Genomic DNA, 273,727 nt, shown 5'->3' on the forward strand with positions numbered 1-273,727 from the left:
TGAATTAACTGTAATATGACGTGACTTCAATATTAACACGTGATCACACTTAAGCAATGATTGAGTTAATCTGAGCGCTGCTGTCGGCATGAATAGAAATGAAGCGCTGCGAGTACAAATATTAAATATTACTTTATATTCTTGAAAAAGGAACAATTTTCAATACTTAAGCAGTTCTGCAAGACGCAAGAAAAATCTTTTTTAATTTTTTTAAGGGGTTTCCTCGGGTAAAAAACAGCCTTTTGAACATTTTTTTCTCATCAAAAATTGATTATTTTATTAGAATTTTTTCTTGTTACAAACGTACACTATTAACAAAGAAATTGTGAAATTTTTGGAAATAAATATTTTAAACTCGGCCAGTGCGACGCCATTTCCGGTGGCCCCTCGGAAAAAAGATGCGTTGGCAGGATAACTCCTTACAGGATCATCTAAAGGGAAAAATACGTGTTTTAGTTAAAACTTTAACTTAGAACGTGGACGAGGGAAGAAAAAAAACTGAAAATTGGATTTGGCAGACATTTTTACAAAAAAAAATTAAAATTTCAGCGAAAATTTCCCAACATTTTTTTTTTTCAAATAGTTGTAATCAGCCATTCCCATGACAGTCGGGTCTAAGTAACCAGAACGAATCTGGATTTTTATCCGGCCAAGGAATGTCAACTCGGTACCATTCCTTGAAGTTTCTTCAGGAAGGTTTTCTGCCATTACAAAAACAACGGGAAAAAATCACATATCTGCTCGACCGGTTTCAACCGGAACATAGCATTCGTTTGACATTCCTATGTTACAGTTTGAAATCGAGGGAAATAACCACCCATATAACTTGTATGTTATACCCGAACCTAGCTCTGCCTTACTTTTTCGGTTTTATCTTCATTAATTAGAGGTGCATGAATGACTCACATGAGGCAAGACAAGTTTTCGATGACTTCACTACCGTGATGAAGAAGACTCTGCTTTGTGCAGCATTTTTAATGTTTCCGTAGCCGATATTCCATTTGAAATACAAAATTTTGTTTGAAACTGCGTACCTTTTAAAATTTGCCATGGTAAAGATCGCCAAACAAACTTTTCCCGTCGAGAAAAACATTTATTCTACACACTCTAACTGACATACTGAGGTCAAACTTCACATGACTGGAAAAAACGTTGGACCAACAAAAATTGTTTATCGATTCTGCTTCCGTGTAGAGGTTAAATGAACCACTTCGGACAAAATTTGATGAGATGGTAACTCTCTACACTAAAAGGAAACGCTTTATCAGGTATCTAGAAGATATTTTGGAATCAACTATAGTTATTTTTCTGGTATAAAATGGGTTTCTTCGGGGTACTCTCATCTTTTTAGCCTTAAATTTAAGAAATATTAATCAAATGAAAATGTTGAGGATTTCACTTCTTGGTTGCTTGAAATGTTAGGTAGAAGGATATCTTTCAGATTAGAGTAGTCTGCATTGAGAAATATTTCGTGTAAATCGGAATAGGTATTCGCTAAAATAATGCTTCAAGGTTTCGCTATTATTCTCGCATGCTTTACATTCTACTAAAAGCAACATTCAAATGTTCTAGTTCTACCTTCCTAAGCCTCATCTAGTTTCTTGAGTAGAGACCTCAAGGTTAAATGTCTTGTGATAACTCTACTAAAATGCTGGGTTCCAAATTCACAAAAGTGAAAGTCTTTTGTTCTGACCATCATTTACACAAAGTTAGTGATACTCTCTTTGTCTTATTTCAAGATCTAAGCCTTATCTAATACCGCAGGAGATTTGAACAACTGACATTCTTTAACTACTACTGTAAGTTTTTTAATATACTTTACTAACTTAATATTCCGTCACTACACACAAACGCATTTTAAAACTACCCTCCCAATCTCTTTTCGGTTCAATAACCCACCATTCGCCATTTTTATTATTGATTCCTTCAACTAGCTCATATTGAATTAATTTTTCCCAGAATTTCTTAATCCTTTACATAATTACAACGAATAAATATGTTTGTGTGTAAATAGCGATACTTGTAACTTTCATATTTCCTTATTTTATAACCTTTGCGTATCGTGTATTCTCCAGCTGTGCGCTTGAACCAGAAAGAGTGGCTGCCATCATTATCGACGAATATTTAATAATTCTGCTGTGCAACAATTAAATAAGACAGCATTGTATTTAACGCTGCGTGAGTCCTACATACTGGTTTCCGTCTGCTTTGCGCTCTACTTTTCAACCATCTCTCTTATGTAAGGAAGTTGCAATATTGAATTTTAAACTTCGCTGCGCGTCTCTCGAATATTTTAAACCTGGTGAGTTATATTGAACCATAATTTTACAGCGCTTCACTGATTTCTGTAATAAATTGGCTCTCTTTCAATATTTCCGAAGATTAACCGAAAATAAATATATACCTACATATAAGACTATTTATTCGTGTCTTTATACATTTTTTCGCACAAGAAGACAGCAATTTATATAACACGAAACTCTGCAACATCATGTCTTGAAATGAGTTCTTCAGATAATGAGGTTGAAAAAGTTGTGAAATGTCCACTCATAGCAAGTTCCTTGCAAAAAAAGCTTATCGGTAGTAGGAAAATTGGCATATTTTTTTTTTTTTTTTTAAATATCCAATGAAGATGTAGAGGTTATTATATAGACTTTATTCATGCTTTCAGAAAAATTAAATGGTCAAAAGGAACAAGTGATATCAAACAATGTCATCAATAGTGCAAATTCAGCCACAAGTTTTATCTGAAAAAGTATGTAAAGAGTGGTCCATTTCGAGTTGGAAAGAACATTATTTATTTTTGGAAGATTATCAAGATTTCAAATCTTGGCTGCAGCTCCGCTGAGTCCAATTTTCGATTACCCGTTCAAGCATTTCAACTGGTAACACGTGCGATGTTTTGCTAAAAGGCCTGATTCGAAGCGAGATTGTCCGCACAGACTTTAGACTTTAAATATTCTCACAATAAACACACGATCTTGGTAGCCAATCGACCGGCTCAAAACGTGAAATTATCTGCTCACCAAGTATTCTCTCAATAAATCCATTGATTGATGCAATTTGTGGAAAGCCGAGATCACGAGCTTCAATTTCAGGCATCAAATAGTCGGTTATCATGACGCGTTAACGGTCGCTGTTAACGGTTACGTTCTCATTTTTGAAGAAACATGGAACGATGATTCCACCGGCTCACAAACCACACCAAAGCGCTGCTTTTTCACAATGAAATGGTAGCTCTTAAGTCTCTTCAGGCTGCTCTTCTTCCCAAATGTGGTAATTTTTCTTGTTTACATACCCATTAAGCTAGAAAGGAGCCTCATCGCTGAACAAAATTTGGCTCGAAAATGTGTGATCTTCTTGAAACTTTTCAAGAGCTCATAGAGCGAAGCGATGTCACTTGGGAAGGTGGAGCGACTTCAGTTCTGGCACAAACAGCCCGAGTTGCTGGGAACGACGCCGAATCGACTTTCCACTCTTGTACACTCTCAGCTACTGCTGCTATAATTTCTTCACTACGATCTGAACGTGGTCTATTCAGTCGAATATTATCCAATAGTAAATGCTGGGTCTCAAGATGGGTGATAGTGCTGCTCAGTAGGTCGATTACGTTTACTATAACTTGAGTGAAGCGCGCCAAATACATTCTTTACTGAACGTGAATTTTCGTAATAAAATTGATCAATTTGTAAACGTTCTTCAGGCATAAATCTTGCCTTGATGAAATGCCAAACAATACTGAACAAAAATAACATTACAGCTTGGCACGACTCACGTGTGATCTGTCAAAAAAGGCTATTCAAAAAAGTGCCTTTATTTGGATCGCCCTTTCCATTTTCCTTTTCAACGAAAAGGAGACTAAAGCTCAAAAATTCTGACATATTTTGACGAGAGATAATTCCTCAATTTTTCATTTTTATAGACCACTCTATAAGTCATTGGCGGTTCCTCAAGTGCCCGAATTTTCTGTCGAAAAAATAGAGTGGTTATTGCTACTTCATGAATAGTATTTACTATAGGAAAATCTGAAGCATCACGATTATTGAAACTAGTATACGAAAAATAAGCATTGATCTTTCCTTTTGAAACTTCAGGTTTCGTATGGCTTCAGTGCCGGCAAAACCACCTTCATAAAAAAAGATTTACAGCAATATGTAGTACTGTGTAAAGTTTTAATTTTATTTTATTAAGTACTCTTATTATTTATTCTTTTCTATAATAATATTTAATGTACAATACTTTACTCTATTGAACATTTGCTCATATTTTTTATAAGTTATCACTACTTCATTGATTCTAATTCAAAATATTTCCGAAAACCAATGAGACAAATGTTTACCATACATTTTTTACTTATTCAATTTGTCGCCTTATGTAATGACTTTATCAACTAAATGAAATCAATCACATGTAAGGGTTTCCTATTATAATAATTACAAAAAGTGTTTTATATAAATTCGATCTCTGGAGATAAATACTAACATATTCATAAGTATGGGCATACTTTTGCTTACAAGTCTTTATCACTTGCCCTTCGTCACTCAAAACTTAAAAGCTACCAACTGTTGTTGAATATAAATTATTTGATATTTTATTTATTTACATATAAAATTTCTTAGCACTCATAATAATTCTTAGTCCGAACTACTTAAGGGTGTTCAGCGTGAAACAATTAACGCGCCACATTTGCTCTGCGACTAAACCGTAACCACCACCACCAAACGACCGTAGCTGCTTCAAAGCAAAGTTCAGTCCTCACATTTGGTCACCACCGAGACGGGCGTTGAGGCGCTGCTCGCCACGCTTGGCGCCAACGGGCTTTTGGGCGAGGCTGCAGCCGACGAGGTGAACGTGACGCCACCCGCCACCATGGAGGTGGGCACCAACGAGACGAGGCTCGCTTGCGACTGGCTGGGTGGGCTGTCACGCGGACTATTGCTGCATGGTGGACTCACTTGCGCCGCCGAGTGTAGCGACAGATTCTGCGGGTAGCCAGCAGCGAAGATGCCATTCAAATTGCTCAAGCCCATGTATTGCGAGAGGAGGGTGTGGAAGTTCGGCAATTTGTAATGCGGAACAAGGCTGGGTGGCAGCAGCGCGGGGTTGAAGTGTTGATGTAAGGCAAAGTGTGGTGGCCAGAACTCGGGTGGCAAGGTGGCCGGATGGCCGGGTATGCCGTGCGGAATTGGTAGGCCGAGTGGAAAATCAGGCAAACCTGGAAATGCAAGAAAGGAAAGCGTGTTCATTAGTCGATGTCAAAATACGCGATTGCGTGTGAAACTAAAAAGTGTTAATTGAATTAATAAAGAAATTTTGAAAGGTACAAGAAAATTATTACTAAAATAAGATTTTATTTTTGTGAGCAGCAAAGGTAATTAAAATAACATTAGCGTCGTGTAAATTACTAAATTATAAATCAAAATTAGGAAGCAGTTTCCATGATTAATGAGAATAATGAAAGCTAAACAGAAAATGTTAAGAACTTGGACAAAAATTTTTTAATTGGAAAACAGTTTCGATATTTGTTAATAAAAATTATGAATTTGTAAGAAATACCAACCTTGATCGGGTAGCAAATATCCGTTTTTATCCTGATTCATAAATTTTTCGCGTTTTCGCCACTTGGCACGACGATTCTGAAACCACACCTAAAAATAAACAAAACAATAATTTTAATTTATTTAAATTGCCAAAAATTTTAAACTTATTTCATATAGAACAAAAAAACCGATAACTATTAACTGCATTACATTAGCAACACTGCAACCCCCGAGCAACCCACAGCTACTCTACAACATGCCTACGAGGGCGAATATTTGCACTACAGACCACTGCCGACCGACAACAGCATTCAACCCTCTTTTCACGCCTTGCTGAGATGAACTGGGGCAGCGGAGGACCACAGCATAGCAAGCATTACAATAGAATCCAATCGGAAGTCAGCTGCTCCTCTGCTTGTCTTCAGTCAACAACCCTATATTAACCCCAACAGAGCCGGAGTACATTCGCTTAACCGACCCCGACTCCTGAACTAAGTTGACTAAGAAGAAAGTGCGCATGGGAGGTCATAACCGAATGGCATGCAACGCCAACCACCAGAATTATCGCATCAGGTGTTTAGACTGATGACTGCGGTGAAGCTGTAATCCTTTTTGGCAAGTTGCGAAGAAACTACAACAACAAGAACTACCTCAGAAAGGTGAAAGACTGGCAAATGGCCATCCACCTCTTGCCACCTTCATGCGCTCGAGCAGTGCTCAGTCGCACAAACAATTGTTAAATGCAATTTGCAATCGTGTCTAAGCCGAGTGCGCCCATTTTAACAACAACAAATTGGTTCTGTACATACGTACTTACAAATAAATGTACGCGTGAGCATCGGAGTAAGCAAAGCTGGTTTTCGGAATGGCTTTCTAGTTATTTTTGTTGTTTTTTACACAGGTGCAGGTAAGTGCAGGGTAATTCTAAAGAATGGATGCTTAGATCTAAAATTCGAAAGTTTAGAGGCATTGCAATAACTTTCATATTACGAGTTTTTTCTAAATGATTTTTGGTGATCGAGAAGCATATCTCTAGGATGATAGCTGAGGTTTTGGTTCTACGCATTCGGCTTTACACTCATATTTACGCATACTGAAGGGAAGGTCTGACTCACAGTCTGAAAGAAGTCATATAGCCATGGCTTTCGGAGTTTTCTTTCTTTTCTTCGATTAACTCCTCCTCATTCCTCTAAATCAGATTCCTCAATATTATTTAAACACCTCATATAGTCAATTTAATGCATCTATTTACATCTTTCGACTTAACTCACACTCTAAAATATCCAAAATCACAAGCAAATCGACTACCAGCAATGAGCTTTTGTCGAACTTGCGTTGAGAGCTAAATTTCGGAGTGGGCGTGTATGGAAAACATTTCCGTTAGCATGTATGCAGCTGACAGAGAGCAATTTCCTCAGCGCTGAGCACCCATACTTGCAACCAACGACTTAAATAGATAACTGCTTAAGTGCCCAGATCCTTTTGATGCATTGTACGCAAGCCTTGTTCTGTGGCTCGGGCGTGTCTGCGGTAAATGCGCCTGACGAGAGCGTATGTATGGTATGTGTGTGGATTGTTGCGGTGGGGTATTAAGAAAATTAATTGTTTGTAAGCAAATTTGCACAAAGCCAAGGACCGAAAACCGGAGCGATCACCACCCCAGTGGCAGGTCAAAGCAGCAAAAATACCGAGATTGTGTAGCAAAGTTCACCAAAGTTGAAATTTTCAAATTGACTAGCATTTGCATGCCTTAGCTTGAGATGTTAGGAGGCAGCTAAAATTGTGTAGCTGTGGGGCAGAGGAAGCACAAGACATGTAAGCTGTCTAAATGTTAAACAATGCGCAACCAAGTGCGAATATTGAAGCCTTCAAGGGGTGCAATGGCGTTTAAGGTTTAATTTCAATAAGCAATAAGCCTGCACGCCTCCCTTTGGACTATCGACAAGCGGTCGTCGTCGCCCGACGTCGGCAGCTGCGTCGACTGTTCGCCCAACAATGCAGGCGCAGCAATGCGAGAATAAAATTAGTAATGATTTCCTGGCAATAATTGCCCTAAATGCTGTCATTTCTAGACGACAATGCAGGCAAGTCAAGTCGGTGGTAGCAAGAGTTGGGTGGCAGCGGCAAGGGGCAGATATGTGCAAAGATGATTATTGTAATGATGGAGATGAGTTGCATGACTGGGTGTCGGTGTGGTGGGATTTCGTTGACAATCTGTAACATTCGAGTTGCCCTAGAGCTTGGGGCGGGTATGCATAGCCAATCACATGAGTTTGTGGGTGTGTTGGTGGCATTTAATTGTTACAAGGACTGCTGTAACGGCAAGTGAATATTCGTATCATTTTCTGGCACTGAGATGAAACGAAAAATATAATTGTGCTAAATGCTTTGCTTTATTCGTTTATGCCAGTGAATAGTCGGATGTGTAGACACGCTTCCGGGTAATTATGTGAGCTGCGGCATTTTATGCATGCCTTAATCTAAAAACGTTCCACGGAGAAAAAAAAAATTTTATGAGACAGAAATGTGCTAAAATTCTTGAAATTTCGAGAGAATGTTTTTTATGAGGATGAAATGTTAGTTTTTTTTAGGGAAAGTTAATATGTTTTACAGCAGTTGTGGTGCCCATGTTCATAGAAATATTTTTACACCTAAAAATTCAAGATAATTTTCAAGGTGATAAGAAAAATAAAAATATTCCACACAAAACAAGTTATCGAAAAACTCAACTGTGTATTTTAGATGAACTTTTTTTAAATAAATGGCCTTCTGTATATACGAGTAAAACCAAAAGGAGAGGAATGGAAGATCCTGGGTAGAATGTTTTAAAACATAAATAGCAGACGCTTACTAATCCATAAGCATTTCCCAGCAACATTTCACTTCAAGTCTCAATTCAAATTTTATTTTATTAAAATTTTTTATTTTATTTTTTTTTTAATTTTATTCTAGTACAATTTATTTTATTTTATTTTTTTTTTTGCTTTATTTCATTTTCAAAATAAAATTTTGTTTTTATTTTACTTTTTATTTTACTTTTTATTTTATTTTTTTTATTCTGGTTCAATTCCTTTTATTAAATTTTATTTTAATTTTTTTATTTATTTCATTTACGTTAATTTGTTTTATTTTATTTTATTTTATTTTAATATTTTCATATTTTTATATTTTTTTATTTCATTTCAACTAATTTTTAAAATAAATTTTTTTTTATTTCTTATTTACTTTATTAGTTTATTTTTATTTTATTATTCCCATTTTACTATTTCTCAAGTACATGTCACTTCATGCTGAAATTTAAATTTTATTTGTATTATTATTTTTTATTTTAATTTTTTAATTATATTTTGCTTTATTTTATTTTATTTAATTTACTCTAGTTTTATTTTATTTTATTTTATTTTGTTTTATTTTTTTATTTTATTTTATTTTATTTTATTTTATTTTATTTTATTTTATTTTATTTTATTTTATTTTATTTTATTTTATTTTATTTTATTTTATTTTATTTTATTTTATTTTATTTTATTTTATTTTATTTTATTTTATTTTATTTTAATTTATTTTATTTTATTTTATTTTATTTTATTTATATTGTGTTATTATATTTTATTTAATTTTTTTTAATTTTTTTTATTTTTATTTCATTTCATCCACATACTCCAAGCCCATATATCCTCCAAAGCCTCACTAAGTATATTTGCACAAATAATTCTGCTGTCATATTAATGTCAATAAAAATGTATAAGCTCATCAATAGATATTAATATTTTCATACACATGCAGATAATTCTCTGTGGCACAACAACAACGACCCCATCAAATCAGAAACGATGTACATATATTTATACAAATTGTCTGATACTAAACTAGTTACCAGCCAGTTTGAAGCACACATGAGTTCCCATGCCATGCGTGTGAGTGTGTGTGAATGGGCACATGTGTGACCAACGCGATTGTATCATTTTTATACACACACATATAGATATACATGTACACTTTTTCGACTTAATTTTTTCTCGCTCAATTCGCAGCCACCAGTCGGCGCTCATGTCCTTCCAAGTGCATTAAATCCGAAAATAATTGCCATCTTCATGCCAACATGTTGTCCGCCGAGTCCATGTGCCCTTTACAAAGCACACACACACACATATATGCAAATAAGAATACACATGTGTGCGCGACAAGCTCGTTGAAGGCTCATTTAATGCAGATAGGAGGAAAAAACCCGATTGATTCAATGACAGGCAACGAACCAACAACTGCATTCACAAATGTATATGAGTTTGTGTATATGTGTATATCCAAGTGCGTGTGTGTAAGTATAAAATGTACGGTACTTGTTAGCGATTTAGTGACTACTAATCGGTGCATTTAAAAATGTTACAACACGCTCATTTATGCTCATTCGTCCAGTGTACACCATACGAGGCTACATGTGTGTGTGTGTGCGGACACGGGTTATGGGAAAGCAATTGAAGTGCGCGCGTGTGTGAGCGTGTATTATGCGCAATTTTTGATTTTTTCGCAAACTGATACTATCAATGACCAATTTAGCTAACAAACGGATTTGTGACAACAACAAACACACACAAACAATGAAGCATATGCACACATACATACATATGTTTTATTTTTTTATTGCTAAGTCCTCAAACGTATTATAAGCGCAATAATACAAGTACGTTGATATTCCGTCGGGCACGTTGGGCGTGCTTTTCGAAAAGGTATCAGTCACGAGCATAACACATGTAAACATACATTGTTAGTGCTTTTTTTTCAAATATCGCTAAATCCGTTTTTGTTAATTTCGTGCTCAAATTGTTCAATAAGCCGTTATCTCACTTTGCTGTGATATGTTTTTTATTGCCATCTTTATTGTCGTGTCATTAGGGAAAAGGGGATTGCGCTTGTATTTTGCCGATTGATCATCATTTGGAAGGGTGAGGGGTGGTGTTTCGGCATATGCTCAGACACTGGCTGTTTGTGTTTTTAATCTGTGCCCTTGTTGGGTCAAATTAGTGTAAAAACAATAACAACAAACACTCAATAGACAATTTAAAATTGCCCTTGATGGTACTTCAATTGAAGTTTGAAGCTCACGCCAAACAAATTATGATGGAAAACAAAACTGTTTAAAGATGAGACATCTGATTTATTGCATTTTGATATCTGAGTCCTTCATCAGATGAGATATACCATATGATAATTTTTATATTTATAGGAAAGTTTTGGTAAGAGAAGATGCATTTTGTAAATTCGTTTTGCTTCTGAGAAATGTTAGTTGCATATATCTTATTTACAACTGTTGTTTAAGGTATAGCAGTCATACGTTTGCTGAAAATAAGGTCATTAGTTATGTTGTCAGGAATCTTTTTTGCAACCTTTTCTTGACGTCGTTTTTTTGGAAGGTTCAGGTTTTTATACCAGAAACATAAGCCAAATGGATGAGCGACTCGTATAAGGCAAGTTTTCGATGACTTCATGACCTTCACTGAATATTTTACATTAAATTGTAATTCAAGCCAATAATTTGGTCACTTGCGTTTTCATTAAACTAAAAATAACCGAAATTTTTGGAAATATTGGGTAGTCGAAAAAGTCTTTTCGTATTTTGTCAATAGATGTCGTTGCAGTCGTATATCTCTAAGTGCTACCAATACCATTGTGTCATGCCATATAGTGATGGAAAGGTGAAATTTTAAACTTCCTTTAACAAAAAAATTAAATTCGGAGAAGTTAAATAAAAGTTACAGCTGTTCAAAAATGAGTGAACATAATGAAAAAATTCGTAATATTTTGAAAATAATTGTAAAAAAGGGAGGAATGTCACGCAAGCCACCAATGAAATTTTTAGAAGTTTACGGAGATGATGCTGTATCAGTTCGCTCGCTTCAGTTCTGAAAATTTCGATGTGAAAGATGCACCTAGCTCTGGTCGATCTTTCGTTCAAAAACTCGATGAAATTATGGAAAAGATTGACCAGGACTGTTACATAAGCAGCCATGACATCGCTAAGAAACTTAACATTCATCATCAAACGGTTTTGAACCATTTAAAAAAGGTGGGCTACAAAAAGAAGCTCGCCGTTTTGGTACCACATGAATTGTCTAAAACGAAATGAAATCGAACAATTTCAGAAGCGAATGATAACAAGAGACGAAAAGTGGATCAAATACGGCAATAATGTGTGAAAAAGATCATGGTCCGAGCGTGGTGAAGCTCAACAAATGGTCGCAAAGCCATGATTGACGCCTCGAAAAGTTATGCTAAGTGTTTGGTGGTATTTGAAAAGAATCATCCGCTATGAGCTGCTCCAGCCTGGTGGAATAATTGATTCTACATTTAACTGGCAACAACTGATGAGATTGAAGCAAGCAATCCAAATAAAACGGCCATAACTGATCAACAGAAAGGACCTCGTCTTCTATCAGGACAACGTTAGACCACACATCTTTGATGGCTTGGCAAAACTGGGAGAGCTAGGCTGGAAAGTTTTAATGCATCCACCATATAGCCCTGACCTTGCACCATCGGATTAACATTTATTTCGGTCAATGCAGAACTCTCTTAATGGAGTAAATTTGGCTTCAAGAAAAGTCTGTGAAAATTACTTGTCGCAGTTTTTCGACGAAAGACCAGAAAAGTTTTACACTGATGTTTCTAGCGAAAAAAATTGCAAAAACTAGTCGACCAAAATGGTACATATTTGGTTCATTAAAGTTCATTATAAATATAAAAAAAATAAGTTAAAAGTTGATTAGAAATACGAAAAGACTTTTTCGACTATCCATTATAAATTTCGGTTATTTTTGGGACACATCTTGTATCCAAATTTAGTTATTCAAAAAGAGGCGACTGTTAACAAAAGTAGTTTTTTACGAGATCTCTTAAGCTATTCATAAATTAGAATATTTATTTAAACTAATATTAAATATTTACAGCAATAACAATCGATTGCATACGTTAATCGTCGATAGCGATTGCAATTAAGAAAAATAAAAATATTAACACCGCGCATTTTTATTGCCTAAATTTCCAGCAACGACCTTTCGAGCAAATCAATGACACCGTTCACTAATTCCTAAATGCAATCAAATGGAAAATCGCTATTAAGAACTCATTGCAGCACTAATGAAGGTGATGAAAAGCAGGGAAATAACACCCCTCGCCTTAATTCTCACAAAATAAAGATTTGTATACGATTTGAGGACGCTTAGCATATACCCAGGCGCATATGGGATACGGTTAACCCACCCCAAAACTCGTTGACTGCAAATGTTTTGTATACACAAAGCGATTTAAAGTGTTTTAACGCTATTTACAAATGCACAAACACACACTAACAACTTGCCACCAACAACCACGATAAACAAAATTAAACAAAAACACCAAGTTGCCAGTAAATTAAATTCTCATCAGTGAAAAAAGCGAAAAAAGCAAGCGATCAGCAGCTTTGGATAAGCGTTCGGCGGACGCCGCGTGCAGCATGTATTTGATTGTGCGGCAGCAACAACTGTAAGTCGCTACTTGAGCGGTATTCTTATGCAAATTACGCGTACATGGCAACAACAACACAAACATACATACATTCATACATATGCAGATGCGGCTAAAACCTCTGCAAATCGGCACAATGACGCGCAATGCTCAATCCTTCACTTGAATTCACAGTTGTACGGCCACTTACTCGAACACACAAACACACCAACACAGTTCCATGCACATTTGTGTATGTATGTGTAGCATTTGTACGCGTTATGCTTGATTGTTGCAATTGTTGCGAATGTAATTTGCATAATTAGCAACATAATTGACTGCGGCTACTGCATACATGTACAGTTAAACGTGCTATATATTGTGGCACAAGTCGTTTTCACCCACACTTGCAAATGTGCTTAATTGCTGCTAATTAACCCATTAATCTGGAAATTGAATTGCGAAAATAATTACCAAACAAAAGTCATTGCTGAGTGAAGAGCCAATAATTGTGCCGTCAATTAATAATTCGCATTGTTGCAAGCGATTATGTTGCACTTAAATTGATATTCGCGATTTTTTTTGTACATTAAATTGGCCACGAAGTTTATAATACCGTGAAGGAACCGTATATAATTTATATAATGAACAGCGTGACGAGCTGAGTCGATTTACTCATATCTGCCGGCATATATGGGTAGTCGAAAAAGTCTTTTCGTTTTTCTAATCAAATTTTAACTTATTTTTTTATATTTATAATGAACTTTAATGAACCAAATATGTACCACTTTTTGCCATTCTTCCGCTAGAGACATTATTTCATCAGTGTAAAACTTTCATCAGTGTAAATCGAAATTTCGAAATTTCCAAAACAGAAGCGAGTGAACCATTATTGTGCTACACGAACTGATACAGCATCGCCTCCGTAAATTTAACAAATTTCATTGGTGGCTTGCGTTTAATTCTTCCCTTTTTTATACAAGAATTTAAAAATATAACGAATTTCTTCATTATTTTCACTCATTTTTGAAAAGTGGTCACTTTTTTCAACTTCCCCAAATTTAATTTTTTTTGGTTAAATGAAGTTTAAAAACTCACTTTTCCAATACTATATGGCATGACAGATTTGTAGAACTGAAGATATACGACTGCAACGACATTTATTGACAAAATACGAAAAGACTTTTTCGACTACCCAATATATACGCGAAAAAATCGCTCAATTTTTAAAATATCTATCTGACATTTAGCACACATCCCTTTCTCTCCCAAAAAGCAACTGACTTGTCGAAACCGCCGATATCGGATGACTATATCATATAACTGCCATAGATCTGATCACGATCTTCAAGAAATTTGGCCCGGACTGCACTACAGTCTTCGAAGAACCACCTGAGAGTGTAGATGTCATACAAGTTTTCCGCTCAAAGCCAAGATATTTGTATCTATTTTTGTCAACGAAGTATCCTATTGAAAAGCAAGCGTACCATAAATTAAGATAGAAAACTAATACAAATGCGACTACCAACTCCCAGCCGTCAAAGGATAACAAACTTAATATAAATCTATTATAAATTCAATATCAAACAGAAATCTAATAGAATCACCACTTATTTTGTTATATCAAAAAAACTATCTCTCACGAAATATTTGTAAAAAGAAAAAAATTGAGTTATCTACCAGTTACGCGCCGGCAAATCCAATGTCGAGCAACATCCTAGCAATCCTAGTACGTATGCAACGTCGAGGGCATCTCATCATCCACTTACAATCAAATTGAATCACGTGATCAGACAATCGCACCGTTAATGCAACCATTATAGGTGATATTAAAAGTGCTTGATTGCAACAATCGCCATGGGAACATCAGCAAGAAAATAAGATACAAATAAATGTTGCAAACACACACATACGCACAGATTTGCGCGCATAAAAGCAGCAGCGTGCAGCAGCTGCCATTGTTTGTTGCTAAAATGCGCTAATCCGTAAATAATTACAAAATCAGATAACAATTCACGAGCTGCAATCGACTCATGTGCTGCCAACCAGCGACTAAAGCAAGTACTTGCATACTTGTATGTATGTATGTAGCAGATAGTGAAATCACAATTCAACGTCTATTTACCTGTACACGTGCTTCGCTCAAATCCAAGCGCATCGCCAGATCTTCCCTTGTGAAGACATCCGGATACTGCGTCTTCTCGAAGGCGCGCTCCAGTTGGTGCAACTGGAATGTTGTGAATGTGGTGCGCGATCTGCAACGGCATCAATGGCAAAGAAATTAATATTATTGTTATATTTGTAGTTAAGTCTCGCATAAATGAAATCATTGTACTTATATAATATACTTAAATGAAAGAATTTGTCTCAATGAATCAAAGCCGCCGCATTGGCGAAACGCTCAGAAGCTAGATTTAATGCGATTGCTTTTCGCCTCTTGCAATTTGCTTTACTCGGCTTTGGAGTTTATTATTCACAGATCTTTAAGCGGATTTTAATAGGCAATAAAAAAATAAACATTTGAAGTTATTTTTTAGGTTTATATCTGTTTAAAAGCAATTTCCGAAAATGAAAGCCAACAACTCGAAAGAAGAAAAGAAAGTTCAAAGAGGAAGGCTTCTAACTCATCATTTGTATTCGTGAATAAAAGAGTTTGAGCGCTCTGGGTCTCAGCTAAGGCATTTTCAGACAATTCAACAATGAAAATACGAGGTTTAATTGGTACTTAGTAGAGACTGCAAATGAGTTCCTAACCCCATAATGCAGGATATGGCAAGTCTTAATATAATTGTATTAAAAAATCGATTTTTAAATATTAGAAAAAACTACTGTATAATATTTTTGAAGAAAAAATTAAATATTGTATTAGGTATTTTAAAAGGAAACCCATTATTTTTCCAATGACGGACTTTAGTAATCTGTATCCTGCGTATAAGTATGATGGGGTTATGCCGTATGATGTTATAAAGTTAAGATTTCGTACTAAAAAACACCAAAACTTATGATTGCTTAAAGAAGATGGACGCCAGCGAAGAGAAAATACGCCCAAGCGTGACCGAAAATGTGGATAGTGCTTATAATCCTAACGCTGTAGGAGCCAATCAGACGCCACTTCACATTTTCAGTTTAGTCGATTTCGTTCCGGTAATTTTGATGTCAAAGATGCAACGCGCTTTGGAAAACCAATTGTCGGAAATATCGATAAAATAATAAAATGTTAAGTCCGACAATTATGTAAGCACATTTTCAATTACCGAAGAGCTAAACATGGCACAAAAACCCGTTGGTAACATTTCAATCCGGTTGGATATAAAGAGAAGCTCGATGAATGGATGCCATACGACTTAGCGCCAAGCCCCTAATGGATCGAGTTTCCGCTGCAAATCGCTGTTGAAACGCAACAAAATCGTTCAATTTCTAAAGCGAGTTATTACTAATGATGAAAGTTGGATCAATTACGACAACGTCAAGTTAAAACGGTCGTGATCGAATCGCAGTGAGTCGACTCAAACGGCGGCCAAGCCAAGACTGATTGTCAGCAAGGGTTTATGTGCGTATAGTAGGATTGGCAGAGCAACATCTACTATGAGTTACTGTCAACATCTTAATCCGAGCCTGTCCTGTCAACAATTGTTCCGCGTGAAAGAAGCAATCGCCCAGAGGTGATCAGCTTTGGCCAAGAGTAAAAGAGTTGTGTTCCATAAGGACAAGGCTAGGGCATATACATCGAGAATAATTTTTCTGATGAAAAATTCATTCAAAAAAAGCTTATAAAAGTCGAATGTCAAAATTGTTTGACCACAGGGTCGAGGGTAAAACGATAGTGGCATTATAAGTCATATTCAAAACAAGTAATTGAACAAAACGGCGCTCATTTCCCATAATTCGGGTAATTCTAAATATGCCAAATAGAACCTTATATAAATAATCAACTCTTTTCACTAGAAAAAAAATTTCATTTCAGATGTTGTAAATGCCCAGAAAGTTTTAACACATGAACGCTATTTTTTGTTTACAGTTATTTAAAATATTCATCTCGGCCATAGAATGGAATCAAATCGAAAATTGTCCGCGATTATATTTTACTACTTTTCAAGTCATATGAGAATTTGTACAGCAGTCCACTGCTAGAAAGTTGCTTTCTTAAAACAGTGAAACCTCGATAACGCCAGAAAATTTTCAATTCATTCCAATTTACATACAAAACTGGCAATATTTAGGAAACCAACATTTTTAAGACCATATTTTGTGATTCTTACCTTCGAACCTTGCGCGGTCGCTCCATATCACCCAGATCATGTCCACTGTTCAGACTATTCGACAACTCGTCGTCATTGTCCACATCGAGACCGTTGTCCATATTTGTTGGCGACTCGTCGCGTTGTGTCATGTGATGACTGTGATGCAACGAATTCATGCTACTCATATTGTTGTTGCTACTGTTGCCGTTACTAGAGCTATTACTAAGGTTATGATTATTCATGTTATTGTTGTTGTTATGTAGAATATGTATTTGATGGCTGTTCAAGGACTCGGTGGAATCTGAAAAAGCAAAAATTAATATTTCATTAATTTTTAAGTAATTTGAAACAACTTTTTTGAAATGTAAATTCTGAAAGAATATATACAAATTATTTAACTTGAAAATGTTTCATATAATATCATTATTTTATAATAAAATAAAAAATAAGTTGAAGTTTGATTAGAAATACGAAAAGACTTTTTCGACTACCCAATATAATAATTTTCAATATAATTTTTTCAAACCAAACAAATGCTTATTATCAACAAGGCTTCACTGTATTACACACATACATATGTACATGCAGTTCCTTAATTCATTGCACACCTTTTTGGGGTGGTTGCGCCTAATTCACATTAATAGCATTAAAATAAGTTTAAATAGCTGGTCGACTAAGCACTGGCGTCTCGCATTGATTTTCAAGCGCATTCAACGCCAGCTTACTTCGGCTCACGCACAGTCTCGCTTGCTCAGCCACACCAACCCACTTTCCGCCCATTCTCAAGCTCTTCCCGGCGAGTGTATAAACAAACCAATTCAACCCGACTTCTCAGCGCCGCTAAACAATTGAAAATTTCTTCTTCAAATACTTCACGAAATAATTTTCGAACAATAGCAACAACAAGCTTGCCGCATGACTTTGCTATTCACCAAAGCCGAACACACACACACACGATTACAAGCGTATTTGTATGTGTGTGTTGGTTGGTATTTTTGCCAATTGTGCACTTCTTTCGTTGAATTCTCGCTTCTCGCTTGATTCGATCGCACAAATGTCTACACACACACACACACTCGCACAATTACCGCTTATCGGTGCAAATTTCAAAATCAATAAATCAAAAGGAATTTTTTCGGTAAACACACACAATTGCCAAGTGTGCAAACAATGGGTTAAAAAATTGCAAATTCAATTCAATAAAAAGAATTATGCGTTGCGTTTGTTGCCTCATTTCCATTGAGTTTCAATTTGATGGCGTTTCAATTGAATTTGATTTGAAAGAAGCAGTCCATTGAGGAGTGTATTTAAGTATACATTTTGGCTAAGTGCCTAAGTGCCATATATTTAGATGGATCTATGTGTGCTGTCGCTTGTATGAAAACGTCGTATTCTCATGGCATACATGTGTATGTGAGTGCGTAGGTATGTGTGTTCGTTGGATTTAAGCAGCAATTTCCTGCGCTGGAGACATTCAACAATTTAAAATTCGACTTGAGTGCGAGTTAGATTTACTTCCATATGTTAAAATATTAGAATTTTTTATAACCAACGTTGCTTTCTTAAATCAAGTCTCCTTAAAAATTATCTAAGGTTTCTGCCCAATCATACAAAAATTTTACCCTAGTGTTGCTCAAAATCTTTAATCGAAGTGAATCTTCATAGTTAAAGAAGTGAAAATTTTATTTTAGTGTTCACATTATTCTTACTTTCATTGGAAAATACATTGCAACATCTGAAATTTAAAAATTTAATTTACGCCTACAGATATGCTATGTTAATTCACAAAGAAATCAATACCATCGTCACTCACATGCAAAATAAAAATCGAAATTGAATTTTTTACTGTTTACGATTCACTACATCATATTGCTTATAAGTAGCATGAAATTTTCAGCTGCCGTTGTCAGATATAACCAATATATAACCCATGTATAACCAATATATAACCAATGTATAACCAATATATAACCATTTTATAACCAAAATTCAAATTTTGTTCAATAAGAGTGGTTTCAATTATTTTGTTTTTCCTTCGCCTGTAAACTTATGAAAAGCGATGTTACGTTATTTTACATTTTATGTGACGATATGTACATATGTATGTATGTATACTGGTTGATTAGTGAAATAGTTTTGGAGATATGAAAGCATTTTTTAACTTGGTGTATTGAGCTTTAAAAACTTCAAATGAGTTTCGAAACCATGTTTTTAGAGACTGTGAAGTAATTTTCTCCGAAATGACTGGACCGATCGACCAAAATTTCCTTCTTTCAGTGGAATTTTGACAATAATTTCGATTTTGCAAAGCATCATTACCAGTATTCATTTATTGTTATTATGAAAATTTTTTAATTGGATATAAGACAATTTTAATGCTTTTTTTCTGACTTTCCAGTGGATATAACCCCTTAAATTTTATTCTAGTGAAAACTGTTCAATATTTTCCGGCTCGCAAATGAATGCCTAATTTCATCTATGCCCATATTTCATCTGATTTCCACTAAAACCCCGCATTTAACCCTTTTTAAAACGTCAAAATCTGCTATTGAGCAATTTAGCGACTAATCAATCGAATATTCAACAACAGTTACGTGCCGCAGCAGACATCCTCTTTAGCATACAAATTGAAAAGGCAGGTATTGAGAGCAAACCACATGTCACACCGTCGAATGAGTCATTAACTCAATTATTGATATGGTTGACCATGAAATGGATCGGCTTAGAGCCATTTTGGCGCACACCATTGCATAAATAACTGTTTTACTATAAGCATAACACACACAACCGCATCTAACAATATCAAAGCTTTCACCGCTCATCCTCAGCGAAGTGGCCATTGATTGAGCAGATTACGAACAAAATGCCATCAATAGACGCCACAGCATCCCTGCATATTTACACATACGCCACTATATACAGAGATATGTATTTGTGTATATAAGCTTAAACAAACTCGCTTGAATAAAGTTGGGTTGTGTGTGTTTGTGTGCTTGCCAGCAATATCGCACTTGACGAAAAACCACTGAACCACAGTGTGTGCAAATATTTTGGCACCTTCGGCTTTTTCGACTAAACCAATGCAGCGAAACAACAACATGAAAGTGAGCTTATATTAAAACTGGCGGAATCTCACATGAGCACTACTACATACAAGCAATGTGTCCACGTACACACATACACATATAATAGATTAAGCACACGTTGTTGGACTCATGGCCGTGGTGTTGCCGAGTCCTTTTGATTTTATGCAAATTATGGAGCCATTTTGAGCAGAGTAAAAGCTACCATGCCATTGGATTTGATTGCGCATTGTTGTTGTTGTTTATATTATCGCATAACGAAGCATTAGTAGCTGCACAGAACTGAAATTGAGGGCAGAAATGCCTACTTATATCGCATGAGTTTAAATAATTTCATTTAATGACGGTGTAATGCACAAGCGGGATATATGTTTGCGAAAGTAAAAGCTCTTCGAAAGTAAATTATTAAAAAAAATGTTAATCCCGAAATAATTTGGCAAGTTATGTTGATTTTTTAATAGAAGGATAAAAGCTATGGATGCGATAAAACTTGAGTCGGTTTTAGTTAATGTTCTGGTTAATGTTTTGAGTATGAAGCGCGTCAACGGCACCGAGTAGAGGGCACAAAAGAGATGTTGGACAACGTATCTGAGCATCCTACATTCTACATTCAGCAAACGCATTATTGCTGTTGCCGAGTCGTGATTTTATGCATGTGGCTGCGAAACTGTTGAACAATCTAGCAAATGGTGCTCCAAAAATCACCCGTCTGGCACCGAAGGGCTTCGAAGTGAATGGAAATTTGAATTGAGTGAACCTAGTTTGAAGACGACAATAAAGATGTATTCTAACATATGTGAAAAATTCTCTGTTCGGGTCATTTCTGATCGGATGCTAAAGTACATATTCTGTACGACTAAAAGTTTTCCAAAAATCACAGGCTAGCTATAGAAACATATCAAACCACCTAAATGAAGTCAAAAAAGTTTTAAGTTTTTTGAAATTTAAAGTCTTTTAAAACCAAAATTTCTGTTGTTTTTTCTTCATTTCGAAGCTAATCTACTTAAGCTAACTTTTGGAAATGGAAAAAATTTGTATGAAAAATATTGTTTAGATTGTTAAATATTGAAAATTTTAAGTACGATACTCATCGATAAATCTAATGGGCGTTCTACAAACGCTTTGATAGCCTTCCCGTGGATCTCGCATGGATGCTGCGACTAATTATAGCTTGTAATGTATACTTCAAGGCGTTAGCGCATAATTTTTTTCTCCACATACGATTTTCTCAGCACCACAATAAATTTCTCTCACCACCACGCACGCTGACGTCTCTACTAATAATAACCGTAATGAGTGTTTCAGTTACAAATTTGCTTCGGGCAAAATATTTGTGCGTCTTGTTGTAATCAAATATGAAAATCGCATAATGTCACCGCAGGACATCGGCGTTTGGCAATCGCCAGCGCTATGCCGTGACGTCGTTGCGAGCGGCAGGCACTTGTGACCGAACAAATGGCAATAGTTTGACTGACGTTGAGGTAAAGCCAATAACAACATAGCAATTGCGTGAAACTGCAATTCAATTACAACAACATTGCTGCCGTGTGGAATAAAGTTAAAAATATTTTGCTTTTCCATTTTGTATTGCGCTCTCACACGCCCATCTGGGCCGTATTTGGATAGTTACCCCCGTATTTAATTCGATGATAAGTAATTTGATGCCAACTTACCAAATTGCCTTTCACTAACTGCATGAATGAATGAAAATCTATGTGTATGCAACAACTATTACAAAAATATATGTGTGAATATGTTTTCACCGGCGCTTCATTGTGCAGAATCCAAGCAGAAAATTTAAAATCATACAATCTCTATATGAGCACATTCCTCGTCCTTTTCCTTTTCGTTCCTGGATGTCCTGCTGTGTGTTCACGAGAGTTCTGCCGTCGCAGACATATCGTTGAGTTGTGAAAAATTATTAATTTGAGGCTCATTAAAATTTGATTACACGTTATGCCAATGAACACACTTTCCGAGGGTCGTCAACTGGTTTTCTTCGTCTCTCCTAGTGTATGTATGTATTTATTAGAACGCATTGATCATATGGGAACTCGTAGATCGCTATATTGTAGCAGCTTGAAGTATATTATTGGCGTAACTGGATTTGAAATTGAATTGCGTTGTTTAGTTTCTTCTGAGAACGTTACGCTCGTTTATCGCGCGGTTTCATCGATATCAAATAATTACATTTAAAGGAAAAGGAAGTAATGCTTGTTTAGTTCCGTGTTTTCTTTAGAGTGCTCAAGAAAAACCGAGCTTAGTTTGCAATTTTTAATAAAAAAACAATTTTTGGAAACTTCTCGGAACTCGAGTTTTTTGTTTTGAAATTTCAAAACACCAAATTCCAGTTCAGACCAGAGACATATAGTATAAAGTAGCCTTACAACAATAAAATAGGCCAATTTTGAAGAACTTTCTTACTAATAATATAAATAAAATATAGTTAACACTTAAACCATACTTATGGCTAGTTAGCGGATACTTGAACCTGACCAAGTAGCCATTTAACTAGAATGCAATTATATCTCGTATTGAGGTATTGAGAATAGTGAATATTATGACAAACTTAACTAAAATGAGACAATTTTTAAGAAATTAATCATTAGCATAGTCTATACGTATAACTAGTTAGCGTATACTCGAACACTTCAATAGCATACAAGGTCTGTCGCAAAAGAAACAGAACTTTTTAAATATAACTGTTTCTGGTGGCGCCACCTATTGGTGGGTATATGAAATAAAAAGTTTGATCTCTTGTTGACATTTCGTAAAAATTTTAAGACAATTGGATAAATACAATCGATGTTATCGATCAAAAAGTGACAGCAGCTTTTGGTCATCTGTCGTAAAATGCATTTTAAACAAAGAGCAAATATTAAATTTTGTTTTAAACTTGGGAGAACGTTTACTGAAACATTTCAAACGATGAAAATAGTTTATGGTGATCAGTGCCTATTCCTCCTATAGACCTCTGTGACGATCAGAAGTCGGTCGTCTTCAGAAGTCAAAAATAAAGACAATGCTGATTTGTTTTGACCATTCCGAGGGTATTGTACACCGAAAGTTCGTCACACCTGGCCAAACGATTAATGTTGTGTTTTACCTTGGTGTTAAGAAACGTCTTTTGCCACGCATTCGTCGTGCTCGACCACAACACCGTGAGGCAGGGTCCTGGCGCCTGTTGCACGATAATGAGCCGTGTCATCGGTCGACGTTTGTCACTGATTTTTTGACAAAAAACTCCATATTAACCATTAATTACTCACCCTACTCACCTGATCTGGCACCCTGTGATTTTTACCTATTTGGAAAACTTCATTTGCCCATGAAAGGACACTGGTTTCAGGACATTTCAGCTATCCAAAAGGCGACGACCGATATTCTCAAGAGCATTCCGAAAAATGACCCTAAACACTCATTTGAAATGCTAATTGACCGGGCTAAACGCTGTATCGAAGCACAAGGAAACTACTTTGAATAAAAAAATATAACTTTTGAAAAATATTAATTTTTTGTTGTTTTTTAACAATCCTGTTTCTTTTGCGACAGACCTTGTATATTAGTTAGAGGGTACTTGAACCTTGCAAAAGAGCGATTTAGCTGATTTGCCTGTCATTGCGTACTATTAAGGTTATTTTGAGTTACATTTTGACCAGGATAAGAATAATTATTGAAATATTTGCACTTTAAATTATTCTTTCATTATTTTCCAAAGTTCTGAAACCGTTCTGATTGAGTAAAAAAGCAAAAATAATTAGATCTTAAAGCTTCTAAGAAATCCCCGAATTAACCAGCCCATGACTTAAAAATTTACATGAGAAAATCGAAAAATGAAATAGGTATGGACCGTTTCTGACAAAAATATCCCTCAATCACGAAATCTAATAAATAAAATATACAGAAACAATCATAAAACCAAGTGAAGTTAGTGCTATAAACGACGCCTCCGCCTTTTGATGTTTTACCGTGTTTAACTTCCAGTTCTCACGTTCTGACAATTCTTTCTAGGCTGTGGCAACAATATTTTACGATCATTATTTTGATCAGAATGAAAACTATAAAATAGTAAAAGCGACCGACGGCTGTCAAAAGAAAAGGAGCTAGTATATGCAATTTGCAAGCAGACTGATTTCCATTTCCTTTTTTCTTGAAATAAATCATTCGAAATATTTTCAAAAACTCTGAATATCCATTTCAAAATATTAAGTATACTTAAAAGTAACATTTTTTCCAAAAACAAAAAAATAATTATTTAAAGATTCAAAAAACAGCCTTTCTGCGCTATTGACTCACCTCTTCTCTTCGTCTGCGTACCCAAAATTTGATCGATGCTGTAGACAGCGCGTGGTCTTGATACAGGACCTTCCTGAACTGGACGCATAACGGGAGCCATGATGGGATGTGACGTTGTGGTGGACAACATTTTCGAAAATAAATATTGCTGCTTTCAACTTGGCACTAAAACTTTATTATTTTGCACGGTTTTCAATTTCGGTAAATTTTACCAACTCCTTCCTTGGTACACAGTTGTTCTTTTACACAAAGTTACTTAATTGCACTTAGTAAACAATTAGAAATGCTTGTTAGTATTCATAAAGACAAATTATTCGCAATTGATTAGTTTCACTGCCGTTAGACACCTTTAGCACACGTTGCGTTTATGAAAATCGCATTTCCCGCGCGCACATATACTTAATTGATGTGACGACCAACAACCACCGACTGACACAATCACCGCCTGGACTTAGCTATTTGAATGCCAGCAAAATGCGTCAACTCGACCGAGCAGGCTGGCGGCAAGTGTCTGAATGAAACGGCACCACGGCAGCGCCTTGTAGGTCCTGCGATGCGTTGTCAACCGTTGACAGTGCGCTGTCCTGTGCTGTGCGAAATGCTGAGACAAGCACCCCGTAGCGCGTTATCTCTTTCGCTCCTTCATGGCTTTCACAAGGCAGCGCGCGTAGGGTAGTTTTCCGGTTCTTGGCCATTATAATGGGTTTGCAGGTAGGCGCTAAGATACATTAAGGGGTGTTGCCGCACTCTCGCACACACACACACAAGTTTTGTTCTAGTATTGCATACATACATACATACATATACTTGTGAATTTGTTAGTTACACGCACACATACAACGCGCATAGGCTAACTCACACCCAGTCAAGAGACACAGCAACGCCATTGCGCTCGTGCAGGAAAATGAGAAAACACAACACCAACAAACAACAGTTACAAATGTTCGCATTGTAGAAAAACAAATTGTTGAATTGGCTTTTGACTTATTTTCCATGGTGATAAAGCCAATGCGTTATCAATCACTCGCTACAATTACAAATACAACAGCGAGCGCGCTGTTCTCACTCGTGCTTTTGGCTCTCATTATTTTGTGTGCATAGCGCAAATTAACTTCATTTCACTTCACAGACGCTAATATCTATCGAATTAAGCTAGTTACATAGAGTTTCTTATTAGTTTTTTGCAATTCTCTCGGAGCCTCATATATTAACCTTTATTCATTAGTGAGGACGAGCAATTCCATTGGGTACTCCTGTAGTCCACTCTCCAAGGCTACGACTTATTCCCTTTCAATCGAACGATGATATATTGAAATTCCTTTTAAGCTCTTCTATATAATCGTTAATGATATACAGAAAGAAGGAAACGGCGTAAATATATCCACCGATATCGGAGCAAATTATTGTATCATCGGAATCAAGTTCTTGTATGGAAAACTTTTTTAAAAGATATCTTCACGAAACTTGGCTAGCATTATTATCCAAACAAATGTATAATCTTGGAACAAATTATTCAGATCGGATCACATATGGTACATTCGTGCATGGAAACTTTTTTATTTGTAAAGTGTATTATAGCTTCGGTGCAGCCGAAGTTAAAGTTTTTTTCTTTCTTATTTTATTCTGAATCCACCGAGCTAACCCGACTTTATGACAGTCGAAAGAATACCAGGTTGTTCAATAAGTTTTGTCGTTTGATAAGAAAAACACAATTTTATGATTAAAATACATATTTTCAGTATATTCTCCCTGATCATTAATACACTTGCTGCAACGATCCTCCAATCTGTGGATCCCATCCCCTAAGTGAGAATACGGAAAGTCTGCAAAATACGCTTCAACAGCCGTTATGGCCTCTTCATTTGATGAAAAACGCTTGTCACGCTTGAGTTCTGGAGACAAAATAAAGTCGCTGGGGGCCAAATCTAGTGAATACGGTGAATGCTCCAACAATTCAAACTTTAATTCATGGATTTTAGCCTTTGTCAAAATGCTCTTGTGACACGCTGCATTGTCCTGGTAAAAAAGAGTTTGTTTCTTCTGCAAACCGGGTCTTTTTTCACGAATTTTTTTCTTCATCCGGTCAAAAAGGTAGCAATAATATTCATAATTAATTGTTTTACCAGTTTGCAAGTAATCCACAAACAAAATTCCTCTCGCATCCCACTCTTCAAGTTCACACCACTCTTCAGCCTCCTGTTTTGAATCAAGATCATGGTGATAGACCCAAGTCTCATCCATAATGATGAATCGATGCACAAAATCCACTTTGTCCTTTTTAAAATGCTCTAAATGTTGCTGAGAAAGTCGCAATCGAATGTGTTATAAGAGATGTAGAGCCTCTACTAAATCTCTTTCCGTCAATCGACGATCTTCCAAAACCATATCCTGTATTTTGACTTTGATTTCTGGTGTTGATGCGCTTTTTGGACGTCCTCCACGTAGATCGTCTTCAAGACTTATACGACCACGTTTAAATTCAGCAACCCATCTTTCTACTGTTCTAATTGTAGTAGGATGCCTTTGTGAGCTTTTGCTATCTTAAGTTTATTAATAGATTAAAAATTTAATAATTAGGAAAAGATTTTAATATCTTCTAAACACTCTCCGAAATTTGAAGTTGCCTGTCGGTTGCCAACCACTATTAAAATAAACTCTTCTCTAATCCCGCTTTGCTAATCTTACTTCATCAGTTTATTAAACTGATAATTTGGTTTTACCAGCTAAAGGGCAATGCGCTAACAATGCCCCTGCATCGCCTTTAAGAATAGGCAAAAATAACCAAGACATTGGCCTATTTACTTGTACTCCAAATCCAAGCGCTGAAACCACGAAATTCTGATCTTTATTAAAGGCACAATACTTTGAGCAGCTCCTATCAAAACAAAGGATTAACTAAATCGGCGACACCGCGCAGTGGCAAGCAATGAGCTCAGACAAAGACTACAAGTCGCCTGCGATTAGCGACATTATCTTTTGCAATGTGTGCGGACGCGAATCGGTGGCACTGCATAGCTGTGTGTGTAAGTAGTCTTAACTTATGCAGACACAATGGGTGCTGACAAAGGGACACCTCATCCTATCTGGCCTGTTACAGGTGCGGTAAGCAGAGCAAGTCGCTTGGGTCTAACTGCATATTGCGGCGAAGGAAAGCGGATCAGTGTATTTAAAATAAGACAAGTTACCGTGGATTAGAGCGGAGCTTTACTACAATTAGTTCTTTTCGACAATTACGAATCTAAGCGTACAATGAGCCGTAAAATGGTTTCCCGCCGAGCTTTTGTTTCGGTAGGAAATATATTTTTTGCTGAATTGTTTTAGTTCATTTGGAAATTGTGTACATTTGCATATTTTGATTTGTGTCATTTCAATAATTTTATTAACGAAGTTGAATTGCTTGTAGAAATCTGCTTTTTTAATACATTGTGACAAAAAAGTACCCGGAAATTGTAAATAAAACGCAAAATATTTAATTATTCACCAATATTTATTTTGTCGCCTTTAAAGTAATTCCCAGAAATACACTTATGCACACGATTTTTCCAGTCCTCGAAACACTTTTTATAAGCACTTCAAGGGATGGCCTTCAGCTACCTCAGCGAATCTTTTATCTCTTTTTTTATTCCTTCGCTCGACTGAAAACAGTCCACGGAGCGTCAATTTCAGTTTGGGGAACAACAAAAAATAACACGGAGCCAAATCTGGCGATGGTGTATTATCATAGTGTGAAATCCATGAATTTTTCTTTTACAATTCCGCCCGTTTTCGACGGATATTCTCACGCCAACGCCTCAATACTAGAACTCCTCATTGACGTTTGTCCCTCCGAAACAAATTCACCAAACCACGAATATGAAAAAAACAATGAGCGTCACCTTGATTTTTGAACGACTTTGGCGTGTTTTTTTTTTGGTTTCTGATCGTTTTTTCCTTATATGATTGTTGACTTGTTTGCATGTCAAACTCATAAACCCATGTTTCATTGGCAGTTATAATACTCTCCATGAATGTGGGATCGGAATTCGCACGATCAAGCATATCCAAAGAGACGTGTTTACGGAACTCTATTTGAAAAAAAAATCAGCTTTATCGGGACGAGTCGAGCAAAAACGGGCTTCATACTCAAAATATCCACCAAAATCATTCGAATGGACTCGCGAGAGATGTCGAGCTCTGTTGCCACTTCTCTAAGACTTGCGTGACGATTCTCAAGCACCATACCCTTGACTTTTTTAATATTTTTATCAGTTGAAGATGTCAAAGGTCGCCCAGAACGAGACATGTCTTCAATGATCTCTCGACTGTGACGTTATCTCATTCTGATTTAGATTTGAGAGCTTATACAGTTTTAGATTTATTTTGAAATTGTATTCTAAGGAATGTTTTCTAGATCTGCTAAGTCAAGTCTGAGACATATGTTTAACGTTCGATAGTTTTTGCGTTTGATTTTATCAAACAATTTTGTGGAACTTTACTACTATGCGAAACCAGAGATATTTGAAATATTGGAAAGGTAAAAGTCAGGTTATATATTTCAAAAAACAAGCGCCATTTTGAATTCGATACTAAATTTGAACCTTGAAGGCACATGTTTCGATTTCGAAGGCTATTTTTGAAAAACGAAGAACATTTTACTGCGTAAAAAATACGTTTTTGTCATAAAATGCCAGCAATCTAATCAAAGTTTACATCGAATATCCTCTTTTATTTATTATTCCGGCAATTAAATGCATTTTCGAATATTTACAAAGGAGATCTTACTTCCTCATTTTCAGAAACGCTCTCATTATCTCCCAAAAAGGTGGCTTTTCTGCATGAGAATGTATCAAAATGCTGTTAAAAAGGCTAATTACAGCCATTCTGATGTCTTGTTTGAGGTAATATGATACTCCACCCTCTTATCACTAACCTCATTTGGCATCTTCAAATGCTCAAATACTCAATTGGCCGTAGCAAAAAAAAAACAGCAGAAGACATTACAAAAATGTGCCGCCTCGAACGTCATCGACAATTTTGATGATACCAATTAAAGCGGCTTTAAAAGGCCAAAAATGCAAATCACCCAGAGAGAAAGCAAGCGGCGTACAATTAATGTAGACGCAATGCCCAGAGCAAGCGGTTCCTTCAACCAATGTCGGAGCCGCCAGCTGCACAATGGCATAACGCAATCCTAGATCCCGACGCGAACACGAAAACGCACACTCAGATATATTCAAAGCCGATTCACTTACGCTTACGCTTCTACTAACGAAAGTAATGATTTTGCATAAATTTGTGAAAAACTACTTAAGAACAAAAGCGGCCTACATTAGATTTAAAATCATTAGCAGCTATTAGCGATATAATGACAGGTAAGAGTGCCGCACGAAAGGTTGCGATTGCCTTCGGGCGCGCTAAGGCGAACGAACAACCGTCTATAACTGCACCGCTCTCTGTATGTGTGTGTGTGTGCGTGGAAGTAAAGTGCAGCAAGTGAACTTGCAACAGAGGAAAGCGGGAGCAACGCTATTGTTCTTTGCACCGCTGCACACTCACACATAGACAGCCACGCATGACAATGTGAGGGTCAGCCAAGCACCGTAATCCGTGCTCAGTTCGGCGAGTTTAGTACAAGTCTTTAATTAATACAAAGCAAGCGAGGCATATTAGTTGTGGTTTTCACAGGAACTGTGCCAATGGCCAGAGGTAACCGGCGTCACTAATGCTAAGCTTAGGATTTCAAGAAATTGACAATATTTTGCAACCGTGTTGAGCAACGCCTGCATTGTTTCCGCGTGTGTACGCCAACAATGGCCATTCTTTGTGCTGCTCTTCAGAGAATTGTTTGTGTATTGGATTACCACAATCGGCAGGCAATTACATAAGTTTCAGTAGCGGCAGCTCAGTAGTATTTGTGTTAAAAAGGGGTTGTCGCAAATATTAAAAATATATTTTTAAACAAGTTTTCTGCAAGTCAATTACCTACTTTTCACATTTGGGTACCCCGTCAATGATTTCAAGATATTTTTTAAACTTTACTTAGTAATTATTATTACTCTTAATTAAGTATTACTTACAACAGCATTATGAGTGACGAAAAAATGGGAGGAGCAAAAAATGTATCTTATGGAATATTATACGACATTGTGACAAAAAAGTTCCCGGATATAAATTACAAGGAGCCAAATCTAGTGAATACGGTGATTGATCAATGGTATTCATTAGGTTTTTGGGCCAAAGAGACCTGTTTGCAGTACTCTTATCGGTTCGAGTCGAGCAAGAACGCGGTTCATACCCAAAATATCCACCAAAATCATTCGAACGGACTCGCGAGAGATGTCGAACTCTATTAAATTATTTTCAAGCACCATATCCTTCACTTTTTTAATATTTTCATTAATTGAACACGTCGAAGGTCGGTCAGAGCTTGGCATGTCTTCAACGATCTCTTGTGTTTTTGAATCTCCGTTAGCCTTTTCCAACATTCGCAATAATTCCACACACGAAACTTGGTTAGAAATACAAAATTTGAGAAAAATTCTTTGTTCGATATTTTTATCCATTGTAAAAATCGCAACGCACTACTAAGATGTGCCAACTTAAGCAGCTGCTGCAAGCAAACTGGTTGACAGATCGTGCTCACATTTCGACATAGTAATTAAGGACAGTCCTACCAACTTAAATTTTTTTTTTTTAAATATCATTTAAGTGGGGAGTTTAATTACAATTACCGTGTGCTTTTGTCACAATGTGTATCTCAACATTATTTTACTTTATAGCATTCCCGAACACTTTAATTCAAATCAAATAGAACCAATCGATTCGATTTGGAAATCACTTAATTTTACAAATCTCTTCGAAAGCCTGAAGCTTAGTTAGATTTAAGTCTATTTGACAAATAATATTTAGCGCAAAATCTCATTATACCATCTGATCAATATTGACCCGGACTGATACTATGATGATACTATGTTTGTGTGAAATATGATTCCATATATGAATTAGTATGTGTTCGACAGCTAATTATCTAACGATTTCACTAGGAAATATAATGAAGAATGAGTTTTGTTGAAATTTTGAGTTTCGAATGGAATCGGAGCTACGGGGATTCGTTGAAAGTATTTGAGTGGCACAAAGCATTCAGTGAAGGTCGTGAAACTTACCTTATTCGAGTCGTCCATCCAGCTCTGTAATGAAACAGCGCTTAAAAGTCGTCATGTTGTCATCAATGAGATAGCAGATGATATCAATATCTCTTATGGAACGACTCTAGTTTTAGATATGAAGCTTATCACTGCTAGACTCTTACCAAAAGACCTGAATCATTTTAAAAAACGACGTTGAGAATATACCACTATAGATTGTTCATCATTACGGGTGTAGAGATTTGTCCAACAACCATTTGAATGGCTGAAATAAGATTAAGCCTTGGCATATTGGCTTCTGAAGCTATTGTGAAGACAATACCAATACATGTTTTTCAGTCCGGGTCTTTTTTGATCAGATGGTCCAGTAATTCTTTCGAAAAAATTAGGTAACTGGCTTAAAACGCCTCCTCTAAGTAATATAGGGGGCAGTAGAGGAAAACTGGAGCATGGAGATAATTGTAAGAATTTTAAAATATTAAATGACAATATCGCCGACACTGGGAATTGAGCCAATACTACTCGAAACTATATTAAAGAATAGAGAACTCTATCCTGAAAAACGCGCAACAACAGCCTTGGAAGTCTTTCTGGTCTTTCGTCAACTCGGCTTTGTAATCACGTGATCTGCAGAAATTATCCCCAAATGCATTCCCTCATTAAAATATAAGAAACCTTAAGATAACAATAACACATGGATTCTCAATTGATGATTCGAAATAATCTCTCAATTTTCTCTTACTTGCTGAAATTATAAAACATTTGTCCAAAACATTATTTCAGTTATCTGGCTGCAATATTGAACTAATTCGAAATGTGATTAGTTTTTGTAATATTCACACCTCGTTGTTCATTTTGTCGACTATTAAAAGAGCGTAGCAACCAGCATTGCTCGCTCTCACCAGGCTTAATTGACGACGTGACGTCATCGACTCATGGAGCATGCGCTATTGATGCTACATTCTCATTGGATAGAAATATTACCTCAACACCTCCACAACCCCAAGTCGACGCACACTCAGCTAGAAACGGATAGGTCATTGTCGTCTGCATCACCAACGTGCCACCAAAAGAAAAACTGCTCTACAGGTATAAGTACATATAGTATGTGTATTTGTATGTACCTATGTCTCGACTGCCCAGCCACCCAGTTATCTCATATCACCAACATAGCATCTATCCGAGGCGCACGGTTCTACAAGACAAGCTCACACCGACGCAAATCTTGTTTCAATCCTTTTGAATTAGTAAACAGATTGTAGTAATTTAGCCTGGTAATTGGGTGTAGGAGTACATACTATGTTCGCTAACTATTTCTGCAGTCTGTTGAATATGTACACAGTGGGTGGGTAGAGGAGTGCTGGAGATTGGTAATGCTTGTATACACAGGGATATGTTCTTTTTGATTTCATTAGATTAAAATGTAGCTCAAATGTTTTGTTTTAGCAGAGTATTTTAAACTTATGTATGGTTGTGCTCATATAATCATTAGTTTATGCTAGACCGGTTCCTTTATTAATTAGTTTGATCATTCTTCTAAGCTTTATCCTTAAAATGCGTACTCTCTAACTGGTAGATGTAACTCTTGTGTGTTCTTTAGCATTTTTTCTTTCACCCAAACAAGTATTTGATTAGACTTCAAAAAAAATAAATAAAATACACCTCTGTGGTCTCAGTTGTTTTTCCAAATTGTCGACACGCTTCTTGGTAAAGTGTTTTATTAGTAAAACAATTGCATTGTTCTTATCGGCCTAAATCGCCGCCCACACTTTTTAATCTGCCAAAACAGTAGTCGCCGACGTGTCTAAAGAAGCTACGCCTCAAGTGTATCCTTCTATTGTCAGATGGTCACTGCGAAATATGGTAGCACGGCATTAGAATGCTATACTGACGTATGAATAGTTTCACACATAATGTACAAGTACATACATACATGCTCATAAGCATATTGAAGTATTACAAACTAACAGCTTTATTTCACACAAAGTCACTGTGGTTCATTTTGGATTTTTTTGTAGCAAATAACATAATAGTGCAAATTGTAATGACAAAAGTCTGAATCGATTTCCTGCTCTCTATTAAAACACTTCCGTTATGCTTTTTGTATACAGATATTCAAGGTTTGTTTTCTGATGGATTCCAAAACTTCGATGTCTGATTTGTAAGAGCTGGACACTCACAGAAGAAGTGAAGAACCGTTTTCTTTGCTTCCATCGAGTTTGCAGCTACGGAATTTGCTATTGTGGGGCATTTTCATTTTTAACGCATGTTCTCCAAACGGACTGTGTTCCATTATGATAAATGTCAGCCTGTATTTACTTTTCCTGGACCTATGTAATAAGTCCTTGGTTTTTGTTCTGTCAGATGTTTCGTTATCCAGCATTTGTTTTGTGATTTTCTCCATCTATTCTGCGCTGTTCAAATGGCTTATTAAGCTCCCTCTTGATCGCTTCTAACGGATATCTAAAAAGGCTCCAGATTTAGCCAACTCGTCTGCTTTTTCATTGCCAGAAATTTACCATTACCATGTTGGAGTTGATCTTTGGCGACGAAAAGGCTAGTAGTACCGCCTGGTTATCTGAGTGAATGGTTGCCTCCTTTATCCTCCTGCAGCTGTACAATAGAACTTCACAAGCCTTCTTTTTGCCTATCACTTCAGCTTGGAAGATGCTAGCTGAGGTAGGTAGACGGTAAGATAAAGAGATATCAAGGTTTTTGGAGAATACGCGTGTCGCTACACTGCAGTCTATTTTGAACCCATCGGTATAGATTGAGAGGTAGTATTGTCCTTCCCTAGCAAACCTCTTCTTCATTCTCACCGAGAGGGTATTCTTATCTGAAAGTTCCGTTTATAAAAAATGTTGTAATGCTGAACAACAAGCCTTTAACGGTGCCGTCCCTGTATGATGCTGACATCGATATCACCCTTAACCGTAAGAGTTACCAAGCGAGCTACGTCATGGACGGCCATCAACATCAATAAAATAAAGCAATTGGTGCTTGAAAATCGGCGATTAACAGTCAGAGATCTTACTGGCATCGTAGGAATATTGGATGGATCGGTGAAAACCATTTTGAAAGATCAACGAAAAATTTTTCAAAAAACAGTGTTAAGGTCTGTGAAACAATGCTTTCCGACTACCAGGATGTCATGAAATGACAATGAGTCTTGAATCTATGTTTACGACCCGGAAACAGACGATCCATCAGCCGAATATCGTGGCAAAGGTGAGCCGAAGCCGAAATAACCAAATCAAAGTTATATTGACAGTTTTCTTCGAATATGGAGGTGTGGTGCACTCCGAATTCCTTCCGACCGGCCAAGCTATCAACAAGGAATAATATTTGAAGGTTATGCGTCGTTTGCGCGATGGTATTTGTAAAAGGAGCCCGGACTTATGGGCCGAAAACTCTTGGTTCTTGCACTACGATAATCCACTATCGCATACCCCATTGATTCTTCGTGAGTTTTTTGTCAAATTTTCGACCAATATCGTGCCAACTAAAACGACCGCCACTACTTCTCATAGCAAAGAATAATATGCTTATATGCCAATCAAAAATTTCTGTTGTTTTTCATGAACACTACACTGTGCCTCAGCAGATTGTTGCATTACTCGGACACTGCCAAAAAAGCAGTCGCTATTGTACGGTTGTTTGCAGTTTATTTCACTTTCTTTGCGGCGACACTTTTATGCAAATCGTTTTCAAATATTTTCCTATGATCCTGGCAGTGTTATTTGTATTATTGTTTTCTTTTTCTTTTCCGAATTAGCCTTACTTTCTCTGCCTTTTCCTCCCACATACTTTCTATTTTTAGGCAACACACAAAGCCGAGCTCACATATCTTTTCGCAGACATTGTTATCCTGCATTGTTGTCCTTTTTCCTATTGCTTTCACGTTCATGGTCTTATTTGTTTGCTATTTTGGCTGGTCAAGGAGTCGCATTGTCTGCGGTGCACAATTTTTATGTAACTCAAGTGGCCAAACACACGTTCACCCACACACGAATGCTAAGTACTCACGTGTTTTCCATAAACTCTTGGCTTATTGGAGTGTATATGTGTGCGTCCAAAAGGTGACAAATGAGCGGCACGCCCACATATGCATCTGCACAAGCACCACACATGCACTCGCCTAACCCAAGTGGCCACGATTCACCAATTCATTATCACTCACATGGCACGCCCACTCAGATGTCATCTATGGCGAAGTGAATGCCTTTCCACAGAAGTGCATCAGTCAGTGGAGTCGTGAATTGGCAGTTGCTACTGCATTTCCGATTTCTTCACACGCTTCACATGTTCGTAAGCGTAAATTACCAGCGAACTGCGTCGGCTTTTGGTTGTTTGGCTTTATTCCTCTTGCCAATTTGCCTCACTAATCTTCCAGACTCTTGAGAACATTTGTTCTCATTTCTGGTCATTTGTGGTCATTTGCATGCATTGAGTCGACGCTTATCAGCCCTAAGTTTGTGTCGGAAATCTCTTCATTCTTCACTCTGATTTCGTTGCATTGTTCGACACACGTAGTCACATGTGTATGGGTCTTTGAATATGTGGTGCAAGTGATTAGCATCAATGTTCTTTGTGGTAGGGCCACTGTTCTCGCTGCTCACTTGAAATAAAACAATTTTCACTAATAAAACCATCATCAGCTTACTTTCTGCTCACACTTGGGTGTCAATTTACTCTAGATTAGCCAAAGATTTTGTGTAGACTTGGCTTTATCATGCTTGTCCAAATGAATAATGTCTATGTGTAGATATGTAAAGGAAGTAAATGTGGCCACATATGATCTATTTCTTAATAAAAATGTGTGTGTATTTCCACATCATTCGCTTTTGTGTAAGGTGATAGCATCTACTAAGACTTTTGGTAATTTCTATTCAGTTTCCAACACCTGGAGAATTCATTTGATTTCCTTGAAATGCATATACAATATGTATGTATGTACTATATCCATAGTACAGTATTTGGAATCTCAGGAGATCTTATCAAGTTACCACGTGGAGTTCATAAATGTTTAATTAAAGTAGGCACATTCGTCTAAATACTTGATAATTTGTGAAGTAAAAAGTATGTTAAGTAAAGAAAGACTTAAGAAAGCCTTAAGTATATTCTAATGAAGTTGGATCCAACATACATACATATATATTCGATGCTATCTAAGATATGCACCAAAACATATAATTTGAAAGTCTACTTTGCATTTTCCAGAAAATTAGTTCTATTTTTTAAAGAATATCTCTTTCAAATGTTGGCCGCGGCATTGTCTCAGAGCCCCGTCTGAAGAACAACAAAGCAGCGGGGCCAATGGATTACCGGCCGAGCTATTCAAACACGGCGGCGAAGAACTGATAAGGAGCATGCATCAGCTTCTTTGCGTACGCGGTGCCAATAAAGAAGAAGAATTGGCGATGACACACGTGATGTCTTGCTTTAAGGCCTGAATGAAGCGGGATTGTCCGAATCCATTACACTTTACATATTCTCAAAGGAAAAAGCCTGACGACGATATTGCATGATCTTGGTGGTCAATCACAAAACATAAAATTATCTGCTCACCGAAGAGTTCTGTCAATTGGAAGTGACGCCGTCTTATTGAAGCTAAATATCGAAGAGATCACGATCAGGTATCAAATAGTCGGTTATCATGGCACGATAACAGTTGTTGTTGTGGTAGCGGCAGAAGTTGACAATCCTTGGCCGGATAAAAATCCGAGTCCGTTCCGGTTTCGTAGACCCGACGGTCCTGGATGCTGGACGTGGTCTATTCTGATGAATATTATCCAATAATGAGAGCTGGGCCTCAAGATAGGTATTGCGAACAGTACGCTCAGTAGATTATGTTGATCATAAGTTGAAATACCAAACAATACTGAACAACAATAGCATGAGAGCTTGGCTTTTGAAAAAAGTACCTCTACTTGGATCACGATATTTCGCCTTCTCACTTTAGCTTGTCTTGAAACGGATGTTTTATTGCTACCCAGAGGATATTTGGTCTAAGACCGGAAGCCGTTAACTATTTGAGCCAAATGTAAAAGAATCGTTTCACTCTCAAGTAAATGGCGCTCAAAGAATTTTCCTCATGAACTTCTAGTTCTACTTTCACCAGAATGGATAAGAACTGGTAGTGACTGGCAGCGGTAGACTCCTACTTCACTGTTGACAGTCATAACTTCGAAATCGTAGATAACTTCGACTACCCTGGAATCAATATTAACACCAATAACAACGTCAGCCTCGAAATCCAACGCTGAATCTTCAAAAAGAAGCTGCAATAGGCGAAGTAATAAACCGTAAGCATATCAAAACCAAACCGATTACAAATCATTAAATATGCTTATTAAAACCGCAAACCTAATAAAATATGTCATAAAACTAATTTCAAAGTTCTCGCACAACCATTAAAATATAGTCAAATTAACGGCAACTAGATTAAGAAACTTTTCGCAAGCCCTTAGATACTCTCAAACTTCATCACAGAACAAACAGCAGGCGAAATTAATCTAAAGCACACCCTCAAATAACCCAATAACTTCTAATATTCCTCTTTCTACAAATGCATACCTTCTCATTACATTCCTTCACTTCCTGGTGTTCAATAAAATTCATTAATATTTGCCACATTTTCCATACCCCACTCACCGCGCGCAGGCTCTCTCCACGCACACTTCATAAAGCGTCTGCTCGATTTTTGCTTTATAATCTAATATTGCGAAGAGTTTATTAGTAAACAACATTGCTGCTACTGGCAGCTAGTTATAATAGTTTCTGGCCATAAAGCCCGGCCCAGTGGGCGCCGCCCACTCCATCGGCATGTCCACTGAATAACTGTTGCGCATCCCTTTGATGAGCGATTGCGCCAGCGTATGACTGCAGGAGCCGCAACCGCACACACCGCATACAAATATCCTTCGCTCAACTTGTGTCTTGAATTTCGGGTTAGCATATTGGAACATTTATTATGCCCGCCGGTGGCGATGTGTTTGTTGTTGCGCCCACATGCCGCACGGCCATAGACGATGGGAGCAAAGTCTGCGAACTAAAATGAGCAAATTTACGTATTCGGACTGTTTGAACGATGCGGTGTGGGGAAGCTGCGGCCTTTCACTGTGTTGAAGCGCTTATGCCATGGAGTAGTTGATATGTGTGATTGAGAGTGTGGAAATAGATTTGTGTTTTAAGCGATTTTACCATTTAAGCGCAGTTTTGGTAGTTTGAATAGATTTTAACGATGTTAGCGCTTAGATATGTGTTTTTAATATGAAATTAAAGCATTTTAATGAACTTGCAGACATAAGTACACATAAAGATTTTAAAATTTTCTAAGACAAGGTTTCATATATACATCCAATAACTGTATTTAAGGAAAAACTTGCATTTCAATATTTTTATTTGCGCTGAAGAGTGGAACTGCAATGCTTTATGCACATTGTTTTTGCACTAGGAATATCAAGACTAATTCAAAATTATTACTCAAATTATTTCTAATTTTTGAGGAGGACGGAGTCAAGTGTTGAAGTTCACGCAAGTGAGGAAAGCTCTCTAATTGCCATTCACTTGGGAGTGCTCAGAACCGATTCTTTGAATATGGCTCAAGCAGCTTAGAACTTCCGGTCTTTCACCAAGTATCCTCTGGGTAGCCAAAGAAAATCCGTTCAAAGACCCGAACCGTCCCTCCCCAGGGTTGTGCGCTGGGAACCGCCACGTAAAAAACGCTCCCATTGAAAACTAAACAATAGCATTTTGATGTCCTCATAAAAATGAAGGATGACATCACCGCTACCCAAGAGGTGCGATGGGCGGGACAAGGATTGAGACGAGTAAGTCCTCGTGGCTTGTCGTGCTGGACGACTTTAACGCCAGGGTGAGCAAATAAGGTATCTTTGGCACAACGGTCGGTAAATTCAGTGTCCATGAGGAAACATTCCCAAATAGGTTGAGGCTAATCGACTTCGCCGGGGCCCGAAATATGGTTATCTGAAGCACTAGATTGCAGCATAAGAAAGTTCAACAAGCTACCTGGTTGTCTACGAATCGAAAAGCCACCAACCAGATCGATCATGTTGTGATAGACGTAAGATACGTGCGTACGCTCCGAGGTCGTAACATCGACTCGGACGACTATCTTGTTACAGCCAAGATACGCACCCGCCTCTTTGCAGCAAAAAACGCACTTCAACAAACACAAGGAAGGTACGATGTCGGGAAGCTGCAATGACAACAGATAGCCAAACGATTTTCTTCTCGACATGCACTCTCTGAGAGCACTCACCGGCAACTCGATATAAGAGAACTGTGGGAGGGCATTTCAAACTCCTCACGTATAGCTGCAAACGAAACTATTGGTTTTCGTAAAATTTAAAAGAACAGCTGGTACGATAAGGAATACCATATCGCAATGCAGAGCAAGTAGCCTGTTACCGAGAGTTGCAGAGGGAAACGAGACGCAGTTGCAAACAAAAGAAGAGAGAAGCCGAAAGGCGTGAGTACATAGAGCTTGACAAGCTGAGCGACAGAAATAATGTTCGAAAATTCTACGAAAAGATGGCAACATCTGATGATTCGACATTACGACATTCCATCGCATTCGATGGAACGATGAGCTGTACGAGATATACGGCGACTAACCTAGTAGAGATCGTATTTTGGTCAATTTTCAATGAAATTCAAACCATAATTTCGCAAATTCTTATCACAATTCAAACATGTACGGTACTTACAAGAAATCGGCTGTCATAGAAGTAATAAATGTAATGTTGAAATGATTTTGAGGAGTAAATAACAAAACTTCATCGTCACCTGTAAGACTACTTAATATCAAAAAAGTTTTCATCAATGAAGGACCTCCTCTTTCCACGACAATAAAATACTCATAGAACTCGCCAAACATCTCTAAAAATTATTTCCATATTTATTTCATTTTTGTTTTTTTTTCCCCAAAGCATGCTGAGCTTGTCCTCATTTGCATAGATTTGTATAGATTTAAAGTGGTAATATTGTAAAACTTTTATTATTAACTTGAAAAGTTCACAATGCATGTATAAATATTAATCCATTAAACAATCGAACGAAGAAATGTGGCAGATGTCATAATTCATAAACTTGTTGAGAGAGATAATCTGTGGTTTGCCACATTTAGGCAACAGACAAGTATATTATTCCACACAAACAAAGACCAGCCAACTTGACTCATTCAATATTTGCTGGGCTTCAACCCTGCGGTGTCAAAAATCAATTTCAAAAAATCCGCCAACAAGAGATCCAGTATTCAGGATTCAGCATTTTTTGCTTAGCTTTGCTCACCTACTCATGCCCGCGTGTGTATGTGTGAATGCATGTGCCGTCACAATTATAGGCAATTTGTTCGAAATGAAATTTTCAATTTTTCCATTGCCTCGATGCATTCATCGCTCATTCATTGTCAAGCTTTTCATTTTGGGCAATTTGTGCTACTCAAATAAACAAAAATGCCTATTATTTGGTCTTTTTCTCTGTTTGTGTGTGTGTGTGTGTGTGTGTGAGCATGGGTTAGAGTATAGGCATATGACTTTTCACTTGCAACGCCCTCAAATATGCAATGCGGCGACGGTAAAAACGACTTAATAAATAAAATAAAAATCGGGCAGGCAAAACAAAGCTTAAACCGAGATTGGCAGACAAAGTTTTAATTCGCGCTGAAGCAAGAGACAAAAAAAGCGAAAAATGCAAAAATTCCGCTATTCCAAAAGCAGTCATGCCGCACATGTCATACACATGCATATGCGTATATATCCATGTGTGCGGGGGTTTGTGTGCTTGCGATTGACTGCATGCAGTGTGCGACGGGGTTTGGCTTTGTGTGCTTTTAGGCGCATACGTTTATTGCATTTAGCGCCCAAAAATCGACATAAAAAGCCGCAGCGACGAAATGCCAAAGTCAAATAAAAATTGCACTCGCCACAAAACTGCGGCCTAAATGCCCCCCAACAAATTCACACGTACACCTAGGCGGCAGACCACCACCAATACACCCACACATAGGTATATGTGTGTGCATGCAGAGCGTTTGTCTATTTTTAGCTTTAATTTGTTTCATTCGTTGCAAAAAGATTCAAACGGTGCAGCGCCAAAAAGCAGGCAATGCCGTGCAATGAAAGTTACATATTCCGATTTTTTCGTGTTGAACGCGAGTCGAGATTTCCATAAATGTATGCATTTTCCTTTTTTCGGCTTAAAATTTTATTTCGTTGGCAAATAAAGAAAATTTTGCTGGCGAAACGTGCTCACCTCCGCCGCCGCTTGCATACATTTGCAGCCAATTACTTGCCATTGCACTGTGTGTATGTGTGTGCGCACGTGAGTGAGAGTGGGTGTGTGTGTGTGGGTGTCGCTCTTCGCTTGAGCATCATTTGAATGCAATTTTCCACGCTATATTACAATAATTTTTTTCATATTCACTCGCTCGTTACTGTTGTTGCTGTTGTCATTATTATTATTGTTGTAACATTTCCTTTTCATCAGGCGCAGCTCGTTGCTGCCAGCTTGGAAGCTGATAAGCCGCTTCAATTCGCGTCAGTTGAATCGCAGCCGGGGCATCTCCCGCTGACTTTCCTTGCAACGTCCATACAACGCCACACATACAACACTACAACTGCAAATGCATATGTGCTTGAGTGGCGGCTAGCATGGCATGGACCCGCTGGTTGGTCCTTTGGTTGGGTGTGAAGTGGGCACTCATTACATTTTATTACTATGGCATTATGCAGTTTTCATTTTTGTAATTTTTTCGGGTTAAAAAATCAACAATGGCAGCCGATTTTAATGAAATTTTTGAACAAGTTTCGTAATGAACACTCATATGCATACCGGCGGATTCGCTTACGAGCAGATAAGGCTATGATGGGTTCATGCATGAATATGCTGCTGAAATATGAGTTGACTTTTGTGCAACATCCACGAGTGTTTGTGAAAGTGTTGCCGCATGACGCGGCGGTGCCGACTCCTCGCTTTTCATAGGCCCCAACTTGCTTTGCATTCATATGAAATTGTGAAATTTTCTACTTTGGCTTGGATTCACTTTAGCGTTGAAAGGCACACACGCACCCATGCAGTGGGGGATATCGGTTTTTATACTCTCGCAGCATGTTACCCAAAGGGCACAACAGATTTTTTGAAAGTGAGCATAACCTCATAACAGGTCATCAATTTCTGCTATCAACGTTATGGTTAGGTTAAGTTAGATGACTGACTCCTCAAGATGGTGGTCGGACCATAATTATATTCATAAATACAGCACTTTGCGAAGGTAGATAAAAGCTGTAATTATAAATCTACTAAGGTGCTTTATTTATATTTTTATAATTTCACCTGGGTGTCTAAAAATATGAGATTTTAGGTATTATAGCCAATATCTGGCAAAAGTGGGCCAATCGAAAAGGAAATATTGAGGCTATTGTGTCTTGAAGCTTATGCACCAGACATCCGGTAAAATTTTCAAGTTTACGCCGTGGATTAAACATGGGCAAAACTTTGCTAAATTTCGATTAACGTTCGAAAAATTTAATTTGGTAAAATGTTTTAGAAACACCAATTTAAACCGGACAGTCAAAAAAACAACATTTTCTCGTATTTTAATACAAGTATGAGGTAGTCGAAAAAGTCTTTTCGTGTTTCTAATAAAACTTCAAGTTATTTTTTTATATTTATAATAAACCTTACTGAACCAAATATGCATAATTTTGGTCGACCACTTTTTACCATTTTTCCGCTTGAGACATTATTCCATCAGTGCAAAACTTTTCTGGTTTCTCGGCGAAAAAGTTCGACAAGTAATTTTCACAGACTTCTCTTAAAGCCAACTTTACTTTATTAAGGGAGCTCTGCATTGACCGAAACAAATGGTAGTCCGATGGTGCAAGGTCAGGGCTATATGGTGGAAGTATCAAAACTTCCTAGTCAAGCTTTTCCAGTTTGCCGAGTCATCAAAGATCAAAAGTGTGTGGTCTACCGTTGTCCTGATGGAAGACGAAGCCCTTTCTGTTGATCAGTTCTGGTCATTTTTTGCGTTTGCTTGCTTCAATCTTATCAGTTGTTGACAGTAAAATGTAGAATCAATCGTTCAACCAGACTGGAGCAGCTCATAGTGGCTGAATCCTTTCCAATCCCGCCAAACTCGCAGCATAACCTTTCGAGGCGTCAATCCTGGCTTTCCGACCATTTGTTGAGCTTCACCACGCTTGAACCAAGATCTTTTCCGCACATTATTGTCGCATTAGTCAACAAGATCTTGTCAAGCTTGTCAAGATCTAATCGAATTTTATAAAAAATTGTTATAAGGGTCGCCTGGAATGGCTTTTAGTATTTTCAGCGAATTTTGTTTTGTTTCATATACATGAACCAGTCCGGGTCAAATTTGTGTGTCTCATATTTGGTAATAAACAATCTATTGGCTAAATTATAACGAAATTGGTCATATTTTTCTTTAAAACTTTAACATTCCAGAACTACAATACTTTCCAGATATCAGATATAAAAATTCAATCGTCAAGACATCTTCAAATATTAAATAATAAAGACTATTTAATTTTCGATTCTACCCGAACTTTAGCTTCCTTCCTACTTGCTTTTGTTCCTGTTTTTGTTTCAACAATCGTTTGGTTATTCATATTTTGCCAATAATTTTTACTTGCCGCTAAACTTGAGCAGCTCATTGGACAGTGTGCGTGAAAATTCATATCGCTGATGAATTTCCAATTATTGGCCTTTATGACTTAAATTAAAATTGTATTTTAGTCTGACTTAATGAGAGTTCAGTAAAAATTTCAATGTCAGAAATTGGTGGAAAAAGTTGTTTTTTACGGCAAGCAATGCTCAATATGTATAGCCAAGTTTCAAGAGGTATAAGTATGGATCGTATTTTTTCTTGCTTTTTCGTTAATTAGTAATTGCAACAATCTATTACTTTTTTTGACACCACGATATGCTGAATATGCTTCTAAATAGATGAGCGAATGGAATTACAAAACGCTGTGACGTGTTGTCAAGTCTCAAGACGACTTTAAACTTAAACCTCTTATGAACATGGTCGGAATATTCTATAAAATGTTTTAATTAAGTGCATTACTTAATATTGGAAAGCTTTGCCACAACTTCGCTGTCAAGCGCACACCATCACTAACCGTATTTGCAACACAAACTAGTTGCTGGCTCTGGCTCTTGTTTTCTTGTCTTATCTTCCATGCCGCTGCTGCAACTGATTTTGATGATGATATCATTAACTTTTGCCGACAACAATGAAAATTGCACAAGTAATTACCCTAAATAAGGATATGCTAAATGTGGTTAAATATTGAGGCGCCCCGCTGTGGCGTGCCACACAAGCACACACACACATATTTTGGAAGCAGCTTTCAGCTTTTAATGTGAACCTAATAAAATAAAAGTTGCGAACAGATTCTCAAGTGGTTGCCGCCGCAAAACTGGTTGACAAAAGCACAGAGCTGACGTAAGGCCGGAGGCGGCGGCATGTGCGAGGCTTGTATGGCTGCCAGTGCTGGTGATGTGCGCTCAGCGTACAATTTGTATCCTTGTAAGCCCAAACTATGTGCATGTGTGTGTGTGTGTAAGCAGCTATGCAAAGCACAGCTGGTGGCGCTGAGCGCGCAGTATTACTTTCGCAAAATAAAATATGATATTATATTTCATTAAAGTCTTGTTAACAATGCGAATGCGAGCTAGTGCACACATAACGGTTTATATGTATGTAGGTAATTATGAAAAAGGAAGAAATGCAAATCATAATATAAATAGTAATTACGTCGGAAGGACAAAGGCCATCACTTGCAGGAAATTCATACAGCTTTTTGTATTTATTCGTGTATATATACATATATATACAAGTATATATATCTACTTGTGCATTTATTTGTATTAGCAATTTAATTTCTCTTTTAAAACGTATTAAATTTCCAACGACTGCATTAGAACAAAGCAGGTTATTGCCTCTGACTCGCTCAGCATATCTCGCATGCTCACCAGCTCACCATACAGCTGCTTGTTGTTGGTGGCAGACTTTACTTATGCGCAATAGTATCGTTTTCTTTCAAAGGGCCATTTCTAAAAGTCATAAACAGCACGGAAATGCATTAAATTCATTATTGAGCTTGTTGACATTTTGCATTTTCGCATTTTTTTCTTTCGGTTTCGTTTTAGCATTTCATATATGGTTTATGCACTTCACTAAATGCGGGTGCAAAGCACTTAGTGGTTAAGTGGCAGAGCGGTGGCGGTGAGTCGGTGCGTCGTTGCCATTATTGCCACTTTTGCTCATATATTATTCCATATGTATTTAATAAAGACTCTAAACTTGCGACAATGCATTAACCTTAAGAGCTTACACAAGACATACCTTTAGGGTGGGCTCACACTGAGGATCTACCGAGTTAGTTGGGGATCTCTTAGTCACTCCACCATTTTTTCATGTTTTGTAGAGCTGCAGAAAACTAATTTTTCTAATGAAATTTCGTTAGTAATGAAATAAGTCCGATTTCCACTGGTATAGTGATTTTGGCCTTCTTGATGGATAAAACCTGAAAAAAATTGTCTACCAGAAGATATTGTCCGTACAATGACCTATAGATTCAAATAAGTAAGAAATGAAAAAATGGTGGGGAGGTGTTTTTTAAAAAAATAATTTTACCCTAAATTTTAGTGGTTTAGTGGTTAATTATTCAAGCAAATTTAAAAATGTAGTTTTAGGATTTTTCGCTCATGGTCCGCTGGAAATCCAAGAATATATATTTTTGATCAATTACTTATTCAACAGAAGCCCGTAGATGAACGCCGTATATGTAGTACAATTATTCAAGAAAGCTTCATCAGCCTCCCCTAATGGATTCATAATGGAATTCTATAAAAAGGATTAAAACAGCTTGCAACACCAGTTGTGTGCTAATAGTGGCTAGAAAATATATTAGCAGAGATTTGCACAGCTAAAAGTTAATGGAAAAATATGATTGTAACGGTGTTTGTTCGAAATGCAGTCAAAACTTGTTCAAGTAGAAATAAGAATAATAACAATGGTATGGAAAATGCATAAGGTTCTTATAGGAGCTATGAACTCACTTAGTGGATTGAAATATAATATCTGACCTGGTCTACGGAAAGGGGGCTTAGGTGTCAAAAAATCAATTTTCACTTTTTAGTTGATTAACGAGTTGTTTATTTTTAACAGCTGTTTCCCAGAAAAATAGTTTTCGCACGTTAGCTCCCTTTTCCCTTTTCGTAGACCAGGTAACATATATTGATTTATACATAAACCAATATCATGAGTATTTTACTACAACTAAATCAAACTCTAATTTCAAATTTGTGAGACATGAAATGAACTAACTATCTTCTTCCTAATGTACTAAATTTTAAATTTTTTTTATTTGATTTCTCGAAAAATCAACAATATCAGCCTCGAAATCCGACGCAGAATAACTGTTGCCAACAGGTGATACTTCGGACTGAATAGGCAATTGAGAAGTAAAGTTCTCTCTCGCCGAACAAAGATCAAACACTATAGGTCCCTCATCATTCCCGTCCTGCTATATGGTGAAGAGGCTTGAACACTGACAAATTCTGATGATTTGACCTTAGGAGTGTTCCAGAGAAAGGTTTTGCGAAAGATTTAAGATTCTTTGCGCGTTTGCCACAGCGAGTAACGCAGGCGATGGAACGATGAGCTGTACGAGATATACAGCGACATTGACATAATTCAGCAGATCAAGAGACAGCTGCTGCGCCGACTAGTTCATGTTGTCTGAATGGAAGAAAACAATCCAGTTTTGAAGGTTTTCGATGGTGGAAATAGAGGAACAGGAAGACATCCATCCGTTGAAGAGATCAGGTGGAGAAGGACCTAACTGCACTTGGTATCTCGAATTGGCGCCAAGTAGCAAAAAGAAGAAACAATCAAAAATGCATCTACAAGACTACCCAAACCCGAAAATAGATAATAAATAAATGCCACTGCCGAATATTTTTTTTGTTTATATGCAAATTGTAATACAGAATGCTTACTCAATCATCCAATACAAACCACAATCATTCGCGCCGCAACACATCCACTTGCAGTGCCATCCTTTAAGAGACTTAGGAAATGCGCAATCAAATATTGTAATAAGTATATATGTGGGTATTTATACAAATCTTTAAAGAGTAGTTTTTTGTTTTTTCTTGTATTTATCATTCACTTTCGTGCGTCTTCCACGAAAACCGAAAAGCAAACAATAAAATTTCAATAAAAGTGAATGTTTTCCAAATTAATTCCATACCGAATTCGTTTTGTTATTTCCTCTGCGGCGAGGCAGAGCAATCGGCTCAGCAGCCGCCCATTTCCTTCACTCATTCCACACTCTAGTTTTCCTCTTCAATTCACTTGATTACAAAGTAATTTATTGGCAAAACAGCAAAGGCAGAGAAAAATCCTGATAGGATAGTACGTACGAACATGGAAAAAGTAGAAATAGAATCTGCGAGCGCCTGAAGTATCGAAATTCATTTTCTTTGTATACTTTTCGGTTCACAGGCAACTGGTTTTTGTCAAGCACACCCAGCAGGAAACGCAGCGACTAATGCAGTTACCTCTTAGTACTTCATTGAATAGAATCTCCGTTAAATATAAGACTATGTCAATTTAGAAAACTATATTTAACCGATTGATAGGCTCCTTCTGCGTCGATACAGCGCTGCAAGCGCAATTTTAAAGCATTGAATAGCCTTGAGAGCCGAGGTGCATGCTGCTTAGATCCCCTCTGTCATCTTAAAATGCTTGCCTTTCATCGGCTTTTTCAGGCAAGGAAACAAACAAAGCCCGTGGATGCCACATCTGGGCTGTAAGGCGGCTGCGGAAGCGTTGCGATGTCGGCCTTGGTTAGGTAGCTGTTCACAAGAAAGGCAGTGTGAGCCGGGGCGTTGTCGGATCTGATTGATCCTTCTTTTGAGTCTCTTGAGGACTTCCACGTAAAACTTTTCGTTGACGGTTTGTCCATGAGGAACAAATTCATGCGGGCAAACTCGATCTACTAGAACCTCTCTTTAGCAGCGGTTTTACAGCTCACCCGTTTGCGACACACACACACACAGACAGATATTTATCTAATAACATCCTATCCGTCTCAGTTGTGTCTCCTGCGAATGCTAATCACACCAAATACCAAAAATCAACAAACAAATGAAAAGAAAATTCAATAAAGAAGAAAATCCAAAGATAACAAAAAGAAATACGCAGTCAGACTACAAAAATTATATCGAATTCAAGCGAGAGGCAGCCATTGCGCAAATAACAAACAGAGGAACGGTGGGGCGCATGCAAGAAAGTCTGCTGTTTGTCAGTTCGAGGCTGCCTGGCGTGGGGCAGCATGGCAGTGATACTTTGCAAAACTAATTACAACACTCCTTGTTGCTAAGTGGGCGTGACCAGCGACGCAACCGTCACTCAAACCAAACAGTACGGCACTAGTTAAGCACCCGCACGCTCTTCCTCAGCGCCCAACTCCTTCACACTTCTACCATGGCACTGCGACCCCAAGCCCCTTTCACAGCTCTTGGTTGCGCATTTCACACTTTTATTTGATTGTGTTTGCGTAGAATTTTGTGGAGAGGATTTAATTGCGAATGCTGAACGCGTATTTTCGACTGACAGGCAGAAAAAACCTTAAAAGAGAGTAAAAAAAGAGCATGCAAAAAATAATCCTGCCACACGCTCGTGCAACATCTACCAACACAAACGTACGTACGCAGCCATTGGTGGCTACACCCCAACAAGCGCAGTCGCGACAGCAGCAGCAGCGACGTCGTCCTCGACAACGTTCATTTCATTCAGTGACTGTGTCAACATTTAACTCGAAACTCGAATAAAATTAATTATTTTGTCAGTCAAATGTCGCTACCCGGAATTGGAGGATTACATTTTTTCCACCCATCCGATCCCGCCGACCAGCATTCGCTCGACTGTTACTCGTGAGCGCAGCTCGTGGCCTGAACTGCCGTTTCTTTTGTGGGTTTCCTTTTATTAATGCCTGAAAATAAGAAAACAAGACAGTCGCTTTGCCTCTACTGTTTCTACCAGTTTCCACACCCACAAGGTCACACGTCTATATACTTACCGATATTTGCGTGTGTGGGAGAATGCACAGCTCTTCGTGTGCTCCCTTTCATTGCCTGGTTGCCAAGTTGTGTCAACACAGACACCCGCCAGCCCACGCTCACCCCGCCTTGCAGCCAGCGACATCCATCGAACGCCGCCACAACCACCTTAGTTGCCCTGAGGTTAAGTTATTTTTCGCAATTTAAGCGTCATTTGTCGTTACAAAAAACGGAAAAAAAACGTCAATGGCGAAAGACATATAAACAAAGTAACGAGATCCGCACAATTTGGGCGACAAGCGATTTTCTCTTCTTCATTTCAAACCCATCCGTCGGGCTCTGGCGCACTGTTGCTCTTCATGTTCGTGTTGTTTCTTCTTTGGTTATATTGCTGGTTGTTGGTCTTGATTGGAGTGTTGCATTTGACTGTGCACACCTTAACCTCATTTCGTCGGCATCTCTCACCACACACACACACACGTACGCTTTGCGCTGAGCAGACATCAAAATGAAGAACCAAAACAAGCAACACGGTCTACTGAACTTTTGCTGCAGCTCCAACGATGATGACTGGTCAAAGCAAAAACAAAACCGAAAGTGATAGCGGTTATAACTAGTTTGTGGAAATATTGTTTGAATTAAGCAATCAATCGATTTTTTGGACTCGTAATTTGGTACTAAATATTTTGTTTTGCTTTATATTTTAACGAATTTTTCACTAATCTTTGCGAGGTTTTTTATATCCTTGCAACATGTTGCCACAGAGTAAAATAATTTTTTAAAATTAATCGATTTAGATATAGGGTTATACATATATAAAGGTTTTCTAGGTTTCTTACTTTTTTAAAGAGAAAACACAGAAGCTTCAAAATTGATGGGGAATGCTTATTATCATTCAAAAAAACATCTTTGGCATATATGTTTTGAAGATTATCTCTCTCAAACGTTGGCCTCGGCTACGTCTCAGATAGTCCATCCGTTGTGTCAAATTTTCGATGACTCGTCCGAGCATTTCCACTAGTAACTCGCGAATGACACGGGTGGTGTTTTTCTCCAAGGCCTGAATCGAAGCGGGATTGTCTGCATAGTCTATAGACTTTACATATCTCCACAGGAAAAACGGTTCAATCCACCGGCCGCAACGTGAAATTATCTGCTAATCGAAATGTTCTCTCAATAAATCCAATGATTGATGCGATGTGTGGGAATTGGCGCCGTCTTGTTGAAACCAAATGTCGTCGAGATCACGAGCTTCTGTTTCTGGCGTTCATAGTCGGGTATCATAGCTCGTTAAGGTTGATCTTCGTCCCAAATGCGGATCTTCTTGGAACTTGGCAAACTTGAACGATTATTTTTTCAAAGATCAGATTGAAGAAGTTGCACGATAGGGAGTCGCCTTGTCTGAAACCTTGTTTGGGGTCGACCGGCTCGGAGAGGTCCTTCCCGATTCTGACGGAGCTTTTGGTATTACTCAACGTCAGTTTACACATCGTGACATAAGGGCAGCTCCTTTTCGTACTGTCAAAAGCAGCTTTGAAATCGACGAAAAGGTGGTGTGTGTCGATTTTCTTTTCTCGGGTCTTTTCCCAGATTTAGCGCATGGTGAATATCTGGTCGGTTATTGATTTTCCAGGCCTAGAGCCACACTGATAAGGTCCAATCAGTTTGTTGTCGGTGGGCTTTATTCTTTCCCTTAATACGCTTGACAGAACCTTATATGCGATGTTGAGGAGGCTAATCCCACGGTAGTTGGTGCAGAATGGAGGCTCTCCCTTTTTGTGGATTGGGCAGAAACCAATATGAAGAGTTTCCTAGTTTTAACATTTAATTCTGAGCCTTGAGTAGTCAATCTGGAAAAGTAGAAGAAAAATTATTTCTACGAAACAAGAACATGTTATGTTATAAGATAAAAGTGTGTTCAATAATCTACATATAGTTTGTACATATGTATGTGCTCGTCGATATATTTTTTAAATGCAAATATTTTCATTATCAAATATATTATTTGCTTTCCTGTCACACGTCAATCGAATTATGATGTTATTTGTGTAGTTGTACAAGAAATTTATCATAAATCGATCACAGGGGAACAAGCGCTTTTCCAATTAATTGCAGCGATATTCCCGCAATAAAATTGTTGCTACATTGTACATGTACACACACACACAACACACATTCACTAACAATTTGATTACATTATCAATTTGTCGAAATTTTACTACAACAACTGCGCAGTATCACCCGCCACCACGGGCATACAAGTAAGTATTTCAACGGAGGGGAGAAAGAGCTTCGCTATCACCGCATTAACCACACATTTAACGCAGCTCACATTTATGATCAGCGCCCACAGGTGTGCTTGCCACGAGCCTTAGCTCGGATGCACTTGTTGACATATAAATATATGCATGTGTGTATGTATATGTGTACATGTGTAAGTGCAGCGTTCATAACCGCAATTTCGGACATTTATTCTGTTGATAATTCACTCTCAAAGCAATTCATGTCAGCACTCATACAAATATCGCTCAATCCAAATACCACCAGCAGCAATGCAGACACACACACATACATGTTTACAGGTTTGGGGATATAAATGCGCGCTTTAACCCTCAAATGCGCAGCTCCAATGGTACTTCAGTGTTAACTATGATTTTATTGCATTATTTTGACAATTCTAAATATAAATTCATATTTGTGTGTGTTTGTGTGCGTGTAATGGTTGCTGAATTGTGGTTGTTGTTATTATCAACGTCAATGAGTGATTTTGTAGTGCAAAGTGTACATGATGTTCGAGTGTAATAAATTTTATTATGAATAAAGTGTCGAAAATTGACGCGTGATTGCTCATAAGCTGTCCAATCCTACATATTTACTTCATATACAATATATCTTTGTATGTCGAGCACACTTGTATTGGCTTTAAAAAGATAATGCACACATCATTTCAGCAATCATCTGATTTACTCATGTATTTATGTGTGTGTGTGCGTTAATATCAGTCAAATTTGTGGCATTTAACATTCATTCGCTGTAATCTCGAACAGTTAAGTGGGCACGCAGCGAGTCAATAGAGTAAATAAGTTTGCTTTAATGAAGCGATAATGAACTACATGAAGCAGCACTAACGACAACCAACAACCAACAACCCGCAATTGTTACAGTGCCCACACACATACATTTACATAAGAGTATTGTAGAGCGGAGTTAATCGATGGCAATCGAAACCAATCAACGTCGCGGCGTGATAATGAAATAACCCATATGATTGTGGTTTGGAAAAGCTGGTATTCTGTTACAAAAGAACCCGTAAGCAAGTCTGTCTGCATCGCATATGAGAATGCATATACATGTAAAAAATATGATGTAATGGGTTTTGCAACTAAAGCGGAGGTGTTCTTTGGAACGCGGCTATTTCTCAGTCAGTTATATGCTCAAATCTCGGCATAGGAAAAATTATATTTTACATGTTCAAGACTATATGTAGTATCAAAACAACGCATCTAATCTTGGCATAAAAAATATATCCCTGTTCTTCTAAAACATCTAAGATCGAAGACACTACAGCATTTTTTAAGTAGGGGAAGCATCTAAAGCCGCAGTGCGGAGTTTCAATCCGCTAAACCCAACCAACTCCCAACTCTAGAGAGTGATAAGACATATAAGTCTCCTCTAAGCACGGGCGGTGGTCTCTATGTATGTCTCAGTTTTGTCATGATAGAGGCTGCCGCTTCGCTGTCAGCTTTCCAGTTTTCAGTGGACTGACACATGAGTGTCGTCAAATTTCCACCGTAAAACTACCATCGAGTGTAGTTTTAAGTTTTTCCTTTGTACTTAAAAAGCAAGGGTAATAAAAGAATACAGGCTGAGAGTCTTCAAAGCACTCTGAACACGTCGGACAAAGTCGTGCTAGAATCGGTACAGGTAGCTTTTAAGGCACCCATGTTCTTAGTATTTGGTTTAGGTGGAAATCCAGGTCCCCATGTCGTCTATCTGTCCACGAATGGATGTTCGCTGTCTGTGGGTCCACCGTCCTTTGACTAAGGTCTGTCACCGCTGCTGATATATTGGCTATTACTTCGGCAGCTTCGCTTGATATTGTTCGGAAAGCACTGATAACTCTTAGTACTGACAGTCTGTGCACTGTGCTTATTTGTCATGCTTAGCGCCTGGATCAGTATTGGAGCCGCGTGTAATACAACCGATCGCGTTACCTTTGGGAGTAAAAATCGGCAGCTGAAATGCACTCAGCCTTTTTTTGCCATCGTTATTGATAAGGCGCTTAGGGTTATATTCGCATTGCCTGCAGTGTCTTCTATTAAGGATCACTTAAATTTGAGCCGTAAGTCTGTTATTACTCCCAGATACTTTAGTTGTGGCTGTGAATGAACCTCACACTCCCCTATGGTGAGAGATATACTTTCCTCCACTTTTCTTCTACTTATGAGTAAGATTTCTATCTTTTGCTCAGCGAGTTCTAAACTCATTGAGGAGAACCATTGCATTTGCTCCGAAGATCATTTAAGTGTTTAGCCACTGCTACCACAATAAGGACGTCTACGTATGCAATTAATTTAACGGCTTTTGGTTGGTGTCTCCTTAGCACCCCTCATACATTAGGTTGCATAGAAGGGGCTAGAATCGAGTCCTACGGTACTCCACTAGCTAGCTCTTGGTGCCTTCATCAGTATCGAATAATAGTCGCTTATTGCGCATTTCGCAGTGTAAAGGGCATGGTTTAGTGCGTCCATGTGGACCTCTTTTTATAAAGCCGTATTGTATCTATGACAATCCGTCGGCTTTCTGGATTGCTAACTCCAAGCGGTTTCTTACTATGCTTTCGTACACTTTGCGAATTATATCAAGGATGCACAAAGGTGGATATGACGAAGGTTCTTCCAGAGAATTTTTAGGTTTAGGAAGTAGAGCCAATCGCTGGACTTTCCATGATTTGGAAAATACTCCTTCTTTTAAACACGTATTGTACATGTTTGCGAAAAGGTTTAATTCGCTTCAGAGTCACCAAAAATAATTTCTTAATAAGCATTTTATGTACTTTAATAATCGGTGATTCCTTTAAAAATGTAGATTCCATTGATTCTGTAACCGATCTCCAGGAGAACCTCCGAAAAAAGATGTATTACGTTGTAGAAAATGTGTGTGTTTAAAATTTCCGCAAATCCAAAAACAAAAAAAAATTGTTATTACCATATACATACTAGGAGAGGGACTAGTCGAAATTTTAATTTTGTCAAAAAAGTCGTTTTTTGTGAGTTCACTGCAAATTGACTTAAGAATTCGAAATTATTATCAAAGACCCTTTTACCTTCAATGATTACCTGGCAAATATATGTATGAATGTAAGGTGTTGTGAAAAGTTCAGGTAGATCGGTCTAGCCTTTTAGGAAACGTGTTTCTCGTTGACTCAGAAAGTAGCGTTCCGAGAAAACCGCATTAAATTTTTGTGGCACTAATTCAAAGAATTTTTACAAACACTCTCACATCTCCGAAACTATTTCCCGGATCAACGTCAAATTTTCGATGAATATTCTCAAATACATAATAATATATATGTATATATAGTAGGGGAAGGTGGGGAATTTTGGGGCCACGTTTTGATTTCGGTTAAAAAGTCACATAAATCACACATAATCACTATATACAATCGATATACAAGTGTATATGCAAAAATTATTTTTTTGAAATCCACAGGCCTTAAGCTCTTAAGGGTTTTTTCCCAGGTAGAAAGTAGGTTCAAAACAAATTGGACACCAATTTTTATTTGCGCTTTCATAACATGTCCCTTAAGTATCAGTATTCAGCCCGTTTCCTTAACATTTCCACAGTTGCAAGAACAACAATGAGTCTCGGCGCTTATATGACAGAATGTGCCAAAGTACAATTACAACTACGTAAGTAAGGTGTGTAGCCGCATAAATGCGTGTACATATGATTAAATTCATTACATTATTCCTTTAACAATTTCATTTGGATGTCGGTTATATTAAATTAGTGTCATAAACCACAACAGCGATGTGACCGGCTGTGCAGCAAGCGAAAATTCCCACGTTAAACAAACACACAGTATCAACCACACACGCACACACACACATACAAACACAAGTGTTTGTGTGTGTGTGCTTTTTTTTGTTGTCATTTGCACAACACATTTATTATTAACGATGTTATATTAACAATTTATTAAACAATTTTATGGTGTTATCGCAATTATTGCCACGCATACAGCCACACACGCATATACTTGTATTTATTTACTATGCGCTTACCCCGACATTAAAGTAATCATCTCATCACACAAAAGACAATGATAAATAATTTGCAGGTATCTACATACATACATACGTACACGTATGTTCCGTTATCTACTTATATATGTATATGGTGATGATTTTCAACCATTTGCCTGCGTTGGCTTCGCTTTATCAGGTACGATTCGGCGACATAATGAAATTTCCAGCGCTAACGGCGTTTACCTAACACATTACCGATATCCTGATGGCTGATCCATTGCAAGAGTGCATTAATTTTTTGCTCGAATGCAAATAAATTAAACATTTATCTGTGGTAATATGTTGCAATTAAGTAGTTGGAAATTGCTGTTGCAGAAATTATAGTTTTCAATCCATGATAGCTTCTATACAATTACTCATTTAAAATACATCTATATTACATACGATTATAGCATAAGTCAAAATTGGACAATGTTTGATAATAAATGTATATATGTATATTTAAGTTCTTCTTCTTCATTGGCGTAGACACCGCTAACGCGGTTATAACGGAGTTAACGACAGCGCGTCAGTTGTTTCTCCATTTCACAAAGTGGCGCCAATTGGAAATTCCAAGCGAAGCCAGGTCCTACTCCACCAGATCTCTCCAACGGAATGGAGGTCTTCCTCTTACAATGCTTCACCCGGCGGGTATTGCATCGGATACTTTGAAAGCTGGAGTGTTTTCGTCCATTCGGACAACATGACCTAGCCAGCATAGCCGCTGTCTTTTAATTCGCTGAACTATATCAATGTCGTCGTATATCTCATACAGCTCTTGTTCCATCGAATGCGACGTTCGCCGTGACAAAAGCGCAAAGGACTATAAATCTTCTGCAGAACTTTTCTCTCAAAAACTCATAAGACGTTGTCATTGTCCATACCTCTGCATCATATAGCAGAAAAGGAGTAATGAGGGACTATCCTCTTCGAGAGAGGAATTTACTTCTCAATCGCCTACTCAGTCCGAAGTAGTTGTTGGTGTTAATACTAATTCCAAGATAAACGAAATTATCTACGACTTCAAGTTACGACTGTCAACAGTGACGTGGGAGCCTAGTCGAGAGTGCCACGACTGTTTGTTTATTGACACGACATACATACATATATCGTCTTGCCCTCGTTCACTGCCAGACCCATTTGCTTTGCTTCCTTGTCCAGTCTGGAGAAAGCAGAACTAACAGCGCGGGTGTTGAGCCCAATGATGTCAATATCATCGGCGTACGCCAGCAGCTGTACACTCTTATAGAAAATTGTGCCTGCTCGACTAAGCTCTGCAGCTCGAATTATTTTCTCCAAGAGTAGATTGAACAAATCGCACTTTGTTTGGTATAAAACTGCTCGGAGAGGTCCTTCCCGATCCTGATGGAGGTTTTGGTATAGCTCAACGTCTGTATGCACAACCGTAATAGTTTTTCCAAATTCAGACATAGCGACCTAAAGGCAGCTCATTTCCATGCTGTTAAAATCAGCTTTGAAATCGACGAAGAGGTGGTGCGTGTCGATTCACTTTTCACGGGTCTTTTTCAAGATTTGGCGCATGGCGAATCTGGTCAGCCGTTGATACTATATATCTTTGTAAGCCAATGACAGCATGCAAACGGTTAATTATATTTTAGCTACACCTGCTACTAACCTCGGCCTGGTTGCCCTTAAGTTACTTAGATAATATAAGTTTCGAGAATAATTTACAAAAGTGAGTAGTCACAGGAAACCAAACTGATATTTAGGCGAAGCTCTTCATAACTAAAACTCTAACCAATTTGTGTTGCATCAATTCATAGAAGAAGATAATAGTGCGAATGTAACCAAACATTTTATATTCCTGCAACTTGCCAGGATCACAGCCGGGGAAATACCTTCAGGTGTTGGCAATACTTTATTTTAAACTAGACCAATATAACCTTGATTTTATCCATTTGAGGCAAGGATGTTCGAAAACTTTATATATGGTATGCGAGGAAGTGCTTTGAGAAAAATTGAACTGAGTTTGACCTTTTTGCACAAGTTATATATACTAACCGAATTTCAATAGTAGGCCTTACAGATTGACCGATATGTTCGATAAAAAATCAGCCATATGCACTGGAGGGCACCTTTTGCAAAGTTTTATTCTGGTATAACTTTGATACCGGTTCGTGTAAAGCCCTTTTGTACTATCTCTAGTCCAAAATTTACTTTTAGTAGTTTTTAACGAAATCGTTATATGGAAAGAAGGCGGGTTTACATAATGTGAGTTTTCCCGTTTTGGCAGGTTGGGTAGAGATGCAAAAATATCTGCCATTAGTGAATTTGGTTATAATAGTATAATTGGCGTAGGAAATCTGTACATTAAGCTAGTAGAAGGTATGGTCACGCCCATTGTTAAAAATTTCTGAGCCATAGTGGTCCCTCCCCGCATTAAATTATGTAAATGTATATTTACTTTATTTATTTATTAAATAAATTTCCTCTTCAAAAGATGCTCAAAAAATAGTTTATACTCAAACTAGCAGCTACAAATGCCTGAGAGACCTTCTTTCGTGTAGGAAAATCGGCATTTCGCCATACAAACGTCGGCAAATGCAAATACTGCTCATTATGACGATCAACGCATTGCATTGCTGCCTAAAAATATGCAACAAAAGCGGCGCATAACTTGCACTGCGAATAAGCACACTACTCTTGGTCGTAAGCCGATGCACATTACTCACCGCTCACCCACCGCTCCACGTGTGCTTCGGCGAATGTCCTGATTATGTAAGTAGAAAATTGGCTCAAATTATGCGCCGTATTATGAAATTATGAAGTGCATTGTTTACAGCGAAATGTAATTACAGCAATTGTAGGTACCGTTACTTTGCGTTACTTTGCCGTAATGCAAAGCCGACCCCCCTCCCCCGCGCACTCAACAGGCAAATGCCAACAATAAAAGTCGGAATTTATTTGCACATCACTGTGGACGAGCATGCAATTGTATGGCTGTGTATGTGCGTATATGTATGTGTGTGTTTGTGTGCACTTGTGCGCTTGCGAGAGAACAATCAGTCAACCAAAAGAAGAGCAAAGCAAATAATGTAACTACGCGCTGAGTGCTTGTGCAGCGCGACTGTAGCTGGCAACCAACTGCTGCAACAACAACAAAAACAAAAACAACAATAACAGCCGTTTCAACATCGACTGGGGAATGAGCTTAACAATGCGCTAATAACGTTTATTAAATGCGTACGAGATTTTAATCATCTCCGCTGCAGCGCAGGCCTCCCGCCTCCCGCCTCTCGCCGTGCTTGCCTCGGAGCTATTTTGCTATTTATCCACCGCCAATGACAAATTATGCAAATCCTTGTGAAGCACATTATATGTAATGCCAACAACATCATCAACGACAACAACAACAACATGCAGAAGCACAATTGAAAATTAATCGCTGCAAATTAAAATGATGACAATGCCCCACATACCACAGCCCCCTCTCAGCAATTGGTTGTGGGCGCATGCATGTGTTTATGCATGTATACATGTGTGTAAGTATGTGCGTAAGTCTCAATGATTTCGTGCATTCAGCCACATGCGAATGGCACTTGCAGCTTGGATTTACTGACTTCTTCACTTTTTATTTGTCTTAATGATTAACGAACTGCTATTTAATACTAAATTTCTATATTAGAGACATAATTTCCGAATCATCCTCACTTATGCGTATTGCGGCTGCGGTTCTGGTGGAAAGTTGATATTATGTTCGCCATTAAGGCGCCCGACATCACGCGCCCGTTGTTCTGCCCGACGTTCCTCTTCGTGTCCATCGATTCCCAAGCCGATTCGTTCAATAAATTTGGCCGCCCGATAGCCGTGGGTCTGTGAAAAGACACATAGAAGCATATATTAGTACACCGATTATAGCTGATTAGTAAATAATTCGAACCTCATAGAAGAGCGCGCGTCGTTTCTGGCTTACTTCCGGGTCAAAATCCCATTCGGTGCGCACATGCGTTATGGGTTCACCAGCCACATTGTTCTGCAGCGTCTCCGTTAATAGACGAACTACGGAGGCTTCACTTTGAGACAAGGTGGTAAGGACTATTAGGAAGGTAACCTGAAAAATAGTGATATTATCATATTATCTATATATAGGGGGAGCAAACCTGGCTGAAGTCTTTAACTAGTTTATTTATAATTGGATTAATAATAATAAAGATTTGCATTAAGAAATATGAAAATATGTTTATCTGCAACAGTTGTAATCGTAGCCAAAGCCGGTGGCGTATGAGTAACTTTTTACTTCAACAATAGAACATAAGACTGCTTGTAGATATTGTCTTATTACTTACACATGTGTGTATTACATATTTAATCATATTCTCAATTCTTATAAAAACTCTTTAACTAAATCAGTAGTATAACTGTATTCGTGCGGAAATCACATGTGATGGAAAAAAATCTTCCTTTTCATAACTATTGGGAAGTCGAAAAAGTCTTTTCGTATTTTGCCAATACATGTCGTTGCAGTCGTCTATCTCCAGTGCTACCAATCACATTGTGTCATACCATATTGTGTTGGAAAGGTGAGATTTTAAGCTTCATTTAACCAAAAAAAATTACAGCTGTTCAAAAATGAGTGAAAATAAATGAAGAAATTCGGAATTTTTGTATAAAAAAGGGAAGAACGCCACGCAAGCCACCAATGAAATTTGTGAAGTTTACGGAGACGATGCAGTATCAATTCGTGTAACACAACAATGGTTCCCTCGCTTCCGTTCTGGAAATTTCGACGTGAAAGATGCACCTCGCTTTGGTCGACCTATCGTTGAAAAAGTTAATAAAATTAAGGAAAAAATTGACCAAGACCGTCACATAAGCAGCCATGACTTCGCTAAGGAACTTAGCATTCATCATCAAACGGTTTTGAACCCTTTAAAAGGGCGGGTTACAAAAAGAATCTCGATGTTTGGGTACCACATGAATTGTCTGTGAAAAATTTAATGGACCGAACTAACATCTGCGATTCTTTGCTGAAACGAAATGAAATCGAACCATTTCTGAAGCGAATGGTAACAGGAGACGAAAAGTGGTTCAAAGTCGCAAAGCCAGGATTGACGCCTCGAAAAGTTATGCTGAGGGTTTGGTGAGATTGGAAAGGAATCATCCACTATGAGCTGCTCCAGTCTGATCGAACGATTGATTCTACATTTTACTGTCAAGAACTGATGAAATTGAAGCAAGCAATCGTAAAAAAACGGCCAGAGCTGAGCAAGGAACAGTGCTCTTTGATGAATCGGCAAAAACTGTGAAAGCTTGGCTTGGATGCATCCACCATATAGAACTAACCGTGCACCATCGAATTACCATTTGTTTCGGTCAATGCAGAACTCCCTTAATGGAGTAAAGTTGGCTTCAAGAAAAGCCTGTGAAAATTACTTGTCGCAGTTTTTCGCCGAGAAATCAGAAAAGTTTTACACTGATGGAATAATGTCTCTAGCGGCAAAATGGCAAAAAGTCGACCGAAATGGTACATGATTGATTCATTAAAGTTCATAATAAATATAAAAAAAAGTTTAATTAGAAATACGAAAAGACTTTTTCGACTACCCAATATATTGGAACAGTGGAATAATAATCAAATTACGCTTTTTCTTGGCAAACCGCATGAATATAGTTACAATAAACAATTATAATAGATTTTGAAATTTTCCTGGTTAAACCACAGAGCTTTGCCTGAGCACTCTTTCCCATATCTTTTTTTCTTGTATAGAGAGAAATAGATGAAAAATTAGGCAACTCCTCATGGAATGGAAAATAGTTGTCCAATGTCACCAAGTTATAACACAATCGAACTGTGGAATAATTTATGGTCAAAATTTCGTTTCAATATCTTCTTTTAGTAAATTAGGGATTTTCAAATCTTTAACTGGCAAATTATATTGCTTATGTACTCCTAGGGAGTATTAGTAACAGTAAATTTATGAACTCAAATCCAATTTCACACGTTTCCACCACTTTTCGTAACCACAAAGAGTATCAGTCACAGCGGTGGACCATACATGTATACACCATTTTGAACGATTTATCACTTAACCGAAAGGTAAGCTTTTTAAAAGACAGACGATTAATTTGAATAAAAAAAATGCTTTAATTTAGAATCATCGAACTCTTCGCTGGAATAGTTGGTTAGATGTTACTCAATTCATAAAAACCAAAAACATCTCCTTGTGGGTAAGTAAAACAACACAAAAATCCAGTTTGTCGCTTAAGTCTTTTGTTTGCCATTTAATTAATGTTCGAATGCCTTTAGTTCTTATATTAGTAACGATCACAAAGCCAAATTCACTATCACAAGTAAGTAAGAAAACCAACAACACAACTTACAAACACATAGTTGCACCAATTTATTGACATTTCAACTCAATTATAATTCACACAAAAAAAAACAAAAAACAATTAAAAAAGTTAAAGCACTTTTCGCAATTTGATCTGTCAAAACTCCCGTCTCTGCTAACACCAATCACCAACTAATAAGCAATGCATTCAACCAACTTCGACTTCAGCAAACATTTGCGCTCATATGTAAGAGTGGAGCGGTAGATATGTACGAATATGTAGCTATGTGCTTATGAAGATTGAATAAGAAACAACGCTTGTGGCATATTTGTGCGAAAATCGAATTTTGAGCGAAAAGTGAGAAGATAATGTCTATACAATACACACACATCCGCGCATACATAATTGCATGTGTTAAGAGTATTTTGTTTTATACCCAACAGACATTGTGGTTACTTAACACATTGAAGGAAATATTGAAGAAATTAATTTCATATACTGATCGGCGCACAAAAAAAAAGAAAGAAAAGATATTGTTTTCAGAGATTTTTTCAAAGAAAACGCCAATGTCTACAAGGGTATAAATATTGCTCAGTGAATATCTTTTGTAAAGCTCGACTTGAGGTAAGCCGCGGCAATGCACCTGTTACACATGCGCAGACCAATTATGAGCGCGGCAATTTGTATTTTAGCCGTAAAGCCAAACTTGTTTCAATATTTACTTGGCTTATTTACACATTTAGCTGATGAGCTGAAACGCTTGTGCGCTCTCCAATGACTATTTTAAAAGAAAGTCATAGCTTCTGTGAACTTACTCACTGACTTATAACAACACTAATACTGACCAAGAGAAACAGATTCTCATTAGGAAGCATTTAGTCGTTGATCAGTTCCTACTAAGCTCTTAAAATCTGGCTGAAACTCAAATCATATTTTTATTTTACTCAAAATTTTTATTAACGAATAAAACGGCATTTTATTGTTGTTGTTATAGCTCTAAAGTTTCATATGTATGTATATGCATGCATAAGCATCTATTTTCAAGTTCAGCCGAGCAGGCGCATAAAAAGACGTTAGTAGACAGCTACATGCGTCTACAATAGCATCAAGGGCTTAGACGCTGACTTGCTACACTTTAGGTTTTGACCCGCTGATGAGCAACGTGCGTCCTCGCCTGGTATTTACTTGAGTCTAATGGAAACCCTGACAGCGCACATAAGCACTTGTTGTATAAATATTTGTGTTGTTGTGATATCTGACAAGCTGTAAAGTTTTTCAAATTGAAAACGGCAAGCAGCGCGCTTTTGATGAGCGCTTTACATTGCTGTATAAGCTGCAAGCTGTGGCACAAGTCTGATTATCAAAATTACTTGAAATAAAAAAATTTTAATATTTTTATTTATTTAGTTATGAATAAATTTAAAAAACTTTTAGGACGGCCTTGACTTTGTAGACCTAAAACATTTTATGCAATCACTTGTTTAGAATAACTCTGCTTATACCAAAAGTTTTTTCGTATTTGTATTCTAAAATATCATCTGATCAAAAATTACCCGGACTAGTCCATTAAAACTTCGCGTGCAAATCGTATCCAAAAGATAATTTTCCTTTTTCCCATGAAAAGAAATTGAACAACCAGTTTGCTTGAAATTTTGTGTTTCCAATAGAATGAAGGTCACAGAATCGTTCATACAGAGGTCTTTCAAAAAATTTATTTTGTCACAAACACAATTATTTGAGTGTCAGAAACTATTCGGTGGAGGTCGTAAAGTAATCCACCTCCACGTTCATCCACCTCTGTTAATAGCGGTAACATCGAAAAAGTTAAAGAAACAGTGTTTGAAAATCGTCGTTTTGGCGTCATAGAGTTAGCAGAAGGCCTCTTATGGATATACTCAATATGTTTTGGTTAATATTTTGGCTATAAAGCGAGTTAATGCTCGTACCAATTGATCTGAATCTCTGTCAAAAACTATGATGAGTAGAGATCGCAAGAGAGATGAACAAAGTAGCTGTGAACCCTCTTCATCGAACGCATTATTACTACTGACGAGCCGAGAGTTGTGAATATGACGGCTAAACTGACCAACTACACGCCATTTGCTGGGTTCCAAAAATAAGCCGAAACCGAAAAAATCAAAGGCACTGAAGGTCATCTCAGCCACGGATCTTATTTTAAGGAGATAATAAAGATGTGTACTAAAATATGTGAAATTTTTTCAGTCCTGGTCATTTTTGATCAGTATATGATACTCTTTCGAGTAGTATTATCTCTCTAAATAATTGAAGTTAAACCTAATATTTCATACTTTTCATTATACACCCCAAAATGTAGAAATCTTAACTTTGCCAGCTAACATCGCGAGCAGTCCACTACACATGACCATCCATTGGTCTTTAAAGTGAAATGATGATTCCATGTTTCATCAATTGGTGGTGCTCCAAACATTTTTTCTTAAATCATTCATCCAACACATTTCTTTTATGACTCAAACTATGACTTTTATGACTATAAGTTATTTGCAAGAAACTCATCCGGTTATCCAAAACAAATATATGTATGTATATATTTTTTCGCTTTTAAAACAAAGTCTGTATTGAATTTGTACTTCAATAGCAGTATATACGGTAAACGTCGCGCTTGCTTGGGAAGAAAGCCACATTTTTCTGCCATCTCTCTATTTTCAAACATAAACCGGAGTCTATTTACCTTCAGACACACAAGTCTAGCACTAATGTTGTCACCAAGCATGCAGCAAGCAAATATTTCAATAAAATAAACAAATATCGCCTGAATCTGGTCACTTTGCTTTGTCGATTGCGTAATACATGGCAGTGGATGCATGTAATCTTTTTATACGATTTTCAACACACTAAAATACCAACATCTTCCACTCTCTTACATTTCTACCACCACTGGCATAGGCACTACTTTTGTTGCTTTTATTTTCATGCTTCAATACACGCCTCATGCCTTATGTTTGGAGTCTCTTGCTGGCCTCATTACAGAGAAGGGCTTCGATGTAAAAACCTGATTTTCTGCACGTTGCCGATTAATGGCATATTTGAAATTCCCTAGTTTGCAGTTGACTCTATCAATCTCGCTCTTTGTTGATATACTTACATACATATCGATGAAGATCATTTTACATTCATATTCACTTGATTGCAAAATTCATAACATGACCTCGGTGTAAGTGAAAAGATGTATGGGAGTGAGCACTCCTGATTTCGGGCCATGGCCATTTGCGCAATACTCATACTTTCTGAACGCAAGAGAGTCGCACTTTCACTTTCATTTCTCTCAAGCTGCTGATCACAAAATGTTAGAGGAAAAGCTGCTGAAGATTTACTTGATAGCTTTACTTGTTGCTATTGTGTCTTGTGTTGTCAGTAAGATCTCTTGCATATTTATATTAAAGCAGTGGGACTTTGCAGTGGGCTTAAACATTACTTTTGAGGTTAACTTTCGCCATATACCTTTCGCCATACACCTTCAAATCTACCATGTTTTAATATTTTTTTAGAATATTTCTCGTGTCTTGAGAACAGGGTCAACTGGAATTCCAATTGTTAGAGAAAAGTCAAGTCTGATTTATTATGTTTCAGCAAATTAAGAACGGAGTCTCATTAATGCATTATTAGCCCACCTTAAGGGGGGAGCCTGCTTTAGGAGGCCTAAAAAAGGCAGTTTTTCGTGATTTTTTTTAGGATAGAAAAAAACAAGCAAATATAATGAAATTTTTACATCATTTTATTGCATATTTAAACTTACAAAACACATTTTTTAAAATTTAAAATATCGAAATACAGCCCACTTTCATCTACTTTTGTGCACCACCGCGCAATTGAAGTGTCCAATTGGCGGGCAAAATGTAGGTCGCAATTTTTGTCTGAAACAAAAAGATCAAATGGATAATTAATTTTAATTAGTCCTTTTTCTATGTGAACCTAAAAAAACCCGAAAAAAACGCGAAAATCAAAGTTTTTTTTAGATTTGAAAAAAAAGTTAAATTTTTCACCAAAAAACGTAACTTCAATTTACTAAAAAAATAGTTTAGAATTTTGTTTTCAAGAACTTTTTAGGTTCACAGAGGAGGTAATAAGATACTGAATCTAATAAGCTTTGGTTTTATACGATTGGTTGAATACTTTTTTTGTAATTTTGCCAGCCAATTAAGAAAAATCGTAAAAATGAAAAACCGAGAAATCGCGCGTCAAAGTTTTCGCTTTCTGCCCAAGCGCTAATATATCTGCTAGACACTCGGTCACTATTTCCTTTCTAGCTCCGAAAATATTTCGAATTCCCATCTAAAACTTTGGAGACATATTCTTAGATTATTTTTAAAGATCGATTTTTTGAAGCTTCTAAAGCAGGCTCCCCCCTTAAGTAGTTGAAGTGACAATCTTATGGAATACGAGATCTCATAAATTACATATGTATATAATATAATAGCCCACTAAAGCCAAAGGCCCATTAATATCCAACTTAAAGTTCAGCAAAATAAAAAGTCAAGATTTCAAGTACAGCTGATCGCTGAAAACTGACACTTGTGCGTAGCTTTTAAAGAGCCATTTAGTGAGTTGCGCTCTCACCTTAACCTTCTCTTTATTTTCTACGCATTTTCCATGCATCTCTTTTCAAACCAAATAAGCTTCGCATAATCAACCAGTTAGCTTCTTGGCTCATACTACTAACCAACATAGCGACAGCGACAAATTTAGTAACCAACCTGACGTGCAGGAAGACACTGCCAAACCAGCAAAGCGAGTTGCGGCCGCGAAGAAACCAAGCGTGTGAAAAGAACGAAATTACACCGAACAAAGCGGAAGTGGCGCATAATTTTCGAAATCGTTAAAGAAAATTAGCAGAAATGGCGAAATTGGTGGCAATTTTGTTGCACGTAAGTGTGAAGTGCTGCAATTAGCCCTAAAATGGGCGTAAGCGGGTGCGTTTGCAAAATGCTCGATGCGAAAGAGGCGGTCGTTATGTAGGTCAGCGATCTGTCTATTTGTTGCATAGCATAGGCATAACATAACGCGCACGCATAACATAGTTTAATGTGTTTTTAATACGAAATCATTGAAAATCTCGCGCCTTTTACTCGGACTGCTGTGTTTTCATTTTTGACATAATTTCTACATCCGAAAGCACATACTTACCGAGCTTGTTTGTAAGCGCACACTTTAAAATGGCATAGCCATAGCGAAACGCAGCAGCACGGCAGTGCACCGCCGTCTATACGCTTACCAACCAACCACAGCCAAACAGAGTTAGTAAGTGAGCAAACTATGAGTTCGCCGCGGTACGTGCTGTGGCCTCCACTGCCAATTGTCACTTTCGAAAACTGTTTTTGTTTGAGGCGTTGCTTTACGATGTGTTTGGAATTTCAATTGTTAGAGAAAAGCCAAAGTGAAGCTTTGCGCTTCTCCAATTTTCTGATACGCCTCGAAGGTGCTCCATGTAAAGCCGACATTAAGTGCCGAATCACGAATTATTTTAAAACCACTAAAAGGCAGTCGCAAGCTTAGGTGGTTGACAGTTTTTTAGGCCAGCGCAAAGTGCACATAAATGTATTTATGCATACGGTTGAGGGCATAAAAATAGGTACAGCTCTCAGTTTCATGGAACTTCAATAGTATTAAGGTACATTAAAAGATGGGATTTATTATATTCAAACTTCGGGAAAGCATTAAAAAAAATTAGGGAAAGTCAAAGCCCAGCTCTTCACTATAACTCACAATTATCCCCAGAGTCTTTGGTTAGAGGCATTAAGAGTTTTTTATGCATACATACAGATATGACAATAACAGTGATCATAAAACAATTTGGTTGTGTTTCTGTTTTTTTGCTCAAATTCTGATTCTAGACATTAAAAAAAGTTTTATTTTTAGGTCTTAAAGTTTACCTTGCCTGATACGAATGGATCTGATTTGCCCATACGAACTTAAAAGAAATACGAACAAATTTCTACAAAAGCAAACTTTAATTTAAAAAAATTTGTATGTGAGGAATTCAACTAGTATTTCTGGAATGACTCTCTCCCTACCGCCAAGTTATTGGTTTCAACATTCCAAACAGTTTTAAAACCATATGCATACATACATATGTTTGTGTAATGAAAATACAACATCTCTATACATACATACATAATTAAAACTGCAGAAGTAACGCACTCCTATTTGTATGGTCACAACTGTATTTCTGTTATTTATGATGCAAAGTGAGCATGAATGATATGTATGTGAAATTACACCATTTCGAAATGAGCATTGAAAATTATAGCAAAATATACATACATATAAGTATACGCTGCACATGAATATTTTTCCCGATTTTTCTCTTATATTCAACCACTTCACCTTCCTACGGTTTACTGCACTTTAATTTTGGTTTTTAGAGTTTCGAAAACATAACTCCTATAACGGAGACTATGTATACATACATAAAGACACACACACAAACATATGTGTACATATGTATGTAAATGAACTACCATATACTAATGTCATAAAATTCGCAATTGAAGTGGTTTAGAGTCAGCAAATGAGTTATCAAATGAGTTAATCTTCAAACATATAATTACAATACTTTTAACACTTAATTTTGAAAATGTGTCCCTTCCATTTACTTTCTTTTCTATTATTTAGCTGCTGTTTTTCATAGTTTGTACTTGCCAATTTGGCTCCGCCACTGTGCAACCGCGCGCTCCGAACTTCCAATACTTTGAACGGTAAGAAATTTCAGTAAAAAATGCAAAGTGTTTTGGAAATTATTTAATAAATAAATTCTTTACATTACAGTCCCAAATATCGCTATCCTTACTATGACGAGAACGGACGAGGCAAACTACTTTATGGCTATGGCGGTCCGGATTTATACCAATACAAAACTTACACACCTCTGGAAGGCATACATTAGTCAATATCGCTGTCAACAGTCAAGAGACTTAGACAAATACCCGTAGATATTTAGTTCTTAACAATAATATTAATTTATTTTAATGTCAAAAGTTTGTTCCGATTTAATTTTGTTATGATTTTTAATCACACACAAATAAACTTATGATATAAACTTATTAGTCCACCTTAAAATTAATAACCACGCTGACTACTTTTTTCGACGCAAAATTCCCTTTGCTAAGGAACTCGTTAATTTAAAATGTTGACCAAGAGTAACTCGCAAACAGAAGTGCTTCGTTAAATTCAAACCAGTCACTAGAGGACTAATTTTAATACAATTCACTGATACAAATGTCTTATTTGTATAACAATTTGACAAAATCCACCACGCAAACAAACGGTTGTATATTTTTATATAGCTTATACCTAAAAAAAAAACTGTGTTTTCCATTAAATAAATTGTACAAGGATTTTTTCTTATTAGCATTATAATTCGGTTCGAACAGGCAATGAATCATGTTCGAACATGTTTTTAATAACGTAAATCTCAAACAGCCTGGCAAGGCGGCAATTAAAATGCATTCTACAAAATATGGCAACACTAAACGTGGTGAATAGTATATTCTGCCCATAACAAAATTGCACAAAATTGTTTTTGTTCGTTCATGCTTTTTGTAGGAAAATCATTCCGCAAAATAAATTGTTTTAAATAAATATGTCACGCAAAGAAGCACTCTCACAATTCATTAATCAGATACATGGGCGACCTGTGGTGGTTAAGTTAAATAGCGGCGTTGATTACCGTGGTAAGTAAACAATCCTGTCCTGCACCAATGGTTGGTGGTCTCATACAGCTGCCGGTCTTTATTTTAGGTGTTCTGGCTTGCTTGGATGGCTACATGAATATTGCGCTCGATCAAACGGAGGAATATGTAAATGGGCAGCTCAAAAATAAGTATGGCGATGCATTTATACGTGGTAACAATGTGCTATATATTTCTACGCAAAAACGGCGCGTATGAGAGACTTAAATGAAACTTAACATCATTTCGCAATTTCGTAATAAAAAAGTTTTGTACTTCAATAATACTTAGTTTAAAATAAATAAGTAAATTATAGTAGGTATTAGTTTTGTATTATATAGTGTTAATTTAGCGCGTGGGGTAATATGTTGTGCCAAAATCGTTTGGGATTGCACCTTGCTGCCTCAGTTGTTGCAATGTATATCCACGACCTAACATATCTACTAAATTCACACCATGTTTGCCATAGCGACGTTCGAAATATGGGCGCCATGCATGCCCAAAATGTGGATTAAACGGTATCTCACTCTTCTGTGTGAATGGCGATGTGCCTAGAAATAAGTGCTCTATATAATCCAAGACGGCCTTCTTCTTCTGGAAATGTTCTAGAAAGAGATTTGCCTTTCCAGCTGTTTTTGGATTCTGCGACGGTAAATTTCGAAAGTATTCATAGTTTCTCAAGTCCACATTTTGTAAATCGACTATATCGAGAATGTCATGCAGCAATGCTTGTGAGCTTTGTTGTTGCAAAAGTAGCAAGCACTAAATAAATAAAATATTCGCTAATAAATCTCATTATCGGTCAAATAAAAATAACAATTTTACCGCCACAAATGCTATCACACTAATTGTTTGGAAATTCTGCATTTTTCTTCTGAATTAAACTGCTACTTGCAGCGTACCGATTTAAACTGAATATAATAAAAATCAATTGATTACGTGAAACCTCTGTATTTTATAGTGTCATTTATCTTATTACAAAATGTACAAAATATTGTTGCAAAATGCATTGCGACAACAATTACACTATGCGTGGTCCCACTTGTCCATATTATTGCAGCACACATTGACCGGCTGCGTGGAGTGTAGACTTTTTTTTACTAATTAGTATTCTATGCACAATGCCTATGACGTTTTATTGTGTTTTCTGCGTATACGAAATTATGTGTCTTATTATTTGTTAACACTTCGTGAAATATTTTGTTTGCAAACTCCACTTCCCTAGATGGCCAAATGTAAACAAGCATAAACAAAATTGTAAATTCAATATTTATGTATTTCTTTTTTAATTTCGAAGTCTCAATAATATTTTTTAATTAAAAAAATACTATAGTAAAAGTATATAAAATAGTCTTGCATACTTATATGTACAATAATTATAAATATCTTGCAATTCATACTATATGAATTACGGGCATTGGCATAATTTTATAAAGTAAAATATCACATATAAAGTCCAGTTAATGCAGACTTCATTAATCTCCAATAAATGTTAATTTAACTTAATTAATTTACTTATATAAATATGTACATACATACATTTATAGTAATGAAGTATTAAATTCAAAATGGTTTTCATAACACCATAAAAGTAATACTGTGTCCATCCCCGGTGCTTTCGCAACTTTAGATGTTCAGCAGGCGCTCATTTTGTTGTATTCTTCTCTTTCTGCTGCTGCTGCTTTTCTTGCTCTCTGACTCTTCCGGTATTGGCAAAGAAGCTCTGGAGCCCAAACCAATACAACCATCAACAGCAAAATATTTTGCGCATGCAAACACAGTATGTAAGAGTGTGTGTAATCACGTATCCAACCAAGCAGTTGGCCAACTGTAATAACCAGCACACCTTTGGCGATCATATTCAAACCCAAGCCACCTGGTAGTTTTTCTGGTCGACAATGACTGGAAATTGTTAGATTATTGTTCAGCACCGTGGCCGATTTGGTCATGCCCGTAAAAATTGACATCACAATGATGGTGGTCATGTCCATGGATTCGGCTAGGGCTAAATGTGAAATCGAAAGTTAAGTTACTCGCTATTCTACAATTTAACGAAGTAAACCGAGCACTATACCTGCACGTGAAATAAGCAAACCCACCGTTCCCATTAGGAATACAAGACGATAGGGTATTTTTAACTTGTCAGTGATGCAGGGCAATAAAAGTCGACATATAATATCGGCGCCAGCCACCGTAGACATGCATGTTGCTGTATTGAAGGACGAAAGTCCAACTGAATACTAAAAAAAAATAGATGATTAAAGAACAGAAATAAAGATAAGGACTTTGTAACAAACTTGCAAAAAATGCGGAAACAACATAGTGAACTGTATGGTGGATGTGTACACTAAGCCCATGCCAACAATGATACTCCAGAAGGTCGTATCTCTGAGTAATTCTAAATCCATAGCTTGCACCAATCGCTGGGTCACATTATTACAGCAATGATCTAGAGATGTACTCACATTTGCATTCGCCTGTTCTTTGTTCATCAACTTATTGTTTTCCACTTCATTTACTTTGAGCTGTGGTGGCGCTGTTTTGTTTTTCTCATCATCTGTTGATAACAATAGACGCACATGTTGGCGATTATTGTGCCTCATTGGAGGAGCTAGTGGTTTTAGCAACGCAGCGCCAATTAGCTGTAATATATATTTTGTTAGAAATCAAAAACCACTAAATATCAAGCAAACTTACGCCAATTAGAGAAAATAGTGACATGGCAAAGACAGTGGCTCGAAAACCATAGTTATCTAGAAGTAAGCGTACTACATGCGGTACAGTCACCTGACCTACCCCAGAACCAGCTAAAGACAGTCCCACAGCGCGTCCACGTTTTGTGCTAAAATACGAATTAATAGCCATAAATGTGGATGGTGTTATTAAACCGAGTCCAAGACCAACCTACGATACATTTCGGAATAATAAAATATTTATTTTTAGTAAATATTAAGTTTTGACTCACAAATAAACTGTAGCCAATAATAAAATGCCAGCTTTCCGTTGCGAATGCACAAAGCAGCAAACCAAGCGAAACAAACAAAATCCCAGCTGCCGCGACATTACGCTGCTTAAAGGTTTTTATAGCCGGTCCAATAAATAAACCGGAAAAATTCAATGTCAAACTGCTTAAATTTAAAATTAATGCTGCCGTGAAAGTTTGCTCCTGCATACTTTTTAATTTGGCACCGAATAGCAAGCCGAAAACAGAGTGTATATATTGATTTGTCATCTAAAAGCGAAATAATGAAAATTTATCATAAATTTATATTGCACACATTGTTTACTTACATTTATCAATGCAACAGCGCCTACAATAACCCATCCCCGGCCGCCGTCTGGCACAGTTGCACTCGTCTGTGCAGCATCCATGATAAAGAGCTTGTAATAGCAAAATGGCAGACTTAATGTTTTTATGACCGTTTAACAATTGTTTTTTATTAATGAAAACAGCGACTGAAATGAAGTAAACATTGGTGTGTTAAATGTGCATCATTTATTGTGTAATATAAACTCGTTAATTACTATTTAGTCTGCCTTTGTGGATTTCGTGATTTTGTATTTATTCACCTGATAAGATAATCTGATGCATAGATAAGATATGAATATGAGTCTCTTTTAGGTACGCAAAGCGAATGCTGTAAATCGTGAACATAGTAGATTTAAGATGTCATTTGCACAATTGAATTAATTCTCCACTTAACAGCACGACGTGCGAGTAAACAATTTTGACTAAAATATTTTCCAAATTAAATACATTCATATGTATTAATCTGACCGTTCTCAACGTAAATGTAATGTATACCAGCTGGACACAAGGCTATACATACATGCATATGTATATTTTTTACTATTTTAAGAATTTAAAGCCTACTCGCAGTAACATTTTATTTTTGAATTTATATTTTTATATACATACATAGTATATCTATGTATATTTATATATTCGTGCATGCAAAGCTGTATGAAAAGCAACTAGAAATTTGTGCATTGTCATTTAATATTGCATTCAATTGTATTTAGCCACTGCTCTTTTATTCATGCATTGTCCCCTTCAGTAACTAATATAAACAAAAGTATTTATTTGTTTACACTCACTGTGACCGAAGCACTTAAAATTTCTTTTTTCGTACTAAAAATATAATAAACAATAGAATGGGTTGCCAGGCTTTCCAATAATGAGATTTATCTGGTGTTTATATCTTTGGGGAGTCAATTGCGCATTTCAATTTAACTTTCAGCACTTTGATTTTAGTGTTTTAAGCAAACAACTTCGGCAAAACCATAAATGTATTTATGTTGATTTAACGCAAGGAGGACTTAATATATTCTCTGCAAATTAATTTGCTATTTCAATTGAAATTTGAACAGCAGAATATTTGAATATGCATTGAAAACTCTATTACAGACTTAATATACTAGTTTGCGCACCATCTAACGGTGGAGAGTGAGTTTTATGGCAACGGAAGGCGGTATTTCAAAAAATTGGTTGAGTTCTTTTCAAAACAAATTCGTTATACAATTTTTGTTTAAATATTTAATAATAGATCATTATCCGCAGCCAAGGCCTTTACTGCTCATTTCATGCACGCAATCAAGCTAAATGTGTGTGAGCAATATTTATGTGAAAGTTCATGTACTGGCGACTAACCACTTCAATCCGGTTAATTACTATTACACTTTGAAACATATAAACATACCAATAACAACATCTGCCAACAAAAATAAGCTAGGTAACGTGCTATAGTACACCGCGGGCACAATCTGCTCTTCGTACCTATATAGCATGTACATATTCTTCTATATATTTCTATCCATCTCGGCTGATGACCGTTATCAGTATCAATTATTGCAGCAAAATAGGCTTTGTATATTGAGCATGATTCAAAAATAAATAAAAAATTGTAAAAACATCATTATTTTGACGAATGGAGCGGCACAAGTGGACGGACAGACTACACAAGTCGACCGGGTCTCAACGAGTGCGTACTTTTCTGGCTAATCCAGTTTAATCTGGTTTTGAAGTGGATTTTAACATTACGACGAGCACTCTTATCAGCAGAGTTTAATTTTTGTTTTCTGTAATGAAATAAAACCAGTTTAAAATGGCTAGTCATAGTCTGTTGTCTTTGACTTAAACGCTAATAAGTTTATTTACTTTTTGCCTAAGAAACTTAATCACATTACAACATACCTACATACTTATACTAGAAAAATCGGGTATTTTTTTGGCATCCGGAGATAATCAGTGCGTGACACCCAATTAAATTAATTATTTTGTGCTTTGCGAAAATCAGTTCAAAGCGACAAAAAATATTTGTTTACTTAAATTTTTGGGGTCAGATCTTAGATCAAGCCATTTTATGTAGATCACATTGGTTCAGTAAGAGGTAGGTAGTAGAAACGGAATAAAAAAAATAGCAATTAGGACAGGGGTTCTTTATGAACTATTTGTACACATATGTATGTACATACATACATACATACACATGTAAGTGTATAGACACATCAGATGAAATAAAAATTATCCTATGTACATACATATATAATTACACATCTTCAATTTGTATTTCATTGTGATTACTAAATTAAATCCTCCAATAAAGATATCATGGAGATAAAAAAGCTTCATTGCATAATTGCAGTTTGTTTACCGTAACACATAATAAACTATCTTAAGACGTCAATAGGAGCCACCAACATAAAAACAAGAACATATTTCAAATAAATTATGTCTAAAATATTAACTCACTTTGTGCTTGCGAATATCACTTTTTCAAATTAACGAATTCTACTTTTGAATGAAATACAAGTATTTAATCACTTTCTATTAACACTGCTTTTCGCTTTGCAGTTGCGGACTGAATGAGGTATATTCAAGATTGTGAGAAGATTTTATAAGGCTAGCGCTTAGCGCACGTTATCTTTGTTTTGGAGAATATAAGCATAACTAAAAAATATTATATTTTGACACATCTTTTTTACGTGGGAAAATACTTAAGATAACATCTTAATACATCTTCCAATAGATAGGGTTAGTTAGTTTGTCATTCCTGGATATGATTTCGGCTTATCATTTATTTATTTATTTATTTTTTTGAGAAATTCAAAAAGTTTGTTGTCTCTAAAGAGCTTTAACATAATGGAATTTATTTGATATTAACGGTTATTAATTATGAAATTTTTCTGAAAACGGTCACATACAGGAAACTATAACGGTTTTCTAAAGTAGTTAGTCGAAACTACCCAGCAAGACACAAGCACCGAAATTCCAATACATTGAAAGAATTTGCGTGGAAATTATCACTTAAACCCTGTCAAACACATAATCCTTTTCATAAGAAATAGACGAAAACAAATACAAAATAGTTTTTGGTTTTTGTTTAAATTTTAATTCAGGATAAAAATTTGATAGAAAAATTAAAATATCTCTTGTAGCACACATGTGATTTAGCCGATAAATGGCTTACAGGGTATTAAACATGAGTTTCATAATCAATAGAAATTGTAAAAACTTAAAAAACAATACTGTTAAGAACACGTCAGAATTTGCCTATACTGAATCTACTACAATATGTAATCTAATAAGAATTTAACAGGGTTACCTTACTTCTCAATATGTTTATTTTTTTATTTTTACGACTTATTGATATATTTTTCAATTTGTTGCGGTAATCATTTTAATTATAGCTTTTAATTAAGTAAAGCAAAAATATATTTAGGCCGATCGGATATATTAAAGCTAATATTGTTAGTTTCTACTCATTCATTGAACTTTAACAAAAATGCAACTCTTAATTGTATAGATTAATCTGGCAACTTACGCCGCCGCAAAATCTTTGGCGGCGCTGTAATCTTTTTGTTACACTTATTTCGCTTTCATTGTGGATTTCGGTGCGCGACTGACGAGAACACTAAAAAATGGGCGAAAACCTAATCGCTGAATATTGAATTGAGGGCAGAAAAGTTTTGCAGATTATCGTGAAAACATTTGCTTTAGAAAACTTCTAAAGCCAAATGCAATAAATGATTCTATAAGTGTTTAATCTATCGTTAATTGCATATAAAAGGAAGTTTGGGTGTTGCACAGCAAGGCGAAATATAAAAGAAAAAATAGAAACTAGAAGAGGGGAGAAATCGCGAAGCGGAAAGTTCCCAACTTGTCGGTGGAAGTGGAAAAAAGCAAAGTAGTGACGAAGAGAACGTGAAAACAAAAAAGTACGAAACAAAGCAAAAAATTATAATATTCATAGAAAATCGTCAATTAAATACAAAAAAAAAACCAATAAATACGCGAATTGGAATGCTGTTCGCATTTGCAGTGCAATTTTAACAAAAGCAAGCCATTTATGTGAAACTCATAAAGTTTTCATAATTTGACACCGAAGATGGTTACAAAAGAAGAAACGCCTGGGAAAGTGGGCGCTACGCCTGCATCAACGAACGTGCCCGCTGATAATAGAAACTCCAACATAACAAATGACGCGCAACAACAACAGCAACACCAACATGTACAACTTCCAAAAGCTTCGGCAGCGCCGCAAGTGATCATTGTGCCTGTATCTCAACCAACTACCGCAGCCAATAATGCCGCCAAGAAAATAAGACGAGCTTTCTCTATGCCAAGGAATCCCTTCCGGTGGTCGCGCAAATTCAAAACTTCCAATTCGGCAGCCGACAATGCGAGTAGTGCTGGTGGAAGCAATTCTGCGATATCGTCGTGTGTTGGTGGGGGACGTGGGCGCGCCGGTAGTATCGTTTCACTAAGCAGCTACGAAGCCATTTGTAAGGACACTAATGGTGGAAATGGCAATGGTGGTGTAGTAAGTGGCTCACGCGAATCTAATGCGAGCGGCAGTATAAAAAGAGATGCTGTTGGCAAAGTTAGTGATCAAAAAATAGTAAATGGTAAACCAGTTTCCGGTGGAAATGAGAGCAACAACAACAACGCGGCCACAAATACAAATCGTATCCTAAGGCGTTCATCTTTCAGAAAATTTCTAAATCGTATTGCACAGCATGTCAGCACGTCAATTAATGTTGGGGTAAGTGCAATGCTTTTCATATGTATATATTTTAATGGTGATTCCGGTATATAGTACGTATTGAATAAGAAAATATTAATACCAATGCGTTTTACTAAATCTTCCTTTCGAATGGTCAATGATTCTATTGATATTTGGTCAAAATTATAGAATTAGTGTTTATTTCAGCTCGACAGCCTAAAATGTATGACCATTTGGCTCCCTAATAGAGAAATAAGCACTTTTACAATGTCTGATGCAATAGTGAATCGGAAGCCCAATAGAGTGCGTGTTTGTTTATTCTTTCGCTGCTGCTAGTCATTTTGTTGGTGTGTTTAAAGAATCACTGTTTGCTTTTACTGGAATTTTCCTTCCGGAATGTGTGTCAAGCAGTGACATGACGCAAAAAGGCTTTGGCGCCTCTATTGTTGCAGCTAAATGTTTACATTCAAAAAAAGAATGCACTTACAATCGCAAGAGGCTGATTGCATTCTGTTGCTACAACAACAACAATTCCACAAACACAAAATTCATTAATTTGAAAGTTAAAAAAATAATGTTTTTGTACAATTATAAAAAGAGAGAGATTTCGAAATACTGGACTTAAAGTGTAATGTTTAGATAAAAAGGCATTGTGTTTTTTCTGGTTTTACTTGAATTTTTATTGATAATGCTTTAATTAAGTATGTTGTTACTTATATTGAAAGAAATTTGAAGTGTTTGCTATACTTAATGAAGGAGAGAAAAAAATGTTGAAATACATTTTCTATGTACCATATATTGTAAAATGTGTTCTTTCTTCAAATATATCAATGATAATATTAAAAACAACTCCACAACTAGGAACTAACTAGCCCGCCGACTGTGTGACTGACTCCATACAAATAAGTTATTTTAGGTTTTGGAATCCCCCGAGAATGCAAATGTCAGATTTCGTTTAAAAAGCAGCCGAATTCGAATTATTTCTCAGCTTTACAAAACAGTTTTCTTGAATTTTAGACCCGTAGACTTAGTCAAATAAAGTAACCCATTAGAAAATTAGTCCATAATTGGTTCAAGACGTATATGTTGTTGTACGAACCAACCTACGAAAAAGATTTATTTTTAATGCATACTAGGCATGCAACTGATAGAAGCTAATAATAGTAAATTTTCGAAGTTCCAATCATCGTCGTATATAGAATCCAAGATTTAAAGAAAATTATGACGGACTCTACAATGTCCACGTCACTTAACACCTTTGTTTTGCTAAAATGCAATAATAAACTCTTTGTCAGCCTTTTGTTGAGTGTCTGGTTGTTTGTCTTGTTTACGTTTGTTGTTGTTAGTATTGGCTCGGTGATTCACGCCGAAAGCATTCATGCCATAGTATGAGAATACTATTTACTTTCACCCCTTCTTGCGTGCATTTGCCACAGAAGACATGAAGCATGAAAAGTAAGATGATTTCAAAATAGTTCCAAATTGGAATGATTTTCATAATTAACTTTACATAATTCGCAGCATATTTTTTTTAAATAATTTATATTTTCAGAATTTTCAGAAATTGTTATTATTTTCAAAAATTACTTGTATAATTTTTTTTTCATAATATTTTATTATAAAATTAGTAATATTTTTATTGTAGATAAAAAAATGTTAGAAAGTTAAAATAAATTAAGAATTTCCTGCAAAATTAAATTATATTATGAACAATTTACTTTATTAAATAAATCTGTTACTGAGAAATTATATTTAATAAATTATAAAGTTTTTAATATATTTAATGGAAAAAAACATTTTGGACTAAAATTATTATTTTTTTATCTAAAAAACGAGTGTGTTTTCTAACCTTTGGTCGGTCTCGCATTGGTCATGGCTTTGTAATTACTTGTTCTTCTGTTAAATTATTGTAAAATAAAAGGGTACTTCGCCTGGTTCGCCTCTTGGCGTTTTCAAATATACTTTTAAACCTTTTCCACTTCTCAGTATTCGTAAGTGCATATACATAAGTATGTACATATGTATGGTGGCCTATCGCTTTTCTTCTGCTGGCTTAGTTGTCACCATGTTTTTTTCGCTGTCTTCGTCTTTGCCATACACTTTAGCATTGTTTTAAAAAATTCTCATATCAACTATTAAAAAAACAACAAAATCATATGTATACGTATGTATGTACAAATGTATCTAGGACGCAACAAGTACAACAAGTGATTCCGAAGTTCATTGCTTTTACATATATGTATGTACATATGTATTTACAAGTAATCGCATGTAATGCATTTGTCAGGGGGCTATATTTTGCTGAATAGTTGTTGTGAGTTTTCATTGTTACATTCTCGAACAGGAGTTATTTTTTTGTTGTATTTTATTGTAGATAATTTTAATTTTTGTTATTGTTTGCTGCCACTGGCAGTCTAATTCGTCCTAATAATCGCTTTTATTTGCTAAATTTCGGTGTTGAGCATAGCAATCGGAAGCATCGTATGACGTCGCACTCATCATCATAATTTCAATGTTGTTCTCTACTTAAACAAGTGCATATGTACATACATATGTATGTATGTATGGTGTGTACAATATGTGCATAAATATATGGCGGTGATGTTGTTGTTTGCATTGATTTGCTGTTTCTCGGCATGCAGTAGTTTATTTTGTTGACTATTTATCAGTCTCTTTCTTGCCAGTTGACATTGTGTGTATGTATGTATGTATGTTTTGTGTGCCGGCGTGTATTTATAACTAATGTCAATATCACAACAATAACAATAATGGCAAAAAGTTTGATTTCCCCCAAAGTCGTCACATACATATGTATGTATGTACATATGTGTTTACACCTTATCTGATGATTGCGGGTGTGCCGCCGAAAGCGGGGCAAATGAAATTTAAAAAATTCTCATGCACTTCCCATCGTGCGTCCTTGTTTGGAGCAGCACGTGCTCCGCCCCCCACTCCCTGCTAGCCTTACACATTACCGGCTGAAGTCTGGCGTCTACGCTTCGTTTTTGACTTTTAGCGATTTTTCGCGAGCGTCAATATTTCATGTTCATTTGACGTTTTCGATTCGTTCGCCTCCAGTTGAATTCATTGAAATGTTCAATTTATAGACTGATAATCATACTTGAGTGCATAGCATTTTACTTTCTGTATTATTGATGGGCCTATTCATGGCAATTAATGTGAAATTTTACTCTTTGCCATTTCGATATTTGAATTAACCAGAAAAGGGGAGGAGGCGAAGAAAACGAACCAATCAAATTTTGGAACGTAAGCAATTGGTAATTGTCGAAAATATTTTGTTTTTGTAAGCAATGCACTTGTTGAATATTTCGCTCAGTTTACATATTTATTTCTTGCTGGTTTTGTATGTGTTTATAGTTATACCCTTGCAACATGTTGCTACAGAGTATAATAGTTTTGTTCACCTAACGGTTATTTGTATCACCTAAAACTAATTGAGTTAGATATGGGGTTATATACATACATATATATGTATAAATGATTGGGATGATGAGACGAGTTGAAATACAAGGGACTGTCTATTTGTACATCCGTCCGTGCAAGCTCTAATTTGAGTAAAATTTATGATATCTTGATGGTACACATGTTAATTGGCGGATTTCGTAGAACCATTGCCTTGCCCTCAAAACACCGCATTGGAAAACCTATAAAGTACCGTAACTAAACAATTTGATCTGCTCAAGCCCAAATAACCACATTCGCTCAAGATAAATCCTTTAAGAACCCCTTACTGACGGGAAAAATTAATGAATTCGGACCATAACCCCGCTCACTGTCTTTAAATAGAGCCAGTGTCAAAATTAGACAATGAGCATGGCAACGCACACTTTCAGGTGAAATCACATATCTCGGGATTTGCTGGAACGATTTCAACCAAATTCGGTATATGACATTCTGACTACAACCACCCTTTCTTATAACACAATTTTAAGTTCCCTTTGATTTTTTCTTTTCCAGTGTACAAATTAAGAAGCAATCAATATAACCGGAGAAAACTTTCCACAAATTCTGGCTTTTGGGTATGCCACTTTATGACCAACAATTTTTCAAATCAAACGTAAATTTTTCAAGATACCTAGGGGGTCGAATATTTGGACCCCCAGTACGTATGGTTGATATGGTGTGGTGAGATATATAATTGAAATTCAAATATGTATAATCCTTTCCTGACAATCGTATGCCTATGTGTTAAATATAGTACACCGATTTTCGAACTTCCACGTGACTTTATACCGTAAATATCGACCATCTCAATGAAAATAAAAGAGCGTGTTTCACTGGTATCTTTGTGTCTAAAAGAGCACCAGGCCCCTTAAACAAACATACCTATGTACATATATCATCCTCTGGTTGATCTTTAACATCTTAAGGTAAAATCTTCGGTTGCACCCGAACTTCTACCTTCCTTATTTGTTTTTATTTTATAATTCCGAATATTTTATTTAGCATGTCTTTGCCATTTATTTCGTGTTTGTTTACCTTCGTATTTCACATTTTGTATTAAATTGTATTTTGATTTTTATGTGTTTTCTGCACACAGCCTTCTGCTGCGCGCACGAATTTGTGAGATCATCTTATTGTGACGTTAATTACTTTTTTGCTTTATGTCTCTCTGCCTACGCTGGCGTTGAGCAGTCTGATTCAAAAAATATACTCCACATTATAAATATATATGTAGGTATGTATGTATGCATGTATTTTAATCATTATCAGCACCTCTCTCGATCGACTCTCGACTATGTTCCAAATTGCCAATTCGTAGCCGATCGCAGCTTGTATATTGTATCTGCTGCAGATGTTTCTGCTTTTCCTTTGCAATTTTCTTTGTAATTTCGCAAATTTACCGCGATAATGCCTGCAAAAGACAACAACAACGTCATAAGTGGGTTATTACGTAATATGTATTTTGATTGGAACACTGGACCGATCCACTCATAGAAGGTGATTAAGCAATGAGGCAGGCGGTAGTCATTATACTATATGTATGAACAACAAGAAGCGCAGATTTCGTGCTGTTTGTTGACGTATTTTCATCAAGTATTAGGAATGGTAAAATATATATCTTAGGCAAAAAGCCTAGTCGAAGTAGTATAACTTGAAGTTTAGAGAAGAAGGAAACAATAGATGATCAGGGTGATGACAATGACAGCCTGTCTGTCTGTATATAAGCGAGCTCGTCGATAAGTTTTGGAGATATTGAACTGAAATGTTGCACGAAGATATCGTATCACTATAGAATATAGCTATCATACAAATCAATCAATCATACTCAATGGACTTGTATGGAAAACTTTCTTATTTGAGAATTCATCTTCATAAAATTTGGTAAAGATTTTTATTCAAGGCGACGCTACAATCGCTGAACAAATTGTTCAGATCAGACAACTTAGCATATAGCTGTTGTACAAATTGTTCTATCAAAATCCAGCTCTGCATGGTAAACTTTTTTATTTGACTCCACCATGAAATTGTTCCTCATGAACAAACCGTCAACGCCAAGTTTTACGTGAAAGTCCTCAAAAGACTCAAACGAAGGGTCAATCGGGTCCGAAAAGACATCGTAGCCGACTACACTACAACATCCGGCTCACACCACCTTTCTTGTGAACAGCTACCCAACCAAAGCCGGAATCCCAACGTTGGCCCCGAACTTTTTTTGTTTCCTTGCCTGAAAAGGTCGTTGAAAGGCAAGCATTTTGAGATGTCAGAGAGGATCCAAGCAGTCTGCCTTCCGTGACGCCTTCAATGCTTCAATTGTAACGATTGGTTCAAATATTTTTTTTAAATTCACACAGTCCTATTACTTTCCGGACAAATCCCGTAATTGTCTACGATAATGGTACAATGTCCGAACATGCTGTTCAGATCGGACTATTATAACATTTAACTGCCTTTACATTTAATTCACCAACAAAAATCAAGAGAAATATCTTTTTATATCCCTTCATGCTATAAGAAATGCACCTGTGAAGGTATTACAAGTTCGGTGCAGCCAAAGTCTGCATTTTATCACTCATTGAATAGATAACACAAAGTTTCTGGAATTCTAAGCAGTACTCCCCAAAAGAGTTTCAGAAAAAATGTCTATCAATTAATACATACCTAACGGTTTTGTCGCGACGTAATCGTTTCTGATATAAAATGTTTGGCTAAACTTGAAGAATGTTTCTTAAAAAATCATCACGGTTATGATAATAATATTTACATATGTATGTATGTATATACATATGCACAAATGTACATGGGTATATAAAGTTATGTAAGTAAAATTGGCGGCATTCTAATGATGCTGATGATGATTTTCCTGGCTTTCGCAATGATGTTGACTTCCGTAAGCTTTGTTTGTTGTCAGCATGAAATTTATTTCGCTTGTTCCTTTGCGCTCAGCTCAGATTTTGCATATGAATGGAGAAGTGGCAAGTGACGGCGGCTCTGTGCCCTGTGAATCCGCTGCGGCCATCTGCACTTTTAATTCAGTCACATACCTTCATAGAATCCTATGAAAACTGTGCGTGCTTGTGTGTGTGTGTGTGTAGATTTGCACTTGTTGAAATTAGCGGCGCATTTTTGCATGAAACACACGCGACGTAGGAACCCTTCACCCCTCCTTACCTTTCCTCTGCGCTTTTTGTCTGGTGTAGATTGTGCGCTTAGATTTTCATTGGCAAAATTTAACCAACGGAATTTCAGCGTGTTCATATTTATACACACATACATACATACATATGTACAATTGATTCAATGAAACAACAACACAAAAAACATACTCAAATACATATGAACCTCTGTGGCACATACATATGTATGTATGTATTTCAATCTACATATGTTTGTATGCATGTGCGCACGTGTAAATTAAAAAGTGGCTGTGTGTGTGTGTCTTTCTTTTTTAGAAAGCTCTAAACATTCGCGGCAATGTGCGAATTATTGTGTATTTTGTGTTGAATTCATTCTCAAGGTAAAATCAATTGAGATCAAACTAATTGAAATGAATCTAAATGCCAACAAAGTGGACAGCAGGCCGCTTCTACGCTTGAACTGGATGCGGCTGGGCGAATGACGACCGCTAATGCTGACGTGTATACGCCGGCCTATTGTTGTTGCTGGCCGGATGGTGTTTTGATGTACAGATGTACATTATTGTACAGGTTGACGGCGTGTCGCGTTTGTGCAACATTTCCATTATATAGTTTTGTGCGAAAATGCAAAATTACAAAAACAAAACCGGCGTAAAATTAAAGAATTCGCAATCAAGAAAGGGCGCACAAGTTTTCGTTTCGTATCTGCTGCCAAATCAGCTTTTTCAAATTCAATGTTGATTCTTCTGGAGGTATTCATCTTATTTTGAGGAAGCTTCATTGGAAGAATAGATGAAGGGTCCTTACCGAGGCACTGTCCAATAATCTTCAGGCGACACACGCCCTCACGATGGGGCTGTCAGATTGAGAAGACTACAGGAAATGTCTAGAGCAGGGCACCAGGGAAACAATGGAACATCTCTTGTACACTTGTCCTGCATTTGCAAGACTACGCTGTAAGCATCTGGTGTCCCCACAGTATGATCACTGGAGGCCGCAGATTCTATTAAAATTCGCCTCAAGCGCTGGCATCCTATACGATGACTACTCCTCTTGGACTTAGCAAGTGAACTCCATCTGGTATCGCAAAGGACCAAACTGGTCTATGAGTGGCCTATTGTAGTATCAGATTAACCTAACCTAACCTTCAGTTTGGTGTCAGGATTTTTGGAGTACGCGGTTATGTTATGATTGTGATAATGTTTACGACGGGCTGTATTGAGGCGATAATAATCAGCAGAGTTTTATGTTTATTCTTCCCATTTTCCAAAAAGTCTTGGACACTCTTGTTACTTTTCATTTCATCTGCTTATTTTTTTATGAATGATAAATATTTATGTTCCAAATATTGTTGTTGTTGCTCTAGCGGGTACCTAGCCCCCGTTAGGATGGTAAAGGTCACTCTCGTTTCTCGCGGCAACTCAAGCTCTTCGTCTCCGATGGGTGGTGGTTTGACTCCGAATACGCCATTTACTGGAAGGGAGTCGGTCAAAGTTTTGATGGCTCCGCTGTGAATGACGGTCAGTGCTGTTCCGAACCGCAACCCACGGTCTCAATTCATATGATCTCTCACAGATTAGACAATATTGTTATCGAAACGATACTCACGCTTGGAAGAGCCTCGCCTATACACTCTTTGACAAAATACAAAAACTATTATCACGAATCACGGTAGGTATAACGGGGTGTAAAAATGTTTTTGTTGTGCGGAAGTTGCAAATATTTTACGGCTTCGCATGTGTGCATTTAAATATTTAAACATGCCTGTGTTTGTATGTACTCATATAGTATATGTAGTAGATAGAAGTATAACATGACGAGCAAATAATTTGTGTGGCGGCAAACGGCAATGATGCGAGCAACTCGTAAATTTCTATTTTCCACACTTTAAACTTAAGCGCGCTATTTTAGGCAACTATGACTGGAGTACAATGGTCTGATAATTTCGTTTGGGAATTCAGCGAAGCCACTGCTATGCGCTGTGCGACAGACGAGCGGCGCTGTAGGGAGGTGTTTGTACAGATGTGACCAGTACAACCTGTTGATTTCAGCTAACCTCGGAATGGGAATACGTTGACACCACTTAAATGAACATTTTTAGCACTCTGTTGTGCCAGATTTATCTAATAATTCGCCGACTATAATATTCAAAATAAATTGCGCAGATACTACTAACACACCAACACAAATGGATGCGCGCTCAGACTAGTCGGTCGGTACACAGTGTGTAGTGTTTAGTAAATATGTACATATGTATGATACAGACCTAAATTAGTTATCTTAATTTAGTTTTAATGACAGAATCATGTACATAGGAAAAATGAAATGGCAACAATGTAGAAATGTAGATATGACATTATTTTCTTGTTGCTGGTATTGATGAGAAACCATTAAATAAAAAGCTAGGCACTGGAAAATTTAGCAATTTCCGAAATCTATAAATATCAGTGAAAGTTATTTCATACTAACGCTTCCATTCAAGAATTTGATTCGGATCGTTCAGTTTGAATGGCACCTATGTATATGCTATATTGTAGAGATCTAAAAAATTGTTCGCAGTTTGTACCGTTGTCTTAGATAATAATTCACGACAAATTTCGTGAAGATATCTTGTCAAATAAAGAAGATTCCCATATAATCACTGCATAGTGGTCTGTTGTCAGCAATTACGATAAATGAGCAGCTTCTTGGTGAGAAAGGATGCAAAATTGCATACCAATATCTCAAAATCTGAGCGAATAGTTCGCGTATATGCAAAGGAACAGACAGACAGCCATGGCTAAATCAACTCAACTACATAGTAGCGCTTATATTTCGGCCTTCAACATCAACTGATAATCAACACGTCAATAAAATAAAGAAATTGGTGCTTGAGAATCGAAGATTAACAGTCAAAAATCATGCTGGGATCGTTCGAATATCGAAAGAATCGGTGAAAACCATATTGAAAGATCATTTGGGCCTTAGAAACGTGAAAGCACGATTGGTTCCAAAATGACTATTTTTTTCGAAAAACGGCGTCGCGTTAACGTCTGTGAAGCAATGCTTTCCGACTACCAGGATATCATCAAACGTATTATTATTACTGGCTATGAGTCTTGGATCTATACTAACGACCCGAAAACAGACGATCAATTGGCCGAATATGGTAACAAAGGTGAGCAGAAGCTGAAAAAACCAAGTCAAAGCAAGTCAAAAATCAATGTTATTTTGACAGTTTCATTTGATTGCCTTCCAACCGGCCAAATTGTCAACAAGGAATACTAATTCGTAAAAAGAGGCCGGAATTATGGGTCGTCGACTTTTGATTTTTGCACCTCGATAATGCACCGTTGCATACTGCATTGATTCTTAGTGAGATTTTCGCCATATTTTTAAACAACAAATTCAAAATGAGGGTAATGTTAATACCTAATATTGCTTGAAGTGCAATGAAGATAGACCAATTGTATTAAAAGATTATCATAAAAGTTCAAACTCGTCTACAAGGAAGTCCTCTTCGGTAAAACAATGAGGATTAACACCATTTCATTAGCTAAGAAAACACCGTCATATGAAGGGTGAGGTTGCTTACCGTTTCAGTTAAACTATTTTGTTTATAAGACCTGAAAAAGGTGGACAGTCTTTGAAACTTGGCTCATTTTAATGCATATAACCCTGGTTTTGACATTGTGTTTTCATGAAACTTAAATACTTATATATAATTATATTTATGTACATATATATTTTATAAAAGCGCTATAAAGCGACCAATGTTGATCTATTTGTCGTCTACAAAACTTTGAATGACTCTGCGCTTTGACTGATTACAGCAACTCTTGATAGATTGTAGCAACGTGCTTATCACAATCACAGAGGCGCCACCTACACACGACAGTGCGTGTACAGCAGAAAATATTAGATACGTTTTTGCACCAGATTTTGAAGTTAGTTGTTAGACGTATAGTAAGTAAGTTTTTATATTAATCTAAAAGATCAATGTACTCTATAACACTTCCATATATAACACTCAACTTTTTCGGAATATTGCCTTATTCAAGCAAGTAGTTGAAGACCTTTTGTTGTTTTCATGAACGAGCTCCAAATACTCATTTGGGTGATATATTTTGAAATTGTGAAAATGTATTGTTATTTGTTTTGCAAATTTTTCGAAAAATTGTGGCTTATGTGTCCATATATCTGTAGTATATAATTGTATAAAATTGAGTAAATAGGTCGTGGGACCCGTCGTCTGTAGTTTGTGGGCAAATATCGCTTGTTTCACTGCCGAAGTGCTTAACTTGTCGAGCGTATGTTTATATGTATGGTGTGTGCGCGCATACCGAGATATCTTTGAAGGCATGTATGAGTATCAGGCCACAGTTGGTGTGTTTACACTTTGATAAGCGTTAATTTCGCCATTCAAGGTTGCGATGTACGTAATTTCTTACGTTAATAGCTCAACTCTTTTCATTATCCGAGTGAGTGTGTGTGTGTGTATGAATGGATGGAGATCTAACCTTTTCTCATTTGCCAAACTTTTTTGCTGCCAACAATGTGTCGGTACTGTACACACAGATTGTATTGGTTGTAAATTAGCTTTGTCTGGGTTAGCGCTTAGTTAAACATATTTGATGACAAAAGTATCACACTTCAAATAAGTTTAAATTATTCCAATTGTAGCGGTTTGAGTAATTATGCAGGTATACACACCTTCTATGAAGGTAAAGGAGAATCCGCGGATTAAATTTAAAGCGACATGCAAACAAGTAAGGGAGTTGGTGGTAATATAGACTTAATTTTTTCTATTTTTGCTAATACCACTACTAATTAAATGTTCCCTGAGATTCATGTCATATGGGGGCTAGGTGAAGTTTTCGCCCAATTTTATCCATTTTAGACACAAAGATACCCTGTTGTGAGTAAGACACGCTCACATATTGGCCTTTATATGCGGTACAAAGTCACGCCGAAGTTCGAAAATCTTTATTTTAAGTATATGGGAGCTAAGGGAAGTATTGAACCAATTCAACCCATTTTTGACACACAGACTTACAATAGTCAGGAATGTCAACTATAGGTACTGCGGTCCAAAAATTCGGACTGTATCGCGCTTTTAGTACTTTTTGACAATACCGTTATATGGGGAGAGGACGGAATTGTCTTCCGATTTCATCCGTTTCCACGATGTCTGTAGGAGTTCTTATAATATTTGCGTTGCACGACTTTGCTTTCTGTAGCTTCAAGTGACTTAGGAGACATTTCAATTAAACCAATTAAAGGGCGAGGCCACACCCACTTTTTCTCATGTGGCCCTCTGTGCCAAAAAGCAGTTCTGTATCTAAATTTAGTGCTTAGTTATGGCATATAAAATAAGTATATATTTTCTCCACGTTTGCGCTTTTCTTCTTCGCAAGCAACAACACGCGACGAAGAAATATACATATTATATGTATGAGTAGAGTATTGAGACACGTGTACTTATGATAGTTATCTAAATAAATTAATGCACATAAGTACTTAAATCTACTCAAAAAGTTATATACACACGTCACAATCTGTAGACTGCAACGTAATCCTTATTTGCACAATTTTATAATTTTGTTTTGACTATTTTTTTGGATGTATGTATGTAAATACATCGCTATGCTTTAGAGTGAGAAGTAAGAAGAAATGCCCAATTATTTATCTACGAGATTTTTGAGTTTCAACAAAGTTTTTCAGCTTTTTATTAAAAGGCGATTTTAAAGTTTCTTAACAGATCCGTCTTCACTATAAAGCCTCCTTAAGAGGATGTGATTTTTTTTAAAAAATTTGGATCTCCGAAAAAGGTCTCGGGCAGTGGGCACGATTTTTCTGCTTAAAATTATATGAAACTAAGAACGCAAAAAAATATCGTTATTGATGAATACCGGAAATCTGTCAAAATTTTCATTGTTGGTAAAATGGCGACTCCCAAAAAAATTCGTTTTGTGTAAAAAATGTTTCTTTAGAGTAACATAAAAATCCAACTTATTGTCAAAATCTCATTCCTTATATGTATATTATACTTTCCCTATTATACTTTCCCTATACCTAATAAAAATATGTTCGAACTTCCGGTTTACTTTATACCTCTTTATTGGCCAAATTATTTGTATGAAAATTAAAGAACGCATGTTTCTAATAACAGTCTTTGTGTCTAAAATGGATCAAATCGGGTGAAAACTTGCATTCGCCCCATTTAACAAATATCAAGATTTTGAAACATCCAGCTGACCAGCTGATGATACATACATATGTTAGGTACCCTAATGAAATTCAAGTTTTTGGCAACACTTGAAGGTTTTGATCGTTGGAAGTTCGCGTTTCTATTGCATTGAAACTGACCCGGACTAATGTATTAATTATAGTCTACATACCATAGCCACGTACATAGAAATCGCCTGAGAAACGTTTTTTCATATGACTGCTTATAAAAAATTCTTTATTTAGAAATTTTAAAGAGTAAAAAGAGAAAAACACGATACAAATGTGAGAGTTTTTACACGGTCGGTAGTTTCTCGCACCTTTCTATATAGTAGAAGGTATATTGCCGAAAAGGGAGGTAGACGCTTTGAGTTTGGTTCACATCTAGTATACGAGCACGTGACGTTCGCTCTCTTCGTGTTGCTTTGCTAAATATGATAAAGAATACTTTGCAAATAGTTCACAGCTATGTACATATATATGTATACAAATACAAACATACACATATGTACATAGATCGCTATATCAGTATGTCTCATTCTGTTATCGCAAATAATAATGGCGTATAATCGCTCGCATTTAAAAGCATTACTGTATGATCATTTTTCTGTTGATTTAATAAATTTACATAAACAATATGTGGAATTCTATCAAGTGAATTCCATTAGGTGTCTGATGACTTCAGTTTCTGTCGCGGTTTGAAGCACTTTGATATGTGACAGAAATTGATAAAAATTCCATTCCAACGTTCGCATTCATGTGTCGATTGTTGCATATGTTTCTATTCTTCAATTGTTTTTGTAACTTTTCTGGTTTTTACTACTTCTGTAATTGTTATTATTACGACTCATTTACTTTTTTTTTACATAAATTCGGTTATTTAACATTTGTTGTTGTTATTGTTGTTGCTGTTAGAATTCATTCATTCATTCAACATGTTGCGACTATTGTACATGCTGTCACCAGTAGTGTAAGCGAGTCGACTTTTTTTATATCACAAAAATGATATAACCGAAACTATTTTACGTCGTCGAACCATTCATTCAAAAACTCGTTCATACATATGTACATACATGCAACCATACATAAATGTGCATACATACATATGTATGTATATTATATGACTACTCTGTCCAATTTGTCATATTTAGTCGCAACAGCAATGTGTTTGACAGCGCAATGCCAACATTATTAATAACAACAATAGCAAATCGCCAACAATCGTTGCCGACAAAAGTGACACGAACCACGACAACTTCGACAAAAACACCGGTAACCTACAATCGTAATAATGGAAATGAACAACAATCATATTCAATTATTTATAAATATAAGTATGTACATGTGTACGCATGTATGTATGTAATCGAGTACTGTTATATTGTTGAATTGGAATTTCAGTTACTGCACAAGAATTTCGCGCAAAAATTATTTAAACCGATTTATTTATTATTCTTTAGTCGATAGGAAATAATAACTGAAACTATTTAAGGTTAGGAATGTTTCAAAAATAGTCGAGCACAGGTCAAGAGTTCGCAGTGCAGCAAGCTTGAAGTACGCAGAGTTTTTATTACTAGTTGCTGTGACACGATTAAAAACTACATTCAGTAAATGAAAATATCTGAAAAGAAACATATACAAAATACAAAATGGCAAACTTAGTTCCGTTCGTTATTGGGTAAGCCGTTAGTTGAAGAAAAGGACGCTTGGAAGAAAAAGAATAATATTCAAAATAAGTAGCAAAAGTAAACATAGATGACAATATAGTATATCAGACAGTTTGATCCGAAAGTCTGGTTGCAAAATTAAAATTGTGAAAGATCGATCCAAATCGGATCCCAGTCGGACAGCTGAGAACGCAGTTCCATTATGATATCTAAATACTCCTTAATATTGATTGAAAAGTTTCTTAAAAATCGCCAAGCGCTTTGAGCCTGCCAGAAATTTGTTGAGGCGGCTTTATAGCAGTTCTAGTTATTTCGACAGGGAGATATATTTCAAGTTCAGTCTTGCAAAATCTGGACAATGGAGGAAAAAGAGGCTAATATGTTTCCACCTTTCCATTCAACTTTGATATTTACCGTCCGACAAATTTTTCAGTAGAACCAGAACCACCAAGGAATGCGGTAAGGTTCAACTTACTGAGAGATGATTTTTTCCGTATCTCACACCTACATTTTTTTTTTACATCAATTCAAGTGTGCTTTGGCTTGAAACTGCTCATTCACAAGCTCTTCACACAACTTAGCGCTTGATACTGCTATGTCTCGAAACGTTGCTTTTGTAAATTGATATAAGTGACAATATTGCTAAATTGCGATAAGAGTTGGGCGTAGCTTTGCAGTCTTGGGCACTAGCGTTCAGCCTATTAACCGACAACAACAAAAACAGCAATGACAGTTGGGCTGGCATACTGGGTTGATTGACTGACGGATGGCCTGGTATGTTATGCTATGAGAAAACTCCATACATACATACATACATACATAATCATACGAATACCTACTACTGTCTTGGCTCGCTAACTTTTGATTGTCCACCGTTGATTGTCGTGAAATAAAACTCTGGCATTTACTTGCTGGTGCTGAGTGCAACGACTCGAAATTTCCAACGCCCGAGTAGTGGTGCCGATTGTTTACGTTTCATTCAGAAAGCGAATAAACGCACACACGCACCGCACACATTCCTTTTAATTTAGATATTATTTATTTTATGTGTTGTTATTGTTTATTTGAAATTACTTGTTTTTTGCTGAGCATGCTCTAACTACTCCCAAGTTTCTGTGTGAACATGAACTCCGCTAAATGCTTGCGGTCATTTTCTTTTGGTAATTCGAAGAACGCTATAAATAAATTATTAATTAAAGCAATATCGCTTACTCAAGTTAATGGCAGCCGAAAAGAACAGTGCCTGTCTACAAGGCTATTATTTCTAACGAGGTGGAAGCTTTTGCTTGCAACATTTAAATTCGTTTGTGCAACGTGTTCTAATGCTCTCTAAATATTGGAGCGAAGGCTTTAATTGCTCAGCACTGAAATTCACGATTTGCTTATTTAAGGCTAGGTGGCCGCGTGTGCAGGGTATATTCTTGGCGTGAGTGAAATTAAGAGGGAAATGAGCTTAGTAGCAAAAATTAATCACTCCCCGTTCGCTTGTTTGCTCTCGTGTTACTGAAAGTGTAAAGAAACCAACGTCAATGTAAACGAACAGAAAATGGCATGCCCTGTAAGAAAAACCAAAACAGCTTCACAAGTCGACTTACAGCGTGTTTCAAGTAATTCGTTCGTTTAACATAACACTGCAATGTTTTGTTCTCAACGGACAAATCAATTCATGTGCACGGACAGCAATAAAAGCAGCAAATGCAATAACATGCATTACAATGTTCTTTCCAAGCACTGTTGTTTTAAAACAATACTGAAGGAGTAGACAATAAAGGCAATGAAAATCTAGTCATATGGCAATGGGTGCAACAAAACTTTTTCCATATTTCTGTAATATACAAATTTATGCTTATTGTTATTATTTATTATTGGCTTTCTTATCATATTCAAGTTCAAGATATGCTATTTTATAATAAAATTACATAGTAAGAACCATTTTATACATTTTGTATAAAGATATAATCAATTTTGTGCTAATAGATAGATCCACTCGTTATGTATATATGTATGTATATGTACATATGTATGTACATAATATATAATTTCAACAAACATAAAATATTAAAAATCTGTTTGATGTTTGTGTTATTATAAATATAACATAAGTACTAAGTACTTAATGATATAAGTTATATTATTTATTTATACTATTCTTAAAATTAAAAAAAATTGTAAGCGTATTTAGTATACTTATTATTACAAATTATAGTTTGAATACGTGTTTAAGTGCACTTCGATTATATGTACATACATACAGTATTCGCTTTTAACAGTAAGTGCATGATACAACTCGTTACTTTTTAGCTAGGCAATACAGGCACTGTTTTACATTGCATTGCCTTTCAAGCATCAAAACAGAGTATGCATTATTTGCTTTGTTGAGAGAAACGAACGAGTCATATTTGTTTGGGTCTTTTGCCTTCGTTGCTGTTCAAGTACACCACTTACATTGCTGTAAATGATATCAAACACTGTTAATGCTATAGGTCACTCGTTGCTTTCCTGATATCAAGTGCACTTGTACAGAAGTCTAATATGTATTACTGCATATTTTCATATATTAGTCCTTAAACATATAGTAGATAAATTTTTAAACCCATAATAACAAGAAATGGTGAAGAATTACTAGTTCTGTAGAAATCTTTTGTGAAACAACTGCTAAGTTTTCCTAATGGCATCATTGATTTATGTGCATGTTATATGTATGTATGTATGTATGTACATATATGCATCTGTGTGAAACACACTGGAGATTATTCCGCCAATATCCGGCGGAGAATTGTGAACCGAATTTCCTTAAAGAAATACCAATGGAAAAAACCTGGCGTAGAAAGCCAAAGAACAGGTGGTTTCTGATGCCATACATACTTACAAACATCAGGTTATGACGTGCTTCTTACTTTCTTTCATTTTTGCCGATTTTTGCTAGTGGTTGTTTTGTGTTTCGCTGGCAATTCGCGCGCTACTAATTTGTCTATACTCAAATCTAATAAGGGAATTGTAGTCGGAGTCGATTATTAAATTAACGATGTCTGCGACGTTAATCCGCATTTTAATAATCACGAAAGTTAATATATTTAGTATTTAATTACTTTGATTTGCGTTTTAGGCAGGACGACGAGGTGTGAGGTGTATATGTACATATATCAATTTGTAGTTTTATACTTTAAATTGTTGGATGAAGCAGTCAATTCTATTGATACGAAAATAACTTTTTTTTATAACTTTTCAACATCTTTTCTAATATTGGTTTCATTTGTTATGAGATTGACTCAATTCCATGCAATTTTTTCGTTTTCTTTGTTTGTGTAGCTCCGCTTTCACTTCCTCTACTTAATCCACCCCTTTTCTATGTGCGTTTAAATATACATACATATTTCATATACTAATATTTTTGCATAAATATCGACAGACGCAAACAAATTTCGTTTGCAAACTTGTTTTGTCAGCCAATTTCTAGCCGGAATCTTTCTATGGTATGTTAATTACATATGTTAATTATCATACCGTCATTATGTTATTAGGTATGTTAAAGCGCTTAAGCTCAATTCGCTTGAATCTCACTTGCTTTCGCAAACAGTTCATTCCTGATATTTTGCACTAAATCCATGGTCTCAATGTCCCCACGTACACACTCACATGTACTTACTTGTATAGTGTGTGCTACATTTGTTTGCGCAGCTATTATCAATACATTTGCCAATTTTGCTGCCGCTGCCGCTGCCGGTACCGTTCTGCAGTTGGACCGTTGGGCCAGCGTTGTTTGCTTTATTTCCTCTCTCCCCAATTCGAATCATGACTACGGCTAATACAGTGATTTGGCTTCTTTCCGGTTAGGAGCGGTCACTTTCTTTGTGGTTCTTAACTTGTTTTTGTTTGTTTGCTTTCTTTTGCTCTTTTTTATGTAAATGCACTTAATACTTTTGTCAAATATTTGAATAAATTCCTTTTTTGTTCGTTTATTGGTGAGAGTCGTTCACTGGGCTCGTAACTAATTTTATAAATGTATTGATTTCCTAAACTACTTTAATACACAGAGGTATGCAGTCGACGCAAGTCAGGAGATCTGATAAAAAGTTTAGAAAAAGTGAGAGAATTGGAAAAAGGCGATCAGTTTCTTTCTAGTTGGTTCTTCCAGTAAGTTTATGGTAACTGGCCAAGTTGGTTAGGACCAAAGATAACCTGCATTGTTATGATGTCCCTCAGCGAATCAGCCTGTCACTTTAAGTATGAAAAAAGTCTCAACTAGGAAAGCTTCGCTTTTGTTAATGTGCTCGTTAAATACATAAAGAAACTCAGAGAAGGTGACAATAAGTTACAAATCCGTTCATATTGTAATGTTGAAAGGATATTATTCTTCTTAAATGGCGTAGACTCCGCTTGGTGTCAATTCGAGATACCAAGTGCAGCCAGGCTCTTCTCCACCTGGTCTTTCAAACGAAGGGAGGTCTTCCTCTTTCTCTGATTCTCCCGACGGTACTGCGCCGAATACTTTTGGATGTGGAGTGTTTTCGTCCATTCGGACGACATGACTTAATCAGCGTAGCCGCTGTCTTTTGATTCGCTGAAGTATGTCAATGGCGTCGTATAACTCGTACAGCTCATCGTTCCATCGAATGCGATATTCGCCATGGCCAACTCGCCTTGGCCAACTCTCGAAAACTCGTAACGTCGACTCGTCAGATTTTGTCATCTGAGAGAGGACTTTACTTCTCAATTGCCTACTCAGTCCAAAGTAGCATCTGTTAGTAAGAGTTATTCTGTTGTTGGATTTCGAGGCTGACGTTGTTGCTGGTATTAATTATGGTTCCAAGATAGACGAAATTATCAACGAGTTCGAAGTTATGACTGTCAACAGTGACGTGGAAGCCAAGTCGTGAGTGCGACGACTGTTTGTTTGATTTTTCGTCTACAAATTACAAATGAACCGGTTATACATAAGTATAAGGTATACCATCTGATCAAATTTTACCCAAACTGGCATTTTATGATTGCTTTCAAAATAGGCTCCTAACCTAACGCTTGTAACGCTAAATCCATTTTTCCATGCAATTGTCATAACCCGACTGGACCAGTCTGGATCAAATTCGAACAGGTTTTAACCAAACAAAGCCTTTTAACAATCCTTCCTTCCAAGTGGATTTTCTTTTATCACTTGCCACAGCATCAATGAAGGCATTGATAGTCTAATTTGGAATTGACTCGTCAAAACTGTTATAAGCCAAACCCTATAATTATATCGATAGTACCGTTTTAAACGCTCGTTTACGTATGGAGCTTTGTCGATCGGACTATTAATAAGTTATTATCTAACAAATAGCCGCTGACGTTAAATAATAAAATTGACTGCCTTCCACGTGTTGTCAATAGTTCATTCAACATACATATACACACACATCTTTGCATGCATTCCATCTACGTATATTTGCGTACTTTGCATGTTTGAACACAACCGATACTGACAATAGCCTTCTCAACTCCTCAGCTGCACCGGTGCAATGTGTAACAACAACGTAGATAATAGTAAAACTCAATAGTGGTTAGAATGATTGTTGGGCGATGGGCGTGAGTTTTCATAAGCTGCACGACATGCCCTCAACACTATGTCCATACCTACTTGTATGTATCTGTGTATGTACATATGTGTTGGAAGAAATAGCGACTTGTTGCCAATCTATTGATAAATAACTGAGCAACTCTATGCATATATCAATGTACTGTGCACAGGTAAGGAGACTCTCTATGAATAAACATCACTGGCACCCAGCTACTGCCCGCCACCCACCAGCTGACTGGGGGCATTATGAAAACAAAAGCGAAATAAATATGGAAGCTGCAGCTGGCGCTTTTGTTGAGGCATAATGCAGATTTAAGAAAAGATGAGTGACCGCGGGGGAGGGGAAGTTCAATGGGCGTGCCTACATATGTGCATACATATATACATATATGTGATAGTGTTTATTTGCGTTTTTGTGGCATAATAATTGTGGCCAAGTTGCGTACTCGTATATTTGTTTGTTTGCATACGTGTGTGTGTGTGTCACGCTTTCATATGACGTGTCTTATTCTATTTCCTTAAGTGTAAATGAGCACTGAGGTCACAATAGTTGAACTTCAGCTATTTTAATTATTTGAATTGCGTGTGTCAGACGTCTAAACATGAAATGCGAAAATTCATTTGTACTAACACTGTGCAACAAGGTTCGTAAAGTGAAAACATTTTGTAGCGGAAGCGTCAGAATGTGTTTTCTTTGCAAATTGTTTTCAATTTAATAAAATTGGACATGAAGCATAAGCTACGTCTAATCGAGTTTATTAAGCAATAAATTGACTCTTGTTGTTGTTGTGTTGTTGTTTATTGTATAAGTCGTAGATTTTTAAGTAAACCAAACGAAATTGTGAGAAATGAACCAACAACCAGTAGTTTACTTGACCTGACCCCCCATATTATCCGACGTTGCTTTGGAGGTTCAAATAAAGTCTTATTGCTTAAATATTTTACTATATACTTTCTATAGGCTATTCTATTTAACGGGGTTTTCAATAAGAGCTCTACAAAAGTAAAAAAAGAATAAAACATAGACGGTTTTGAATATCAATGAAATTCTTTATTCCTGTAAAAGTATGTTCGATGCCATTATGTATGGAACGCGGTTTCTTTTGCATGGCCACCATGGCAAGCTTGCAGAAGTCCGGACGCTGAATCTTATTTTCGACGGTTTTCAAGCATAAATCGGCCGATACTGTTGCAATTTTACGTTTGATATTCGTACGAAGTTCATCAATCGTTGCTGGCTTGTTGGCATAGAAATAGAAACAGGAAATAGTCTAACGGCGTCAAATCGCACGACCGAGGCGGCCAATTGAGTGGGCCATTTCTTGAGATAAAACGTTTACCAAACTTGGTTATCAATAAATCGATTGTGACATTCGCTGTGTGGCTTGTGGCGCCGTCCTGTTGGAACCACGTATTGTCCAAGTCCATACCATCTAATTCGGGCCAAAAATATTCGGTTATCATTACCATAAACCGCCCCATACCGTAATTTTTTTTTGAGAAGCAATGGTGACTCATGGAGTTGGTGAGGATTGCCATTCAGCCGGAAATTTGATTTTGTAAGAATGTAGGCCAAGATCTTTTCACAAAATTCGCCACAACGACGTCACAGAGATGCCCAACGCTTGAGAACGACGTGTGAAAGACTGATTTGGGTATTCTTCAATTGATGCGCTAGCCTCAACAGTATTTTCTTCATGACAGGCACGTCTTTGTCTCACTGGCAGGGGAACATTTTGTACTGTGCCTGTGGATTCAAATTTTTCCACTGGGTGCTCAATTGTTGATCTGACAGGACGATTATGACGACCAAAAATTGGATGTAGGGCTCTTAAAGTTGAGGCCACTGACTCCGAATTTCGGTAGTAGTTTTTAATAACTTCGATTCGTTGTTGGAACGTATATCTTTCCATAATGAAATGTCAAACCTTACTGAAGAGATGTCAAAAGAGCGGGAAAAACATGGCGTCGTTTGCGGTCCCTATCGGTCTACTTTTCTAGCGCCCCTATTGGAAAACCCGTTATATTTTTATTCATTGCAAATGACTTTGCACCGTAAAAACGTGTCCTAATGTATCAAAGCATTAGAAAGCCTCAATCAACAGCGCTAACTAAACCACATTTGAACTGAAAAAATTTCGTTTTCAAGAATCAAATTGACCACTTTTTAGCCCTAAAAAACTTCTTTATTTGGCGTGATGTGTTAACGAATTTTAACATGAATTATTGCTTATGGCAACTGCACTATACAATCTTCGAACAAATTTTTTAACGAATGGTTACGAAACGGAAATTCAAATAATCGGTTTTCCGGTCATTCGAATAATTTTAAGAGCCGTAATTGAAAATCTTAGATCTAACATGTGTATGTATGTCATTTTGGTGATAATTTTAAAATTTTGAAAATTGCTCGATGGTAGTATAAATGCATATTTAAAAAAATATATATATTTTTTACCTAATCATAAGAGCGCCTGCATATAATAAAATCCACTAATTCCGCATTTTCTTGGAAAAAGTTTTAATGTGTAAAAAAATCTAATTTCACGTTTTAATATGCTCAACCTAATATCCCTAATTTATTTCGTTCTTTTGCTCCTTTCAATTACGACGTGCAGAAAGAAAGTTCAGCGCATAAAACAACGGGAATAGTGCCTTTTTACACCGCTTGCTGGCGCAGAAAAAAGGTAGACATCATCTTCTGCTTTCTCATCGTTCCCAAAACGCTTGATGGCATCTGTTCGCTTTGCCACAATAAAAAACACTAAAGAAATAACGCAAAAACGCTAATAACATTTTGCCAACAGCAAATCCAACAACAAGCATAGGTCGCATACAGCGCATCCACTAACAATCAAAAATTGGCAATTGGCATATTCAACTTGACGCCCACTAAAGATCGCTTAGTTGCACATCGCCCACCAGCTTAGCTTAACTACACTCACCTCTTGCCTAGAACGCCCACATACAAACATGTGCATCTTTTCTTCTTCTTCAACTTTTTATACATACATACATATGTACGCTTCACTTTAATTTTGACTGCAGCCTTGCAGCAATTTCTCGATGGCAAAAATAATACGCGCCTCTCAATGCATTTAGTTTTAGTTGAACTCGAACCGTTTAAAGTTTTTACTTCAGCTGCGTCAACAATGCCTAGTCGCACAATTGCAAACTTAATTGGCGCTTTTTCGGCGGGCGTTCAATGGAGATTGTCATTGTCATTTTAATTCATTTTTCCTATCGAAGCTCATCTTATTCTGCTGCGACAAATGCGCATTACAATTCATTTTTATTGATTTCCACAAACATTGACGCTACGCGATGAAACGTTCTATTGATTAGGTCGTCGGCTTCGTCTATGTTTTCATAAGTTCATTCGTTGCTTGCTTTATTTACTTGCTTTTATTGAAAAAATTCATTGGCGGCAATTTCGAATCATATACCATTTCCCCTTTTCGCTTGCTTTGCTATAAATTTTCCGCACGATTCGCCATATAAAATATTGACGAATTGTTTTTTTAATGCAAACGCTTAACTTAATATTACATACATAGCTTCTGGGTTGTCTAGTACTCGTATATATGTATTACAAGTATGTACATTTCATTCGAAAATCGTATGCAAATCATAAGTGGCTATAGAAAAAAATCTAAATTTTATCATTTCGAAATCTATAAACGTTTATTCATTCTTGCATAATTGCTTAGTATTGACCCGTAAAAGTCAACCAGTTTTTATGCACAAACATTGCCAAAACCAGTTCCAAAGTTAGTATTTTCAGTAGATTGGATCAACATGTGCACAATTCATTCTTAAGTTTAGCTCTCTAAAAACATTCAAAATATCAAATAACTTAACTAATTGCCTTTTCTTATTTCCATTTCCTTCCTTCCTACATTCCACTTCGAAATAGGCGAACAAAAGCGCCGCTGTGTGCATATCCACAACCGCCGATCGCGTGCCACCCATCGGCAGCTACCAGTGGCCGGCTGACCAGACACCTGGCGTCATGGGGCTCAAAAATCATGGCAACACATGTTTTATGAATGCAGTGCTGCAATGTCTTAGTCACACCGACATACTGGCGGAATATTTCGTTTTGGATCAGTACAAGGTGAGTGGTGTGCTGTGGCAGCGCATTCATATATTGCTTTTATTTGTATAATCACTTATTATCTCATGTTTATGTGTGTTTATCAACCGTGTAATTTAATTTTTAAGGCCGATCTAAAGCGACGCAACAAAATCAATTCACGCAAATTTGGTACCAAAGGAGAATTAACCGAACAACTGGCCAATGTGCTAAAGGCGCTATGGACCTGCAAGAATGAGAGCGATCACAGCACGAGTTTTAAGGTGAGTCCAATTGTGACAACAACTGCACACACACACACACACACACACACACACACATCTGAATTTCTTATGCTAATATGCTAATATTTTGCTTGCAGGCTGTTGTTGATCGCTATGGTTCACAATTTCGTAGCTCAACACAACATGATGCTCAAGAATTCTTATTCTGGCTGCTGGATAAAGTGCACGAGGACCTCAATACGGCCACGAAACGGCGTTATAAAAGTGTAAAGGTGCTTATATTACCTAAATTTAGTTTAATAATTTATATCCCACGAGGTGGTAAAGCAATATTTCTTAACTTGTTCTGAAATTAAATGAAAGTTAGGGGGTAAAATTAGCCATGACTCGGAAAGCGGTACCGTCTGCCAATCAATAATTCTAAAGCAAGAACTTCCCCCTATAAATCCCTTCTAATTACTACTTTCCGATTCAAACAGAGTTAGAACGCCGAAATATCAGCCCTTGGCAGAAAAAAACCTTGTCAATTCCGGTAATTTAAATGTGGGACTGCCTATAAATTCGCTACTCTACAACATTGAAATAGCAAGCATAAACTGTTTAGCCTTAAAACTTTCTATAAACGGGTGTGCGCTTGCTTTGACAACATTTACTCCTCTTTTTATACTTTGTTAATGGAACAGATATCTTTTGTCCCCAACTTTGCTGGGTTTTCATTAAAACTAATTTAAATTTCATTATTAAAGTATCGGAAGATGAGAGCTATTTCCTATTTTCCACCCACCTACGTATATGAGCATTACACAAGCATTTCCCAGACACTGTTCCTTATCTACAGAATTACATGTGTGTGCATGTGGTCATAAAATACACAAAAACATCGCCTTCAATGATTTTCTCTACCTTCCTAGAACCTGTCCGCTCATAGACGAATGCATATATACATGTACTTACATACAAACTTTCGTGATATATGTACATATATGTATGTACATATATAATGCATTTTATAATCAGAGAAATTGCGACTTTATTGTTGTTCGTCAAATGCACCGGTTGACCGACGAATAAATGGCAACCAGCAGAATGTGGCAGTTAATTTTACAATTCTTATTTACATTCATCGTAAATTGGGCATTTATAAAAAAGTCAGCCAGTGGGAATGCAAGGTGCAGAGAAAAGTCTCTGTTGCAATATTCCCGGGGCTGCTTATGTAAACAAAAGCAAATTGCTGAAGTATGTTTATTAGAAATATTTATGAATATACACACATATGTATATAAGTCGTTTGCGCTGTAACTGTAAGCATTTCCACGCGTGCTCTTGAATTATTATTATTTTTGCAAAGTGGAAAGATACAATTTACTTAGGTTTGTATAGATAAGATAAACTGAAAGAGGCGAGAGCAGCGATATTAGCGCTACCGTCGGAGGACATTAGAAAATCACTTATGATAAGTTATCTATTAGGAAACCATTTTTGGCGGCATTTTGAGTGTTTTCAAACAAGTAACGTTTTTGTTTAACAATTAGTAATTATATAATAATCTAATTATGTGCTTAACCCGGATTGCAAATAATGCATTAAAAAATAAGTCATTTTTTTATCCCGAAAATCTTAATTAAAATTAATTTTTAAATTCAATTAGCGTAAACAAAACAATATTAATTTCAAATAATGAAAAAAATTCCTAAAAATCGGGTTAAGAATTTATTTATTCCCAAAAAAAAAAAAAATAATGAAATCACAACATTGTTTAATAATTCGAACTCGATCTACCTTAGGATAAATAAATGTATAAATATTAAAACGAAACGTTATTAAAGTTAAATATAATACCTTGAAGACAAACTTACCATCCGTTACACAAATTCGGAAAATCATTTAAATATTATTATCGAATTCTTCAAAACTGTACAATTTTTGGAATCATAATTTTTACATAACCTTTTTTTCAGAACTCATACGGCCGCCCGGATGAGGTTATCGCCGCAGAAACTTTAGCCAATCACATTCGTTGCAACAATTCGTTTGTGCAAGCGGTATTCCAAGCACAATTCCGTTCGTCTCTCACATGCCCACGCTGTAAAAAACAGTCAAACACATTCGATCCGTTCCATTGCATTTCGGTGCAGCTGCCGCAATTAATGCAGCAAACGATTTTCGTGACCGTAGTGTATTTGCAACGGGACCCGCGTCAAGTGAAGATCGGTATTAGTGTGCCTACTGGTTCGCCAATTGTCGCTCTACGCGAACAATTGCAGGCTGACACGGGCATTCTGGGCAAACACATGGTATTAGTTGACATCAGCAAAGAGGGTTTCACGCGCGTTTTCTACGACTCACAACCGGTGGCAACACTAAGTGGCATCGAATCCATTTACTGCATTGAAGTACCCGAAACAAAGGTCGTCGCATCAACAGCAGTAACAACGTCAGCAACAAAAGTGGACACTGAAAAAGGTGACACAAGTCGAAGCAGCAACCCCAATCCCAATCAAAGTACAGCGAAAAGTGCTACATCGACGGAGGTGAACAAAAACAGTTCGACAGGCAACACTGCCAATGCAACCACAAATGGTGCTAAGACCACTAACACTTCGTCTACTGCCAACACAACCAATGAACTACTCCTGTTAGTGGCAAATGTGCATAAACGTAAAACGGATCCTGAAATTAAAGAGACACCGAATGGCGATAACTCGCATACATATTCCGTGGAACGTTTCGGTATGCCGTTCAGCTTGTTAACAACGCGAGATTGCTCTTATGCTGATTTACAAAAGCGACTATTACGCGAAATGACGCCATTACTGAAACCTGAAGTTTTCTCGAGTGGAAAACAGAAGAGCGATTTGTTTCAGATACGTCTACAAGATCCGTCCGCTGATCCAGATACATATTTACAGAATGTTGAACATCCACTGCTAACAGAAATGATCGACCTGGCATTATCTGTGCTTTCATCAGAAGCTGGACCACCGCATATAAAGCTATTACTAGAGTGGACTGAGCCGGAAGAGTACTTTGTGGACCTCAGTGATAAAGTGGTCGAAGATGAAAGTGTGGCACGTTTGCTCAATGTTGGAAAACTGAAAACCACAAAAGACACGTCAGTACTTACTTTAGAGCAATGCCTTGAGCACTACACCAAAGCGGAAACCCTGAGCGCCGAAGATGCTTGGCGTTGTCCACACTGTCAGCAATATTTGCCGGTTGTGAAGACACTCGGTCTGTGGTCGTTACCCGACATCTTGGTCGTGCATTTCAAACGATTCCGACAGCATCACGAAAAAGGTGCCAATGCAGCTAAACTTACCACTATGGTAAAATTCCCATTGAATGCATTCGATATGTCTCCACATTTGGTGCGTGGTGAGGAAGATGAGAATGGTCCGCGTACAACGCTTAGTGCTGCAGCTGCCATGGATAATGGACCGTTTTCTCGATCAAATCCATGGAAAAAATCTCGACCAGGAGATTCCCGATCCTCAACACTTAGTTCACGTGATAACCGAGAAACCCGTTATGATTTGTACGCTGTCTGCTATCATCAAGGGGACACTCTCGAAACGGGTCATTACACAGCCGCATGTAAGAATCCATACGACAGGCAATGGTACAAATTTGATGATCAACGGGTCTCTAAAGTACCGAACGCTTCAATCGAAGAGGAGATTATCAATAATGAGGCTTATATGTTATTTTATCAGCGTCGCGTCGGAGATGCAGCTGAATGCTCCGGCTCTAGTTCGAATTCGGGAGATCATTGGGTTTCTCGAATAGCACCACCACCGAATATGGCAGTTGTTGAAAAGATAAGTGCTGCGGAGGAAAAAGTTATCGAAGAAGATATATCCGACGATCGAAAGAACATTGAGATCGCCACCACTGCTGTAATAGAGCCATTACCAGGAAGAACAGAAGAAAAACCAATTGACATACCTAAATTAAGTAAAGCTAAACTTGAAAATGACACCGTTGTCGAAGGTAATAAAGCTTTGATAACATATGCATTTTTTTTTCTAATACACTTTATTTACAGTGAAAATAGAAACATCCCCGATGGTTGTGAACAATGAAAATATTTCGGTCGATATCGAAACTCTAGAATTTGCTGATTCAGAAACCGTTGCCCCCGACGACGATAGCATCGCTGTGAAAACAAATGCAGTCAGCGCATTGAAAGCACTGAATACACTAACACCAAATAAAATAGTAGAAAAGCAGAACAGTGTTGGCGAAACTCAGATCTTTACTATGGATGAAGACTGTCAAATTGAGGAAAGCCAATCAATGGAAACGGCAGTACCCTCTACCCATACTGCAACTACAGAAATCAAGTCCCAAAAATCACCCTTAACAGTACTGAAAGCTGTGGCAGATGCAAAGACGGAGCCAGCAGTTTCTTCCACAGGGCCAAACAAGCCTACTATAAACACAACCGCTAAAGTATTAACTAATGGCTACGCTACAGATGACTACAAATCGCCAAATCAAAAGTTGAACATTACGCAACCGATTGTAAATGGTAAACCAAAGAGTCCAGCAACATCTATCTCAGCGACAACACCAATACCAGCCGGTATGAATGGCAGTCGCGTTAGAAATTCCTCAACATCTTCCTCCAGTTCTTCCTTATCGTCACACTCATCGCCACACTCGCTGGCCGTCTCCATACATGGCGCATCGACATTACAAAGCAAGTTCAACGGCTTTACAACCACATCAGCCACAGCGAGTAGTAACTACAAAGAGGTATTGCTCTCAAGCAGTCTAAAAAGTAACAGTAGCAGTATTATTAGCGCTGCTGTGGCAGCGCATACAGCCCACGAATTCCACCTAACACGCCACCAGCCATGGAATGGCAGTCGTTCGAGTGTTTCCGCGCTGGAGAGCGGCACACAGACAAACAATCATCAACATATGCACGGGCTCAATTTAAGGCATTCATTCTCAACAAGCTCTAATTGCAAATTACGCGAATGTAGCGAAACACTTTCATCAATGTTGCGCAATTCGAGCAATACCTGCAGCAAAGATACGCTGATATTTATCGATCAACAGAATCATCATCATCACCACCACAGTTTAATCGAAGATGACGACGATTCATTCATGGGCAGTCGATCACTCTGGGTATGTTGTACACCTTAGTTTTCATATGTAAATTTGACTAAAATTAATTAATTTGCGTTGCTTACAGATTTCACCGGTAACACCACACAAACTAATAACGGTATCGCCCAAAAACTAAGTTGGCGCCGATCAGCGGGCTTTGCGCCTGCAAATATCCATATTTGGGTAGGATATTTGACGGGACAAGCTAAAACCGTCTTTAGCATGTATGCTATTGAATCCATTTAAATCGCAGGTGTATGATTTAAAGATATTTACAATTATTTTAATGTTAAGAGTACAGTGACCAAATTTATATAAATTATACACATTGTGTATACATTTGATATGTACAATACGTATGCATGTGCGCTTTAGATAACATTTAGTTATGTACAAACAAATGTCACGTGTGTATTCGACGCCTGTAAACCGTTTAGAGGCAAACAAATGCAAAATGAACTAGCAATAGAAAATTTACAACACATTATTGATAATTACCAGTGTATGTAGCAAAGTACAGTTATACAATTACTTTAAAAAATACTCGTATACGTTGATTCCGAGCTGAGCAGAGTTGAAACTGCAGAAGTTGGCTTATTGATTGTTGCTACATTTTACACAAATTGAACGAAATGAAAGAGCTGTGCAAGAGTAATAACAGTTTGCTGTATATGAATTAATCTTAAGTGGTGGATAAGTAGCTGACATATAGCTTTGCATAAGCATGATAACTTGAATTTGAATTTCAATATAAAACACGATATAAGTACATAGATTAACGGAAAACATGTTAATTATTAGAAGAAAGAAAACATTATATTATTTAGTGCTGTAAGCAAAATTTTATAAAATATGTTTATATTATAATTATTATATAAAGCCGGGTACAAGACTATTGAAACAATAGCATTACGATACAGTTCATAGATATAGAAATGGTTGCTTAGCTGAGTGCCGAGTTTGTCTTTTGATTTAACGAACGACCGCTATTAGAAAATGAAATGCCTTTTCTCTGACGATTTTCAGTGTTTTCGCAGTGACACAGCGTCATAACTAAAGCATTTGAAATGCTGCTGTATTTCATATATACCTACATATGTATGTATGTTTGCGATTACAACCTCACCAACTATAGATAAACTCAATTATAACTGAATATAATTTTAACTTAAAACTTAGTCACACGTAGCGATTTCTGATATTTCGTCAACTCTTCATGCCCTTAAAACACTCCATTGAAGAATACGAAAAACATAACAACGTGTATCCTTAAGTATCCAGAATACATCATTTCGCAGTCAAACTCTGCAATCATAATTACCAAATATATATTTTTAACTTTTATTTTTTTTTTTTAACTCTACAATTTCGCGTAGCCTCGTTTATTTTTGTTATGGATTTTACACAAAATGACGCAATAAATGCAATACCACATTATGTACGAACGAAACGAAATATTGATGTAATTATATTACATAACATTATTATTGAAACTTGCATACATATATATCTATGTATACGTAACTTAGCACCTTGCAATAAGCTAAAAACCAAATGTAACACTTTAAAGTAGATTTTAAATTAAAATCAAATATATGAATGAAGTGAATGAAGCATATAAGTATATATATTAACATAAAAAATATTAAAGACTTTGACTAAACTTTGTTTATATAAAGAGGAAAGTAATAACATTAATGTATTCATATATCTTTATTTATCAGAAATACAAGAAAAGTAAACGTTGTTAAAATGATGAAATCTATTTAAGGTGAGATGAATTGGAAATAAAAGTGAAAATACAAGCCAAATTAGAATAATGCTTTTGAATACCCTTAACAGAAATGCTTGAAACCATATTTTATAATTCCTTTAACTTTTCCCATTTTGCTTTTGGTGCTATTTTAAGTGTAAACTCGCTTTAGCAAAGTGAAGTAAGTATAGGAGGCATTCAACAAGGACTGGAACAGCTCCAACGAAATCGGTTGAGTATTGCCTACCATTATCTGAAAGCGTTAAACACTAATTAACGTACTCATGTGTAGTAGTAATTGAGTATAAAAGTCTACCGCTGGTGGCTTTTGTGCGCGCAAGATCATCAAAAGAATATATTTTTGCACGGCTATCGGAAATGTGAACCATTCAGTGTCGTAGGCGGCGGCTGCGATAGCGAGATTCTGCGAACATAAAGTTAAAAATAGAAAGTAGCAAGAAAAACAATTAACTTCGGTTACACCGAAGCTACAATACTTCACTAATACAAAAGATGCCATACAAGAACTTGATTTTGATCTGCCAGTTTGTATGGTAGCTATGTATGTGCTATAATAAACCGATCGGAACACTTGGACTACAATCCATGACAAATTTCGTGAAGATGGGTGCGTTCGAGCTACGTAATAATTACAGCGGTACAGCAGCTGTGTTGCATATTTGCTGATACTCCGCTGATGCGCAGGCATTATTTGTATAATTTGCAACATGCTGTCGTGATTGCCATCTCGAATGCACCCGATATCGTCAAACAAAAAGTTTTCCCATACAAATACACATTTTTGATGGATGAGTTGGTATGTCAGCTATATGCTGCAGTGGTTCGATATCTGCGGTTTCGACAATTGAGCAACTTTTTCGGGAGTAAGAAACGTGTGTAAAACTTTACATCGATATCTCAAAGGTCTAACAGATGGACCCTGTTCAGGGCGTAAAAAGTAAAAATGTAAACAAATGCGAATGTGCAATTACCTGCTCACGCAGCTCGTTCGCATACCAATATAACGACAAAATCTGTGCAAATATCATGGCAATATAAGCGCAAACTATAATCGCCTGAGCCGAGGAGTCAACCTAGAATAAGATTGATAAAACACTTAAAAAAAGGAACGTGAGCAACTTACAATGATTAGCAGGAACAGTAAGGCGCATAGCAGTGTGCCGAAGGCTAAAAATTCCAAAAGAAATATGTAAGTCGTCAAAGCATTTACGCGCGTAATGTAACTGTAAATGCATACATATTTTTAAAGTGATAAATGCTAGCTTAAAAACGGTATTTACTCAATAATGGACAGTTGATAGCGTATGCATTCCCGGACGTTTTTATGAATGAGGGATTCAATGTGCCCCACGCGGTGCAACGTCTTCAGCCGAAACTGCAGTGCCTTGCACATCACAATGCCAAACATGATGAAAGCCACTATCAAACTTGTATAGGGAATGTACATGCAACAGCCCATGGGCGTGATTACCATTTGATAGATATACCAGAACTCGTAGAACGGGCTTTTGTATTCCTCAACGCCCGGGATCATGCTTCCAAAGGGCAAAACTTTAAACAAAAAACCAAAAGAGAAATGACGCGATGTAGAGCGTATACAAATATTGGTCCCAAATTGCTACAAATAACGGAGCATACCTCTTTCCGTAGCAAAGAGCGGATAGAAGCCAAAACCAAAGCAGGTGAGTAGCCCAAGGAAGAGATTGCCTCGTGCCATATATTTGCCTGTCGTGTTGACTTCCACCAGTAGGTCCTGTATATAAGAATCCTTTGATCGCTAAATAAAAGAACAAAAAATAATTATGTAACGGGTGATCCAAGTGTAAGTACAATAGCCTTTTTTGACAGGTCATGCCAGAGTCGTGTCAAGCTGTCATTTTTGTTCAGTATTTATTCGGCATTTCATCATGGAAGGACTTATGCCTGAACAACGTTTAGAATCGTTCAATTTTATTACGAAAATTCACTTTCGGTATAGAATGTCTCGCGTGCTTCACTCAACTTACGGTCAAAATAATCGGCCTAAAGGCTGTACTATTCACACCCCTTTTGAGACACAGCATTTATAATTGGATAATATTTGACCGAATAGACCACATCCAGCACGCGGTGAAGAAAATATAGCAGCCGTAGATGAAGATGTATACGAAGATACTGGAGAGGCGATTCGGCGCCGTTCGCAACAACTCGGACTAACGTATGGAACTACTTGGCGTATTTTACGTCGAGATCTTAAATTGAAAGCGTACAGAATACAGCGTGTGTATGAACTGAAGCCGCTCGACCTTCCTAAGCGATATCGCTTCGTTCTATGGGCTCTTGAAAAGTTCCAACTTTTTCGAGCTAAATTTTGTTCAGCGATGAGGCCTATTTCTGGCTCAATGAGTATGCAAAAAGCAACCCGAAAAGATTCAAGAGTTGCCATTTTATGAAAAAAACAACGGATTTGCGTGCTGGTGGAATCATCGGTCCATATTTTTCAAAAATGATGTTGGTGAGAACGAGACCGTTATAGCGCCATGATAACCGACTATTTGATGCATGAAATTGAAGCTCGTGCTCTCGGCGACATTATATTTCAACATGACGGTGCCACTTCTCACACATCGCATCAATCAATTGATTTATTGACTACGGTGAACAGATAATTTTACGTTTTGGGCCGGTCGATTGGCCACCAAGATCGTGTGGTGTTCACCAATAGACTTTTTCCTGTGGAGTTATGTAAAGTCTAAAGTTTATGCGGACAATCGCGCTTCGATTCAGGCCTTACAGCAAAATATCACGCTTGTCATTTGCCAGCTATAGGTCGAAATGCTCGAACGAGTAATCGAACATTGGACTCAATGGATGGACCAGCTGAGACGTAGCTACGGCCAACATTTGAAAGAGATAATCTTCAAAACATAAAGGCCAAATAATGTTCTTTCGAATAATAATAAACATTCCCCATTAAATTTTTAGTTACTCTGTTTTTCGTTAAAAAAGTCTTCAACTATTATATGCCGAACCGTTTAGTATATCAAAACAAAAGACCGTTTCCCATGAAAATATATATCCATACCCTCTCACCTTCAAGTCATAGTAAAATGTTTCCAAATCGCTCAACAGCTTTTCGTACTTTTCTCGATCATACAGCAATAGGTACGCCCGAAGTATGGTATTGAACCATAAAACCAACATGTACGAATTCCTTATGATGGAGTCGATACCTTCGCTGGTGCGGAACATATAGTAAAGCTGTGTGAAAACCAAGAAGGTCGTCATCGACAGGCAAACATAACGTCGCCAAGTGTGTTCGTAGATCAATGACCAAAAGCGTAAAATTCGCACACTCATGTGGATCAATTGCAGATCGTCGAACATGCTGCTCACTTTGCTCTCTTCTACGTTGAGATAAGTGCTTAAAGTATGGGTACCAGGAACTAGCTTTCTTCCTTGCAGTTATTTGTTTTTATACGAAAATTTGTAATGCTTATGGCTGTTTGACCTTCAAGCAATAATTTGGATTCAAACAAATTGTTCAAAATTATCCTAAGTGTGGTGGGTGCGCAACAATTAAATGATGTTGCGGTTTAGAGTCGAATTTCATGCAGCACTGAGAGAAATTTTTATCAAGTTCTACTTTAAATTTGTGTAATTATATTTAGAACTTAGAAATTATGGTTTATTAGTCATTATAATTCATGAAATGGAAGAGATAATAAATTTTGAAGGCTTCCATTCACTATTGGCAGTGTTTATGATATCTTATAGAAGTACACATTGCAGCTCATTGGCAGTTTGAACACTAAGCTGCATAGGCCTTCCAATCTCATATTTTTTATTTTTAAAATTTCTGTGACCAAAGATTTTCCTCACTGTTGTAATAAGGTCAAAAAATTAAAAATTTTACCATATGCACCTAAGTGAGTATACTTATATGATGAGCCGAATTTAATAGGCAGTAAGGAAAAAATTCGAAGTCATGCAATTTATTGTGGTAATTAAATTGATTATTGGAAAATTATGCTTGATTAATATTAGATGCTAATAGTATCTACTTCAGACTGCGTTTTCCGGTCTCAACGCAGTTGACTTTTTTCACATTATTACTCCTGCGAATTTGAGGTCAAACGTTAACAGGGTCTACGAGGGGCAGAAGATGGACTCAAGTTTTGTTCGTAAGGATAATCAGAGACGACATATGTACATACTTTTAAACAGCACTGTCAGTTCGACTCAATCGGAAATCCAATGAGGCGTTCATATTCACTCGGTAAAAGACAATTTATTAGCCCCGTGTTGATCTTCCACATAATACATACATATTCACACATACATAAGCATACATAAATAATCCAGCATAGTATGTAGGCATTTAGTTATTATGTACGCGTACTCGTCCGCAGCACCAACGAAGAAAGTTGACAAAGCAATAGAAGAATTTCTCTTCGAAGCCAAAAGAAATGAGCGCATGAAAGAAAACTCCAACGGACCGGAGAACAACTCGAAGCGGCTCAATGCCATGGCATTGGCATTGGCAAAGAGACATTAGAAGCCAGTACATTGGTTGATGAGATGGAATTCCATGGCTGACCAGCGGTTTTGTGTTGTTGCGCTGTTGCGCCACATCCAGAGGTTCAATGTTTAGGTTACTCATATTAATATTTCAGTTGAGTGGCAGCTTTTGACGGAACTTGTTCTACTTTCTGTAATAAAACGGAATTATAAGCGCCGAAGTGCTTTTGAAATTCAAGGAAAAGTGTTTGAGTTGAACAGTTACAACGACAAGCGGTGCAACTAAAGACAAGTAAAATAACTGTGTAAATAAAAAAAAAGAATTGGAAAAGTTTCTGAAGTGCATATTTCGGACAATTCGAAAAGTTCGTGTGATGGATTATCGTTTGCTTTTGGTAGGTTATTCCTTTAATACTCAATTTTGACAGATGAAAAGTAAGTCTTAATTTTTTTTTTTTGCATTTTTGTTTTTTTTTGGTGCGCATGGAAACACAGTAGCAGGCATTTCAATCTCCACTTGTGAAGGAGATTTGTGTGCTGCTGCATGTACAAACATATGTACATATGTGTGTGTGTGTGGGGATTCGTGATTGCCTTAGCATGTTCTAGATGCTGGTCCCGTTTTTCCATAATTTAGCATAACAACAATGCAATAAATGTGCAAAGTAATTAGCTTTGCACTCTTTCTGCCTTTTCTACTTGCCACTTTCATGCGAGCGGCAGAATTGTCGGTTGAAGTTTGTGGCTCAACTCTTTAGTTCTAAGGCTCTAAACAGAACTAACTACCTTAGGTTATGGCACTGCAGCAAGAAAACTTCTTGTGACCATGTAAATGTGTGTGTATGTACGAGCAGTTTCTCGCGTCGACACTTGTTGCATGTGAGCATTTTGCTGCGGGTTCTTGTTGCTTTCGCAACTCCAAGCGTTTTATTTAAATTTCCACAGCTGAATGGTTACAATACCAACAATTGAAGTAAAAAGTTAAAAGTACGCTAGACTAAGCTTAGCGGTAAATTTTGCGAGTTCAATAGTTGCGAAAGTATTCAAATGATAAATAGCTCGCAAGATTTTGGGTAGAAGCCAGCATTGACGCTATTGAAAATTCGAAAAACAAATAGTAAAAGCGAGCCAGTTTCCCGTTATTTACCTCTAGAAGTACATGTATTTAGAACGATTCTTCACAGTTTGTTGGCTACGCAGCGCTCATCTGGTTACGCTTGCCCCTATGACAAAGCTGCTTCGATTTACCGATATACCATAGTACATACATACATACATATGTATGTATATTAGTAAGTAAATAGCTCAGCATGTCTGTATGTATGCGCGGTTCTGTTGTTTAGTGGCACTGTTACACAAGCATGCCCGAGATATGGGAACAGAAATATTTGTAAGATTTTTTATGGAGATATTTGTATGAGCGCCACGTCTTTTTTCGTTGCTAAAAAGTCGGTCACGACATGCCGTTGCTTTCTTTTTGCCTCTCTCCGAGTTATTTGAATGCGTTCTTTCTGACACCTTGGCAGCGCCGCGCACCGCTTTGACGACGGGAAAAAGTAAACAAATTAATTACGAAATAAACAGTGGCTGACAGCCGTTATGGACATTTTGGCAAGTGGTTAACCGTAATCCCACACACAAACACACATACACATCTAAATTAAATTTAGCTAAGAACGGCATACTAACTAAGCACGAAATTCATAACAGTGCTGCCATCTCCCGCTGCAACTCGCTCACTCTCTCAATTTATTCCCAAAACTTTCATTAATTTTTTTCCTAAAATTTATTCGAATAGCATCTATTGCTGCGCTGTGTATTTGAAGCGAGCGCCGCGCTCTTGTAGCATTTACATTTCCGTGTTAGTTCAGCGGCAGCATGCGGTTGAATGTTGCGGCAATCAACAACAACTCAGCAGTAAAGCGGCACAGTATCAAGGTGCTGTTGACCGTAGAATCCGAGTGCTGACGTCTGACCTAATTCAGCTGTTTTGGTATGCAAACCGAGAGTAGCATAGCATACTTAGCTCGCTTAACGCCGTGCAATCCCGCTTCAGCCACTGCTGCTGCTCCACTCCCTGTGCACTGAAGTGACACAAATGCTGACTGCGTCGCACGCATTTAGGCATCAAAAGAAACTTTTTGATTTCCAAAAATCCCGTCATCTTCATCACAACAACAACTATAACAACAACGCTAAACCTAACTGTGATGATAAGAAATGAAAGGGTAGAAATCAGTTACAGTGGCTGTGTAATTATGTGTAGCGTGAAGAAAGTAACAAATCAAGCGTGATCGCTTGCGCTTGGCCCTTGAAAGGTCAAAGAAACCCACGAGCATTCTTTTTCTGCAGCTACTGCACACGTACATACATATGTATATATGTAAAGCGGAAAGAGTGGGCTTTCAAGTGGAAGTCGTTGAAATTGTGGAGGGTCACTTTTGATTTCACTTAACCACCGAAAAGTGTGAACAAATCTCTAATGGATTCTAGGTAACAAGTTAAGGTGAAAGGAAAGTTTTCTTTTTGTAACTACCTTCATATGTATGTATGTATTAAAATGTGCATTCCTTAAATAAGTAGGTATCACAATAGCTGTTATAACTTTGAAATAAAATAAGAAAAATCTTCAGCTTCGATTGAAGTTCGAGGCTATAATACCCTGCACAGGTGCATTTCTTATAGCATAAAATGGTATAAAAGATCTGTATTTTGTTTTAAATCGGTCAGTTTGTATGGCAGTTGTATGCAATAGTGGGTCTGGATATTATAGCGTTGCCTTATACAGTAATCTATGCGAAATTACGTGAAAGTATATAGTCAAACTCTGTACAAGCCCTTGATTTTGGTTAATCCGTTTGTATGGCAGCTGTATGCTATTGTGGTCCGATAGCTGCTTCTTGGAGAGAAAAGGATGACTGCAAAATTTCAGATTGGTATCTCAAAAACTGATAGACTAGACAGACAGACATGGCCATAGCTCGCCATTCCGACCATTTACATACATATGTATACTTATACCTTATAGGTTCTCTAACGTTTCCTTCGGAGTGTTACAAACTTCGTACCAAATATTATATAAAACAGCTTGTTCAGTGTATAAGATAAGTAAATAGGTGAGAGTTTTATACTGGTCATGTTTTGAGTTGTTATTAAGATAAGAATATCTAAGCAAATATTTCAAATCATAAATAAAAAATCAAACGAACCTGACTGTAAAAACAGTCTGTTCTTGGGTTTTTATAGAAAATTTCTCTACAAACTATTTATTACTTTATTATTACTAATTTACTGAAAACCCGAGAATATTTAAACCTACTAGTTAGTAAAAATATATTTGCTTTAAAAAGAGACCCCAAAATTTTGAAAAGGCCAAGCGAATTTACTATTAATATTTGTATATATTTTTAATTCTTTCTAATTTACTATTATATCATACACATTTAGCTTATTTAGTTTTGTTTTTTAATAATTAATGATCAGCAATTTGCCATTAATCATGCTCAGTCATGTTCAATATCATGCTTGGTTCACTGCTTTAATTAGATGTAAACAAATCGGTTGTCAATGAAAGAAAAAGTTAATTAAGAGAGTTAATGAATCTTTTGAACATGCCAAAACGTGCTGGGACATGTGAAAGTAGAAATTTCTAAAATAAAAAATTACATATTTTGTTTTACTACATTTCTTTTATTACGAAAATAGTGAGATCACAAAAATGTGCAACAACAATAGAACAAAAGTATCATGTGATGGCAAAATAAAGGCATGAACGATCGAAAGGCCGTTTGAATTTTTTGAAAATTGCTATTTTTTCGATAAGATATATGAGTTTATAGATCCGTCTTTACCGAAAAACTAAAAAGTGCAAGTAAAATAATAATTACTTTACTCTCAACTTTAACAAAAAGTCACCAACATAATTGGTAATAATACATACATATGTACATATTTATATTTTTATATATGTAAACAACATAACAGTGGTGCTGTTAGCAACTAAGCTAATGTAACTAAACAGCTAATGTGAAATATGTATATTTCACAAACATACATACGTACACAATCAACAATAAATGTCATTTATCTCATAAAATAAACCGCCAACAATTAATTTTTGGCGAAAGTTAGTGTTTGTGTTTATTTTCGTTCGACAGAAATGACAATATCGCGGAAAAAAGTTCCATTGCGAAGCAGCGGCACTTCGAGTCTTCACGAAACTGAACTCTTTAGTTGACTTCAGACACTTTCATTGTCATTGTTATTGTGTTTTTTTTTTGTTTCATTTTCCTTTCTTGTGCTTTTTTTCGGTCTCTGTTTTTGTTCTTCTCGCACGAGAGTCGTCTGAAGTGGAATTGGAAGTAAAAGTGCATGCTTTCATTAATAAAATCATACACACATACGCCTAAAAACATTCATACATAATTTTATAGATGTTCATATTTACAAACAATTTTCTTCTAATACAAAAATAATTGTACTCATTGTATTCGCTCACTATTCCACAATGGGTGATGGGAAAAGTGCTGAAATTTCGAATAAGATCTTTGCATCTAAACATTATAACTGCTTGAGAGGCTTCTGTTAACATCTTTTAATTGAAGAAATAAAGCAATGTCATAAATCCGAATCATTACATAGAAATTTTCTACAGAATTTTGAGGTTCCCTACTTTTTTAAAGAAAAAATACAGAATCATTCGAAATACATTATCATTGGCACGAAAGAACATTCTTTTTTGAAGATTATCTCCTTCAAATGTTGGCCGGGGTTATGTCACAGATGGTTCATCCGTTCGAGCATTTCGGCGGGTAACTGGCAAATGACAAATGTGATGTTTTGCTGCAAGGCTGAATCGAAGCGGATTTGTACGCATATACTTTGAATTTACATATTCCCACAGGAAAAATTCTAACGGTGTGATATCACACGATCTTGGTGTCCAATCGAACGGCCCAAAACGTGAAATTATCACTCACCGAAGTGTTCTCTCAATAAATCAATTGATTCATGCGATGTGTGGGAATTGGCACCCTTTTGTTGAAACCAAGAGATCATGGGCATCAAATAGTCGGTTATCATGGCGCGATAACGGTCGCTATTGACAACTACGTTCTCACCGTCTTCATTTATGAAGAAATATTGCCAGATTATTCCACCGGCCCACAAACCAGACCAAACCTAAATCTCTTCAGGTTGCTCTTCGTCCCAAATGCGGCAATTATGCCTGTTCACATACCCATTGAGCCAGAAATAGGCCTCAGCGCTGAAAAAAAATTTGGCTCGAAAACGTCAAATCTTCTTGGAACTTTTCAAGAGCCCATAGAGCGAAACGATGTCGCTTAGGAAGATCGAGCGGCTTTAGTTCTTGCAAAAGCTGTATTTTGTACCCTTTCAATTTAAGATCTCACGCCGAATCGACTCTCCACTGTCTTCGTGTACACTTTCAGCTACGGCTGCTATATTTTCATCACTGCATGCTGGACGTGGTCTATTCGGTAGAATTTTATCCAATAATGAATGCTGGGTCTCAAGATGGGTGATAGTATTGCGAATAGTACGCTCAGTAGGCCGATTACGTTGACCATAAGTTGAGCGAAGTTCGCGAAACAGAAAAAGACTATTGAAAAATTTACCCGTTATTATTATTATATTTTTGAATTCGTTTGGAAATCTCTTGTTATATGTAGCTCAAAAAAATAATTAACTTGAATCAAAGAGATAAAAATTTGTGCATTATAATAACTGTTGAAGTCATATCTAATATATAGATTATAGCCCACATACTGTTCGCAAATAATTCACTTAAATTCGAGTTTACTTCGTATGTCATTATATAATATATGTATAATATGAGTACTTACATTATTTATTTTTTAGAAGATTCTCTGCATCTCGCTAATCGCCGTTGACACTTCTGCGCAAACACCGAATGATTATGGCGAGGAACCGCCCGAGGGATACTACGCATTTGTCGAATCGCCAAATTCTGTGCCGCCAAAAGTGCGGCCGCCGCCCTACACGCATGTCAGTGCGGACTGCAAGAATGTCGGTGGCAATAAAAAGGCCGCTGTTTCGGTTAACAACATTTGTGGTGATCTGAACAAAGGACAAATTCCACAAAATCCCATGAGACAGAATGTTCTCGGCGAGCCGTATCCATTGTAAGTTTGCATTGCATTATATAGATGAAAGAGTAAAATTTTGAAAACAAAACATTATTGTAATTGTAGTGAGTTGATACGTAACCAGACACTCAAATTTTTATCGAAAACACTGCCGGTGCTTAAAGCTGACGATACTTTGCCCAAGGTGACACAAATTGTACGTGACGAACCAGTCGATCCGGTGGAGAACAACAATATCGACCGTCACTATAATGCACGAGCAAAACGCGCCACGCCCCCACAGCCACAAAGCCAGCCGCGAGTCGAGGGCCACGAATTCAGTTATTTCGACCCCGCTCTAGACGAAGAACAGCGTGCAAATAGTCGTGCTACCGAGGAACGAAAACCACGCAAGTTCTGCGATGGCGGTGGAGTGTGAGTACAACCCGTTATACTTGTATTTTTGAATAAATTAAATAATGATAAATTCTTGCAGCTTTTGCACTTTGTACCGCGCCATTCAAGGCGATACATCGGCCGCACCACAAGCCACAGCGGAACGTCGTGAGGAAATCGGACCAATACGTTACGAGGGTCCACCCACACCCTGTCCTGCCAAAGTTGAATACGCTACACCAGTGTTCGCGAAAAACTATCAGGGCTTCTGGCGTTACGTTGTGCAAATTCCATACGAGGGCTATTTCACGCAAACCGTCGAAGTGACTCGCTGCATACAGGCCCGCTGTCATTACCTGGACGGCGGCTGTCTATCCTCGCCGCGTTGGGTGAGCTTACTTGTCGCTGAAATTTTCTACCCGAATGCAGAGGACGCCGTGCCGACAACTTCAACGACCACGCCAACGCCATCCGTACAAGACTTTCAAGCTTACCAGCAATATCTGCAGAAACGTGCCGGCGTAGCCACCGCCTCTGATGGTACCAGCCCAACCAGCAACGCCAACGCACCCGAATACAATCAACACTGTGATGGGCACGATGATATCGGTTGCTTCCAAGTGCGCTTGTACTACGATTGGTTCCTGATTCCCGGCTCATGCAAGTGCTGGCGCCCAGACTACTTTGCCAAATATGTGCGCAGAAAGTCCGTAGCGGATTTGTAAACGGATCAGCGGTAACGCAAAATACTCACGTACACGTTATCTGTTTGAAACGGAAAATCTCAAAAAGTCTCCAACTGGATTTACTTATACTCCTGCCTTCTAATTTAATTTTTAAGCATAAATGCGCGGCGCTCCGTTGCCTTTATGAGTTAGTTTAATATTAAAAATCGTTTGGTGAAGCTTTCATTCTAAAATTCCAGCTCAACACTATCTGCCTACAAACATTTTCCAGATACTAGGAATTTTCAGAATTTTAGCTTCGCAGCTACTAATACATATTCAATACCTAAATACTAACTAATTAGTTTAAGCTCTTATTTAAACTCTATAGCGAGTGCTAGCGAATGCATATTGCTCGCATTCGTTGAGGTCAATAAACTGAGAATCGAGAATCTGAGTGTCCCTCAGTTCTATTGCTTCCACGTATCTCTTTTTTTGAACCTGAGTATTTGACGAGTATTTGAAAAAGTACACCGTTTTTGGTATTACTTTGAAATTATTCTAAGAAGCAATTATATACCTAAATATAAACATTAAATAACTGTATTTTTACCTTTATCTGATATTCATAATAATTATAGAAATATAAAACAACTAGTGTAAACAAAAATTGACTTTTATTTGAAATCACAAACATTTCTATATAAATAATAAGTGGTGTGTAGATTGATGGAAATTAAGGTGACTTTACAAAATTCCCAGTTTCAAATCAAATATGGAACCACATTGTTTGGTAGCGATATTTTATTACTATAAGCTGCACACGAACCTCTCTCGGCGAAACCGCAAAACCTCATGAACAGAGATATTTTGAAGAGCCTATCAGAAACTCTTGAATATTGGAAGCTAAGCGAAAAATCACCACATCAACTGTTTTGAATCGCCTAATAATACCTTAATGGCTGACACTCGGTAACCAATCCGTTACTTTGTAGCTTCTAAAAATACTGTTATACTGAAGAAGGGCAAGATTATCAGCTGGTTTTACCGCATACTTTTATACCCAGAAAAGGAGAAGATGGGGGACAATTCCTTCCGAACCGTGAGTTTTCAGTAAGGCTCAGCCGTTCCCACTACAGTCGGGTCTACATAACCGGAACGGACCCCTATTTTTATCCGGCCAAGGACTGTCAATTCCAATTCTTTCTCCTATAATTCACTACGATCATTCGCGGACCTCGATTTTGTTTCTACGATAAAGTGTATAAATAATACAGGCAATGGCTTCGTATACATGTATATAAAATTATAGTGTTTCAACAGTTTCCTACTTATAAAGGTGCTAAATCTCTTTCTAACATTATACGTGTCCAGGGATTTATCTCTCCTAGATTTTTTGTACTATAATCCAATTCAAACAAAAAAAAGTCTAACCAGTGAGCAAGGAACACTCGAATTCTCATTTTCTTCCTCGGCGACGGCTTACATGTATGTAACGGTCAAAGGGAAAGACTAACGTTTTTGACTGCCATTTAGCTGTGTTTTTTTACCGTGGCAACTCATCTTGTAGAATTAACAATAAGTAACGGGAAAAATAAAGAAAGAGTGGGAAAAGCAACGATACTCATCGCAGCCGTGTGCAAATTTTAATTTATTATTGCGATTTTTTGCCCAGGTGATGGTCTATCTCTAACTTATTCACTCAGCATGATTCTTCGGAAAGAATCGATCGATCTGACAAAGGCTTCAAATATGATAGAAATGTTATTTGTAACGTTCCGAAATCGAAGCCAAAAAGCTGAGGAATATTTTCGATCCATTTATTCAAACACGAAAAAAATGGCGGCTGAACCGAAAGTTGAGAAGAAAATTTGTGCTTTGAAAACCAAAGAAATGGAAAGCATTATTGACTGCTTGATAGATAGATTCAAAGGCTTTTGGATAATGTCAACGTTATTTGAAGCTTTAAGGTGAACTTGATCACTGGCAGTGCCATTGGGGCAAAAGCAAAAGTCAAAAGAAAACAAGTTACCGACTACTATGTACATTGGAAACGTTAAAGAACTACGTTGTAGACCTATACCCCATAATTCATAGGTTTCTTCGCATGTTCTGCACACTTCCTGTGACAAATTCGAGCTCTGAACGCTCTTTTTCGACACTTCGCCGCATGAAAACGTGCCTGAGGACGAACATGCTTCAAGATAGAATGATCGGCTTGGGTTGCTGCACACGCATCAAGACATTGAAGTCACTGCAGTTTTGTTTTCAGAAACTTTTCAATTTAATACACGAACTGACTACAGTATTATACATTGCAATAAACTATGTCGCCCGCACGTGTAGATTTGAAATTTTTTCACCATGACATGAGCCTAAAAACAAAAAACAAAATTTACCCTTTCGAAAAACACGCGAAGTATAAATTAAAAATTCACCTTTCAATTTGATCACAGTAGTATAAAATATAATAATAATCTTCATGTTTCAAATAAGTGACGATATATAAATATTATATTACGGATCGATAAAAATGAAAGATATATGCTTTGGATAACAATGGTTGTAATTTAAGATTTGAAGGACGTTCGTTAGGAATCAAAATAACAGTGCATCCTAGACCATAATCTATTTTCGTGGGTTCGTGTAATATATACGGAACCTGCGAATCATCAGCGAATAACGAAGAAGAGAGAGTTGACGTTTTATTTTGTTGAGCGTTATATTGGGTAGTCGAAAAAGTCTTTTCGTATTTTGTCAATAGATGTCGTTGCAGTCGTATATCTTCAGTACTATCAATCACACCATTTAGTGTTTGAAAGGTGCGATTTTAAGCTTCATTTAGAAATTAAATTCGGGGAGGTTGAAAAAAGTTACAGCTGTTCCAAAATGAGTGAAAATAATGAAGAAATTCCCCATATTTTGAAATTTTTATATAAAAAGTGAAGAATACCATGCAAGCCACCATTGAAATTTGTGAAGTTTACGGAGACGATCGATTTACAATGATGAAAGTTTTACACTGATGGAATAATGTCTTTGGTGGAAAAATGGCAAAAAGTGGTCGCTCATTTTTATATATTTTAATATTAATTATTATAAATAAAAAAAAAATAAGTTGGAGTTTGATTAGAAATACGAAAAGACTCTTTCGACTACCCAATATTTCGTTAGAAGCAGTTGTTGTGGAACCGATTGAAATTTCTTTATATTCTTAACCTAAAAATATTACACTTGAAGTTGGCCAGCAGATTGAGATGATCTCGTCATGTAAATAGAAAATGTGATCTTTCTCAGTACAAGTGAGTAAATATGTAAAACTGAAAAGCGGAAAAAATTATGGCATGTCTACTAGCCTCATGTACTAACCTCATGTAATGTTGTAATTACTGTTGTAAATAAAACAACAAGTAGGTATTATAGCGTGTAAGTATGTACCGATATGTGGCAGACGAGTGCATTTATTGTGATCATGACAAGCAGCATTAAGGTAAAGACTTGTATTAAAATTGTTCAAATAACTGTGAGGCATAGATGAGCCGCACCGAGTATAGCTCATGCGCGATGTTTCGCTTCCCAGTAAACAGTTGCACGTAAATATCACATTTTTACAGAGCATGCACAGTTCCCAGAGCGCTGCACCAGCTTGAACGCGATGCGCAAGAGACAAAAAAATATGTAAATATGCGCCGCACGATGCACCATACTCGAATTATGATGTAAATATGAGGAAGGGAAAGAACAAAATCAAGGCAGCGATGATAACTGGAAGAGGCGAAAAACTAGACTCGCATGCGCTCACAGGTAGCCTTAGCAGCCACAAGACCAACAGCAAACCGCCACAAACCAACTCAAGCAATAACAATTTCCACCAGTGCGGCTGAGGCGTAAATTGTGCTGTGAGCCGCGCACACATGCACCAAGCCGACATGCAGCGTCGCTTTTATGGACGCGTGCGCGCACATTTATTGCATGCCAACAGTCTTTCAGTGTTGCGGTGACGCACCGTCGGCTATCTGCCGTAGTCTCCATTTTCCGTCTAGCATTTTTTGCACACTTTTGCCGAGATTTGCTTTATGGACTTCTTCTGTGCAGCCAGCCAATCAAGAACTGTTTGAAAATAGATTAGGAAGCTAAGGAACCTTACAGCCTCGCTCACTGCGAGCGCCAATGGCACGGACATGGCCAGCAACCAGTCTTCGCGGGCAAAGTGGCATAGCAAATAAAGGTAAATCGCAGCGCGCCGATGCTCTGAGTTGGTTGTTTATGACGGCGGCGGCGGCGGCGGCGGCGGCGGTAGCAGCAGTCTGAATAGTCAGAGCAGCAGCGGCGGCGTGAACATCAACATTAACAAGTCTGGGCGAGTTCATAGTGTATAGTGAATTTCGACTGCTCGGCGCGTACGGATTGCATTCCATTACAAATACCGCAGTGCTCGTGAATTCTAATTATTAAAATAAAAATCGCAAATATTTTAATTCTAAATTTTTCCAATATCGAAATAAAATGTATGTAAATATGGAAAATATTATAAGATTCCTTTGAAATTGTGCACGTGGATCTGGGAGACAATTTATGTGCTGTTGTGCGCGCAACTTGTTACATAGCTCGCAAAAGTGGCGACAAAAAAGCGGTTTGACAAGACAAGTTCGTATCTTTAATCTTTTGTTTTGTTTTCATCTCGAAATATGTACACACTACATTTCGGCTGTATTGTTTATGTGACGATGATAACCGTGGCAACTTGCACCTTCTGTATCACACGCTATTAAATCAATTGTTGATTTAATAAAATTTGGACTGAAAAGCGAAAATCCATTCTAAAGTAAAATCTTTTTGTCAGAAATACGTTAGCGTGGTGTTCAATGTTGAAATACTAGAGTTTTTGCTAACAATTTGTAGTATTAACACGGCAAAGGCTTATCAGCCCAGGTTTAAGCATCAAAATATGTACGAAGGTGGTTCAGTAAGCCATTAGCTTAGAAAAAAAATAAAAAGGGAATACTTTACTGTCGATTCTTTCCTTTTAGTTCCTCTTTCTGTCCTTTTAGTTCGCCCCAGAAATGCTCCAACATATATTATATTCATTATAAATATAAAAAAAAATAAGTTGGAGTTAGAAATACGAAAAGAATTTTTCGACCAAAATTTAACCTGTCTGAAAGGCCTAAACTAGAGAATACGCCAAATAGGGCAGCAGTTCATAGGCTAATTCGACCGATTTAGCAGAGGTGTGAACCGCTGCGATGCTGGAATAACACTTTTTTCTTCGCAAATCTTGGCCTTTCTACTGCAATTCAGCATCGAATTGGACCAATAATTCAGTATAGTAGATCATAGCTTATGTGAAAAACAATGACATCACCTTTTGGATCGTATACAGTTCTCGTTAAAAACAGTTATTCAAAGATTGATTTTCTTGACTGTCGCATTTGAAGGAGAAACGGACCATCTTCGGCTTTCATGCCAGAAAGCAGCATATCAAAATTTCAAAATTGGTTCCTTCTGCGTCGCATTGAAGGCGTCACGGAAGGCATTCTCCGGAATAGCCTTGAGAGCCGAGGTGCATGCTGCTTCTTGGTCTTGGGATCATACTCAAAGATCCATGACTCGTTACCTGTGATTACGTTATTCAAAGATTGGGGGTTAAAATTTTCTTGGCACACTTCCACTCCCCGCAATTTTTGGTCATCAGTGAGCTCTTTTGGGAAAATCTTCGCGCCAAGGCCCTCCAAAAAGTCTTGCTGCCACCGAAACGCACCAATTCTTGCTAAAACAACATCTGGGAAAGCCTGATTGACCATATCAAACGTCCCTGACGCAGATTTACTGAGTTTCTTTGCGCGAAAATATTTGTTCTGACTCCCTCTACTGAATCCAGTTGGTGCGCACGCAGTCGCGGCGGAAGAAAATCAGTTCTATTACGTTCCGGACAAACTGTATGCAGTTATGGTTCTAAATATAATATTTCGAAAACTTATAAGAAATAACTTGTATTTATTTTTAAGCAATGATGTTGTGCTGATATTTTCATTTTATGAAGAATCGAGATATTTAAATGAAAAAGCAAAGCAAAGAAAAGATAAATGTTCAAACTATTTAGTTACAAAACGAAAAACGTATGTATTTATTTTTAATTTCAGTTGAGTTTTTCCTATGTTGCGACACAATGGACCAGCAATGATGAACACAGGGAACAACACCAAACTCAATGTAATGAACACTAACGGTTGTGTTTCAACATCCGGCAGCCCAATGGACGCATTGCCCAAACAGTTTGTTGCTTCAATGAAGACACTCTTCGACATATTGGACGACCAGCATACAGGCTTTGTACGATTTTTAGACATTGAGAAAGGTTGGCAAGACGATGGCTGCAAGGGATTACCACACGGTGTAATTGATTCGCTGCGCAAAGTTACGCCTACAAGTGGACTGTTGTCATTTGATCGTTTCTGCGCTGGTTTGAAATTATGTCTGTTACGTAATCAAAGTACTGCCATCACCAATGCATCGTCAGGCGGAAACGATGGGTCGGCGCATAATGTGGTCTCACCAAACAAACCGCCCCGACCGCCCTCTGCGCCGCTTTTAGATGTTGATAGTACTGTGCATGGCGCTACAGCCTGGGGTGGGAACGCCACAACTGTCGCCGTACGTCCAAATAAAATTGTCACTGCACATCGGGCACTCAGCTTGCCACAGTTGAGTCCAGACTGCGATTTGGAGACGGAAATAATAAGCACTGATATTGGTGTTTACAATTCACCACCACCACCACCGAAACCACCACGCGCTTCCGCTGCTGCGCAGATTGGAGTGCCAAGTTCGACAGTTACACCGCTGGATAAGGCTGAGATACGGCATGCTTTACAAAATTGGCAAATGGGTATACTATTGAACGAAATGGGAACTAATGAGAAACGTAGTTCTGGATATATGTACAATCAATTCCCATATCGAGGTTGTGCCGATGGCGGGTCCTCGTCAACAACTGATAGTGTTACAGGGAATGTAGGAACTCTACATCCAAAAAAGAGCAATTCAAAGCGAAGAGAACCCCGCCGCCATACACTGCAGAATGGCATTGACTACAATATGCTAAAACGCTTGAAACAATTCGAGGAGGAACGCGAAGTTCTCTTAACGGGTTTGGATGCTGTAGAGAAGGCGCGTGACTGGTACCTCCAACAAGTAAACAATGTCCAAGAAAAGATTAAATATTTGGGTCGAATGGGGCACGTTGTGAGTAACGTCATAGTCAATGCATATGTTATTTTGTTGATTTAATTAATATATTTATTATATAATTGCGTAGGAGCAATGGTCAGAAGTGCAACAAGAACGTTTGGAATTCCAACGCGCACGTGTGTATGAAGTAAATCGAAATTTAACAGCTCTTGCTGATTGCTGGGAACGTGGAGGATTTCCCCTACACTTTAACCTCGCTATTAGGCCTCCCGGTAAAGCACCGAGTCAGCGAAATGTCAATAATGGAGGGCTATTTCAACCAGTGGATCGCCTGCGTCAACAAAATCACAGCCTTACTAATGAGGTGAACTTAAAAAGTGACCGAATAGCATTGCTAGAGCGTGAAAAACAATCGCTTATGAGGGAGTTGTACGAGTTGAGGCAAAGGGTTGGTTTAGTTGGAAGAGGTTCTGGATTTGTTACTGTCCTAGGTCAATCGTCTCCTTCGTCGTCTGGAGGGCTTGGAGAGGTGGATGTTGTATTTTAATTTAAAAAATAAGATAAATTGTTTTTATCTTAAAAATATTTGATCAGATAAATAAATAAACGGTCATCTATACACAATGTACATACACTTAATATAAAATCTTGATATTTGTTTCAAACTTTAATATGACTTCCAGCATGTGTTGTATTAAATCACTTAACTATTGTATGACAAAACTATGCTTATTGCGGATTAGGAAATCGTCTCATATACTTGTTGAGCTGTTTGTAGTTCAGGTTTTTTCCAGGTGTTATTATACCCTGGTTTACGGTTTTCTTTGCTTCGAACTTCGAATCTGCATAGAATTTATAACATTTTTGGAATTGCTGTATTTCCTTATTGCAATACTTCTCTACGAATTCATTGTCTTTTAGGCACGCAAAAAGGACACCCATTTCCTGTAAACATGCTACATCAGAAGAAGAATCTGCCTTGCCGCTCACTCTATTTTTTAGCCGTAAAGGTAGAATTTCTTGAAAAGGTACTGTGTGTTCTTTCTGCGGCGCACGAGCATCACGATTTTTGTAAGCGAAGACGGCGGTTGGCACACGCATTTCTAGAACCAAAAATAATAAATTACGAAAAATAGGTTGACTGTAAATGAATCATGTATTTATAACTTTAAATCAAACATATACCTTCTTTTATTTATGATATATGCAGGTTCAGTTAAAAAGTGTTCAATTTATTATTCTTTGGTTATATGAGCATAACAATGCTGCCAACACAATGAAAATAACAGCTGTTATCGGTTAAATGCAGTGGCGTATAATAAAAAAGGGGTCATAGTAACACAGCGGCTTCAAACATTTGCAATGCTTTTGAGCTAAGAATCATGCATGATTTACTGATCACTTTCATTGTCATGTTATTAATTTAATGGGACAGCTGTTGTGGTTTTCTAAAAATAATAAAAATAAACTAATCTCCATAGAGTTCTTGCAATTTATATGCAAAGAGAGCTTTATTAATCGCAAAAATACTGCGAAAATATTTTTACTATTATAATAATATATTATCATTGTAAATAAAACAGTTACAACAACTAAACCTCTACTGTGTTTCATGTGCTGCCAAATCAAACCACCATTTAAGATATGGCAGAATTCATTCATTCAATAAAACAGACCCATCATTTGACATTACTACGAAAGCGTAGCTTCGAACTTATTTGTTTTCATTTCACAGCAATGAAAAATTCGTGGAATAGATTTTAAATAGAAAATAATAAACACCAAAAGCCAATTTAAAGTTAATAATATGAGTAGTGAAATTTCAATACCGCGACAAGTTTCAACTATACCAGATACTTCGCAGATGGAAGTAGGCACATCTGCATCCGTGCCAACAGCTTCGTGCGCTTCACCGGGTTCTAGCAAGGTGTCGTCAGCGGAAAATCTACCTGCCGGTAATACCAATAATAAACGGCAATTAGCCCGATTCCATCCATACCACGGCGCAAACATTATTTTATGTGAAGATAATACAGTTGCTTACCGAAAAGCTAGTTTTGCGGATGCTGTTACGTTTTCGGAAAAACCACTACAACCTGGCGAAATATTTCTTGTTGAAATTGAGAAAAATGAACGTGGCTGGTCAGGTCATATAAGACTCGGTTTAACACAATTGCTGCCCGACGTGATCGGATCGATGTCGGAAGGCTTGCCACAGTTTGCTTTACCTGATTTGGCGAACTTAGGAACTAGTTGGATCTATCCCATTTCAAAATTCGAATCTCATTCCTTATCACAGCGAAGTGGTGCCGCCGGCGGTGTCATAGAAACTAATCCGCTGTTTCAAAATGCTACCGAGCCTGTGTGGGCACAAGATAATTCATCTGGGGCTGTCACAGAAAACGAGACCACATCTCGAAGTAGCATTTTATTTAAAACAAGTTTATTCAATATATAAAACATTTGCATCCTTAACAGGTAATATATTAGGAGATTCAATTTATGTACGCACTTCACGTGGTATGGTTCCAAAGCGTTTATTGCGTCCAACTGTGGATAATGGCGATGGCAACACAGGTATTTTGCTGACTGATAAGGGCTCACGGATTGGTGTCGTATATGTGCCTACTGAAGCTGATAAAGACAAAGGTGAGATGCACTTCATTATAAATGGAGTTGATCAGGGTCCATGCACAAAAGAAATACCTATGGACAAATCACCACTCCACGTAGTTATTGATGTCTATGGCACAACGAAACAAATTCGAATAATACAACTTTATGGAAGTAAGCATATATTATTGAAAGAGTTTTAGTTCTTAAAACTTATTTAATTTCTCATTTATTTCATGTAATCAATCAGTCGTATCCCTTCAAAACGCTTGTCGAGATGCAATACTATTACACACAAAACTACATAATATTGAAAAGTTGCCGCTGCCGGAAAGACTCAAAAACTTTCTTCGACGTAATGACTAGATGTATATTTAGCATATTTTTGCGTTGAATGACATTGTTTTAAAGATCATCTAAAAACGGCAAATGAAAAGAGCATGAGTGGATGTGTTGTTAGGAAGTTTCTGTTACGCCAGTCTTCAAATGTTATATAAGAATTATTCACACAAATTAGAAATGATGAATATGCTATATTTTACTAGGATGACTCTGAAATTCATGTATTTTTTGGTGTGTTGCGAGTTTGCGGTGCGAAGATAGCAAGGATGTTGAACATATTGAAAGTTTTGTTTGTTGTTAACAATGATGTGACCTAAATCTATAACATTCGCCCGTATATAAAATGGGTTTAGTTTTAATAAAAAATAATAACCAACAAGAATATTTATACACAATTACTAATTATCAATGTAGTAGTTTACGCAATTCTAATTATTTGTTTAAAGTAAATAAATAATATTAAAACAAAATTATTTTTCTCTACGCAACATACCGTTATCATATCACATTCTATCGGAAATAAATTCGAATTTTCACGAACGAATATAAAATTCATGTTACATAAAGACGCGCTATTACTTCTCTGTTTTACAAACAATTGTCCTCACATATAAATGAATATCATATATTGGATGAATATCAGTCACTGTTATCACTTATTTTTATTTATTTATTTTTTTAATAAAAGTACCTCTTTATAAAACTTTGCTTTATATTTACAATTTTTAAGTCTGCCTTCCAAATTCATTATTTGTTGCCCGATTCATTCCTGAAATCAAGGTTTTATAAATACACACATCCGTATGAATAGGTCTGTAGATATTTTGAGAATTAATATTTCATGCTTGGCTACCATTGCGACTAATTTCAAATGGATGTGCATATTAAACAAAGGCCATTTAAACTTCAACATTTCACAATTTATTGCACAAGTATTAATCTGTTACTCTAAAACTAATCTTAAATCATGTTATGAAACGATTTTGAGTTGCGAAAAAATAACAGTAATTATAGCGATAAATATCCAAAGCCGTGATTACTTTTGTTTTGTGCGATTGTTGGTTAAAATTTCTTTAAAGACTTTCTTCAGTTCATCAGCACCCTCTTGATTGATTTTTTGGTAATTAGGTAGTTCCGATAAACGTTTCATCCAAGCTAACAATTTGGGAAACTTGAACTCATCAATAGGGGCGACTTCGTCAACAGAAGTTATCGTTGCCACACAACAGAGATCGGCAATTGTCAAATCCTCACCACATACATAAGGGTGTTCCTTTAGCATTTCCTCCATGATTTCATACGTCTTCTGAATATAGGCGATTTTATCCATGGAGCAATCGGTTGAACCGTAGTATAGAATCGGCTCATAAAGAAAACGCAAACGTGCAAATAAATGTCCAGAATCAAAATGCAGACGTGCATTCACTTGCGCACGTTTTACCAGATCCTTTGGGTACAATTTGTCATCCTGTCCATACTTGTCCACCAAGTAACCACAAATGGCATGAGAATCATATACCACTGCGCCATCTGCATCTATCATAGTGGGAATGGTATGTTGTGGATTCATTTTAATGAAATCGTCTGTTAGGTGTTCGCCTTTCAGTAGGTTAACTGGACTGTGGAAAAATTAATGAATAATTAATTTACTTAACAAAAGAACACTTAGTATTAAATTTGTTCCTCAGAATGCATACCGTAATTCCAAATCGAGGCCAAGCAAATTTGCTGTCAGTAAAACAGCACGCGATGGTGGGCTAAGTGTAGCATAGTACAAAACTGGTTTCGCCATTTTTATTCGCTAAAAATTAATAGAAATAAATTAAATACCAATTTTATTGTTCTGAAAACTTTTATGCTTTCTATATGTATATATTGTAATAAAATAATATAAATTTACGCCTAAATTCGAATATTTTTTTTAATTCTGCCTTATTACCGCTTGAACTAGAGGGTACTTGCATGAGATTATCGGCACCGAAGCTCATTAATGTAATGCACATTTTTAAACCCAAGTAAAATTGTTTACTTCGATTGCACTGAAGCTATACCTTCTAAATAAATAAAGTTTTCAGACAAGAACTTGACTTCGATCAGTCAGTTTGTATTTCAGTCATATGCGATAGTAATTCGATAACGTCAGTTCCGCCAATGTGCAGGTTCTCGGAAAGAAAAGGAGGAGTGCAAAATTTCAGATTGATATATCAAAAACTGTGGGGCTAGTTTGCGTATTGCTTCTCGGTATCACCAACTTCTTGGCAAGCTTTATATACCCTGTGTAGGGTATACCAAGTCAATTTAAAACATTCAAAAGCTCTCGTGCATGCAAACTTTTTAATTCGTTACGAACGTGCACTTGTTAGAATATACATATATGTACATACTTATGTATGTCTATGTCCATATGCATTTACATGACACATCTAAATGATAAACAGTGAATGGTTTGATATTACAGATATACAGGAAAAAGTACTATAATTTTGCACACAGTATTTATTATGGTTGACATATCGTTCTACTCCAACATTTACTGGTATTGGGAATTAGGACTTAATGAAAATATTAATTACTCTGTCATTAAATTATTGCAATGCACTTTTTTCTTTTTTATTGAAATTTCAATCACCTCTACACTTTGACTTGTTCTACAACAACAAACCGAATTTAAAGCGAGAAGCAGAAACAAAGAAACAGTGGAAAATTTTGTTAATTAATCATTTAGTTACTTACTGTTTCCCTGAATAAATCAGTTGGCTAACTATGTTTTTCGATGTTCCTCACCAAATGAGCGCACTGAAGAGACTGATATCCCATAAGCTCAGTTGTCTGTTTTTCAGTTACGTTAAGAGCCAAGCTATATTAAGTGATATTACTGAGAGCGATCAAAATATTATTACTGATATACAAACATTCAAGTCACATACAAATTCATATACACAAATATGAACTGATAGAAACTCAACCGGCGTAGAACGTTAACGTTATGTCATCAAAAACAAAACAAACAATAATAAAAGCTTTGTAGTTTACCAAAGACCAAACCCAAATAGATTTATCTTATAAAAAGCGTTCATATGTTTATGTATACAAATAAAAAATAATTGGAATATTAATGATTCTCTCTTCCAAATTTCTATCATTAACCACCTAATTTAAAATACATTTGTTATGTTCTACATTCAAGAAATATTTATAATTTAGAATGCAAAATAATATTTTGTTTATATGATATATAGTTTATATAGATATATTATAATATAATAATTACGGGTATGAGAGCTTTGTACGCACAAACACTATATGCTCTTTAATAGGTTTTAATTAAATTTTTTAGATCTTACAATGTTATTATTATTTTATTTTTTGCTTCCACATTAGCATTTTTTATTTAGAGTAATCATCAATCAGCCTGTGATATGTTTTGCGCCGCACTAATTAAAGTATCGTGGATATCTTTAGCCGATTGCACATGCACGCGGACAATGTTCAGATACGTAGAGTATGTCATAGGACCGCCAGAATTATCTTGCATGTATGGTTCCATACGAGCTGGCGTCACTGCACTCGGAAGATAGTGTTGTGCAGATGATAACTGTTGCATACATTGAATAGCTGTTTTTAAATGTAACTCGATTTGATCACAATATGCATAAAAGTCTTCCAGATGTTTTTCAAATCGTCCAGCGTGCGATGCTGCGTCTCGTTTAAGGTTATCTGACAAATTATGTTCCTGCAATGAGAAAGCTCCGGTACGCAACGTAAGAAAAAGAGACTCGCGTAATGGCGAGAGTAAACTCTTCACTTTTAGGATGTTATCCATTTTTTCAGCTTGCTGTTGTTGTTGTTGCTGCTGCTGTTGCTGCTGTTGTGCGGCATTCGAAACTTGTGCTTGCATTTGGCCTTGCATTTGCTGCTGGGGAGATGCTTGCATCATAGAAACTGGCGACACACCAGGCTGCATCATTTGATTTGGTCCACCCACCTGAGAAATGTTCATCTGTTGCATGTTATGCATATTCATGTTGGGATTCATATTTTGCTTCCTGAACTTGTATTTCTTTAAAGTCCTTTAAACAAAACAGTATATATTATTGTAATGATTTTATTAGAAACTTCAATGTATTTATACTAAATATAATGTATAGCATCTGTTGCGAGAATTTAATATCCTAAAGATGGTAAACAATAAACCGAAAAAATTACACAAAACCAGTGTTAAAAACCGATAAAAATTTGCCATATTAAATGTCCAAATTTGAGACATTTTGAAAACAGTCTCTAGCGTTTGTTATTGAGACCTGGTAGTTAGCAAAAAACTAAAAAGAACTCTTGTCTGCCATTTTGAATATACTGAATAGAATATTAATCGATTTTTTCTTTATATTTTGTAAGCAATCCAAACATTTGTAAAATTTGACATAAATTTCAAATATTATGAAACAAAGTAACATATATTTTTATTTTCATTGATAATTTACATTTTGAGATGAATAAGACATTTAATTTTCATTCAAGTGTAAAAACATCTTGAATAATGTTAATAGATTAATGTCAACAAATAAATATCATCTCAAGTCTCAAAAATTGTCTCTAACTTTAAATCTCAAATTTAGAGACTTGAGACTGTCTCAAGTTACAGAATCGCACGGTAAATAAAAATTTGTTTCAAAATTGAAGAATATTTTCATATTAATAAAAATTTCGTATTTACATTTTAGATGAATAAGGGCATTTAATGGTGCATCAAACATTTAATGTTGATTAATAACAAATAATACATAACATTACAAATTACTTCGAACCTTCAATACATTGAAAGAATTTGCGTAAAAACTATTTCATATGTTTAATTTATAAAAATTTGGCCAAGAAAAAGGTAAACAGTCACACGTACACAAAATTTTTGGTTGCAATTGTCTATCATAGAACAATTTTTAAATAGCGCTGTTGGTTAACTAACCGGTGACTTAACCGATGGTGGCTTCAGGTTGTACATGCTATGAATGTTTTGCAATTTATTGCCTACTATAAAAATTATAGACCTTGTAGACAGTTGAAAAGGTCTTCAAATTACTATTTTATATTTGCGCGATTTGAATTTGAGATGTGACTAAAATATATTTGTCTAAATAATAAATTAATAATAAAAAAAATAATACATTTAATAAATTCATAATAAATAAAATGAGTGATTTTCTTCAGTCTGAACTGGAGAAGGCTCAACAATGCCTTTTGGAAACTTATGAATTAGCTGAATCTTATGGGGATAATGGTATTTAAGTTGTTTAGTTACATACTTATATGCATTGAATACAATAATATAATTTTGTAGAGGAAAAAGATAAAAGTAAATATTTGCAACTGATGGAACAAATATGTCAAATTAGAGAAGACGCCATTCGTAATGAAGACGCTTTGAAAGTAGCTATGGAGGAACGTACCATTGCGGATTTTGAATCAGCCTTTCAAAGAACAATAAATCGTGCCGGTAAAAAATTCCAAGCTAAAAAAACTCGAGAATATAAAGCTTTCTCTGATCGTTTGGAGGACATATCCAGAAGTGCAAGAGGCGATACTTTACAGTCAACCACAAAAAAAGACGGGGCTTTAATAGAAATGGACATGCAAGTAAACATAAATGATCCCATAACAAAAAAACGAATGGTAGATCCTGTAAAAAATACAATTTGTGGGCATATCTATGAAAGGAGCAGTATACAAGACGCAATACAAATTAAACCAACTCTTCGGTATAAATATAATTTGCGTATGGTTCAAAATATGTACATAAATAAACTAAACTTTTTTTTCAGTTGTCCTGTTGCTGGCTGTGGGAACAATCAGTATATTAATATGGCACATTTAAAGCCAGACAATGCGCTAAAATTACATCTACAACGAATAGCTGAGGGTGAAAACCACAACGATTCTGATACCGATGCTTGATTTACTTAACTTTCACTTTTTGTTTATCAATGCAAAATATATTAAGAAAAATTTTCAAATGTTTCGCATGTTTTTTTTATTTCTCAGATAAGCAAAATTGAAACTTAAATGATACATTTTTATTTATAGAAGACGTAGGCGACAATTTGGTGCACCACATTGACAGTATAGTACTTTTCCAGGCACTACGCCGACTTCATAATTATAATTCCAAGTCAGTTCCGTACCGGCCCGAATATTAGTTGAGGAAAAGAATGCTACCCAAGGGAATCGCAAGTCATGGGTATCGACAAAAACATTTTGTACGAAGAGATTGGGGGAACACGAGTGCTGTAAGTGAAGGAAAGTAGTCATGAAGTGTTTAGCATGGGTTGGATGAAATCGTAATTACATTAAAATAGCGTCCAAGATTTCCTATGGTTTTTGCGTCCATTACATAACACGCCTCGTCTTTTCCAAATAGGGCTCGTATAGATCTAAACAATTTTACATATTATAGAAAATAGTTCAATTCATAAGCTATATTAAAACGTGAGATCTTACGATTCTCGTGTGGAGTCTTCATTCATATCCGCGTTAGGATTAAAATTAATTACTTGACGTTCCTGCGAGTCTTCATCGGTGTTTTGAGTCGAACTGCTACGTGTCAGTTTCTGTGCCTTATTTTTGGCGCGCGTTAAGAAGGATTTACTTGGTGTGAACTCATCATCATCTTCTGGGTCTGGTGCATATGTATCCTAATTATATGTGCATACAAATAGTATCATTTAATGTACAAACGTTATTTTTATATGCAAACCTCCTCTTCCTCAATCTCCGGGGGTTCAACGTCCGATTCGTATCCTTCCTTTATTTGTTCCGCTACTTCTATGTAATCTAATTCTGCGAAATATTCGTCGCCGGCATCTAGCCCACCCTAGCAACATAAATTGTAAGCAAAAATTTCTGGTAATTCCTATAAGTAGATTCTTACTTCATTCGCTTTTGCTTCGGTTAGCAAGTGACCAGCGTATATGCAAACAAAGCTGCCTCTGGGTACATCGTTTATACAACGTAAGCCCCATCCACGATTTGATGTTTTAAATACTTGAAGTTTCATAGCTAAATTCTGTTGTGCTACACGATTTAAGCAGTTCGCTTTGCATTTACACCTAAATATAATTTTTTTAATAACGGTAACTTTTAACATGTATGGATACAAACAATTGAGAGAACTGACCTTGAGTTACATTCATAAATTCCTGTCGGAACGTGCTCATATAAACGCTTATACTGATAACCGATTTCTGCCATTGGTGTATTTGGGTTTCCATACTTGGCGCCTGCATAAGTGAGTTGCCAACACGAACACTTTTCTTTATCCTAGAAAGAAAATTGGTTATCAACAAATATATTGGAATTATAGACAAATTATTTTGGCTAACTACCGAACAGTCTCCATCGCAGTCGCAACCAACCAAAAATTCGGGGTCAAGATTGAGATTTACACCATCTGTTGGTATACGTTGTGCAGCGTATTTACACTCAGGTGGCAATGTATTATCGTAATAGTTGACTAAGGGTATAGCCATTTTTTCTTGACCCCCTGAAATATCGCGTTTTTGCACAATAGCTGATTCGATTACATATTCTGCCAAACAACTGGTCTCATGATGGAAGTCAAAATTATCAACGTTTAGTGCGTTATCTGTTACACGAAGGTAACGACGCACTTCCTCCATATTACGCATAATTTTTCCACACGGTGCACGGTATGCCACTATTTTTTTGTTCTTTAAACGCAATATCGGTCTTTCCCAACCAGAGAGCAATGGTTTAGACAGTGGGCTGTAGGCGCTTAGATTATGAGGAATTTTAAATAAACACGATGATGAGCATTTATGAGTGCGATATGTTAATGGAGGCAAATCTCGTTTAGCAGTATAATAGACAACCTAGAAATAAACAGAATTGCCTCAGAATATATTTATGCCAAATATACAATAGCGCAGCATACCTTTCCTTTTGGCTTGTTTTCATCTTCAAGATAAATCGTAGAGTTGTTTAAGTGACGCACTGTGGGTAATGACGACGTATGCGCTTGCGCGCTACTTGCTGTTGCCGAATCTGTTGATAAGCGGCTCACGCTCTTTTTAGCAACTGCCCGTGGCTCAGTAGACGACACACGTTCACGTTCACGCTCCTTTACTTGCTCCTGTTGCGCGGTAGTTGCCTCCTCATCGGCGGTGTAACGAATAAATGGTTCAGTGCGCTAATAAAAAAAAAAAAAAACAAGGTAACATTTAATCAATTTGCATGTGGTTCACATAGTTATATTTTACTCTGGCCAGTCGTGGTAAAGGTAGTGTGTCCTTTTGTAAAGTTTTCTGGTACTCCTTAAAAACTGGTCCCAAACGCAGCGATCCTCTATAAATCCACTCCGTATGACTTTTTGGCCCCTCGAATTGCATTTGTATTAAGCTACAATCAATATCTACAACTCGTGCATAAATCCATTTGCCATTTGACTCCGTGGTCATACTTTGCCCTTTCTGAGTTTGCACCATTGGCCGGTTGATGGAGTACTGTGTTAGGTATTTTTGTATAAATTCTCGAGATGCAGGATGTACGTCCTCCCACACATGATCGGAAACGTTGCACACCAAGCGAACATCTTTGTGCGAAACATACTGGGTGTAACCGTCATCATAGAATATTAAATACCTAAAAATTATGTAAACAGCAATAAATAAAAAAAAAAATAAAGTAAGAATATTAATGTGAAATACCGATATTTGTTGTTCGGTTTCAATGGTTCTGCAATAATTCCCGGGTAAAAAGCACTCTGTATCATCATCTTTTCTTTACCTCGCGACAAAGAAGTGGCATCGAAATAAGCAATTACACGTGAACCTTAGGGGAAATGTATTCTGATGTACAACAAATATCGTAAGAGATTATCTAGGGTAATATTTACCGATGGGAAGCCGGAACTTGGGAGGATCGTAGTAGGCCAAATGTTTCGCCGATACAGTTTTCATCATTTGATATTGCAGCTTTAAAAACTTGACTTTATAATTCGGCACCTTTGAGTTCGAACCTAAAAGCGAGCTAGATTCCACTTGCTCAAACACCTTGCAGGGCACCCAACTAGCTATTGCCTTATTCTTCACTGCATAATAAATTTGATTAATCTCGATAGGTGGCCGTAATATTTCTCCAACTGGGGGACAAGGCTAAGAAATGTGACGGTTTATTACGATTAGTCAGAAAGATATCGAATAAAATAAAACTTACTGTGACTTCAGGGAATGAATAAGGTAAGTTGGTGTTCAAATCCAATGGTTGGAACTGTCGTAATCTTATTTTCGGACATTGGTAAAGTGAACTGTACATTTGGTCAGCCTTCCGCTGCAGTGATCGCAATAACTCATCATTTAGCTTCGACTCCTCTTCCAGTCTACGGGCACGGGTCTCTAAAATTGTCTTTGACCAAGTTAACTGATTTTGTATTTCCAATTTTTCGAGTACATTTTTAATCGAGCTTTCCAGTTCAGCCTCTATTAGATCTAAATTCGCTTGAGTAAATGACCCTTTCACTAAAAAACATAGTAATCAGCAAGAATTTCATTACGAACATGTAAATATATATATACCCGTTTGAATTTGTTGCGTTGTAGACGTTTCGTCATCATCGTCGCTGCTGTCTGTGATTTCCACAAACTCAGGACCTTGGACATTAATATTTTTTAAAAGTAAAGGTTGTTTAGCTTTCAATAAACCGCAGTATTCCTAGAAAATATTTTTTTGTTAATTAATATTTTACAAACATTTCTGCTTACCTCATAAGTGTCAAGAGCACAGTCATAACATTCTAGGCAAATGTACTGCTTTTGGCTACGTCTCTTCTTTACTTTATAGTGGCTTAAAGCGAATTGGGGTACTAAGAAAAATTGTTTGTGCTTCCGGGCACAATCGTGATTGATACACTCCTGGTTGTAGAATATTTCAATCTGTTCCATATCATTCGATTCGCGTGTCTGTGGTAGTACTGCAGTTTCCATTAATAAATCTGGTTCCGTAACCGATTCTTTAATAGATGAATCCTTTGTGTTATCTGTATTTGTGCTCTCTTCAACATGATCTCTATTTATACTGTTGACACTATTTTCGTAAGATAAAGCAGCAGCCGTTTTTGCAATCGCAGATGAGGTGGATTCCTCATCATTTACTTTATCTTTCTGCGTGTTATTCTCTAACCGATTTACATTTTCATTTTCATCTTCGTCATCATCATCATCTATTTCGATTACTGGAATATAAGAAGCGCTCCTTGTTTCAGTTATTTCTACATCTGGGTCCTCCTCTGTTTTCGTTTCTTCATTGTCATCATCTATTTCAATGATATTTCCAGGTGCACACTGGTTGCGATCTAATTTATCAATCGCCAAATTTTCATTGTTTGTTTCACTGTTACAGTTGTCTATAGTTGACTCATTGGGATTAGAGTTACTACTTTGGAGAGAAGTTGAAGGAGCTTCTGTGTTTGTTTCATTAGGGGAAGATGGTTTTTCGTCAATTACGAGTGGTAATGATTCTTGGCTATCTTCGTTTCCTTCATCACTTAGGCTTCCAGGAATTTGTAAATTATGACTGCTTATTTCCATAGGTTCCATTTGGTCATCAATTTTGGGTTCAGACGATTTACTTATTAAACCTTTTTCTAATTCTAACTGTATATCATTTGTCTCGATAGAAGGTGAAGACTCAATTATATGATCAGCTACCTTATTTTCTTTATTCATACTAACAACTTCATTATTTTTTGATGCTATGTCTGTTTCCTCCGTTAATTCGGCTACATCCATTTCTTCACCCTTCTCAGAACTTGTAGTACATTGTTCACTTGTTCCTGTAATTTCCATTTTATTTATTTTTTTGTTTTGTGTAATACTTTCGGTAGTTTTATCAATACCTCCTTCATTTAGAGGTTTAACTTCTTCAATAATACATGTCCTTTCGTCATTTTTATGAATGATATCGTCGCCTTTCACATTTTTGTAATTTTCTTCATTAACCTTTTCATTTTCCGTTACATCTGCCAATTGGATTTCATCAATTTCGGATTCTATATGCTCTGTTTTTTGTTCTTCAGACATTTTTAACTTCCTTTAGTTTGTGTAATTTACTTTCGTAGTATTTTTCAATTCTTACAAATGGTTAGCGGAAAACTAAAATGCGGTATAAACAAATGTTATTGGAGCGTTGCCACACTTCTCTGTAGCACTGATAATGTTAAAATATTATATACACAGTGAAAAAAGGAGGAATTAGAGCGTAACTCGACATTCTTAACTTTTTCAAAGTTTAATCTAAAGTTAGATTAATTTTACTAGGAAGAGCTGCAATATATTACAACACTTGAAAATATAAATATGAAGAAATTAAACTTTTATACCAAAAATATATTATTCCGAATAATTTGTGTAAGATAAAGCAAATTGAACAGAACAAAATTTTAAACTTTTTTTATACCTATCAAATTCCGAAACAGGCAGTTGACAATTTACAATTCTATATTTGTAAAGTTTTCACAAAACAGATAAAATATGATTTTAATTCTTTAAACATTCGTTATTCATTATTATGTCTGATAGTAGTAATATTACAGATAAAAATATTAAACATGGTAATGCCAACTCAATAATTTCGATAACATCATATTAAAATCATATCGAATGAAATACCCCAACTTGCGACAGACAGCTGCTATCTCTAGAAAATGTATTGGAAAATGCTGTCGTGAAGTAATTGAACCAAATATATTTGTTAAATCTGAAAGAAAAAGTGAATACTATCAATTGTGAAGTTAATGTAAAGTTCAATTGAAGTGAGAATTAAAATTTGTAGGAAGGAATTCAATTAATTATAGTTAAAAGCGTAGAATTAACTTAAAACCTTGATACTTATAAAAAAATAACGAAGGATAGAATAGAGGTGTGATGTCAGAGTTGCAACGCTAGCTTATGAGTAATGAGTAACAAAATTTTGAAAATAGCTGCATATATTGGATGAATAAATTTCCTTTAATTTTTGTTTACAAGAGTGCTTGCATTAATAACATTTGCAAATTGTATTAAGGTTTTATTCATTTTCTCTTGCTATTTAAATATTTAGTTGTTAGGTTAACATCCCTATTAGACTGTTTGTGGCGTTCCAATTGAAATTAGACCATTTAAGCAACTCTACAGAAGTATTAAGGTATATAAGTGCGTTATGTGTGTTAAGACAAAATCGATTTACAACTGTCAGAATTTTTCTGTTTATCGATTTTGTGATAAGAGAATTTTGGAAAAGTTTTCTTCTTGAATGAACAGAAGTATCACCGTATCTTCATAGTACAGATTAATTTGCCGTTGAAGTTGTGTTGGATCGAGAAAGAGTACACTGGATTTAAATAATGAATTTAGATTTTGCGAAATTGTGCGGCAAACATGCTGCCATTTATGAGGCATATTACAAACAGGTACGGAGGAGGGATGACATGGAAAAATTAGTTCTGTTGCGTACAACCGCTGTACAGTGGATACGCCTATTGATTTTTACTTATACTTTTGTCGTGTTATTCTTGTTTTCGAACTTCGTGAATGTGTAGATTGACCCAAAGGGTTCTGGTGCTATAGAAGCGATGACGGCTGCGAAATTTTTAAAAAAATCTGGTCTTAGTGATGTTGTGCTTAGCCGAGTTTGGGATTTATCAGATCCTAACGGAAAGGGTTTTCTTGATAAGCCTGGTTTCTTTGTTGCATTAAAACTCGTGTCACTGGCTCAAGCTGGTCAAGTGATAAATATGAGTAATATATACACGGAAACAGCGAATCCACCAAAAGTTGTAAGTACAATATTTCTAAATAATACGTAAAATATATTATTGTACTACTATATAAATTAGATTACACAACTGCATGTTTTCCATGAAATATTTATTTCGTTTTATTTATTTGATTGCTTTTTAACAAATAATTAAAATGCACATATAGAAAAATTAACAAAAATATGATCTGATTGCTTACTCTTTCATTCACCAGGGTGATATCCCAAAAATTTTACCACCTCGCATACAAACAGTTCCAGTGGCTAGCGTAGGTACTATAAGTGGCGATTGGTCTATTAGTGTCATAGATCGTTTGAAATATGAGCAACTTTTCGAGACCCTAAAACCCATTAATGGAATGTTGCCGGGCAACAAAGTCAAGGGTGTGCTCATGGACTCGAAACTGCCTATGGATACTTTGGGAAAAATTTGGGATTTAGCTGATCAGGACAAAGATGGTAACCTGGATAAGCATGAATTTATCGTGGCAATGCATCTTGTTTATCAAACATTGGAAAAACGCACTGTACCCGATGTGCTACCGCCAGAGTTGCGCAAGCCTAATTCCGGTGGAGGTCCACCGCCAAAGCCTGCTCCGCCAATTGTGTCAAGCAATTCGGCAACAATGCCACGTGCCCCAAGTGGTGAAGGATTTGGGGATGGTGGTTTTGTGGCCAACTTTCCCAAAGATATAGCACCTCCACCAGCTATACCACCGCTGCCTGTCGCGATACCAACAATGACACGTGTTCCACCTGTCGGTGCAAGTGGTGTTCAATCACAACCGCTTATATCAACCGATCCGCTAATACCCATCGGCGCGCCACCTTCCGTAACAGCTAGTGCTGATTGGGTTGTTAGTCCAGCCGAGCTGAAACGTTTTGAAATAACATTCAGAGATTCAGACCGAGACAAGGATGGACTTGTGTCGGGGCTTGAAGTGAAGAATGTGTTCATACAATCGGGCGTACAGCAAAACTGTTTGGCGCATATTTGGTGAGAATAAAACAAAATCAAAATAAGCTTCACTATTTTAGTAATAAATATTAAAATAATTAATACATGGTAAAAAAACTTATTGTTTCGCTAGTCATTTTATGGCAATAATAAAATAATTCTATTTTTACAGGGCTCTTTGTGACACAAACCAGTCAGGAAAATTAACTCTTGAACAATTCGCTTTGGCTATGTGGATGGTGGAACGTAAACAGAAGGGCATCGAGCCACCTCAGGTACTGACAGCCAACATGGTACCACCGTCTATGCGTAGCATCGTATCTGGCGTAGATTTGCAACCACAAGTAAACCGCATTGTCGCATTTGTTTTATGCATATATAATATTCTCGTACACAATTCGTAAACAGGAACCTAAACCGACTTATTCTAATCCTGAGCTAGAAATGATCTCCAAGGAAATCGAAGAGCTTGCCAAGGAGCGCCGTGCTTTGGAAACAGAAATTGCACAGAAAGAAGCAGATATACGCATAAAATCGGGCGAAGTTCGTAGCCTACAGGTTAGCAATATATATGCGTGTATATTAGCAAATTTTGGAATTGAAGAAAATTTTTGTTTTTAGAGCGAATTGGACACGTTGTCAGCTACATTAAAACAGTTGGAAAATCAACGTGGTGAGGCACAGAAACGTTTGGATGACTTGAAAGCACAGGTAAATGCTGAATGTCTTATTTACTGCCTTTAAACTTTTAAGCTTGCTTGCTCGAAAATGAGTACTCAATAATTATAAAAATTTTACTCAAATTGCAATATATTAATTTGATTTAAATTGGAATTTATTATTTTTTATTTCTTTCATATGTGAAAACATTCAAAATTGCTGCACATATATTTCTTATTTTTCTTCGCCGTGCGTGTGTGCCTTGCATTATGCTCCTCATTTCTTTGCACCCTCCAACCACTTTTACTACCAAAAATTCAAAAAATTCGCATCATTGCTCGAAATCGGTTGACAAAATTAACAAAAAAACATACTCATTAGAGCATTGACTACCAGACGGTACTAAAAAACATGACTTTAGATATATCTCAGTTAAGAGTGCAGGTTTGTTTTATTTATGATTTTGCTATGATTTGTTTTGTTATTGTTTCGTATATTTCGTGTTATTGCCTTACAATTAGTCAAACATTACCTAATCTTTCCTTATTGTAATCGTTCTTAAATAAAAAAAAATACAATTTTTCGTACAAAACTACTCCGTTAATATAACTTTCGTTGTATGTATGTATGTATGTATGTCAGCACAAAAAATCGCCTAATATTATAATCGACTTTAGTGTTTGTTCGCATTGCACACTATAATTGGAGTACATAAAATTTGTAAATTGGAAAAAGTATACGTGTAGTAAGCTTTTTTTCGTCTCAACCCAAAATGTAAGACATTTCATTTCATTTTAGGTAACCAAAATACGAGATCAATGTCAAAAACAAGAGGAAACCATAAACGAGCAAGAGGGTGAACTAAATGCAAAACGCTCTGAGTTGCAAAAATTAAAAGACGAGGAAGCTGCGTTGCAAAAGGAGTATGATCAAAATAATCGAGAGCTGCAGAAGCTAACACAACATTTACAAAATACCCAATTACAAATTAGTTCGGTAAGAATGTATAATTGTAAAATAGTTATTTTAAATACCTAAGCTTTTATACGCATTGCTTTTGCCCTAACCACAGGTACGCTCGATGGTAACACAATTACTGGAAACTCAACGTCAAATGACTGATGCGTTGTTGATGTGTCGTGCGGCCATCTCAAATCAAGACGCAGAGTTGGTGTCCGAGTATCAATTAAAAATCGAACCAGACTTCAATGAAGCGCGCCAAATACTTGAAAAGAAAGTAGAGGAACCAAAAGCGGACGATCCATTTGGGGAAAATAGTACTGTGGAATCAACAACGAAAACTACAAACGGATTCGCCAGTAATGGCTTTGGTAATGACCCTTTCACAGCAAATAGCGGCAGTGCAACTATTGGTCGCACTGGATTTGATGACAGCTTTACGGCTACAAGTGGATTTGGTGAAAGCGGATTCGATGGTTTTGGTAGCAATAGCGGCTTTAGTCAACCAGCAAAGGATCCCTTCGGCGGAGATGCTTTCGCAAATAAACCTAGTAATGCAATAACGCCTGAGGTACGTTAGACGTTTAATCCTAGTTAAAATTTGTGCTTATATAATAGCTTATTTGTTAACATTATGGCAGCCGGGTAAAGATGACTTCGGAAGTGATCCATTTGCCGCGTTACATGCACCTACCGGACAGGGTCAAGTGTTAAGCCCAAATGCCCAAAAATCTGGACCACCACCGAGGCCTGAGTCGCCAAGTCCAGCTTTGCCACCAAAGAAATCGAAGGTGCCACCTCCGCGTCCAGCACCACCACGCCCAATGCAGGTGAGTTAAAATTGTGAATGATAGCAGTTACGATAGAATCAATGCTTAATTATTTGAATTTTCATACATATAAATTAAAAATATTTTACTCAAAGTTGCTGTCCCATTTAACTTATTATGTGTCAAAATGTGATTAAAATTATAAACACGATAAATTAACCTTGCCACGTAGCTTCAAACCCCCAGCAGAAAACGTTGGAAATCGTATAAAATATATAATATTTTATAAATGATGAGCGTGATGAACTGAGTCGTTTTAGCTATGCCTGTTTGTCCGTCTCTATAAACACGAACTAGTTCCTCAGTCTTTGAGGTATCCATGTGAAATCTTGCAGCTGTCTTTTTATCCCCAAGAAGCTGCTGGTTTGTGGGGATGCCGATAGCGGACCACTATAGTATATACATATGTAGCTGCGTACAAACTAAAAGATCAGCATCACGTTCTTGTGTGGACAACTTTTTTAATTGTTAAAATACCTTTACGAAATTTGGTATAAATTATTAGCCAAGCCAAGTGCACAATAGACCTAAGGTCGCGGTGCAATCCCCGTCTATTTATCCAAGCGATGGCTATAATCTCACTGACCCATCCAAATCCAGTTGTTGTATGGATTTTTTTATTTGAGAACATTTTATTTCTCTTATTTAAAGAATCATTGACTATTGAATACTTTATTAAAACGGTGAACGTTCTATTACAGGGACCTGCACGGCCTGTTCAACCAGCTTCCGACGCATTCGGTTCTAACACATCCGGCGGAGGTGGTGGTTTTGCTGACTTTGCAGATTTCGACAATAAGGTTGGTAACAATTTTACAGTACGTTGGGATCGTTGGTAATGCATGCATGCCACACTGGCACTAACATATTCCTTAGGCATAATCCCTGAGTCACACTATTTGTTCTTAGACATAACATTAATAACACCACGTTTTATTTAATATTTATCAAAATTATTATTATTTTTTATTTTAAGTAGTTGATTTTGTTATGATTAATTTTTTGTTTACAACAACATTTGCTAACCAATAAAATTTGAAGTATTGTTTTGAGTTAATACAACAAAAAGGTAATTGAACAATTATTTTCATTTATAGTCTGTATAAATCAGTATTAAATATCACATCACAACTATTCAATATTTTTCGATCATAAAGAAACAGTTTTATTACATACATATTTACGCACAAGTGTTACAAATCCCTTCCAAAGTTGAAGTCATAGTTTTTTTTATTTAATTTTTCGCTTGCAAAGTTCTTAGTTTTTATATTAATTTAAATAGTGCCAAGCTGTTTACTTGCCAGCTTTCCTGGTTAATTTTTGTAGTCACTTTTTCCACCATTGTGTTCAACTTGCCGATAAAACTAACAGTGCGCTTCCATTTTCTGAAACTCTATTTGCAGTGAACATCATATTATCAATCACGTTTATATAAATATTAAGTAAAAGTTATTTAACTATAAGTGTTTTTTCTTATCAAAACAAAGCAGACAAAAAAGGTAAACCATGACATACGAATACATACCCATGAATCCATATATCTACTTAGAAAATGAAGGAAATGAATGAGACATATAAGATAAAGAGTCGTTAATATTCTTAGTTAATTTAAATATAAATTATAAAAAATGCATAAAATCGAAAAATTCCAAAACAATTATAGGTAAATTGTATTATGAAATGAATAATAAAAATAGAATTCAATATTATCATATTACCACTAATACTTAACATATTACACTCGTTCACGTACCTAACCAAACATACTACTGCTATACATTGTGAAAAAAAAACAAAGCTTCGTTTGAAATGCAAGGACCTATACATATTTTTTAGCAATCTTATGCCGACTAATTACTAAAGAGTAGACTATGCATATACGTTTATCAATATGATGAAAACGCTTTCTCTAACCATGTACTGAAGACGAGTAAGGATGTCAAGATAGGCACGAAAATCAAACATTCCAAGCTCAATGCCATGAAGAGCTATGCAAATTTTTAAAGTTATTTCAAAATATACATTTGTTTGTTTGAACTCAATTTTATTAAATAATAGCATAATCAGACTAACGACTAAAATACTTCCGTTATTTACGTATTGTGTTTTACTTTAGAGAAATGCTTCAGTACATGGTTATACAAATGGTTATCATGTCCATTGTTCATTAATTAATTGAAAATTAACAGTTAAATAATTAGTATGATTTTAACTACTTAACTTTAACCGTTATATACTAGTATTGTGAAAATTATTATACTACATACAATAACTATAAACATTCTGAGTCCTCATTCATTACCACAAGTATATCATCAAAAATATACACATAAACAAAAAAGTAATTATATCGTTACCAAAATGATTTTAAGCTGATACAAAACATATAAACTGAAATCATAACTGTTTCCGTTACTAATCATATGTATTCAAATAAGTTCCACTTGTATTAACATCACATTTTGCCATGCGAGTCTTTTATATATAATTTTTTATGCCTGGTAAATTTAAGAGCAATAAAAGCTAGGTATGATGTTTATTTTGACATGGTCTCTGGCTCGCAGTTGGGTCTTATTTCAAGAAAATTGTTTCGGAATTGTATTTTTGTCCACCCTAGGTTTGTTTTCCGCTTTAAATTTTGGAAACTGATTTCATTAAGTGGTGTCTTTCTAATTCACTATAAAATAAATTATAATAACTCCGAATTTCACAAATAAAAAGCTGTTTTATCCATGGCTGTCAATAGTTAAACGGTACTATTTCAATCTGTCGACCGTGCAAAGACCATTTAATTGTTATGTGTTCATATCCACACTTCATTTATTTTGTTTAATTTTCAAGAAATTTTTCTTTGAATTCTTATTCAAACGGTTTTATATAGATGAAATATAAATACGTATGTATGTACGTATGTATGTATATGAACGATACTCGAAAGTTTAATTTTCTGCAGAAATAGTGCAGCTGTTCATAGCCCTGAACTCTGCATCTTCTCCAAAATGTTTTTTTTTGTATATACTCATGTTTTCAATAAAACTGTACAAACGTAACACTCATGCGTACACTAATACTGAAGACATTCAATAAACATTTCACATATTCGTTAATGTTAAATATTCAAATAAGTCTATATGTATGTATATCCTTAAATCACATTGGTCACACATGGAGGAGCACACAGAAATTTTTATTGCATCTGCACTATACCTTGAGTGTGAAAGCAAGGATTTATCTAGACGTTGAAGGCGTTCATTACTTATTATTGTATTGTATTGTATGTTACAAAACGAACTATAGCCGCATATAAAAATAGTAAATAATAATGAAATGCCTACGTAAATACATATATAAAACCCCCAAAAAAATGAAAGTATCAAAAGAAATAGCTTATGACTATTAAAATGGCATAAAACTGAAATTGATGATACTATTTCACCAAATATTAAGAAAATAAAAGTAATTGATGCAAAGTTCCGATTCTCCTGTTTCTTCTTATTCAAACACAAAATTTGAACAACGAACTTGACTTTTAAAAAAGTTTAAGCATTACTTTACATTTGCAATATTTTAGTAATCATTAAAAATTCGCATAGTAATAGATACACCTTGAATAGTAGGCCTGTCCACAAGTAAGTAAATACAAAAATAAATGCATATGTTGTGGTTTTGGAGTACTAACTAAACTTTTTTGTTTCTCTTTATTAAATTTTATTTTTGTATGTATGTATGTCTGTATAATATAGTTTATTTTGAATGCACTTTGGATTATTTGCTAACTTATAGTTTTGTAATGTAAATTTGTACGCATCTTTTTAAAAAAATGTATAATTTGATTTAATTTATTATTTCTTTGTTTTGAATTGGGTTTGTTTCTTTTATTTCTTTTATTTGGCATTTCATCTTCTCGAATGCACCCGCGCTCGTCCACATGCATACACAATGGCAACTGAACATCAACTTGTTTATCAAATTTAAATATGGCTACAGGTCTCGAGCATTCCACCGCCTATAGCATTCCCTCCACAATTAACATCTGCACTTGTGTCATATAACACTACAAACAGCAAAAGCAGTAGCTCATTCGACATGCCCATAATTACAAAGATTGTCACACCAGTCACCACCACTACATTCGCATCGGTATCAAGCTCATCGCCATCTACGTCAGTGTCTACATTAACGGCAATCGCAAACAATTCCAACAACTCATCTACAATGTCCTCGTCTATAAATGATAACTTAACGCGTTCCATCACACCGCTGCAGCAGGCGTCCGCTGTAACGTCCTTGTTCGTCAGTAAATCGAGCGAAACAATAGCAGATGCTTCCGTGGAGAATGTGCGAGAAAGCCGAGCATCTATTATTAGTGGTCCGACAGATTTTTCAGATGATCCCTTCAAGGACTATCGTTATGAGGATCCATTTAGTATTAAAGATCCGTTCGCAGACGATGAAGATATAGATACGGATCCGGAGAAGATTTTCAAGGATGACTTCTCAGGTGATATATAAAATTGTTATATTTTTTTGTACATAATAGTATTTTAGTTATTAACTTTTATTTATATACAATATTTTACTTGCGAATTTCCTTGTGAGTTTGATGATTTTACGATTTAAAACATTTTTGTTTTAGACGATGATAAGGCCAAGACTTCATCTACTGGTTTTACGGCAAACAGCACCAATACTCAACCCTTTGTAGTTAGCAATAAATCTGCAACTCCGTTAAGCGCTGATTTTCTTGACCAGTTCGATGCTTTCAATTTGAATCCTAGTCCTGTGCCTTCACAACAGTCTTCAACATCGGGCGGCTTAACAGGTATAGGTTTTGGCAGTGGGGGTCAGAGTAGTATTAGTAGCTCAAGTAAGAAATCGAATAGCGTTACACCTATTCCACATGCAATGGGGGCCGAAGTTAGTGGCGTTGGTGGTAGTTTATTTGATGACTTCGCCAATTTTGATACATTTGGTGCTACGAAACCGAAAGCGACAGTTGCGCTGTCTTCTTTGGGGGAACTGGATGCTGCATTCAAAAGCAACAACTCAGAAGAGCCAAAACCCAAGGCAAATGATTCCTTCTTCGAAGCATTTAATGATAATTTTGATAACAATTCTAATCGTGATGTGCAGACAAGTACACTAACTGGCAAGTCGAACACAAACATTTTCGATCCCTTTGGTGATAGCAAGGCAAATTTGGATGCATTTGATGCCTTTAGCACTTCCAAGCGCAGTGATTCAGCCTTTGTAGATCCTAAAGGAAATTCGGCCATTACTAAATCATCTAAAGTGTTTGATGACTTCAATGACAATGCATTCGAAGATGACTTCTTTAAGATAAAAGACAATAATGCAAATGCTAACTTTGATGTCAAGTTGACAACTACGCTCTCAAATAATGCTAATACTAAAGACGATAGCTTTGGAAAATTCGATGAACTCAACAACAGTCTTAATTTTACAAACGATTTTGATACTGCTTTAAATAACTCAAAAAATTTAACTGATAATGAAGAGGTAAAATCTTTATCGGCGTTTCGTAAAGATGCACTAGGAGCTACGGCATTAACGAAAGTACAAAATATCACAACTCTAAGTAAGGTGTCAAATCCAGATGTAGCCCTTGCTGTAGTTGGCGCAGCTGGGGAAAATGGTGACAAAGTTGCAGAAAAATTCGCTGCCGACTACTCCAAAGCAGATACATTCGAGTTGGATTTGCAAGAGGCGCTTAAACGCAGTATGCTGGAAAATTAAGAATTGATATTAAATCTCGACATACCACTTTGTATAATTATTATTAATTTCGATGTATTTATAACTCTATATACATACATATTTCGCTGTTATAAATATATTGTAAAAGTAGTAATATAGTTCGCCATAATAAAATGGAAATTAGACATAACTAGGAATATGGCCGTTGCCCGTTCAACGATTCACTCAATGGTGATAAAAACCTTATTTATATGTCATTTATAATCGGTTTTGCTCAGATTTTGTACTCATACTTTTATTTACATCATGAATGATTATTTTATACTTAAAACTATCTGTTAAACCACCTTATTTTGCCTAGAGTTGTATTTGTGTTGCGTATCATATGACTAGTTTTGTAAAATTTGTCTTTGGAAACTATTTTTTATGCGTATAAAATTTGTAATTCGGATTTTTGGATTTATACTGCGTTTGTTTTCACACTGCGGGCATCACATTATACTTGTACAATCCTAAATATTTGCAAAAAATAAGACAGCAATGCGGTACAAATAATTGTTTTTAGATTTGAAAATCCATTTCTTACAATCTTTAGTACGCATAATTTGATTACCAACCAAAAATTATCTAAAAATTCCATAATTTAAATTTTGTATTATTAACTTTATAAATTATTTTTGTTTAGCTATATGAAAAACTTATCATTTACAAGTACATTTATAATAAAATGCGAAGCATGATTATACATATACCACTACCAGATGTTTAAAATTTATGATAATACATAGTAGCTTTCACAGGTTGTTTTCTTATATCGCAGAAGGGTATATATTTGTACGGCAGCTATATCCTATAGTAGTTTGATCAGAACAATTTCTCCGGTATCAATGATCGTTGCCTTGGGCAATGATCCATGTCGAATTTCGTGATGATATCTCGTCAAATAAAAAAGTTGTCCATACAAGGACATGTAGTTATCATTCAGTTTGTATGACAACTATATATGCCTGTACATATGTATGTATATGCTATATTGGTTTGATATCGCCTTTTTCAACAAATAAGCTGCCTGGTAGAAAGAACATTGTTTGAAAAAGTATTTAAATGAGGTCTGATAATGTAAAAACGTGATTAAATATTTAAAAATTAAAAAAAAATTGCAACCGGTTCTAAATTATGGGTATTATTGCCGTCACTAGTTTGAACCCGTTGTTTTTGTTCCGGTCAGCTGATTTAGTTACAAATTAGTTTTGTAAAAATTTAAAGGCTGGCACTAATATTTTAAAAATTGCGATTCTCAAAACATGATTTTATTTGAATAAAGCAATAAAAAATTAGTTTTATCATGGCAAAAAATGTAAAACGAATATTATTTGATAAAATTATACATTTAAGTCAACGGTTTCATTTGACCAATCATGCAATTTATATAAATCGTAGTCACCCTGTTGCCAGCGTAATCACAAAAATGTTGGAAACTCTTTTGCCGATACCCTGCTGAAAATTTTGCAAATCGTCAACATTTTCATTTTAGCAAAATTGTGAAATTGTTTTTAAAATATTGCCAATAATCACGAAAACACAAAACTGCCGAAAATTAGATTTGTTGAGAAACTATACAGTGCGTTTTCCAAAGGCGTCGGGGAAGGTTTTGTCTTATTGAAATTGTCTGCAACTTATCTGAATTTATAAAAAGGAATTGGACATGGCGACAGCCAAAATATTAACATTTACATCTAAAAACTATGAATATGATTGTACTCGGAAATGTCGTCATGTTGAGCATGGAAATAAAATAACTGCAGCATTGACCAAACGTTCAATTGACGACGAACACCTTGGAGCTTACATTGCAAAAACTTGCGCTAACTACACGGATATAGTGGATGATCTGGTAATTTCAAATATTAAGTTATGGATATTTTATTTTACTGATGCTAAATTAATCTTCTAGGGACGATCTGCAGTGCACTTGGCTGCATCCGTTAATCGTTATGCCATACTCGAGTGGTTGCTTAATCATGTATGTTTGACATTTTCTTTGATATATGTTTGTACCGAAAGTATATTTTGAATATTAAGGGGGCCATTATAAACAGTCGTGATTTTGAATCTGGAAGTAGTGCACTACATCGTGCCATCTATTACGGCTGCATTGATTGTGCCGTACTTCTGTTGCGCTATGGTGCCAATCCAGAGCTTTTGGATGATGACACTCGTTGTGCTTTACAAAATGTTTGTCGGCCCCGTGATTTTCCAATATTTGCATCTGTGTAAGTATTAACATATATATTTTATGCCATCAAAACTTCAAATTATAAAAATTTTTGTATATTTTCCAATTTCAGCCCAAGCAGTAACGAAATTTTAGTTTGGGGTACAAATAAAAATTATAATTTGGGAACAGGAAATTCAGAATCCACCAATAGTCCACAGTCGGTTGACTTCTTTCGCAAGGAACACATATCAATTGATAATGTTGCCCTCGGTGCTTATCACAGTTTATTTTTGGATAAAAAAGGAATACTTTACTCGGTGGGTCATGGAGAGGGCGGACGTTTAGGTGCATGTCTATTCTGGGATACGTGAGATTATATTTTAATTAAAAATTGCCTTATACCTACACAGGAGTTGGAGGTGAGCATAGTCTAGCTACCCCTAAAAAGGTGAAGATTCCAAAAAAGAGCTATGGGGAACATATAATATGTATAAGCGCATCTCGAAAGCATTCATTATTGCTAACAGATAATTCTGCCGTATTTGCTTGTGGCTTAAATGAGGATAAACAATTGGGAGTACGAGATGCAGGCGATAAATTAGCAGTTTTTCGAGAAGTAGTAACATTACGGGACTTAAATGTATCTGGTCTGTTGCGTGTAATTGCCAGAGATTTTCACTCAATCGCCTACTCAGAACAATGTATTTATACATGGGGCGCAAATCACGGCCAAATGGGTATAGACGCTGATGTGAAAACTGTACCCTTACCAAAACAAGTAAATACGAATAATTTAAAGCTAATGTTCTTAATAATATTTTATTTATTTTCAGATGAAATTACCATCAAAAACTAATATTGATTTTGTCGAAGCGAATAATTCAGCAACTGTGGTTTACACCAAGGATACGAATATTTTATTATATTTCAAATGCAAAATGCGTACAATTAAACCGCCGAAGTAAGAATTTTAGCTATTCATATATACATTAGATTTTAACAATCTCTTCTTAAAACTTTTTTGTAGTTTCGAAGCCTTGAAAAGCATTTCCGTTGTTGGTGGCGACGTCGTTAAGTCTGGTAAAGGTACTGCCACAGCTTTGAAACTGCTTATGCTTACGCAAACAAATGTTATTTTTCTTTGGTATGAAATGACTCAGCAATTTTACAGGTTTGTACAAATATACTTATTCAGTTCATCACAGTATAACGCCCTTATTACTTTGTGAATACCTTCTAGATGTAGTTTTTCGCAAATACGAATCTCGCAAATCGACAAAATCTTTTACAAAGCCAATCAAGTGTTCATATTATCGCAAGGCGATGTATATAAAGGCAAATGCCAGCAAGTGCCAATACCGACTTACATGACTAATGCCGATACACAAAAGCATCCCTCATCAACGGCTAATATATGGAGCAGTTGTGATCAGAATCGAACAGAAATTTGTAAAGAGCACATGATACGCATTGAGCTGCAGCGCTATCCAAGTGTTGATCGAGCCGTCGATATATTCTGTGATGATGATTTCACATCGTTTGCTATTTTACAGGAATCACATTTGAAATATTTCAAATTACCCACTTTAACACATGAAGAATACAGTTTCAAAAAATTGTACAATGAAGTGGACGAATTCGATGCTGTGCATGACGTAGTGTTTCATGTGGATAGTGAAACGTATGCTGCTCATAAATTTATTGTGTACGCTCGTGCGCCTGGTTTGCGTGATATACTTCAGTCTTATGAAGATGAACACATCTACTTAAATTTCAAACTAATGACTGGCAAGATGTTCGAATTGATGCTCAAGCATATCTACACAAACCAATTTCCAAATGAAGATGGTGAGATAATATGTTATATTTTGTTTATATTTACTTCTATAACGGCTTTATTTTATTGTACAATTGTATTTTGCATATTTTTAACTGTTTTGTAACATATTCCTTCTCTTACCGTAGACCTAGACAATATTCAACACAGCTTAGGTCCGGACTGTCCAACTGAACGTATCGATATTTGCAAGTTGTTCTTGCAATTCGTTGAGAAATTCAAAATACAAAGTTTGACAAATTTTTTGCAAAGGTTCGTTGTTAATCACATGATTTTGTCTATAATAATAAAACATGCGTTTTACAGTTTTATACAGAAGTCTCCATTCTATTTACCGCAAATAGCGGATAAATCAAAATATCGTTTCAATCGCCTTTACCATGGTGATTTTCCAGAACTGTATGATGTGCGCATCATTTGCGGCGGCGACGTTGTCCTACCAGCGCACAAATGCATTCTAGTTGCCCGCCTTGAATACTTCAACATGATGTTCACACACACATGGGCTGAGCAGAGCACAGTCAATTTGAGCACTATACCACCGGAGTATATGCGCCCTATCATAGAGTTCTTGTACAGTTCGGACGTGGAGAACTTTCGCAAGCAGAACTTCTCCGAAACATTTTTATTCAATATGATTGTGTACTGTGATCAATTTTTCATAGAAAGTTTGCGCAAGGTGTGCGAAGCATTAATATTGGACAAGATAGCCATACGAAAATGTGGAGAATTTTTGGATTTTGCGTGCATGTATAATTGTGAAATTTTGAAGGAGGGCTGTTTGGAGTTCATTTGCCAGAATTTAGCACGAGTATTGAACTATAAAAGTTTGGATGTGTGTGAACCCGATGCGCTTAAGAATATAAATGAACATTATCGGAAAATGTTTAAGGAGGTATTTGACTATCGTATGATAACGCCAGATTCGGATGCTGTGGATGATGAATTGTTATTGAGTTTTGTGGACGATTTTCGAATCGATCTAACATATCGTATGGATGAAGATGAAGTGAGTATTGTATTATAAAAACGAATAAATCATATATTTATTTACTATTTATATTATTTAGGAAGCTTTAAACAAATTGGGCAAACAAAAGTCGAAGGAAAGCAAAAATAACATGAATGCTAAGCGTCAATATGAACTTGATGCTATATCCTCAATGCTGGAGACAATAAATGTGAATGAAAAAAATATGAAAGTAGCACAAGAAACCCAATCCAAGGTGACAAAAGAGGTTTCAGAGGTTGCGGAAAAACTACAAGCCGAAGCACGAACATGGATGAAGGTGGCTGATAAAAAGGATCAAAAGAAACGTCAACCAGTCGAGCATTCACCTAAACTTAATGAGATTTTGAAAACGGAAGAGACACCAAAAGTTGAGTACGTTTCGCTAACAAAAATGAATGGCGAGAGTGCTGCTGCAAAAACTCCTGAAAAATCTTTAAGCGAGGACCTGCCTAAAGTGACACCTAATAAGGGGTACAGCTTAAATTTGGCTGACTTTACAACGCCACCGTCGCGTGAAAAGCTTTCGCAGAAACAACGCAAGCGACTCTCTTCGGAATCAACTACTTCATGGCGTGCGTCGACAGTGCCGGAGAGCAAACCAGTTAACGTACCAGTACCACCACCAAATGCTTGGGGTGTTGTCGCACAAGTTTCCCCGAGCGCATACTCACTTTCCCCGCCCACAGGCAGTATTGCCGATCCGAGCTCGTTTGCGAATATGATGCGAGGCGCTGCCAGCACTGCGAGCAGCAATCCAAGTAATGCTGACAATAGTTTTTCACGAATTTTAGCCGATGAACGAAAGCAACGCGATTACTATGAGCGCATGCGCAACAAATCGCTGGTACTGACGCAAATAGAAGAGCAGGCAATAGCTGAGTTACGTGAATTTTACAATGTTGACAATGTAACGGATGAGGAAATAACGATCGAAAGAAAGTCACTGCCTTCAACCATGAATTTCGCCGTCTGGCAACGCCATTAAACCGGCAAAGGAACATAGAAATTTGCCGAAGAATGCCGTAAACATTTACATTTACATAATTATATATCTATGTATGTGTTGGTTAGTTGAATTTTTATTAGCTTTGCTATTGAAGCTATACATATCTTTAGTTTTATTTAATTTAAATGAATTACGGACAAACCGAGTTTTATATTTACATAGTTTATAAATATTTCATCAAAGGTTTTTAAGTTAAATATTTTTTAAGCATACATCAAATTCTTAAACAGACAACAATGTACCGTTATGAGGCATTTAAGGCTAAGCTTTACAATAAAGTTTATTTTAAAACCAAACCCAGCTTAGTTGTTAAAAAAATAACAAAAAGCTTTTAATAATAATAAGAAAACACAATAATAATACAATAAAAAAATTATATGTTTGACTTATAAATTAAAAACATTCTTTGCGGAATGCAAAGCCGTACTGATCGCATTTGTAGCGCAGTGTTTTGCCTAGTTGCGGTGGACCACAGTAGAATACCGTTACCTTGCCCTTCTTCTGCGCCTGCAGCTGCTTAAACACTTTATCCCAGTTTGGACGACCGGCATTCGTGCGCGTCTTCAGACCAGTAATGAGATCTCGCTTGCCCTGAAACCAAGCAAATTCAATGATTACAGCAGCGAACTTGAAGTGTATACTAGAAACAAGGAAAAATGTTAGCTTCGACTTTACCGAAGTTATAATATCCTTTACGGCTGCATTTTTCATGGCATAAAAGGGTATAAAAAGGTTTTTATTTTGATTTTGATCGATTGACAGCTAAATACTCTCCGTTCTGAACAATTTGTTCGAAGGTTATAGTGCTGGCTTTTCAAAAAAATACCTTGTCTAAGAAACAAGTTTTCCATGAGTTTCATCGACCCGTTTTGTAATGGTAGCTATAAGCTTTAATGGTCCTATATATTGGAGATTGTAACGTTGACTTGGATAATAATCTACAAGTATACCAAATTACGTGAAGATACCTTGTCGAAAAAAAAGTTGTCCATGTAAAGACTTGAGTTTGATGGATCAGTTTGTATGGCAGCTACACCGTATAGTAGTCCGATATCGACGGTGCGCAGCTTCTTGAGGGGAAAATAAATTTCAGATCTATAGCTCAAAAACTGAGTTACTAAATCGGGTATATACAGACAGACAGGCCTAATTATAGTTATTGTATGTTTTTTATAGGGTCTCTAACGTATCTTTCTTGTAATATATCCTATTCAGCGTATAACAAGCAGTAAACAATGATAATTCAATAATCACAAACCTTTTCATGTAGTAAATCTAAAGCCAATTGCAGCCCCACTGCCTTCATATCGGTGCGCTGCAGGGCACTGGTTATGTACATATGCATATCTAGGAATCTGAGGTATAGAATGCCAGTGAAAACCTTTTTTTCAATAAAACTTCAAAATTCCAATTTACCTCTCCATTGGTCCACCCAGCTCAGCCTGTTCGATTTCCAGCTGTGACAATAAATTTACAAACCACTCGAATGAGCGCTGATCGCGGTTGATCCAAAAGAAGTCCACCTTACGCAAATTCATCACCGTTTTAGGTATATCACTGGCCCACTCAAAATGACAACGCGGACAGGTGTGCCGAGCCTTCCAGTAACGATGCATTATGGACTGCAAAATAGATGCGAATGGCGTGACGCCGATACCAGTGCCGATGAGCACAGCGTGTTGAGCGCCAAATATATGACTCGACGGCGCCCCATATGGACCATCGATGAAGATCTTTATACAAGAAGAAAATGTTGTAAGCTATTAATATCTGCCATAAGCATAAATATATGCGTAAAGCATATTTGTAAACGTGTGTTGAAATCCCAAACCTCTAATACGCCAGCGTCTAGTGTAACCTTGCTACCCGTGTTATGGTTGCCCTGTGGTGGTAGACTGCCATTGCTACCGCGATTTTTGATGGATGTCGAAAGGGAACGCAAAAAGGTCGGTCTGCGAAAACGACCAACTTTAGTTCGCGCTGTTGCATCCTTGGGGTGGGAATTCGAAACATGATTTTGCTTTAGTGTATTATAGCCAATTACAAATTTAGAGTGTTTGCTTTAGTATTCATACGTATGTATGTGTGTATTTAATAAATTCGACACTTATTAAAATTAAAATTAATGAAATGATATCGAAAATACCATAACTATAAGCTTAGTAGGTATATCTAGTAGTATTATGTATGTATATAGAAATCATTGATTTTTAGTAAGTATTACATAAGTATATAAGTGCTGGTAAAAATCCGTAGCGTTGAGATATATGTATTAAGCCGTAATGTACATATGTATGTAAGTAAATATATTTGTTGTTAAATGTGTGCAAATTATATATATACATATTTATATACTTACTTCCAATGGTTTGGACACGCTGGCTTCGGATATTTCAATTGTCGTGCTGTCGGTCTTGTCAACTCCATTTCCTGAGGTAAAGTTACAAATTTCAAAAGAATATAATTTTTTAATGACTTTAAAATGCTAGTCAAAAAAATTGTACTCGAATCTAAGTATAAGTTTTCGGGATCAAAATCGTTGTTTATGAATATCATTATAATTACCTTTTCCTTCTTCTAGCTCCCTGTATGTATCCATGTTGCCTGCACAGTATTAAAATGAACGCAGTTATTACATACATATGTACATATATAGATAATTGTTGTGATTGAGGCCTTACCTCTCGGTGTTGCCGTAAAATCTGGTTCGGCTTCCTCTAAGCTTGGTGTTTTAAAGGCAATTATTGTCGGCTTATTGCGCATGTAGCGAAAACTCTGTGCAAGCGATTTATTTTGAGGGCTTAAGTAGGCTAAACCTCCGCTCTGAAGTCGCGCACGTCTGACACGTGACTCATCGAAAGACCTTTCAGATTCCGAACGACCGAGCGCTCGTAAACTTAAATAGTATGAAAGGGAAAATACATATGTATTTCTTGCTTTTCAATATAATTTACGTGCGAGTATACCATATAAGTAGGTATATATAAATTTTGCTTCGAAACTATTTTCGAGCATTTTTGATGGTGCTAATATCTTATTGTGACACTTACGCTTTGAGGCGTTCCTTCTTTTTAGACTTGATGGCCATATCTGGTAGTGAGAGGCTCTTTTCGAGCTGTGGTTTACGAGAGTTTAACTTTTGTAAGCGTTTGTCCAATGGCTTCTGGACGGAATCCACTTGATCACCTACAAAACCTTCATTCCAGTGACCATCGATCTCCGTTTTCGCAGGCACATCCTTGCGAGAGAAGGTACGTTGCAGCGTCCTCTTAATGCTCCGTATACGATCTGCGTGTTTCGTAGATCCAATATCGTTCTCATTGCGGGCATTTGTATTGTCAATGGCCAATTTTGAGGGTTGTTGTATGTGTCGCGCGGGTTTGAGGGGAACGTTTTGCATTTGATTTGCACCTTTACTAGGTAGTAATACTGAATCATTTGCACCGGGTTTGCCATGTAAGCGTGCTAGATTTTGAGCAAGAAAATCGATTTGCGGCGTTGCCGATGTTTTTGACTCAGTTTTGTTGGTAATACACACCAAGTCGGTGGGAATCGCATGTCGGTGCTGTATGATTTCGCCATTTTGCAGTTTCTGCTGTTCTTTCTCGAAATATTGATACAATCGATTGGTCCATTCGCCTACAGTGCGTATGTGTAGCCACATGTAATCCTCCTGTTCCGGTGCTGAACTAATTGTGAAGGGGTGCCATTCGTAGTTGGCAATAACTGGTATATTAACGAAGACATAATCACCAGGACGGAAATTGAAGTTAAATGGACGCTTAATGACCAAATGTATAACTTTGGATGGTAAAAGCAAACCGGAACTGATATAGGTTTTTCCATGTTCGCTTTTCATCCAGACAAAACGCAATATACGCTCTACTATGTACACCAACCCTGGTACCAAAAACCACTTCCAGAAATTCGGACCATGAAACAATAGTAGAATCCAAAATGGAATATACAATAGATGGGTCCAATAGAAGACTTCGAAGGACCCCTTGCGGCGTACAAATGGCTGGGAGCAAATGAACATTATTAACAGGATAATTAGTAGCGCTAAACCTGTAGGGTTGGCACAGCCCGGTATGAGACCGAACAGCCCTGGACGATCGGTTAGCAGCCATTCGCCGATTGTGTAGTGGCCAGCATTGATTTTCGGATCGTTCACCACAATTATGGAGAAATTGAAAAGATGAGCGATGGTATGAAGCAGACTCAGGATTGACACGACAATGCCCGTCAGTTTGTGAAGATAGATGTGGTTATCCAGAGGCAGGTACGAAGAAAGCCCCTGAGAACGCAGATACGTAAGAGAATGTCGCAACATTAGTACTAATATCCAGGCACAATTGAAATTCAGACATTGTCCTGCGGGAGTAGAAATCACAATTATTGAATTTTTGGACATTACTATATACATAAACTTAAGCATCTCGACTAACCACATGCACGCGCAACAATCACAAATCCATTGCTCGCTCGATACTGGATGGCTCGTGAGATGAAAAGGCACAAATTTATGGCAATATAGATGTACAGATATGAAACGAAGGCTTGGTTATTTTTCATGTAGGCCAAAGTAAGTTGATGTGGCTTGTCAAAGCGCAGTCGCGGACATTTGGACTTCGGTTTAGGAGTCTCCTGCGTCATGGGCACAAGCCAACGATCTATGCTGCGCGTCAATAGAATTTCGTTAATATTTGTGTTAATATACAATATATAAAAATATAAAAAGTGAAAATTAGTCTTACGTAATACTGAGGTTTTCTAATAATCCGCCATGTTTGCAAATTTGATTTTTTAAAGCTTCATAAGTGATTTCACCACGATTGTACGGATCCGCATCTTCAAACATGGCTGTTGTCAGATCTTCAATCTAAATGTGTGTTACTGAGTTAAATAATGAATTTGAAAGTGCTTAAAACCCTTACTTGCTCATCGGAGAATTCCATACCATTTTCCTCCATGCAGGCGCGTATCACATCATGCAGTTCCTTGTGCTGTATCAGACCGTCACCTGAAGACATTATAGACAAATTTGAAAAAATATACAGTGTCATGTAAGCCATGCATTCATTTGACCATACCCATTAACAACTTGGTTTCTATACTCTTAAAAGTGATATCCCTAGTTAGTACAAACCCTCGGTATGATTATGTGGTCTTTCGAAAAATAGCCTGCTTTCTTAACAATGTTGGTTTAAATATCTAATCGAAAGTTTTTGTGTATGTTTATATATGTAGGATAGTCGTAAAAGTCTGTTCATATTTCTAATAAAACTTCAACTTTTTTATATATATAATGAACTTTGATGAACCAAATATGTACCACTTTGGTTGAACACTTATTGCCATTTTTCCGCTAGAGACATTATTCCATCAGTGTAAAACTTTTCAGGTTTCTCGGCGAAAAACTATGACAAGTAATTTTCACAGGCTTCTCTTGAAGCAAATTTTACTTTATTAATGGAGTTCTACATTGACCAAAACAAATGGTAATCCGATGGTGCAAGGTTAGAGCTATATGGTGGATTCATTAAAACTTCTCAACCAAACTCTTCCAGTTTTTGCGAAGTCAAGATGTCTGTGGTCTATGTTGTCCTGATGGAAGACGAAGCCCTTTCTGTTTATCAGTTCTGGTGGTTTTTTTCGATTGCTAGCTTCGATCTTATCAGTTTTTGACAGTGAAATGTAGAATCAATCATTCGATCAGGCTGGAGCAGCTCATAGTGGATGATTCCTTTACAATCCCACTAAACACTCAGCAACGCCTTTCGAGGCATGAATACTGGCTTTGCGACTATTTGTTGAGCTTCAGCACGCTTGGACCGTGATTTTTTTCGCACATTATTGTTGTATTTGATTCACTTTTTGTCTCCTGTTACCATTCGCTTCAGAAATGATTCGAGTTCATTTCGTTTCAGCAAAGAATCGCAGATGTTAATTCCGTCCATTAAATTTTTCACAGATAATTCCTGTGGCACCCAAGCATCGAGCTTCTTTTTGTAGCCAGCCTTTTTAAATGGTTCTAAACCGTTTGATGATGAATGTTAAGTTCTTCACTGGAGATATACGACTGCAATGACATCTATTGACAAAATACGAAAAGTCTTTTTCGACTACCTAATATTTAGAACAAGTCTTCAGCGAGCTAAACGCCGATGTATTTATTGAAGAATCAATCAACGAATGTATTTAACTGCCTTCCATATTTATGCTTTGGAATATTATTTATAAAAAGTGAAAAGAGAACTTCCAAATGGCTTTTGAGGGAACCTAGGATTTTATTAGTATTTTTTCATATCAGAAATGTGTTCTGGGGCGTGTTATTCTCTATTACAATTTCTGAGATTTGAACCAACTGCCTTCTGAGTGGTAGACATGCACTTTACTACACTCGACTACGTCTACCAATTTTGTTTGCACACTGCCACACTAGAACTGCTTTCAAATGGCCACTAAATAATATTATTGTTCGAGTACTGCACTTACCATCGATATCGTATACTTTGAATAGGAAACGTATTTTATCATCCGCTGACTGGCCGGAGAATTGATGTATGGCATCAATGAACTCTTGCAAAGATATCGAACCCGAGTTATCCTTGTCGAATATTTGAAAGACACGATCGGTAAAGAATGGCTGCATTGAGTGACATCCATGTACAAGCAACAAACCAACCAAACATTCGCAACAGTAAGATGAAAGACAAGAAAAACAAATAAATTCAAGGTGTAGCGTAATAAAATGCGAATTATTGTTGGTAGTTTCTCACGTTTTTCGATGTTACTATTTTCTGAAATTCCTCACGTCGTATCTCCCGTTCATTGCCCACAGTGCTGCGAAAGAGTTGCTCCAGACGCACCAGGGAGCTCTTATCAAAACCGGTGCGTGGCCTAAGAACGAAATGAAAGAAAACAAAAATAAAATACCAAACGGCAAGTGATGTTGTAGTTGTTGTGTTGGTGCGCTCACACCGGTGGTTGCAAGTGCTATAGGTAAATATTTGTGTTTGGCCGGGCAGGCAGACGTGAGTGGCGGTCAGTAAAGGTGAAGAAAACATTTTCGGTTAGTTGAGCTCGTGCAATAAATTATAGATTAATTAAAGATTGCGGCTATTGGACGCTGACTGATTAATGGAGCAGCGAATCGTGTGCTTATTGCACTCACGGCCTCGGATGCTGGAGTTACACATTAGCACATATGTGTACGCATTTACATAGGAGATACTAGGGGCACCTACCACGGTCGTGTAAGAGTGCAACACTTTTTATTTGCCACTATGGAAATGAAAGCGCTGAAAGCGTGTACGCAGACGGCGCAGAGGAAGGCTTCTGGATTAGCTTTTGCATTTGCGTTTGCTCTTCGGGCGTGTTAATCGATTTGTTTGCAATTTGTAAGTGTTCAGCACGTACAACGTTCGCGCACTCGTACGTTAAATTTAATGGCGTCAATAGATGTTGCACATTGCCAAATGTTGCGCTAAATATTTGTTTCGTTTGATTACAAGTGGGTCTGTCTGCGTCACCGGTTTCGCGCAGTCCGGCCGTGGGATACTCACCGTGTATTGGTCAGGTGTGAAATGAATTCCATTATTTGATTTGTGGATATCAGATTCGTGCCATCAACATCGATCAGACGGTATAGTTTATCCAGGATCTGTATGCGGAAGAAACGGTTAAATTTTAAAGATTTTCTAATGTCCTTGAACTCTTCAACTAATGTGTATAGTTTATGGACTGTAAAAATGTAAGCATGAGCAGTAAGCGCATACAAATTAGCTTTAAAATGCAATTAGCAGACAATCATTTTACTTACACCACGCGCTTGCCAAATTTCTGTAAAGTTCTTCGGCGTGATCTTACTGTTCTCCCCACAAATCACATATGCCACAGACTCGAGTTGTTCGGCGAAATCCATTTGTCTATCATCGCTGTGAATTTAAACAAAACATTGTTTTAGAGTAGGTGCTTGTTTGTAAATAATTTCTTTCTTTTAACTGTACAACAATTTTAACGCAAAATTTAGCCAATGAGTAAGCAACAGACATCATATTTATTAGTACTTGCAAAGTTTGTTTGAAGAAAAAACATTACAATATTTTATTTAAAGCACATGTGGGTATACGCTTCTTCGAAAATTGTTTGTAAATATTTTATTTCCTCAAATATTTATACTATTTTCTTGTTTGGTTCATCCTCCAATGATATTTTTAGGGGATTATGAAAACTTTTGGAAATCATTTGTTGTTGTAGCAGCGGAAAATATTCCTGCAGAAATTTCGAGGAATGGTGCCGAGCTAACTGTGCTTGGATGGATCAAAATTCGGTTCCGTTCCGATTACTTAGACCCGAATATGGTGGCAACGTGTCTCCTACAGGTCGTCAAGTTACCTTGTCAATAATGCCAATATCGGAACGGAATAGTACCGTGGTATCAAGATTGTCTTAGAGAGGTTATCGTGTTTATTATAGCTCGGTTTGACGTCTGCCGCGTGCAAAATATCTAAATGTCTTGTAAGCAGAACATCATGATATGATCACAAAAGAGCAGTTTGCCTATAAAATGCTTTTTTCTAATTCCAAAATTTTAATATCAATTCAGGGGTAAGCATTATGAGTTGGTCAAGGCTGTGAAAGGGATTGAAGACTTGGTAAAGTGAGCCTATAATTTGATCATTGAAGGAGACATAACATATTTACATATATTTAGGAACAACTCCAATGGCGGTTCTTGAACTGGAACTAAACCACTAACTTTGCTGAAAACTGCGCAGCAAAATCGGCGGGACAACTACTGGCTGCAGGAGAATTTTCATATAGAACCTTTGGGCATAGTTCGGTGGGTAATGGCGTTTGGGCAAACACCGACTACATGACCTCACTATTCAACTGAGAAAGAAGGTTCAAAGTAAACATAGAAAAAGGTGCGGCAACACTGTAACACTCTAAAAATCTATACGGTTGGTATACTGTCCGGAGTTAGGCATAAGGCAATCTTTTAAGTTGCCGGATAACTGCTCTATATTTCAAGCTGAGGTCTTTGCTATTGCGAAAGCCGTGGAGCTGGCCTTTAAAGCACCTGCAGACAATTCCAGAGTCAACGTCTACCGAGACAGCCAAGCAGCAATCAAAGCAGAAACGTCGTATCGCATATCAGCCAAAAGCGTCTTGAGAAGTAAGGCAGCAGTGGAAAGTATTGCCTGACGTAAGCAACTTCACTTCTACTGAGTGCCAGTCCGCAAAGGCATCGAGGGCAATGAAATAGTGGTCGAGATTGCCAAGAATGGTGTACGACTTACATCCAGAAACACGAAAACAAGCTGAGTCGATTTAATCATGACCGCCAGGATGATCGTCTGTATGTATGCGAACAACTTCCTCAGCTTTTGAGATATCGATATGGAATTTTATAGACCTTCAGATCTCTCCATGAAGCTTCTCTTTTTTAAGAACTGTCGTAATCGAACTACTATAGCTTATAGCTGCCATACAACCTGATCGATCAAAATCAAACCCAACTCCTTGCATGAAAGCTTCTTTATTTGAGAAGATATCTTTACTAAACTCGGCAGGAATTATTTTTCATTGTAATGCTACGATCTCCACACCAATTGCGCACTAAAGTGTATCAAAGTCAAGATGAAGATATTCCTAGAAGCTACTTTGTCTTTATTAAATAATTTTTATTCGACTTGAAGGTTGTTGATCTGTATCAAAAAAGTGACTAAAAAGAAAGTTTTTAGTTGAATGTTAAACGTTCGCCAGTTACGTTTTCAGATTTAGTTACATAAGTATATAATTTGGTACCAAAAATGCACCTGCGTAGAGTATAATAGCTTCGGAATTTTTCTTGCTTATCACAACGTTAAAAGAGTGTTAAAATTTGACACCAAACATATTTAAATAAAAATCAACACTTTTACAACAAAAATGATAGTGGCATGTACACAAACGGCTATATTTACCAAGGATCTTCGTATGTTGAGTTCAAGGGACTGCTTGAAAAATTGAAGTTTTTGAGTCAAAGTTTATTCATAAAAACTTTTTTTGTGAAAATATTAAAAAGATGAATGAAATTTGTATACTCACGTTAAACGTCCCTTTAAATGTTCAATCCAACGATCCTGCACCAAGTAACCGTTTCCCTCGAGATCGAAGAGGTGGAAGAACTTTTGTTGGAATTCCTATAAAGAAAATATAAATAAAACGCTTATAAGAAGGATTTGTGTTAACAATATCTATATTAATTATATTTCCAGGCTTAGTAGCGAACTAGTCTTCAAAAATAACATACTGAAATCATAAATGAATTTTTCAAATATATGTTCAATTACAGCTTTTTAAAGTGTGGCTGTCAACGGACAATAACTTTACCTTTAATGCTTTAATAATTTAATAATCTTTACATGGGTTTACGAGTTTCAAAACTCGATTTTTTTATTGTCTTATTCAATTCAACAACCCCTCTAGAATATTGTCCTAAATAAAGTCATGTTGATCCGTGTAATATGTAGTTTCGGAGATACAGCTTTGAGAACATGTGCGCTTGACGCTAGCTAAATGCGCCGTCTTTAACCGCGTTTTTCTAGAAACTGTGTTTTTGAAGTCGGTTGGCAAGATTTCTGGAGGACTTTTCAACCGATCTTTATTAAATTGTTCACTGGTTTTTGAGATACAATTCTTAAAGACTTGGACGAAGGATTTTTTTCGATTACAACTATTTGAAACAAAAATTTAGCGAAATTTTCTCTGAAATTTAAATTGTTTTGTAAAAATGTCTGCTAAAAATCTAGTTTTCAGTTTTTTTTCCTTTCGCCCAAGTTTTAAGTTAAGATTTTAACTAAAACACTTTTTCACTTTATATGATCCTGTAAGGAGCTATCTTGGCAACGGGGGCGCAAGTTAACTTCACATGCATGCTCTATCCTTCAGGTGTTGTCGAGACAACGAGGAAGCAACATTACGCATGGCGCTAAGGGAAATGTGCCCTGCACATAATTTTTATACTCTCGCAACAATGTTGCTAACGAGAGTATTATAGTTTTGTTCACATAACGGTTGTTTGTAAGTCCTAAAACTAAAAGAGTCAGATATAGGGTTATATATACCAAAGTGATCAGGGCGACGAGTAGAGTCGAAATCCGGATGTCTGTCTGTCCGTCCGTCCGTCTGTCCGTCCGTCCGTCCGTGCAAGCTGTAACTTGAGTAAAAATTGAGATATCATGATGAAACTTGGTACACGTATTCCTTGGCTCCATAAGAAGGTTAAGTTCGAAGATGGGCAAAATCGGCCCACTGCCACGCCCACAAAATGGCGGAAACCGAAAACCTATAAAGTGTCATAACTAAGCCATAAATAAAGATATTAAAGTGAAATTTGGCACAAAGGATCGCATTAGGGAGGGGCATATTTGGACGCAATTGTTTTGGAAAAGTGGGCGTGGCCCCGCCCCCTACTAAGTTTTTTGTACATATCTCGGAAACTACTATAGCTATGTCAACCAAAGTCTACAGAGTCGTTTTCTTCAGGTATTTCCATATACAGTTCAAAAATGGAAGAAATCGGATAATAACCACGCCCACCTCCCATACAAAGGTTATGTTCAAAATCACTAAAAGTGCGTTAACCGACTAACAAAAAACGTCAGAAACACTAAATTTTACGGAAGAAGTGGCAGAAGGAAGCTGCACCCAGGCTTTTTTTAAAAATTGAAAATGGGCGTGGCGCCGCCCACTTATGGACCAAGAACCATATCTCAGGAGCTACTAGACCGATTTCAATGAAATTCGGTATATAATATTTTCTTAACACCCTGATGACATGTACGAAATATGGGTGAAATCGGTTCGCAACCACGCCTTCTTCCAATATAAAGCTATTTTGAATTCCATCTGATGCCTTCTCTGTATAATACGAGTATAAACATTAGGAACCAATGATGATAGCGGAATAAAACTTTACAAAAATACGGTATTTGAAAAATATGTAAATGACGTATTATGAAATCTCGATTATCACTTTACCATGCGAGAGTATAAAATGTTCGGTGACACCCGAACTTAGCCCTTCCTTACTTGTTTTCAATACGAATGCTCTATGATGCTTAAAGACAATCAAATGAAGGTTTTTAGGGTCTAATTCGTCGTCCATTTTTAAACCATCATAATTTGTAATTTTTTTTCCTGTACTCAGTAATGTTTACAATTTCATTATGGAAAGATATACATACATACGCAAGAACAACGTTTACAAATTATTAAACATTATTATCAAAATAATAATAATAATAATTAAGAAAATAATCTTCACAGATGAGGCTCATTTTCATTTAAGTGGTGCGGTAAATAAACAAAACTGTCGATTCTGGTGCGAAGAAAATCCACAAATTATTCATGAGCAATCATTACATTCTCCTAAATTGAAAGTTAGGTGTGGTCTTTGGTCTGGTGGAATTATCGGTTCTTACTTTTTATGGCCGCAATTGGAAGAAGTTGATCTTGACAACATCTGATCCCAACAAAACGGGGCTACAGCACGTGTAAGAACCGAATTATTCCGATAAAAATTTGGAGATTCGATTATTTCAAGACAATGTGACATTGAATGGCCTCAAAAAAGTTGTGATTTAATACCATTAGACTACTTCTTGTGGAGTTATTTAAGGGGTCAGCAGGGTAATCTGGGCTGTTTTTGGACATTTTTTTTCATAGAAATTTTTATTCTACAATAGAACTTTTTTTCAAATATCATGAGGTATATCGTGGAGTGCATAAACAAATTTTTTCGGAATTTTTTGAAGGAGAAATGGCTGAGTGAATGATATGAATTATGAAATATGGAACAATTGCCAGGCGTTTTGTGAACATAAAAAAAATTAAGCAAATCGATTGAGTAACTCGACCGGAATCATGTCCGCCAGTTAAAAAAAAACGTTTTGAGAAAAACGGGCTTAAAGTTTGAGGTATGCACTCTGAGCGCTCCGAACGTCGATTATTTTTTTGGGCTTTTTCGAAACCTTCCAACATTAATTCTAAGGGTATAATGGAACATAAAATGCAAGAAAAAAAAATTCAAAAAGATTACCCTACTGATTGATTGATTTTTCTCTTCAAGTTTTATAAGTCTATAGTGAACGTACTATTCATAACATACGACTTGATTTAGTGGGAAAAGTACTCGAAAATTAGGTAAAGAGAATTCGTTTTTTTAAGAAATCATATCACTCTTATTCGGAAACCCCTGTATTTATTGATCCTTCATAACCTTAGTAACTTTGATGCGATTTCTGCGTAAATGCTAGAGAATACATTCTTTTGTGATTTTTTTCGATTCAAAAATTCTTTGGATTTTATCTACACTTTTCATAAGTTTCTAGATAGAAATTCTGCAAGTTTTATTCACATCATACAACCGGATTTGAAGGAATGAGGAAACTACATTATTTATAAACGAATATATTAAAATTATATGGCATATAAGTATTAATTAAAAATAATCAACAAATTACTGATTGATGTTTGTAAGAATCATGCATCGGTAATAGTATTCTCCTCATTATGTCTATTTGTTTGTTTCATTACAAGATATTTAAATGTGCTTAAAGCAAAAAAAAAGCCGGTTGTTAGTGCGCTTTTCACATTCTTACTCCCAAAGCAGTGGCGTAGCTAGGGAACAAAGAGCCCTGGGGCCCCACTGCTATGTATACTGATTAGGTTTTATCAAATAAAAGTATGAAATATACAAATATCTTAAAAATACTAAGCTATTTAAGCTTTTGTTTTGTACACTGCAGGGCAGGTATTAAACAGTAACAACATAAATTACAATTAATACTTGGTGTAGGTTTGCCTAATAAAACGAAATAGAGAAGATTCAAGGGTTTATCATGTAAAGGTCAGGCCTAACAACTGATAAATAATACTAATAATTACAATTTTTTTCTAGCTTTGGTTTTTGCAAAAGTATTAATGAGTTCGTTTAAATGCAGGCTTAATTTTTTTAATTTGCTAAATGATAGATGTTCATCATTTCCTTACATAATTGGTGAACAGTCCATACTTGACTTAGTTGAAGTAAAACTAGGTGGAAAATATTAATAAATTGAAGTGAAAAACTAGGACCTATTATATCTCAATATTTCCGAATAATGAAGTTGCTTTAATTGTAATAAAAATGTTGGAGTTAGAAAATCGAATAAATATTTTTTCTCGATTTGGAAATCGGTAATTCATAAAAATGTTTTTTAACTTTTATTTGCCTTTTTTCTTGAAAATGGCTATCAATACCATATTTTCTTGCAGTTCCACTGGCTTTGCACTTGAATAACTCAAAATCATTTCTATAAATTTGCAACTTTGCTTTGGTGTCTACTAAATTTTTACTTGCCTCGCCCAAATTGAAGTTCGCATTGTGCGTGAATTTGCAAAGCAACACGAACTCGAAATTTAGCATTTTTCTTTTAATACTCTCTGCTTCACTACGCCCATCTTTACTACGACTCTTTGATAATATCAAAATAACGAAGTTTTACTGCAGGTAACTTGCGCTTTTTCACGATATTTCGCGTTATACAATGAGTTGCAGCCGAAAACTATAGATTTCATTAATATGAGTAATAAAATTAAATTAAATTAAACCACTAAATTGACCATTAGAAAAAAAGTTTATTGGCATTAGTTTACTTAATCCTGATACAGCATTAATTTTTTAACCGTTCTCGAAAAAAAATCTTAACTCGAATTCACAATAAAACGCACATCGGCGAATAATAAATCGCACATATCACTATCCGTCAAATTGGCAACAATGCCAACCTACAGAAAGAATTGAGGGGAATTCTTTAGGTGTGTACAACTTTTTCTCTCAACTGAGTTGCCATGATTAAGGAGGGGTTGCAACCTGTCATATTTATTTTGAAAATGGGAGAATTCGACGGTCCCCCGAGCTTGAGGGCCCCGAGGCACTGCCCCGCTTAATGCCCAGGTAGCTACGCCACTGTCCCAAAGATATATGTATAGTATGACTGTATGTAAATGAAAACGACACTGTAAGGAAATTAATATGTTGGAAACTTTCCTATAACAAGTACGAGTGTAATGCATGATTGGTCTGTTAGTCTAGACTATTTTTCTTATACAAGCGACAAGTACTTTTTATGTGGCATTATTCTGCGAGATGTCAATGTCTCGATGTCATTTAGAAATATAGCTGGATAAAAAATTCAAGTTAGAAGATATTATATGTGTCATGTACTAGATCTAATCTTCAAGGTACAAGTGTTAATTCCACAGCTTTCGAACAATTGAGTAAGTCGCTTTTTGAATTTTATTGAATGAAAAAAAAACTGTTTAAAAAGAATTTTGTGTGTAAAATAAACACAATTTTTAGGTGAAAAGAATGTTGCTATTAAGGAGAGTGTATATTTGGACCTTTGCGCCAGACGAACAAACCATTTGTAAGTGATTTGCGAATTTCCGTACAGACCAAATGAACACCGCAGACAATGAAAGTAGTGATCGTCCAAAAAAAAAAAAACAAACGAAGAAGATGAATATAATATTCAAAAATTTAAAAATTATTTTTGGTGAAAAGAAAACGAATCTTGTTCTAAAGATATGTAGTTTACTCTGAACTCTCTCTGAATTTGGGAATGTTCTGCGGAAATTTATTTCATAAATCAGTTTTTTATTTTACCTCCTATACAATATTCTCCTTTCCTGACCCCTAGTGCTTTTTATTGTTTTCGAACTTCAAAAAAATGGCTGTTGAAAGTGAATCAACGACACTTAGGATTCAGTTTATTTGAAGAAAAGTAACATGGAATTTTGTAAAAAATGTGATTTTCTATAAAATCACAAGAACTTTTTGGCCTACTTGTTATCTAAAAGCAGATAATCGTAGATTTAAAAATATAAAAATTATTTGCTGACAGCTACATAATTCATATACATTTCATATTGAATTTTGTAGAATTTATGTAAGACATTGTTTTACTGCGAAATAATTTGTTGATTATTAATTATTACACTTTAATTTCTTTATACTTAATCTGAAAAGTCATACCCCTAAACCTAATCAACAGGTTTAAAGAACACTTAGCATCTTTATACTTACATTTTTGCTTAAACAGTTATTGCAAGTGAAAATAAGCAATAATTAATGCAAATATTTAAAATAATTTACATACTGGAGATAATAAATGCAAATCGCGAAGATACCAGCTAATCAATCGAATAATTTTATTGACTGGCTTTTACTTAGAGGAAAAAGTGTTGAAGGTCTCTACGAGAAGTAAACTATATTATTCTTCTTCTTCTTCTTAATTGGCGTAGACACCGCTTACGCGATTATAGCCGAGTTAACAACAGCGTGCCAGTATATTATTACTTGTACTTTATACACCTTGATGATAACGCCTAATAATTTATATTTGTTCAAAATTTTATAAATTGCAGACCAGACTTTTTGAAAGCTAATATTGTTTTCTAAAATTATTTCTTTTTTAGACCGACATAGCAGCAGTTCAATAAAAACTGCCATTTAAACATCTTCATTTCAATTCGCTATTACGGCTTAATGATTGGTAAACTCAGTGTCATCACATGGATTGTGATTAAAATAAGTAAACAAAAAATCAGATATGGACCATAATGCGAAACTTGTTTTAAAATATGCAGCCGCTGCTTAACGTTAACCAAAAATATTCATTAACCGGCTTTACTTTTGGAATCCCTTTTGCCGATTTCTTTCATTGTTGTTTTATGACACATATCATTTCACGAATTTACATTATTTATGCATACACATGTACATATACATATATGCTAATTTGAACGATCACATTCCTAAATATATTTACATATATATATATGTGTATACAACGTCTTGTTTGAAAGAAACTCGAAAGACGGCTACTAAGTGACCCAATTTAGTAAAACAATTAAACTCAAAAACTAATCAAGAAGTCTTTAGTATGTAGAGCAGATATATTATTAACAGCTATAAGCTCAACTTAGATAAAGTCCAGCTGTTATCAGTCATGGAACTCACCTTTTCCAGTACCAGTTTCCGGAATGCCTCACGAGTGTGCTTGCCCTCCGCGAGCAGTGCGCTACACTCGGATATGAGTAGCCAGCGCAGTTTTTCACGCCTCGCCTCCACTTCCATCGCGCTGAAATTCTTATCTAAATTGAGGTTGTAGCGGTCAATGTATCGGGCCACGTGAGACTGCTCTTCGCTTATCTCTTCTAATTGTGCCGAGGTAGTTGGTTCCGCCAGCTGCACGTTGCTGAGGGTGGTGGTGAATGTCTTTCTCGGAGCTGCGCCGGAGGTTGCTGCGGTATTTGTAGAAACTATTGACTGTGATTTGATTATTTGGTTTTGGTTCTGGTTCTGTTTTTGTTCTTGTGCCTGCGCTATAGTCGATTGTTCGATGTTGTTGTCTAATTCAATCACAGCAGGTGATACGCTTACATTGTTAGCTGTTGCTGTTGTTGTTGCTGATGTTACCGCTGTTGTTGGCGTGGTTGTGTTGACGTTGGGTAATTTATGCACTTCCACTTTATCCAATTCCTCATCGCTGGTATTTGTTTCTTGCGCTCTTACATTTGGTACTGCAGAAGCTCCACCGCCACCACCGACTTTAGCGAGTCGCTTTACTTTCTGTGGTGGCTGCTTGAGATTTATTTGCTTGCTGCTTGTGCTGATTTCTTTGTGGCTTGTTGGTGGTGGGCTATATGGCTCTGGCTGGTGATCTCGAGCGCCGTGTAATTGTTCCAGATATTGTGCCGCCTGCAACAGCACGTGATTTACGGCGGTTAGCTCCTCTTCGGTGACGGAGCTCGGCGCTGTAAATACACTGTTGTTGTGATCGTTGACTTCGCTGCTGTCATTACTCACATCAGTTGCGGTGGTGCTAGTGGGCGGCGCCGTGGCGTTTGTTTCAATAAAAGGAAAATCGTCCGAGAAAGATACCTTCTTCGGCGATCGCGTTGGTGTGGGTGGTACCTCTAGCGATTTAATGGAGGACACAGAGCCACGGGGGTTTTCCTTAGAAGTATGATTCTTGTGATTAGAGTCCATTTTTGAGATTTCGAAGCTTTTTTCAGTTTAGGAAAGAACTATTTATTATTTTATAAACACATTGGCGCAAAGATAATCGAGTTGTTTGTATGTCTGTAGTATCAAGAAGGGCTCATCGGCATAATACTGAAAACTGTGAGTATAATATTTATGTTTTATGTTTTAATTTTTATTGAGTAAACTGATTGAAATATAGTAATTATTTGTTTCTAATGTCAACACTTATTTTTTAAATGAAAAAATATATAAGTTGCTTATTTAATAATTAACTATAAAACATATTCATTTGGAGCTTTACTTAAAATATTGCATTATTAATATTTTTTAACTTTTTCTTGTATTCGCTATTTAATTAACTTTATATTATGTATATCACAACTTTTTTTTTGTTATAAAAACACAACAAAAAATACACTTTGAGCATTACACATTGCATAACATTGCATTTTTTACCGAATTCATTGCATAATTAATATTCGTACAAATTTGCTACGAGTAGCACTACTAACGATTAAGCCGAATCGAACGTGACTTTTGCTGAATACCGTAAATTGGTGCTTTGATGAGGGTATGTTGCTTGCATGTTGTATTTATAAATTATTATTTCAATTTTGCTTTAAAGCGATTTTCATAAATTGTGAAAAGCTTATTTTCGAAAATATTTTTGCACTGTTATACATCCAAATATGGTTACAAATTTTCTTTTTTAATTTTATCTATTGTTAAAAATAGGCACTTCACTCTGCGGCAAATTATTTTTTTTTAAGATGGTACGATATGCTTAAAGCAATTTGTTCGTTAAACTTTCTACAAAACTTTGTTAAAGCTTCCGAACCTTGTGTTTCTTACAAACAGTTGTCAACAAAAACCGATCGTGAACTCAATGTGGGAGTCTAATCTGATATTTTGGCCAATTTGTTTCTAGTTGTTCCACAGCTTAGTCGTTTTTCAATTGTTTTTGTACAAGTATATTTTCTTATCTGAACACTTTACGTATTTGCTCATAAGTTCTTATACAAAATAATTAAAGAAAGATAGCATCACATAAATTTTGAATAATTTTTTAGTAGGCAATATTTGGTAAGCGAACGACAAAAGAATGTTGAGCACAGTTTAAATTTCACTTAATCTTTTTGAGGGGTCACATGGGTTTACGTGTTTCAAAAAATCCGTTTTTTATTTTCTTATTAAAGTCTACAACAGCTGTAGAATGTCTTGTCCTCAATTTTCAAGTTGATCGGAGTAATAGTTTTGGAGACACAGCCTTGAAAGCATTTGAGCTCGAGGCTAGCAAGGCTAGGTGCGCCGTCTTTAAACGCGTTTTTCTCGAAACTGTGTTTTTGAAGTCGGATGGCAAGATTTCTCAAGAACTACTTAACCGATCTTCATGTAATTTTACACAGGTCTTTGAGATACAATTCTCAAACCCTTGGACGAAGGATTTTTTCTTTCAATTACAACTATTCACTAACTCTTAAACTAAAACACCTTCTTTTCACTTTAGATGATCCTGTAAGGAGTTATCCTGCCAACGCGGGCGCATATTTTTCCCAACGGGTCAGCGGAAATGGCGTCGCAATGCTCGAGCTTAAAATATTTTTTACAAAATTTTTTTAATGTCTTTGTTAATAAGATTGTTTGTAACAATCAAATTTTAATAAAATATTTATTTTTTTTTATCAGAAAAAAACTGTTGAAAAAAAATCCAAGTAACCCCTTATGGCATTGGCTTTGGAATTCATTCTCCTATATTAAGAAACAAGCTTTTGTTCCTTGCGCATCTATGTTTTTTTAAACTTATTTATGTGTAGTTGAACTCTTCGTCGAAAGCAAGATAACAAAAACAAAAAACAAAAATGAAATGCTTCATATTGGGTAAAACTTCTTTATGCCGACTTTAAATAAAACCATCAGCTTTTAACAAAATTCCTAAAAACACTGCATAAAAAATTAATTTATGCACTTTTTCCATTTTTATTATTTCACAATAATAATTTTATTTCATATGTTTGAAAATTATTTTTAAATTTTTTAATATTTCTTTCATTTCAAAATCTTTAATATTTTTGCAATAACTTTGCATCAATTTCACAATTCACAACAGGCATTCCAAATTTCTTGTACGCACTTGTTTGTAACTGTTGCCGTCCTTGGGCAGGATGTCTAGGAACAGGTTTTCGCGCGCCACTTGCCGATGTCGCACGCACGCACAACAACTAATTAACGGACCTAATAAAAGCCAAAATGGCAAAGAGCGCAAATCGAAAACAAACGGAACCGCGCACGTATTCAGCGCAGCTTGCGGACTCGTACTGAAAGTGAAAACGAACTCACAATTCACAATTCCGCAAAGCAGCAACGCATACAACAGCGGTGGCTGGGGTGGCGACGCTGATTCCGGCCCCTCAATAAAAATCGCACACACGCACGCACTAGTGCAGACGCACCATGCACAACGCTCAGTTTGAGTGACGGAGCGCACTTGAGTTTGAGTGGAAATGCACTTCGCATGCAAGTTGCAACTTCTTGCGTTCCACACGAATGCAACCCTAGCTACTGAACACACTGGACACTGTGACTGTCAGCCGATTGGATGCTAGCACGACTCGACCAGAGACTTCAAGGAGCCAATCGTTTGTTGATTCACGATTGGTGCGCGTCGTTACCGCGTTCGTTAGCAATCGCATAACATTGGTGCGCAAGCGCCTGCGCTGTTCGTATTAACACTATCGTGCAAGGTGAATAATAATAAAAATATATAAAATGCGTTGGCGCGCCGTTTTACACACACATATTCGAAACAAAAATTACTTGTTGTTGTTGCGAAGTGTTCTTAGCCGTTTTTTTTTGGCGTTGTTTAAATAATATTATTAAAGCAAATATTCGAACCGAAACGAATTGCTGCGCTGGATCCGGCGCGTACTAACAATTAAAACGTACTGAACGTCCGGTTGTTGGCGAACTGCTACTTGCCTGTGCCAGATTGCCACAGCAAAAAATACGAGCTGTGCAGTTGTGTTTTTTTTCGTTTAACGCTTAACTGTTCAACGTTATACATAAACATTTCGAAGTTTTCGTCTTGATTTAGATTTTTATACTCTTATTTATTTTTTTTAATTTTTTTTTTGCTTGAAAATTTATTGTGTATGGGTGCTTTGAAGAGTTTTGTTTCTTATTAAATTTTAGCGCTTGCAAAAGCGGTTGCATTTGTAAATGTATTGAAGGGTCAAGCATGAGTTTCGAGGTTTGTGTGCGCGGCGCAATAGAGGAGAGTAAAAATAATAAATAATTTAAAAACAGCAGTAAGTACTTAAAATAAAGCGGGGCAAACAAATGCAGTGTAATAAAAATTAACTCGTTTATTGCGATTCGAATAATTCTCTAAGGGCTTTCTCACGGCTGGATTTCGTTTCTTTTTTTGCAACGAAGCGACTTTTAAGCAGTACACTTAAGATCAAATATGACCCGGACTAACAAAAAAACTGCATTTTTCGATATTTCTACTTTTATATGCGCTAGAGCTTATACAATACCAACACATATTCCAGCATATTCTAATTTTCCGTACATTTTTTATAAGCCTCGGCTGGCAGTGCCTTCAATATGTTTTGGTTTCTCAGTTTCTTCTTATTTTTGAAGCGCTATTCGCTAGCTTGTTAAACTGTCTCTAGTCTTCACCAGTAATGTTGCGTTTGATTAAGGGGTTACATGGGTTTGCTCTGGTAAAAAAAAGCCTTGTATCAAAATTTTTTTTCTCATATGTAAAATAAAATTTTTTATTAGAATTTTTTATTGAAAAAAGATGCGCACGCGTTTTCAGGATAACTCCTTACGGGATCATCTTAAGTGAAAAATGCATGTTTTAGTTAAAACCTTAACTTAGAACTTGGACGCACGAAAAAAACTGAAAATTGGATTTTTGGCACACATGTTTACAAAAAAATGAAAATTTCAGTGAAAAAATCGCTAAATTTTTTTTACTAAATAATTGTAATCGAAAAAAAAACTTGGTCCAAGTCTTTAAAAATTGTATCTCAAAGACCGGTGTAAAATTTCATAAAGATCGATTGACTAGTTTTAGACAAATCTTGCCAACCGACTTCAAAAACACAGCCTAGCCAGCCTCATGCGCACAAGTTCTCAAAGCTGTATCTCCGAAACTATTACTCGGATCAACTCGAAAATTGAGGACAAGTGTTGTAGAATTTAATGAGAAAATAAAAAAAAACATTTTTGTTTTAAATTTCTAGAAAAATGTTTTTGTTTTTATTGAATTCATGTGCGAGCGCACTTTACTTAAATGGACAAGTCCGATCCAATTTTGATCAGATGATATTTATGAATAAACAAATAATTATTTGTTTATAAATTATTTATGAAAAACTATTTACAATAATTTTGAAAAAATTATTGTTTTCAATATATTTTTCATTTTGTTGTCAAAATAATAGTTTTAACTTTCGACAACAAAATAAAATAATATAGAAACAAATTGCTTAAAAAACTCTAGTTTTATAAATTATTAATATATATTAAAAATTATTTGATTTCAGGATTTTTTCCATACAAAATGGGGTCCATAATATTATTTTTGTTTCTGGGAAAGGTGATTAAAATTGCAGCCAGTAGCGTTTTATGCCTTCAAAGTCTTGTGCTCGTGCGAACGTACATATGTATGTACATCCAAGTACATATGCATGCATATACATACATAAGTATGAACGCTCGCACATAAATTTTAAAACAAAGTAATATATCAAGATTGATTCATAAATCGAAAGTTTAACCTACACACATTCATTATGAGTATTATTAATTGTTTTTTGTTTGCATATACAAATATATGTACATATGTACGTTTGTATGTATGAAAGAATGTATACACATGTATGTGCATGTATTTGTCGACTGACTTCCGAGTAATGTATGGCACTACGTGCAAATGCTTGTTTTTGAAATTGTTAAAGCCAATACACACACATACATAGTCATATTGTGAGCCGTAAACGCAGAAGTTGCTTGCAATAATTCTCATTGTTCGATTTTTCTTGCGTAAGTAATAACAATTTTATAAATAGTCTTGTGCAGCTAATTAAACATCTGTTGTCCAATAATTTGGTGGTTATGAAAATATTTGTATCGGTTACGAGTTGCATTTTCCCCACAAATGTTTGTGGTTACCTTTTTTTGAATTTCAGCTGAAAAAATTCATTCTTAGACGTGTTTCATTTGTTTTTTTTTTATTTTCGTTTACTTGTTGATAAGGCGTTTGTGTTGTTGTTGGCTGCGCTAAAATTAACATTTAGCAATTTGTTGTCTTTGACGTTGTGTAATTTCAAATTTGTTTATATCTCGAGACGTTCGTTCACTCTGTTATATTGGCAGTTGGCGTTATTGCTTCGTATTTCTATCTTATAAATATATTGACAGGTACACAAATATGACTAGTTATTGGAAAAAAATAGTATATTCTGTACAACGCGTCGACAGAGCAGTGGGGGAGAGAGGGGATATCAGGCACAATTCCTACCGGGAGTTCTCTGGCTGAAGTAACGGAAAACATTTGAAAGAAGATGTTTTGGCATTTATTTTTTGAAAATTATCTCTTTCAAATGTTGGCCGCGGTTATGTCCCTGATGGTCCATCCGTTGAATCCAAGTTTCAATGACTCATTCGAGCATTTCGACTGGTAATTGTCGAATGACTAAGAAATGTTTTGCTCCAAACCCTGAATCGAAGCGGAATTGTCCCCATAGGCTTTAGACTTTACATATCCCAACATGAAAAAGTCTATCGATGTGATATCACACAATCTTGGAGGCCTATCGACCGGCTCAAAACATGAAATTAATCAATGAATACATCGGCCCACAAATCACACAAAACCGTTGTTTTTTCTGAATGAAATGACAGTTCTTGAATCTCTTCAGGTTACTCTGCGTCTCAAATGCTGCAATTTTGCTTGTTGATTCTTCTTGGAACTTTTCAAGAGCCCACAGAGCGAAGCGATGTCGCTTGGGAAGGTCGAGCGGCTTCAGTGTTTGCCAAGTCGTTCCATACGTCAGTCCGAGTTGCTGCGAGTATGCATTCTCAGCTACGGCTGCTATATTTTCTTCACTACGTGCTGGACGAGGTCTATTTGGTCGAATATTATCCAATAATGAATGCTGGGTCTCAAGATAGGTGATGGTGTTGCGAATAGAATGCTTATTAGGCCAAATATATTGATCATAAGATGAACGAAGCTCGCGAAACACATTCTTTACAGAACGTTGCATAATTAAATTGTAAGATTTGTAAACGTTATTCAGGCGTAAGTCTTTCCATAATGATAAACCGAACAATACTGAACAAAAATAACATTACATCTTGACACTACTCATGCGTGATCTGTCAAAAAAGACTAATTAAAAAAGTACCACTGTTTGGATCACCCGTAAATTATCTCGCATAGCAACCCACTCATTTCAGAGAAATTACCGGATAGCGATAAATTTTGGTGTTTATACCAATTATGAGTCAAAAATCTTATTAAATCGTCCTCTTATTTATAGAATATTATGTCTTCAATTCAGAAATTTTAAAAGCATGGTGCAATCCACTCGTACCCATTGAACTTCTTTGTTATGGCTAAAAAGGAAAAAATATATAAACGAACTCATAAAAAGGTCCCATAAAAGTTTTCATGTACATTTTAGTATGTACCGTCTGCTGGTATAAACAAACACATAATTAAATTAGCTGAACATTTTTTCTTATAGAAGAACAAAACATATTCTGAATAGAGTATGGTAAACATTTTTAGCAGCAGAAAAAGCAAATGTATAAATTAGTGCATGGTCTATGGGCAGCAACATCTACCATCGACATAAATCGTGTACCAAAACAATTATAAATTACATACAAGCAGGCAAAAGGCGTAATAATTTAAGCGGAGTCAACTAATGGAAAATTTGGCAGTGCGTTCAAATTCGAAATGAGATCCTGATCACCAAGGTAGCTGAAAATTTATGCACACGGTGGGAAATTTAGTTTTTCCATTTAAATGTTGTTTAGTTGGGACGAATTAGTTTTTTTGTGTAGACGAACACACTGAGGAAAAGATCAATGGAATTACCTAAATTCTAATACATCGGTACTGAAAATAATTATTTGGGTTCATTCATGCATTCGTATTTTTCAATTTATTTTAAGAAAAATTTATCGATATATATGAACTGAATTCGACAAAATAAAATTTCGGGTATCGATTTCTAAAAAGGGTCCTGAACAATACAAGCATGCAAATGTTTAATCCGAATTTCCATACACTTCTTATAAGCCTCAGTTGGGATGGCCTTCAGTGTCTTCAATGAATTTTCGGTTTCGGTTAAATTTTGGAGCGTCATTCCTTAGATTGTTGGACAGTTTCGATGTCGTATTAATAAACCCCCGTCTTGTTCCCAGTAATGATGGGTTTGATGGATGTAAGATCAGCTAAGTTGTCAAATATCTCTTTGCTATCTTTACTTTATACATCTTTATATAGAAGAGACTGTAGAAGCATGATGGGAATACTAACTGATCACTGTCTGGTGGTGACACGCGAGATGGAGCTGTTAGATCGAGTAGGTTGCTGAAAATTACTAGAGCAGGGCACCAGGGAAACAAAGGAGCATTTCTTGTGTACTTGTCCTTCACTGGCAAGACTACGCTGTAAGCATCTGGGGTCCCCACAGTATGATACACTGGAGGATGTCGTTACTTCCGCAGAGTTTGTTAAAAATCGCATCAAGCGCAGGCATCCTAAACGATGATTACTCCTCTTGGACTTAGCAAGTGAACTCCATCTGGTCTCGCAAAGGACCTGACTGGTCTATGCGTGGCTTATTGGCCTCCCAGATTAACCTAATCTAATTTAACCTTTACTCGAAGTAGTTTTTGCAAAAGATTCAGGTCTCAATGCGAGATTTGAACTGATACTTTTCATTCTCAAAACATTAAGCAAAATGTCTTAAACCAATCCATTTACGATGTTGAGATTCTCTGCTATCTCTCTGGTCCAAACACAACGAATTTTAAGCACTATTTCTTTAACTATTTCGCTGTTATCATCATTAACAGAGATTGTTGAACGACTCGCATTAGGCAAGTTTTCGATGACTTCATGACCTTCTCTGAATGCTTTGTGCCACACAAATACTTGTGGAACTAGACTCCTAAAAACACTTTTGGAGCATTTTCGATGATTCCATAGCCGTTATTCCATGAGAAACCCGTTAATATGTGTATTCACTTCACATAACTAAAAAGTGTTTTCTACCAAACTAATTACATAAGAGAACATAATGGTTAAAAAATTATACTAAATAACAATCAAGTAAGATCTAAAGTTTTCAAGTACAATCGAAAACAGTACAGTTCAATAACTTTTGAAGAAATTAAAAAGTCGGGATACGCGACCAACAAAATCCCCACACCCTATATATGCATATTCACCATGTGTGCACACCAATACCTTCTTAAATACATTTGTGTGTTCGTTTTGCCATACGCTAATGTGTTTGCGTGTGGATTTCCGGTATGGTCTGGTGGGCAGTGCTAACGATAGGCGGCACATTTACACTTTCGCTTTTAGTTTTTATGCTGAAAAAAACACCTACAAAATTGTTTATTTATGTGCTGGATCTCCATACACGCAGCACCATGAGCTAAATCGCCACCAATTTCGTAGCTCTGCACCTAGCTACTCCAGCAAAGCGATATGTAAAAATAAAAATCAGAAAAAATGAAATCACAATATTCAGAATACAATGTAGAAAGGCTTAATTAATAAAAAGCAAAAAAGATAAACAAACAAAGTACAAAAGAGGAAACCAGAAATGCCTGTGTTGAGTTGTCGAATGAAGGTCAGCATGCCTTAGCCCTGCTCTTAGCGTCTACGCTCACCCAATGCAACGTAGCGGCTTGAAGCGCACACATTCCAACACACCTGTACAGCCGTGCGTGTAGCAGACAGCATCGGACGGACGGTGTTTGGCACGTTCGGGTCGATGCCGTCGCCTCTAACCGAGCGAAATGAAATGTCGTTGAACTTTTTTTTATTGATTTGACGAAAAAGACGCAAATTTATTTTTTGTACTATTAAACAAAAATAACAACAATAATAACAGCAACAAAACATTTCATTTGTACTTTAAGTAGATATTGTTAAAAGAAATCCGTGCAGTCATAGTTGTTATACGGAATTGGTCATGATTATTACGCGCATGCTGTATGTATGTATGTACGTACATATGTGTGTATGCAGATATTGTTTCCATTATTGACGCCGCAATACAGTTGGAATTTGACTAATCTGATCGCGTTTCACCGCATCTTAGCGTCGTTTATTCCATCGCAACTCATTCGCTTGAGTTGTTTATTCGCCCCTCAGTTCTTTTGAATTTTTGATTTTGCGGGTACCGAATTCCGCCACTTGTTTGAAGTGTTCGAATTTAAATTTCAAGTGCCACATGCGGACGTTAACTCAAAGAGCTTCGTTAAACTACAGGTTGGATTTCGGTATGTGTCTATATAAAGAGAAAAAAAAACAACAACAAGTAAATATTTTAAAAACAATCGAGGGAATATGTGTTTTAGAGTTGTTAATTATCGCATAAGTGCATATATATTTACATATTTAGATATACATATGTATGTAGATATCCATGCTTGTATGTATCATATTTATGGCTATGTCTGCGCAGATAACACTATGTAATGAACTATGTTAGATATAACCAAGCCAATAAGTTATTAAACTAGACTACCCAATTTTGGAAACAAAAAAAATTTTAGTACGAATCTTCAAGATATTAATAGGTATTGAGTGTGTAAAAGGACTTTAATTCATTATACCCTGAACAGGGTAGATTAAGTTTGCCACGCAGTTTGTAACATAAGGAAGAAAAGTAAATGCTTAGCGTGACAAGCTGAGCCGATTTAGCCATGTCCGTCTGCCCGTTTGTATTTACAGGAATTAGGTCTTCAGTATTAGAGATCTTGAATTTTATACATGATCTTTCCTGATTGATCATAATCAAGTTAATATTTATTATTTTTATTTGATAAGATATCTTCTCAACATTTGTCACAGTTTATTGTCTACAACAATGATCCAATTTGAGGATGAAGTAGCTCGATGCTATTTCTAGTGAGAATAGACACTCCTTTCCGCACTGCTATCGGAGGGAACGCTCATCTCCCAGATAGAGGCTGCATTTCGTAGCAGTACGTCTACCGCCACCTTCCTATCAATCACAAAAAACCCCTTTAGTGGTTTGATAGCCTAAAGATATGATTGACGGAGAGCTTCTTACTCTGCTCTGCGCCTCTTATCCAGCGACAACATGTTTCCCTCCGTACGTGAACAGAGAAAAAGTCCCCACTAATGGCCTTTGCGACGCAGTAATCTAAGTTTTCAGGAATGCAGTCGAAGGAGGAAAGATTTTCGGCATAACCTGTTTCGGACCTCTTCATGTACTCAGCTTCCCTGAGTCTTAGAGTGCACTGCGGAGCAATATATTGCCGGTAACGTCCACGAGTGCTGTGTTAAAAATGACATTAAGTGCTATTGTCGACGACTAGCTCCTGTGCGACTGTGAAGTTCTTTTGGTCTAGATTAGAACTCAGGAAATAATAAACGTATAATAATTATAATTATAAAAGTTTGTGTCCTTACCAAAAACAATGCTGATATAATCGTTTTTGCTGGAAACTGGCATTTATGCGATAGAGCTATGTATGTATATGTCGTAGCCGCAAACTGGCATTAGCCGTCCCAACAAATTTGCGATAGGCTCAGACCCCTTTGTCGATTTGTTAGGGTCTTATGATCTTCCATGTAGAAGTTTTAGGATCTAGCGCTTAACTTAAACTAACCTAGCGTTTCAATCTACGTACATATTGTTCAGATCGGATCACTATAGCATTTGGTTGTCATAAAACTGGCCGATCAAAATCCTGATATTATAATTTTATACTATTTTCTGCTATACTTTACAACAAAGATCAACCTAAAAACTCTTGAAATAAAATAATATGTTGACTAGTGTAATTAATTTGTTCACAAATCATTTTTAAGTACCATCAGATATAGCAGAATTCGCTAGACTTGATATGCATACATACATAAAAGCAAAAAACATATCTGCAATTTCAACAGTGCTTGTGCTGAGTTATGATTTGCTATAATAATTGCGTGTTCATACAGAAATCGGAAGAAGGTGATTTCATAACAGCTTCACATATCTTAATTGAGCACGTTTTCGTATATATTATATGGTCTAATAACATATTACGTTGACCTTATGCAAATATGATATGTCATAATTTGGTCTTTGCCCTCAACTGCTAATTCGTGCCACTCGAAAGGATTACCCGTTGCGTTTTCAGGGTTTAAATTTAAATGCATATGCAATCATTTCTTTCATTAATGAGTTTATATAATATGTTTATATTGTACCGAAAACAGCAATATCACTTCAATTGTAATATGGCTTTCATGATCCATATTATGCCATTGAATGGTTAATCGGTGAAGGTGGCTGAGTTTGAAAATTTACTGATTTTTTTTATTTTAAATATGCAACTAACTTTTTTCCAAAAGACGGTAAATATTGAAGTTATTTTCAAAACATGAATGTATACCGATATTTGAGTCTAATACTTGTTTATGCATATTCTGAAATGGCAGCAGTTATTGCCGATCTCGTGACCTTGCAAGCTTACGCATAAACACTGGACATAGAAAAGGCGGATCCAACGCAACACTAAAGCCGACCATTTAGTTTAACGCCTGCGTACAACTTCATTCATGCAAATGAACACGTGTTTGTATAATGGAAAGTAATTAAAAAGTCAAGCCTTCACAATTTAATCCGACAAATATTTGCATGCTGATTTTCGTACGCAAAGAACAACAACAAAAAAGTAGAAAAATGCAACACTTAGAACAATTGCAGTGGCCTATGCGCATAGGCGAAGCACATGCACACACACACACATATACACTTGGCATTAGTTGCCGCCAGGGGCAACGTATACGCCGTGGAGTGCAAGCAAAAAATGGATTACGTTAATTTGAATTTAATGCTGTATTTACGACTGGCCAAGAACGCATGAAAGCTTTGCAGCCAACAACATTCAAAACAGCATTTTATCGCAGAGCGCGTGAGCTCCACGCATGAAAATGCAATTATGTTACGTTCAATTGTGTTCAAACGCTGGTTGGCTGATTGGCGTATTTAAATGGCCGCCGAGTGGTGGCGGTGCCTAGTGCCTAGTTTTCCGCACCGGTTCCACAGCCTGTTGCAGCGAATGAGTGCGACGCGCAAGGCTAAACGCATTTTACTCAAATAAACAAATCAAAAACCTAATCCACAACATTCACTTTGTCAACACGCACACCTGACACTCTGACTATATACTATACATTATAAGTTAGTAGCATACTCGTACTTACATATGTATGTACCCTGCCGGAAAAATCACTCTAACGGAGCTTGCACTCTATAAATGTATATAGCGTAGCCTTAATTATAGCGGAAAGCGATTACTCAACTTTCATATATTCAAACTGTTCCCGAAAAAAGATGATTTCATTACTAGACCTGGATATCTGCCTGTCCGTTCGGCTATCTTGATGAAATCAGATATATCTGTTCCTCGACGTTTTGACGAGGTAATATACTAGGGCGGATAGGATCAATGTTACTACTACAAGACGCCAGCGAAATACGCATATATCAATGCACGGATGTAAGGTAGTCGAAAAAGTAGTTTCGCATTTCTAATCAAACTTCAACTTATTTTTTTTTTTATATTTATACTAATAAATAAAGAACCGGTGCGGAACAAGTATCATTTTGGTCGACCTCTTTTTGATTTTTTCCGCTAGAGACATTATTTAATCAGTGTAAATCCTTCATCAGCGTAAGTCGAAATTTCGAAATTTCCAGAACTGAAGCGAGTGAACCTCTATTGTGCTACAGGAACTGTTACAGCAACGTCTACGTAAACTTCACAAACGGTAGAGACTCACAAACCTAATAAAGTATTTGTATACATAATTGATCAGCGTGACAAGCTGAGTCGTTTTAGCCATGATCATCTACGTGTCTGTCTGAATTCACGCGGTCCCTCAGTTTTCGAGATGTCGATCTCAAATTTTACACTGCAAAAATCTAATTGCCTGTCGGAACCTTCAATAGCAGTTCACTGTAGCATTTGGCCGCCATGAACTGATAGAACTGAATATATCTTCACACAATTCGGAATAGATTATCGACTAAGAAGAAACTACAATTTCCATATAGTTCAGATCGCACCACTATAGCATACATCTGTCATACAAACTGACCGATACGGTGACCGGCTACTTTTTCGTATTTCCGTAAACCGAATATGTTGATATTTCTATCTAATATTCTTCTTACTTTACTTTCTAATTGAATGAAGACTTTTTCTCAGCCGTGTTTTCGAAACAGAAATGTTTTGTTGTGATACTAAATAAAACTATTAATTTAATTATACAGGCGATGTAGAGATCAAGCAGAAAATTTATAATAAGTACTTCATATTTCTGAGCGTTTTTTATATAAGGCAGTCTAAAAATCAGCAGCATTTACTTTTGACCAGGTTTACTTGTTAACCTTATCTACTTTTCCAATAACTGAGATGTGTCATATGTTATTGCGATTTCAAATATTCGCGCATATACGCAAACATATGTAAACATACACATACATATGTTATCACGCAAGTGTAAATACGCACAAATGCACTTTTCCAAATGGAATATATAGTTCCATTCACTCGCTAATAGCCAAATCCACCGCAGAGCTGCGTATAGGTGTATGTATGTAATTATATTTATTAATACTTAAACATATTAGCAAATACATGCTTGTTGTATATGCATCTCAGTGTTCATGCGCGGCATTTTTGCCATTATATTTTCTGCAGTTTATGACTGTCTATACAAATATTAATTTCAATTATACATAAGTGAATTTATTGTTATATGCATACATACATTTAAATAATATGACATTAAAGTCAATCGAATCGTATAAATACTATTAATCTAGCTATAATGCGAACAGTTTTTATACCTCTATTTACTGTATGTGCTTATGGATACCTTCACAATTAAGTGGGCTGAGTACTTGACTCCCCCACAATGGACTGATAAAATTCTTTCAAATAACGGTGCTTCGGTAAATAAGTTCGGTAGTTCAAATTTAGTTTTGAAAAGAAAAATTAAAAAAAAAAAAAATTTTTTTTAAGAATTCAGAGGCTGAAGCAGATAGAACTAACTAACGGAAAGTGGGAAAAGTTCCGTGAGATGGAGACAAATTTTTAAGCATACAATTACTTCATATTTAGTTAGGTTTGGTAAATCTAGTAGGTCAATAACACACGATGGAGTTTTGGTCCTAATGCGATACCAGATAAAGTTCAGTTACTATCCTTTAGGATGTCATCCTTTGTGAATTTTAACAGACTCTGTGGCCTCATTAACGATACCTCCTCCAGTGTATAATACCGCGGGGCCACAGATGCTTACAGCATAGCCTTACCAATGCGGGACAAGTGCACAAGAGATGCTCCATTGTTGCCCTAATGCCTTGTTCTACACTTTTTCTGCAGTCTTTTCGATCTATTAGCTCCATTATGCGGTCATGTTTCTTCACTGGACAGTGACCAGTTAGTACTCTGATCATGTTCCTACAGTCTCTTCTATCGAGTGCCAATAGGAATTTTGTGTACTTCCGATCTACCGTTTTGCATATGACTTTTGCAGATTTGCACCCTGGTAGCTCGTTCCATCGGGTTTTGATTTTCTTCACTATGCTTCTGTCGAGGTCATCGTATAGACAATGGCATGGGTTTACCAATGTTGATCACGTTTTCGAATATTAGCCGTACACCATTCTTGGTAGTCTCATCCACTATTTAATTGCCCTCGATAGCTTTGTGTCCTGGCATCCAGTGGAAGTGAAGTTGTTTGCTTTTGGCAACACTTTTCATTGTTGCCAAGCCTCCCAACACATTTCTGGCCGATATGCGATACGAGGTTACTGCCTTGATTGCTTTTGGAGGTGTACGTAGAGTGTTAACTCTGGAATTGTCAACAGGTGCATTAGAGGCCAGTTCTGCGGCTTTGGCAAAAGCAAAGACCTTTGAAATATACTGCAGTGGTCCGGCAACTTAATAGGCTTTTTGCCTAACTCTGGACTGTATTTTGCCTGCAACTCCATCGGATCATCGACTCAGCTTGTCATTCCATTAAAGCACCAAACTTTGTGGCAGTCTTAATATACCCTGTTCAGAGAATAAAAAATCTTTATGTCGTTCAGAAACTAGAATTAAAATCCACGCACTGCCTTTTACCCATCACCAAGTACTATAACCGCCATGCAGATATAATCAAGTTTCCAGGAATATTCGTACAGCCTTGCTGGTGCATACATGATTCTTTAATATACTTATTTATTGACCTCTCAGCAGAAGCATAAAAGCTTTATGCTCCAATCAACATTGAAATTCATACAATCATTTATTGCACGCATTGGTTCGAAAATAATAATCGTTGAACATTAATCATTTCAATCTATTTCATTTTTTAAATATTCCTTTCATTGTTTAATGACTCTAAATCCGTTAAGCTCTATCTTAATTGTCTAGTTGGATTTCTTTATTATTATATATTTGTATCTCACCACGGGTCGTTCATTTCATACCATAAATGACGATCATAAATTTTGCGGTCGAATAACAAAAGTCAAAATGTTAGAATGGCGGTGGAGCAAACAAACGAGTGTACGAACGAAGGAACGAGCGGACTAACGAATGAGTGAGCGAACGAAATGTGTCAGTTTGAGTAAAATATGAGCCAAACTGCCAAAAAGCATTAGCAGGGCAAACAGCGGCGAGTGCTACCAAGTGTCACGATCAGTCAATTCGGCAGATATCGAACAGTAAACGCGCACATGATACATATGTACATATGTTATGATAGTGTGTGTGTGAGTGCGTATCGCACCGACACATTCTTTCTTCTAACTATTTCTACGCATATCGCTGCGGTGCTATTTACCATATAAGATCGTTGCTGGGAGTTGCGAATGTGGACAGCATAGTCTGCGAGCGCTGTGGGCAAATATGTTTGTGCAATAATGTAGTGGGCGGATTTATTATTGACGTGGTTGCGAGCTTCTGATTTAATTGGAATGGAAACAGTGGTTTCGACCGTTAAATATGATTCAATTAGATTTCTAAGTGCCGAAATATTTAGTACAAATTCCTAAATCAATAAAAATACTTTTAATTACACAGCGTTTAGAAAAACTTGCAAGAAACTGGTTCATGAGCGTGGTTTCATTTGCTCTTGGTTATTTATTCAACAAATAATTTATAATGACTTCATCAAAGCGCCAACGAAGACATCTAGTAGAGGCTTTTGGCAGGCAAGTGTTGCGAAGTGCAACCGTGCACCACACTCGCCATCATTACGCCACATACTCGCACTGTATGCTGTATTCTAGACAGTTGCCGCATCAGAAATTTATATGCGGCACTACATGGGCACTTGCTGCAACCAGCGCGCATGCGTTAAAGTCCAAAAACGCAGCGAAAATATTAAATGCGAGTATGTGCACAAATATAGCCACTGGGCTGTGCAGCAGTAACAGCAGAATGTTACATGGAGTAGAACTCTCTGAACGAGTGCATCTGGAAATATGCACCATATGCATTTGGCAACGGTTTTGGGCATTGCAACACGTAATTGGCAATTATTGCACGCCTGCCAGGCGGTCAGTTGTCTGCTAGACGCAGCAGCTCTACGCCAAGCGCGCTAGGGACTGCGTGTGGCTACGAGAGTGCGCTAACGACGGGTGGCGCGCTGACGCTCGCCTCAATAGAACTAGTGGAATTGGTGGTGGCGGCGGCGGGGGTGTGTGTGAGCATGCCCACGGCAATGGCTTCAAAGTGCCACAGCGGGCGCTTTTGTGGCACACACACTGCGCTGCAGTACCGCCAAATGCTGCATGTTGCATGCTGCCTCAATAACGGCCGTTATGGCTGTGCCGTGCAGCGTTGTCTACTTTTTCTGTGGCGCTACGGTTCCGTGTGGGCGTGTGGAAATTGAATGCGTACACTAAATAAAATAGAAACAATAAAAACAACGTGACGCAAGAAAAACATCAATCAACCGACGTACAAGTGGGAGATTGGTTGACGCAGCGCACCACGCTCAGCCTCTTTTAGATTGCGCAATACTTTTAGCGGTAACTGCCAGACACAGACACAGACACCGTAGGGTGCAATCGCCGTAAAATTTATGTTTGGCGCACTAATCAGCAATAATATTTCGCCTAATATGCACACACTGAGCCGATAATCGATAACGGTAGTTAAACAGTGTTGGCTCATGTGATAAATGATGTCACATTCGAACATATACATCCACATATTTACACCTCCTGCGCCTGTGCTTGAGGCTGTGTGCAACATTGCGTTTGTATGCGCCAATTAGCGAGCATTTTCCGCGTTCGAGTTGTTCATTTGCTCTACTTTAGTGACTAACTGTGCTTCATAGAGTACTTTTCGGTTTTAAAATGCAACGCGATAAGCCGCTGCACGCATATATTCAGATGCTGGTTGACTATAAGTGCATTCATTGGAGCTGAGGGAGTGGTTTGCCGGAGCATATAAATGCGCATAAATTGTCATTGATTGTACAGGGTGAACCAAATGCTACAAGTTTGATATTGATCACAAGAACGGAGGTGTAAGCCGGGGCGTTGTCGTGGTGCAACTTCCAATCGGCTGCGATGTCTTGTCGGACACGATTCACCCTTAGTTTGAGTCTCTTGAGGACTTCCACGTAAAACTTGACGTTGACGGTTTGTCCAGCAGAAACAAATTCATGTGGACGATGCCTTTGATGTCAAAAAAGACAATGAGCATCGTTTTCACTTTGGATTTGCTCATTCTTCCCTTTTTTGGGCGAGGAGACCCCGGCCTGTGTCACTCGGAAGATTGCCTTTTTGTCTCGGGATCATACTCAAAAGTCCATGACTCGTCACCTGTGATTACGTTATTCAAAAATTGTGGGTCGCTTATTTACCGTGACGTACCGTCGTGTGAAAATGTTTGTCCTTACTCTCCAGGAACGCCCTCAATCGAATCCAGTCGGTGCTTGCAAGCTCCGAAGTACAGTTGCGGCGGAAGAAAACCAGTCCTATTTCTTTCCGGACAAACCTTGTACTGTGTCCACTGCTTGAAAATCACGCCTCTCTTAAAAATAAGTTTGAAGTACTTGTATATTACATTTTTATTCAAAAAACTCCAGTAGACTTAACTGCACATAAATCCTTCTGGTCCTAATCCTTGTAATCTAATTGATTAAATGTCCATTGCATTATGCCTTTCTGAGACTCTGAACCGCATTCCAAAAAAATGTTTATCGCGTCTCATTACCGTGAGTTATCACGCTTTGCTAAACTAGTTTTTTTGCGTTGACTCGTTTTCGAGCTCCCACTTCGGCTGTTGGTGTTACAAATAATGCGTCAAATTTAACCCACAAAGCGCCATAGAAAGAAACACCGACGCGTAATTAAAGAACGCAGCCGCAGCGCAAAAAAATGCGAAATTCCACACAAATCAAAAGATAAACGTAATAAATGATTGGATAGAAGTCATGTGATAAAAACGCGCTTGCCATTTTTGATTCGTTAAGTTTTTAAATGTAGTAGATTTTCGCACTTCCAAACTTGGACGCAAACAAATTGTTGCATAGAGCCATGACAGAGTGCGAACTAAACTCGCAGCAGTTAAAAAACTCCCCGTAAATAAGAATGTGAAGTGAAGTTTTGTCAGATCGGCAGTGGCCCGATAAATTCGCTGGCGATGTATGCGTATGTATGGGTGCAGACGCGTTAGGTGCGTTCAATATATATTAAATACTGGAAAAAAATATGAACGCTTGAGGCCAAAGGCCAGGGGAAGCGTTAAAAGTTGGGGCGGCGTGCAGAACCGTCGAGAAATGCCACTTATGAAGTCATTCATTGCAACATTTCAGCGCTGCGCTTCACTGCCAAACGCGCTGCACGCGGACTATTGCCACATGCACATAACTACACACAAAGGTGCGCGGCTGTGCATCGGCACAGCTGCTGGAAAATTTATTATGGTTAGGCTGCGCGTCGCGGATGAACACGACTCTTCGGCGGCGTCCATAAATGGGCAGAGGTGTGTGCGTGCCGGCATGCGTGAGCGGGTGCGTGAGAGCAAATAGGCAGGATTGTGCGCATTCGCTTGTTGCAAAGCATTCAACAAGCTGCACTCGCCAATCACCAAACGGCGTGGAGAACCAACCGTCTGTCGATCTGGCCGTTTGTCTGTCTGTGTGATTAGTACTAATTAGCAACAAATAACGATATCAATCGCTGGCAAAAACACAGCCACCAGCGAATTTATGGTTAACCAACTGATCGGCGATGTGCTCATGTATGTCTGTGCGTGTTTTCGATTGAATGGATGATTGTGTGTATGTCGATAGAATGCCGTGGCAAGGCGAGTTACCGGCGAGCAGCCACAATTAAGTCGAGTGCGTTTAATATTTTGCAGAAAAGTGGCAGCAAAGATCTTTTTCGCTTTTAATTAATGCGATTATGTGACAATTAGTTGCGCCAAAAATCGCTTTGCGTCAATATGTATGTACGTTCGCACGCAAAAATTACCAAACAACAAACATTTGAGGAACAAATCAACACTCAAACGATGCTTCGATGATCTGAATGGTGGTAGAGTGCGTTCAGTGGATTTATTCGACGCCGGCCGATACCGGGTTGTGGAAGTTGTACACGCTCGCACGGTCCACTTAAGGTTGGAATTTCTTAATTTAGAAAAAAATGCTTTTAATTATCGCTCATAGTTTGATTTGGCATTATTGTTTTTTTAAGTTTGCCGCTCGGAATAAGGCGCGTTAATTGTCAGCCACGATGAATGCTTCAAGTGCCACTTCAAGTGCCTTGGGATCAATGTCTCTACAGATGTGCGATTTAACACACTTTTATTAAAAATTAACCGACTTATTTGTATACGCAATGCACATATGTATGTACCGTTACAATGGAATTTATATTTGCTATTACAAATTACGAGTGTTGTTGAAACAAGTGTTTGTTGAGAAACTCAATTATCTTGTGGATTGGGACTAAGTGCCAAAGCTATTTTTTTATGTAATTCGAATTGGCGGCGCATTTTTGAAACCGACTAAGTTTGATTTCAAATCCAAGCTATTTGTCGAGCAGATAGAAGCATATGCAAATATAGCAAGTAATTTTCACAGGCTTCTCTTGAAGCCAACTTTACTCCATTAAGGAAGTTCTGCATTGACCAAAGCAAGTGGTAGTCCGATGGTGCAAAATCAGGGATATTCCCAGCCAAGCTCTTTCAGTTTTTGCCGAGCCATCAAAAATGTGTGTGTGGTTTAGCGTTGTCCTGATAGAAGACGAAGCCTTTTCTGTTGATCAGTTCTGGTCGTTTTTTCGATTGCATGCTTCAATCTCATCAGTTGTTGACAGTAAAATGTAGAATCAACCGTTCGGCCAGGCTGGAGCAGCTCATAGTGGATGTCCTTTCCAATCCCACCAAACAATCCTGGCTTTGCGATCATTTGTTGAGCTTCACCACGCCTTGACCATGATCTTTTTCGCACATTATTGTTTTATTTGATATACTTTTTGCCTCCTGTTACCATTCGCTTCAGAAATGGTTCGATTTCATTTCGTTTCAGCAAAAAATCGCAGATGTTCGACATCATCGAGCTTCTTTTTGTAGCCAGCCTTTTTTAAATGGTTCAAAACCATTTGATGATGAATGCCAAGTTTCTTAGCGATATCATCGCAGCTTATGTAATGATCTCGGTCAATCTTTTCCATAATTTGATCGACTTTTTCAACTATAGGTCGACCAGTGCGAAGCGACATCGAAATTTCCAGAACGAAAGCGAGCGAACCATTGTTGTGCTACCTGCTACGTGTGTGCGTCTCCGCAAACTTCACCAATTTCATTGGTGGCTTGCGTGGCATTCTCCCCTTTTTTATACAAAAATTTCAAAATATAGCGAATTTCTTCCTTATTTTCATTTATTTTTGAACAGATGTAACTGGTTTTCAAATTCCCCGAATTTAATTTTTTTTAATTTATACTTCGCGTGTTTTTTGAATTGGTAAATTTCTTTCACTGTAAGTTGGTAGTACTGTTATTGACATCTATGCTAAATTTCACGTGAAGGTATTCATTACTATTTGAGATACGTGTCGTTTTGTGAGACTCTGAAAGTGAACTCTTCGATTTTTACTAAGTCTGAAATTATTGAACAAAGAAGTGCGATAATGCAGCATCACATACAGCATTGGTTATTCGTGATCATTTTGCCACATTTTCAACTAATAACTTCTGGCTATTCAGCAAATTCACATGACAACTCCGAGGACACCGTTTTGACTCAATTGAGCATATAAAAGCTGAATCGAAGAGGGCTCTGATGGCCATTACGATAGAGGATTTTTCCAAGTGCTATGATGACTGGAAAATTCGTTGGCATAAGTGTATTGCAGCGGGAGGGGATTACTGTGAAGGCGATGAAATGGACAAAATTCATCTTTCAATTTGATCACCGTGGTATATCTATAAATAATCAGTGTCCGTCTGTACATATATACTCTCTTAGTTTTTGAGATATCGAGCTGAAATTCTTCAAATTGTTTGTGATAACTTTTCATTGGTTCCCGAGTCATAAGCAGGAATAAACGAAATTGGTGGAATTAAAATTACTATTTTCGATTTCAAAGAGAAATATGTTTACTTATTAAACCCCTTAGAGAGCGTGCTTTGTTATTGCTTCAGTGTTACTAAGTTGCGAGCATGATTTCGGTATGTAATTAAACTAACTAGGTAACTAACAATAATCGGCTTAGCATCAATAGACAACTAACTACATTAGTTTGAGTGAGTGCGTGCCAATTGTGATTTCCAAGAAGAGAATTTGTTAAAATATTTTCACCATATTGGGCTGGTTTTGACATGCACCGCAGAAGAATTTGACATGCATCTCTGGAGAATACGAGTGCACAGCCGCTGTAACATGGAATACTTGTCGAGATTGCCAACTAAGTAGCTGAGTGAAGGCACGTCTCGCGCATATAGGTTCAGCGGGGCGAGAGATCACAGCGTGAGCCAACGCTTGTGCGATCACTCTGTAGTACGCGCCGCGTGCGCTGTTGCAGCCTTTCAGTTGCAGTGCGACAATTTGACAACTGCAGGTATTGTATGACAACAAAGTTAGTACACGTAGAAGCGACAACTGTTGTGTGCTCGGCGGCGACGATGTGTACGGCAGACGTGACATTTTGTGCTTTGACGGCTTATTGTTGCTGCTGAACGGTCGGCTTTGTGACTAATTAAGCGGGAATGTAGAGCAACGATTATGAGCGATGACGTTTGGCGGCTGCAATGTTCAATGGTGCATTGCCAGTCTATTGAAGTGCTGTCATTCACGCCCACACTTCCACATATCACAGCGCTTTATGTGACTGCATGAGCGTCTCACTATGCGCATTTATGTGCTTTTAAGCAGCTGCTATGTCAAGCGGCTTGAGCAACAACTGTGCGTCTAGCAATCAGCAAGATTGGCAAGCTCATTGATGAATTGCGTGTCAGGGAATTGTGTTACGTCTGTGTGTAAGAATGTAAGGTCATGTGACATATTTTGTAATGTGTGATTCTGCAAAATACGTAAGAATTCTTCACTAATGATTCGTTAGAGTTGAAGTTTGCCGCCATGAAGGTTGGTCTTGCTTATGCTTTCGATTGCCCAATAACTGAGGAGTATGCCGAGAAAATATTCGTTAACAAGGCAGTAGATGGTTCTGCAAAAAGCATTCAAAAGCACCTATAGGAAAGTCAATAGAAGAATATACTTTTAGAAATGATGATATTGGGCTCTATATTGTTAAGTAGATCGTAGATATTGACAAATAGATCGTACGTTTACAAAATTTTAGTTCACCTGAGAGTGTTATACTACTGAAATCGATTTAAAAGAAAACACAGAGGATTTTGGTCTCCCATTTTCCTTCTTTATTGGCGCAGATACCACTTACGCGGTTATGGCCGAGTTGACAGCAGCGCGCCAGTCGTTCTGCCTTTTCGCTGTTTGGCGCCAATTAGAGATTCTAAGTTTAGTCAGGTCCTTCTTCACCAGGTCTTTCCAACAGAGTAAAGCTCTTCCTTTTCCCTTACCTACCCTTCCCCCGGCGGGTACTGTTTCGAATATTCTCAGAGCTGGAGTGTTTTCATTCATTCGCACGACATGACCTAGCCACGTAAACGCTATCTTTTAATTCGCTGAACTACATATGTCAATGTCGTCGTATACCTCATACAGCTCATCGTTCTATTGACTGCGATATTCGCCATTGTCAATGCACAAAAGGACCCTGAGAAAGTCTGAGCATTCGAGTTCAAGAACTTTTAGCGGAAATTGGTATACCTCTCAATTATATAAAACAAGATATTTTTAAGGAAACGAATATTACTTTTTAAATGTGATAGAAAAATACCTGTGACTACAGCGAGCCATATGTAATTTGAAGGATGCAATGTGTCTTTACTGCACACTTTCAACACACGTATCTTGCAAAGATTTATTGCGTTCCCTCTAATGATCGGAGTGCACGCGACCGCCTTAGAAAGTGATCAGCTTGTACCGACACCGTTTAGCTAGTGAGCATGATTAAGGAACATACAAAAGCAGGGCACTCACACATTTATATACATATATATACATGTATATATTGTATATGAATCAGTGCAAAAGTACTGCATAGATGGCAACTAGATATTGCCCGAAATATATACGCCAAGCAACGGCTTAGCAGACAGCCCAACAGACACATGGACAGTTGGACATGGGCGCATTTTTTGTGCAGCAAGATAAACATCGCTGCTAGTGTATGGTATCCATATTTTTTGTGGCATGCCAAGCGTGAGGTGCCATTTAATTTGTACCAATGCTGATCGCCGTTGCCGCGATCACATATCAGCGCGGACGATCGCGCCTTCGTGCGTTCGCTGCATGGCCCGATGGATATATCGGCGTTTCGATCGATCCACACGGATCGATACCCGGCTCGTGACCCATTTTTGTATTAATTCTTATTTTTATGTATTTCATGGCCCAGGTTGCTGCGCCTTTCGTGTTGTTGTTGTATCACGGTTTAATGTTTTTGTTGGCATTGCAAAAAGTTGTACACTTTTCATGTTGTTGTCGTACGCGTACACAATTGTTGCAAGTACTTATCGCATAAATTTACTCAATGCTTGATCTTGATCTGTAAATCATTTCCGACATTGCAACACGTGATTGACTATGTTTGTTCGGTTGCGAACTGAAAGGAATTAAAGAAAGGTGTGTAAGCTTGCAGAAGCGATATGTGAATATCAACGACAATGCGTGGCGACAGAGCGTTTTTTATGAAGTACATATGTATGTACTTTCTATTAGTTAGAGAAGGGATAGACTTGTGATGTAAGAAAAGTTAATTCTGTGGCAAAAATTCGATTGAATATAAATAACTTAGGGATCAACACGCTGATTATAACTTTTGTGTTAAATTTTTGATTTAATTTTTATAAATCTTTTGGTCTTTTGTTTCCAAATATTCCAGCGACCAATCTCTTGAGGTCTGAGAACAGAAAAAAGTCGCTTTGGGTCTTATATAGAAGATACAGTGATTAATCAATTGAAATCCCAATTTTTGACAATGTAAATTTCGCAATTGTCTCGATTATGAGCTCTCATGACACATCTTTTGCGCACAGCTTGCAACTCTTACGTACTTAAACTAAACGGTCATCCACAGTTTTTTATGCATTAATGTTTAATCTTGACTTCACAAAGTATATACAAGTATGAATACATATAAATAGGTAAATGATGAGCGTGAAAAGCTCTGTTATTTTGACATCGGTGTCTGTCTGCGTATCGCTCCGATTTTGAGATATCGATCTGAAGTTTTGTGTACGTCCTTTTCTCCCCAAAAAAACTGCTTCTTTTGTTTGGAATGGCCGATATCTGAGCATTATAGGTTATATATCCCATTCAAAGGACCGATCAAAATAAAGTTCTTGTTTGGAAAACTTTTTTATTTAACAAGATATCTTCTCGAACTTTGGCATATCTCCAAGTACAAGTCAACGGTACAACATTTGTGTAAATTTTCGGATCGGCATACTATAGCAGATAGCTGCCATACAAACTTTACGATTACAATCAAGTGCTTATATGGTAAATCTTTTCATTTGACGAGATATCTTCACAAATTTTGTGCATAAATGATTGCCCAAAACAGCAATATACTCTCTCAGATTTAGTTATAACGTGTAAACCAAGTAGAGGTCTTTTTTTCAAAGCCTTTTGTTTTGACAGATCACGCCTGAGTCGCGTCAAGTTGTCATGTTATTTTTTTTCAGTAGTTCTTGGAATTTTTTCATAGAAAGACCGACGTCGGAACAACGTTTACAAATCGTTAAACTTTATTACGAAAATTCACGTTCCGTAAAGAATGTGTTTCGCACGTTTCGCTTAATTTCTGATCAACATAATCGGCCGGTGGAATCATCGGTCCACATTTCTTTAAAAATTCAGCCGTTGAGAGCGTAACCTTCAATGGCGACCGTTATTGCGCCATGATAACCGATCATTTGATGTCTGAAATTGAAGCTCGTGATCTCGGCGACATTTGGTTTCAACAAGACGGTGCCACTTTCTACACATCGCATTAATCAATGGACTTATTGAGAGAACACTTCGGTAAGCAGATAATTTCAACTTTTGGGCTGGCCGATTAATATCACAACGTTAGACTCTTGCCTGTGGGGATATGTAATGTCCATAGTCTATGCGGACAATCCCGCTTCGATTTAGGCTTTGGCGCAAAACATCATGCATGGCATTCACCAGTTACCAGTCGAAATGCTCGAACGAGTCATTGAAAATTGTACTCAACGAATGGACCATCTGAGACCTAGCCCCATCCAACATTTGAAACAGATAATCTTCAAAAAATAAAAGGCAAAGAATATTCTTTCGAATTATAATAATAATTACCCTTTAAATTTGAAGTTTCTGTATTTCTTTAAAGAAGTAGGGAACCTCGAAATTGGTCTCTCTTTACATATACGGTTGCCATAATGAATGCCACTGTTAAGAGTATGTATTGTAGCTTCGAAAGCTACCTATGAAAGATATTTTAGGGAACCGGTGGTCGGTTATCTTCATAATATCGCTTCGATTTCTTTCATCTTACTTACATATTTACATGTCCACATGAGAAATTGCAAAAGAAGAATGCATGCGAAAGCGGCTTCCCACTCGAGCCATAAAACATTGTCTGTTGTCGTGTTAATTTGCTGCATTTTTCAAAGGCACTGCCACCAGGCAATGTGCTCGCAGTTCTTGAAGCGTACATGATTCAACTCGGTGGTAACGTAACCGCAAACGCGGCCGGTAGCTGCATAATAACAACTTGTCCGCAGTTGCACGCTTCTACTTCTGCGTTTTTGTAATTTTTATTTTCGGGTTACGGGATTATTGTTAGGCTTTTGTTGTTATTTGCAGAGTTTGTGCTTCCACTGTCGTTATTCAAAATAGTTTTTTTTGTTAACAAATCTGCGTATTTCTTGTTGTCTTAGCTCTTATGCACACAAGCGTTCCTTTGCTTGATAATTTATTTATTTTCAGTATTTTTTCTATGAGTTTGTCGCTCAGTCACGCTTGACAACACAGTTTGTCAAAAGTAATCGCTCCTGACAGTGAATGCCGCGGCGGCGGCGGCACACTTTTGGTGCACTTACCATGTACATGCAGCAACCGCCGTCTGGCTAGGATCTGCTCAACACGCGCTTGGCGGTGAGTAAAAACACAAACATTTGAAATTTCAGCAATTTGTCAGTCACTCAACCAACTATTCAGTCGCCAACAGTGGTTCGCCCGTCTGTTGCTGCAAACTGTTTTCTTGGCGAAAATGTCATTTTGTCTTAAAAATTGGCGCATGCGGCGGCGCTCTTTGACATTTTGGGTGGCCTGACATATTTACTTGTGTCGCCGATTGGCCGCATATGTGTGTTGTTGTATATGCATGTGGTTAGATATTGCGAAGGAAGGAGAATGTGAACAGCCAGAAAATCTGAAATTTATAGTTGTTCGAGAATCGTGACAACTGACAGGTGCAAATCGCTGTCACAACTATAAAATATGGAGCTTATTTGCTATACTTCTAAGAAAAATATATTCAAAACTTTTATCTCTTAACTGATATGCGACCTTCAAATTTTGTTTTGGCTTCCCAATGAATATGTATGTTTTATGCGTAGGTCAATAACCATACTTTTTGTCAATGTGGCGGAAAAATTCAACCTCTGCTTATCTGTTAAAACTAGTCAGTTAGCCCTTTCCTTGCTAGTATTCATTTTATTTTCTCAGTCACTTACTTCAACTAGGAGAATTGACACTTTAAAGTCAATTATGCAATTATCTGCTCTGTTGAGTATTTTCTTAGCTTAAGGACCCTTAAGCCATGCAATCAGCAAAGAATTTGCAAGCGTATATCCAATTGACGTGTTAACGTTGTGCAGAGAAACTGGTGAATGCTTGTTTTTCCGCCATTCCGTCAACTACATTAAACACATATTAAGTAAGAAGAAGATTTTATGTAGAATGTGGCACTAAGAGGCACTTGACAACTGGCGTTGAGTGGCGAACACAAGTTTAACGAAACGCTCAAGGAGATTAAAGGAGTAATAAACAGAAATATGCAAATAAAAGGAACAAGTTTTAACTGAAGTTCAGTCAACATAGCATCCATGGAATGAGTAAGGAATTTTTCGCAATATATTACACATATAAGTAGAGAATTTACACCGAAGCTACAGCACCCTTCACGGATGAATTTTTTAAAACATTAAAAAATATAAAAATATATTTATCTTGATTCTATATACTACAGCGATCGCTATCGATAGCTGTCTGGGGGAATAATCTCTTCCAATTTTTTTTGAAGATATTTTCTCAATTAAAAAGTGCTCAATGCAGGGGCTTGAGTTCAATCGATCAGTTTGTATGGCTGCTACATCTTATGGTGGTCCGATATTTCGGAATATGAGCAGCTTCTTGAAGAATTTGAGATAGGTGCAAAATTTTAGATCGATATCTCCAAGCCTGAGGGACTAGTTTGCATATATGCAAATTTACATGGACGATTTTTTGGTTCATTAAAATATTTATTAATATAAAAAACAAAATAAGTTGAAGTTTGATTAGAAATACGAAAAGACTTTTTCGACTTTCTAATTTCCCTTTCCAGGCATCAAAAGTAATTTGTAACTCGTTAATCATATTTTTCTAGCAATTTTTATGTCTTATACATTTTCAACGGCGTTGAATAACTGCAAAATTTTTAGACACTTTGGTGGACGGCATTTTTCTCACAACCAAAGAATTTGCCATCGCCCTGTTGAATTTCGAGCGTTTAATTGAGAACTCGAACGAATGTCACAACCATCAAATTGTGCTCGCTGACAGCCACAATTAACGGCTCTTTAGCGCCTTGTGAACGGTGGATTGCAATTACATGTCGAATGCTTCATTTTCACCAACACCTTCGGCAAAGTGTCGCATGCATAAAGTCATGAATTTAATTTATAACCGCTATGTTAGCCGGCAACTAATCATCTGGTTTCGCCCCGCCTTGCACGTTTTCAGCACTTTGACTACTTTGTCCAACAGCGTAACCAAAATGAGATTTAACAGCACTATAAATCGCAGCCAAATGCAGTGTAACGACCCCGTCGACTCGTCATAAACGCATGCATTTGGTCAGACGCGCCAAAAATATGCGCCACAATGCTAAAATGGTTGTAGCAGCTAATAGCGAGCCAATCTGATATCCGATCCACTGCGATCAGCTGTGATCCACACGGTCCTCCACTCAATGCGGCATTTTGTGGCATGCCAAGTGAAGCGTGGAAATGTGGGATTTTCTAGCTCATTACTGCAAATCAATGTCGTGTCCGCTAACGAGCACTATCTACCACAAATGTGAGCCGATTGCGATTTAATGCTCAAACATATTCTCGTATAACTTTTCATGTGTGTTCGTTTGCGCATGTGCGCGGATATAAATGTGAATTTGTCTCTGGCTCTGGCACTTAATGCATTGATAGGTTATGTGTCAACGATTGTTCTGTCTGCCGGCTACGAAAAAGCGAAGAAGATGGTTTCCTTCATTTTTTACTAAAGACGTTGTTGTTTGCAAGCTTTTTTATTTTCAGTGCCTATGATCGCCAACAACATGTCGATGATTGCAGATCCTTACCGTAGTACTAGGCATTTCAGGCTTTTTTAGCTAAATGAGGAGTATGCAAAAGCACCGGTCAGTAAACGGGCTCATTTCAGTCATCATTAGGCTTATTGGGTTTCCATATGTGATAGTATAGGATTAGACCGACTACATGAAGCAGGATGTTGGAGTCCCCACATATGAGATAGTTGAGGCTAGTTAAGCTTTTGAGTTTTGTACATTACCTAAAAGACAACAAAGTTTACTGACAGTAGCATTTGGTTTCTCTTTAGCATAATATCTTTTCTCAGCGTATAGGTTTGGTTAGAAGAGTGCTTTATGACAGTTTATGAGTCTAGGGGTTCAGTAGAAGTGAACCTTTGCTTTTTCTTGTCAGTTTCCGAATCTGCATTTATAGCTAAGCCACCAATATTTCCTTTTTGAAATATGTTGTAAAGTGGGAAAAATCCCAGGTCCTAGGACCACTTTTTTACATTTTTTTACTTTTGCGATAAATCAAACGATAATCTGTACATTATATAATTTATTTATTTTGTTTCAAATATTTATACAATGTTTCAATTCACTGATAGTTACAATTGCTGCATATTTAATTTTTTGGGTTCAATGATCTAGTTACTCCCGTAATCCAGTCTTTATAAGCGGATACTTTGGTGTAAACACCGGGGTAGCCAGCTCGCGCGCAGCCATAACCAAAAGACACGACGCCATACTGTGTGCCTTGGCTTGTCAAAGCGCCTCCAGAATCGCCTTGACAGCTATCCTGTTTTGTAGCAGAGGCACATAGCTGTTTATTCGTAATTTGACTTATCCCGCGGTATGAACTTGTGCAAGACCTCTTTTTCACCCGATTCACATTGACCCCACGCAAATATTTCGTTGGACGAGCAGCGCCCTCGCTTATTGTTCCCCAACCACTTATAAAATACGAATTGGGTTCTTTATTGTTTGTCGCCAGTCGGACGGCTTTTACATTTGAATTGAATTTGAACGGTTTACTTGTACGTAACAAGGCTATATCATTGGCAGAAGTTTTAGGATTGTAACCACCATGATAGAGTACACGATTGACAATGCGCAACTGACCGCCGCTTTTGAATTGGTTAGAGCCTGCGCGTACTGCATGCCTTTTACTAACATTACCATAGACGCAATGAGCGGCGGTCAGCACCCAATATTCGCTGATAACTGAGCCACCACAAATAAAAGTGTTTGACTGTATAACAGATGCCTGCCAGGGAGCTTCCCCGATGGAGATCTGGCGACCACCAACAATTCGATGATTTGTGGGCAATACAATGTTGGGTCTCGAGCTAGTATTATCGCTGGATTGACTGATTATAGTAGAGTTGGTGAGATTAATAACGGTTACGACTGGTTGAGATGCGTCACTTCCCACTTCGATAAATTCCAAACCAGCATCCTCTTCTTCGCTATCTTCATCCGTTTCGCAGCGATTGTAGGCACAGCAAGCGAGTAGTACGAGAAGCGCTAACGTCCGTTTCATCTTCGTTTTAAAATAGAACTGCTTGTTAGTTTTCGCAACGGCACTTGGTTGACCCTTTTCTAAGAAACCTACGCGAGTTTGCCATCGTAAGCATTTGGTTACCACTCATTAATATTTTACGGATTTTGTTTTTGTACTTAAAGACAAATTCGATTTGCACAAGCGTAAGCGTATTTAAGCGAATCTAGACGAAGAATAAAGAAAGAGGAGAAAGCGTTTAATTAGGTTAATGGCCGGCTAAAAAGAATAAAAGAGTTCAAGATACAAATTCTCAAGTTTATTAGCAAAAGCATAATTATATTGAAATATGCGTTAGAAATATGCCTTAGAAATATTAAAAAAAAATCAAGGTGACACCGGTTTGAAAATGTAAAATGATGTTTGATCTATCTCCGTCTATCCCACCAGGGAAAATGACATACATGAAGTAGCAGTAAATTTTGGAAGATATGAGATATGGAGAAAGAAGTATAGTTTACTGAAAAAACTCAAGGCTACGCTTAGACATTGAAACTAATCGATTTACGTAGTTCACTTAAGTAGTAACCAAAAATGAGATAGAAATTGCAGAAAGACTCTTTACTTGAAGAGCTCACCTTATAAAAATTATATATTCAGCTCAGTCGAAGCTTATCTTATCTGGGTACTCGTTTCTAGAACACACTATTTAAGCTATTGGTCAGGAAATACTTTGCCTCGATATTTCTTTGTTATACGTATCTCAGAAAATAGCAATCATGAGATAGGGTTTTCGAAGGTTTTCTCTTTCGAAGATAGGAGCCTTTTTATACTCTTGCTACCAGTTGCTACATAGTATTATCGTTTTGATCACCTAACGGTTTTACGAATCACATAAAACTAAACGAGATAGATATAGGGGTATGTATATAGAAAGGATCAGGGTGACGAGAAAAGTTGAAATCTGGTTGACTGTATGTCTGTCCGTCTGTGTAAGCTGTAACTTGAGTAAAAATTGAGATATCTTGATGAAACATGCCCACAAATCGCCATTAACCGAAAACATATAAAGGGCCATAACTAGGCACCTAATTAAGATATAAAGCTGTAATTTGATACAGAGGATGCTAGTAGCAAAGGGCACTTGTGAGCAAACTTTTTTGAAAAGTGGGCGTGGCCCCGCCCTTTAGCAAGTTTAATGTACTACATATCTCCTAAGCCACTTAAGCCACGGGAACCAAAATTTCCTGAGTCTTGTAAGAACTTCTACCGCCAGTGTGAAAATGGTTGAAATCGGAGGATAACCCCGCTCACTCCCCTTATAACGGTACTGTTCTAAAGCGCCATAAATCAATAACTAAATGCACCAGAGATATTAAATATTTTATTTATTTACCACCGAGGTAGTATAAGAGATGTTAATGGGAGCCGGGGCGAAAATTGGACCATGGGCGTCGCACGGCCCACTTTTTGGTAAAATCCTATATCTCACGACCCGACCAACCGATTTCCACTAAATTTGGTCCGTGCTATTCTTCTTACATTTTTATCTTACATAGTGGACGACATCAGACAGGAATCACGCCTTCTTCCCATATAGCACAATTTTAAATTCCACTTGATTTGTTCAGCTTCCAGTACACAAATCAAGAAGCAATTGTTATAGCGCGATAAAACTTTGCACGAATAATATCTTTTTTGTGTGCAATTTTATGACCAAAAATAGTTTAAATCCAACAAAAACTGTTCAAGCCCCTGGATACCGAATATTTAGACCCCGGTGCCTATAGTTGACTTTTGTTCGAAAATATCGGTCAATGGCAGATATATATTATTGAAAGTAAGGGATAGCCTTTCCCATATAATACTATGTCTGTATGTCAAAAATGGGTTGAATCGGACCAATACTTCCCTTAGCCCCCATAAACTTAATATAAAGATTTTTGAACTTCCGGTTGACTTTGTACCGCATATATCGGCCGATATGTGTGTTATCTCTAGGAAAATTAGAGAGCGTGTTTTACTCATAACAGTGTATCTTTGTGCCTAAAATAGATAAATTTGGGCGCAAAATTGGCCAGCCCCTATCTAACTAATATCAGGATTTTCGAATATCTGGCTGACTTTGCTCTATAAGATTTCCCTGGTCTTGATTTTGCAAGTTGCAAGAGTATAAAATGTTCGGTTGCACCCGAACTTATTCCTTCCTTACTTGTTATCGATAATTTTATGCATTACATTGTTTTAATTTTTCGATAATAATTACCAAACTTTTAAAACCAATATCAATAACAGCAAAGTCATTAAAGAATATACCTATATATAACTATATATACATAAGTATATATATAGCTACATATAAATTCCACAATAACATTAAACAAGTCTTTTATTGTAATGCTTTTACAGAACAATTAATTAGGAAACGAAATTAAGCGAAATCGCTGGAGGCGAACATACCACTGGTTCGAATGGAAAGCTCCAGCTGCGCTCCGTTGGGACTACAGACACCAAGCAGCAACTTGGAAGCGATGTTGAAAAGTGAAAAAACGGGTGTCCTGCTGTGCTTACAGTGAACGGCAAGAGCAACCACTGGAGTCGCACTTTTGCTAGCTGTAAAAGTCAGACAGCACTCGAAAACAGGCGAACGACATCAGCATTCAACAGCAGCAGTGGCAGTTGGTCGAATGAGCTTGTAATTAAGTTCGGTTTCCAGTTGGCGATTCTACTTGTAAGACATGACAAAAAAAGAAGATGGAAAAAGGAATAATATGTTGCTGCCCAAACACACAAAAACCCGCCCAAAACAGCCAGCAAAATGGCATTGCAGTTGGAAGAGGAATCGGCATTTCATTTGCTTGTCGACAGCGTACACAGTAGCCTAAGTTTGCAGCAAACATGCCAGTCACAGTTGCAACAACAGTTCTATTAGTTTGTCCCCGCCTATTGATAAACTTGCACAGAATGCTATTTAATTTAGCTGCTTGCCAACCGCCGCACGATTCACGATTGTGGATCACGGGGAACATGTTAATCCATCTGAGTGCCCTCGATGTCGGATGTGCGGTACGCTAGGTATGTGCCTGTGACTTGACAGTTCATGACACCGTCCGTGCAAGGCAACATGACATTTGACAGTTGAAATGTCCGCTGGCCGTTGGCCGATCACTGTTTTACGAAGAGAGCGCGGCGTCGACAAGTCTCGGCTTTTCAATTGGCAATTAGAAATTGGCAACACAGGTAACTAACTACTTTTACGCTACCACATATGAATGTGTGTTGGTGCGATTATTTGCACTTCTTTATAAAGCAGACATAGTGCTTTTGGCATTTACAAGTTGCCACCGTTCGTTTCAGGCGCGACATTAGTGCTGATGTGACACAGCGAGTGGCAGAGTGGCAGTTGCAACATGCACTTTACATGCATTGCGCGAATTGACAAGATGGCAAGATACGCGATACGAATCAGCTGTTGCGGGAATGTAAGCTGCTACAACCCGAGCGCCACAAATGTCAAATGCCATGTGATGACAGACCCGATTCGAAAGATAACATGGAAGCACAGCGATGCGCACTTATGCAGTTCAGATTTAAATGCGATAAACTGCGATAAGCATCGGAGTGGCGCTTGTAAAGGGATTCATTCGGATGTGGAAGCATATTTGAGATGCACATGCGAGCGGAAATATATATGCATATTTGTATACAGAATTATTTAAATCATTGTATCTTCTGCATTTTGATGTCTTTATTAAATATTTACTATATATTAGGAACCACAAAAAGTATTATTTTTAATTGACGGTACTTATTTTGAGGTATAGTAAGCGCTGATAAATACTTCCAAGTATTCGAAAAATTCAAAATATTAACGTTTTTTTAAATACATATACATACTCTCATTTCTGAACTAGTGCATAAGGCTTTGAAAATTATAAAAAAAAGAAAGAAATTTATTGTAGGTTGAAACCCATCGATTACGAAAGATGAAATGACAAATACTAAAGGAAAACTAATGTACGAGCGTTCTGTGGTCTGAAAAAGGAAAGGGAGGGGTTTGGTTGAATTTTTAATGGTTAAAAACGGTTTATCTCAGCAAAGTTGCGAATCTTATAGAAAAATAAATATATCTGACAATGGTGTAGGTGATCTAAGATCTACTATTGTGAGCGAAATATAGTAATACTTAGTTCATAATTGTGAAATTCTTAATTTGTTCTTCAAAATCTATGTCGTCCCCTTTAAGTAATTCCCTTTGGCCCGAATGTGTTTGTGCTAACAATTTTTCCAAACATCGAAACAGTTGTTAAAGTCAATTTCCGGAATAGCTTTCAATGCGCGTAGCGATTCACGTTTAATGTCTTCAATTGACTCACGAAGGGTTGCCCGGAGCGATCGTTAGACTTTGCTGAATAGCCAGAAGTCACATGGAACTAAATCAGGCGAACTACATGGTTGTGGTACGATATTTGGCGAAATACTCACGAAGAATCAATGCAGTGTGAGACCATGCATTATCGTGGTGCAAAAACCAAGAGTTGTCGGCCCATATTTGCGGTCTCTTTTTACGAACAGCTTCGCGCAAACGACGCATAACACTCAAACAGTATTCCTTCTTGACAATTTCGCCGGTCGGAACGAATTCGTAGTGCACCACATCTCGATAATCGAAGAAAATTCAACATAACCTTGATTTTTGACCTGCTTTGACGCGGTTTCTTCGGATTCGGTTCATCTTGCTGATATTCATCTGTTTCCAGGTTTTAAGCATAGTCAGTAATAGTACGCTTCACGACATCCTGGTGAGGTTAGTGCGACGCTGTTTTTCGAAAAAAATTTAGTGATTTTGGAACCAATCGTGTTTTCATTTTTCCGAGGTCCAAATGATTTTTCAAAATGGTTTTCACAGATCCTTCCGATATTCTAACGATGCCAGTAAGATCTCTGACTGTTAAGCGGCGATTCTCAAACTCCGATTCCTTTATTTTATTGACAAGTTGATCATCAGTTGATGTTGATGGCTGTCCTGGACGTGACTCTTGGTAACCGCGTTCTTGACCCTCTTTGAGTAATTTGTACCAATCAAAAACCCTTGCCCGCGACAAACAATTATCACCGAAGGCCTTCTCTAACATTCTGAAAGTTTCGGCACCAGAAATTGTATTTCGCACACAAAATTTTATGAAACTCATTGCCGAATGCAAAAGTAAAAGATCTTACTATTCTTTGCCCACAGAAAGACAAGGAGTACGATTGTGACCGAATTTAAAGCCAAAAACGCAATGATTACTATCGATCAACCACCGTTTTCACCAGATCTGGCTTCGTGTGATTTTTTCTTGTTCCCCAAACTGAAATCGAAAAGTGTTTCGAGGACTGGACAAATCATTGGCATAAGTGTATTTCATCTGGTGGGGATTACTTTGAAGGCGGCAAAATAAATTTTGAACAGTTTAGTATTTTGCGTTTCATTCACAATTTTCGGGTACTTTTTGTCATAATGTTTCGATTCTACTTAGCGACCCCGACAGCTTCGGAGCACGCGAAGTTTGATGAAGCCTCACAATGACCACGCATCAAGTTCTCTCTTCCCACATCTATCGAACTCAAAAGATAATCGTCACGCTATCGAATAAACTACTTATGTACACTTGTTGCTTTGAACCCCTAAAACCCCCCTTTGCGTACGCTCCTGCTCTTTCCTTCAGTTTGGCATACAAAATGTAACTCAGAGACAATTTCTCTCAAATCTCACGGTTCATAGTGAGGTTAACAGCCTCTAGGTGATATATCCTTCATTAATTTCACGCGGACAATTATCAGAACACTTCAACCTTACCTGCCATAGAGCTGCTATAAAGCTTGTTAACTATAAAACGGCTCCGACATGAAGCGGAAAATGCATGTATGACCACTACAGATTACTTTGCGCCATTTCATGTCGGATACAAATCAAATTCTAAGAGTCTCGTTATGCTCGTAAATTCAAGAAAAAAGGAAGAACGTAATATGAAGTGCGCGGAATTTACCACCATAAAGATTACTATGTAACATGGAAAGCCTGTAATTATTGGTGAAAAATAATTTCAGCAGCGGTAGTCTCGGTGGAGTTTGTAAGGCGCATCGCTACGAACGCAATGGACACCGGACCGGTCACGGCGACTGGCTGCCAGATGTTGCGGTAATCGTATGCTTACAGGTAATTGTTGTTGTTTTAAAAATGCTGATTTGTTTCTGCGCGCATGTGTTGCCGTAATTCTAGACATTACACGCTGTGACACACGCGCTGCCGCAACGGCGAGCAGAACACATTCCGGACGCCTGCAGATTTCATAACACGTTTCGTTGCAGGCGTTCGGCCGAAAGCTTTATGTAATACGTACACACATACATATGTATATGATTATGAATGCACGCTCGTATTTAAATCTGTAGAACAAGCGAAAATGTTGTTGCTTATGAAGAGATATTTTTTCGCAGATTCTTATCGTAATAAGATGCACATCAGCACCAGCGGCAGCTAAAATAGTTAAGCCCCAGCTACATCGGTAGTTGCAGCTGCATATCTATTGCGTTGTTGCATGCATGCGCGCTTGTTGCAACATATGCTGCATGACACTTACTTGCGTGCAAGTTGCATGCGCATGCGCCAACCATCGCTCCGCCATAAGTTGCTGCCCAATGGGATTTGACGGCTGACCGACGGTTAGTTAGTAAAATAATGGGCGCTCCGATGTGGCGACATGGCTTGGTCGCTTCAGTTTTCATAACAACCCATTGCTGACATCGCTCGTTCAACACATTAACAAGGTACTCGCAACTTGACAATCTTTTGGGAATTCAACTGCCTTGCCAGTTGTGTGCTGTTATTACATCTTGACGTTTTATGAGTGTTGACCTCAAATTTTATGACGATGCCCGTTAGTGTCGTTGCCCGTCGGGTTAGTTGAGTCATACTTGTTCAAAAAAAATATAACAACGATTGGATGAGTTTGTGGTGAAACAAGTAACGAATTAATTATATTAAGTGCAATCGATAAAGGTTTTCCCGAAATGTATTTTCGTACAATGTGGGAAGATTATCAGTTAATATGAGGTCAGTTTGATGATTTAGTAACTTTTAATTTCCACTATCAACAATAATAAATATCGGAATTTTCAAAAAAAAAAAAAATTATTCGCGATGTCACCTTTAGTAGGGGAACACTTACTTTATATTATTCCTAAATTTTAATGGATAGAATTTGGTTAACGAAATTCTATTCAGTCGATTTTTTGTATGGGTCATCTATTTAAACACCAACAACTACGTCAGCCTCGAAATTCAACGCAGAATAACTCTGGCCAACAGGGGCCTTCGGACTGAGTAGGCAGTTTAGAAGTAAAGCTCGACGAACAATGACCAAGATGACCACAAGTTACTCATTGTTCCCGTCCTGCTATATGGCGCAGAGGCATGGACGATGACATAATATACTGAGTTGACATTACGAGTTTTCGAGAGAAAGGTCCTGTGGAAGATTTATGGTTCTTTACGTATTGCCCACGGCGAATACAGCATTTGATGGGACGATAAGCTGTATGAGATATACGATGATATTGACATAGTTCAGCGAATTAAGAGACAGCGGCTACGCTGGCTAGGTCATGTCGTCTGTATGGATGAAAACACTCCAGCTCTGAAAACGTACGACGCAGTACCTGCTAAGGAAAGCAGTGGAAGAGAAACCCTTTCACTCCATTGGAGAAATGGTATCTTGAATTGGCGCAAAATTGCGAAAAGAAGAAACGACTGGTGGGCTGTTGTTAACTCGTCGACACCGGTTATAACCGAGAAAAAAGATAGGATCTCGTACTGAAAAATAAAACAATTTTTTGATTGCAAGTCATACGTAATGTTTGTGATCCTAGTTAGTACTGTAACAGCCTATCACGGTCAATGTTGATTTCGTAGATTCCGTTTCGGTTATTTTAATGTCAAAGATGTACCACGGTCTGGAAAGCTATTTTTCGAAAATATCGAAAAAATAATGAAAATAGTCGTGTCCGGCCGTCATGTAAGCACTGTTACAATTGGCCAGAAGTTCAAAATTTTACAAAAAACTATTCGGAACCATTTAAATAAGGTTGATTGGCTCGATGTAAGGGAATAGATAGTGGCTGTAAAGCTTTCGAAAACCGGCTATCCGGACGTTTTGCCATAGAGCGAGAGTTTCTGTGAGAGTGACACAAAACGGCGCATAATTTACCCAAATCGGTTATTTCTAACTTTGCTAAATGAAACCATTAAGTTAAAGCAAAAATAATGGATTTCTTTTTACTAGCCTTACAATTTTGGAATTCTAATTTGGAGTTTTTCAATCATTTAAAATCGAAGAGTTACACAAAAAAGGCTCCATTGTGAATAGGCCTTTTGAAAAATACTAGAAATATTTGGGTTTTACGAAAATGGTATCGAAGAGGTCGTAGAAAGGTTTCTTTTGCCTTTTTCTTCTTTATTGGCGTAGACACCGCTTGCGCGACTATAGCCGAGTTAACAACAGTGCGCCAGTCGTTCGCTACATGGCGCCAATTGGATATTCCAAGCGAAGCGAGGTCCTTCTCCACCTGGTTCTTCCAACGGAGTGGTGGTCTTCCTCTTCCTCTGTTTCCCCCGGCAAGGGGACGCACTAATACTTTCAGAGCTTGAGTGTTTTCGTCCATTCGGACGACATGATCTAGCCGATATTCGCCGTGGCCAATGCGCAAAGGACCATAAATCTTTCGCAGAACTTTTCTCTCGAAAACTCGTAACATGTTAATACTGGTTGCAAGATAAACGAATTATCTGCGACTTCGACGTTATGAAAAAGCTATTGCATTCTCCTTATCGCTTCTTGGCCACCCTAGCTCGGCCGGCAATCCATCGGCACCAGCAGCTTTGTTGTTCTTCAGACGGGTAATTGCTATTCGAACTTCTTCATGCTTCGACAATGGAATGTTCGCTCCATCGGCATCGATTAGGGGTAACGGGTTCACCATCTCCTGGTGTTATGCTTTCCTATTATGTATTCCTTTCCTTTTGTCTAATGTCCTCAATACAACTCAGTGATTTAAGAGAAGAACCCAATGCCAATTTTTGTGTTTCATAAAATGAAGATAATAATGCACTTTGTTTATGAAAAGATCCCAGAATCATTATTGCGTCTCATAGGCTACTAGGCCTAACCGGAAACCATTAAATACTGTACATTTTTAGGCTTCTCTGAACTGGTATAAAAATTTACAGAGTTATGATCTTATTTACACACTTCTTCACCACTTGGTGCGTATTCGCAAAATTCGTTCGACAATTCTTGTTTGTGAAAGCAAGCGCAAGCGAAAACCAATTAAAATACTGCCTCCTCCAGAGTAATTACCGAAATATCATAAACCCACAACCACTTTACTGACTTGCAGGCGCTGAAATGGCTGACGGAGTTTGAATATTGTGTTTCCTTTAAACAAATACTGCATACAACGGTATGTATGTGCATGTATTACCGCTTAATGCCCACCTCCAAGCGAAAGGAAAAAATGACAAAATTACTATTGCAACAATTGTTAAATACGCCATGGAACACTGACTGGCGCAGCATGCCACAGCGAAAGGCTTAAATGCTGGGCAACTCGTTATATACAAACCCATTTCCATAACTACACACATACATACACAGCACTTACATACGCATGGCTATGCATATTTCAAGCTACTTGTCAAGCGATCGATTCTAATTTATGATTTCCTTGGGCGTTAGAAACTGGTCTGCCGCAGCGATTTGTGGCATTGTGACAGCGGACAGTTGAATATGCAACAAAGTTGAAAACCGCGAACAATAAAATTACAACACGAATGACATGCGAGCAAACCAACACAAATATCCAAAGCTGTGCATTGGACAAGCAGGGATAAACAGCGAATGCTAGGACGCTGGGTTCAACTAAAGCTCGCAATGCCACACAGACAAAATTACAGCTATGCATAGCTATATATGTAGATCACATTTTAGGTTAGCTTTCGTCTTCCAAAGGAACTCTTGTCTGTGGAGATTTGCATACTTTGCCTCGCTGCGGGCGTTGTTAATTTAATTCAATTACCAAATAAAAGAAATAAATCAAATCTAGGTACAACACAACAACAAATTGTAAATGCATAAAAGTAAAATTTTACAAAGAACCCACGAGGCTTGCACGCAACATGACCGTTTGCCACATGGAACGGCGGGGCTTCTGACCTGTTGTTGCGTGTATGCGTTTGCGCTCAACATCTGTCTGGCTGCCGAAAGTGTGCCGCCATTCAATGCCCTTGTTACCGCGCACACAGTCACACTGGCATTCGCATTCGTGTTCGTGTGCGTGTATGCGTAGCTTTCCTGTCGTCAGCGTTGCATTTGCATTTCAGGCTGTGGGACCACCCTGCTGCCGACTGATGGCGATTTCCACCAGAACCAGTTCATCTTCTATCAGAGATTTGCATTAGCCAGAATGTAGCCAACCAATTAAGCTGACTTTCAGGCTGCTGCTGCTGCTGCTGATGCTGCAATCGCAACTGTTACTTGCAAATGACCGTCAAATTGAAATGGAAATACTTTACGCATCCGTTTGTCTTCAGCTGCCGCCCATTTTGCGTGCGTTTGAAATTCCGCAGAGCCAAGACAGTGGCAGCTGCTTCTGCCTATGCAACTCTGCTTTCTAGCGTATCGCGATCAATTTAATTTACTTGACTGCTACGATTATGGATGCGGCAAAATGCAGCTTGTGGCTTGTGGCTGTGGCTTGCGGCGTTCGGCTTGTGGCGTGCAATTCGATCCTCTGGGGGCAACGTAGTCGCCAATCTGGACCATGGCATAAGTGGCATTGCGACATATTTGTCTACGCACAATCAGCCACCAGCAAAACTACCAAGGCACTTGCATTTGCAGGTATTTCCACTTTGAATTCATTTTCACAATCATTGATTGCCTGTTTGTCTATTTAGTTTTCGCTATTAATGATGATCTCTGTCGACTACATTCGGGTTTTTAAAGTGTGAAGCCTAATCAGTGCGTTTGATTGACATTTCAGATCGCTGACAATTGAGGAGCTTTATAGGACAGTCCTGCCACACTTTATATGAATTTATTCGGTTTAGCTGAATTCGTAAAATTATAGGCAATTAACTTTATATAAAGTAAGATTTTTCAGAGATTCTCTACTGTGCCTCGCTAGAATGCGCCACTCAACAACATCCTCTTCTTTTGCTATTACGGGCTCGACCGCAACGAGTACTTTAAGATCTGTTGCGTTAAATTCATTCTAACTATATGGGGTTTTCAGTGTAGCATTGTCATTGCAATATCTCGGACTATATTAACGTCATGGTCAGTGGTATGTTGGATGGTATTACCGAAAAAGTACTGTATTAAACCCTTGGAACAGACGCAATGGACCTGCCTGCTGGAACTTACGGTCGCAAAGAAAGCTACCTCTACAAGGAGGTTTCCTCGACATTCGGATACATATGCAGGTGAGGCTTACGGGACATTGCTTACGGTCAGCCGTACTAAACTCACGAGGAACTAAACAAAAGAAGACTGGACCAATGGTTGTGTGGTCTTCTGTTCCAACTATGAAATTTGCATATTCACAGACGGATTAAAGGATGAAACAGGAATAGGAGCGTCTTCTTCTATAATAATCTATGCACATAAAGGCCGAAATTGTGGACAAAACAGAAAGCGACAAGTGGGCTTCTGCTCTAACCAGCAAGGCCATAAAAATTCTATTGGATAACCAAACCGAAGTGGCAATACTAATATCGGTATTCTGCTTGAGACGATTGTCTCATGTCTCTAATTGTCACAATCTTAATTTAGTGACTACAAGTATGTTAGTCAGGAGTCTCATTCTTTTTGGTATTCTATACAGTATACTGCTATACTGTATCTGCCAGAATACCAAAATGATGCTCCTGACTAACAGAATACCGATATAAGTCTCGTCTGGATAGCCAGCCGGTCATATAAGAATAGAAAATTAAATATAAGGCGGATGAACTGGCCTACTCGAGGCAGTTGGAGCCACTATTTCCCTGAGCTGTCCCAGGCCATTCAGCTCCTTCAAGGGTTGTTGGATCCTAGGGGAACAATTCAGGTCTTGGAACACAAGCAACACAGGGTGAACCACAAAATTACTTTGGGGTAGTGTTTATGGTGGACAGACCAAAAAGCTCCTACTTCTAAGCAAAAAGGAGCTTATTAACATTGTAGTGGTTAGCTCAGGGCACCTACCCTTAAGAACTCAACTATAGAAAATGGGAAAAGTTGATTCGGTGGAATGCAGAGCATGCGCGCAGGATGATGAGACGCTGGAACAATATCTATGCGAATAGTCGGCCATCAGTCGGATGATAAGGGACATATTTTAAGGTTCCCAATACTACCACTTAAGAGACATTCGGCAGCTGGGATGGAAAATAATCAGGGTTTACTAAATCCACTTGGTTGTTGGATAAGGCTTAAGTCGGTTATCACCCGGGAGAACAATGAACGTTATGTTGGCCTCATACGCCTACCTTTTCAACCAACCAACCAAATGGGACACATGACATATTAGTAGCAATTATAATTTAGTTACTTTTACAACATTAGATTTTTTCCTAATATTCTTTTTTGATCTGCTTAATGTACACCATTCGACATTGTACTCTATCCACATCGTAAATCACACTTAATCGCTTTACAAGCTTTCAAATATTGGCTACGCATTACGTTGGTTCCCTTCGAGCCAAAATCTTGCGTTGGAAATAAATTGTTGCCGTGAATTTGTGCAACAGTTGGCAGGTATTATGTACGGAGATGCACAAACACACTCAAAGATAGAGTTGTATACGACACTAGAGGAAATTAGAATTGCAAATTGCGATCGCGACGCTTCAATTGCCAATTCAAATAAAGTTTAAACACTAAACGGCTTTTATGCAAATTACCGGGGAATAGTCGAAACCGCGTTCCGCCGCCGCCACAGCCCGAGGCGCGCACTTTAATTGAACAACAAGCGAATCGGGCACTAAAAGAGACACACTGAAAGAAGCAAACATAAAATGCAGGAAACGGTGCTCGGCCTTGTGTGTGTGTGTGTATGTGGCGTGCTTGCGGCCTTGTTGGCGATAAGCGGACAGCGCAACCAACCAGTCTCTTGCCAATTAAGCAAACGGAAATTCGTTGCAGCTTCATTTGGACTCGAGCTGTCTGGCCGTAATAGGAGCACGCAAGTAGCATCTGCATTGGCCGAATCTTATAGGCGCAAGGCATAACGCGTAACGCAACTCACTTGCATCTTAGCGGCGTTTGTGGCAAAGGCGACAGTAAGCGTATTTATTAGCGGCAAGGCATTTGAATAGGCGCACATCTGCCGTTTCGAATTTAATCAGTGCCGCTTAAAATGCTAATCAATGTCTGATCATCATTAATCTTCGCGGCGTTTCTGACGGCGGCGCGCGCGCAAATGCCACTTGTCTTGTGCAGCCAAAGTGCGCTGATTGCCGCTGAGGTTAGGGCGACTGGCGCACGATATTGACTATTCACATTTCAGTGCGCAACCTGTAAAAAATTCTTAATTGTTATGCAAATCATGTGGCAGAGCACTCTCATGAGCTACGCTTGCCGCTCCAACATTTCATTGCCGTCGCTTGTTTTTGTTGCTCTTTAGTGCACTGTGACAGCCCTCAAATGCAGCGCGAACTGTAGCGGTGGTGGCTGTGGCACCGCTTTTAACGGTTAATGAGCAATTAATTGCCTCGTCTGGATGCGAAAAAGCCGAGGCAGCAGGTAATTGGAAGAGCAACATCGAAAAGCAATCGATTCCAATTTGATGGTAATACAAAAATTGCGTTTTAATACGCCAATGTCAGGCGTATAATTTAAGAAAAAGTGAACGAGTTAAAACCTGAGTAAACAACTCACTTTGCCGACGAGTTTGCAATACTTTAATGGAGCGCGCGTTGGGTATCCTTAGCTGCTGCAATCGCCATTGACGGGCACTCCTTTGTTCCGGCGCGGTTTTGGTCAACGGACGTGCAACGCTTGTCGCTTTCACACTCTCCTTGCCGCGTGCCAGCTAAATTGACAGTAATTTATGTCGTTCGAACACCGGCGATATTCGTTGGTCGGCGTTCGATGTGACCGCAAGATGCGCGCCCACGCATTCGCCACTCACGTCGGGCGCTTTCAAATATTCAGCATATGCGACACTTTTCTGTTTGCCGCACCCAATTCTCTCTGTGCGCTACGCTTATGAAGATGTCTCCGCGTTGCAACGACACAGCAACATGGCAGTGCGCGTCTGCAACAGCACAGCGTCTGTGTCGTCGGCATTTTCTGCATTGCAGCGCGTCTATTAAACGAAATGACATGCTACGCAATTCCACATAAGCTTGTGCGCACAGCGACACAGCGACGCGTAGGCAGTGGACGTATTCTATTACAACCAACGATTCACAACCACACATTTGTGCATAAGTATGTACAGGTGACGTGCGCTTTACTTAAAGGCAACACACAATACTTCTTGCAGATCGCTTGTACCTTGAGGATTTTGCATCATTGGAGATTTGAGTATTGTTCGAACGCCCGTGGCGCTTCGGCGGAGGTAGAGAATGTTGTAATGCGTGTAGTTAACATATTCCTCGGGAGGCTTAGGCCAAGAAACGGAAAGAGCTGTTTTTTAAATTGCCTATAGTGTTGGTGCAACATTAAGGCGTTAAAATAAAAGTTAAAGCCGGATTTTACTTACATTTTCAGAAGTGTTATGCTTTTCTTTGCATTGAACACGTGATAAAAACTTTTTTTGAATTACCGATGAGAATATTGGTAATAAATGTAATGACTAATGCCTATAAAACCCGCCTTCGTAATTGGAATTATATTCTATAATTTGAATGGAAAATAAGCCGAACATTGTACAAATAAAAATTAGTATTTAAGTTAGGCTTTATATCACTAGAAATCTTGAATTTAGTTGAATCATTTGGGTCTAAGTTACGGCAATGCATCCTGATTTGTAACCGGTCAAGTTCTGTCAACTCAGTATTCCTCACAAGGACTGGGATATTGTTTTGTCACGCCATACTATTTGGTTGAACGAGATCTAAGATAAGACAATGTGACTTCACATGAACAACCTAAGCCTTAAAGGTATGCATCAGTGAAAGATAAAAAAGATTCAAGATGTTGACTCACACTGAAATTGGTCGACAATAATTTGGACCATGGTAAGCATTGCAAGAAATAATTCTCCGCGCTTTTTCCAATAAATTCTTCAAAGTCTTTCAAAAAGTTTCAAGGATCTTATTTAAAAACAGATTTTCCCCATCACGATCTCTTGCCAATGAGTTCTTCTTCTTTAATGGCGTAGACACCACTTACGCGGTTATAGGCCAGTTAACAACAGCGCGTCAATCTCTCTAATGAAGTGGAGGTCTTCCTCTTTTTCTGCTTCCCCCGGCGTGTGCTGCGTCGAATACTTTCAGAGCTGGAGTGTTTTCATGAGTTGATGTTAGGACATCGGTTGGTGGCTTTCGTTTCGGAGACAGCCAGGTAGTTTGATGGATTTTCTTATGCTAGAATCTAGTACTACAGATAACCATATTTCGGGCCCAAGCGAAGTTGATCAGCCTCAATTTGCTGAATTTACCGACCTGGCGTTAAAGTCGCCATCCACGATTTTGACATCGTGAATGACCCACCACGAATCCCACACCAAATTTGCGCCACTGTGGTAAATGCCACAAGGACCTACTCGTCTCAGTCCTTGTATCGTCCATCGCATTTCTTGGAGGGCGGTGATGTTAACCTTCATTCTAACGAGAACATCAACCAGTTGGACAGCGGCACCTTCCCAATTAAGAGACCGGACATTCCAGGTGTATGCCCTTAAATCGTAAGCCTTAACATGTTTGCAGGGGCCGTCATCAAAAGGGGGGTTTCTCTTCCGAAGCTGTTGTTTAGTTTTCATTGAGGTCGTTTTTTACGTGGCGAGTCCCAAACCCAGCGCACAACCTTGTCACTTTAGCTCGCCTTCAAATGGATGTTTTCTGTCTACCCCGAGGATACTTAGTCAAAGACCGGAAGTCGTGAGCTGCTTGAGCCACATGTAAAAGAACCGGTTTTGATCACTACCAAGTTAATGACAATCAAAGACTTGCGTGAACTTCTATACCTAGCTCCATCCTCCTATGTATGGCAATGAGTTCAGTTACCTAATTTTCGTAGCGATAATCTGTAAACACGTTTAATGAAAAAAATGTGAAAAGGATTTAGTTCACACAAGCATCAACCAACAACGTTGAACACTGTTACATTTTACGTCACTTTAGCATCATTCCAAGAATTGGCACTCACGAAATGCGAACTGATTATTACACCGCTAATAACTTGTCCGATTCCAGACTAAGGAAACATGTACAAATGTTCATAACAACATTTGCATTGCGTTATCAAAAGTGTGGTTATGAATGTGTTTGAGTGTCTGTTGTAGTTTTGTTTACCAAGATCGATGCGCTGCTTTCCTTTTGTGGCTAAATCGCGAAGATGACATGGAACATGCATTAAGGCGACAGCGACACTCGAATTGCGGTAACTAATTAAAAATTAATTACTTCGCAATGCCAGCTAACAGTTACGTACGTGGTTGCTAGGGATGTTGCAAGTAGGTGTGATCTTTGTGGTACACGCTCGTAGGATGGCTTAGCTGCGCTTTTTGTAAAATATGAATACACACTTGTAAAGTGACAAAAGTGACGGCTTAGCTGGTCGCAATTTTGTGTTATCGATTGGATGCTTATTAGCTTTGAAGAGTTGCTTGGCCAGGTTGCCGTTGTCTACATGATGGCAACCGCTACTTTTAATGTGAATTAATAAATGGAAACTGATTATTAGATTCTTAAGAGATTTGATGTTTTGTTTTACTTGTGTTTCAACTAAAGAGAGAGAGAGGGAGTGAGGTCCTGTAGTGTAGCTACAAAACTTGAGACATAGAAGTGGAACCATAAGCTGTCCATAAATCTACAGAGCCACTTAGGTATCTCTGAATTGGTTTGTTCCATTTGTGCTACATATTTCTTCAACCTGTTGGTTCATTGGTGAGCCTGTCAATTGGGAAATTATGTGTACTTTGTTAAAAATGATCAAGCTGACTTGCATGCAATGCGGTCATTACTCATTAGTATTCTTTACACTGTCCACTTCCTTGCACTCCCTTCTCAGGTTCCCGGTTTGGGCGCTCTTCTCCGCTGATCAACATAATATATGTACATATGTGACCGTAGCTTTTGCCTGGTTATCGTTTGCATTATTATTGCTGTGATATACATATACTATCTTCGACTCATTTGCTTTACCATACTTTCGAATACAACAACTACGAACGATGTTTAGAAACAGGATTTGGATAAATCGCATTCACAGGTGGACAGAATGTATGCAGGTGTACGGTGCGTCACGGCCCACCGTTGAGCACTAGCGGAATTCGAAAGGTAATTGAAAATTAGCCTTCTTTTGGACAGCACATTCTCATTTGCTCATTTCCGCAGTGTAATTGAGTTGGAGTCGTTGTGGCAAGTTGCAGCCGTTAATGGCCATGGGCTGCATTGCTGCCAATCTGCATCTCTATTATGGAGACGAAGAATTTTGCTTTGCTATACAAAATACCATTTTTACTATTTTCAAGACATCTTGCAACAATTTGATTACAAACATTGAAGTTGTTGTAGATATGACGGCAGTAGGTATTATAATGTCGGGTTACAATTAATTTTAAGTATACTCACATGAGAGATATTCTGCAAATAATATTTCGGAAAATCGGTCAAATTGACAGTCCTTAGGCAAGGTTAGGTTCGATGGCTAATCCTCAAAATGGCGATCGCTTATGGACTACTACATGAACTTATGTAGAATGCAAAATCGCAAAAATATAACTTCTATATCCAATCCTACAAGTCGACAAAGCGCCTAAAAGAATATAAATCTTCTTAGCCGCTTAATTCCTATTCTTATCAGGTCTGTCGGAAATCTGAAATTATGGAGTCCTAAGTGTTTAAACCTTGATCACGAGAGGGACAATAAAGAAGAATTATTCTTATCTTCTCTTCTTCCTTACAACTTATAAAACGGGCATCCGATAAGAATCTCAACCTTACAGAACTTCCACAACTAGGAAGAGCAAATAGCCCTTGCGATCGACCATGGACAAAAAGAGCTTGGGACAGCGGAAGGACCAATAGTAGGAGCCAAGCTCCTTTCAGCATCTAGTAGTAGAACGCACAAAGATAGCGGAAGACGGATCCATTCCTTTGTCAGCCTTGTTCCTTTCAGCTCGTCAGTTTTACATTTACCTACGATTCCGCTGTGGCCTAGCAATCTAATAGTTTTATCAACACCGACGACATTGATAACGAGGCATCAGACAAAGAAGCTCAGTGTCCCTCTTCTTCAGCGTATTCTACCCACCCACCTCTCATCCGTCAGAGTTCGGTTTGTCGACTACATGATAAAAAATCCGGTATGAAGTCAAAGCGTGTGAGAATTTCCAAATGATCAGACATATTTATTTATCCGAAGCTCAGATTATCTTGTTTGGTTTTATAGCATCTTGAGCGCCACTCAATGAATGCTCTAGAGCTTTCCTGGAACTGTGGGTTTTTCTAGGGCTTTTTTACCACACAGAAACCCCAGAGAACAGAATGGTTCTCTACTATTTTTGGTGATGGACCATCGCAGACAACCCCTAGACATACATAAATTCGGATCTGTTAATCGTAAAAACGATAGCGATATATCTATTATATTTTCTCTAATCTTGTATTGAACTTGAGTTAATAAATTCTAAGAAAGATATCAAATTGTAATTCTGATATAAATAATAAAAATAATTTACGAGCAGAAACTGTTTTTTGGCTGTATCAAACTTTATAGCCTAAAAAATTATATATGTGTATCAATTATCATTAATACTAGTACAAGTATTTACGTGTGCATATGTATATCATTGATTAGATACAGATGTCTTAACTTGCGATTTTTTAAATTTGATTTTGAACTAATCGTATCAAAAACGTTCAAAGTTTTAAGGCCACTGTATTACATGTGTTGTTGAACAAAATTCACTTGTCTTGGCAACTCTGATTCAAAGTCAAGCTGTCAAAACAAATAAATATTTATACAAACAAAGTCGAGAATTTGTTTGAAAGTGTGATATATAAATATTTTTGCAGCAATTTTTTATAAAATACATTTAAAATGGGTAAACGGCAACATCAAAAGGATAAGATGTAAGTAATTAGTTGCCAACGAACGATTTTAGCTTATCATACCATTAATTTTTCGTACTTCACTACAGGTACTTAACGTACACGGAGTGGTCCGAACTTTATGGCGGCAAGAAAGTCGAGTCTGCAGAAAATGAGCATATCAAATTCAAGCGCCTCCCCTTTGATCATTGTTGCATTACAATGGTACCGTTCGATACTCCCTACTGTGATGTTGATGGCAATGTTTTTAGTTTGGAGGCAATACATGCATTTATCAAAACATTCAAAGTAAATCCAATCACTGGCAAATCACAGGATGCAAAAATTTTGATAAAGCTGAATTTTCACAAAAATGCCGAAGGAGAATATCATTGTCCAGCTCTATTCAAACCTTTTACTAAAAATACACACATTGTTGCACTTGCCACAACCGGCAATGTGTACTCGTGGGAAGCTATTGAACAGCTGAATATTAAAACGAAAAATTGGAAAGATCTCATCGACGACTCACCATTTCAACGCAAGGATATAATTACCATACAAGATCCGCATCACTTGGAAAAGTTTGACATCTCGCGATTTCATCATATACGGAAAAATCTGCGTGTGCTCTCTGAGGAGGAGCAATTGGAACGTAAGGATCCCACGAAACGTATAAAAACAATGAACTTGGAAACTAAAGAAACACTAGCAGAACTGGAGAAAGACTACCAACCTCCGGAAGAGGCGCCAAGCACTTCCAAGCGTACCGCCGACAAATTCAATGCTGCTCATTATTCTACAGGCGCTGTGGCTGCAAGTTTCACATCCACTGCGATGGAGCCTGTTTATAATCACGAAGCGGCCATAATCGAAGATGATTTAGTTAAATATGAGCGTGTAAAGAAGAAAGGTTATGTCCGACTGCAAACTAATTGTGGACCACTAAATTTTGAGTTGTATTGTGATGCTGTGCCACGCGCTTGTGATAACTTCATGCGACATTGTAGTGACGGTTATTACAATAACACCAAATTCCATCGTTCCATACGAAATTTTATGGTTTGTTATAGTTGCTAACGTTGCAGATATATGTTTTTAATAATTTTTAATACTCTTTAGATACAAGGTGGTGATCCAACTGGAACTGGCACAGGGGGTACATCGATTTGGGGTAAAAAGTTCGATGACGAATTTAAACCCAATCTCTCTCACTCAGGTCGAGGCATGCTCTCAATGGCGAACTCCGGACCAAATACAAATGGATCACAATTGTGAGTACTGACACATTTGATTTGCGAGACAAATAGTTTAACTATTGCATCTTTTACAGCTTTATAACATATCGTTCTTGCAAGCATTTAGATGGGAAACACACAGTTTTTGGAAAATTAGTTGGTGGCATGGATACATTAACGCAAATGGAGAAAATTGAAGTGGATAATAAGGATCGTCCAATTGAGGATATAGTCATTGAATCTGTGCAAGTTTTTGTTGATCCATTCAAAGAGGCTCTAGAAGAATTGGAAAAAGAGCGTGCCGCGGAAATAGAAAAACAAATACAAACCGCTGCAGATGTTAAGAAGCAGAAACGTTTAAATGAACCACTGAAAGTTTATCGACAGGGAGTTGGCAAATATTTGAACTTAACGGAGGCAAAAGCCAGTGGTGCAGACAATAGTGCGAAACACGATGCCACAAAAAAGAAACAAAAATCTGTAGGTAAAGGAACCTTCGGGGATTTTTCTACATGGTAGATTTAGATTTATTCATACAAACGTATAGATTACATACTTATATAAATGACAAGTTAAAAATTAACAAACATATTTTTGTACCTTAGCTAATGAAGAACGCTTTCACGCCCTTTCCTCGCTGTCACTAATTGCTTGCTCCCGTTCTTTCCAGTTCTTTTTCATTTCATTTAATTTTTGCTGTCTGCGCTTGCGTTCAGTCGATTTTTTTGATTCAAGAATTTTTAATTGTGCTGCCACAGCATTCTCGCCATTAAAATGGGCATCCAATTTTTCCAATAAAAGTTTTCGTGCTTCTATGCGATTTTTAGAAGCCAGTCGATGCGTGTGACATTTTATTGTTAAGTTTGTTGGGATGTGACGCAAGAAAACGCAGTTGGAAGTTTTATTAACTGATTGCCCACCAGGCCCACTCCCGCGCATGAAGTCCTCCTCCAAATCGTCCTCATTTAATTTTGGGTACTTTGAGTAATCTATTTTATTGTTGTTGGTTTTAAAGCGGTAGCAAGTTGTAGACTCTGCTAAGCTGGTAGGTAGTGCATTGTGACGAGCGGCAGCTCTTCCTACCAGTCGTTGCAACATTGCCGCTGTTCAGCAACAATTTAAAGGATGCGCCCTTTTCGCAAAAGCGTTTCGCCGCGCTAGAAGGAATTTCACAAATATATTAATGATATTTTAGTTTTGATTTTTTGTAAATTAGTTACCTTGAAATTGAATTCGATTTGTACTGGATCGCTTAGTGCACGACCCTCTCTGAATTCGCGTCGTATGCGACCCAAGAAGTAGTTCTTGTCTGTAAGTTGCAATTGATTGCCGTACCGTATTAGATGCTTGTAGAGGCGCAGTATCTGCTGCTTAGAAGGTTGTAACATTTCGGTATTATTTTTACGATTTATTTACTGCTTTTGTAAGCACAAATACGTATCCACTTTGGTGCAATGCATGCTCGATTAAATAAGAAGACAGCTGTGGCAAAAATCAGCTGTACCGAACAGCTGTTATTTGTGGCTCTAAAACTGTAAACGCTGTTAGGTCACGTCTTCCGTTGCTCTCAAACTGCCAACGTGGTTTTGAAAGCTTGTGTTCATTAATGCAATGACAATTTAACTGAAGTTGTTCTGTAAATTACCGAATTTTCAACGTAATTTTTAAAACACTAAGGACCGTTTCCTCAATATCTGGTTAGCAGGCATCTGTTACTTAAGTTCTGGTTAAAAAATGCTTCTTGATTGAGTTAACCGAAGCTTGTAACCTTCAAAGTTCTAGGTTGATGTTGAGGTTCCAGAGTCAACTTATCGTTATAAGATTTCGGAAGCTATCTACTATTGAATTTCAGATTTCGAGCGAAGAAAATACATTCTCATACACATACATCCATAAATATACATATGTCTACACGAATGTATGTACATTATATATCGTATTTATATGATGTATTTGCCCAGCCTATAATCCGTCTATAACAACTTCCTCAATAAGACATACCAAAGCATTGCAGTGCCGCGACTTTATAAACTCCACTTGAAAGAATGCAAATTTAAATTCCGCATTTTAACGAACTTAGGCACTCCACAACCCCATTTGCTCACACAACCGAGCACAGACCTAAGATACATCGCTTTCCGCAGCTCGGACCACAGCTTGTCAGTTTAATTGGACATTCTAGACAGCATTGCAAATGGACTTCTCACAAGCAGGTGCCTACAGCCGAACAACGTTTACCTACCTATAATCGTAAGTACAGTGCTTGAAGAATGTCCATTTGTATTTATTGTGATTATATCGGGGATAATAATCTACCACAGAATGCTCGAAAGGAAGTGCAAGTCTCGTGATAGAAGGCAAAGCCAATCTTAGACAGTGATCGGCGATGCAGCGCTTGTTAATGAGACAAATGCTCGTCTCAGCGTTCAATCTCAATGAATGTTGACTGCTGCGACTGCAAATTTGCTGCCTCAAGTATTTGTGTAATGCTAGTGCTGCCGCGGTAGCTGCTTGCTGCAGATTACTGCCGAGATGGCGGCGTCGTTAATTGCCACTTGCCTGACTGCTGGAAGCTATCCCGATAATCGCGCACTTTGCTGGCGTTCGGTTGCTGAAGTTTGCATGAATGGCGGAGCGTTACAGGTTGTTGCCACATGCCATTGCTGGGCTGTTGTTGTTGAGCGTTGGCAGCTGCAGCAATCGATAAATGCCTTCAATTATCGCCAATTCATCTTCCAGTGTGGCGAATGGCCTCCGCGGACATATGCGCTTAATTGGACAACATGAATCGGCATGTTGTCTCTACACGCGGCTGCGTACTCAATCAAATCTTTGTGGCAATTGTTTGTACTTGCGGGAGATTAAAATGTTTCTTGAAAGTTTTTGACGGTTACAAGTTGTAAGTTTACGTCTTGGCGGCATTGAATTGACGGTCTAATGGGCAGAAGGAGTGAAAATACATTCTCAAACAGAAAAGGCGACAAATACTATATGCCTGCGCACACATACTCTATTTACATACATATGTACAGGTATGTATGTTTTCCCCTTAAATAACCATCCAATCTGAACAATATTTATAACCGCGGAGGCCAGCCGAAAAAGTCCTTTCGTATTTGTTCAATAGATGTCGTTGCAGTCGTATATCTCCAGTGCTACCAATCACATTGTGTCATACCATATAGTGTTGGAAAGGTGAGATTTTAAGCTTCATTTAACTAAAAAATTAAGACCGGAGAAGTTGGAAAAAAGTTACAGCTGTTCAAAAATTAGTGAAAATAATAAGGAAATACGCTATATTTTTCAATTTTTGTATAAAAAAGGGAAGAATGCCACGCAAGCCACTAATGAAATTTGTGAAGTTTACGGAGACGATGCTGTATCAGTTCGTGTAGCCCACAATGGTTCGCTCGCTTCCGTTCTGGAAATTTCCAAATTTCGATTTGCACCGATGGAATAATATCCCTAGCGGAAAAGGGCAAAAAGTGGTCGACCAAAATGGTACAAATTTGTTTATTTATATATTAGTATAAATACATATAAAAAAAATAAGCTGAAGTTTGACTAGAAATACGAAAAGATTTTTTCGACAACCCAAAATTTTTAAAAAACATTAACACTCTCATACATACACATATGTATGTACATTTAAACGAATGATTGTGCGTTAAAATGGCGCGAATTATGAAGCCCACTAACTGCCTAACTAACGCCATGTTCGCATTCAAAGTCAGCAATAGTTTCATTTAAGCTGTTTGCTTGTCGCTTGACCGCACATGTTTATGTGTGCGTTAGTGCGTAATAAATACAAATGTGGCTGATTTGGCTGTTCAAAACACACGCAACAACAAACATTTTGAAATAAATGACAATGTGCAACCAATCAGGTGCATTTTAGTCGATTTGTTTTTATTACTTGAAATTGAAAATAAAATTTAACAAAAACCAGTCTGGAAACCTGCTGAGGCGCGAATGTGAGTGCTGCGTTATGCGCTGAGGCCTCAGCATTATAATTTACTTTTTTAAGCACCTAATCAGTACACATTTTTTCTCTATGCAGGTCAAGTAACTGTAAAGTATACTATTTTTAATTTCAATGCTTAATTTGACATGTAATAATATTATAAAATGTATTGTCTAGATCTAGTTGCAGGACTGTATTTTTTCTGGATTCACAAACGTTTTGTGTTTTTTTAGAGATAAGGGGCTCAGATAGCCTAGCCTAACTTGAATAAAATAATACAAAATACTTCATCTACGGATTAGTTTTAAACAAAAAAATAGAGGTTTTTTTATGTTAATGTTTTTAAACGGAAATTTTACAGAGGTTTTTGATTTTAATGTTAATTTTGATGTAAATTTTAACTTCAAACTAAAAATTAATTATAATTTAAATTTTAATATTGATTCTGATTTAAATTTTAGTAAATTTAATGTTAACTTAGATTTAATGTTAATTTAATTTTAAATTTATTTTATTTTTAGTTTTGATTTTAATTTTGATTCTGATTTTATTTTTAGTCAAAATTTTAGTTTTAACATTAATTACAATTATAAATTAGATTAAATTTTAATTATTTATTTTTTTCCTTTCAATTTTAATTTAGATTTTAATTTTAAATTAATTTTAATTTTATTTTTAATTTTAACTTAATAATTTTAAATTCCATTTTGTTTTTAGTTTTAATTTTAGTAAAACTTAATATAAATATAAATTATAAATTTTAATTATATTTTTTTATTTGAATTTTAATGTTAATTAAGATTTTAATTTTAATAACAAATTTAAATTTAAATTTTAATTAGATTTTTAATTTAAATTTAATTTCTTTTCCTTATATTAGTTTTTTATTTCAATTTTAATTATGCATATCTTAGTTTTAATTTAATTTTTAATTTTTAATTAAATTTTTCACTTTTATGTTCGTGCAATTTGTTAGATTCGAAGAACTGCTTCAACATAACTCCGTTATTGAAGCCAAAAATTGAGTTAAAAAATTGCAATGCTTTTGAATTGCTGAATTGCCCCTCACTTGGAGTCCACACGACCACGTCTTTTAGCTCAAATATGTTGCATTGCAAAAGTTCGAAGCATGTAAGTTGCAGTTGTTGCAACAAGTTGTAACTGCATTTCCAAGCATCTTCACGAACTTCACGTTTGATTCGCGTTAATCGACTGCTGTGTTGCTACTTGCTGCGAATCGAAACAGCGCATGCGCAAAGTTTTCGTTGACAAATGTTTGTGTCATGGCAGACGGAACGAGAGTAGGCGCACAGTTACTGCATGGTTGCTTCCATTCTAATCAGCCTTTGATAGTTGGCACTCCATCCCGGTGGAACAGGTTCGCTAAGAATTCAAACATTTTTTGCTTTTCGTTGTTCCTTATTTTCGCTTTTTGGTGACGAAAAGTCACGCGATGGATTGTCTATCGCTGTCAGCAACTGCGTACATTAATTTGCATCGTCCGCAACATGTCCGTCAGTTGCGTGCCACTCCGGTTTAGCTGGGGATGTATAATCACAGTGTTATGAAGGTAAAGGAAACAGCAGCAGAAAAAGAGGCGCCAATACTTGTCAAATTTATTATTATTATAATGTAATTATTCTTCACCCAAAAATGGTTCATTATTTGTGTAATTTTAAACTAGAATCTGTTATGGTTTCTACCTCCAGTTTCGTATTCCTTCGCAGTTAACATTTAGCCCACTTTTACCAGCTGCTTTTCGGTTCAATTTACACCTAACTAAAAAGTCTAAGCCCAGAGTTATAACCTTTACAGATTGTTGCAAAAATTAATTATTTATTCCCTGCAATTTTTTACCTTATCTCGGCCATAGTTTTAGGCGGTTTCAATACCTACCTGCCACACCGTTCAGAGGGTAGATAGTTGGCGAGCAGTTGCGTGTCTGCACCAGCGAATAGCTGCCGGCGACTGTCAACTGTCTTACCAATTACATCCTTGAGCCATTTGCCAAGTTACATAGTAGAAATTTCGTGTGAAGTTGGAAAATCAATCACGCAATACAAGTATACATAAGTATATTGAGACAGGCACAACATATTTCATAGTTCTTGTTTCATTTTTTTACAGTTTTTTTTACAGTTCGTACATCACGTTACACTGACACAGTATATTTAGCTTACACATAATCGAAATCCTTGAAAATATCGATATTATGTTTGGTCAATATATCATAAAGATTTCTTATTTGTTGTGTTATTTCAATGTCGGCTTCCTCGCCGCCTCGGTGCAGTGTGTCTTCTCTTATTTCCTCACTAGTCACCTGTCGCGTAAATATTTCCTCACTTCCTTCTTCCGTCGGCTCCACCAATTGAAAGAGAAAATGCGATGCGATGCTAATGCTGTAAGGTAGGAAACGCCAATATTCGCGCAGAAGAGATTCACGGCTGAAACAGAAAGTTTGTGTAAAGTCCTGTACACTTACGCAATTATAATATAGCACAATGCATACCTGAAATACTCAGGTATCTGTTCCTCTTTAGTGTTCTCCTTGAATGCTTTGACCAGACTTGTGTAGTACTCATCGAATATTTCGTCGAAATGATTCTCACGAACTGCCGTGTAAGTAGACAGGGATAAGAAGGTGGCAACGTCTAACATTGGCGAGGAAATTCGCACTGTTTGCATATCGAACATCAGCGAATCTATTGGCTGTTCAGTGCCCTGTGGGAATATTGATATAAAAATTAGATTCCTGTTCCGATCAATTCATATACTCACATTCACTTCGGCATATTTGAAGGCTATATTGTTGCGTAAATAATCGCCATGACAAAGCGTTGCTAGTGGTTCTACCGGCGCGACCATTTTGCGACCAAACAAGAGGTACTCACTAATCATTTTGCAGTAGCGATTTATGAAAGACTCCTCTATGTGTGGCAGATACTTGCGTGCGGAAATCCCAAGGCGTTCCACGCTAAATTTGACTATCATTACCCATTCACCATGTATCTCCGTAACATCAAACCGTGGTTCCCGCAGCAACTCTGTTAGGCGCTTGAACTCAGCGGGGTTTTTATGCTTCAATGCGAAACCCGTGCCGTGAAAAGTACCCAGATTTTTCACTAAAAAGAAAATCAGATTTTAGTAGATGTATACTATGAAGTTTCTTTCAAAAAGGAGCCGATTTATTCTCTTACATGCTACAAGCGCATGCTCCAATGAGAGATTGACTTTCTGCTTGGCCATACGGAAATTGTCGGCGGTAAAATCTTTCAGTACCATTACGGCTGAAGAGTTTTGCAAGTCTCCATAGTAGAAGCGGGGCACATTAAATCTATGTCCGGTAAATTTTTCTAACGCGGGCAGAATACTGTTGTAAGCTGCGATCTCGTTGCTAAATAGCGCACGAAATTGTACGGCATCGAATATATCTTGCGGTATATTTGGGGTTTTCTGTAATTGGAATTTTCAATCGAAACGGAACGGAAAATGAAATAAAAATATTAAAATTTTATTATAAGGGCTAGAACAAATGAGAACTAAAGTTTATAGCGAATATACCTGTTAATATCTTTAGAATAAGTTCTCTAACGAGTCATCAGAGGTCTTACATACTGTCTAACCTAGCGAAAGCATGGATTGTTAGTTAGCAAATAAAGTTCTCTTTTCCACATTAGAAGTTAATCTACAATCATTTCAAAAGCAATTAAAAGCTCAGCTAGTTACTGATATGTGGCTACGTGTTAGTCCGTTCTACCCCAAATTTCCGTGGTATTTAAAGCATCATACAAAAAACAAACAGTGAATAAGCCCATACATACAATTTATAACTCAGATTAGTTTATCCTAGCAGTAAACTGACGAAACAGTTGTGATTATATACATACATACTATATAGTATATATTTATGACACGCGGCATTTTAAAACTTGTATAGTTATATGCGAAATATATGTGTACGCATTTAATTATTATATAATCAATATTAATTTTTTCGCCTTCAAAGTAATCCCGAACAGATGTAATACACTTATTCCAAGGATTTTCAACATTTCGAAACACTTTTCATAAATACCTTTTGGGATAGGACTTTAAGCGAATTTTGTTTTATCTCATCGATAGACTGAAAACCGGTTCCACGGAGGGGCAATTTCAGTTTGGGAAACAAGAAAAAATCATACGGAGCCAGATCTGGTGAACACGGTGGTTGATCGGTGATATTCACTGAGTTTTCGGTACTCTTTTTGAAAAAATTAAGCTTTATCGGGTCGAGTCGATCAAGAACGGGTTTCATACAAATCAACCAAAATATCCAGCAAAATCATTCGAACGGACTTGCGAGAGATGTCGAGCTTTCTTGCTAGCTCTTTAACACTTGCCTGAAGTTTTTAAACACTATACACGGTTTGTCCAGAAAGTAATGAGACTGAGTCGGTTTAAAAAAAAAATTATTGAACCAATCGTTAAAGTTGTTTAAAACTTTCAAAAAGGCTCCATCTGCGCCGATGAAGCGCTGCCAGCGCGATTTTCAAGCATTTGAATGCGCACCGGAAGACATTCTCCGGAATAGCCTTGTGAGCCGAGGTGCATGCTGTTTGGATCCCCTCTGTCGTCTCAAAAGAAAAGGAAAAATGACTCGGGATCATACTCAAAGATTCATGACTTGTCTCCTGTGATTATTCAAAAAGTGGGGGTCACGTTCACACATACTCAAATTTTCTTGGCGAAGTCGCAGATCTCTCCGCTCCGTCTTCATCAGCGACCTCAGATCTACTACTCTCCGGACAAACCCTTTGACAAAAGTCGATTCATTTTTTTGGATTAAAAAAGTCCATCAGAAATTCTATCGCTCAATATTTTTTGGTTTGTTTAACTCTTTATTTCGGACATACCTAATGCATATGTTTATAAAATCTTTGACAAACCTTTGACTCAAAAACACTTCAGGTCAAAAGACACTTTTAATATTTATATACATTAAGAGGTATTACAGTCGTCCAGAACGATGTTTTCAACGATCTTTCAATCATTTTTTGAAGCTTTGTACCACTCGTAGGCTTGTGCTTTTGACAAAACTGAATCATTATAAGCTTTTTCCAACATTCGCAACGATTTGAGACAAATTCTTTGTTCGATATTTTTATCCATTGTAAAAATCACAACGCACTACTGAGGTAGTAGCCGACTTAACGTGCCGCTGAAAAAAAACTGGTTTTGCAAGTAAATTGAAGATTGGTAAGTTTTCGTTTACAGTGCCTAAAAAAGTTATAATTAGTAAAATAAATTTTTTTAAACGAAATATCATTTACCAGGAATTTAAGGACTTTTTTCAAAGTTAATTAAAAAAAATATAACTATTATATTAAGAGAAATTGAAAAATAATTATTAAATTTTATATTTTGTTCATTTCCGCATAACTGTTACGGCCCCTGATATTAGAATGAGTTCTTGTGTTAAGTAGTCATAAGTACGATAGTAGCGAGTATAATTTTTATCATCTGATATTCGTATGATTAGATTGTTCAGCGTTTGGTTTGTTTAACAGGCTATAGATATATTAAATGTGAAGATGGGCCTTTTTAAAAAGTCAGTTTTAATGTCTTGTACAGGAAAATTAATTATTCTATCTAGATTTATATGCATTCGCTCAATATTTTTTGGTTTGTTTAAGGCATTCCATTTATTTCGGACATACCTAATGCATATGTTTATAAAATCTTTGTAGGAAAATGCACTGAAGCGTCTTCAAGAGCAATCAATGCTATCATCAATTCACTCTTCACTCATAAAACACTTCAGGCTCATAAGACACTTCAGAACGACGCTACAGATTTATATACATATACATATGTATATACATATATGCACATGAAAGCATTATTTAACAGCTTTAAATATATGGCTGCACCTGTAATATGCAATAGAACTCAACACATTTTGTGTAAATGCGCGTTACATGCCAAATGGATATCAAACCAAATTTACAATTTTTTTTGCGATTTTTGTGCGAAGCAATTTCCTGCATTTATTTTTTGTTGCAGCACTGAACTCACCTTTACAACGATCGTCGTTGTTTTGTCAGGTTTGTCGCCTTGCTGCAGTTTGATTATAGCCCGATAACAGGTGGTCAACATGAAAGCTTCTTCGGCCCCGATAAATTTTAACTGCACATCGATTAGTTTTACATTGTCCGTGGTGCCGTCAATTGAATTGTCTGCCCGAAAATTTGTATTTTCTAAAAGCTTTGGAAATAGCGTGCACTTAAGCCAATCAATTTCCACTTTGATTTTTTCTTCGAGTGCCGCCACCATTTTTACCTAGAATTTCACAATGCACGATTCACCGCTAAAACGTTTCACACGTTCGTACTTAATATCACGCTAGAACTGAACTGCCAGCTACTAGTGTGAGATATATATTTTAAATATTTCATTCAAAATTGAGATACTATATGTCTCACAGTCTGCTAGTACTTGACTAAATGAATGAGAGCGAACTGAAATAAATGTTTACTACAATAATTATCTGAGAGATCCATTGTTGCATGTGCGAGTACTTCGTAAATACTGATTAAATATACGACACTTGGTTCACTATGAAAGTAAGTTAGCTTGAAATAGTGTTGCGCGTTTTATAAATAGGAGAGTTCGGGGATGACAAGCAAAAATAAACGATTAATTACATTGTTGAAGACACTTGTTGAGCTAGTTAAATTCTTATTTTTTCAACAAACAAGAATTGAAGTCTTATCTCAGTACTACTTCTGCTATCATAAATGATATATATGCGTAATAAATGACAGATTATGCTCTTAAATGATAGAATTACACCTATCTGGTATATTTGACAAAGTAGTGTCGTTTAATTGATTTGTAAAAGATAAATGTTTTTATTAAAATATTATTTAACTTATATGTTTTTATTTTATGTGGCCGTCAAGGTCTGCTGAAAGCTTTCAATAGATCGAGCCCACAATCCAGTATTCTCAAATTTTTTTTATTTATTTAATTTATAACTAAGATTATTAAAATAAATAATAAATTATAATTATTGAATTAATTATACATTTAAAATTATAAATAAAAAATAAAAATCATTTAGCAAAAAATTGTACTTCTTCTTCTGCTTTATTGACATAGAAAGCGCTTATGCGGTTGTAGCAGAGTTTACAACAGCGGACCAATCGTTCTTCCTTTTCCAATTGGATCCTTCTTCACCCGGTCTTTCCAACGGAGTGAAGGTCTTTCCCTTCCTCTGCTTCCCCTGGCGGTTAATGCGTTGAATACTTTCAGAGCTGAAGTGTTGTCGTCGTATAACTTCAGCTCGTCATCCCGGCGAATGCGGTATTCGCCGTTGGCAATGTGCAAAAGACCACAAATCTTTCGCAGATTCTTTCTTTTTTAAAACTCATAACGTCGATTCATCAGATGTTGTCATCGTCCCTGCCTCTGCACCATTTGGCAAGACGGGAATAATAAGTGACTTATAGAGTTTGGTTTTGGTTCGTCGAGAGAGGTTTGTTTACTGACGAGTAGCACCTGTTTGCAAGAGTTATTCTGCGTTGGACATTGTTGTTGGTGTTAATACGGGTTCCAAGATAGGCGAAATTATCCACGACGAGCAAAATGGCGAATCGACTTATATAATACACATAAAAATATAACACCCTTAAAGAAGTCCCATTCGATTCTTTTTACGCCTAAATTAAACAATGCCAAAATAAACCGCTCTTCAATTATTCAAAAATACTTATGTATGTATGTATGTTTGCTTTAATCGTTTGACTGTACTTTATACTTATAAATGCATATGAAGCAATTGAGTGCATAAGTATATCCCTCGCAATATCTGATAGATATTGTATATCTCACAAAGCGGCAATACGAGTACTTTGATGTATTAAGACCACTTATTAGTAAAGATAGTCGTATAAACAAGTGCTTGTTTACAGTGAAGTGTGAAATTGATTAACTTCTTGAAGTTTTTGTTGCTTTTGGATCAGAGTGCTATTCATCTACATCACTTCGGAAAAATTTATATATTCTTATAAAATGTATATAATGTATAATGTACACATAATGTACAATGGGTTGTCAAAAACGTCTTGCGTTATTTTTATTGATTTTTTTTTTATTGAAATTGAAATGAATTTTTGATGACTCATGCCCAGCTCTTGACCGATGCTACGGCTGCTACTATGTCTCTTTCGACCAATTCAGCGATTTTATCGCAAGTTTCGACGACAGGCCTTCCGGAGCGTGGCGCATCTTCGACCACCTCTACACCAGAACGAAAACGTTGAAACCATCGTTGTGCGGTGGAAATGGAAACTGTATCGGGTTCATAAAGTGCACAAATTTTATTGGCGGCTTGAGATGCATTTTTGCCTTTATCGTAGTAGTACTGTAAAATATGCCGTATTTTCTCTTTATTTTGCTCCGTGTCTGCGACGCTATAACTCACGAACGACTTAGAAGAAACGACAATCAATCAAACACGTGTTAGCGCGTGAAATGAGCTTTCCAAAAAGGTATAGCATGACCCGATGCGACGAATAAAACTAGAACTACGCGCTTTCAGCGCCAATTAGCGAAAATACCGCAAGACTTTTTTGACAACCTATAATATATGTATGTATACACCATGTCAAGAAAGTATCGGGAATTCTTCATTTCCCGCTTATATGGAAGATATAATATCGACCTCAGTAGTTTTTGTCGAATTTTATAAAAAATTTAACGTATTTGTGATAAATTTTGGTCAAACACTCAACAAATATCATTGAGCAAGCACCGTATTCACCTGATTTAGCTCCATGTGACTTCTGGCTATTCTTGTAACTCAAAGAACCGCTCCGGGGAAACCGTTATGAGTTATCTTCCATATAAGCGGGAGATTTAAATGAAGAATTCTCGATACTTTCTGGACAGGGTGTATATACGAACAAATCTGACTTGGACTGAGAAAGAAAAAAACAAAATTTTACGGGTTTTAATACAAATCTTTATTTTAATCCTTTTAAGTCAATACAAGAATACCAACGTTTAATACAATTTTTCATATACTTCTTATAAGCCTCGGCTGGGATCACCTCAGCGCCATCAATGAATTTGGTTTTGGTTTTTTAGTTTTTTCTTATTTTTGAACACCATTCCTTAGATTGTTGGATAGTTTCGGCACTGTATTAAGAAACCCCCATCTCATTAACAGTATTGATGGGTTTGATGAATATCGGGTTAGTTACATTGTCAAATACTTCTTTTGTGACACTTACTCAACGTTCTTTTTGCAAATAATTCAGCTCATTTGGTATGATTCCGTCATGGACGCGCTTCACTTCCAAAACATTTGCCAAAATGTATTGACATGATCCATAATAAATGCTGAGATCCTCTTTATCTCTATGTTGTCAGCACGACGATTTTCAATCACTATTTCTTTAACTTCTTCCACGTTATTGTCGTTAACAGAGGTGGATGGACGAATAGCTTAAGATGAGTTTTCGATGACTTCCCTACCTTCTCTGCATGGTTTGTGTTACTCAAATACTTGTAGAAGTAGACTCCGCAAAACACTTACGAAACATTTCCAATGATTCAGTAGTTGGGATTTCATTGGAAATACAATAATTCAAGCAAATTCGTTGTTCAATTTTTTTGCATGGTTAAAATCGCTCGGTTTACACAAGCAGTTTGAACAAAACAGTTTGCGTTAGAGCTGCAAAACTGTCGATAGTCGGATAATAGCATCGATAGTTTAAAAAAATACTACCGATAGAACCGATAGCTTTTGCTGCAGAAATCTACTTACTTTTCGCTGGTTTGAACACGTTTTAGAAGAGTGCTTCATCTCTCAATAATTCACTTGTTTTTGTTTGAAAATAATATTCTGTTAACGTTTTTTACTTTTTAGCGCTGTTCCACTATCTGATATTAGCCAACAGCGCTATCAGAGATTTCTGTTAAAGTTTCTGTGGTTTTCTTTAGGCCCAATCGATAATTCTAACCTAAACGCTTGTGAACGTGTGATCGTAAGTTACGTTTACGCATTGGGCTTATGAATAGCACGGTGTATATGTACAATATTAGTTTCTACGCTAATTCCTTCAATGTATTTGAGTTTTCGCATAAACTTAAATAAACCGTCGATAGTCAGAATAAACTATCGATAGTGGGACAATAAAAAAAAATTCGATAGTCACATTGATTGTTTTGCAGCTCTATTTCGAGTCAAATTTGATGAAATTGTTTCTCTCATTTTCGCAGAAGTTGTGACATTTTACGTAAGCTTTCTCTGCAATAACGCAATATTCTGAGGAACGAAAATCAGTCATTTATTTTTAGAACTGTTCCAAAAATGCAACAATATGCCATTATAATCACTGCTTCAGAGTGCATAAAAAATTCCTTTGAGTTTTTTATAAGTATTAAGAAATATATTATATACATACATATATTAAAACAGTTAAATTGTATTAACTCCGGAACAATTTTAACGCAAAGCATTGTTGACAACTTTACGTATATTTTAAATCGCTTCATATGTGGGTTTTTTATTATGCAATACAATTTGTAAAAAATAAAATATCATCAAACTTAAATACAGGGTTAAGTGCCGTCACTGCATGACTAAAACTCTGCTGCTCGTTGGTTACAAAACACAATCTCAGATTCTCAACAATTTTATTCTCATTGCTCGCGGATTATATTTACTCTCTATTGATGTATCTTTCAATTAATTTATTTTCATTATTCAAACACGGACGGCTTCCGTCAAATAACTGTGAGATATTCCATACGCTACACATATACATATATATACATATGCGCTATTTTCTAGCTTATAAAAGATCCATTAAGAGAGCTGGCGATATAGTCACTTCGTGGCGACAAATACTCACGTTATGTGCCAAAGTCCAATAAATCTCCAAATGGTAAAGAAAAGGAAATATTTTTTTACATTATTTATTGTCGTCATTATTCAATTATTTCGCTATATAACAGTAATATTAGCCGCCATAACCGTTATAAAGCCATATGTTTATTTAATAATTTTTTTCCTTCAATTGTTTAAGAAACTAAATCTGCACAAACTCCACGAATAAATCAATTATAAATCACTTTTCTGCCGCTCTTCAGTTCTCCAGCTCATTCGCTGCTATTTTCTACATAAAAGGATAACTATTCACGGGCTTATAGCTTATGGCTTATGGCATTTGGCCGGGGATTTATGGGCGCAACAATCAGCGTGAAATAAATCAAATCTCTGATTTGTTTTTCACTTATTGTCTAATAAAGAGATATTGCGAATGCGACGACTTGAAGCAATTGAGAATGGCAAGCGCTGGGCTATTAGGCTGGCTCTTTTCGCTTGGGTTGGTAGCAACGGCTGAGGGTTATAAAGCGCGGCTGCCGTTGTTGGCGGTCACTATGCCGGTGCTTGCGTGGTTGCTGATCCGGCAGCGCGGGTGCAAAGGTGTATTGCAGTTTGCAAGCGGGTTTACTTGTTTTTGTTATTTTGATGCATGCTATCGTTATATCCAAATATGTACGCGAGGTCAGTTTTAATATTTCTTAGCAGCGCAGTCACCCTGTTGTTGGTTGCTGCCTGTGCTAACTGTTTGTTTATTAAAAGCTGTAGAGTAAAAGCTCATTAACCACGGGTAGACGTTGACAGCTTATTTGCTGCCTATATGTACTGTTATTCATGACCTTAATGACTTCTTGTCTATTGTTTTGCTACACAACCTGATACAGCATCGTCTTTAAAAAAAAAAAAAAAATCAAAATATAGCGAATTTCTTCATTATTTTCATTAATTTTTGACAAAACACGAAAAGACTTTTTCGACTACCCAATATTAGTCAAAATTTTGATTTTTTTACAGAATGGCAGGCTGCCTACCTACCATCAGAGTGTTTTAAAAAGTCGGAATTATTAAATTTTATTACTAAATTAGTTGAGAAATATGGTAGATATAGTAGAAGGTGTCTGAAAATTTCAATTTGATAGGTCTAGCCGTTTCGGAGAAAATTTCCTTATCGACTCTGAACACAGTTTCAGAAAAATGCATCTAATGTTTGGAAGAAAATTACCCTAAGGGAATTCAGATCTTTGAATAGAGAATAAGATACTTTCCTGTTCTGCCTGTTCTGCGTGGCATCTATTAGAATAAACTATATTTAGAGATATAACATTGATTTTTTGACACGCACTTTTTTTGTGTGTCAAATTATCTATAACAAAATAGCTCCTTCAAAGCAATTTAAGTCTATACATATGTGTATGTGTATAGCATTATTGTCTTGCATTTCATACAAATGAGTTTCCATACAAATGTGTGTATTAATTTTTCCTGAAAATAATCACTTCAATCGAACAACGAATACATTCAGTTGGCAAGCGAACGTCTTATACGCATCCTTACCTTAAAACGTCTTATCTCATTTGGGATGCATACGCTGTCAAAGGAACAAGCCTGCTTTGTAGGCATATCTCCATTACTGCAAGCGGTCATTATTGAATTAAATCGATATGATACGCTACAGCTACGTATATATACATAATATGTACTACTCGTATGAATGACTATACACAGTAATAGTGACAAGCTTTGCGGTTGTTGTAGTTGAGGTTATGTGGACGTGACATTAGACTTGACAGTGAAATGACTCGGCACATACTGCTTCACAAATCAAGCAAATTCAATGCATTCCCAGCAAGAAAGTGCATAGATAGAACATATAAAGTACAAGAAAGTTCTTTTCATTCAACAGAAGAGTAACTTCACAATTAAATTTTTGCTTCTAGTTAGTATTATTCTACGATCCTACAAAATCTAACAGAAACGCTGATTAACTGTTGTTGCCATGGTTCAGTTATTTATGAATGCATTGTATAATTTCTTTCAACTGTATACCTTCTTAATCCTGTTGGATCTGTAGGCTTTCCTTACCTTAACAATTTTTTTGTTTAATTTTCAAACAGGTGGCAACCTTACTACTTGTTTTACATACATCATTTAAGTTTTGCAACGAACAACCGACTGATCTCATTCAAAACCAAATTTTTTTTATTCAAAGCATGCAATAAATTTTTATTGTTATAAACTTCATCTACTACTTCACCGCTTTCCTACGAGGCTTTCATATTCTTCGGAAGTATTATTCGTGCCTCCGCGTAGGTCCGGAATTTAATTTCAAACATTGCTCACTAAATATGCGAATGTGTTCGTTGAATCTTTTCAGCAATTCACATTGACTTTGATAATAATAATCTAATAGAAATAATAATTGCTTCGAGGGGGGCTCCAAGTGGGGTATGGATTTAATGAGCCATTTGCATATAGACTGTCATACTGATAAATAATTTAATAATTGGTCAAAAGGTTTTATTTATTTTGAAAATAACAATACGAATAATCAAAATAATCTCATTATTACTGGTGTAAGAGGCCAAAAAAGTTAAAAAAATTGAGATCAAAATTCACCTGGACTGATAACAAATTTTTTTCTACATTGGTAAAACTTTTTTATGTTCGCGTGAAAGTTGATCTCCATATGTCAATTAGTGTGTGTTTAGCCAGCTGTTTGTTTACGACGTCAAAAGGTACCTGACGGTTTTTATATTATTGGGTCAATGGATACTTGGCGCGTTCACCCAAGTGAATCCTCCAGTTTCGACAACAGAAAAAGTTACAGGCAACCACAAAGAGTCTAATTCATACAATTTTCAGCTTTGTTCATTCCCTCTTTTCCTGTAGCAACCACTAAGGTGAGGTGTGTTTCTATGAGGTTTGTGATTTTCGTTTGTCGAAAGAAATGGATTAAAGAGTTTGTTCGTGAATTCTTGGACAAAAACAATACATGAACTATCTCCAGACATTGCCTCCGTGCGACTTTTTTCTAAATATTTCCAAATATAAAGAGAACCGTATTACAGGCATAGAGGGCACTAAAAGCGCATCGCTGAAGAAGCTACAGGCTATCCCAGAAATCGATGATTGCAAGAAGTGCTGGCATAAATGCATAATATCGAACTATTTTGAAGGCAAATGAATACAAATTTTTTATATCGATAATTTCCATTATTTTTAGAACACGTCTCGTATATACTATTGTCATTAAGCACTTAAGCTCATTAAATAGGCTTTTAGGCGAAGGCACATCGGTTTAATCAACACCAGCCATTCATTCATTTAATTTTTTCCCATATCGCTCGACCGCCTGTTGCTGCACGTGCTCTGTGTCAAGGTCTTTCCTTCTGTGTCCATTAGTCATCATCCCCTGCTTTATCCGTGTCTCAGAAAACGCTTCTAATTGGTTTTTATTTTGATTATTGTCTTTCTGTTAGTATAAACCGCGAAGTAAACAAACTATTCGTTCACATTCTCCAAGTTGTTGTCTAAAGAGAATCGAGTATGTGAGAGAGCACACAAAAATGACTTACATGCGCTGTATGAGCTTGAATACTCTTTGTTGCTGTTTCAAAGCTCTTTGCCAGCCCGAAGCGAAAGCGAAAATTTGTTGAGAGAATCTCAGTTTTTCTTCTTATCATAGGTAAACTGTTTTTTTTTAATTATTAATTTAATAAATAAAATGAAACGTCTTCTAAATATCTTAAATGGAAAGCAAACATATTTTTGCCGAAACTGTAAATCTATAGAAGGTCTCGCTTCCCAAATCATTACTACTGATCAATCAAATTATGCAGTTAAAAATTAGAAGAAGAACTAGTTATTTTAAGCTAGAAAAATCACTGATTCAAAATCCAATTATACTCATTCCGGCCAGAATAAATTTTTTTATAAACGGTAAGAAAAAATACTCGGAATATATTAGTCCACAAGGAATAATGTGGTCAAAATCTGCACTAAACAATTTTCTCTCAATAATTGAATACAATAAATTTTAGGCACCATAAATAGAATTCCCGCACTAAAATATTTAATCCATTCAATTTCGCCAAACAATAGAAAGGCACAAGGAATGCCAATCATATTGCTAAAGGCCAGTGCCGGTCCTCACGTCTGCCACTTCAACACTCTTGGCAGCCGGAAATTAAATTTCCTTAGCGGAAATTTATTCAAATGCAAAATGGCGCAACGTCTGCCTTCGCTCTTTAATTTCCACAGAAATGCCGGTCTCCGGCGTGACAACGCCGTCATCACAACTTGGCAAAGTGAAAACAAACAAGTTTGAAAAACCAAAACAAAGCGCCACAACTCGGAAAGATTGCGGCGAAAATATGGAGCAGAGGCCATGGCCAGACGGCTGGCTGACTGGCTGGCAAACTTGTGTGGCCTAGTCCAACGGCACTAGCAGTCAGTTGGCGAATGCTCACCAAAGCGATCGGTCGTGTTTGCGCTTCGGGAAATAAAATTCACTTGGCGTCTAACGGTATTGCAACACATACATATACATATATGTGTATGTGTGTGTGCGCATGTGCTTGCGTGGAAATCGTGTCATAACGGTTGTTTGTGTGGGTGAATAAAAAAGCAAGGCGAAAATCACACTCCCCCATCGTGCAACAGCTGTCTGGGTCATTGGCCGGCGGCGACACGGCACTTGTGGCCAACTAACCCGACTACGGACAAATATTGATTTTTGTGTGTGTAAAGTGAAATTTTGGCGCCAGTAAAAGTGGATGGTTTTCGTTATACGAAATTTGGTAGAGCTAATCGGGGCACGGCGTGGCACTGCGGCGAATGGAGCTGCCGTTCGGAAGCAGCACGTAGCGGGAGACCGTTCTCCGTGCAATTGTGATTGACGTAGCATGACGTGCGTCGTGAATTTATGCCCCCACTTTGCTATAATTGTGATTGCAGATACACACACACATTAAGAAAATATTGCGTTGTTTTAAAAATCAATCATAATAATATATTTTAAGTTACGAATATGCATGTGTGCCTAACTAATACGCCATGCGCTTGCCACTTAACGTACAGCTAACAACAACAACAATAACAAAAGCGATATTACGAGTGCGCTAATAGGTCCGTGCAACAGCTTAGCACACTCAGTATGTGCTTGTACATGAGCGTGCCGCGTTGGATTAGCCTGGAACGTTTCGCCGGTGCGGTCTATGACAGTGCCTCGCATCTCATTGAAGTGTCGGTGGTGTTATTTCTACTCAGCTGTCATAGCGATAAGTCAGCCCCGGCAACACGTGGCAAGAGTGTTGATGCACTGACAGCAACCGCCACTGCCAGCGCCACTCGTGCTGTTACTAGTGCCTCCGCTGAAGCTGCCATCGTTGGCGGCGATTCGACGTCGTCGGTTGTGCTCTGCGCGGGTGAAATTGCCGACAAGTTGACGGCAACAAAAGTGTCAGCACCCACAATTAGCCACACAGTTGTGCTAGAGCAACCGCGAGTGTAGTGTTGGAGCAGCTCTGGGTGGTGTCTGTTCAAGTCTCGTGGATATGTTCGTGAACACTTAATGTGAAGTTAAACGGAATGGCAAAATAAAGAAAAAAAATAAGTTGTGTGTCGAGAATTTAGAAGCTCTTAGGCAAGGAATATAGTGTGAAAGTGGTAAATAACGAATATTGCTCGAGCGCAGTGAATTTTGAATATCAGAAATATTTGCAAAATATTTATTAAATACTAAAAATGCAACTAATGTGAAAATATAAAAAATATTTAATAAAACCAAAATTAATAATTAAGAAAGAGGAAGTGTGAGTGAGTAATAGTGATAAATAGTAGTGTAGTATATTTTTTATAAAGCCAGCAAACAAAAAAAAATAATAATAAAATAAATTAAATAATAAGTGTAACCTGTGTGATAAAATTTTCTAAGCTGTTTATAGGATTAATTGACAGCTGTGAGGTAATTATAGAATTAATATTTACTAACGTGCTTAACTAAAATTAAATTCTGTTTGTGTATATTAAGTGATTTGTATGAAAATTATGAAATAGGCTATAATACAGGGTGCTGTGAATGTACAGAAGAAAAGTGCGAAAAGTGCACTGAAAAGAAATTGTAATTTAACTATGTATTTATGTGTTTAAGGCAAATTAATATTGAGAAAATTCGTGGGTATTAAAAGGTTTGGGCCACTATATCGAGTTATAAAATATTTCTACCGTTTTCAAAACTAATGGATACGTGCGAGTCAAGTTTGACTGAAAGTTTTGATAACAAAAAGAAATTCATCCAAAGCAATGGAAACACATTGAGACAAAAAAGCAACCGGAATTTGTAATTAAATTCCTTGGGCAACTGATTTTTCAAAAAAAAAAATGAAATACTTAAGTCGGTATACCTCAGAAGTGTGTTGCGATTTTTCCAATGAATAAAAAAAATCGAACAAAGAATGTGTCTCACATTTTGTATTTTTAACCAAATTTCGTGTGCGTAATCGTTGCGAATGTTGGAAAAGACAGTGATTTAGTTTCATCAAAAACGCAAGTCGACGAGTGCTACAAAACTTTCAAAGACACTCGAGAATTCAATGAAGACATGATTCGTTCTTGAAGACCTTCGACCTCTTCAACTAGTGAAAATATTAATAAGAGTGAAGGATTTGGTGCTTGAAAATCATCAGGCAATTGTTAGAGAGCTGACAAGAAAAGCTCGACATCTCTCGTGAGTCCGTTCGATTGATTTTGGTGAATATTTTGGGTATGAAACGCGTTCTTACTCGACTCATCCCGATAAAGTTGAGTATTTTTTTTTTTTGTTCGCCAAAGTGAAATTGCCGCTTCGTGGTACCCGTTTTCGGTGGACTGAAGAGATAAAACAAAAATTCGATGAAAGAGCTGAAGGCCATCCCAAAAAGTGCATATGAAAAGTGTTTCGAGGACTGGAAAAATCGTTGGCATAAGTGTCTTACATCTGGTGGGGATTACTTTGAAGACGACAAAATAAATATTGATGAATAATTAAATATTCGACTTGTGTTTTTTTTACAATTTCCGGGTACTTTTTTGTCACAATGTATTTAAAATATTGAAAAAAAAATTATATTTTATATTTTTTTTTATTTTTTTTTTGAAATAACTCATCTACAGGAACGCTATCATGCTTAAGTGAAACGGAAGTGAGAATACCCGTATAACTCGTCGCTAGATCTTTGAAAATGTACTGAGCCATATCGAAAATGCTTTACCTTAAAATAAATGGTGTTTTTCAAAAGATAAACATCAACTTGGCAGCTATTTAAACACAATTTTTTTGTCACTTTTAAGCTGATATATCTCACAAAAATAAAAATTCTGGTGAAATTTTATGTAATATACTAATGGTTACAGCATTGCTTTTCTCTTTAGTGGCATGCTTTTAAGAAAAGTTAGTTAAAAAATTATTTCATATCGCAGTGGTCTTTAAATTGTGAAATTTCGTCGCCTCTACTCGAAAGAATTACGAGAATAATTAGAGTGAAAAGGTGCTCAATTTATCGACCGTCTTAAGCAAATTGAACATAATAATACTACTTTAAAATTTTTTGTGGTGTAACTTGGTTCTACTACTATTTTTTGTGAAATAAAATAAATGAAAGTCAGAAGTTATGCCATTCTCTTAAAGAAATGTTAACATCCAGAAGAATATATACTGATCAAATGAAGGCTTTGCTTGGGCTCGAATTGTAAAATATCAAAATAAAATGAAAATTTGTTAAATAATGGTGCTCAAATTTATGAAATACCAGGTTGTTCAATAAGTTTTGTCGTTCGATAAGCAAGGGCTTTGCTACTGACCTACTACTCTTCATATGAACGTACATATGTGAAGTTTCTTTTCAATTTGTCAATTCATTATTAGTTTACAAGCCATTTAGTGTCGCCAGTCACAGTATTTATTTACAGCAGAAAAAATTGAATATCGTGCAGTGATAAAATTATTATTTTTGGAAGGTATAGCACCAAAAAAAAATTCAAGAACAAATGTTAAAGCCGGATAAGTTTGCTATATACGTAGGTTGTCTTTTATGCTTCCGAATTCGAGAACAAAAAAATTTTAATGCTCGAAAATCGATTTATTGTTTTCCAAAATATTCTCCATTAAGATCTATTCACTTTTGCATGTGTTTGAACCAATTGTCGAAGCACTTTTGTCTGGTTGACGGCCATTTTAAGTGCCGAAACTCGTTCACCTCTAGTTTATTTTTAACGAACGGGAATAAAAAGAAGTTATTCGGTGCCCAGTTAGGACTATACGAAGAATGACTCATAGTTCCAGTAGTGGGGTTGCGATAAATTCAGTTGTTGCAAAAAACAGGCAATCTTTTCCTTGGAACGCGAACAGCATTTGTTGGATTCGATTCATTTTGGAACACCCATACAGTAGACTGCTGTTTACTTTTGGGCTCATACGTATAAATTCACTATTCATCACTTAACACGTTGCCATAGACATGTTGTGAAGCACCGTTGCCATATTCCAATCGATAAGAGCCATTTTTTCGTGTGAGATCCAATGGAAAAAAAGTTCCACAATGAAATTTTTGAAATGTAATCTAGCTGGTTCCCCACATTAATAACATAATAAGCATTATTGTCTAAAACTCATGATATCACGACGTAATATCACTTTAAGCACAACATCAGTGGATCTACGATATCCCTTGAATTCACCATACCCTTGAAAAACAGGTCCTTAATGGAGCTTTATCTTTCAAAAATTGAATTAAGTTCATCTCTGCACTCTTCACGAGTTAATCCACATCAAAGATTGTAAATAGCAATCGCGCCAAAATGCTCTCCTTTCAATGCCATTTTTTGGTAGAGAAGATTATTTTAAGATAGTGTAAACAACAAGTTTTTCCCAGATTACAATTTTTTGGTCGAGAGGAATATTTTAAGTTACTATTAACTACACAGTATTTCTGATTACAACATGAGCGTTTTCAAATCCCGAAATATAAAAGGCAACCTACGTATACATACCACAAATCGGTGGAAAAACTCGCTTATGTCTTAAGCTCATATGTAAGCGGCATGATATACATATGTACAAGTATATGTACATTCGTTAGTTTGTGAACGCTTCTATTTCTTCTTCAAATGAATTGCCTGCATTAACGAGGTTCCTCGGTGCATTATTGTAGATATCTAGAAATTGCATGGAATTTGCTTTGATTCAAAAAGTGAACAACAAATCATTTACGTGCCACCAGAAAGCCTTTAACGCTTTTGTTGACATCAATTTACGTGAAAATTAAATTAACTTAAAGAGCTCCTTTATATAAATAAGTCATCAGCATATGCTTTGCATGACAAATAAAATTTGTTTTGAAAGCTTTCATCCAAATTATATGATTTCTTCCTTTTGTGATTGATGGCGTTGATTATTACAATCAACCCGATCACAATCCGCTGCCATTTACATATGGACAACACGTGCGAAAATCGATTAAATCTTTGAGAAACCACGAATATTTAAATGAACGAAAATGCATTCACATATCTACATATTCACACATATACGTGAATGAGTATGAAAATGTAAGCCACATGTGCTAATTGAAATTCTGTGTTTGTATGCCAATCCACTTCACATTAGCTAATTGGCGAACGTGTGTGCGTATGTATTTATGCCTATTACGATTATGTGGATGTGAAGATGTGCTTATAAATCACGCAGGTAGTGCACAATTACAATTAGCAACTTTTTGTTGTTTACTTGCGCTTTGTTGTTGCTATTACTTAACACAAATCGAATTGAACTCATTTAGGCGCAAGTGACGTTCAGATGTTGTAGCCACACAAGGGAAAAAAATAATTTATTGCCGACTTCGAATTATTCAACTTAATTTACTGTTGAAATATTTTTAGCATGATGATAAATATTAAAACAAACATTAAATTAAATCGCAAATGTTTTATCATTTTATTTGGCAAATTGTAGCGTGAGCCCAATTTTAAGCACTCATTAAGAATAAATTTTAAATAAAGAAAATTTGTGAAATTATTTTATTGCCCAAGCGAAATAAATTATGACGATACCACTAACAAAGCTATACCAGAAATACCGCCCCCGCTAAGAGCTTAAGCATCAAGTATCAAGCAGCAGCAGTCAGCCAAGTCGTTAATTATGTTTGTATGTGCGCTTCTGTGTATGCGGTTCGTTCAATTATACATATTTTTGTGTATAAAAGATATTTTGGAAAACTCTGCATGCGCAGCAGCCCGCTCACAGACCCTCTCGAAGAAAGAAAATGCTGTAAAATATGACGGTTATTTGTAGGAGGCCAGCAATCGGGACGCTTTGGAGAACTGAGAGCACTCAAATAAAAATGAATTATTGAAGATTAACTCACAACTGTGCACTTGTGTGTCATAAATTAACATAAACAGTCGGGGAAATGCTCACGCACTGTGATGCACCGTGGGATGGAACAGGAAACATTTTTAATAAATATATTTTTTGCTTATGTGTGCATGTACTAACAGCACTGGTGGCCAAAATTTTCGTCATATTTTGAGTGAATTAACAAATTTTTTTCGTTTTTTCTTTTTTTCAATTTCGATCGAGTCTACAAATTCTCAATAGTACTATCTTCGTTTGTATTTGTGGTTGAGGATATATAGACGTGACACTAGACTTGACACTTTAACAACTCAGCACATATTGTAGTAGTCTCCACGTTTTCCAAGTACTGCCAATTTGAAATACTTAAGTGGAAACAAGCTCTTCAATCGACCGTTTGAACGAATGTTGCTCAAAAGGAGTTCGGAGTGTCAACATAATCTTGATTTTTGACTCACTTTTGTGTGGTTTTTTCGGCTTCGGCGCACATTTGCCACAATATTCGGTCGATTGATCATCTGTTTCCGAGTCGTAAGCATAGATACAAGACTCTCCGACAGAAATAATACGTTATGACATTCCGAATGCCGGAAAGTATTGTTTCACAGACGTTAAAGCGACGCTGTTTTTTGAAAAAAATTGTGTGATTTTTGAACCAATCGTGCTTTCAATATTCGTAGACTCAAATGATCTTTCAAAATGGTTTTTCCTGAACCTTCCGATATTCTAAAGCCGGCCGTAAGATCTCTGACTCTTAATCGTCGATTTCAAGCATTTTTATTTTGGCTTGGTTTGTCGTCAAGGTGTTCTCGACCCTTTTTGAATAATTTTGACCAATCAAAAGCACTTGCTCGCGACAAACGATTATCACCGAAGACCTTTTCCAACATTTTGAACGTTTCGTCACCAGAAATTTGATTCCACACACAAATGTTACTGACAGTCATACCAACCTAGAAAAAATGTTTCGACGAATTCGTGCGAAATTTAAATCAGAAAGTCTTACTATTCTTTGTTCACAGTAGAATGCCAAATTTCGTGAAGATCTTGTCAAATAACAAAGTTTTCCATAAAAGGACTTGATTTTGTTCCTTTAGTTTTTATATCAGCTATATACTAAGTAGTCCTACATATGTCAATGGTTCCAACAAATGTGTAGCTTCTCGAAAGAGAAGTGTGCAAAATATCAGAGCAACATCTCAATAACTATGGGACTAACAGTTAATGTTAGTTCACATATGTAGCGACGGACAGACCAACTCGTCACATGGATCATTTATATATATATTTTATAGGGTCCCTGACATTTCCTTCTGGGTGTTACAAACTTCATATACCCCTTTATGGTATAAAAAGTTTATGTCTTTCTAGTAAGAAGAAGTAAGAATACCTTCAATCCAGCTAAAAATTCTACCTTTGGCTTCTACATTTGCTATATTTTTAAAAGAAAAAACTAATATGCCTGAGATTTTCTTATTTTTCAATATTTGCCAAAATTTCTTGTGTTCGTAATCCCAATAAAATAAATATAATCGAAAAAGTTTTTGTGGTGGCATGAAATGAGAAAAAACTCGGCATTTCTGTTTGTTTACTGTGAAAACTTTGTTTCGCATTGTTGTTATTTATGCGCGAAGGGACAAAAATTTGTCACCAAAGTGTAGCTATTTTTCACACTTGAATAAAGATGTATTAAAGCGCTAATGCATGTGGAAAAAGCTGTCGGTGGCAGGTGCTTTTTACGAAGTTTGTTAATAAGTCTAAAAAATTAACTTCTGCTTATATTGAAATATTGTATGGTTATTGTGAAAAATGAAAAAAAAACTCCAAAGTGAGAATACGAGAAGATTAAATTTTAAATTGTACCTTGGTTCGCTTAAAATTCCAAAAAATGGTTGTTAATATTGGGTTGTCGAAAAAGTCTTTTCCTATTTCGTCAATAGATGTTGTTGCAGTCGTATATCTCCAATGTTTGTGTCATACCATATAGTGTTGGAAAGATGAGATTTTAAGCTTCATCTAAAATTCAATTCGGGGGAAGTTGAAGAAAAGTTACATACAATAATATAGAAATTCGCTTTAATTTAAAATTTTTGTATAAAAAAGAGAAGAATGCCACGCAAGCCACTAATGAAATTGGTGGAGTTTACCGAGACGATGCTGTATCAGTTCGTGTAGCACAACAATGGTTCGCTCGCTTCCGTTCTGGAAATTTCGATGTGAAAGATGTGCACTTCACTTTGGCCGACCTATCATTGAGAAAGTTGATGAAATTATGGAAAAGATTGGTCAGGATAAGCAGCCATGACATCTCTAAGGAACTTAACATTCATCACCAAATTGTTTTGAACCATTTAAAAAATGCTGGCTACAAAAAATGCTCGATGTTTGGGTACCACATGAACTCTGAAAATTTCTTTGCTGAAAAGAAATGAAATCAAACCATTTCTGCAGCAAATGATAACAGGAGACGAAAAGTGGATCAAATACGACAATAATGTGTGAAAAAGATCATGGTCTAAGCGTGATGAAGCTCAACAAATGTTCGCAAAGCCAGGATTGACACCTCGAAAGGTTATGCTGAGTATTTGGTGGGGTTTGACTGTCTACAACTGATGAGATTGAAGCAATCAATCGAAAAAAATGGATAGAACTGATCAAGAGAAAGAGCTTCGTTTTCCATCAAGACAACGCTAGAACACAAAGATCTTTGATGACTCGGCAAAAACTGGGAGAGCTTGTCTGGGAAGTTTTGACGCATCCACCATATAGCCGTTAATGCAGAACCCCTTAATGGAGTAATGTTGGCTTCAAGAGAAGCCTGTGAAAATTACTTGTCACAGTTTTTCGCCGAGAAACCAGACAAGTTTTACACTGATGGAATAATGTTTCTAGCGAAAAAATTTCTAAAAGTGGTCGACCAAAATGGTATAAGTTGAAGTTTGATTAGAAATACGAAAAGACTTTTTCGACTACCCAACATAAGGCATTAAATCATATTTGAACATCGTCTAATAGCTCCGTTTACATTACCCAATAAAATTTACTAAGTAGAGTTTTGCTGGAAGATAGTGGCTTGCTTTTAAATATAGTATGCCTAAAGCACGTTTTTGAAAACAGTTTCTTTCCTCTGTTCTTTTGCTCAGAGATAAGGAAATCTATCAAATTAGCAAAATTTAACAGTTTTTAGAGTCGTTTTTATATCCGCTGGTTTTTTAAACTTGTAACTTCACTTGATATCAAGCCGGTATATCAAAGTGTGGTGTATGGTGATGCGAAATTTAGAACAAGTGATGGTGAATAATTATTATCTTTTCTCGAATATATACCCAAACTATATTCATGACTCTACTTCAAGTTTTTTAATTAGTAGTTAAAATTGAGAGCCTGATTTTGTAGTAACCCTCAAATCCCCAAACACTTAGAACATCTTGCAGCCCAAAAATGAACGAAAAGGATCTCAAGTAATGACTCATGGTTTATGCTAATTAAATAACCTTCAATACTTAAACAATATGAGGCGAACAAAATACCAGAATCAAAACACAATTACCTACATATATGATTTATCAATAAATACATTACTTGTTCATAAGCTGCAGGTGTGTGCTACGCGTACTCAAACGAGCCACTTCGGCAAGCGCACCATAAAAGCGGTTACGCCCACAAATTACATTGAAATCGAAATTCCGCGCTGAATTTCTGATAATGAGGATGCGATTTACAGTACAGTAATTAAAATTGAAAAGTGAATAACTGTATAGGCGAAATTGTGGAGGAAATGTGAGGGAGGAAAATACTACGTAAACGCGGTTTTCTCACTTTACCAAAGATAGGTGTAATTGGTGAATATATTAAAATCCCTCTACTCCTCCATGAGTCAGCGGATATACGCCAAACAGCAGCCACTGAAATTAATCAGAAGTAGGAGGCATTAATGCGAGGGAAAAGCGCAAATTATGTGTCGAAGTGCAAATAAATTGAAAGAATTTAAAAATTAACATTCATTTATGCGCCACGCGCTGTTTGAAGAGACACTGTGCGAGGCTTAAATTCAATTCAATTTTGCGTACAATGAATGTGTTTCTGTTTTTATGATTATAAAAAACTTAATCTTAAAAATAATTAATTGTTTTTCAAAGAATTTTAATGAAGTCTTATATAAGTCCTGTGTACTTGCTTTGGAGATTGTAGCCATACCTTGGATAACAAGCTGTGCCAAATTTTGTAAAGATATCTATCTATCTATCAAATGAAAACGTTTTCTACAGGTATACTAGGACTTGACGATTCTGGCAAATGAATAGCATCTTGAGGAAAGAACAACATATATTCCGACGGACATGACTAAATCGATTCATCTCGCCATGCAAATGCATAAGTATACATTTTTATAGGGCGTATGACCATTTTTTTGGCGTTTGGTAGTGTTACTTCGTAGTTAATACTTCTTAAAGTATTAAATAGAACCTGAGAAATTAAATAAATAAGATATTACATCATAAGTCCTCTTCTGTTTTTGCACTCTTTCATTTAACTTTATTCAGCCAAACTTAGGATTAAGCATAGTTTGAAATAAAGAGTAATTTTTTATGAAGCTGTTAGTAACTATGGCTTTCCAGATCTCTGCCTCTGGACTTACCCGTCTAAAACCTTCACAATCTAGAGAATTATTAAGGGGATAGCTTATCTCGGGTAAAAAACAGCATTTTTATTGTTATAAACATACACTATTAACAAAAAAATCTGGAAATTTAAGAAAAAAATATTTTAACTCGGCCATTGAGACGCCATTTCCCGTGACCCCTTGGAAAAAATATGCGCCGGTGTTGGCAGGATAACTCCCTAGGATCATCTAAAGTGAAAAAATACGTGTTTGAGTTAAAATCTTAACTTAGAACTTGAGCGAAGGAAAAACAAACTGAAAATAGGATTTTTGGCAGACATTTGTACAATAAAATGAAAATTTCAAAAATGGTATCTCAAAGGCCTGTGTAAAATTTCATGAATACCGGTTGAGTTGTTCTCGAGATATCTTACCAACTGACTTCAAAAACACAGTTTCGAGAAAAACCCGTTTAAAGACGGCGGACTTAGCTTAGTTAGCCTCGAGCTCACAAGTTTGCAGGCTGTATCTTCAAAACTGATACTCCAATCAACTTGAAAACTTAGGACAATATTCTAGAGATGTTGTAGAATTTAATAAAACAATAAAAAAAAATCGATTTTTTGAAACCCCTAAACCCATGCAAGCTTTCAAATGCAAAAAATTTGATTTCGATTGTTTTGTTAACCAAATTTATTTTGATTATCACACTGTGCGTGAAATCAGGCATGTCCTTGTTTCTCCACAAATATTCGCTTTCGCAAATGAATTCCTTGTGCAAATGAGCTGTATCAGCGGTTTTCCACTTTCCTGCCTGTCCTTTGGCTGGCCGGCAAGCTCTGTGGTGAAACTACCGCTTTGTCATTGAGGTTGTCTGGTTGTGGGATTTTAGTCGTATCCGCGTCTTCAGCTTCTATTCGGTCGGTGTCATCAATAAAAAATCTTAATAATCAATCAAATGATTTATCCGATTATCATCACACTTAAACATTGGCGTTTGCGTCAGCGTTTCCTGCGAGGCTGATAAATGTGAGAAATTTCGAATATTGAGAAATTGTACGTCATTTGGTTCTGTATATTTCTTGGCATTTTAAGGAGCAAATTGCTTTTAATTTATATTATTTGAATGTGCACAAGCAAGTACAGTATAGAGGAATATAAAATTAAAAAGCTAGAATTAAAATTTATTTTGATAGATATTTCAAAGTATCCGCAGTGCAGCCTCCAAAATTTTGGTATATGCTTGTATAGAAGTACATAGTAATATTATTCAAAAATAATATAAGACAACGAATGCCGTACATGATTTGCATTGAAGTTCTGCGTACCATCGCTTTTGAAGTTGACTGTGAACTGAAATATCATACCTATACATAGTATGGTATTCATATTTAATTTCCTAAAGTCGCATCATTCATTCAACAGCGGATGATGAGAACTTCGTGCGAAGAGGAAACCGCCATAACCAGTGGTGTAAAGAAATATTTTATATCAAAGATCATAATAATGAATCGTTGGCAAACCGCATTGTTATGCACAACACGGTAATAATGCGAGAAGAAGGTTAGGGAAATATTTTTTGTGAGTTATGACTGCTGAATTATGGTATTGGCTACTCCGCAGGACCACCTCGCAGGAATTGCACAAACGCCTGCGAGACCGCAGTATTCAAAATTCGAAAATCTTGTTGGCGTTTATTTTATGCGGAAATTCTCTTCTCTACGGCTTTTTTATTGTTGTATAAATAAAGGAAAATACAATTTTGTTTGCTTTAATTAAGCAATAACAGTTGGGAACGATGGCCAAATGGCACGTCCTTCATAATATTTTGAGTTTATTACATTAAAAAGCTTCTGAAAATGCGGAAGAGCAAAATGGTGGAAGTTGATATGGATGAGAATTTCTGCTTTGCATCATTACTAAAGTCCTACTTACTTGGGTTTCAGGTTAATATTTTATGAGCATGGAGCATTTCGAAAAAATTTCGGAAATGAGATTGTTGGTTTGTTTGGTATACAGGTACATACTGTATTCAATTCAATATCTGATCTCTCTAAGTATAACATAGGCTTTAGTTAACCTTACGCCAAAATAATATTCCAAGAGTGTTTAACAATATTTTCTTTATTCACTGTCATCTAAGTCGTGTGGTTACATAATGCTTAACGTTATGCCTTACAGTCCATGTTAACTTAGAAATGTGGTAAGTGAAAGCACCAATCCGAAAATATGCTAACACACCACAAATGCTCGTCTGAGTAGTTCATTTCCAGTTGATCAAGTTCTCATTGACATCGATTTGCTTGGTGACACCCTGGCACTTTCGCCTTTCAATTCCATCACCGTGAGCGTTCGAAACAGCGTGGTCTGTGCTATTGAACTTAAGCGAGTTGCCAGCAATTGCAAGCTACAACGACCCAGCAGACCTCAGTATATTCATAGCTACCGGTGAGAGTGAGTTGGGGTAGATATGTGACGCATTTGATTCGCTCGGCTAAGAATGCCAAAGGAACAGCTCTTGCGGAAGTGTGAAGCCCTTTGCAGGCATGGCATGCAAATGCCAGTGGTTTAAAAGCGCAAACGGCAAGTGAATTTTCATATAAAGCTGAGGTATTCTTTAAAAAAAAAAATTATGTACAGCGACTTGAATTTGATCGTTCAGTTTGTATGGCAGCTATATTCTATAGTGGTTCGTTATCGGTGCTGCCAATAAATGAGCCGGTTTTTGAGAAATTCGAGGGACTAGGTCAGTGGTCTTCAACTCACTTTTACAATGTTTATGCTGGCAACAGAAAAATTAAGTTACATGAACACATTAGCTTGCTCTGTTAGCTGTTTTGTCTCTCGTTGGCACCTTTACAAGTATTTTTGGTAGTGTGGGTTGTCTATGTTGCTGCTTACTTGTAGTTGCAAGTAGTAAGGGTAATAATTTCCGTTCGTTTTTTTTTCAAAAGCTGACAGCGGCAGGCAACAGCGATGATTTTTAAACTTCTACTATGTGGTTATATTTTTAATAAGTTGGTGTAATCAAGATTCTAATCGATCGGGTGTTGTACTCTTTGATTTAGAAAGATAGAATGAAGTCTCTACGGTTCTAAATCTTTACTTAACATTGAAAAGTTTCATTTAAATGGTTTTAAGTTATTCAGAATTTAAATTTTTGCGGATAACAAATATCAAATATATGTATTAAAAAAATGTTTAATTGATCCGGCAAATAAATTCGTATTTTTTAAATTTGTGTAATCGGCTCCAAAAACACGTTTAAAGTTTTTTCGAAACGGTGTTTTCAGCGTTAGTGAGGAAAATTTCTATAAAAATGCTAAACTGATAAACTAGATACAGCAAGGACAGAAAATAACAGTTATTTCATACTTTTTGATTAAAAAATCATTATGAAGGAGAGTTCGGATTTATATGATGATGACAGTCTAAAACTTTCGAATTGTGATTTTTATGTTTTCCTCACAAAATAATAGTTATGCGGTGAGTTTTAAATAATTCTTATGCAATAGGGGTTGGAGAGTAAACTTTTTTTTGGCATCGACAAATTATGCTCTCACGTTATTACTTTCGAATCGCAAGGGAGAAGAAGTATTGCGAAAGAGTTATTTAAAACTCACCGCATAACTATTATTGGGTAGTCGAAAAAGTCTTTTCGTATTCTAATCAAACTTTAACTTTTTTTTATATTTATAATGAACTTTAATGAACCAAGTATGCACCATTTTGATCGACCACTTTTTGCTATTTTTCCGTAAGAGACATTATTTCATCAGTGTAAAATTTTCCTGGTTTCTCGGCGAAAAACTGCGACAAGTAATTTTCACAGGCTTCTCTTGAATCCAACTTTACTCCATTAAGGGAGTTCTGCACTAACCGAAACAAATAGTAGTCCGATGGTGCAAGGTCAAGTCCATATTATGGATGCATCAAAACTTCCCAGACCAGCTCTCCCAGTTTTTGCCGAGTCATCAAAGATGTGTGTGGTCTAGCGTTGTCCTGATGGAAGACGAAACCCTTTCTGTTGATAAGTTCTAGACGTTTTCCTAGATTGCTTGCTTCAATCTCATCAGTTGTTGACAGTAAAATGTAGAATCAATCGTTGGACCAGGCTGGAGCTGCTCATAATGGATGATTCCTTTCCAATCCCACCAAACACTCAGCACAACATTTCGAGGTGTCAATGCTGACTTTGCGACCATGTGTTGAGCTTCACCACGCTATATATTTCATTGACTTTTTTAACGATAGGTTGACCAGAGCGAGGTGCACATCGAAATTTCCAGAACGGAAGCGAGCTTCACAAATTTTATTGAGGGCTTTCGTGGCATTCTTTCCTTTTTATGCAAAAATTTCAAAATATATAATTTCTTCATTGTTTTCACTAATTTTTGACCAGTTGAAATTTTTTTCAACTTCCTCGAATTTATTTATTTTTTCTGGTTAAATGAACACTATCTCATCTTTCCACCACTATGTACATGATATGACACAATGTGATAGGTAGTACTGAAGATATACGACTGCAACGACATCTATTGACAAAATTCGAAAAGACTTTTTCGATTACCTAATATTATTCTGTGAGAAATAAATTAGATTTATGAAATTTTCTCATAACTTTTACAGTCTCTGGTTTTCACACGATCTTCCTAGTTACATACATTTGCCAGGTAATGATAGAACGAATACGATTCTTTATAATGGTTTCGACTTTTATTTTAAGTTTTGCATCAAAAATAACTTTTTTTGGGAAAAACTTTGAGAAAATCAAAATTTTGACTATTGTTTCCATCATTCGTGTTAAGTATGTATTAATAAATACTTTTGAAATTGAGATAATTTAAAGCAAACATTTTTTTCTCATCGCCAGACATTATTTTTCGGGGATCCTTAAAATTTTTCACATGAACAATCCTGGAAAAGCACTGACGTGTTGTGTGTGTTAAAAAAAAACTCCCAAAAACGTGTTTCGACAGGATTGCAACTAAATATAACCCCTTAAATTATATAGACATTTCATGGTTGATGAATATTACAAATAATATTATAATTTTTATTTTTCTAAATAAATTTAATTAGTTTAAGTAGCTATGTAATTGTATAATGCATGCCAATAAAGTAATTTGAAATGAATTTCAGATATTTTTACTAAAAATAATTCTAATTATTTTCAGTTTATTTACCGTTGCAAAACTTCTTTCACCGATCGCTTCACAAAAGCAAATCAAAACGAGACTGAAAAAGTGCCACAAAGTTAAACTGCGGCAACAATACACCTTCTAAAGCCAAGCCAAGCCATAAAACAACAACATAAACATTACAATAAAAATTGAACGAATTGTATCGAAACTGGAAAAGGAATTTAGTTCGCGAAAATGTTTCTGGCAATAAATCAAATGAATGGGCAGGCGTCCAAAAGGCGCAAAAAGGAGAACAAAAAGCGCGCGGCGGCAGCTGTTGTTACCAAAGTTGCTGACGACGGGGCAGATACTATACACGGTGGCGGTCTAACAATGCCGGAAGGTGGAACACAGGCGGAGGCAGAGATGAAAGCAGAGACGACAATACCCACAACACAACCGTCAGTTGATGCAACAGCATCGGCGGCTAGCTCGACGTCCAGTTCGACGGCCAATCTCATTGATGATATGTTGCTCGATTTTGTAGTCGACAGCACGACCATAACAGCCGCTGCGAAAACCAAAATTGCAACAAAGTCAGTGGCAGAGGAATCGCAATCGACGGCGAAATGTAAAAAATGCCAACACGCGCTTTCAAATGGTGAATGCCGTCAGAAACATTCGAAGGCCTCTGCGTTTTCAACGTCCCACTATGGCTGTCGCTGTGAATGCGATTCTGCGAATAAAAGTTTATGGAGCTCTGCATCGACGGCCGCGTCTACGTTCACACCCAAGTTTAACCCGCCCACGCCTTCAATGCCAAATGCGACGTCACCTACGTCATTGTATGCGGTGTATATGTGCCTAGGTACCCTCGCTCTGGCCGTGGCCACTCTGTCAGTACTCTTCTACTCGCATGTGCACTCCGTCGCCAGCAACAAAAGCGCGAGAATCAATAGCAAAATGCCGATGGCGATGACGCCGACAGATGCGCATTTAAATTTGGCTGTATTCCGGGAGCAATTTCAACGAGAATTGCTGGCATCGGAGCATGTGCTGCGCGGCATAGTGTCGCAAGTACTGGACCAGCGGGAGAGCAAACGAAAGGAGCAGCCAACAAGCGGCCACAATGTCGTGTTTGGTTCAGCTGAGCCGATCCATAGCTACCAGCAACGGTAAGTAGTGAACTGGAACACCACTGAATTTAACGCCCATCGTTGCCCTGGTGAGTTCATTCTTCAGGCGATGATTAATTGCATTTGCCACACTCAACAATTGCCTACTTAGGGCAGGCACCAGCGGGCACCAGCTGTGGTGTTTCATGTATCTGCCGGTCAGTTCATGGGAGATATTTGAGCGTGACTAATTTGATTTTTACCCGTGGCAGGTGCTGCATCAATGGTGACGTTGGTTGTCCGTTGGGACTGCTAATGGCTTATTAAAAACCTATCAATATTGTGGGTGGCAAATGAGAAAGTAATGCTGGTAAAAGGACTGACTGACGAGGAAGTCTGCTTTGTTTCGTGTGCTATAAAAAGTTACAAAACATTTCCTTGGAGGCTTTTAGCTCCCTAGTGTGACGTCAGTTCTTGGATAGTAAGATAACTATAGCAAAAATAGCTATCAGAAAAGCAATTTCGGCTGGAGTTTTTGTTTGCAAGCTACTAGTGTCTGTCTGTACTTATAAAAAATTTATTTATTTTTTGCATATTTCTAATAAAAATCAAACCATACTTGTATAAGTAGAAGTAATCTTTATCTCCACTGTTTCTAATTTATCTTTAAATGCTTTTTTCCAAAAGTTGTTTTTTCATTTCATTGCAACAAATGGAGTTCCACACATAATGGCATCAAATGTACTTTCACAGCAATAAACAATTTCATTGATATCCCAAACCGTTTGTGCAGCGCTCTTATGGAAAAACCCGTTAAAAACTATAGGATTTTTGAATTTTTGTTTCATATCTAAGTTTATGAATTAATCAGTGAAATGAAAAAATGTTGCTCAAATATTATTTGCAGTCTTATGGTATACATATATGGTATGCAGTTCTAATGATCCAGGCATGGTTTTTTATATAAAGGGTGATCTACTTCGAGGTTTCCTACTTTTTTAAAGAAAAAAATACAAGCACACCAAACGGTTTTTGTTTTATGGATGATATGGCCTCCTGAATCTCTTCAGGTAGCTCATCGCCCCTCATGCGGCAGTTTTGCTTGTTTACATACCCATTGAGCCAGAAAAAGTATATGTATGTATGTATATACGGTCGAATATTATCCAATAATAAATGCTGGTCCTCAAGATGGGTGATGTTGTTGCGAATAGTACGCTCAGTAGGCCGTTCTTTGCAGATCGTGTTTTTCTTAATTAAGTTTAACGATTTGTAAATTTTGTTCAGGCGTATTCCAATATGAAAAGGTGTTGGTGCCCTGGTCACAACCCCGTTCCAATCTGAGAGTTAGAGACGACCCCATATGTATAGCTAAAAATAGTCAATAGTCTTGGAATATGCCAAGTTCAAGGCCAAACCGCTCACCCACATTTTATGACAAATGAATGACGCAATATTTGCTTTACACGCAGCTTACAGCTTGCCACATACAGCTAAAGCAGTCACGCGCTTCTCTAACTTCAACATTGATACCGACGTTATTACTAGCGGCGATGGGCGAAGTCTCGCCAGCAGCAAACGCTGATTTGCATTAAATTGAATATTTATGGCAGCAAATGTTTTTGAATAAATTAGTTGGAATTTTAAATTGAATACTTCGAATCTGAAGCAACTGCTGGAATGGTATTTGAAAGAGCAAGTAATTTCCAGAATGCAGCTTATGAAGGAAGTTAAATAAAGTGCTTAAATTAGATGATAGAGGGATTAGAAAATAATTCTCAAGTATAGGTCAAGGCTTAGGATAAACTGTCTATGATAGAGAAGCAAGTAAATGACAAGAAAATTGAAAATCAATATAAAATTGGATTGTAAATACGTTTTGGATGAAATTAAGGTTGAGCGTATCCAAATCATATACTGAATTTTCATTACATTTACGTTGTCTGGAATAATTAAAATTTTAGAACAATTTGGAATTTCGAAATTTCAATTAATTTCGCTGCAGGTTTCCAAAGCACTTATTTGTATTGGAAAAAAAAAGAAAATGCCATTTTCTCATGCTCATAATTTTTCATGCCATTCAGAGTAGTGGCTTTTACTGAACTACTTCAACTTCCAAAAAAACGCTTTAAATGTTTCGATATAATTTTGTTTTATTTAACCTTTTTATCATTTCCCTTTGCAGCACGATTCGAGCGACGGCAGAAGAAAAGACAGCAACGATGCTGGCTGACGATGGAACGCTGGTGAGAAATGAGCGCAAATATGTTGGACCTGTCAGACACGTTGCAGACACCCCAACAACCGCGAATGCCGCAGAAACCGCGGCGGTGCAGGGCAGTGCGAGTCGTGTGGCAAGAAGAGCACGTCGTGATATTACATCGTCGCCGGCTGCTATGCAATGTAAGTTCTGAAAGCGTTGCGAAAGATTTTGCTGGGGTCGTTAGGCGCCCAGAGGAATCAAAGTGTTGATAACGATGCGCTAGGCAAATGAAAAATGTTATTTATTTATTTTATTTCACTCTTGCTCTACCTTTGCCTTTTGTTTATGGTTATTTTTCTGGATGGAGTGTTATTTACTTAACAAAATTTTTTGTGTGCTACTGTTTGTTTTTACTTTCTATGAAGAATATGTAATAAGGTCTAAAATATACATTTATTATTCATATTAAATGCATATATCTAAGGTCAAATGCTCCAATTTAATTTGAAATTTTATAAACTGTCCTACTGCAAAATCCTTGCTCTGAGCTCGAAACCTCTGCAAGCGTTTGGCACGTGGCTTCTTCAGCTTATGCATGTGTTAATTTATGATGTCGGTAAGAAATAATCTAAGGTATATGTTTGAAGTATACAGTTAACAGTAAGCTTTCTTTTATTCTCATACAAGTTACGTATACGCATTGTTGTACAATTCCTTCAGGATTTAAAAAAAATTATTATAATATAATATAATAATATAGTAGTATATTTACAGAAACATGATCCATAATATTTTTTTGACTTCATTGCTTAATCAGCACGTGTGTAGGTATGAAATTTACTGTAAAGACTCCTTATCAGTTCAACTTTACTCAACTTTGCGTACCCGTAAAGCAAACTGAATATATTTCCATCGCCAATAAATAGTTGAACTGAATGACTGTGATTTTCTGAAGGGGAAACTCATTAATCTTCTTGGCATCGAAATCATCCGCTCAGCAATAATACTGTGTCAATGAGTGCTTAAAATATTCAATATCATCAGACTGGAGCTGATTTTCAGTTCGCAAATTTATTGCTGAGCTCTGTTTTGTAGCTTCATTTCTCTGATTTCTTGTCCATCCGGTGCTTTAACACATACACTTTGGCAGTTCGGCTCCTTCGCTGCCGTGAGTGTGGTTTGATGTCTGTGCTTTTCCATTTACAACTTTTTGCTTTCGGTACCACTGAATGCTGTTGCAACACGCTTACTTGCTTTGCAGTCTCATTGAACTCACTTATTGGTTTGATTTTATTTCTTTAGCTGATCCCTTCATCGAATTTTTCAACCCGGATCACCGCAAAGTGCTGGAAGAGCAGGATAAGGAAATACGCAAACGTACAGGACTGAAAGGAGCTGCGCCCGGCGGTGACGAGTGGATTTACTTAAATACCTACTGCCGAGTGCCGGTAAGTAACAGTTAAAAGGTGAATGTTTAGTTTTTTTTTAAATACAGAGATAATTTTGACTCATAGCAGGAAAATAATTTTGTAAATTTAACATTCGTTAGGAAAAAATCATAACTGGTTTCTGCAAGGGCACCCAAGAGTATTGTCCGCCTGCGCCTCAAGGTCCTCCGGGTCCAGTAGGTCCCAAAGGTACAACAGGACCACCAGGATTGCCCGGAATTCCTGGACCGAAGGGCAATCGCGGTGATGTTGGTCTACCAGGGCCGAGGGGAGTCGATGGTGCTAATGGCCCGATCGGGCCGCGTGGACCTAAAGGTGATATTGGCATACCCGGTCGTGCTGGTCTCGACGGACGTGATGGTGTGCCAGGTGAGCCTGGTTTAGATGGTGTACCTGGACGTGCTGGTGCCGACGGCATACCTGGCAAAGATGGCCTACCCGGCTTGGATGGACGAGATGGTCTAAATGGCAAGGACGGCAAAGATGGTGCACCCGGACCGAAGGGAGCTCAGGGACCACAAGGAGAGAGAGGATTGAAAGGTATGTAAAAAGGTTGGCAAGGAGTTTTTAATTGTAGTTAAAAGTTTGAGTTTGAATATTTGTAATACAATTCCTTCTGAAATGATAAGACTTCTAAAGTACATACATAAATCTGTATTCGCTGAAACTTTCTTTCGAATTGCCGAGTTTTCATTTCGAGCTTTCATCTGCACTTACGATTTCCATTTGCTTTGCTTATCATTCTGATTCAGTCACAGCTAAAACAACAAAATCTGTTACCATTTCACAAGTACGCCAACGAGGTGAGTCCATCTCATGATTTTGCAACTTGCGCCGAACTTTCGTCGAGTATTTACACATTTCCATACAAACGAATAATAAGGTATTGGCAGGCCAAATGCCTCACTCGCACTGGTACTCGACTTTGGTTCTAACTAAAATTACTTTTTCGGTTATTTGTTTAGAATTATTGCCGGGTGTTGCATAGATTTAGAGTCCTCCAGTATTTGAAGTAGCTACTTTCTTAAGGTGCGATTTAAGGCACTTCCTCTGTTCTATTTTTCTTACTTTGCCCTAATTTATTTCCGTCGCCTTGCATATTCTGCAATATATGTAAGTTTTTGTTTCTTTGTCCTTGTTGTACACTTATGTGCTTGGTATATAGTGAGTTCGTTTATTGCTCCTTACTAGTGCCTTTTGTTTATCCCCTTTATTTGCTTTTGTGAGCAGTTTGTGTTTGTGTTTGCATTTATTTGTTCCTTGTTTAGCAATTTCCTCGTTTCTTTCGTTTGCGGCTCTGATTTGTTGCAGTAAAAGTTTTGAGAACGTGGCCGAAAGTTTCTTTCCAATCCGAAGAAGTGTTAATGGCTACTAAAAATATGTTACCGTAAAGAAATAGGTGGAGAGTGAATGGAAATTGTAATTTAAATTAAAGGTTTACAGACGCTGTTCATCTATTCTTATTTGAATTTTGAAGTGCTTAACAAGGTGGTTTTTTTATGAAAAATGTTATACGGAAATGACTTATTCATCAGGGAAACAGTGCTGAAAATGTTTACCTAATATTGAATTCTCATTCTTCATACAATTCAATTTGTAGCAATATTAAAGGATTAAATCCAGTTAAACACCTTGGGCTTTGTGTTCTGAACCGTAAGAGGTGCTCTGAACTACTTTGTCTTAAATCAATCTTGCCGCAATGACTGGTGTTATTTTTGCCCAAGCTGTATGGAGTAGATGAGGTGGTATGTTCTTGTCACTTTCTCCTCTATTGTCCAGTTTTTCCAGACTGCGATTAAATATTTCGGTATGTACAGGGTTTGTTCAGAAACTATAATAATAGGACCGATTTTCTTCCACCGCGTTTGTATTTCGGAGCATGCGCGCACTGACTGAGTTCGGTAGAGGACGTTCCTGGCTAACAAACGAGTGGCTGGTCAATTGTCTCCGACCAACTGGAGAGTCAGGACAAAAATTTTCTCGCGACGTGCTTTTGTGAGTGGTGCAAGACGAAAATGCAGAGTTCGATAGAGCAGAGGTACGCGATTAAATTGTGTGTGAAACTCGGTATATCTATGACAGAGACGTTTGATAGGATCAAGCAGGCTTGCCCAGATGTTGCTTTAGCAATAAGTGGTGTGTTTCGGTGGCGCCAGGCATTTTTGGAGGGCCGGGAAGATGTCGCTGATACAGACCGTGCTGGGAGACCTGCGACTTCGACAAGTTTTGAACTCAGACCGTCCTAAGTATTCATTTAATTGCCCAGATGTTAAATTAATCTAAAGCTGTGGTTCATGACTTTGTGACGGAGTACTTGAGCATGATGGTCCCAAAAGTTCTCATTGAAAGTGATCCCCAATTTTTGAATAACGTAATAACGTAACTTTGAGTATGATCCCGAGACAAAGAGGCAATCTTCCTTTTCTTTTGAGACGACAGAGGGGATCCAAGTAGCACGCACCTCGGCTCTTATGGCTATTCCTGAGAATGCCTTCAGTGACGCCTACAAAGCTTGTAAACCGCGCCGGAAGCGCTGCATCGACGCAGAAGAGAATTTTGAAAGTTTTTAAAGAATTGTAACGATTGCTTCATTAAATGTTTTCAAATCGACTCTGTCCTATTACATTCCGGACAAACCTTGTACACCTTTGTGGAAAGCTAGAAACGCTTCGTCGATCTATATGAAACTGGTGATCCATTTTTAAAAGATTTTATATCACTAAAGACAAACGCTCACAGCTGTCCAAGTAAAATCCATCAAAAGGTTCAACCCTACGACTTAACCAAACTTAATCTAATCGTCTTATGTTTTGAAAATCAAATAAATTTACTGCATTTTCAGCATTTCTTTTTAATAAAAAAATAAATATTTATTTAAATCCGCAGGTATTGCTGGACCCCGTGGTCGGCCAGGAAAATCCGGAAAGGATGGAACGCCAGGAATACCAGGAATTAACGCTTGGAAAGTACAGTTATTAAATGGCAGTTTCTCCAATGACTTACTCATTCCACCATCAATTGCGGGTAAGTATTTGTACATTATTCTTATTATCGAACTCTTGGTACAGCTTGTGAGTTTGCGAAGCTTCTATATATGTATAGGTACACCAGTAACCTCTTATCGAAAAAACTTCCTGCCGATCCAATTACAAATTACACACAATTATTCATTTGCAAGTAATAAGTAGCTGATTATACTTACATTCAATGATTACTAATTATTTCAAAGCGTAATCGATTCTTTGTCTTTCACACACACACAACGCTCACAAAGTCAGTCATAACAATTATGTTGTCCTTTAAGACGTCACTTTGCAATCGCAACATTGCGATCGTTGACATATTAAGTAGGCTGCTATATAATTTTGTATACATATATAACACATTTTGTGTCAATTAATTAATCGCCTCAATATTTGCGGTAAACAAGTGCACAATAGCTCTTAAGCTACTTAATTATCAAAGAAGTCCATTTGATATTATATTAGAAATTCATCTTGCCATTGCAGACTTGAATACGCCGCACATAGAACGCTTTGTAATCGTCGAGGAGGGCAAGACTTTGAATCTGAGCTGCGCCGCCAGCGGCAATCCGATGCCGCATGTTGAGTGGCGACGCGATGACGGACGCACAATTAACATTAACGGCATCGAAAGTAAGTATAATCGAGTTTATAAACGCTTTCATTATCGTAGAAAAGCCTATTTTAATTGGCGATTTACGCGAAATTGCCGCTGGTCAACAGTTAACCGCATTACATGTACTTATTCTATATATAGTATACCCATCCCAGTATTATAGAGATAGTGCTTTAATGCCAAGTATTTCATCGTTGTCCATTTCAGTGTCGTCGGTTAGCGGGCCTTACTTGAAATTCACGAACATTACTCGACATCAAATGGCTGCCTACACGTGCTATGCAGATAACGGTCTGGTGCCAGTCGCGAATGCCACCTTCCTCATTCAGGTTCACTGTAAGTAGAGTTTTGGGTGGTAAGCAAATTCTAGTGAGAACTTATGGAAATTTTAACTTTTATGAACAGTTAATTAGCAGTATATTTTAGTTGATTCAAAAAAAGCGGATATATTTTTAATGCGCGATAATTGAAGTTTAAATGAAGTTTTTATGAACCATATTAATGGCAACCAATTCGCATTTAAAATTTTATGTTAATTAATTCAAGTTAATAAGTTAAAGTTCCCTAAATGAGCGCATTAAAAGCTAAAAAGCTTAATAGACATATTTAACATTCACTTATAGCGTTGGTTGTAAAAAATACAACACTATTTGTGTAGTAAACCTTGCGAAGTACAAATTAGGGTGTGTCGCTTAGCAAAGAAAGTTATTTATTACCGTAAATTCATAGTTTTTTTAATCAATGATTGGGACTCACAATACATCAGGAATTCTCTATAGGGGTTTCTTGCTTCATTTGGAATTAACAGCAATTAAGTTAATTATTGGTGGTATAGACCATCTGATTGAATTTGTTCCGGTAATCCAGATCTCTACATCGCTTATTGATCGCTTAACACATTTTGATGAATGTTTTGGGCATGAAATGTGTCAATTATATCCAAATACCAGAATCTTTGGAAAAACAACATCGGGTATAGGTCGGAAAAGGGATGCTTGACAACGTAACTGAGGACCCTACATTCATCAAACACATTACTACTAGAGGCGAGACGTGGGTTTATGAATACGGCATCGAAACTGTTCAAAAATCAAGCGAATGGCGCTCCAAATGTTTATAAGCCCGCTGAGGTTTATAGCAAGTGTATGAAAATTTCAATTAAGCATTGGCATGCTTGTTCAGCAGCCTATTTAGAAGTCGACAATTAAGATTTGTACAATGCCTGAAAATGTTTTTTGTTTTTAAGTCCGGGTCAAATTTGATTAGATAAAAAATAGTAAATTGTAGCAATTAAATGACCACACTAACACCTATTCATGTAAAATTCAAATATAAAATAAATTACTAGTAAAAAGCATAAATAACGGTGCGAAAAATGCAATCTATGGAAAAAGTAAAACCGTTTAAAAAAATTCCATATTTTCCAAGCGTTTCATTTTTTGCCATAAATTTCAACGAATATTTTTCATTTTCCTGTTTATATACATACATATACATAAATACGTGCTGTGCATGAATCTATTTAACTAAAATATAAATTCCATCTTTGCTTTCTACACACTTTCCATTTACAGTTTCGCCAATGATTGC

General features: G+C 37.0%; 25 protein-coding genes across 57 annotated transcripts in view; 11 read left to right on the forward strand and 14 right to left on the reverse strand.

Annotated features, from left to right (window-relative positions):
• Positions 1–4,158: 4,158 nt before the first annotated feature.
• On the reverse strand, positions 4,159–25,155 carry LOC126756023 (homeobox protein orthopedia). The gene is made up of 5 exons (XM_050468813.1): positions 24,640–25,155; positions 17,279–17,561; positions 15,145–15,274; positions 5,561–5,648; positions 4,159–5,215 (listed from the first exon to the last, which is right to left on the reverse strand). Exons 1-5 carry the CDS (start codon positions 24,767–24,769, stop codon positions 4,749–4,751), a joined length of 1,098 nt encoding a protein of 365 aa, XP_050324770.1. The 5' UTR covers positions 24,770–25,155; the 3' UTR covers positions 4,159–4,748.
• A 34,648-nt stretch (positions 25,156–59,803) lies between these two features.
• LOC126757488 (uncharacterized) lies at positions 59,804–65,442 on the reverse strand. The gene is made up of 3 exons (XM_050471427.1): positions 65,374–65,442; positions 60,078–60,248; positions 59,804–60,010 (listed from the first exon to the last, which is right to left on the reverse strand). The coding sequence occupies exons 1-3, from the start codon at positions 65,440–65,442 to the stop codon at positions 59,849–59,851; spliced, it is 402 nt and encodes a 133-aa protein (XP_050327384.1). The 3' UTR covers positions 59,804–59,848.
• Positions 65,443–67,198: 1,756 nt separating this feature from the next.
• On the forward strand, positions 67,199–69,549 carry LOC126755314 (uncharacterized). The gene is made up of 3 exons (XM_050467787.1): positions 67,199–67,374; positions 69,122–69,204; positions 69,275–69,549. Exons 1-3 carry the CDS (start codon positions 67,345–67,347, stop codon positions 69,390–69,392), a joined length of 231 nt encoding a protein of 76 aa, XP_050323744.1. The 5' UTR covers positions 67,199–67,344; the 3' UTR covers positions 69,393–69,549.
• Positions 69,550–69,989: 440 nt separating this feature from the next.
• Positions 69,990–70,498, forward strand: LOC126755502 (U6 snRNA-associated Sm-like protein LSm6). Its single transcript, XM_050468115.1, has 2 exons — positions 69,990–70,179; positions 70,247–70,498. Exons 1-2 carry the CDS (start codon positions 70,089–70,091, stop codon positions 70,393–70,395), a joined length of 240 nt encoding a protein of 79 aa, XP_050324072.1. The 5' UTR covers positions 69,990–70,088; the 3' UTR covers positions 70,396–70,498.
• Positions 70,429–71,094, reverse strand: LOC126755500 (uncharacterized). Its single transcript, XM_050468114.1, has 2 exons — positions 71,002–71,094; positions 70,429–70,938 (listed from the first exon to the last, which is right to left on the reverse strand). Exons 1-2 carry the CDS (start codon positions 71,041–71,043, stop codon positions 70,525–70,527), a joined length of 456 nt encoding a protein of 151 aa, XP_050324071.1. The 5' UTR covers positions 71,044–71,094; the 3' UTR covers positions 70,429–70,524.
• Positions 71,095–71,111: 17 nt separating this feature from the next.
• LOC126755499 (monocarboxylate transporter 13) lies at positions 71,112–76,027 on the reverse strand. 7 transcript variants are annotated; one of them, XM_050468109.1, is made up of 7 exons: positions 75,929–76,027; positions 73,468–73,632; positions 73,142–73,408; positions 72,874–73,080; positions 72,474–72,818; positions 72,251–72,416; positions 71,112–72,181 (listed from the first exon to the last, which is right to left on the reverse strand). In XM_050468109.1, exons 2-7 carry the CDS (start codon positions 73,546–73,548, stop codon positions 71,811–71,813), a joined length of 1,437 nt encoding a protein of 478 aa, XP_050324066.1. In that variant the 5' UTR covers positions 73,549–73,632; positions 75,929–76,027; the 3' UTR covers positions 71,112–71,810. The 7 variants fall into 7 exon arrangements, with proteins under 7 accessions (XP_050324066.1, XP_050324067.1, XP_050324069.1 ...); XM_050468110.1 differs by lacking the exon at positions 75,929–76,027 and adding an exon at positions 74,275–74,339; XM_050468112.1 differs by lacking the exon at positions 75,929–76,027 and adding an exon at positions 74,275–74,293 and having other exon boundaries at positions 73,468–73,557.
• Positions 76,028–77,070: 1,043 nt separating this feature from the next.
• Positions 77,071–109,461, forward strand: LOC126757631 (ubiquitin carboxyl-terminal hydrolase 43). Of its 3 annotated transcripts, none has more exons than XM_050471686.1 (8): positions 77,071–78,221; positions 100,828–100,896; positions 102,126–102,326; positions 102,434–102,568; positions 102,667–102,801; positions 104,488–106,519; positions 106,575–107,668; positions 107,736–109,461. In XM_050471686.1, exons 1-8 carry the CDS (start codon positions 77,565–77,567, stop codon positions 107,784–107,786), a joined length of 4,374 nt encoding a protein of 1,457 aa, XP_050327643.1. In that variant the 5' UTR covers positions 77,071–77,564; the 3' UTR covers positions 107,787–109,461. The 3 variants fall into 3 exon arrangements, with proteins under 3 accessions (XP_050327643.1, XP_050327644.1, XP_050327645.1); XM_050471687.1 differs by having other exon boundaries at positions 102,667–102,795; XM_050471688.1 differs by lacking the exon at positions 100,828–100,896.
• A 2-nt stretch (positions 109,462–109,463) lies between these two features.
• On the reverse strand, positions 109,464–112,833 carry LOC126757632 (odorant receptor 49b). Of its 7 annotated transcripts, none has more exons than XM_050471690.1 (7): positions 112,497–112,833; positions 111,063–111,201; positions 110,705–110,975; positions 110,548–110,647; positions 110,396–110,497; positions 109,720–109,827; positions 109,464–109,656 (listed from the first exon to the last, which is right to left on the reverse strand). In XM_050471690.1, the coding sequence occupies exons 1-7, from the start codon at positions 112,788–112,790 to the stop codon at positions 109,555–109,557; spliced, it is 1,116 nt and encodes a 371-aa protein (XP_050327647.1). In that variant the 5' UTR covers positions 112,791–112,833; the 3' UTR covers positions 109,464–109,554. The 7 variants fall into 7 exon arrangements, 4 of the variants coding, with proteins under 4 accessions (XP_050327647.1, XP_050327646.1, XP_050327650.1 ...); XM_050471689.1 differs by having other exon boundaries at positions 109,464–109,672; XR_007666759.1 differs by lacking the exon at positions 109,464–109,656 and adding an exon at positions 109,926–110,343 and having other exon boundaries at positions 109,743–109,827.
• Positions 112,834–113,793: 960 nt separating this feature from the next.
• On the forward strand, positions 113,794–121,653 carry LOC126757489 (uncharacterized). Its single transcript, XM_050471429.1, has 4 exons — positions 113,794–113,946; positions 119,805–120,088; positions 120,158–120,466; positions 120,528–121,653. Exons 1-4 carry the CDS (start codon positions 113,794–113,796, stop codon positions 121,150–121,152), a joined length of 1,371 nt encoding a protein of 456 aa, XP_050327386.1. The 3' UTR covers positions 121,153–121,653.
• Positions 121,654–125,509: 3,856 nt separating this feature from the next.
• On the forward strand, positions 125,510–128,906 carry LOC126756117 (suppressor APC domain-containing protein 2). The gene is made up of 3 exons (XM_050468957.1): positions 125,510–125,739; positions 127,236–128,337; positions 128,411–128,906. Exons 2-3 carry the CDS (start codon positions 127,249–127,251, stop codon positions 128,828–128,830), a joined length of 1,509 nt encoding a protein of 502 aa, XP_050324914.1. The 5' UTR covers positions 125,510–125,739; positions 127,236–127,248; the 3' UTR covers positions 128,831–128,906.
• An 18-nt stretch (positions 128,907–128,924) lies between these two features.
• LOC126756118 (coiled-coil-helix-coiled-coil-helix domain-containing protein 1) lies at positions 128,925–129,576 on the reverse strand. Its single transcript, XM_050468959.1, has 2 exons — positions 129,469–129,576; positions 128,925–129,386 (listed from the first exon to the last, which is right to left on the reverse strand). Exon 2 carries the CDS (start codon positions 129,382–129,384, stop codon positions 129,013–129,015), a length of 372 nt encoding a protein of 123 aa, XP_050324916.1. The 5' UTR covers positions 129,385–129,386; positions 129,469–129,576; the 3' UTR covers positions 128,925–129,012.
• A 367-nt stretch (positions 129,577–129,943) lies between these two features.
• LOC126755024 (neuralized-like protein 2) lies at positions 129,944–132,240 on the forward strand. The gene is made up of 3 exons (XM_050467288.1): positions 129,944–130,703; positions 130,762–131,070; positions 131,147–132,240. The coding sequence occupies exons 1-3, from the start codon at positions 130,091–130,093 to the stop codon at positions 131,260–131,262; spliced, it is 1,038 nt and encodes a 345-aa protein (XP_050323245.1). The 5' UTR covers positions 129,944–130,090; the 3' UTR covers positions 131,263–132,240.
• Positions 132,137–134,081, reverse strand: LOC126755025 (glutathione S-transferase 1). Of its 2 annotated transcripts, none has more exons than XM_050467289.1 (3): positions 133,972–134,081; positions 132,936–133,039; positions 132,137–132,857 (listed from the first exon to the last, which is right to left on the reverse strand). In XM_050467289.1, the coding sequence occupies exons 2-3, from the start codon at positions 133,028–133,030 to the stop codon at positions 132,275–132,277; spliced, it is 678 nt and encodes a 225-aa protein (XP_050323246.1). In that variant the 5' UTR covers positions 133,031–133,039; positions 133,972–134,081; the 3' UTR covers positions 132,137–132,274. The 2 variants fall into 2 exon arrangements, with proteins under 2 accessions (XP_050323246.1, XP_050323248.1); XM_050467291.1 differs by lacking the exon at positions 133,972–134,081 and adding an exon at positions 133,178–133,252.
• A 461-nt stretch (positions 134,082–134,542) lies between these two features.
• LOC126755026 (mediator of RNA polymerase II transcription subunit 29) lies at positions 134,543–135,454 on the reverse strand. Its single transcript, XM_050467292.1, has 2 exons — positions 135,371–135,454; positions 134,543–135,308 (listed from the first exon to the last, which is right to left on the reverse strand). Exon 2 carries the CDS (start codon positions 135,272–135,274, stop codon positions 134,642–134,644), a length of 633 nt encoding a protein of 210 aa, XP_050323249.1. The 5' UTR covers positions 135,275–135,308; positions 135,371–135,454; the 3' UTR covers positions 134,543–134,641.
• An 875-nt stretch (positions 135,455–136,329) lies between these two features.
• On the forward strand, positions 136,330–137,251 carry LOC126755174 (E3 SUMO-protein ligase NSE2-like). Of its 2 annotated transcripts, none has more exons than XM_050467556.1 (3): positions 136,330–136,513; positions 136,574–136,991; positions 137,055–137,251. In XM_050467556.1, the coding sequence occupies exons 1-3, from the start codon at positions 136,426–136,428 to the stop codon at positions 137,185–137,187; spliced, it is 639 nt and encodes a 212-aa protein (XP_050323513.1). In that variant the 5' UTR covers positions 136,330–136,425; the 3' UTR covers positions 137,188–137,251. The 2 variants fall into 2 exon arrangements, with proteins under 2 accessions (XP_050323513.1, XP_050323515.1); XM_050467558.1 differs by having other exon boundaries at positions 136,631–136,991.
• On the reverse strand, positions 137,239–142,407 carry LOC126755173 (histone-lysine N-methyltransferase eggless). 2 transcript variants are annotated; one of them, XM_050467555.1, is made up of 15 exons: positions 142,142–142,407; positions 141,009–142,078; positions 140,823–140,958; positions 140,464–140,765; positions 140,144–140,402; positions 139,956–140,079; positions 139,509–139,890; positions 139,184–139,438; positions 138,615–139,121; positions 138,407–138,549; positions 138,161–138,338; positions 137,987–138,103; positions 137,731–137,924; positions 137,579–137,663; positions 137,239–137,517 (listed from the first exon to the last, which is right to left on the reverse strand). In XM_050467555.1, exons 1-15 carry the CDS (start codon positions 142,323–142,325, stop codon positions 137,311–137,313), a joined length of 4,143 nt encoding a protein of 1,380 aa, XP_050323512.1. In that variant the 5' UTR covers positions 142,326–142,407; the 3' UTR covers positions 137,239–137,310. The 2 variants fall into 2 exon arrangements, with proteins under 2 accessions (XP_050323512.1, XP_050323511.1); XM_050467554.1 differs by having other exon boundaries at positions 141,009–142,407.
• A 531-nt stretch (positions 142,408–142,938) lies between these two features.
• LOC126757619 (epidermal growth factor receptor substrate 15-like 1) lies at positions 142,939–153,919 on the forward strand. 14 transcript variants are annotated; one of them, XM_050471655.1, is made up of 15 exons: positions 142,941–143,056; positions 143,344–143,427; positions 143,544–143,692; positions 143,822–144,058; positions 144,255–145,036; positions 145,170–145,341; positions 145,406–145,555; positions 145,619–145,708; positions 146,039–146,101; positions 146,456–146,653; positions 146,730–147,188; positions 147,259–147,447; positions 148,149–148,247; positions 151,435–151,948; positions 152,084–153,919. In XM_050471655.1, exons 3-15 carry the CDS (start codon positions 143,627–143,629, stop codon positions 153,202–153,204), a joined length of 4,140 nt encoding a protein of 1,379 aa, XP_050327612.1. In that variant the 5' UTR covers positions 142,941–143,056; positions 143,344–143,427; positions 143,544–143,626; the 3' UTR covers positions 153,205–153,919. The 14 variants fall into 14 exon arrangements, with proteins under 14 accessions (XP_050327611.1, XP_050327612.1, XP_050327616.1 ...); XM_050471659.1 differs by having other exon boundaries at positions 143,566–143,692; XM_050471661.1 differs by having other exon boundaries at positions 143,571–143,692.
• A 711-nt stretch (positions 153,920–154,630) lies between these two features.
• Positions 154,631–159,614, forward strand: LOC126754964 (inhibitor of Bruton tyrosine kinase). The gene is made up of 11 exons (XM_050467199.1): positions 154,631–155,059; positions 155,120–155,188; positions 155,248–155,438; positions 155,514–155,728; positions 155,794–156,161; positions 156,217–156,344; positions 156,411–156,554; positions 156,624–157,231; positions 157,349–157,472; positions 157,527–158,229; positions 158,291–159,614. Exons 1-11 carry the CDS (start codon positions 154,871–154,873, stop codon positions 159,215–159,217), a joined length of 3,666 nt encoding a protein of 1,221 aa, XP_050323156.1. The 5' UTR covers positions 154,631–154,870; the 3' UTR covers positions 159,218–159,614.
• On the reverse strand, positions 159,327–180,212 carry LOC126754963 (uncharacterized). 3 transcript variants are annotated; one of them, XM_050467196.1, is made up of 19 exons: positions 179,615–179,652; positions 179,458–179,478; positions 176,298–177,462; positions 169,337–169,431; positions 167,064–167,178; positions 166,807–166,904; positions 166,021–166,141; positions 165,737–165,887; positions 164,176–164,261; positions 163,996–164,120; positions 163,687–163,916; positions 162,289–163,612; positions 161,920–162,134; positions 161,804–161,842; positions 161,598–161,668; positions 161,070–161,258; positions 160,655–160,971; positions 160,497–160,593; positions 159,327–159,829 (listed from the first exon to the last, which is right to left on the reverse strand). In XM_050467196.1, exons 3-19 carry the CDS (start codon positions 177,327–177,329, stop codon positions 159,632–159,634), a joined length of 4,503 nt encoding a protein of 1,500 aa, XP_050323153.1. In that variant the 5' UTR covers positions 177,330–177,462; positions 179,458–179,478; positions 179,615–179,652; the 3' UTR covers positions 159,327–159,631. The 3 variants fall into 3 exon arrangements, with proteins under 3 accessions (XP_050323153.1, XP_050323154.1, XP_050323155.1); XM_050467197.1 differs by lacking the exons at positions 179,458–179,478; positions 179,615–179,652 and adding an exon at positions 180,141–180,212; XM_050467198.1 differs by lacking the exon at positions 179,615–179,652 and having other exon boundaries at positions 161,070–161,228; positions 179,458–179,608.
• Positions 180,213–207,377: 27,165 nt separating this feature from the next.
• Positions 207,378–208,471, reverse strand: LOC126755177 (trypsin alpha-like). The gene has a single exon (XM_050467561.1). The coding sequence runs from the start codon at positions 208,293–208,295 to the stop codon at positions 207,378–207,380; it is 918 nt and encodes a 305-aa protein (XP_050323518.1). The 5' UTR covers positions 208,296–208,471.
• An 18,999-nt stretch (positions 208,472–227,470) lies between these two features.
• LOC126755472 (RING-type E3 ubiquitin-protein ligase PPIL2) lies at positions 227,471–229,363 on the forward strand. Its single transcript, XM_050468059.1, has 4 exons — positions 227,471–227,580; positions 227,649–228,600; positions 228,661–228,812; positions 228,872–229,363. Exons 1-4 carry the CDS (start codon positions 227,549–227,551, stop codon positions 229,293–229,295), a joined length of 1,560 nt encoding a protein of 519 aa, XP_050324016.1. The 5' UTR covers positions 227,471–227,548; the 3' UTR covers positions 229,296–229,363.
• LOC126755473 (mitochondrial translation release factor in rescue) lies at positions 229,256–229,874 on the reverse strand. Its single transcript, XM_050468060.1, has one exon. The coding sequence runs from the start codon at positions 229,872–229,874 to the stop codon at positions 229,398–229,400; it is 477 nt and encodes a 158-aa protein (XP_050324017.1). The 3' UTR covers positions 229,256–229,397.
• Positions 229,769–230,264, reverse strand: LOC126755474 (MIEF1 upstream open reading frame protein). The gene is made up of 2 exons (XM_050468061.1): positions 229,997–230,264; positions 229,769–229,933 (listed from the first exon to the last, which is right to left on the reverse strand). Exons 1-2 carry the CDS (start codon positions 230,162–230,164, stop codon positions 229,895–229,897), a joined length of 207 nt encoding a protein of 68 aa, XP_050324018.1. The 5' UTR covers positions 230,165–230,264; the 3' UTR covers positions 229,769–229,894.
• Positions 230,265–234,798: 4,534 nt separating this feature from the next.
• On the reverse strand, positions 234,799–239,175 carry LOC126755469 (uncharacterized). The gene is made up of 5 exons (XM_050468053.1): positions 238,795–239,175; positions 235,938–236,193; positions 235,519–235,862; positions 235,250–235,461; positions 234,799–235,184 (listed from the first exon to the last, which is right to left on the reverse strand). The coding sequence occupies exons 1-5, from the start codon at positions 239,050–239,052 to the stop codon at positions 234,917–234,919; spliced, it is 1,338 nt and encodes a 445-aa protein (XP_050324010.1). The 5' UTR covers positions 239,053–239,175; the 3' UTR covers positions 234,799–234,916.
• A 9,585-nt stretch (positions 239,176–248,760) lies between these two features.
• Positions 248,761–273,727, forward strand: part of LOC126757491 (uncharacterized) — a 184,154-nt gene continuing 159,187 nt past the window's right edge. Inside the window, exons 1-9 of the mRNA XM_050471434.1 lie at positions 248,761–249,578; positions 263,787–264,907; positions 267,033–267,250; positions 268,353–268,498; positions 268,600–269,038; positions 271,385–271,522; positions 272,008–272,154; positions 272,345–272,473; positions 273,712–273,725. Of these exons, the coding sequence (XP_050327391.1) occupies positions 263,988–264,907; positions 267,033–267,250; positions 268,353–268,498; positions 268,600–269,038; positions 271,385–271,522; positions 272,008–272,154; positions 272,345–272,473; positions 273,712–273,725 (2,151 nt within the window). The 5' untranslated portion in view covers positions 248,761–249,578; positions 263,787–263,987. The remainder of the gene's footprint in view (positions 249,579–263,786; positions 264,908–267,032; positions 267,251–268,352; positions 268,499–268,599; positions 269,039–271,384; positions 271,523–272,007; positions 272,155–272,344; positions 272,474–273,711; positions 273,726–273,727) is intronic.

The sequence above is a fragment of the Bactrocera neohumeralis genome, chromosome 4 (genome assembly GCF_024586455.1).
Source record: "Bactrocera neohumeralis isolate Rockhampton chromosome 4, APGP_CSIRO_Bneo_wtdbg2-racon-allhic-juicebox.fasta_v2, whole genome shotgun sequence".
NCBI classification, from domain to species: Eukaryota; Metazoa; Arthropoda; class Insecta; order Diptera; family Tephritidae; genus Bactrocera; species Bactrocera neohumeralis.

What these genes read in the sequence shown, in the direction of transcription:
- LOC126756023 (XM_050468813.1), bottom strand. Translation starts at nt 24,769, where the DNA reads ATGTTGTCCACCACAACGTCACATCCCATCATGGCTCCCGTTATGCGT. An exon ending in CGACCGCGCAAGGTTCGAAG is followed by an intron (nt 15,275 to 17,278) that starts GTAAGAATCACA and finishes ATGCCGTTGCAG; the next exon opens with ATCGCGCACCACATTCACAA. An exon ending in TGAGCGAAGCACGTGTACAG is followed by an intron (nt 5,649 to 15,144) that starts GTAAATAGACGT and finishes GTTTATTTTTAG; the next exon opens with GTGTGGTTTCAGAATCGTCG.
- LOC126757488 (XM_050471427.1), bottom strand. Translation starts at nt 65,442, where the DNA reads ATGAGGCGTGTATTGAAGCATGAAAATAAAAGCAACAAAAGTAGTGCC. An exon ending in ATGCCAGTGGTGGTAGAAAT is followed by an intron (nt 60,249 to 65,373) that starts GTAAGAGAGTGG and finishes ACTATTTTTCAG; the next exon opens with GTTACCTTCCTAATAGTCCT. An exon ending in GACGCGCGCTCTTCTATGAG is followed by an intron (nt 60,011 to 60,077) that starts GTTCGAATTATT and finishes GTCTTTTCACAG; the next exon opens with ACCCACGGCTATCGGGCGGC.
- LOC126755314 (XM_050467787.1), top strand. Translation starts at nt 67,345, where the DNA reads ATGGCGAAATTGGTGGCAATTTTGTTGCAC. An exon ending in TGGTGGCAATTTTGTTGCAC is followed by an intron (nt 67,375 to 69,121) that starts GTAAGTGTGAAG and finishes TCTATTATTTAG; the next exon opens with CTGCTGTTTTTCATAGTTTG. An exon ending in AACTTCCAATACTTTGAACG is followed by an intron (nt 69,205 to 69,274) that starts GTAAGAAATTTC and finishes TTTACATTACAG; the next exon opens with TCCCAAATATCGCTATCCTT.
- LOC126755502 (XM_050468115.1), top strand. Translation starts at nt 70,089, where the DNA reads ATGTCACGCAAAGAAGCACTCTCACAATTCATTAATCAGATACATGGG. An exon ending in TAGCGGCGTTGATTACCGTG is followed by an intron (nt 70,180 to 70,246) that starts GTAAGTAAACAA and finishes TCTTTATTTTAG; the next exon opens with GTGTTCTGGCTTGCTTGGAT.
- LOC126755500 (XM_050468114.1), bottom strand. Translation starts at nt 71,043, where the DNA reads ATGCAGAATTTCCAAACAATTAGTGTGATAGCATTTGTGGCG. An exon ending in GTGTGATAGCATTTGTGGCG is followed by an intron (nt 70,939 to 71,001) that starts GTAAAATTGTTA and finishes TTATTTATTTAG; the next exon opens with TGCTTGCTACTTTTGCAACA.
- LOC126755499 (XM_050468109.1), bottom strand. Translation starts at nt 73,548, where the DNA reads ATGGATGCTGCACAGACGAGTGCAACTGTGCCAGACGGCGGCCGGGGA. An exon ending in TTATTGGCTACAGTTTATTT is followed by an intron (nt 73,081 to 73,141) that starts GTGAGTCAAAAC and finishes AATGTATCGTAG; the next exon opens with GTTGGTCTTGGACTCGGTTT. An exon ending in TGTTTCCGCATTTTTTGCAA is followed by an intron (nt 72,417 to 72,473) that starts GTTTGTTACAAA and finishes ATTTTTTTTTAG; the next exon opens with TATTCAGTTGGACTTTCGTC.
- LOC126757631 (XM_050471686.1), top strand. Translation starts at nt 77,565, where the DNA reads ATGGTTACAAAAGAAGAAACGCCTGGGAAAGTGGGCGCTACGCCTGCA. An exon ending in GCACGTCAATTAATGTTGGG is followed by an intron (nt 78,222 to 100,827) that starts GTAAGTGCAATG and finishes TACGACGTGCAG; the next exon opens with AAAGAAAGTTCAGCGCATAA. An exon ending in TCGTTTTGGATCAGTACAAG is followed by an intron (nt 102,327 to 102,433) that starts GTGAGTGGTGTG and finishes TTAATTTTTAAG; the next exon opens with GCCGATCTAAAGCGACGCAA.
- LOC126757632 (XM_050471689.1), bottom strand. Translation starts at nt 112,790, where the DNA reads ATGTTCGACGATCTGCAATTGATCCACATGAGTGTGCGAATTTTACGC. An exon ending in CATTTTACTATGACTTGAAG is followed by an intron (nt 111,202 to 112,496) that starts GTGAGAGGGTAT and finishes TCTTTTATTTAG; the next exon opens with CGATCAAAGGATTCTTATAT. An exon ending in GCTCTTTGCTACGGAAAGAG is followed by an intron (nt 110,976 to 111,062) that starts GTATGCTCCGTT and finishes TTTTGTTTAAAG; the next exon opens with TTTTGCCCTTTGGAAGCATG.
- LOC126757489 (XM_050471429.1), top strand. Translation starts at nt 113,794, where the DNA reads ATGTACGCGTACTCGTCCGCAGCACCAACGAAGAAAGTTGACAAAGCA. An exon ending in ATGCCATGGCATTGGCATTG is followed by an intron (nt 113,947 to 119,804) that starts GCAAAGAGACAT and finishes TTTATTTTTTAG; the next exon opens with AAGATTCTCTGCATCTCGCT. An exon ending in CTCGGCGAGCCGTATCCATT is followed by an intron (nt 120,089 to 120,157) that starts GTAAGTTTGCAT and finishes TTGTAATTGTAG; the next exon opens with TGAGTTGATACGTAACCAGA.
- LOC126756117 (XM_050468957.1), top strand. Translation starts at nt 127,249, where the DNA reads ATGTTGCGACACAATGGACCAGCAATGATGAACACAGGGAACAACACC. An exon ending in TGGGTCGAATGGGGCACGTT is followed by an intron (nt 128,338 to 128,410) that starts GTGAGTAACGTC and finishes ATAATTGCGTAG; the next exon opens with GAGCAATGGTCAGAAGTGCA.
- LOC126756118 (XM_050468959.1), bottom strand. Translation starts at nt 129,384, where the DNA reads ATGCGTGTGCCAACCGCCGTCTTCGCTTACAAAAATCGTGATGCTCGT.
- LOC126755024 (XM_050467288.1), top strand. Translation starts at nt 130,091, where the DNA reads ATGAGTAGTGAAATTTCAATACCGCGACAAGTTTCAACTATACCAGAT. An exon ending in AAACGAGACCACATCTCGAA is followed by an intron (nt 130,704 to 130,761) that starts GTAGCATTTTAT and finishes CATCCTTAACAG; the next exon opens with GTAATATATTAGGAGATTCA. An exon ending in AATAATACAACTTTATGGAA is followed by an intron (nt 131,071 to 131,146) that starts GTAAGCATATAT and finishes GTAATCAATCAG; the next exon opens with TCGTATCCCTTCAAAACGCT.
- LOC126755025 (XM_050467289.1), bottom strand. Translation starts at nt 133,030, where the DNA reads ATGGCGAAACCAGTTTTGTACTATGCTACACTTAGCCCACCATCGCGT. An exon ending in GGCCTCGATTTGGAATTACG is followed by an intron (nt 132,858 to 132,935) that starts GTATGCATTCTG and finishes ATTTTTCCACAG; the next exon opens with TCCAGTTAACCTACTGAAAG.
- LOC126755026 (XM_050467292.1), bottom strand. Translation starts at nt 135,274, where the DNA reads ATGAATCCCAACATGAATATGCATAACATGCAACAGATGAACATTTCT.
- LOC126755174 (XM_050467556.1), top strand. Translation starts at nt 136,426, where the DNA reads ATGAGTGATTTTCTTCAGTCTGAACTGGAGAAGGCTCAACAATGCCTT. An exon ending in TGAATCTTATGGGGATAATG is followed by an intron (nt 136,514 to 136,573) that starts GTATTTAAGTTG and finishes ATAATTTTGTAG; the next exon opens with AGGAAAAAGATAAAAGTAAA. An exon ending in CAAATTAAACCAACTCTTCG is followed by an intron (nt 136,992 to 137,054) that starts GTATAAATATAA and finishes CTTTTTTTTCAG; the next exon opens with TTGTCCTGTTGCTGGCTGTG.
- LOC126755173 (XM_050467554.1), bottom strand. Translation starts at nt 142,325, where the DNA reads ATGTCTGAAGAACAAAAAACAGAGCATATAGAATCCGAAATTGATGAA. An exon ending in CAAGTTCCGGCTTCCCATCG is followed by an intron (nt 140,080 to 140,143) that starts GTAAATATTACC and finishes ATTTCCCCTAAG; the next exon opens with GTTCACGTGTAATTGCTTAT. An exon ending in ATCTTGGACGCTATTTTAAT is followed by an intron (nt 137,518 to 137,578) that starts GTAATTACGATT and finishes CTTCACTTACAG; the next exon opens with CACTCGTGTTCCCCCAATCT.
- LOC126757619 (XM_050471654.1), top strand. Translation starts at nt 143,627, where the DNA reads ATGAATTTAGATTTTGCGAAATTGTGCGGCAAACATGCTGCCATTTAT. An exon ending in GCGAAGTTCGTAGCCTACAG is followed by an intron (nt 145,556 to 145,618) that starts GTTAGCAATATA and finishes TTTTGTTTTTAG; the next exon opens with AGCGAATTGGACACGTTGTC. An exon ending in TTTCAAGGATGACTTCTCAG is followed by an intron (nt 151,949 to 152,083) that starts GTGATATATAAA and finishes TTTTTGTTTTAG; the next exon opens with ACGATGATAAGGCCAAGACT.
- LOC126754964 (XM_050467199.1), top strand. Translation starts at nt 154,871, where the DNA reads ATGGCGACAGCCAAAATATTAACATTTACATCTAAAAACTATGAATAT. An exon ending in CGGATATAGTGGATGATCTG is followed by an intron (nt 155,060 to 155,119) that starts GTAATTTCAAAT and finishes TTAATCTTCTAG; the next exon opens with GGACGATCTGCAGTGCACTT. An exon ending in TCGAGTGGTTGCTTAATCAT is followed by an intron (nt 155,189 to 155,247) that starts GTATGTTTGACA and finishes TTGAATATTAAG; the next exon opens with GGGGCCATTATAAACAGTCG.
- LOC126754963 (XM_050467197.1), bottom strand. Translation starts at nt 177,329, where the DNA reads ATGGACTCTAATCACAAGAATCATACTTCTAAGGAAAACCCCCGTGGC. An exon ending in AAATAGTAACATCGAAAAAC is followed by an intron (nt 165,888 to 166,020) that starts GTGAGAAACTAC and finishes CACTCAATGCAG; the next exon opens with CCATTCTTTACCGATCGTGT. An exon ending in TAGACGCTGGCGTATTAGAG is followed by an intron (nt 160,972 to 161,069) that starts GTTTGGGATTTC and finishes TCTTGTATAAAG; the next exon opens with ATCTTCATCGATGGTCCATA.
- LOC126755177 (XM_050467561.1), bottom strand. Translation starts at nt 208,295, where the DNA reads ATGAAACGGACGTTAGCGCTTCTCGTACTACTCGCTTGCTGTGCCTAC.
- LOC126755472 (XM_050468059.1), top strand. Translation starts at nt 227,549, where the DNA reads ATGGGTAAACGGCAACATCAAAAGGATAAGAT. An exon ending in CAACATCAAAAGGATAAGAT is followed by an intron (nt 227,581 to 227,648) that starts GTAAGTAATTAG and finishes ACTTCACTACAG; the next exon opens with GTACTTAACGTACACGGAGT. An exon ending in AATACAAATGGATCACAATT is followed by an intron (nt 228,813 to 228,871) that starts GTGAGTACTGAC and finishes CATCTTTTACAG; the next exon opens with CTTTATAACATATCGTTCTT.
- LOC126755473 (XM_050468060.1), bottom strand. Translation starts at nt 229,874, where the DNA reads ATGTTGCAACGACTGGTAGGAAGAGCTGCCGCTCGTCACAATGCACTA.
- LOC126755474 (XM_050468061.1), bottom strand. Translation starts at nt 230,164, where the DNA reads ATGTTACAACCTTCTAAGCAGCAGATACTGCGCCTCTACAAGCATCTA. An exon ending in AAATCGAATTCAATTTCAAG is followed by an intron (nt 229,934 to 229,996) that starts GTAACTAATTTA and finishes AATTCCTTCTAG; the next exon opens with CGCGGCGAAACGCTTTTGCG.
- LOC126755469 (XM_050468053.1), bottom strand. Translation starts at nt 239,052, where the DNA reads ATGGTGGCGGCACTCGAAGAAAAAATCAAAGTGGAAATTGATTGGCTT. An exon ending in GGAGCATGCGCTTGTAGCAT is followed by an intron (nt 235,863 to 235,937) that starts GTAAGAGAATAA and finishes TTTTCTTTTTAG; the next exon opens with TGAAAAATCTGGGTACTTTT. An exon ending in TCAAATATGCCGAAGTGAAT is followed by an intron (nt 235,462 to 235,518) that starts GTGAGTATATGA and finishes ATATTCCCACAG; the next exon opens with GGCACTGAACAGCCAATAGA.